Genomic DNA, 250,062 nt, shown 5'->3' on the forward strand with positions numbered 1-250,062 from the left:
GAACACTAAGTTCTTTTGGCATATAAAGTAAGGATAACATTCTTTTAGTGTTTTCTTGACTGAGAAAACAATAATCAGTCCAAGGCAAAAAGCAGACCTTTTTTAGATCTGTGTTTTGTGACTCCACAAGAGTAATAGAGCTGGCTTCAGTGAATCACACTACAATTAATAATAGCAGCAAAGATGTCCAACATAGCAGAACCCAAGAGGAAAAGCAGCAAAACGCTTGTTTGTATTTACTATTGTCAGCTCAACCGGAGTAACACTGAGTCAGGGGCAGCCCTTCCATGAGGCAGAGTGAGGCACTTGCCTCAGACATGCATGTGGAGAGGGGCACCAGTGGTGGCAACTGCAGGGGCCCACCACCACAACAGGTGCCATCCTACTTTCCACTGATGCAACCCTTCCTTGGCTTGCTGAGGCACATTGTTCTGTTTCCCCTCCTAACCCCACAGGCTCATCTCTCCCTTTCCTCCATTGACTTTTGCTAGGCATGCTCCTGCCATCACTGCCCAGCTTGGCGGCATAATCATCTAGAGCTAGGACCCTGGCAGCATCAGCTCTCAGATGCAATGTCTCATCGTGACCACTGGAGGTTTTTAGGGTCATGGATAAAAGTGCTGGACTCCTCTCCAATTTGTTCTTCCAGTATTAGTCTCCATTTTGTCTCTCTAGAGATGGTGGTTTGTTTTGGTCTCTCGCTTCAGCCATGAGTTACAGCTGAAATTAAGCTGCAGGCTTTTTCACATTCGTTTGTAAACTTTTCTTTAAATAAATCCTTGTAGTTTTTCAGTACTAGGGGTGTGCACAGAACCGGTTCCATGCATACCCAGGATGTGGGTGGGGGCTCCTTTAAGGTGTGGGGAGGGTGCTCTTACCTCCCCAGCCACGCTTCTCCCTCCGGGGCTGCTGTAAAAACTGCTGGCACATACGTGCCTGCCACTTCCGGTATTATGCTGACTGGGCAGAAAGAGGGAATACAGATGCCCTGTGCCAGCGGTTTTTACAGCAGCGCCAGAGGGGGAAGTGTGGTGGGGGAGGTAAGAGCATCTTCCCCATGCCTTAAAGGAGCCCCTGTGTTTGAACTGGTTCGAACACAGGGGTTCCAAACCTGTTTGGCGTTCTAGGAACAGAACGCTGAACAGGTTTGTGCACATCCATATTCAGTACTAAAGAACTGTCTTGAGACCTCTTGCTTTGCTGCTTTCTCACCAAACTGGTTTTGCTTCGCTATTTGGGGACTGAACTGCCATTCTTCCCCTGCAAGTCTCAGTGCATTTATGTCTTGCTGCCAACGCTACCTCAACACAGCAGCAAAGCCTGAGAATGCAGGTGGGTGGGCAGAGTCATGCTGTCCTTTGCCTGGCCTGGATTACCCCTGCACCAAGTTAGAATTAACAATTCCAAGACTAATTCAGGGACATCCACGGGAGAGAGAAAACTGGACAGCAGCAAACCTCCACTCTGTCCATCTTCAGCACAAACACAATCTCTCCAGCACAAGGAGTGGGGACATAATGCCCTCTGTGGTTATGCAAGGTTAAGCTTCTAAAAACATATTGGCTAGAAATTTTTAAATTGAGAGCCAGTGTCCTTGGATCACTTTTTTTTTTTTTTTAGAAAAGCCTTAATTAAAATAAATCAAATTAGTGTGTCTGAGACAATACTAAAGGACTGCCAAATTTGAGGAGCCTCAAACCTGACCTACTTTTAAAAAATAAAGTTCATTAAGAAAAATGCTATCAAGATAATAGGTTTTTGTTTTCCTTCTGCAACAACCCAGACTGTTAATGCTTCTTGAAGTGATTAAAATGTGAGAAAATTAACTTGAGGTCATCCTTGCTTACATTCCATTTAGCCATGGAAGTGAGATTGATCCTAAATACTTTATAAAAATGACCAGTTACAGCAGAAAGCATCCCTGTATTTTTAACACTGTAAAGGAATGCTTTGATTTTTATCATCAGTATTTTGTCTGTAAGACAAACCTTTCTATCCATTGCTATGTTTGTTTTTTTGAAGTTTACATAATATAACGTGAGGGACTAAAAATATTATTGGTTCCAGAGACATATTCAGCCTTGGAAGAATAAAATTAGTCACTTCTGCAAGAGTGACTGACAGAACAGGAATATTACATTATCCACAGAATGAAGACCTCTGGAAGAGTTGTCTGTACATTCATGAAAGGCAAAACCCAGGCAGGAGTGCGACATCATCCAAAAGGACTGAAGGGAAGCTGCCCATGAGTTTGAGGAACTTCTTCATTTGACAATGAATGAGAGAAATCTCTAACAATAGCTCTCTGGCAGAGCAAGAGAACAGGTTGGCAACAAAATATTTCCTTCTTGTTAACCTCAATGCTTTACACTCTCATTTCTGCAAAAACCTGTACACTAGCCGCTAGTTGCATTTGTGATTTCAATACGTTCACTTCTGTGAATGTAGTTTTACTAGTGATGTCACCAAAGTTTGTAATTTCCTAGTTTGAAATAAAAACCTTTATTCAGTCTAAGGTGAGCATGACAATTCAAGAATTTGTCTCCAACTTAGATTGTAATTCAGCCGAATAAGAATTATCTCATTCACTTACTTATTTGGCTGCTGGCAATGCCAGAGAAAAAGCTGTGTTTTTCATGATCTCCCTCTCTGGCACGAAGTTTGAATAGTGACATGGACATCGGATAACTTGGGTAAAAACTACAGTTCTCAGACTCTCTGGCACTGATGACATTGTCACAGCAGCTTTCCAGAAGGTACCTAGAGAGGAGAGGAGGCTTCAAGTAAGCCTCCCTGCTCAACTGCTGCCACCATTGCTAGCGCCATTTTTGCCAGATCACATAAGTAGGAAGGGGACAGTGGGAGTTGGGGGAGGTGCTATGATCCAGTTGTGCCCTCAGTGATATTGTTGAGGCACAGCAGAAGACAAACTGGGCTCAGAAAACAATGAGCTATTTTCCAGAAAATAGTTCAGTTTGCCAATTCCAAATCCAAATCCAATGGAATGGGGAGAACTTGCCCATAACTAGGACCAATTAAATTTGGGATTTACAGTAGAATGGATGGCACCACTGTAGACTGCAGGAGGAGGAAATCATATTTTTAAGTATTCCCTATGTAAAGAACTCACTGTCAATAGAAAATAAGCACAGCAGGGAAGAAGTATACTAAAGCTTCTTTCCCAGATGTGCTAGAGCAGTGACAGCTGCTGCTTCTTGGGGATGCGGGGGGGGCAGAGGGAAGGGAGCCAAGGGTAACCATAGCAAGGGCTAAGAGTAGGCAGCTCCAACCATATATTAAAAAGAGGTGAGTTACCAGCCCATGGTTTTCTCCATCTGTAAAGTTGTTTACTTTTCTCAACCAAGATCTCCATCATCCACACCAACATTTTGGAAGCTGGCTATTTAGTGCTAAATTCACCCCTTGGTTGGCTGTGAGTAAAGGAATCCTGCCCTTAGACTGAATTATGGTGGGCATCAGTGTGGAAAGTAGCAATGCCCTTTCACTCTAAGGTCCCCATGCCTCTTCTTCCCCTCAATAGCTCTATCCCTTCTATCAGCATTGTTTTCATTTTTCCCTCTCCTTGCAGTCTCAGTTCTCTTGTCCGCACCCCATGCAGGACTAGGCTAAGAAGATCAACTGAAGTTGGAGGGGGGGGTGTTGAATCTTGAGTGCCTGTTTGCAGGTAGCACCTGCATACAGATGTTTCACACCACCTGAAAATACCACAATGGGCACACACCTAATGGCGCAGCAGGGAAGCAACCTGCCTAGAGAGCAGGAGGCTGTTGGTTCGAATCCCCGCTGGTGTGTTTCTCAGAATTTGGGAAGCTGCTATATCGGGCAGCAACGATATAGGAAGGTGCTGAAAGGCATCATCTCATACTCCACGGGAGAAGGCAATGGTGATTCCCCACCCCACCACCCCCGTATTCTACCAAGAAAACCACTTGGCTCTGTGGTCGCCAGGAGTCAACACTGTCTCGATGGTACAATCTTTCCTTTCCTATTTGGGCACACAGAGAGCATACTAGTTCTATTTCTTCTCACAAATATGGGTGTGCATACTTTTTTTTTTCAAAAAAGCCAGCCATATTTCTCCTTTTCTCACAATATAAACATATCTGGGATATATCATTGGGCTGCAGTGCTATGCACACAGCAGTTACATGGGAGTGAGCCCCAATGAGTTCATTAAGGCTTTACATGGAATAAAATGTGTGGAGAACATATGCTGATGACCTCTCCTTTCCATATTACTACCACCACTCTCTCTCACACACAAAAGGTAAAATGCAAAATTACCAAGCAATGGCAAACAAGAACTGGCATAAGGACCATAGAGTGGTGGAGCTACCTGACTATTTTGGACTGGCCTGGTTTCCAAGCTGTGCCTGTTAGGTTGCCCATGAAGAGAAGGCAATAAACTCAGAATTCTCTAAAAATAAGAACACATTTGTGCATTAATGACACACACATTTCAAACAGGATAAGTTTGAAGTTGTCCAATTAGTAGTTTCCATTTACATGCCTTATAGCTTCCAAGAGGAGAGCTGGTCTTGGGGTAGCAAGCATGACTTGTCCCCATAGCTAAGCAGGGTCTGCCCTGGTTGCATATGAATGGGAGACTTGATGTGTGAGCACTGCAAGATATTCCCCTCAGGGGATGAAGCCACTCTGGGAAGAGCAGAAGGTTTCAAGTTCCCTCCCTGGCTTTTCCAAGATAGAGCTGAGAGAGATTCCTGCCTGCAACCTTGGAGAAGCTGCTGCCAGTCTGTGAAGACAATACTGAGCTAGATAGACCAATGGTCTGACTCAGTATATGGCAGTTTCCTATGTTCCTAAGTGAACCCTCCTCTCTCTCTCTTTCACCCTCAAGAGGGTAAGAAAAAGATAATAGTGCTAGCAAGAGGCTTTGCTTAAAATCCCAGAAGAGGGAAGGGGGGCAGGACTGCTTGCTACCCCAGAGCAAGTTGCAGTCCACTATATCCCCCACTTTCCCCTTCATTCTCAAGATATTTGAACTTTGCCAATATTTTCTAGTGGCATTTTTACAAAGCGAAAAGAAAAGAGCTCCCAGCAAAGGCTGGAGAAAGGTAGGTAGCCAGGGCTCCTACCTGTTCTCAACTCCATTTGTTAGCACAGTGCTCCCATTTTGCATACAGATATCCAGAGAGAGCCAGCTTAGAAGGACCCTGGGAAATCAGATGACTGGGCTAGCCATGTTTGCTGCCTATTGGTCAGAAGGTGTGCCTGTAAGCTATTCTGACTTCCAATTGGTTGGGGGCTGGGCTAGCCCCTGACCACCTTAAGTGGGGAGGCATATCCTGATTGGTGCTGAAGCACTAGAAATACAATTTTGGTACTGACCAAGTATGGTAATTACTTCATTTGGGGGCAACAGATCTCACTGAACACCCTAAGAGGGAGGAAATGGCTTTACAAAGGAATTTAGAAAAAAGATCAAGAACCAGTGCCATCTACTAACAAGAAGTGAAAATGCAAAAGCAACATTCAAGCAAGAGAGACAGACACGCAGAGAGAAAGACAGAGAGGAAGATGTGGTATGTTTGATGAGAGAAGGGGCGCTGGCAAGGAGGCAGAGCAATGCCCCCTCTGCCCCAAATGAGGACCTCCCCCTCAGTTTTATATGTAGGGGTTCGTTTTCAAAAGTGGTATCCTCCACCTGCAATCTGAAGTGGTATGTCCCATTCTACCATAGTCTGTAGCATGTGTAGACCCAAACTCAGGCGCATAGTTAACACAGAAACAGGGCAAATATTCAGGAACTGTGAGTGTCTGGGGGCTGCCTCTCCTCCACTAGATACTCATCCCCAATTCACACTGGCCGCTCTCTGTTAATCGCACCAACTCAATGAGACAGAGCTGCCCCAATCACAAGGCTGACTGTTCTCACTGTGATTGGGACAGCCCTGCCTGGGATTGGCACAGCTGTAAATGTTTTTTAAAAAAACAATTCTAAAGGAAGGTGCCCACTGACCTGCACTTTGCATGGTGTGCCCACCGCCTTCCTGTCCCTAAAGGTTCCAAATATGCTGGGGGGCTCAAAATGTCCAGAGGGGACTCCCCGAAGCCCCGTGCAGCCCCACCAACCCAATCTTTTTTGTGTGTGCCCCCATGATTGTGCGCACAGCACGACCAGGAAGTGGGAGCTGACACAGAACCTCAGCCGAGCAGGCTCCCATGGCAGCAGCGCGGCAGCTAAGCCAATGGTTCCAGCCTGGGCCTGACCAGAGACCTGAGTGTTGTTATAAAGTGTTGTTGTTTTTAAAAGTATTTCAATTGGTTTTAAATTGTTGTAATCATTTTTGAATTGTTTTTATATTGTTTTGGCATTGTTTTAATTGTGGGTTTTATGTCTTTTTAAAAGTTATTGTACACCTCCCAGAGCCTCTGGATGGGGCGGTTTATAAATGTAATAAGTAAATAATAAATAAAGCAAGCCTCTTCCGCACACCTGCGCAGTGTGAATCATGAGCATCACAAGGCCATGCAGACAAAGAACAAGTCCTCTTACAGTGCCCCAGTTTCCGAAATAAAATGGACAATGCCTGCTCAAGAACTAAGTTAACACAATCATCTATTTACAGAGCATTAGTCAACAAACTGATTTTGCAAAGCACATTTTAAGAAGCAGATACACTTAATGGCTGATTTCTTTGCAGACCCAACTTTTATTATTGTCAAGATTTCTTTGTGAAATACTGTTTGTTGAATCCTCCCTCTGAAAGATCAAAGGGATTAACCTGTTGATGTATCTGTTTGTTTTGGCTTTAAGGTACTTTCAAAGCAAGATTTTAATTATCTTGCTCTCCTAGGCATATTAAATGCAAGGGATGAAAAGGTCAACATGGCCTTTCATCAAGTAGACATGGGAAGCGTATCTTAAAACACCAGGTTTAAGACCAGGAGAACTACTACATAACCATTGCTGCACCCTTAACCATCCTAATTTTAAGCTATAACAATACTGAAAGTTCAAAGCTATCTGTAATAAAATTTAGAAGTTTGACAATCTATCACTGTCTAAGCAGGAAAATTAAGCACAAATTTTCTTGTTCAGAGATGGCAAGTTAGTCAGTTGCCCCCTTGTTTGCTCTGGAATCACAAAGCATCTGCAAAACTGCCCTAAGGAAGGAGCAAAGTCCTTTTCCACAGCACAGTCTTTGGGCTGCTTCATTGCAACACGCTTATCTTTTTCTTTTTAATGTAGCTAGCTCTGTTGTTCCAGAAGAAATCTATTAGGAGCAACCAAATTGACTCAAAATCTTGAACTGGCGGTTATTTAATACTTCATCAAGTTGAATGGCAAGAAAAGTAAAACATGGGGTGGGTGGGGAGCTGGCCCTCAAACTCCGCATTTTATAATACTCTTAAAATGGAGTTAGGAAGAATTATGCAGACCCACATTTTTTAGCCTCACTAGATGCTAGTCAATGATCAGGCTGCAACCAGGGCTACTGCAACAAAGGAAAAATTATTTGAAATATAATTTTACAAGCCATCCTCCACAGAGCATCTGTGTGCTCTTTGGGGCTGGCTGTTCCCCCCTCCCTCCCTCCCCCTCGCCCAACTCTCTCTTGCCCTCCTGCCCTCCCTCCCTCCCTCCCTTGGCTGTGGAGGAAAGCGGCAGCGGTGCCTGGGCCCAGGCTGCCGGGCCGAGTGCCTCCTCCACGGATGGGCCCGATGCCGGGCCAAGTGCCTCCTCTGGGGACGGGCCCACCACCGCTGCCTGCCTCTGCCGCTTGCCTCCATGGCCCGTCTCTGCCACTGGGCCGAGTGCTGCCTCCGCGGACGGGCCCGTCGCCGCTGCCACTTTCCTCTGTGGCCAGGCCCACCTGCCACTTGCCTCCTTGGCCATGCCCGCCACCACCTCTGGTCTCCTGGGTGTGCTGGCGCCCAGCCAATCAGCTGTGAGCTGGGACGCACATTCCATGGCACACCCAGGAGAGAGAGAGAGAGTGTGTGTGTGTGTGTGTGTGTGTGTGTGTGTTATTTATATCCCAATAAGGATTGTATCCCCATTTTAATAAGAAAATATATAAATATAGTACTTAAATTGTTATCAGTTGCTCAGCATCTTGTTTTAATTATCAAAGTAGATCTGCAAACCCAATGACTTCTGTCTGGAATAGAAAAACCAAGCATTTATTCCCCACCTAGTTTCTGTTGGGCTAAAACAAAATTATTCTCATTCAACATAAAGCTCCCAGAGAGGTACACCAATTGCCTTTGTTGAAATCCTTACATTAAGAGCACTTTTAACTGTTGGGTGTGGGTGGGCTTCTTGAGTGCTCTGACCTGATAGACACAGGAAATCCCAAGCTGTGCACAGCTTCTCGGACAGACGCGGGTGAAAAGCTCCAGCAACCTCAAATCAAGTATGAAGGCTCCTTTGTACAGTGCATAATACTGCTTGAAATAGTTTACAGCTCATAACTAGATTCAACATTTTTAATATATTAGAGAAACTTCCCTGCTCTGTGGGGTTAAGTGCCGAGTTGCACTTATCTAGAAGCATTTCTATTTGTAGGAAGGGCCAGATCCATTTCTTGCACCATTTCAAGTGAGAGAAAAAATAGGTTGGTAGAATAATGAACTGTGATTATTATTGTCTCATAGGGGGCAAGGCCATAAGTGAAACTACCAGGAGGCAAAAGACAATGAAAACTAGTGATAGGTTGTGTTTGCCCTTTTCTGATCCACTGTCTATGTTGGTTTCAAGGTTCATTTGTTCCTGGAAATATACAGGTGAAGACTGCACAATAGGGGCACAGAACTGGAAGCCTGGTGGACAAATCTTACCACCTGAAGTACCATCTATTCTCCAGGGTGCAGTGTTCCCTCTAACAGGGATTCCCAGATGTTGTTGACTACAACTCCCATAATCCCAGCCAAAGACCATTGCAGCTGGAGGATGCTGAGAGTTGTAGTGAACAACATCTGGGAATCCCTGTTAGAGGGAATAGTGCCAGGGTGTCAAACTTCTTTCCTCTGTTCCTGGTCACAATTTTAAGAGATGGAGGGGAAGAATTCATAGGCCAGAAGATGCATGTTGTCACCAGGCTCCCCTCCCTCTAAAGAGCTAACCAGAAATTAACCCTGTCTTGACTGACAGGGTGGTGAACTCCAGAGCTCAGCCAATCAGCACACCAGGTGGGTGGGACCTAGAGAGCTGTTGCCAGGAAGAAGGGAGTTCTTTGTTAGAAGGAAGCTAGCCTGGAGGTGCATAGGAGGATATGTAGCCATGGAGGTTGGCTGCAAGAGAATAAATTGGCAGATCCTTGAAAGACAGGAGGGCAGGAACCTTGAATTCTCATCAGGAAGTTGCTGAGTTCAAAGCAAGGAGCCAGGGCTTATGACTTCGGAAAACTTAATTTAGGGGAAAGTTGGTTTATTCAGACTTTGCGTTAGAAACGTGTATTTGTTTGTGTATGTGCTCTGCATACTTTGGATACAGTTCTATTATAGTTTACCTGCTATGTAATTAAAATAAGAAACCCTAGCCTACACCCACCCTACTTAGGGTACTGCAAGAGATTCTATAAACATTTAAGCATGCCTAATACAACCTGTTTTTGTAACCCTACTAAGTATTCTTAACTGTAAAAGCTGAGAAAGCCTCAGACAGAAGCAGTCTGTGGTAATTGAATAAAACTGTGTGTGCTTTTTTTAGTTCTTTTCTTTTTTACAAGCCTCTCCAAGTTGATTTTTAACTCAGGAAAGGGAGGGCAAAGGGGGATTTCTCTGGTGCAAACACATCCTCAAATGCTCAGCAGCTATCAGTTTTCTCACCACTGTAGACTTGCACATGTAAGATGTTTGTACTTGTCCAAAAGCCAAATTAAGAGGCTTTTTCTGGGTTATCCCACCCCAAGCCCAGAGAGTTTCTGTAGACAAAAGGGGCGGTGGCAGCAGCATTTTGAACCTACAGATAATACAGAATAGTTTTATGAGAAGCCCACGCTGGCAGCTCAGCAGGGATGACTCAGCATTTTCTTTCCCTCATGTTAGCTAGCTCTGAGTAGAGATGTGGACAGAACCAGGAAGGGGCAGTTCAATGGTGCTGGGGGTGCTGCTCTGGGAGTGGGGGAGGGGTCAGGCTGTATGAGAGTGCTGGGATCTGCGAGGATCCCAACATTTCACACGACCAACCTAACCCAGGCTGGGCTGCCCTAGCCTGGGTTAGTCCGGTGGTGAGAAAGACCTCAGTATCACTGTGGGACACACAGAACAATACAGGAAATCAAGCAGCCCTGCTTGCTTAAAAGCTTCTAAAGTTTTAAAAGCTATCTTTTCCCTCACAACAGCCTGTAAAGTTGATCACATTGAGAGAGAGATACTGCCTCACAGGAGTAGATGACTCAATGTACAGTATCCCAAGTTAATTTCCCCCCATTTTATCCTCACAAAAATCTTTTGAGGTAGGCTAGGCTGAGAAATAGTGAATGGCCAAGATCACTCAGTGATCTGATTGAGTGAGGGCTTCATGACTGTGTGAGGGCTTCAACCTGGGTCTCCTTGTCCTCATCCAACAACCTAATCACTACACCACATTGGGTTAGGGGGCAGTTAGAATCTTCTTTATTTCCTGATTTGTAGAAGGATATTCACCAAATGGCACAGCGGGGAAATGACTTGACTAGCAAGCCAGAGGTTGCCGGTTTGAATCCCAACTGGTATGTTTCCCAGACTATGGGAAACACCTATATCGGGCAGCAGTGATATAGGAAGATGCTGAAAGGCATCATCTCATACTGTGCGGGAGATGGCAATTGTAAACCCCTCCTGTATTCTACCAAAGACAACCACAGGGCTCTGTGGTCGACACCGACTCGACAGCACACTTTAACTTGATACAAATAAATGCTTTTGATTTGTATATAAACTAGAAGCTTTCTTACTGAGTAACAGCTTGGGTTTAGGGGAATCCTTAGTCCTGTAAACCCCACCCCTGACTGCTGTCAATGCTTCAAGAAAAGCATTCAAGAGAGAGGGGAAAGGGGGGAGTGGATTAATGGGGTAAAAGGAATTGTTCCCCTCCACATATGATTTGACTATATGATTGCTTCACCATAAATACAACTTGCTGCTCATTTGACTATGCCACAGCTATACGATTGCAGCCTTTGACATGACTAACTTCCACTTATTTCAGTGGGTCTACTCTAAACAAGATTAACATTTGATACATCCTGTTATGTTTTGATTTCTATTGACATACTTTGTGTATATTTTGCCCCCGCCCGCCCCCAGACGCCCATTGAGGATGGTGAGCTGTGTTCCTTCTAACAGGGATTCCCAAATGTCATTGACTACAACTCCCATAATCCCCAAGCCAAAGACATTACAACTGAGGATTCAGGGAGTTGTAGTCAACAACATCTGGGAATCCCTGTTAGAGGGGAACACTGGTGGTGAGAATGGAGAAACATAGCAAAAAGAAACAGGTTATTATGTTATTTGAATTATTGATCTGATTGAGTGTTTAAAAAACTAGAAATACTCCAGTTTTTGCAGGATAAATCCACGCACATTAGTATATTGAATAGGCATCCCATTGTCAGATGGCTATTTTTTAGATATAATACAAGTTTAACTTCAAGTGGTCCCATAGAACAGTTACTTATATTTTCCTTTGCTGGGATGATTCACAGCCCCAGAAGGCATAACAAGTGATTTAATCTTTGATAAGCTTGTATTGCTTAAAGGAAATTGAAACCAGTTTGGATAAGTAACTAACATCTCAAAATTGTTTTCTTTTTCCAGGCATTGTTATTTTGTATATTAAAATACTATTTTGTATTTGTATTAGTTGTTTACCAAGTATTTTGTATCTAAAATAAATTTTCTCAAGTACCTTTTAGAAGTATTTTGTCCATCTCTGACTACAACATACTGACTCTCATCTTCAAGTTCAGCTTTATATTCTAGATGCCCAACTATCCACTTTTGCTATGTGATTATAGCTCAGAAGAGGTACAGTTGTCCCTCACCTATCACAGTTTTCCCAATCGTGGATTTGAGTTTCCGTGACTGGGAAATTGTGATTGCCTTCGCCAACCATAGTCTGAATATCCACAGTTTGGTGATTTTTTAAAAAATGTGTTGCGGCGTAGGGGGGGTCCGGGGCAATTCTTTCAATTGTTTACCTTGTTTTCGGTTGCTTGTTTTCGACCATGATTCCCCTGTCCCCGTTTGCCATTGGAACCAATGGCTCATGTACCACGAATTCGCCAGCTGCGAAGGTTTCGAGAAACAGAACCCGCACGAGGCATGACTGTACTTCACAGAACAAACAGGATCAAGAACATTACATGTATTATTTTTCTTAGGGAACTGCATCATTTGTAAAAGTAGCTGTTTTATCCAATCATATTTTTCTTGATCATCCTTAACAAGATTGTGAAGCTCATGTTTCTCACAAATTATGTATATGTATGCAGCACAGAAGCACATTCTCCATTATGAAGTTTGTAGCATATTCTGGAACCAACATGTCAAAATACATTCACTAGGAACAATCATTTATTGCGCAATACAAAGGAAGCTGTTACAGAAGACTCAGCTAAGCTTCCTGTATTTTAAACAACTCCAAATATTTATAGCTGTTGTTGACACTCATTGGTTTTGTTTAATTCTTAGGATGTTCTGAAACCTTAACCTTATCTTAAATACTTTTCAGAGTTGTTTTTCTTTACAATTCACAAACCCACAGACAACCTTGATGAGAGAATGTCATTCAGAAATGGAAGTAGATTCTCTTCAGCAGATCTGCAGAACTTCAGCAGATCTCCAGAACAAAAAGGTATGCAAACCTAAAAGAACAATTATTTAACTACCATGACAATATTATTTTATTTTAGAACATGCTAAATTCTCACTGCTTATACAATTAATTATGCAAACATTTTTCTGAAGCTCTCCATACCACAAATTAAACACTCTATCCAGTAGAGTGCCAGAATTTGTTCTGTCACTTCACAAGACAATGCATATCGTGTGGTGTGTATTTAAAATTCCTTCTGCAAGAATGGTGTTAATCTCGAGCAGCATTCCTGAACAGCAAACTTTATTTTGTATGAGTAGCCTTTATGAATAACCTGAGGAAGTGGTTTACCCCAACCCAAAATCATATTGAAGACCTAGCTTAACATCAAAAGGCTAAGGCTTCAAAGCAGCTACTGAATTATATATGTTAATGTGCTCATTCTCCCCCCCCCCGCCACAAAGAAACACTTTACTTGCCTGTATTTGGGGGCTTAACCATTACAATGTGCCACACATCCATCAAAATCCCTTGATCCAAAAGTCTACACTGTGTGCCCCAATGACAGAAAGCACAAAGAGGTTCCCAGAGGAGCACAAGAGTAAAGGATTGACTCAAGAGCACTATATTATTACAAAGACAGATTGCAATGGAGCAGTACACGCAAAAAATAAAGTTGTTTTTATATGAATGACTGCACCTAAATTCACAATTCATTTGGAAAATGAACCTGGGTACATGTCCCCACAGTTGCAAGTAAGAAGTGTACTACTGTGTGTAGACTGAACATAATATGTGAATAACTCTACATATAAAAACTGCACACAGATTGCTCAAGTACTAAAAATATCATGTAAATAGCAATTATGCTATCTTGAGGCGATAACATTTTGGTTATTTTTGTTGAGGTCTCCAATTCCCATGTCATTCTTTTTCCATTATAATCAGTCTGTTTTTATTTATTTAAATTATTTATATCCTGCTCTTCCACCTAAACATGAGACACTCACCATAGTTCATAAACCTACTCCCTAACAAAACTTGCAATCAAACAAATCATAAAAACCAATGCAGCAAGGAGTGGGTGGGACCCAGAAACAGTAAGCACTATTATAAAGCCAGATAGATATTGACATATCTCTTGTTAGCTTTTTGAAACATTTTTAAATTTGTCAGTGAGGAAGATGTACAAACTAGGACTTTACCTATTAAGCCTGAGAAATAATACTTTAGCCACTTGCTTTCTAGATTTGGGATGTATAACATTTTTCACATTTTCAACCAGGTTGGCTCAACTACTAGGCAAACCTGACATAGCTGAAGGCAGCAGTATTCATATGGAAGGGTGCAAGAAATACACTCATGGAAGAGTTACTTTGGATGTGATAGGGCACCCCAATGAATGGGGTTACATGAAAAAGGAATATAGTAGCAAAATCCTCAAGGCCAACTGTGATTCTCACAGTTATTTAAAACTGTTGTCCACCCATTTTATGAGGTGGAGGAGAAGAGACTCAAAGTCACTCTAGTAAGTGGCATCATGACAAAAGGAGTTTGGTTTTCAAATCTTCAATGCAAAACATGCAAGCCTCATCAGCTTTTTTACCCTAAACTACACTTGCAAGTCCTGAATCATTTCCTGAAAGATGACAGCTTTTTCCTACTATGCCCTCCATTTGTCATCACAGAAAATGCAAGTATTTTTAGGAGTGTCACTTAGCAACATGAGACTGTTGCTTATGCACACACAAATACCCATGACAGCCATAATTAGATTCTAGTAGGAGTGATGAGCACTAACACTGCACAACTTGTGTATAACTCCTCTGTAGGCCAAGATTAGCATGCAGACATGTAAATAAACTTGAAAGCGTATCCAAAGTTTCTAAACCCACACCAAGTCCATGTGACAGGCTTTTGTTTTGCCTGGCAGAGTCTTTACCTTATAAAGGTTCTGTGCAACTCCAATAGAAACATCAGTTTTCAAAGCAGCATAAGCCTGAAAGTTTTTACAGCAGCCAAGTCATCTTTGTCAACTGAGCTGTAATTCAATTAACATCCATCTTGCTCCAAAACTGGTCATTTCATGACTGGAGGTCATTTCATGCACTGTGCAATATCAAACATGTTTGCTACACAATACTACATGTCTATGAGGTAGGAAGTCATAATCAACCCCACCTTCCTATCACATATGCCTGAAAGATACATTTTGTGGAAAAGGTACATTTGCTAGGTGTTCACTTTAAATGTGTGACATGAAAGGAATGAATGTGTAGCAAGTATTCATTAAAAAATATAATATGCAAAGCAAAGATATAGCCATATCTAACATATGTTTTGCTTAATCCTGCTGGTGCCTTAGATATTGTGAGTCCTAATGCAAAAGTCAAAATGGTGCATGGACACAGTGGACTAGAAATACAGTGTTAAAACGCAACTTAGAGAGAGAAGTTGGAGACAGAAATATGTACCCATCAGTTGCCAAGAGCAGACTACTTCACATTGCTTCATGATAATTGTAGTGATCAGTCACTGAAGAGCCCTTCCTTTCCCCTAAAGAGTGAACTGGAAGTGAACCCTGTCCCGACTGACAGGCAGTGACCTCTAGAAATCAGCCACTCAGCACACAGTGGGTAGGACCTTGAGGGCCATGCATCAGGAAGAGAACTTCCCTTCGTGCAGAAGCATTTAGGCAGGAGGTGAGAGAGGATAGGCCTCATGGTCTAGCCTGAAGAATTCTCTCGTGGAAGGACAACTGCTGATCCTTAGGAACATAGGAAACTGCCATATACTGAGTCAGACCATTGGTCTATCTAGCTCAGTATTGTCTTCACAGTCTGGCAGTGACTTCTCCAAGGTTGCAGGCAGCAATCTCTCTCAGCCCTATCTTGGAGAAGCCAGGGAGGGAACTTGAAACCTTCTGCTCTTCCCAGAGTGGCTTCATCCCCTGAGGGGAATATCTTGCAGTGCTCACACATCAAGTCTCCCATTCATATGCAACCAGGGCAGACCCTGCTTAGCTATGGGGACAAGTCATGCTTGCTACCACAAGACCAGCTCTCCTCTCCTCTCGAGACACAGGATTTCAGGAAGCTTGAATTCTCTCCTGGAGTTTGGGGTGAGTTCAAGGGGGAAGGAAGCCAGGGCTTCTGGAAACGTAGTCTAGGGAACCGTTTGCTAGTCAGTTTGCATCAGAAACTTATTTTTGCTTTTGTGTGCCTTGCATATCCTTACAACTATTCTATGGTGTTTTATCTGTAATGCAACTAAGCTAAGAAATGCTGAGCCTGCGCCATTCCAACAGGGCATTGCAAAAGTCTCTGTAAACTCTTAAAGGTGCTTTTTGTATTCTCTTACATCTATGTACTTTGCAACTGGGTAACCATGATTTTTAAAGTGTGTCACCCCAATATCATCTGAAGGTGCTTTCTGAAGTATTCTTGCAGCCACTGAGTGTTCCTTTTACCTATAACTAAAAGCTGGAAAAGCCTCAGACAGAAACAGTCTGTAGTATTTTGAATGAAGTCTATTTTCGGAGGATTTTTTGTTTTTTTATTTTAACCAGCCTCTGAGTGGGTTTTTAACTCAGGAAAGAGGGTTGGAAAAGGGTTTACTCTGGTGCAAACACGCCTCATTTTGATTTTTCAGCAACTCTACCAAGTTTTCTCATCACGTGTAGGCTTGCACGTGGAGGTTTTTGTGTTCTTTTCCAATAGTAAAGAGAAGGAGAGTTTCCCTGGAAATTCACCCAAGCCATGAGGGAATAAACTCTTGATTAGTGGGTGTGGTGGCAGCGTATTATCTACCAGGAAAGTTTTGGGAAGCAGTCTTTGTGGGTAAAAGCAAAAGAGAGGATGATTCAGCATTTTTTCTTCCCCTCACATGAGCTTGCTCTAAGACAAATGCAGGGTTAAATCTACTACAATAACACTGGCTGTATACAATATTCTCCATCAGGGTAACTTATTCTACATCTCATTCTATAAGACCAATACTGCTCTACTCCTTCACTAAGGACTAGCTGACAATCCCAAAGTTTCCCCATGGGCAGGATATTTTACATGACCATAGAAGCCAAGGACTGCATAGCCAATAACTGCACTCTGGCACTATCTGTCATGAGGAAAGAACCACCCCACAAGTGTGGACTGGACAAATCAGAAGCATCAGAGATCCTGCAGTTTTGTGCCTTCCAAACCCTGCAGTTAGAGCCATCTTAGAGTGCCCTAAAATTACACAGTGAGCCAGAATCAATAAGGGGCACACAATACTTACTTCTGTCTGCTCAGGACCTTTGCCCCCTCACCACCAACTGTTCTGTTAGAATGGTCCTCCATCCTGCAGTGATCAAATTACTAAGCAGAGTGTAGACTCTAGTGTTCCAGTTTCTCGTCCTAATCACATTTCATCCAGCTAAGAGCTATAAAACTCTTTGCTTCAGGCTAAGCAATATTCTCTCACCCTCCACCCCAGATATTTTAAAATCAAGTTGTGCTCATGACTCTCCCACCTATTCTCATTTAATCCTCAACAGTCAGTGTCCATGCTTCAGAATGAGGTAAGGAACAGCTCATATACACCTCTAACTAAGTAACTAAGAGGTCTTCCTTCACCTGGGGGAGAGCAAAGCACTTCATAAACTACAGATCTGTGAAACCTCCATGTAATTTCACAGATCTGTAATCAAAGCTTGGGGGATACAAAATGCCCTATAAATTCTTCACTAAAGTTATGCAGCATCTTTGATTTTTCAGTCTAACATATTTTACCAATAAGTGAGCAAAGTGCCCCCCAAAAGTAAAAGACCTTCAGAACCGAGCAGAAGAAGTAGTATATTAGCACAGAAGCCAGCTGAAGCAATCATGTAGCACACTCTCATCCTGATGTGCCGGTGACTTAAGCATTGTTCCCTTTCTCATTAAAGTATGCTCTCTTCAGCCTCTCTAGGTGAGCAGCCAAGCAAAGATCTGGTGGGCAAGATTGAAGAGCACGAGGAAAGAAAGTGTTCTTCTAACGAATGCTGTCCAGTGACCCCAAACAACTGATGTTTAAGCCATGTACTGAAAGGTTCAAGTGACTTTTAATATTGCTAAAATGCACTGATTGATTTTTAATATGCTAAAATGAATTGTTTTGGTGGGGTGGATGAGAAGAAGTGCTGCCTCAATGGAATTAAGGAAACCACTCAAAATACATTATGTCCAGTTTATAAGTCTACACTCCGTGCAGAATGAAGATCTACACCACTATTTAGCTGGTTTTAAGTGTTAGGACGACAGGTATTTTGCATCTCTGAAGAAGTGTATAGACAGATTCTTAAGTCTTAATGAAGTCTTGTTTGATTGATTAGCCAGTTTTGGGGGGCGGGGAGGTGTTCACTTGAAAAATACTTCAAATCAGGTTAGTGCCTTTCAGGTCTTAGAACCTAGAAGACTTTGAATTTTTAGTTTGTCCAAACCACAGATTGACTTGCATAGCCATTCTGGCATCCTCAAGACATGTAGGGCCATTCTGGCATTCTTAGACTGTGCTTGATGAAAAGTAAATGGAAGGCTCTTAGCCCTATGGCATGATAATTGCATGTAAGGGCGCTTGTGACCCCATTGACACAAGAGCCTGGATAAATGGTACCTAAAGCCTCTTTTCTGCCTTCCAGGGGATGTGCAAGAGGTATTGCTCAGACCCTGGTGCATTGCCTCTGACCTGCCACTGAAGTATAAAAGCCAGTAAAGATTTTCAGGGTTGGTTCCTGCACCCAGGTCTTTAAATATTGAAAAGGTTCCTTTGCATTGGGTTTGTTCCATGGCAAAGTCATCTTAATTTGAATTGCTAATATTAGAGAGCAAACTCTCCCAAACAACTATGCCCATACAACTAAAATAAAGGGCAGTTTCAGGCATAAGCACTGCAGCTTCATAACCATGGATACAATAGTTATGTGTCATGGCTCAGACTTCGGAATCAGAAGATTCAGAGCAGGAAGACTCGCCTGCTAGTGAGCCACACAGCAGCAAGATTTGGCAGAGAAACCAGACTCGGGACCTGAGGATTCTCAACAGCTGCCAGACTTGAATTCTGATGTGGAAGAGCCTGGTATTCCACCTATAGTGAGACGAAGTATCAAGAGGCAAGCTCAGAGGGACTCACACAGGTGCAGGAGATAACAGGGAAGAAAGCCAAACTGCTGACTCAGGGAAGCCTGATTGGTTCCTGGTTCTGTTGAGCCTTATATATTCAACAGTCTCTCTTGGCTGAGTTGCTGTTTGCAACTTCACTGGCAGCAGATACTGTGCTCTTGGAATTATATCTTTTCTGTGTTCCAGTTTGTCTTGTCTGTACTTCCCTGTATTGTTCCCTTAATTCCTTGTTCTGTGTCCTTCGCTTGTTTCATTCCTTGTTTTGTCTTTTCTTCCACTTATTACTCAGTTAGTGTTAGAGGGAGGTACCTAGTTTCAGTTCAGGGGACTTAATTCATTTGTTTTCTTTGCGAGCCTTTTATTTTCCTTCATCCAGTTTCATTGCTGCTTTCTGTTCACTCTTTCTCTGGGGGTTGTAAATCCTGTAGGGATAGCCGGGCTATCAGTTCATGACACTATGACATCATGACCTGTCCTTTCCAACAGTTCCCTGTGTCTAAGGATTTCACTATCTGGGGCAGCCCATTCGTGAGGCAAGGTGGTTGCCTCAGGCAACAGACTACTGGGGCACCTGTTGCCATCAGAACAGTTCTCTGGAACTGATCTAACCCTTGCAAGCTTTGGAAGGATTGCCTCTGTGAACATTTCTTTCAAAATCTGCAAGACACATGGGGAGAAAAAAGGAGGCTGGTGGCAATTGTCCTTCCTGCCAGCTCTTCACAACACTTTCAAAGATTGCAAGGGCAAGTTTGGAAAGCCCCCGCCGCCGCCGCCATTGGCAAACCAGCATTTGACACCTCCCCACAAGATACTGTGACAAGGTGCCACAGTACCTAGGATTACCCCTGTCACTATCATACTGTTACCTGCATTATTACTGTGCAAATGAGATACCACTGCATAGATTCCCCCTCATTGCATAGATCTCATTGCATAGATTCTCACACACACACACACACACACACACACACACACACACACACACACCTGCCTTTACTGCACAAAACTAGATCGTGCTATAGGAAACATTCCAAACCCAAAAAGCACTTCAGAAGGAGCACTTTCATTCTCAGTTGGCCAAGGGCAGGGGGCGGACAGATGGATACATTATGTGCCAATGTAAATCTATCTTCCAGCCAGGCTATCATCATTTGAATTTAAAATAAGTCTCTAGCAAGGCACATACTATATTACCGTGGTTCAATTGAGAAGTACACACAGAGTGCTGAGAGAAAGTCTAGAAGGTGTTTTTAATATCATTTGGAAAGATACTCTCGCTGCTTGCATCAGTGTCCCCATGATCCAGGGCACGTGCCGCCAATGGAAACGCCTCATGCTGCAGTAGCCACAGACACAGGCAAAACGCACTCTTACTATATGCCTTCTGCTTCCCAGGTCGTGGATTATAATTTTTCTACAGCACACCTCCAGAACATCAGCATAGCAGGCTCTGGCATCAAGGGGCTTCCATATTCACTACTAACTTTCTGTCCTTATAATTAGGAACCAATCCAAACACACACATATACATGCACCCACCTTTTTACCATTCCTTCTTTCACCTCTCTGTTCACCTTACATGATGCAAATAACCCTATTAATGAGGAACTAACTATGCTGTGTAAAGTAAGGGCAATGGTACTGCGCATTCATGTAACTATTGTAGAGTTTTCAGCATGCTTCACATTCCATGGAGGGGGGGGGCGGCTAGAATTCTAAATCTACTCCATGTTCTAAATTTAAACTTCAAGTTGACTGGATTATTTTTGGCAGACCTACATTAACGAAGAAGTCAGACCAGCATCTGACCTAATGCCTGGCATTCCCCAGCCAAGCATATAAAAGGTTCTGTGTAAAAGTAGTGGAATGCAGCCTTGGAGGCATGGCTTCAATCTGGTCCAGTTTCTGTATTAGTATATCTATCTAGAATCCTACTATATTGTTGGTAAATGGACAAATTAAAGCTGTTACAAGTCAATACCAAAACACATAAAGCAAGATAACACAGTAAAAGCAGCTGACAAGCACAGCCCAAGCTCCCCGGCCTCTCCTTGATTCTGTTCCTCACTCTGTACTAGGAATAGGGGAGATACAGAGAGGGCTTAAGAGTCCAATCCCCACTGCCACCCCAAAAAGTATTTCTACAGGTGCCTTTGTACATTCGGGGGGGAGGGGCGATTGGGGTCACATAAGGGGCAAAGTGCATTTCTGAGTGGGTGTGCTATGTTGCACAAGCTAGATTTCTGAAACAGAAATGGGAGCAGGTGGGAAGACAAATGACTTCTCTGAGGGGGCCGTTTACCGCGCACCCCACCCCGGCATCTTTTATCTCGATCGCGCTAACAACCGTGCAAGGTAGATCAGTGTTCTCTCCTTAGTGGAGCGGGTGAGTCGGAAGCGGCTTGCCTCCAGCAGCACCTAGGGCAGGGGTAGGCAGCCTTGGCTCTGAACTACAGAGCCGGACTACAATTCCCGTCGTCTCCAACCACAACTTATTGTGTTGGGTGGGGATGATGGGAGTTGTAGTTCATCAACAGTTGGAGATCCAAGATTGCCTACCCCGGCCCTAAGGAGTCCTCTTTGAAAGTCCAGAAAAGCCACGAGACTGGCGAGAGCTTTCCGTGCACTCGCTGTGAAGACTGTGGAGTAGAGCACCACACGGAAGACCGCCTCCGGCTGCGTAACAGCTTATCGATCCACACAGCGCAACCTGTGTGTGTCGCCCGAGGGTGGGAGCGGGGTGCGGGCAGGCTCGGCAGATCCCATCGCTCCAGTGCCGCAGGCGACCCAGCGACCACGCCTGCTGCCGCCCATTCCACCAACGCCCACTTCTGGACTAGTAGTAGCCCCCTCCTCGGAAATGCAAATCGCTCTCTTGCCAGCGGACTGCCCCTTTCCCCAGAGCAGCTAACGCGCGACCACTCTCTGGGAGGAGGACACAGCCTTCGCAGCCCCACGTCGCCGGCGCTCCCAGCAGAGCCCCGCGCGCGCAGGCGGAGCAGACGCACATGGTTCGCTGCCAGGGCTGAGACAGCCCCTCCACCGCCCGCGCGCGCCCCGTAGTAAACCCCCACACCACGCACTGCAGTTCATTGACAATCACAGCAGCAAAGAGCCGGCTCGAGTACAGCCAGCACGCGCGGGCGCCGCCTTTCCTTCTCAGAGACCTCCGTGTGACATAAATTGCCTCAGGTTTCCACCCCGGCTTGAGGAAGGGGTCCCCCGGCGCTTTCTGTCGCCTTACCTTGCCTTTCTCTAACAACTCCACTATGTAGGCAAACTCACTCCCTTCCTCTGACTCAGACATCCTCAAAAAAGAAGAAACGAGAGAGCAATTAGAAACGGGAACTAAGAGCGAGGATCATACACAAGAAGCGCCCCGGTCAGCAGCAGGCGTCTACGAGGCGGCAAAAACTTTCGCCCGGCAGGCTCGAGAGTCTCTCCGCCTCGGTGGTGGCTCTCCCCGTGCGGACACGGCTCCGCGCAAGGCAGAAGCGAGCGCCGCGGGCGCTGGGAAGAAAAGGCGCCGCTGCCTTAATTGATTCTATTTGCGAGCCGGTCCAGAAGGAGATGAGCTAACGGGAAACACGCGCCCGAGAGAGGCTGCTGCAGGGACGTGAAATTTTCATTAGCTGAATTCTCGGGACAATCAAGCTCCGCCTAGAGGAGACAGGCGCTTCACTTCCCCCCCCCCCCCCCCGCCGCTCTCCTTAACGGGGAGCAAAAGGCCACAAAGCCCGGTCAAATGCAGCAGCTCTAGTCCTTCTCCTTGATAGACTTGCAGCAGCCCGGTCCTAGGCAAGCTCACGCTCGGACCGGAAGTAAATTCTATTGCATTCAGTGGGACTTACTCCTAATCCCAGGTAAACTGCGTGGGCAGAATTGTAGCCTCAGACCCAGATGTGGCCTTTTTTTTCTTCGATTAGTTTGGAATTTGCAGGTTGCCCCTCAGAAACTCGTTGGAGACTTCCAGAAGGGGTACTGTGAGGGAAGGAAGGAAGGACGCAAATAATAAACAAAAACAAGGGCAAACTTCAGAGAGAAGGGCCGTCAGTAAACACAAGAAGGTCATCGCGAAATATCAGGCACGCAAATGCGGTGGAAATAGCTTTGTATTGATCGGATAGATCCAGCCTTTTAATGCTTGGAAGCCGAGAATGGCTCCTCGTTAATACAAAACAAAAACCCCAGCAATAATGGCCTCTATAGAATATCCGCTGCTAGGAATCATAGCTTTGGTTTTTACAGTTACAGCAAAACAGAGACGGGTCTAGAAAGCAGCCTTCAAGTCCAGTCCTATCCATGACTAGAGTACTCAGAAGCAAATTCCACTGACTTTGAGGGGATCGACTCACCTAAAACTCTACACAGCCTCACGTTCCGATCTTTTTACCGTGCTAAACTGACAAGGACACTGGATAAAATAGCTGAACACTACAGGTTTCTTTTGAGAGCTTGTTTCAATGAAATGGTTGTGTTTGGTTGTGAGTTGTGTGCAGCCCAATCCTGTATGGCAGGGGCACAGCTATAACTGAGCAAGGGGGCAGCAAATGTCCCTGAGGGAGGAGGACCCCACCACCAGCTGAGCAACAGCCTGCTTTTTTCTTTTCCCTTCTCACCTTCCCAAAGAAAAGAGGGGGCAGAGGCCCATATTTCCTTTTTGTTCCTTCCAGGCCCACTCTAGCCATGCTGTGCCCTTGAGTACAGTTAGGCACACCTAAGCTCATCTAAACCTGTTGGCTTAAACACACATACTGGCTGCTAATATGTCCCTATCTTCCCATTCAGGTGAATGGGAAAACAGGGACATGGCAGGTATGCACTTAGCTCTGCATAGTGTCAGGCTGTTTAGCATGATTGTCCCCAGAGTTCCAAGGTTTCCCTATTCAGCTCTTGAGAAGGCTCCTTTACCTTGAAGGTAGCAATGTGATACATGCTTCTGTGGGAGTACTGAAGTCAGACTTACTTCAGAGTAAATATGCACCAGCTCAGGCTGCAGAAGTTCCATGGAAAGAACCAGGTGTCGCAGCATTTTCCCTCCCAGTGCTGCAGGGACAGAAAAGGTGCATGTAGTGGAAGATGCCCTTCCTTGCAGCAGCGTGTACAGATTTTCCATCCTTTCATAGCTCAGAGTGGTTAGTGTGTGGATTTTTCTAATCCGTGCTTGTGGTGGCCCAGTTAGAAATTCCTAGCCTGGCCTATTGCCTGTGAATAGAGAAGCCCCTCTGCAGTTACTTCCAAGTAATTAACTGGGAGCAAATCTGAGCCTCAGTTGCTCTTCTGTGAAAATGAAAACTTAATGGGCATGCTTTCAGGAGCTTTGTAAGATGAGTAAGCATTTTATAAAGTGTCAGCTAGAGATTTGTTTAATGTGCAAGATTATTTGTGGTTTTTCAAACAGGGCTTTTAAAGCCCTTTAACTCCCATCTCCTCCAGAATGGAGGGGGTATGTTCACATATCAGGCAGATTTACCCCAAAGTCCCTGCGAGTGATCAGGGAGCACTTCACACACAATTCAGATTTCTCACAGCGCATTAGAATGTAGCCCAATTTATACCCAGGGTTTTTTAAAAAATCCACTATTTGTGTTGGTTTTTTGCATCAACTTTGAATTCTCAGTAAAGCCTCCCAGTAAACACACGGTAAGCCTGCTGTGTGTAAAAGTCCCATCATGAGGGCTAAGCTTCCAGTCTGATCTGACCCTTACAAGCTTTGCAAGGAGCACCTTTTCTCACATTCCTGGCAAAGCTTGAAGGAAAGAAATTGAGAGAAGAGGAGGCTGCTGGCAAACTTCTGCCTGCCCCACCCCTGCCTGCCCCCAGCCTCCCATGCCACTTTCAAAACTTGCTATAGGTGCATTTTGAAAGGAGTTAGCTGCCCCGCACCAGACTCATAGGGTAAGGCAGCATTTGGCACTCCGCTTCAGTCACCACAATGCCTTCGGCCACCCCTGAATAACAAGACTCTGAGTGCTGTGGAAGAAAGTTGGGATACAAATGTAACATAGTAACAGACCTACAGAACTCATTGGCAATGCAGAACTCCACCCCAATGCATAGTATTAATCTGCTCAGTTTACCACTTCAATCTTAGACCATCACTAGATTTGTCATACCAAGAAACCCTCCATTTCCAGGTCTGCAGCAGAAAGGATATGCAGTATAGTAAAGGGGAACGGCTCGCCCTCCTAAAACCCAGAGGAGGGGAGCCACCCACACGGCTTGCCCCGCTACGCCCACAGGGGGCAAGCCAAGCCACTGCATCCCACGGGGAAACAGCTCGCCCTCCTAAAAACCCAGAGGAGGGGAGCCACCTACGGCTTGCCCTGCTACGCCCACGGGGGGCAAGCCACCACACACTCCACCCTACCTTGGTAGAGAGGAGCTCCACTAGAGCTGCGGACAAGCTCACTGAACTCTTTTTTCCCCCTGCAGAAGGATGCCAGACCACCTGGAAACCCCCAGAGGACACCCCAGACGATGTGCCACCTCCCACCCACAAGTTGAGACCGGGTTCCCCCGCTATCCTGGCTCGGACTCTATCCTGGACTCTGTCCAGATTCACATACGCGTGGAACCGAAGGAGGACTTGCATACATTAGTGATGCCTTGCAGCTCGCGACTAACTCAGATGGACACTTATTTTCTTATGGCTGTCTTGACCCGCATGTATGTATGTATGTAACCTCCCACCTCGGAAACGTGATCTATAACATATCTTCATGCTAAACGAACCATGCCAGCACAGTGGCTGACCATGCCAGGAACTCCTGCTGACAACACCCCTGGAGGACCCCCTGGACCTGGAGAAGACCCTCCGCCATCAAGGACCCACGCCCAGAGGCTGCAGTTGGCAGAAGAAGACTGGCGCGGCCCTGCCAGCCACACGCAAGGTGAGGCTGGGATCTGTCCCTCCCTTGGACCTTCTGGACATTCCTCTCACTGAACTCTTTTAACCAGACTCTACCCAAACTCGTAGGAACTCGCGTACAGTGCTATATTCTCTCTGCCATTGCAACCACACATTCATTAGTACGCGGCCGTGTTTTATTGGGAAATTCTATTCACTGTTGCATTTGTAAACCATATGTTAAACATTCTCTAATAAATGTCAAGCTGAAAGCATCCTTAGCTCTCATCATTCATGCTGTGTGTGTAAGGGCTGAATCATACGACCAGATGGCTCATGGTGACTGCTTGAAATTACCACATGTGTGAGCTTCCTGTCTGTAACCAAGATTATAGCAGGTTGTGTGCAGCTAATACCACATATAGGGTTACAGGCTTTTGTACATCACTGCTGGCAATCCATTGCAGGTGTGCAAACCACAATATTACAAATGGCAGCGGCTGCGCATAATCAAAATAGGGCCACAGACAGCAAACTAAGACATGGAACAGAGTCAATAGCCACCAGGAAACAGGCAGTTGTGTGAATCATCCCTTCTATTTGCATTTCAGGAAACCAGAGCCCTGATTTTGCTTTTTTTTAAAAAGTCTGCCATTTATAATACTTTCCAAATTACTTTATTTATATACTGGGGCACATGCACATAGGGAATCCCAAGTCTCAAGATGGATGACTTGCTGTTAAAAGTACAGTATAGCCAATTCAAACAAACTCTTTATTGGCTTGTCCACTGTGCACCAAGGCCAACCCAAACAGATTGTCACTGGAAAATGTTCAGGTTTGTCGTTTTAGTTACTATTCTAGTGCAGAAAGCCTACAAATGAGAGCAGCTGCTGTTCATGCCATTGAATCACAGTACATAGCTAATACTGTTCAGAAGGCATTCCGGTTCAGTTATTCTTAATACTAAGGAAGGATGCAGTCTTTAAAGTGTGTAGGTCTCCACTTTACTAAAAGGAGGGAGTTATCCTTTTAAGACACATTAGTCTTTGCAGTGTGAGGCCTACATTAATCCTTTAGCTGTGTTTGAACATTATGCTGAAAGGTGCTTTTGCTGTAAGGGATTACAGAACTGAATGTGTCTTTCAGCTTTGCAAGCCAAATAACACACATTTGTTTTTTCTTGACCAACACTTCAATCCAAGTATACAGCATGCAAATCTGTGAGCCCAGAATTCTGTCAGTCACAAAATTCATTTCTGCTTCAAAGCCACACAGACATTTTCAGAGATCAAGAGCAAAGATGAACTGAGTCCTCTTCATGTAGTCAAAGATATACCCATGTTGGCAAAATATATTGGTATTGATGGCTCTCTTAGCACCCCTTGGTATAAGATCTATTTACTCTCAAACACTTCCCACTTTCTCCTGAGCAAGCTTGGTCAGTTGCAATTCTGTGGCTTAATCTGGGTTCTAGCACTGAACCAGTGCTAGAAATTAAGCATAATCTACACATGCAGCAGAATGAGGTGGCAGAATTTTGAGATAGCAGAATGGATTATATTATTTCAAGCTGTAGTTGGCAATATCAGTCCTAAATGATTCACACAGAAGTGACCAGCATGTTAATACTAGTATATCAGGGATAAATATTCTACCCCAAACCTCTCTCTTCTGTGCTAACATTTACTTGCAAGGATTTTTTAAAAATGGGGAATTATTTAAATATGGGATCTTCTACCTGCAGTCTGAAGTGGTACAGTGCATTTTACCAGCTCCTGGCTCTACCATTTCATTTCCATTTTATTCAGCTCCATGTATAAGGCCTTAGAACAGATGATATTTCCTTGCTTCTGGTATTAGATATATATGTTCTGGTATTTTTAGAATGTGAGCCCTTTGGGGACAGGGAGCCATCTTCATTGATTATTTCTCTGTGTAAACCGCCCTGAGCCATTTTTGGAAGGGCGGTATAGAAATCGAATTAACAACAACAACAACCAACAACAACAACAACACCACCACCACAGGGACCACAGAAATCACCATCAGCCAGTTACAAAAAGCAACTTTACTGGGAACAGCCTATATTCTGCGACGATATCTATAATAACAACAGCAACAACATTGACAATAAAATTCAGCCATCCCAGGTCCTTGGGAAGGACTCGATGTCTGGATAAAACAAACCAGTCAATAACACCTGTCTGACTGTGTAAATAAATAATAATAATGTAACCATATGTTATATATAGTTGCATTATTCTTTTCCCCAATGTTTTTTTTAAAGGCAAAAGTACCCATTCAAGCTGACATGAATCTTGAGAATGGGTGGTGAGGAGAAGGGAAGGAACTACTTAACTCTTTTCTTGTCAGTCATTTTCCTGCTAATTTTCCTCCCCCACCTCCACCTCACTACATTTCCAGTCCTGGAAGGAGATAAAATTGTTGATTGACTGAATGGGTGGTAGGGAAGCTGTTAAGTGTGTTCCTTCCCTGCTGGTTATCCCCTCAAGAGTCCAGCTTCCTGTGTGTGCTTTTCTTTAAAACAAAGACACCACAATTGGGAAGTATCATTCAACTATAAATGATGTAGTTTGGCCCTTAAATCTCTTTTATTCTGTAAGGTTTGTTCTTAAACTCAGCTGGAGAATGACTATTAGAAACATAAAAAGCTGCTTTATGCTGAGTCATCTAGCTCAGTATTGTCTACACAGACTGGCAACGGCTTTTCCAAGTTTGCTGGCAGGAGTCTCTCTCAGTCCTATCATGGAGATGCCAGGGAAGGAACTTGGAACCTTCTGTGTGCAATTATGCAGATGTTCTTCCCAGAGCAACCCCATCCCTTATGAGGAGTATCTTATAGTGCTCACAAGTAGTCTCCCATTCAAATACAAACCAGGACAGACCATGCTTAGCAAAGAGGACAATTCATGCTTTCTACCACAAGACCAGTTCTCCTCCCCAAATGCAAAGTACCAGGATCTATTCATGTTAGTTTCAGTGCAGGATAGTCCATTTTTGTTGGGGGATGTTATGAATATAGTCATGGAAGCATTCCTCCTTTGATTTATAAAAGCCCATTCCCTTCCCAAGCCAACTACCTGAGCACTCCCATTTTTTGATAATGTTGTTTCAGTTTTGCAATCAGCTGCATATTTTGCCCTGAGAAGTTCCACAGCTCACAACATTCCATTGAGGATGAAAAATAAGGATTCCTTAGACAATGCACAAATTTAATTTAAGCTGTCTTCACATAATAAACAAGAAATGTATTCGATATTTCTGTTGGGTCCATTTCACAATCCAAGATAGGCTTTAAACACATTGACTCCAGTGAGCTTAAGCATGCGTTAACACTGTGTTGGATTGTAATCTAAGTACTACCTATCTCTTGCATAACTCATGAACATCCAAAGCCAAAGGAATCTGTATACCACATTCTTCATCTGATTATCAGGTGAGCAGAAGCAAAGTAATGTAAGACCTCTATTTGTGTGCTTCTAAGCATTTGAATGTCAGAATATAAGCTTCAGAAATAAAAACTGTCCAGTCATCCAACTAAAACCAGATATAAATTGGGTGTTCTTTAATATAGTGCTGCTGCTTCAAGCTGATTTTCTTTTTGATAGGTTATAATGCCAAATTGGTCAGCTAATAACTCTTTATGAGAGCTAATTGTTAGGAAATATTCTCCTGGTAACTAGAAATGTTGAGTGTTGTGATGGAGATGGCCAGCAGAGTTTGGAGAAGCCAGCTAAGAGGAGAACTTGCAAACTGTGTGTGTGTGTGTGAACAGCAGTTTGAAAAGACAAGCAGAGAGAAAGCTGTGAGCTTTAAAAGGCCTTGGAGAGCACAGAGCCTCTCTTTTGGAACCTGACATGGATTAGTGGATCTGCTACCTTGTACTAATTCTTGCTGTTTTGCCTCCACTTAGGCTATACTTATTTGGATATTGGTAGATATGTTGCCCAATTGCAGTAAGCTTCCCGTACACTCTCATCCAAAGGAAACCCATGTAGGGCTATTGCTGCACTTTTTCAGGAAGAGGGGATTGTGAAACAATACCACACAGGTGCTGTTTAAGGAAGTCTATATGCCTTCCTTTTCTTTCTCATTCAGAACACAAGTAATTTCATTCAAAAGCTGAATTTCTCATCTTCTTCATTTCAGTTGTCAAAGGCACAATAATTTTTGGTCTTTCTGTTTGGAAGAACCAGAGTCTCTTTTGCTTTCTGAAGTATCACCCTTTTTGTCCTGCATTAATTTTAATACAAAATGCCAGGTGAGGCTATGAATGTCTGAACCACCCCAGACTGTCAGTAGAAAATATCCTGAGAACCTGGGAGCAAAACTCTGCTGAAAACCTGACCCTGGCATATTATGTAACCTCATTTAACCTATCCATAATAGTGTTCATCCACAGATTACTTTAGAACAGCAAAATGACTCTTTTCAAAGGCTCCAGTGGTTAAGGTTACTGTAGTAATATTACTCTAGATCTTTTCTACAGGTTACTCTTGAAACAATATACACATTCCCACCCACCCCCTCAGAAACTGAGCACATGAATAGCTATCAAGTTCATTTGTTACTAGATACTGTGCACTTCCATCAAATAATTAATTAGCTAAATAGCTTGCTGTTTGGACCTCTTGGTGCGTTTCCAGTCCTTTTTTTCAACACTGTCTGTGTGACAGAGGATAACAACATGAACCTAAGAAGAAAGAACTGTCATCAGTCACTGCAGATGAGCAGATCTCCATAAAAGGTGGTAACTTTATGCTGCTTGTTTTGTTTGGTTGTGGACAGCAAAAGCAGATAAATGGAACTCCTGTCCCTGTGGTGGATGAGAGTCACTCTTTTGCTGCAATCTCTTCACTTACAATAGCAGTCAGTGCCATGTCCCAGAGCTACTGCCTTTATGCTTTGCTTTCATCTTCCTGAAATGCCCCCTCCTAGCATTGTAGCAACTGGAAGTAAACAAAGGCATCCTGGGCAACAGCACTAGAGCACTTGCAGCAGCTGCAGAATTTGCAGCAACCTATAAGCCCCAAGAAGGCAAATAACTCTAGGACAGTGTGCCCATCTGGGCTGCCCCTTTTCCTCTCTTGCCCCTCTCCAGTGCACCCCATCTTTGCTCTTCCTTGACCACTTCTTGTTCTTCCTGAACCCCTCATCCTTGCACTGTCTCCTCTTACTTGCTGTTACCTTTTTCTTTCTTTCTTGTTCATTTGCTTCCACTTCTTTGACCTTTTGCCCTCTCTCCTACTTGCTGTCTTGCCCAGTTTCCAGTACCCCCCAAAGAGGGAACAGAATAAAACACATATTTCAGGTCTTGATGAATGGAAGACAAGGTTGTTTCACAGTGTAATACATGATCTAACTCCTTCCATCCCAATTTTTGAACTTTTTTTTTGCCCAACCTGTCTTTAGAGCACTGGTATAAGAACATCAGGAGGGGACTGCAGGATCAGACCAAAGGTCCATCTAGTCCAGCATTCTACTTCCCACAATGGCCAGCCAGATTATTATTACCATTTTCAACCAAATGAAAATACACCTCTGAGAACCCCACAAGCAATGCATGAAGAAAATAGTCTTTTCCAGATATTGTTCCCTCCCATCAACTGCTGTTCAATGATAAACGGACTCTGAGCATGGAGGTTCCACATAGCCACCTTGACTAATAGCCAGTGATAGATTTCCGCTCCATGGATTTGTCTGATTCCTTTTCAAAGCCTACCTGTACAAAACTAGTGGCCAGTCTCACATTCTGTGGCAGCAAATTCAGTAGCCTAATTATGGAAGGTTACAGGGCCTTCTCAGTCATTGCCCCCAGGCTTTGGAATGCTCTCCTGGCTGAAATTTACTCCTCTGTCTCCTTGCCAGTTTTTAGGGGGAAAGTAAAGTGATGGCTCTTTGCCCAAGCTTTTGAATGAGATTATTGGTTTGTACGGCTGCTTTGTATTATTATATGGGTTATTAAATTTTTATAGAGATATTTATATTTATATTATCTGTACTTTTGTATTATGTATTTTAATTTTTGAGATCATCTGTACCTTTGGATGCTAATTATGCATTGTTTTAATTATATTATAAACCGCTTTGAGATTATTTTAATGAAAAGTGGTATATGAATGAATGAATGAATGAATGAATGAATAAATAAATAACTTCCCTATGTCTTGAATCTCCAGCCCATCAACTTTGTTAGCTGACCCTGAATTAATAATACTAAAACTAGTTTAATGCTAGTCTAGTACCTTTCATGTTCTTAACTTGTGCACATCAAAGAAAGAAAAAACAGGCTGAAGATATTATTTTTAACTGCTTTGCATCATTTTCCTTGGTATATATTTCCTGACATTTAAAATACATGGACTCTGAACCTGCTGCATCACTTTCTTTTCAGTCAAGCTTCCGGTTTTGAACTAAAAGTCTGGGAATTCTTTATCATATTTTTTAATGTGTTAGGTGAAAGGGTTGCAAAGAGGATTGTGAATTTCGTTGCCAAGTCAGTCAGATGGACTCACACACAGAGAGATACATGACAAATGTTAGATGTTTGAAGGTTAAGATCTCAATTCAGTGGACTGTCTGAGCCAGTCACAGAACAGAAAGATCACCTAATAAGAACTAATGGTTGAATGGCCAGCACATTTGGTTCACAGACCCTACATCCCTACTCAGTCATTAACTCACTGGATAGCTCGTCATCACTAATTTTCAGCCTCAGGTCCCCCAGCTGTAAAATGGAAAGTAATATAATCTATCTATCTATCTATCTATCTATCTAATATTTACATCACCCCAAACTTTCATCTCTTGGCGGTCAACAATAGCATAAAACAAGTTAAAACATATACAAAAAACTTAAAACGATTTAAAAATCAACCACAGATTAAAACCTAAAAATTTAAAAAGCTGAAAAAGCTTGGGTGAAGAGGTGGGTTTTCAAATGCATTTTTAAAATTGTCAGAGATGGGGAGGATCGTATTTCAGTAGGGAGCACATTCCACAATCTCGGGGCAGCAGTCGAGAAGGTTCACCCCCGTGTGGCCACCAGCCAATCTGGCGGTAACTGGAGACGAACCTCTCCAGATGACCTCAATGGGTGGTGGAGCTCATAATGAAGAAGGCGTTCTCTTAAATACCTAGGGCCTAGGCCGTTTATAACCTACTAGTATTTTTTAGCCCGTTATAATAACGGGCGCTAGCCTTCCCTTCCCTTCCCCCCCCTTCCCCCCCCTTGCCTCTTTCCTCTCCCTTGCCCCTTCTCATTTTTTTTTCCTGTACAGTTTCCCTCTCCGCCGCAGCTCATGGCCGAGGTTCTGGGCTCCGGGCCTGCCGCCACCATTCTCCCTCCCGCCCCCGCCTGCCTCCATGCCGCTGCCTGTCTTCATCCCTCCCGCCCCCGCCTGCCTCCATGCCGCGGCAAGGGCCCCTGGGCCGGGCGCCGCTGTCTTTGGAGTCTGTGGCCAGCACAGGCCCTTCGCTTTCGGCCTCCGTGCCGCCGCCGGTCTCCCCGGCCAGGCCAGGGCCGCCCGCCACCGCCGGCCTCCACTCCGGCCCCCCGCCGGCCCAGTCTCTGTCTCTTCTGGCCGTGGCGTCGGCTCTGCCGCCGCCTCGGCCAATTTTCTCTGCCGCCCCTTCCCAGCTTCTTCTGGGCGGCCGCTGGGTGCCGGCGGTTGTGTCTCCCTGCCCTGTTCTGGGCATGCACTTCGCGCATGCCCAGAATGACCATCGGAGGCACGGACACACGCTTGGTGTCCGTCCACGGACGGACACCAAGCCTTTTATTATAGAGGATATTTACAACCAGCACTTTGTATTTTGCCTGGAAACATATTGGCAGCCAGTGTAGCTCTATCAGCAAAGGAGTAATGTGGTTTCTCTGAGATGACTCAGACCAACCTGGCCACCGCATTCTGTACCAACTGGAGTTTCTGGATTATGTACAAAGGCAGCCCCACATAGAGCGTATTGCAGAAGTCAAGTCTGGAGTTTACCAGCCTATGTACCACTGTTTTGAGGTCGTTCATCTCAAGAATCAGATGCAGCTGGCATATCAGCCGAAGCTGATAGAAAGCCCCCTAGCCACCGCCAAGGAGAGATGTGGATCCAGACGTACTCCCAGACTGCAAACCTGTTATGTTGGCTTTACTGAATAATGGAGATTAAACTATATTGCATTGGACCAACTTTACCAAATTTTAAATGGTGCACATTTCAAACATGATAGAATTCAGACAACAGGCTTCAAAGCCTAAGAGAGGATAAGCTCCTATAGGCCCTGAATCAATTGTGGCAATGGTGATGTAATAAAAATGTGTGTAAACCATACCGTCTTAGAAAGAAATGCAGGAAAATATAATATAATGGAAGGCTGTATGGTTGTTGGATAAAATTAAAGGCAGTATCCAACAAAGCCAGAATGGTTATTGGATTTGGAACAGGGTTGAAATTCCTGCTTAGTTACAAAGCTCACTGAGATACTGAGCCAATCAGAATCTACCAAGCTAATCTACCTCTCAGCATTGTTGTAATAAAATGGTGGGTGGCAGGAGGCCTTATGGTGCAAGGGAACCAATGTGGTGTAACAGAGTGTTGGACTAGAACTAGAGAAATCCCCATTCAACTAAATCCCCATTCAGCCATGAAACTCACTGGGTGACTCTGGGCCAATCACTTCTCTCTCAGCCTAACCTACTTCACAGGGTTGTTGTGATGGTAAACATAACCACGTACACCACTCTGGGCTCCTTTGAGGAAGAGCGGGATAGAAATGTGAAATGCAAAGATAAAAATAAATAAAATACAAACAGAACAAGGGGGCTATTCCTATAGGTAAGGTCAATGTCCTTTTATTATACTCCTAGGTTGTAGCAGTAACTTAGACAGACTGGCACCAAGAATGCATCAAACAAAGCAGTAAAAGATCCCATGAGTAACACATTTTCCTTAGCATTGCCCAGGATAAAAAACAGCAAGCACTTTGAATAATTTTAAAGCACTATCTGATCAACATTTCACTCCTCTATGAAACTCAGTCTGCTTTTATTCTACCAGCCACCGTGAGAAACATTTTATGCTTCTTTGTCCAAATCATTCAGAATGAAAGAGCATTCACATCAGTAGTTTATGAATTTTACATCAACAATTCCCTCTCCATATGGAGGGCCTTTGCTGGAAACTGTCAGCAGCCACAGGAACATATTGAGAACACCCTCCCCCAGTTCAGTTCAGAAGGCCGATAAAGACAGTAGCTGACATCTTGACTAATGAAGCACTGGTGTGATAGGAGAATAGAACATAGGAAGCTGCCATATACTGAGTCAGACCATTGGTCTATCTAGCTCAACATTGTCTTCACAGACTGGCAGCGGCTTCTCCAAGGTTGCAGGCAGGAGTCTCTCTCAGCGCTATCTTGGAGAAGACCAATGCTTCTGAAGCATTCCAGGCTAATGCTGCACCAGTGCTAGTGTGCAAGTGGGGGAATTTCAGCAAAACCTCTATTTCACCTGAAAAGATGTCCCTGATGGCTACAGAACCCTCAGGGATATATTTTCGGGTGGCACAGAGTGCTTCCTGGGAAAGGGGAGGCAATCAAAATCCCTCTCCCCCACTGAGCCATCAAGTGGGGCTGAGTTAGTTAAATTTTTCAGAAGCACCATTGCTTCTCCCACTACGCCGGTGCTTCATTAGTCAATGTCAGCCAGTAGACTTTTCTTATTCAAAAGTTTACTGTTTCTGTCCCATAGTAGAGGTGTAGTACAGTAGTAACTGTGTAGCGAAAGGCACACTGGCATCTAAGATCATATTGCAAGGAGCACATAGTTGCTTGCTATGGAAATTACATTGATATCCCCACCTTTCTTCCACTGTAGAATTCAAGGGCGTCCCCAAGTGATCATCCCTCCATGAACTGACCTAGACCTGCTTAGCCCAGCAAAGTGGCTGCATTGTGTGCCCTTAGACCACCATGGCCTTGGACCAGTTTGTTTGCTATATTTACATTCCACCTATCTTTCCAGGAACAAAATCCAGTATACGGTGCTTGGATGTCTCCCAGCTGGGTGCTGATAAGGGCCAGCCCAGGACTGCTTTACTTCAGAGTAAGAACAGCATCAGCTGCTACTATCTCAAGATGCGCCACAAAAACACTTATGAAAGAGAATTAGAACAGTAAGGGATGTTTAGTGTTCTGAAGCAATTCCTCACAATTAAGTCCTTCTGACTGTGACTTCTGTCCAAACAGTGTGTAGGAAAGGATGCCAAAATCTGAAGATCTTGATGGCTATGGGAGGAGACGGGTTCTGCCCTTATTATTTTGTTTAGGGTTATTGATTTATCATTCCGAAGAATTTTTTAAAAAGGCTATACAAAGGTGACCGTGTTTCAGGAAATTAAGACCTGTTTCTCACATGCTCTCTCTTTTCAGAAACTCCATGGAACAACCCTGTTCCATATATCATGTGCCTTTGTGTGCAAGATTTCATGTCAGAAATATGGGTTAAGTATGTAGACCAATATGAATATTTCATGCATAATTTTCAGTCTGCTGTTACATATTTATAAGCAGCAATCCCAAGTCCATAACCAGGCACTTCATAAATATTCAGGTGCATTAAAAACCATGATTGGCAGATGGAGGCTGCAATCCTATGTATACGCTTCTGGGAGTCAGCCCACTGAACTCAGAGGGAGTGATGTCTGAGTATGCACACAAAAGACCAGACTGCATATCAGGTGCAAAACAGGCAGCTGCATGAAGGGTTAAAAATATTAATTGGCTTTCGAAATGTGGGCTGAGTGTACTAATTTGGCTGATGAAACTAACACAATATCAAAGATTTATGGAAATTGCAAGGAGAGTAATACTGCTGGCAATTAGTTGAGCCCCAGGGCCAAGGCAGGGTTCCTCCTCAGAAGGCTTTCTGGCTTAATCAGTTCTAAAACCCATCAAACACCTAGAGGTCTGGGTTTGTCAGAACAATCCTACAGAGCAGGGGAGGCCGATCTGAGGCTCTCCAGCTGCTGTTGTACTACAATGCCCATCATCACCAATCAAAATTTATTGCAACCAGGGATGGTGGGAATTGTAATCCAACAGCTGGCAAGCCTCAGGTTGGCCTTCCCTGCTACAGAGCAAAGAGTTATATTATTGTTTATCAAGTTATTTATTTTCTTTACAAGGGTCATATGCAACCCTACCCGACCCACATTTGTAATGTTCTTTTTTTATACACATGTCATTAGGAACATAGGAAGCTGATACCTTGAGTCAGACCATTGTTCTATCTAGCTCAGTATTGTCTTCACAGACTGGCAGCGGCTTCTCCAAGTTTGCAGGCAGGAATCTCTCTCAGCCCTATCTTGGAGATGCCAGGGAGGGAACATGGAACACATAATCAACATGTGGAATTCTCTGCCACAAGATGTGGTGACAGCCAACAACCTGGATGGCTTTAAGAGCGGTTTGGATAACTTCATGGAGGAGAGGTCGATCAACGGCTACTAGTCGGAGGGCTATAGGCCACCTCCAGCCTCAAAGGCAGGATGCCTCTGAGTACCAGTTGCAGGGGAGTAGGCAGGAGAGAGGGCATGCCCTGCCTGTAGGCTCCCAGTGGCATCTGGTGGGCTACTGCATGAAACAGGTTGCAGGACTAGATGGGCCATGGGCCTGATCCAGCAGGTTGTTCATATGTTCTCTTCCCAAAGCGGCTCCATCTAGGGATGTGCACGGAACTACAACTCTGTGGTTCATAGGCGGCAGGGGTGCTTCTTTAAGAGTGGGGGAGGGTGCACTCATCCCTTCTGCTGCTTTCCCCCGGTGACGCTCATTACTGTCCAAAACCTTTGGGGTGGCAGTGTACCTCCCTGCCACCCCGCTGCCGTCCTCGGCTGGAAGTGGCCAGAAGTACTGGGCATGCACGAGCCCGTCTGATGGGCACACGCACACGTGACAGGCGCCCGGTACTTCCTGCCACTTCTGGCCGAGGAGGGCAACAAGGCAGCAGGGAGGTACGCTGCCGCCCCGAAGGTTTTTAAGAAAAAATGATGCTGGTGGGGGGAAAGCGGTGGGAGGGGTAAATGCACCTTCCCCTGCCCTTAAAGTGCCAACCCCTGGGGCCTTCGAATGTCAAACCGGCCCCGTGTTCGAACCTGTTCGGAGGCCTGTAAAAGGGCCTCTGAACAGGTTCGTGCACATCCCTAGCTCCATCCCCCAAGTGGAATATCCTACAGTGCTCACACATGTGGTCTCCCATTCATATATGACCAGGGCAGACCCTCCTTAGCTTAGGGGACAAGACATGCTTGCTAACACAAAACCAGCTGTCCTTGAGAGTTCACTAGCATAACACCACAGAACTTATTTTCTTTGGCACAGAGTAATTTGACAGCCACAGTATCTCCTACTTTTCAAAATAGTATGATTGAATTATTCAAGACACAAAGAGCAATAATTTTTCAGGAAACTGAATTGTTCCTATAAAGGGAAAGCACAGTAAGGATTCTTTAGCAAGGAGGATTGCTAGTCAAGGCTATGCATAGGCTCCACCTACTTCACAGATTTCTTCTCCAGCTTTTTAGAGCATCAGATATAGATAGCATCTCAATAAAGCTTTCTTGGCAAGATCACACAGGAAGCTCTGACATTCCCTTCAGCCACACTTTGATGTGTTTCACAAGCAGGTGTTGGGTGGATAAGGAGGCACAGGATTGTTTTAGCTTAATAAATGTGGGTTAATTATGAACTGAACACCACACAATTCAGGAGCCCTGAAAGGCACCTCTGGTATGTACCTAACACTGCACAGATCCACAGTCTCAGCAGGCAAATCTGTTTGTGTTAACTAGCTCGCAGTCTAAAAAACATATTAGATAGAGTACTGTTGATGGCTGTGAGACTTCAATTAAGGAGTAAAGGTAAAGTTGTGCCATCGAGTCAGTGATGACTCCTGGCACCCACAGAGCCCTGTGGTTGTCTTTGGTAAACTACAGAAGGGGTTTACCATTGCCATCTCCCATGCAGAATGAGATGATGCCTTTCAACATCTTCCTATATGGCTGCTGCCCAATATAGGTGTTTCCCATAGTCTGGGAAACATACCAGCGGGGATTCAAACCAGCAACCTCTTGCTCCCTAAGCAAGTTAATTCCACGCTGTACCATTAGGTGTACACACTGATCATTCCAACAGTTCTCAAACTTTTACACAATTACATGAACTGGTCCTTTTTTCTGCCTTATGCATTACTTCACTTCACCAGAAGCCCCACTTTCAGGATATGAGAAGAGAAGAGAATCACACACACAGAAATATGTTCCATCAGTTGCATGGTAAAGGTCTTTCATTTATATACTACTAGTAGGTGAGGCCTGTCACGCACCAGACAAAGTCATTTTGCATACATACATTATACTGCTCGAAAAGTCCAAGAAATGAAACCCATGAGGCCCTCTAATACTGCAGGGATAATTTTTGCAGAAACTGTGATATTGAGGCGCTCTTACCCCTGGACTTTGGAGCCCAAGTCCAGGGCCTCCACACCCTCTGGGGGCCCCCAAATCCTCCTTAGTCTGACCTGGGTGGTGTGATCGCCGTGGGCTGCTGCCGGCCCATGCTGCACCAGGTGGCTGCGTGTGATTGTGACCTGTGCCAGGTGCTATAGAGACAGAGGGGGGAGTGGGGAGTGGGGAAAGAAATATGTGGGATGGGATTATGTTAAATTGTGTGCTGAAATGTTTCTGCTAATGCATACAGTGGTCCCTCGACTTACGAACTACTCGACATCCGAAGTTTTCGACTTACGAACGACAAAAATGACCGGAAGTCGTTGCCGGTTTAGATGCGGCTTCCTCGACTTACGAATTTTTAGATGCGGTTTCCTTGACTTACGAATGTTTCCAGACCTCCGTGGGTGCACTTTTCGACTTACGAAAATTTTGACCTACGAACGTGCGTTCGGAACGGATTAACTTCGTAAGTCGAGGGACCACTGTATTTGCAAAAATATATCTGTTTTATATTCTTGTATTCTTGTGTGGTTAGTTGCTGTTTGTGCCCTCAAGAACCCACATGTTAAAAATACAGTGTGTCATGGACAGGGGAGTGTAGGAAGATGATACTTAACTTGAAGCGGGGGGGCGGGGCTGCGGCCAAAGACCTTTAGGTCTAGGTTCCCAAATTACCTAGGTGCGCCTTTGTATTGGAGTGCTTGACCAAAAAATAGGGTTCGGTTCCATAGCTAAACAATCCACTTTCCCAGCAAGAGTGAATGGAGCAGCCTGTGCAGGGAGAGTGGCTATTGGAACTTGAAGCCTCCCCGCACATCAGCTGAGAAAAGCATGGGAAGGTCTTAGGTTTAAATACCCACTCGCCCTGCTTCTCAGCGGATGCACAGGGAGGTTCAAAGAAGTGCCGCAAGAGGGGAGAGCAGATGGAACCCCTGGCACCGCTTCTTTCAATCTCTCCACGTGCCACCTGAGAAGTGGGAGAGTGGCTATTGAAAACTAAACTAATTTAGTTGGAGTGGCAGGTAGAAAATGGCGAACAACAAACTCCACTGTGATAACTAAATTGGTTATCCATTTAATTTCAAAGTTAATTTTAACCAACTAAATTGGTTATAAATTAGAGGAAGGTGGCCTGCAAATGGTTGAAATTGTTATTTCATGGCCATCTGTATATGTCATTGATTATTATTTTTTTAATTAATGTGCTTGCAAAAGGGAAGTAAAAGAACAGTTTGGAATGTGTAGGATTTCAACTGCAAACTTTATTCATTTTATTGAATAATTACCATATATGGTAAATTTGAATTTTAGTATATTTAAAGATCTTCTGCTTTTCTTAGGGATGTTGACATTTTGGCATTATTTATCTGATTGAGTGTGAAATCTATAATGTATGTAAAAATACAAAAAGACATGATATAAAGTTTCTCACCAAGCATCTTCCAGTGTAAAAAATAGTGCATGCAGCAAACTTCAGTGGCATTATTGTGCATGCAAATAATGGTATCTGCAGGTCATTGGGAAGTATGACTATTTCACACAAACACATTCTTCAAAATATGTAATAGATGTTTGCATCCATCCTTTCCTCCCAATGATAGGTTAGGCTGTGAGAAAGGCAGATCACTAACAGAATCTAAGAAGTTTTGCAGCCATGCAGAAAATAAGAACCTGCGTTTCTTCTGCCCAAAGCAAACACTCTAGTCTGGGGCTGCACAACTTTGGCCCTCCAGCTGGTTTTGGACTACAACTCCCATCATTCCCAGCCAATAGTTAGGCATGATGGGAGCTATAGTCCAACAATTGCAAGAAGGCTGAAATGGTGCAGCCCTGCTCTAGATAGTGCATGTACTCATTGTCTCTTCAGCTTAAAATGACAGGGTTGTTTCCAGATGTGGACGCCATGACTTTCTTAATCGTTAGTCCAAGGTACACCACCGTTTAATGTTTTTAAAAGGTTCAACATACAATACATGCCATTTTTAAATGTTTTAAACGTGCTGGGATTTAAAAGCTAACAAAGACAAGGTCTTAAAGAGCTGGATGGTTTATGAATGTTGTATACAGAGGCACTTGCTTTTAAAGTAAAGCTTTTGTAGCCTGCCTGAACTTTTCCCTCTCATCATGCAACACGTACTCACTTGATGTGTGTTGGGAAAATATTCTTCACTGCTTCAGCCCCAGAAATATTTCATTCACTGGTAGTAAGCAAAGCTGTTGCAGCTGCTGAGAGAGGGGAAGACGGAAAGAAAGGGAAAGCAAACGAGGGAATCCAATCCAGACTTGGTATCAGATCAACAGCTGCGGCAGAATCTTGTTGCCTTTTTTAGAAGGAAAACCATGGGAACTCTTGATCTCCAACAACATTCCAGAATCGGCACATATATATATATATATATATAGAGAGAGAGAGAGAGAGAGAGAGAGAGAGAGAGAGAGAGAGAGAGTGTGTGTGTGTGTGTGTGTGTGTGTGTGTGTGTGTGTGTACACACACACGTATGCATGCAATTGTAAAACAACAGGTTGCTTACCTGTAACTTTGGTTCTTCTAGTGGGCATCTGTCCTTTTACACCAATGGGCTTTGCGCATGCACGGAGTCCACATCAGGAAACTTCCAAGCTTCTTTTTTTCCTTGTTTTTGGAGAAAACCCCACCCCCAACCACTATATACAACCGTGCCTCTCCTCATCCCCTCAGTCTCAGAACCTGCCTTCAGGAGGACCCTGCAGGGAGGATGCATAAAAGGACAGATGCTCACTAGAAGAACCAAAGTTTCAAGTAAGCAACCTACTGTTCTTCGACGTGGTCTCATTTACACCAGTGGGCGCATCACAAGCTGTCGAACCTGGAGGTGGATCTAGTCAAAAATGAACAGCTTGCACTGGGCAGCCGAACCGGCCGCCCACACGATTACCGGCTCTGTCACAGAGTTGGTTGGGGCAGTGGAGATCGTTGGCCTCCTGGCCCCCAGAAGTACCAGAATGCCCCATGCAAGTGTCCGGGGAATTCTGGGGAGCCCCCCCAATGCCAGGAGGCTTGTTGTAGCCTCCCTGTTGGGGGTCTACTCATGAGTCACAGCACGGGGCTGCGTGTGGTGACACACGACCAGGAAAATGGGGTTAGTGGAGTGTGTGCTCCACTAACCTCGTTTAACAGGGGGCATTTAAGAGGGCTGACTGCCGGAAGCCACGCATCTCCCATTGCAGCACACTACCAGCCAAAACCGGGCTGGTCTCCCTTAGTTTTGGCTGGTCGTGAGAACAGCCTCGGAGTCTGCGAGGAGACCTGACAGCCCTTCTTTCGGCCCTCATATGATATAAAGAGGAATTTAGATTGCCTCCATCCTTCCAAACACTGGAGATAGGAGGCCAAGACCTGCCTGACATCAAGCAGCTGCAGTCGTTGCTCCGCCCTTGAGGCTAGAGTTTGAAAAAATGCAGGCAGGTTGATTGGCTGTGAATGATGGAATGACACCACCTTAGATAAGAATTGTATGTCTGGTCGCAGTACCACTTTATCATTGTGAAAGACCAGGTAGAATGTGTCAACTTGCAAGGCGTGCCTCTCACTCACTCTGCATGCAGAAATTATGGCAACCAACAACAAAACCTTCCAGATAAGGTGTCTGGGATCCACTGTGGCCAGGGGTTTGAATGGGGTGGGTGGGGCTCAAAAGACAAGCCAGCATCTACGAGAGGTCCCAAGTAGGGGAGAATTTATTTTATCAAATTGCTATACTGGCCCAAACATTCATCAAAACATTTCAGGGTTGTCAGGGAGGAGATAAGTAGTGATGTGCACAGAACCGGTTCGAACAACTGCCAGTTCGAAGGAGCGGGGCATACCTTTATGGGCGGGGGAGGGTGCCCTTACTCTCCCCCCCCCGCATTTCATTCACTGGCGCACCATTTAAAAAGTCTCCGCTGGGAGAGCAGAGTACCTCCCTGCCACCCCAGTGTCGTCCTCCGCTGGAATTAAAAGGAAGTACCCGGCACGCATGCACAAGCCAGGCACATGCTTTGAGAACTTCCTGCAATTCTAAGGAGGAGGAGGAAAGATTCTCCAAGCTGTTAGTTGGAGGAATTTCATGTCTGGATGCAGAATCTTACCTGCAGCCTGAGACAGAAGATGAGTATGTTCTGGGAGATGTATGTATTCTGCAGCCATGTGCTGCAGCCATGGAAACCATAGCCTCCAAGGCCACCATTGTGCTACCAGGATGCAATTTACCTCTTCTCTTCTGATTTTCAGAAGAGTTCTTGGTAGCAGCGGGATCAGTGGGAACACGTAAGTGAAGTGATCCATCCACAGGATTACGAATCCATCTCCCAATGAATCATGGCTTTTCCCCGCCCTTGAACAAAACATCTTGCATTGTCTGTACTCTGCCGTGGCAAAGGCATCCAACGTGGGGGTTCCCCATCATTGGAAGACCTGATGCAATGTCTTTTGATCGAGGCTGGAATGCAGGTGTATACATCTATGAGCCCAGACAAGGGATTCAAGTCACACCTTTGCTCTTGGTCCAAGTTTACCACCAGTGCAGCAGTCATCCTGGATATATAATTGGAGTATGATTTCATGTCTTCCAAGGAGAAAACTAGATTGGGGTCAGTGAACAAGTCCTGTAGTGACGATCCTGTGGAGGCCAATTCAGAGTGCGAGGATTGAATCTCCTCCTGTTCAGACTCTTCTTCTTGATTCAAATCTGAGTGTTCGGATTTGATGGGTTCCATCTTGTTCAGGGTTGTCAGTCCTTTGGAAGGCTCTGTTGGTATCGAAAGAATCCACGGAAACCAATCTGATGGTGTTTCCTCATTTCTAGGTCTTGCAGGAACCATCATCCCAGTGAGCTGTGTCGGTAGGTTCTCATGGGAGGGGGGTGGATTTGTCAGCTCAGGTGTCTGCTGTGGTGCAGGCTGATCCTGCTTTACAAAGAGCGGGACCAAGAGCAGGACCAACATAGTCTCCTCAAAATTGCTTGTTCAGTTTCAACCATAGGGATAATGTTCCATATCAGTGTTAGGAGTCCTCTCGGTACCAATACTCCCCTCGGTGTCTTGCTATGCAATAGCTCTGTCAGCACAAGTCATAGTGTTCCTTCGGGCCACAGCTGCTCCTATAATGGTTGTGGGTATGCTAGTCTTGTGCCCACCCATGATGATATCCATCCCGACGATCCTTGGAATAGAGAGAGTCTATAGGAGATTGATCGCTTCTGTGTTCCCTGGAGTAATGTTGGTTTTCGTAAGGTTAGGTATTTCTATCCCAAGCCCTATGCCTGTCTGGAGATGTGCCCTGGTTTCGACAGGCCAGGTCTTTGGGTTTCAGTCTTGAATTGAGGCTTTGGCCTTGTCAGTAGCGACTCCTGATCCTTGGGAATGTAGTGATTGCTCATGTCTGAGATCGGGTATTCTGGTTCCTCTTGGTCTGGAGAATGTGACCATGACGGTCTATACTCTGGAGAGTTCCCCACATCTGGGTATTCATTGGTGGTGATTTATCCCTCAGGATCGGCTCCAATGAATATGGTGAGCTTGGGTCCGGATCTTTTCCCTTCAGAGCTGATGGATGTGTCTGGGCAGGCTTGATACCATTCTGGGTTTTCTTTTTCTTGTTCGGCTTTGCAGGAATGGTCTCAGTAGTTGCTTCCTTTTAGGGATACAGAGCAGGTGATGGTCCATTGGCAAGGGTGTTTGTGTCTGCAACCCCTTTCCCCACTTCTTCTTCAAGGGTAGTGCTGGCTGGTGTGGTGTCTGAGCAGCCCATCGGGCCTGAAGTCCTAAGTGTCGACCCCGATGCCATAGGCGTTGACAGCAGAGTAACTGAGGACATTGGCGGGATGCTTCATGTAGGGTCTGTGAGTTCTTTCAATAGCAGTGTATCGGTACCGATGGAAAATTAGGTGAGAGTGGCATCGCCTTTTCAGTGCCCGATGGCATGGCAACCTTGTGGGTCTCAGCAGACATGTTCTTCACACCAGTGGTGACTCAGTTATGTGAGGAGCACAAAGTCTGCTCCCACACCGTGGAATGCAGGCGAGAGGCCCTGTTTGTCCTAGCCTGCTTGGTGAATTTCTGGCAGTTTGTGCAAGTTTCAACGAGTGATCCACCAAAGCAGAACAAACATTTACTGTGAGTGTCAGAAGACGGCAATTTTGCCCCACAGCACACACACTTTAAAAAGATAATCTTGCTCACTATACGCTGCAAGTCAGGCCGGGAGCAGGAGCAGGCGGTCAGGAAGTGGGTGGGTGAGTGCAGAAGAAAATTAAAATGCAGAATTTAAAGCAGTTACTGTCCAAACAACACAAAGAAGAAAACCAGAGATAGAAATAGGAGATGGAGATAGATAAAGATTAGGGAAACTTTTAAAAAAAACTTGCAGAGAGAAGCTCAGAGGTGCTTAACAATGTTGACTGAAGCATGGACAACGAAAGACTGATGGGATGAGGAGCGGCGCAGCTGTATTTAGCAGTTGGGGGCAGGGCTCCCGCCAAAATGAGAAAAAAGAAGCTTGGAAGGTTCCTGATGTGGTCTCCGTGCACGCATAAACCCCACTGGCATAAAAGACAGAGACTACGTTGAAGTCCTGAAAGTTTCTATTTTGGGAAAAACCAATTCAGAACAGGCAAGACTGCAAGGACATGGAAGAAAGGCCTATAACTCCCTCATGCAAGCTGTAGGCAATTGACATCCCAGGCCTAGACACATGTATCCCCCAAGAAGCTAGAGTTGTCTTTCTTTGACAAATGGCTTCTAGGCAACTCATAACGTCTGCTCTCATTCAAAAGGCCATGGCATACTGCCATAGATGAGGATGCTTAGGTTCAGAGAGGAAGCAATTCTAACATTTTAAAACAAATTATACATGGATACATGCCCTACAGAGCTCGTGATCGACTGCAGCAGCCTGTGGCATGTACTCTTATTGGGAAACTCTTGCATTGTAGTCCTATCAGCTAAGGTACTTGTTTGCAATGGAATAAAAAACCACCAAGATATTGCTGGAGTCCTCGGAGAGAAGCAACACACAAACTGTGCTATCTTGTCACAACATTACTGATTACTTTGATTTTATTAAGCAAAGTGTGTGTGTGTGTGTGTGTGTGTGTGTGTGTGTGTGTGTGTGTAAGAGAGAGACACTGGAAAGTACTCCTGAGCATAGTTTATTATTTAAAAAGCTACATCATGATGCCCGTGTATCACTGGTGTATTAAGGAAATCTATATTTGAAATCTATCTCCTACTAAATACTTCTCTTTGGTAGTGGTGTATTTTAGGGGCTATTAAGAAAGGCTGCACTGTAGAGAGCACGCTTGGGATGGTTGCAGCTGAACTATGGGAGGATTACATGCAGGGAGATCAGAGATCAAGTTAACAATTGATGAACATTTAGTGCTTTCAATTTGCTCAGCTGAATCTTCCTACAGTTTTGATGATGACATCTCTTCCTTTCAAGTGGTTCTATATAAAAGCAACAGAAGGCAGCAGTGCATTACAAATGATTAGCTACCTTAAGCACCAAAGAATCATATGAAAAATACTTTCCAATTAATAATTCACTATATATAAAAAATATATAGAGAAATATATAGAGAAAATAGAGTCTGCACACTTAAGTGTTTTTAAAAAGAAAAATGATTGATTAGTAATGTTATTTTATAGCACAAGTGAACACAGTGCTTAAAACACTATTTTAAGCCATTCCACTATTTGCCACTTGAACTGGTTAGACTAGTTAGCTGTCTAGGCAGCCAAATGATACATTAAAAGCTGTTTGTTTTCCTTAAGTTTAGAAAGAATTAAAAATAAAATCCTAGTTTTGATTTAATGCTTTAGACCTCCATTCTGCATGTAGCAAACATCAATTTGTCCTTTGGTGGAGCAAACAAAAAATTACAAATCTACAGTTTGTAGAACACGAGTCATGTTGAGAAAGGTATTGTTCGAGTGAAGACATATGCAGGAAATGGCTAACTGTATCTTTGATGTCCCTTTGAAAGACTGTAAATGTAGTTCTTGTCCAACATGCAGCTCTCGACAGCTGTGACTTGCAAGTTTACAAGATTCACACCACCTTTGTCCCTAGCAAGTGTATTCCTTTAAGGGATGGTGTTTTAGAAGAAAACACTATGTTGTTTGGTAAACTACTTTTTGGATCATATTTGCCACTCTCATAAGCCTAACTTAACTGATGGCATTGTTGTGAGGATAACATGGGGATAGGATATATGCCAGCCTGAGCTCCTTTGAGAAAGGGCAGGGTAGAATTGTAATAAATAAAACACATCCCTGAAATGGATGGCACACTTTGGCAACAGCCACTCACAAGATTCCTGGCAGACATTTGAGAGCAACTTCACAGCAGGTTATCCCCTCCACTTCCTGCAGCTCATAGTTACTTCTTATAATGTTCGCTAGGAGTGTCATATTATGCTATATATAGCAAATAGCTAGGTGGAGGCAACATTTTGTAGCTTATAGGTCACATTTGGGAAAGATCCAGTTGGGCAATACTACCTTCTCAACAGCGCACGAAGAACAAGTAAAGTGCCATAATTGTCCTTTTGAAAAAATATAGATGACAACATTTGATTAGCAGTGGAGTTTTCAACCACAAGTTAACAGGGACATCAGAACCCAGTGCTATACTCTGCCCTCTGTACCAAGCACTAAGGTCAGCATCATGGATTATATTTCCAGCTATGTACAGAAAGCAGCTCACTTGTTTTAACCCGCCTCCAACACAGAGGCACAGTCCAAGCAAATGGTGAATTTGGGTCACCAGTTTACAGATCAGTAGTTTACTGCAGACTGATTAAAATAATGGCTTTCAGTGGAGCTTTCTAAAACTCAGAAAAAAAATCAAATTCTAATGTTCGAAAAGATCCTTAAGTCTATAACATTCCAGTCATATCAAGTGGGCTGACACTGCAAACATCAATTATCTCAAGAAGAGTAATTAAACACTCGGGTTTTTTTTAATTTAATGGGTTTTATCCTAAGTAGCACAAATGCTACTGCACTCACATAAGCCATCTCTCTGCCCCCTCACTAGGGCAGCTCCCCAAACCCCAAAAAAGCCACTCCTGGAGGATGGGGGACATGTCATGGGGGGCCGCAGTTCAAGAGGAGAAATGCCCAGAAACCAGGCCAAGCACCTTCGGCAAGCAGAGCTCTGTTTGTGGAAGATGCCTCCATTTATTTCCATGAATTTTCCGATTACTGCAACCTCATGTGCTGCATCAACACTGTTCCCGAGAGCCCCCTGGCCCCTAGGAACAGCTTTACGGAGCACTCAAGGAGCAGGAAGCAGAGAGGATGGTTTGTGCAACTGCCATTGCATTCATGCTACTTCAGATCCAACGCTTTATTTTTAAGCTGATGCACATTGGGACCCCAACTTTAAGTGTACGTTGATGGGATCTGAGCTGTCGGTGACGGAGCAGGAGAGGGATCTTGGGGTTGTGGTGGACAGCTCATTGAAAGTGTCAACTCAATGGGCGGCAGCTGTGAAAAAGGCCAATTCCATGCTAGGGATCAGTAGGAAGGGGATTGAAAATGTAACTGCTAATATTATAATGCTCTTATACAAAACTATGGTGCGGCCACACCTGGAGTACTGTATACAATTCTGGACACCACATCTAAAAAGACATTGTAAAACTGGAAAGGGTGCAGAAGAGGGCAACCAAGATCATCAGGGGCTGAGAGCACCTTCCTTATGAGGCAAGGCTACAACACCTGGGGCTTTTTAGTTTAGAAAAAAGACGACTGCGAGGAGGAGTGATAGAGGTCTATAAAATCATGCATGGTGTGGAGAAAGTGGATAGAGAGAAATTTTTCTCCCTCTCACATAACACTAGAACCAGGGGTCATTAATTGCCAGGAAATTTAGGACCGACAAACGGAAGTACTTTTTCACACAATGCATAATCAACTTGTGGAATTCTCTGCCACAAGATGTGGTAACAGCCAACAACCTGGATGGCTTTAAGAAGGGTTTGGATAACTTCATGGAGGAGAGGTCTATCAACGGCTACTAGTTGGAGGGCTATAGGCCACCTCCAGCCTCAAAAGCAGGATGCCTCTGAATAGTACCAGTTGCAAGGGAGTAACAGCAGGAGAGAGGGCATGCCCTCAACTCCTGACTGTGGGCTTCCAGCGGCATCTGGTGAGCCACTGTGTGAAACAGGAAGCTGGACTAGATGGGCCTTGGGCCTGAGCCAGCAGGGCTGTTCTTATGGAAGTCATACATCTCACCTCCTTCTTCAAACTGAATTGTCCAAGGGGCAAGTGGAATTGTAGATGAAGCAGAGCAACATTTAAATGAAAATCATGTGATGTATCGTCGAAAGCATTTTAGTTCTCTGTTTCAGAGTGTATCCAGATGAACTATCTTATCCCACTTCATCGTTGTTCTTCACTGTTCCAAGAGTATCAGTTGTGCATTTCCTGATTTCATTCCAGCACAGTATGTTTCCCATGGCTGATATGATGGGGGTGGGGTAGTATTTGTTTGTTTTAGAAGACTGAGAGAGGGCCTCTTTGGGACTCATAATCCATTTTCATATTTCTTATAAGTAGTGCAAAAAGCAAGTATACAGTATGAGCTGTGTCACCCCATTCTACCCGTTCTTGTAATCGTCGTAATTACCATACAAGAGGAACCCAGAGAACACCAGCAGCTTCTTTTTGCTATTTCCCTTTCTTTTTAGTTTGTATGTCATGCCTAAAAATATTACAATTCAGTTAAGACTGTATACTATTTTATCTAACATTTTTCTATTTGTGACTATCAAAACACTTACCAAAAAACCACAACACACTGGGTCCAGTATAAAATGAATAAAATAATTTTAATTTGTTTTTACAAAGGTTATATAATTGTCATCTACCTTAAAAGAACACCCTTTAGCAATCGAGATTTAATTTATAAGATTGTATATGAAGGATGTATCAAATAAGCATCACTAAACTCAAGGGATTAAGTATGAAAATATGTAAATACATTTTGAAGTTCCTTTTTAAATATTATAATTACATTTTGCCATTGCACTGCTTTAAGTAACACAGTAGAACTAATAATTAATGTTGCCTTTAGGGGGATTCTTAGAAACTGGGTGTTACAGCATCTGTGGTGGTGGTGGGGGGGAAGCAATTTCTTTTTAACCCTATCCAGAATGATTGGCTAAAGGCCATTTGCCGTCAAAACGATGCCAGTAACGTGAATTTGATTGTATGGTTCCAGCACTTTAAAAGAGCACATTGGTTATACATGGCTTTTAACCTTGGGCTACAATTATGCTACCAAGCTCAACTGAAGTCTGAATTAGTCATGTGGCACTGTCCACTTCATCTGAACACTGTTTAGAGTCCTTGGTTGCCCAGAGCTGATGAAGGTGCTGAAGGCGCTCTGAAGTTCTTGTGCTTACATTCAGGGCAGGGTGAACCTTGCGAATTCCAGACTCATCCATTAAAGACAGGCCACAAATCCCAAAGTATGCATGCAGAGCATCTGTAAGAAGAAACCAGAAATTAGTGAGTGTGTATTATTATAAGCAATTGCATCTAAATCATTTTCCCGACAGAAAGACTCTTTCACTGGGAGTGAGTGGTAAATGCAACCACATCACATGATACTCCTATTCCTGCCTGAAGAGCATCTACAGTAGTTACAATCCACAGGAAATGCTGGACTGTGTACAGGAAGAAAGAAAGGGACCAAGTGTGTCAAACAATACTGAGGAATTCCATGCTATGTAAGCCCATGTGATTCCACACTAAAGTGCTGCTGTGATACTTTTTAAATAGGACACTAATGTGAGTATAGACTTTCCTTCAGATTTATTATGTTAGAATGCATGGAGGACTTCCATTTTTGGTTTGTTTTTAATTCTACTGTAAATAATAATAGTTTCTACTGTAAATAATTGCTAGTGATGGGGATGAATGGTACCGGAAGCACCTAAATCCAACTGCAAATCTTCATGAAGACTTCTGAATCGAAATCTAAGTGGAAGATAATTTAGGGTCTAGCAAGGCCTCAGAATGACTTCTGTTATATTCACTCAGAATATGCTTAACATGCATGCCTTGCACTGGGTGGTGTAAATATATTTTCAACTTTTCGGGGGGGGGAGGGGAAGAGGAGATGGTTGTCAAATGCATTCAACAGCCATGTGTCTTACACCAGAAGTTCCCAAGCTATAGAGTAGACAGCTATAATTTCAAAACAAAGTGAGAATCAAAAGACAGAAAATATTCCTATATTTTCTTGGGTTCTGGACACAATTCCCATATCACCTTTCCAAGACCTGTACAGCTTCAAAATAGCTGCAGCAAAACCATTGCTTTAAAGCCAGCAAAAGTCTTTGCAGGGACATACATTAACGATAGGAGGCACCTGAAAACTAGCATGAGTGCATGAGGTCCAGAAAAATATGTCCCTGCATAATCCTATCTACATGTTATTTATGCTAGCAAACTTTCCAAACCAGCAATACGGTATCATATCCCAATCCATCTAGCTCTCAGTTTTATTGAACTGCCTAAGGTTTCCAGTTTCAATACACTCTTGCAGCCGAAATGCTTTTGAAGTCTCTCTCATCTACTCTAGCCAAATCGAGCCTTACTGAATCAAAGCCAGTCCCCATTAGCCCTCATTACTTTGCAAGCAGAACACAATTTGGCATATAAAGTTCCTTCTGTCTGACCCAACAAAAAGTGCATCAACTAAGGGTTGCTCACTCAAAGTGAAAGGGGCTCTTCACAGTGACTCCAATGTCGGTTCGGCAAAGTATGGAGATCTCTGCACTTGCGCATTCCCATGGAGCTTGGCATGTAAAGTCAGGATTTTTCAGTGATGTCTACTTGGCAATACACCAACCTGACATGAAAATGTAATCTGGGATTTGAAGTTGGTGTGCAAAACTTGGCTTCATGGCGAGTTGGCACATTGCCAAGTGGAGATCTCAGGAAAATCTTGATTTCACATGACAAGCATGCGCGGCAGGGATCTCTATTTTTCGCAAGTGCACCAGAGTGTGTTTGTTCCTCCCCTCTTCCCATATTTAACGGAACTGCGTATCTGGTTTTTTGGGGTTTTTTAATTTGAAGGCCTATGGACTATTAATAAAAATTTGAGTTGCTTTTCTGCAGGAGACAGTCCTCGGAGGAAAAAGTAGGAGCCAAAATGGAAGCTGGTCCCAGCTAAACCAACTGGGAGCCTTGGTATCACACCTCTCCCTCCGAGGCACAGAGAAGAAGTTAAAAGACGCTTTTCATCCTCCAAGCCCTCTCATCAAGGCAGAGATTGTTTTACAGCTTTGTGCTTCTGAATTTGTTTAAGGATTTACATACGACACAGCCAAGTATGTATGGGCTGGTTCAAAAATAACATGGCGGCAGGATTAAATCCTGGCTTCAAGCGATGTCTCCTACCTTCAGAAGCACACACTCTTTCATGCATGAAACTTGGAAGATCTCTACTTCTGATTTTGGTTAAGAGCAAGCCAGGACTTCTTGGTTCAGATGTAACAAGCATTCCTGGCTTATTCTAAAAAGCATTCCAAAATAAACCAGGATCTGAACCCTGGGAATGTATTCCAGGTTTAGATTATCATTTATTTTTGAATTCTGATTACAGATTTGAACGTAACAAATGATTTTGACTTGACTTGGATTAAGAATCATGCCAAGCTTTGCGTGTGAAAGAGAGAAGGAGGTGTTCACTTCCAAGGCCAGGAGACGTTGCAAAAAGCCAGGATTTAATCCTGGCTCCACATTGCATTTGACCCAGCCATATGTGGGTCCAGAAGCAAACCTAATGAACTCTGATTTTCCCAAGCTGGTGAAGTGAGAGGCAAAGATTTTAGCCATATCCCATGATTACTCAGTAGATTTAGTATTTTGTGTTAGCATTAGCAAGACAAACGTTGTGCTTAACTGTTTCCCTTACTCTTCATTTTTATTACCTCCCCCCCCCCCAAATCTTTAGAGCTAGACTAATTTTTAAGTGCAACAAACTTCTTATTGCCTTGCCTGCATTACAACAGCAAGTACTCTTCCCTTCCTCTCCATATGACTCAAGCTGCTATATGACAACTGCTTAAAACGGTCTGGTCACAATTTCAAACTAGTTCAACAAAGAAAGGGGATTTTAGTGTCCTTCACTCAACTTAGCAACACAATTTTACAAGTACCAGTTCTTAACACAAATAGGGACCCCCTACAGGTTTGAACCTGCTAGTAATTCTGTCCTCTAATGCAAGAGTTCCTCCTCGTTGGGTTTCCTGTGGCTGCTCTGTGAGGGAAGACACTCTCCTCAGACAGCCTTTGCAGGTGCATAATGTACAATATAGAAACACGACAGCAGAAGGTCCCTAGCTGAAACAGAGAACTGAAGCTAGCTATTCCACTGTTCTAGCTCTAACTACCACCTAGTTAAGTCAACCTATTCAGAAGCTAACCTCTAGTAGTCGTAGGTTCTATCCTACCTTCATGTAGAAAAGCAGAAGTCTGGAAAAGATGCTAGCTGGAGTTGGCAGTATATCTTTCTACAGCAGGAGATACCAATACAGAGGCATTAACATTGGACTTTTAGAAGTTCCAGGCAGCAGTTGAACACATTCCAGAGCCAAGCCCTGATTCAAAGTAAGACCTATATGATGCATTTCCCAAGCTTATCCATCCTGTACAGATGCCTGTAAAGCACACAGTTGTGTGTAGAATGACATCAAGATCATGCCTGCTGGTCCCACACCCTCAACTGACACCACACATTCGGGGTCCCATTTGTTCATGGGCCCACATGTGTACATCCCAACGCATTATCCATACCCTCCAATTTCCATGCTACAGATAATGCATTTGGAGCCTAAAGCACAGGCTCCTGTGGAGACGGGACCTCCAATGCATACAGGCAGGTGTGGTGAGGGAAAAGGATCAGCACATACTCCACAGGCACAACAGTATGTACTTTTATGACTAGTTGTACAGAGTTCAGCTCTTATATTGAGAATGTCACAGTCTCGGGAATTATGAATACATAGGAAACATACAGCATTCACATAAATGCTGTCTGCAATTATTATGAGATCTAGAAGTCTTCAAAAGTCAAATTGCTTGTAATTGTAATGTAATGTAATGGTGGTAAATTCTGGAAACTAAGAATTTTAGGGGCAGGTATCTCCATTTACAGCATCCTGAATTTCATGATTTTTTTTGACAAACTATAAATGTGGCTGTTCAGGAAAGCTCACTTTATTTGAAACAGAATATAATCCACTAATTTTAACTGATTAAAATCTAAGCATAAAAGTTAATCTCGAGACCTAGCAGCCTCAAATCTTAAATAATATTAAAAACTTTGATTTATTTCAGGTATTGTTTGATTAAGAAGGAAAACACAGAGTGTCCTTATGCCGACAATGGTATCAATTAGACTACTTTCTATGTGGTTCATAAACAAAGATCTAAACCAGACGATGGCCAGTCTGCAAATTCAGGCCCAACCTCCAAAACGTTCATGAAATACATCTTGAAAGAGCAGGCAGCCCATCTGCCTATCAATCCTGACAATGACAAGACTAAGCAGAATCTAAAATAATTTGTAAAATAGCTAATATAAGTTAACTTCAACATCAATAGAAGCACATCTCCGAGATCAGGCTATGGGTCCATCTAGTGCCCAGCATCTTTTCTCCCCTCAGTGTCTAGCCAGATGTTTCCAGATAGCCCCAATCAATACAAAAGGCAGTTCTCCCCACTTCTCTTCTACCCTAGCTGCTGCTATTTACAGTTATACTGCCTCCATTCACTCTCATGGCTATTTAGCCACTGACAGACCTATCCTCCATGAATTTGCCTATGCCCTATTCAAACCATTTAATCAATGGTCATCATCACATCTTGTGGCAGCAAATTCCATAAGTTCTTTATGAAAAGCTACTTTATTTTGAAAAGCTACTTTATTTTGTCTGTCCTGAACCAACTGCCATCAGTTCAATTGGGTGACCAGTAGTATTACGGGGGGTGGGGGAGGCAGAGAACTCCCTCTCTCTCTGCCCACTTTCTCTATACCATGCATACCATCCCACCTTTAGCTGTGGGATGGTATGCACCTTCAGATGTCTTTTTTCGTAACTAAAAAGCCCCAAATGCCTTAGCATTTCCTCCAGCTCCAATAATTTTGGTTGTTCTTTTCTGTACCTTTCCCAGCTTTACAATATCTTTTTAAAAACACAGTGCATAGTATGAATGTTTGTAAAAACATTACAATACTAGCTGTCTTATTCTCAATCCCTTTCCTAATGATTCCTAGCCTGGAATTTGCCATTGTTACCTCCATCATACAATGAGTTTTCCACCATGACCCCAAGATCTCACCTGTGGTTCATCACTGCCAAGTTCAGCCTTTATCAGTGTATATGTGAAGCTGGATTTTCTACCATAATGTGCATCACTTCACACTTGCTTACACTGAAATTCATTTTCCATTTTGTTGTTTATTCACACAGTTTAGAGAAATCCTTTTGGCTCTTTTCACAGTCTGTTTGGATTTTCAACATCCTAAATAATTTTATATCATCTGCAAACTAGGCCACCTTACTACATGCTTGATTCCAGATCATGCATGAAAAAATTAAACAACACCAACCCCAATACAGACCTCTGAGAACTGTTCATTCCGTTTCCTGTTGTTGTTTTTAACCCATTACAGATCCATAAGAGGAAGAACAGTTATCCTATAATAGCTATGTGAGGGACATAATCAAAAGCATTTTTGACAGTCCAAATATATAATGTCTACTGGATCACCCTTAACTTGCTTGGCAACACAGTCAAAGGAAACAATGAAAAAGGTGAGACAAGACTTCCCTTTGTAGAGGCCATGCTATTTCCTCCTCAACAAGGCTTCTTCTTCTATATGTTTATTAAATTCTCTCATTGTTTCCACCACAATTTACACAGGGCAGACATTATGCTAATGGGCCTAACATCAAAATATGAATACTGCGACAACAAAACATGGATAAGGAAGAGATTCATTCTTGAGGAAACTGTAAAGCTATGTACCACCTAGTAAATAATGTGCACTAGCCATATTCTTTCCTTAATAAATGTGTTATTTCAGCATAACTACAGGAACACTTACATTCCTATCTTTCACCTTTTGTCCCCTTCCACTTTTCTTGTAGAGATACAACCCAGACACATATTGTTTTTAACCAGTCTGCTGCTTGCCCATCAACCAAGATGCCAAGCTAGCTCTAGTTTTTAAGTCAAATCCATGGATTAAGAAGTTATTCAAAATTATTTGCACTGTCAAGAGTCCATTAATGCTGAACAGTTACCTTCCTTTTATACATCATCAAGATCATGAATTATCCACTTCCATCTTGTAAGTACTTTAATATATCATTCACTCAGATGTCAGTTTACCTGGATGACTATCCGGCCATTTAGCAAATCCACCAACAAGGCGATCTTGGGTTGATAAAATGTAATTTCTGTTCTTTTCATAGTTTGTGTATTGGAATATTTTCAGAAGCTGAAAGAAAAGTTGGTAAATTTATAATACACTTCCACAGAAGCACTGACAGTTCTAACATAAGAACAGCCCTGCTGGATCAGGCTGAAGGCCTATCTAACCCAGCATCCTGTTTCACACAGTGGCCCACCAGATGCCTCTGGGAAACCCACAGGAAAGGTGAGAGTGTGCTCTCTCTCTTGCTGTTGTACCCCTGCAACTGAGATTGAGTGATGTTGTGCCTCTGAGGCTGGAGGTGGCCTATAGCCACCAGACTAGTAGCCATTGATAGACCTGTCCTCCATGAATTTGTCTAAGCCCCTTTTAAAGCCATCCAAACTAGTGGCCATCACCACATCCCATGGCATAGATTAATTATGTGCTATGTGAAGAAGTGCTTCTTCTTGTTGGTCCTAAATTTCCTAACCTTAAGTTGGGATGACCCCTGGTTCTAGTGTTGTGATAGAGAAGAAAAAATTCTCTCTGTCCTCTCTCTCTCTACTCCATGCATAATTTTATACATCTCAATCATGTCTCCCCTTAGTTGCCTCATAAAGAAGGTACTTCAGGCCCCTGATCATCTTGGTTGCCCTCTTCTGCACCTTTTCCAGTTCTACAATTTTCTTCTGCACCTTTTGCAGTTCTACCTTTTCCAGTTCTCCTTCTTAAGATATGGTGACCAGAACTGAATACAGTATTCCAAATGTGGCCAAACCATAGATTTGTATATTGGCATCATAACACTAGCATTTTTATTTTCAACCCCCTTCCTAATGATCCCTAGCGTGGAATTTGCCTTTTTCAGAGCTGCTGAGCACTGAGTCAACACTTTCAATGAGCTGTCCACCATGACCCCAAGATCTCTCTCCTGGTCAGTCACCGACAGCTCAGATCTCATCAGTGTATATGTGAAGTTGGGGTTTTTGCCCCCAATATGCATCACTTTGCACTTGCTTACACTGAACCTTATTTGCCATTTTGTCACCCACTCACCCAGTTTGGAGATATCTTTTTGGAGCGCCTCACGATCTGTTTTGGATTTCATACCCTATTGTCATATGCAAATTTGGCCACTTTGCTGGTTACCCCAAGTTCTAGATCATTTAGGAACAAGTTAAAGAGCTGGTCCCAGTACCGCTCCCTGGCAGACTCCACTTCTTACTCCCCTCCATTGTGAAAACTGTTCATTAATTCCTACCCTCTGTTTCCTGTCCTTCAACCAGTTACCAATCCACACATGAACCTGTCCTCTTATCACATGACTGCTAAGTTTACTCAAGAGCCTTTGGTGGGGAACTCTGTCAATAGCTTTTTGGAGATCCAAGTATACTACGTCAACTGGATCACTTTTATCCACATGCCTATTGACACTCTCTAAGAACTCCATAAGGTTAGTGAGGCAAGACTTGTCCTTGCAAAAGACATGCTGGTTCTCCTTCAGCAGGGCCTATTCTACTAACTTGTATCAGCAATAACGTATAGAGCCATTCTAATAGGTTTTTATACTCTAACTCCTTGAATGTATTACTAGAGTTAATGATACAAGATAATACAATATGGGTTTGCAACTTCTGAGGTATGAAAAAGTCAAAGAGTCAACATGAGTATTTCATATTACCTTAAGAGTTGCTCCCACCCAAAATGAATAGCAGGTGTCTACAGGCTTGTTAGGTCGGCCATGATAACCATTCTGTTGCCTCATGATGCACCATCTCCTTATCCTGTCCAGTTCTTTCTCAGAGAAGACTTCCTCAAGTTTACCCATTAGGCACAGTGATGCAATACCACAAAAAGTAGAACCACCTATAAGAAAAGAGAGTTTTTCTTTACCATGTTTTTGTTTCTTGTAGAGTTACTGATGAGACTCAATGTACAGGAAACAACTGTCTAGAAAGGAGTATAGGAGAATTTGAAATTTGTGATAAGGTAATAACAGACCATTCAACTGGGCAGAGGGGTCCAGGTGGATAAAGCAATGTATATGGCTAGGCAGAGAGTTTAAACGGAATTTAATTTTCAAGGAGAAAGCTCAGTCTTTCAAACACATTACTGATTTGTTAGTTATTTTATTTTATTTTATTTATTTATTTTCACATTTATATCCCGCTCTTCCTCCAAGGAGCCCAGAGCGGTGTACTACATACTTGAGGTTCTCTTCACAACAACCCTGTGAAGTAGGTTAAGCTGAGAGAGAAGTGACTGGCCCAAAGTCACCCAGCTAGTATCATGGCTGAATAGGGATTTGAACTCGGGTCTCCACGGTCCTAGTCCAGCACTCTAACCACTACACCACGCTGGCTCTCACACCAGTTAACCAGCTGTCACTGCATTCATTATCTGTCGGTTGTCAAAGAGCACAGAATAATAAAAAGCCAATTTCAATTCAATTCTTTTATTACGATCACAGACCAGCATAAATAAAAAGCCAGCATTTACCAAAATAATTAAGCTACAGAGAGAACTGCTGTTTCCAGTTGCTATTGTTCCATTTTAGAAGTATGCTTCAGCCAGAGCAGGTCAAGCTACTATAATCTCCCTTTCCAGATGCCACACTCATTGAGATTTTTACTTTAGGTGCAGTTTCAGCTTAAATACAGATGCAACACTGCTAAAGATTAAGGGACTGGGCTGTGGGAGCTCCCCACATCCCCAGCTCTTCTGCTCCCTCCCTACCATATGCATACATCTTTTTCTGTGCCTTTGTACCTTCTCATTATGTCTTACCACTATTAAGACTAATTACAATGAACCCACTGAAATTCCTTAAAACAGAATTAAATGCTCCTAAACTCTAGGGCTGAGAGCCAGACTTTGACTCTTTATTTCTGGGACTGGAACTTGCAAGTAATCACACATTACATACAAGGCTCCAGCTGCCTCTGATTCAGCTTCCTTTAATCTGAAAACATAACAATTATTCTAGAACTTATGTGGAAGTAAGAACTACATAGACAGCGCTGGCAGGCATGCAACTGAAGATGCAATGACTCCAAATGCGGAACAAAGCAGCATTTCACAGTGAAGGACTGAGCAATTTAACTATCGCTTTCAAAAGAGGAAGTCTCAAGATTCACAATATCCAGATTTTGTCATTACTTGTGCTGAAGCTAATCTGAATAAGAGAGCTTCTCAGAATGGACAGTTCTCAGTGCAAAAACATAGTGTGTGTGTGTGTGTGTGTGTGTGTGCACAAATTGCAATCTGTGCACAGATTCGAAGCTCACCTCGGGCACCTTTAAAAGTGAGGAGAGCAGGCTGGTACCTGCTCCTCCTCCACTGGACACAACTTCCTGCTGCAGTGGCACACCCCGCCCCCCCCAGCACCCCTCGCACAGTGATGGCACACACATGGTTGCTGAGCACACAAATGGCTTACACGCATGCTCAGAGACCATGTGCATGTTGCCGCCTCGCAAGAGATACCGAGGAGCGTGCCACTGCAGCAGGAAGCTTCGTCCAGGGGTGGAGGAGCAGGTACTGATCAGCTCTCACTTTTTAAAGGTGCCCGAGGTGAGCTTTGAATCCGTGCACTAATCGTGATTCATGCACATCCCTACAAAAAGGATTATTTAAAAGTTGCTGTTGTAAATATATTGGTACAGAGACAAATGCTCTTACCATGAGATTCCAGTCCAGCTCCTTGGGCAAGTCCATTATCATATGACTGAAAAGCAAAAAGCAGAGAAACAGTTATTCATTCACACTTTTAATGCATGCTTCAGTTTAGTAAATTTGGATCAGACTCCAAGATCTTGGCTCAAAGTTTATTCCATTCCATATTACAACCCAGGAGATTATGTTTCAAAGACGCACAGAAGCTTCAGGAGTTATAACAGATACATGATTTAAAACAAGTGGAAAAACTGGGCTTTTAAAGTTCGATTTTGATTTAAAACACACTAAATTTCTCATTTAAAAGTTAACATAGTTAAAATTAAATCTCATCACAAATATGCTACACCTACAGTCTCTTAAAATGAATTAATGACTTTCTGAAACATATTGAGTTACCTATCTATCAGACATTAGCATTCATTTCAGTTTCATCCCATGAAAATGGCTCTAGTCTGCTCAGCATTCCTATTATCCAGCTCTTGCTTCTTAAAATTTCTGGGATTTTAATTTTTGTTTTTAAGCAGACTAAAGTCACATGTGCAAAGACACAAGCTGGACAGTAGGGCTGTTCAGGCTGGGCCAAGGCAGATCCATTATAAAAAATCAGGTATGTGATATTCCCTAATTTGGTAAAACTCAAGTTATTTAAAATATTATGCAAAATATACCCTCCTAGATGTTTTAAATAAATATATTTTCATGATCAGATTGTTATACATCTTAAACAGTGGTGTTTAAGTAATATGTGATGAAATATCAGTGAGAAACTTGATTTAAATTGGTTTTTCTCTTGGTGATCTAAATTGCCTTGATTTAAATCAGGGCAGCACAACTTTGGCCCTCCTGCAGATATTGGCCTACAGCTCCCATTATCCCTGACTACTGAACACTGTGGATGGGGATTCTGGGAGTTGTAGTCCAAAAACAGCTGGAGGGCCAGAGTTGGACAACCCTGATTTAAATCATCAATTCACCAATTTAAATCCATGTAAGGCATCAATGTATCCTAAAGAATTTCGTAATCCCACTCCCCAATAGGAAGCATCTCTATATCTTTCCTTTGTTTAATTAAATGCTCAGCACTTCAACGAGTTTAAAAAAATCCCCTTCCTTCAAATGAGTGACATCTTTTCTGATTGGCTGTTACCAGCTTGGTGCTGCATAGCCATGTGTCTAATACGGAATAGCCCAATTCCAGAAGGAGATTGGCCATCCATTCTCCCTATCAGACTTTTCTGACTATTAAAGGGGGACCCTTAAAATTCAAGCTATTTCTCAATTGGTACTGGTTAACCATGGAGTAAGCACCTTGTTCCTTCATTTCCACTCTGTTTATAACACAGACAGGTAGTAATTGCACCCAATCATCTCCTCAGCCCTGAAACCTGTTGAAATGGTTCAAAAAGATGATCCTGGAACCATGTAAGCTGAGAATCTGTCTGGTATCACAACTTTCATTAGGCAGAGAATACAGGAATAATTGCCTGTCTTTGATGTATTTTTTAAAAACAAATTTAAAATTCAGTACAAAGCTAGGTGGCCAGATTTGGCTTAAAAAAAGCCAAATTCTGGCTTACGGCCCATTTGACCCACGAGTATACCCCTTAGGTTCTGGCAACCCAAAGTCAGGTTTCTTTTCCAACTTTCTTTTTAATTGAAACATGGTGCCTTGGGTTTCTTCAGTCAATTCCCCATCCTTATTACTGCTTATCACTTACCAGACTGATACCCAGATAATGTTGGGGTGCTTTCTGAAATCAATAAAATAAGTGGATGTTTCAGGTGGCCCGATGAACAGTCAGATTATGGCAGACAACTGAGGCTTGAGCAAGTCTTTTTCGGTGGAGGAACAGGCTACAGTGGAAGATCGTGAAGTAGCTCACTAGTCCCTGGTTCTATGATATTTCCTTCAGGAATACAACTTGAACAGAAAAGGCTGCCCTTTACAATGCCTCAAAAGCATGTGCAGAATTATGTGCCTTAAGCTTCTACTTGCAGAAGTACCTCAAAACAAATGCAACACACAATGTCTGTAATAATAAATGCTGCCAATCTGCTTAGATAACTTTGCCCCCCATCTCCTCCTCTCTCTTCAGAATGGAAAGAGCAGGGTTTGATACGCCTTGTGCAACTGCACAACTTTGCAAAATTATTTACAGCAGTCCAGGTTACTGCCATTACAAAAAATGTCACCAAAAAAAGGAGTGTTTACAAGCAACTGACTCTACCACCTCCAGAGAGGGTTGAGGAAGAACAAAGGACAACAAATCAAGACTACAGTTTCCCAGGTAAAGAAAAGTTGTGCCGTCAAGTCGATTTTGACTCCTGGCACCCACAGAGCCCTGTGATTTTCTTTGGTAGAATAGAAGAGGGGTTTACTATTGCCTCCTCCCGCGCAATAGGAGATGATGCCTTTCAGCATCTTCCTATATCGCTGCTGATATAGTACCAGTGGAGATTTGAACAGGCAACCTTCTGCTTGTTAGTCACAAATTTCCCCACTGCGCCAGCCACTTAAGGTGAAGGACATCTCAGTTATCCCAAAATCATCTGGACAGATGATCAGATATGTGGTAAAGAATGAAAGGCAAGCACCATATCAAGTAGAACAGAATCAACTGGTGGCTAACAACCTAGTTTGCTACAGAAGCCACTGCAACTCCTAACTGCCTGAAGTTTCAGGAAGCAACCACCCAAAGCACATCCATATGCTGTGACTGTCAGCTGTTATCCTTGCCTGTGAAGTAACTGGGAACTTTGCCCTTTTTGAAAGAGGAAGTGCAAGCCCCCATCCTTCCAATCTTGCAATCATATGCTTGACTAGTGCGAGACAGGAGATGTGAGAAGGCAAACCAACAGAAGTTTTAGCTTCACTATTTTGCTAGTATGTATTTTACAGCTCTATTTTACAATCTTAAATGTATTATTACATGTGTAGATAATTTTGTCTGATCACAGATATTCATTGATCAGGCAACCATGCAAAACTAAAGTGTGACTTTTTAAAATAGTGGAATACTATAGAGCAAATAAAATTATTTTAAAATATGTTCTTCAATCATCACTGCATCATCCTGCAGTGTATTGGTCCTCACTGGCCAAATACAACAAGGCTAAAGCTTAAGTGATTGTGAACCACCCAGGGACATTTTTGTACAAGGTAATATATAAGTGCACTAAATAAATACATAAATAAAATAAGTAGCCTAATAGTAAATATCCGAGGAAATCCAGAAATAACTGAGCCACTTTTAAGAGACTAGGTAGTAGCAGTGGCCACATGTCAACTTTTGGGTAACACATTTTAAGTCAAATAAAATTAGGACAAGATTCAGAGACGAGTAAAATAAAACATCTTGGATATAAGAACTAGAAGGCATACTGAACTAGGCATGCTTAATTTCAAGCAAGTGACAAACTCGTATCTTTTGAATATCTTAATTGCTCCCATAAAGATGGAGATCACCAGTCACAGAGAAAAGACAAACAGCATCAGATTCAAGTTTGTATGAGAAGCGTGAGATGATCAGGAAAAAACGTTCTCTCTCCTTACCAGAACATTTGTAAAAAGACAACCAATGAGAATTTTTCAAGACGGCATAGAGTCTAGAGCAGGGGTGTCGAACTCAAATCAGGTGGTGGGGCAGATCTGATTCCAATGCACCTCTGGGGGCCCACTCACAGCCTCACGCTGCCTTCTCACGCCTGCCTCGCTGCTGTCTTCTGTCTCCCTTCTTCTCCACCCTCTTTCTCTCACTTTCTTCCCTTCTTCTTTCCTCTCCCCTCTTCCTCCCTCCCTTGCCCTGCCATTTAAATTGGCTGAATGCACTACTTTTTATACCAGAATATGTTCAAGGGAAGGCTGAATGTTTCTTTGTATTATTAGAAGGAATACTTCCCAGTGACCTGCAGATACCAAATTTTGCATTGGCAATCCTGCCATTTAAACTAGCTGAATGTACTACTTACAGGCTCAGAGATAGTAATTTAAATATAAATGAAAATACAGTTTAACTTGCTGTTCTCAACATGTTTTTAACACACAATAATTAGATCAGAAAAGCAGATGCTTTCTTCCCCTCTCCTCCTTTAGGAGAGTTTCAGGATCAGCCCTGAAACATGTGCACAGCAATGGGAGCAGAGTGCCTTCAAACATACACAAGAGTACCTTTCCTTCACACTCCATTTACACAACCTACCCCTCCACACACTCCAGATTAAAATGTGCCAGTACAAAGGAACTGACAGCACGCTGGAGACCAGGAACTTCTCATGGCAGGGTTTCAGCATCCTGATGCCATGTGGCACTAAATCCTACTTGCCTCCCTCTCACAGGGGATTTGCTAGCAGTCTCTGACTAAAGGACAGCGGGGAAGGGGAAGTACATTTACGGAGCCAAAGCAGGAGAAAGAGCACCCACCCCCACCATGTATTTTGGAGTTGATCAGGAAGGAGGTAGCATCCCATTTATTTCCACTATTAGGATAAGAGAGAATCCCCCAATGCCAAGGAGCAAACTGAGGAGATAGTAGCTCCATGATCAGCAAATCCCCTTTCATTCTGTGGGAGACTTTGCCCTCCCCATGCTCTGGCACTGCAAACCTTCCCTGTAGCTCCCTCCCACCCCCCCCACCCCCAGTAGATGGTAGACCCAGCCAGTCTCTTTCCCAGTCCTAACACCACCTCCTTGCTGCAAGGAGCTTCCTGATTGCTTCCGGATTGCTGAGCTCCACAGACTGGATTTAGATTATGGGCCAGCAGTTTGACGCCCTTAATCTAGAGAATCTCAATCCTGTAAAAAGTTGGATTACTTCTGAAAATACACTTTGATTATTATATGAAGATACTGATCTGAAATTATACTTGATTGGTCAAAATGGATGCTGCCTAACCAAATTACGTGAGCCTTTGAAACATGCCAATTTGCATTGCTGTGAAAAAGGTTTGACAGACCTCATTTTCTTGCAAATAGTGACATAAGATATGGTGAAACAAAACCACATCTTTGTATGTATCAAGCTTCTAACAATGACATCTATTTTGCCTGTAATGAAGAGGACATTATGAAGAGGCTAGAACTGTACATGGTCATTTGAATCAATGATGTATTTAGTTTACACAACAATGACATGCACACACACACATCCCTCTCAGATACTGAGAAACTTAGTTTAGAACAGAAAAGCTTTCCATTTTCCACAGCATGCTTTTTGAGAAGTAGCAGCTGTCTTGCAATATGACATTTTGAATCCTAGTATAGCAAAAGAATTTTACAGTCATGTAAGAGGTGTTCTACTTGATCAGTACTAAACAGGGAGAGTTACTTATGTTTGCTTTGGACTAAAAACTCCACAGAAGTTCTGGTACTGGGAACTGTGAGAGGTCTCCAACACCACTATCAAAAATACATCCATGCTTATATTAACTGACCTCAATGTGTCACCTCTAAAGATAGTAGTGTAAGAGAGTCCAGTACTTCAGAGAGGGAAAGACTGAAAATGTTGAAAACAAGATTTTTATCTTTACCCTCCAACCCATTCACTTGGGAAAATAAACTGACCACAGATTTACATGGTGGTCTTACATAGGCTCCTAAGAGACCTAATTTACGGGAGAAGTCACTTACCCATTGGAAATCTAATAAAACTACTATTGAAAATTCATTTTCCTTTTAAAAAGTATGTAAATATCATTATTGAAAAGTTTCTGCAAGTACATTCATATACATACATGTATATAATGGTTTCTACATTAAAATAAGAACTAATGCTAGATAGGATGAGCTACTATTTTGAAGAATATAAGGTGCAATCCTGCATACTGTGAGGCTGCTCAAAACTTTGGACTTTAATGCGATTTGAGAAATACAATTATATTCAGGATTGCAAATCTGAAGAATTGCTGTCCTTCAGAGAAAGATTTGTCTCCAAAGAAAGACAAATACCTGATATGAAGTCAAAACAAATACAGCAACCTTTGTTTCAGAAGAATTCTGAATCAAATAGGAAAGCTGGTCTTGTGGTACCAAGCATGAATTGTCCTCGTTTAATTTGGATGGGAGACTACATGTGAGCAGTGTGAGATATTCCCCTTAGGAAATGGGGCCACTCTGGTAAGAGTACTTGCATGCAGAAGGTTCCAAGATCCCTCCCTGGCATCTCCAGATAAGGGCTGGGAGACACTCCTGCCTGTAACCTTGGAGAAGCCAGTCTTGCAGACAATACTGAACCAATGGTCTGACTTGGTATAAGGCAGCTTCCTATGTTCCTAGTATTTGGTACATAATCTTTAAGCGTTTACTTGATCATAGCAATTGAAACGCTGACTACTTATACTGTGACAGAATTTTAATTAAAGGAAGCCATGGAGAGTGGGCTATCCATTTGACTTGCTTTTCAAGGTCAAGATTTTGGAGCACACTTAATCTTCCAAGTGTGTAGTCAAGGGCACTCAAGCTCCTCTGAGGTAGTATCAGTGCTAACTATGCAAACATTATTCCAATCACTCAGTGTTTTCTCCACATCACATCAGGACTAAAAATACAGCACGCCAGCTTCTTGGCACAGTCAAGGACAGATGATGCTGTATGGGGATCCCTTTTCATGAAGGAATTTGCTGCAAAGCTACAGCTTACTATTAGCGCATTTCTCTAAGAGAAGCTCAGAAAAAGTGTCCAGGAAGTGGCATTCTGACGTGTGAGGAATGGCGCATTATCTGATCCTGCAGGTTTCAAACCTCTAGTGCAAAGTTATGCTATGCTATGTTATGTTATTATATTTTACATGTTATATCCCGCTCTTCCTCCAAGGAGCCCAGAGCAATGTACTACATACTTAAGTTTCTCCTCACAACAACCCTGTGTAAAGTAGGTTAGGCTGAGAGAGAAGTGACTGGCCCAGAGTCACCCAGCAAGTATCAGGGCTGAATGGGGATTTGAACTCGGGTCTCCATGGTCCTAGTCCAGCACTCTAACCACTACACCACGCTGGCTCTCTATAGTTATAGTATCAGGTATCGCCCAAAAGATAATAGGAAATTCAGATGTAGCTTATTAATTTGTATATATACTGTGTGTTGTATCCTATTCATATTGAGAGATGAAATTTTAAGAGGCAACCATACATTTCATTCATAACATAGTTCTGGGTTCAATGCTTAGGAAAGACAAAGCCATAATTATAACTGTTCATGGTTCCCAAATAGTTTAAACAAATACATTTTGCACATAAAGACTTTCCAACTACACAGTGAAGTCATATTTCCATCAAGTTAAGGGATACGATTGCTGTCATATCAATATGGTGGAAGTTAGCATATACATGAACTAGTAAGCTTTTGGGTTTTGAAAGAACTATGGGAAGATACAGTATTGGTTAATAACTCCATAAGTTGCAGTAACTCAAAAGCTTCTTAGGCTACAATCCTATGCAACCTTATTTATGAGGAAACAGACATAGCATTGGGCTGTCAGAGCCAAAATAGCCAAAAAATGGTAAAATAACTAATGTACTTTGCATAGTGTACTTTGCATCCCGTGAACATATACAAAAAAGGCAATGGTTTAGATCAAAGTAGAGACCATTTTGTCAAACATTAGTTATGAAAGTCTATATTATTATTTATGGTATAAGGAAGAAAGCAAAACAATATTATACAATACATTTTCCTTAAAGTGTGCAAACATTATTACTGAAAGGTTCATATAAGAAATGCATAAGTGTATATTACATATCTTCTGCATCAAGTATCACCATAATCAGTTCACATTTTTAAAAAAATCCCAGTGTCTCAATTCATTGAGCACACCCTAATGCTGCAGACCCCTTTCTCATCCTGCTTAACTGAAGCTATAAATGGACACAATTTCATTTTGTGTTAAGTATTGCAGTGTTTGAATGCAATGCCTACATGCAGTACTGTAAATAGGAAAATTCTGATTAAATGACTCTTGGCAAAACTCACCATACTTCGTCTTATATAGTCTATGGCTTTCTTTGTATCCATCCCTGACCAGTTGTTGAGCATGTAGCATATACAAGAAGCACAGTACACAAATCTCAGGTCATTTTCACTTCCTTCAAGGACTGCACAAAAACTGAAACAAAATATTGATATTATATTGAATATTTACACAGTATATTATATATATGAATACAACTATTATTGCAACTTGAATAAAACTGAATTCTGTCCTTTTTTTGTATACTTTTTTGTCTTTAAAATAGTTTATTTCAGATTGCTATTTTTAAAGAGAATTATCAAATTGCTGCTGAAGGGCAGAACTCCATCTGGTGATTACAGGAGCTCCATCTGCTCTACCTACTATAAAGCTAGCACACATACCATCCTGACTACAGAGACAGATCTCCTGTCAGGATGTTTACTGCTCAGCTGAGCGGCAGGGTCTATACAGAATGTCAAGTCTATTCCAATTGGCCATGCCTTCTACCCTCCCCGAGTGAAGATGGAATGGAGGAAAGCTGAAGGTTCTGCATCTCCATGAGTTAAGAAGAACAGATACCAAACATTCCAAAGACAGAAAGCAAGTACAGCTGAACCTCATCCCTGAATCCTCAAAAGAACTATCAATATAACGAGGGCAGTAAATTTGACCCCCCCTTTACCCTATTCTAGAGGGAGGAATATACTGTATTTTCACACCAAGAACCTGCCCACTGTAAGTGCCCACACCTGATTAGAGCCTGCAGTTTTGAGTAGCACTTGTTAAAAATAAATTTAAAACTGTGTACTCGTGCCACCTCCTCTTAACAATGTTTCTGTACCTTTTACATGCTCACGCTGTAAGGACACTGGAGGAAATGCCCTGCATCCTTGGAGCAAGTGAGGGGGTAGGATGTGCCAAACCAAACTTCCTAGCACCTAGCTGATACTAAATGAGAGGTGCACCTGCACCCTAACCTCTCATTTAGTATCCAGCTAGGCGCTATGAAGTTCAGTCACCTCTAAGTGTTAGAGACTAAGCGGGTGGCGGGGAGGGGGGAGTGGTGATGGAGTTTGACTGACAGGGAGTCCCGCTTGCTCCCAGCCCTGCACCCAGAGTGCAGATACCAAGCGGGGTGGGTGGGTGGGAGCAAGGAATGACAGCTGAGTGTGGCTCGACAGCCCACACCCTTTCAAGTTCCCGCACCTCCTTTACTTTTTGTAAAAAACTGTACAACACGTGGGTTCTTGGTGCAAAAATACAGTATATCCATGTCACCTTGGCCACATTTTAAGGAAACTGAGCACCCAAAAGATGTGTGCCTAAAGGCCCTGGGGGAAACCAGCTGCACCTCTGTTTCTTAAGCTTACATCTCCATCTAGGTAAAACAATTTGTCCCAATGCTGTCAGACAGCTGTCAAGAGACTATGACAATATTCATTATAACACACTGAGTGCATATCCTTTTCATATTCTACATATTACATGAAGAAAATGAAACAGAAGCTCATACAACTTAACTAGGTAGATATCTGACTACTTGCATTAATATTTGATAAAAGATGTTATTGCATGTATACTTCCACTTGCTGCTGTATCATATTGCACACTGATAAACTGCTGTACACATTCACATTAGACTCCCTCAACTGGCAATTGCTCTCCAGCAATAATCGTTAGCCTCAATGGAATGCAAGCTGCAAATTTATATTTTAAGAGGAAGATATTATAATTTTGATCAAATATGTTTGATATATTTTCAATATATATAAAAATAACATTATATATATTCCTGTCTTTCCACTTTAAAGCACAATGTCCAAGATGGCTCACAATACATCGACTGGTATAGAGAGAAACCAAGCTTCAATGATTTCTGATGCTTCTATTCACACATCAGGCAATATGGAAACAACCAAAATCCATACTTGTCCAATACTTATCTTGCTTTTTATAGTTTCCAAGGTCACTAATAAGCTTTTTAGTGTCTTACTTTACAATTTTAATAAAGCCAATATGTCTCTTGAGAGAGGCTTAAAAAAAAAAAAAATACAACCAGAGGCCTGCAACCAGTATTTTGAATGGTAAATTTCACCACCCAGACTTTCTCAGATGATTGCAGGAGAATCTCCCATCTCCCTCCAGATCCCTCTGTGCCTTATGCATGCTCATGGTGCTATATTTTTCTCCCTTCTTCTGCCTCATCTCTCTCCATCACTTTCAAGCACCAGTTGCCTCTCAAGTGCACTGTCCATCACTCTCGCCACACACTCCTTCATGCCACTGCTCTCTTCTCCACCACCCCAGCCATCCCTAGATTTCTGCTTCTCTCAGGCTGATTCACTTGCCATTTGTGGCAAGGCTCCATCACCACAAGCATATTAAACAATTAAATGTTCACTTTTGTTATGACAACACCACAGAGATGAACATTACACCAGGACACAGCCTTTACAATCTGAACATTTTAATCAAGCCCACCCAAAGGTGTTGATTTTTCTAGAAAATAAACTTGATAGCTTACCTTTCCTTCCATGAAAGATTAAACTACTTTAGATTTCAACACATTTTGTGCAATTACTGACAGACCAGCAGATTTTGCTAGTGCTTTTTATTCCATCAAACTATGCGCTATCCATAGGAGCTCTTGCAAGTTATAGTATTAACACAATATGAAGTCATTAACCCCACCATCTGCATTCACCCTCAAATAGCAATCAGGAGAGGGCACAGAATGGAATTCCACTCCCATCAATAAGACATTGTTCTTAAGCCTAACAAATAGTGGAGAAGAGAGAAACTGCTTCAGGATACATGCATTAGCATGGGTTAACACAACTGGAACCACATTGGAAGAAATCTGAAATAATTTGAAATCAGCCTAATGAGAGATGGGACAGTAAACAAAATTCTGATAGCATTTTAGAAATTATGGTTTCTATAAACTGGTCTACAGTTCTATTTTTTTTTTTTAACAAAGGTTACTTGTCAAATTATGTTCCTGTGCAGATAAATTACCAGTTAACATGAAAATAAAATAAAATAATAATTATTATTATTATTAATTCGATTTCTATACTGCTCTTCCAAAAATGGCTCAGGGCGGTTTACACAGAGATATAGCAAACAAATAAGGGCTGTCCCCAAATAAGGGCTGTCCCCAAAGGGCTCACAGTCTAAAAAGAAACATAAGATAGACACCAGCAACAGTCACTGGAGGTACTGTGCTGGGGGTGGATAGGGCCAGTTACTCTCCCCCTGCTAAATAAAGAGAATCACCACATTAAAAGGTGCCTCTTTGCCAAGTAAGCAGGGCAAACTATGCAGGGGGAACCAAGTTAGCAGGGGGAACTATGCCTAACCCTTCTTCCCCCTCCAAAGAAATTTGGCCAAAACCTCATTTGCAAGTATCATAGTCACAAAAGAGTAACAACAGTTCTATTTAAGGCCCACATACTAGAAGACTACTTTAAGATCTACAGTGGGTCAATTTGCATCATTTACAGACAGCTTCAAATTTATCCAATACACCAATTTATGACTACGGCACAATGAAAGCTAATACAACAATCTTTAAGGTTTGAAGTACAATGTGTGTGATTTTTCTTCTTCAATTGCTTTTTCCAGTCATCAACAAAATCTGAAAAACTGTATCCAGAGATGGAGTTTTGATTAACTCCATTCTTTCTTCCCTCCCTCCTTTCCCCATAATATAGTACTTTATCTCAAATGAAAGACCACTTTTGAAAATTAACTCTCTCTAGATTCAAATCTGAGAGAGAGAGAAGCAGATACAAATCCCACATTCATAACTCTGTCCTTTTCTGTTCAAGTCAGCTGACGTTTGCTGCACATCATAGCTCTCTCCACCCCGCACCATATTAGTTTGCAAAGTATCCATTTTGTGGAGAGCATGGGAACAGGCATACTGCCGAGGTACTGAATATGGAGAAATAAAGGCAGGTATTAACCCCTCCTACCTAAGGCAAAGAGGCATCTTTCAAGTGGTGATTCTCTTATATTTTGAAGGAGGAGAGCAACTGGCCCTATCCAACCCCAGCACAGCATCCCTCCAGTGGCTGTTGCTGGTATCTGCCTTATGTTTCTTTCTAAACAGTGAGCCTTTTGGAGACAGGGGACCATCTTCTTGATGTATTATTTTTCTATGTAAACCGCATTGAGAACTTTGGTTGACAAGCGGTATATAAGTATTGTAGTAGTAGTCGTCGTCGTCGTAGGAGGAGGTACATTCAAGTAATAGCCTGGTTTTTGTTTTCTATCTGCAGTCTTATCCCAAGATACAAAGGATTCATTTTCTCATCCAAATGTCTTCAGCTGGGCAAGAAACCCATTTGTGCATGGAGATCAAACCAGAGAGAGATGAATAATGGCAGTTAATATGGGCAATAGAGCAAGGCATGGTCAGTATGAGAGGCAAGCGATGAAAGTAAGAGTCAGCTCTGGCAGTATATAGGGAATAAGGTTAAGGGCTTCTGGAAAAGGAAAGGAAAGGTTTTGCCATCGAGTGAAGTGTTGACTCCTGGTGACCACAGAGCCCTGTGGTTTTCTTGGTAGAATACAGGAGGACTTTACCACTGCCATCTCCTGCGCAGTGTGAGATGATGCCTTTCAGCACCTTCCTATATTGCTGTTGCCCGATATAGGAGTTTCCCATATTCTGGGAAACACACCAGCGGGGATTCGAACCAACAGCCTCCTGCTCTCTAGGCAGGTTGCTTCCCCACTGTGCCATTAGTGAGCTTCTGGAGCAGACTGGAAAAGCAGGTTAGTTATTTGGGAATTAAGAAGGGTACAGTGAGAAGCTCTGAAACTCAGCAGTGCACCCCTAAGTCAAATATTTAACAAGTTGCTGTGACTGAAGAGTCAAGGATATTGAGCAAGTTACCGAAGATGACTCCCCAACTCAAATGTGCAATCTGCCCACACTCAACAGTTTTCTCTCCTACTTTCCCAAATGTAGCTTTTAGCGGTCTAGAACCCTCCCGGTTCCCTCCTTTGACCAGCTGTCCTGATGACACAGAAAGCAGGAAGCCAATGTCTGGCTCTCAGTAAATGGGCTTTGAAACCAATAGTGAGCAATGCAATTAAAGGCAGGGATGAAGGTCGAGATGGCCTATATGGCCTCCTCCAGCTCTGCGATTCTATAAGTGCAGGTTGCTGCGACAGTGTCCCAGAAGCTTCCAAAGTTGGGGTTGCAAAATCAGGTTATATTCACCAGCACAGCAGATTAAGCAAAATTGTTTTTGCTTTAATGACTCTAGGAAGTCCAGCTCCTGGTACATATGAAGAGTTGGGCACTGAAGCAGTCAGAATCAAGCAGGAACTCCAACAGACTGAAAATACACACAGTCCTCTCTCCCCACAAACCTTTCCCTCCCCTTTGCACTACTTTAAAAAGGGGAAGGGGCCAAAAAGAGGAAGACCACCGCTATGCCCTAATCTAGGCTTGCCTTTCCTGGATGGAAGAGAGAACAAAGCATGTGAACAAGAGGAAAATCTCTCCTCTCTCCCATATGTTCAAATCCCTCTCTCTTCCTCCAAGCCTGGCCAATTCTTACTTTACAGTACTGTGGATCAGGTATTTCCATTCAGTTTTTCCTTTCTAAAAATACCTAATGCCCTGCAACAAGGAATTCACTGTACCTCCCATCTTCCAGCTGGAGAGCTCTTAGTCCTGCCAAGCAGGCTTCTTTATTTACTCTGCTCAAGTCATCGCCGAGAATAACTAAGCAGGAAAGGCCAGTATAAGTCATTGCTATGTGCCCACTGTCATAGGGATGAGAAATACCAGGACCCTACAACATAAAAGAAAGCAAATTTTAGTTTACTAAACAGAACATAATTTCAAGCTCATAAAAACCTAAGCATTTATTTCAGAGATAAACTAAGAGCATCTTTCTGAACTCTCTTTTAGTCAGGAGGAAGACATCTAAAGAGCCTTGTCTGAAAGACTATAAATAATTGCCCACCTCTGCATGACCCATATACATATCAGCAGTAGGGATGCACACGGAACCGGCTCCCTTCGAGCTGACAGTGGAGCGGAGGTGGCTTTAAGGATGGGAGAGAGGGCACTCACCCCCCATGCTCCCCTCTCTGGCGCTCTGCATATAAATAGTCTGGCGGGGTGGCAGTGTACCTCCTTGCTGCCCCATTGTTTCACTGACCGGAAGTGCCATGCGCACGTCGTGGGTGGGCATGCATGGCACTTCCGGTCAGTGAAGCAACGGGGTAGCAAGGAGGTATGTTGCCGCCCCACCGGACTATTTATATGCAGAGCACCAGAGGGGAAAGTGCGGAGGGGAGAAAGTGCGGAGGGGGGAAAGTGCACCCTCCCTTGTCCTTAAAGCCACCCCTGCCCCCGTGTTCAAACCGGTTCGAACGTGGGGGTTTAGAACCTGTTTAGCGTTCTAAGAATAGAACACCGAACAGGTTCATGCACATCCCTAATCAGCAGCTGCACAAATCAACAGCAGGAAGCATGATGATTATTTTAAAACAATGGTAAGTTTCTGACACAAAAAGAATTTTGCACAGATTTTCTACAAACTGATAACTGTTTGCAATATGTCAATTTTATTTATTGCATTTTTATACTGCCAAATTATAAAATATCATGGCAGCTTACAGAAAACGAAAACCAACAACACCAGATAAAGCAATTAAAACTGTTAAAATATCAGCCAAAAGCCTGGTTAAACAGGTGTTCCCTTAAGGTCCTCCTAAAAGCCACCAGAGATAAGCTCGCCTTCAGCAGGGAGTGCATTCCAAGCTCAATTTAGCCACACAAGACAGACTTCAATCCACTATAAATAACCCTTTATACCTAGAGAGTAATTTGAGCAGTACCTTTTGCAAACTAGGTACAAGAGAAAAAATTAGTCAATGGCTTGTCTATTGATGAAGAATGAAACATCAGCTGCCTCTGTACTGGCCTTCCTTTTACAAATATCCATGCAATATTTAAGCTGAAAAACAAGACTTTGACAAAAACAAGTTTTGAGGTTCTGCCCCCTCCCCCACCATCCCAAGCATTTTTAAAGAATGTTTTTGATTTACCTAAAATATTCCAGCAGGCTCCTCCAACCTTGCACATGGAATATCTGCTTTCTGCCTTACTTCTAGCCTACTTTCAATTCCACAGTAGTCTCAGTTCCAATCTGCTTTTTACTTCTGTTCCCAACACTGGTGCTTCCACCTGTTGACTGCCTGCCTAGAACTAGTTAATGGAGGAAAATTATAGAACTTGGATTTTACTACTCTATCTTGGTCCTGATCCTGCTAAAACTTATGCAACCTGTTCCCTTTGCTCAATACTAGGATCTCAAATCTCCTGACCACCTATCTGGATGGAAACAGAATCTGGAATGGGCTTCTAAACATTGCTTAATTCTCATCCCAAACAGGAACTAGTCCCCAGGTAACATTGTATTCATAAACTGAGGAATCCCACTGATGTCTGTGCCAATTTAATGGCAACAGTAAGCTAAAAAACTCAGCTGTAATCTAACAAAAATGCTGATACTGCACTTTTAAATATCAATGCCTTTTATTGGACTTCAACAGGACAACTGCATAGCTGACTTCACTAAAGTGAACAGATATGGGAGAGGGTTTCCCAGTGAGGCATAGCCTAATTTAGTGCATCACATTAAAATAAGTTTCAGACAGCTCTACATTATTCTGCGTAATAATGAACATAAGAACAGCCTTGCTGGATCAGGCACAAAGCCCATCAGCATCCTGTTTCACACAGTGGCCCATTAGATGCATCAGGGGAGCCCACAGGCAAGAGGTATGTGTATGCCCTCTCTCCTGCTGTTGCTCCCCTGCAACTGGTATTGAGAGGCATCATGCCTCTGAGGCTGGAGATGGCCCACAGCCACCAGACTAATAGCCATTGATAAACATGTCCACCATGAATCTATCTAAGCCCATTTTAAAGCCATCCAAGCTGGTGGCCATCACCACATCCCATGGCAAAGAATCCCATAGATTAAATCTGTGTGCAGTGTGAAAAAGTAGTTCCTCTTGTCTGTCTAAAGTTTCATGGGGCAGTTTCATGGGGTGACCCCTGGTTCTAGTGTTGTGAGAGAAGGAGAAAAATCTTCTCTCTGTCCACCCTTTCCACTCCATGCATAATTTTATACACCTCGATCATGTCTCCCCTTAGTCGCCTCTTTTCCATGGTAAAGAGTCCCAGATGCTGTAGCATAGCCTCATAAGGAAGGTGCTCCAGCCCCTGATCATCATGGTTGCCCTCTTCTACACCTTTTCCAGTTCTACAATATTCTTCTTAAGATACGGTAACCAAAGCTGTACGCAGTACTCAAGATGTACGCAGCTGTACGCAGTACTCAAGTTCCTCTTGTCTGTCTAAATTTCCCGACCTTCAATTTCATGGGGTGACCCCTGGTTCTAGTGCTGTGAGAGAAGGAGAAAAATCTCCTTCTCTTTGTATCTCTCTGTCCACCCTTTCCACTCCATGCATAATTTTATACACCTCGATCATGTCTCCCCTTAGTTGCCTCTTTTCCATGGTAAAGAGCCCCAGATGCTGTAGCATAGCCTAATAAGGAAGGTGCTCCAGGCCCCTGATCTTTTTGGTTACCCTCTTCTACACCTTTTCCAGTTCTACAATATTCTTCTTAAGATACGGTGACCAAAGCTGTACGCAGTACTCAAGATGTGGCCGCACCATAGATCTGTATAAGGGCATTATAATATTAGCATTTTTATTTTCAATCCCCTTCCGAATGACTCCTTGCATAGAGTTAGCCCTTTTCACAGCTGCTGCGCACTGAGTGCACACTTTCAATGAGCTGTCCACCACGACCCCAAGATCTCTCTCCTGGTCAGTCACCAACAGCTCAGATCCCATCAGCGTAGCGTATATGTGAAGTTGGTGTTTTTTGCCCCAATGTGCATCACTTTACACTTGCTTACACTGAACCGCATTTGCCACTTTGTCACCCACTCCCCCAGTTTGGAGAGATCTTTTGGGAGCTCCTCACAATCTGTTGTGGATTTCACTACCCAAAATAGTTTAGAGTCATCTGGAAATTTGGCCACTTCGCTGGTCACCCCAACTTCTAGATCGTTTATGAACAATTTAAAGAGCACTGGTCCCAGTATCAATCCCTGGGGAACCTAACTTCCTACCTACCTCCATTGTGAAAACTGTCCATTTATTCTTACTCTCTGTTTCCTGTCTTTCAATTAGTTACCGATCCAGACATGAACCTGTCTCCTTATTCCATGACTGCTAAGTTTACTCAAGAGCCTTTGGTGGGGAACTTTATCAAAAGCTTTTTGGAAGTCCAAGTATAGTATATAAACCAGTTGCTCACCTATAACTCTTGATCTGGTAGTGATCCGTTGTATTCATAATGAATGGGTTCTGCGCAGGGACCTTGCAGGTAGAATAGCTATCTCCTTGAGACACCTACTCTGCCTTGCACGTACTCCGTGCTTTTGCTGTAAAAAGTAGTTGGGAGCGCCATTTCCTCAGTTTCTTGCAGATCGCCTGTTCCCAACCATCTGTCTTGTTACTGGTAAATGTCTTTTAAAAAAAAAGTTGCAGGGAAGGTCTGGGAGGGTTTTATGAATAAAACGGATCACTACCAGATCAAGAGTTACAGGTGAGCAACCTGTTTATCTAGATTATGATCCATTGGATTCATAATGAATGGGTGATTAGCCAGCTTTATATATGGTGGTGGGCACAGTAGACCAAAGCTTACGGCAACACCCTCTTTAACATGCTTCTCCCTAACCCTGCCTGCTTTGCCATTCGCAGGTAAATGACATAATGCTTTATAGTTAGCACCCCTGCTAACTAAGCAAAGAGGCATCTTTCAAAGTGGTGATTCTCTTATATTTCTTATATTTAGCAGGGGGAAAGCAACTGGCCATATCCAACCCCCAGCAAAGCATCCCTCTAGTGGCTGTTGCTGGTATGTGCCTTATGTTTCTTTTTAGCTTGTGAGCCCTTTGGGGACAGGGGACCATCTTCTATATGTATTATTTATTTTTCTATGTAAACCGCTTTGAGAACTTTGGGCGATGAGTGGTATATAAATATTGTAGTAGTAGATGGTTGTTGTGAGGACCATGTTGCTGCTGCACAGATATCAGTTGCTGAAACAGCATATGCCCTAGTTGAATGTAATCTTATTGTACGTGGGGGATTTATCCCCTGCTGTTTGTAAACGTGCACAATCATTTCAACTAACCAATGAGCTAATCTTTGCCTCAATATAGGTTGACCTTTGTTTTTTCCCTTGTATGCCACAAACAGCCTTTTTATCTTCCTCACTGCTCTTGTTCTCTAAATAATATAGGAGAGCTCGGCAGACGGACATCCAGAGAATGCAGAGCCTTTTCTAATGCTGTTTCTGGGTTTTGGAAGAAAATTGGTAGGATAATTTCCTGATTTAGAAGGAATTCCGGCACAACTTTAGGGTGGAAGGCCAGGTCCAGAGGCATGACCACCTTATGAGGGTAGAACTGAGTGTCTGGTCTGTCCATCCTCAAAGCTGTCAGCTCACTCATATGCTTTGCCGTGGTGACTGAAATTAGGAATGCTGCTTTGAGTGTGACCAACCTCAGACTCGCAGTCTACATTGGTTCAAAGGGGGCTTCTGTCAATGATGAGAAGACTAACGATAAACTCCACTGCTCTATAGGTTTCTTTACAAATGGATACAGATTGTTGAGTCCCTTCAAAAATCTCTTATTCTCTGGATGAGAGAACACAATTGTGCCATCCCACCCTTTGAGAATAGATGAAATGGCAGCTAAATGGACCTTTATAGATACATTCGCCAATCCACTCATTTCCAAAGTGGTCATATAAAGGAGCACCTGTTTCAGAGTGGCACATTTTGGGCGGTAAGCATGCTTCCGAGCATGTGCTGCGAACCTTTTCCACTTGCTGCTACAGTTGAGTCTCGTAGACAGCTGCCTATTATTTAGTAATATCCTTTTCAAAATCTGATTCTCCACGCAGTCATCCATAGAGTCTTCACATACGGTTGCTGCACCCTACCCTTCTCTTGTACCAGAAGGTTCGAGTAAAGTGGAAATCTGTGGTCAGTCCCTTTTGAAAGACTGAGCAGTGGTGCAAACCACGGGCCACCATGGTGGCCAGTATATAAGTTGTGTTGTCTCTTAGAATTTGTGTTAGAACTTGCTTGATAATCGGTTGTGGTGGGAAGAGATACAGGAGACCTGTGATCCACCTGTATTGGAACGCATTGCCCAGTGTTTGTCGCCTATCCCTGCACGTGAGCAGTATTTCCAACACTTTTTGTTGGCAGCAGTCGCAAACAAGTCCATTGTTGGATGTCCCCACAAGCTGAAGATTTTCTGAAGTGTCCTTGATTTCCTACTCATGGCATTGGTCGTGATGATATGTTCGACTGAGGTTGATGGCTAATACGTTGTCCACACCTCTTATGTGTATAGGTACTGGATATATCGTGCGGGCAATGTACCACTCCCATATTTGATTGCTCAGGGTACACAGTGAGCTGGACACTGTACCTCCCTGTTTGTTGAGATATGCAATTGCTGTCATATTGTCCATCTGCACTTGCGTTACTGTGTTTCTGAAGATTGGTTCGAATGCCTTTACGGCCAGAAATGCCGCTAGCAACTCCAAGTATTTTATAGGTTACTGGGCTTGAGGTTTGGACCATCTTCCCTGGATCTGATGTTCTCCACAATGTGCCCCCCAACCTGTCAGGGAGGCATCTGATGTCACCCACTGAGTTGGTGTGACTGGTTCAAAGGGAACACCCCACCCCCCAAGATATTCTCCTCTAATGTCCACCAATGCAGGGAGTTCAGACTATGTGGAATCGTCAGTTGCATCTTCTGGCTGTCCACACTGGGGTGAAAATTCCTCAGTTACCATCTCTGTAAGTCTCATACGCAGTCATGTGTATTGAACAATGGCGTTGCAAGACACCATTAGGTCCATTAAACGCTGTATGTTTCCCCCAGGTTGCAACGGACTGTTTGTGAACTGCTGGACATGGTTTTTGACCTGCTGATACCACTAAACAGGTAAGCATGCTTTCTTTGTCTCCATACCTAGAATTGTCTCAATGAAACTTAAGACACCTCTGTGGCTCTAGTCTCGACTTTTTCCAGTTGACATTGATCCCTAGGATCCTGCAAAAACTGCAACATTGCAGGAACAACTGCAGGAAGCCCTGCAGCAGAGGGAGAGACCACCTGCTTCCCAGACAGCCCCCAGGGTGAGAGACTGGTGTTGGCTGTCTACTGCTGTTGAGTGCCTGCCTTCAGGAGAGGGAGAGACCATCTGCCAGTCCCCTGCCTGACCTGTGGGATTGTGGCCTCTGGCAGTGACTGCTTTGCAGGATTGCAGGAGTGACTCAGCAGTCCCTGCTTTCCACCTGACCAAGGAGATCATCTCTAGCCCTATAAGGAATGCTGCCTGTGGCGGCGGGCCTACCACCGGCAGGGTCGCCACCAAAGGGGGTCGCCCCTTTGGGGGAGCCACTTTGGGGGACAGCAAGGGCCAGGTCTCTTGGCCCAGTTATTTGTATGTGGTGGGCATTTAATAATGGGGCTTCTGTTTTAATTTGTCCTGGGTGAGGATCTTTTATAATGGGGAGATGGGGGGAAGGCTGTCCACTGACTTTGGGGCAGCAATTCCGGTGGTGGTGGGGAACAGAAGATGTAACGTTGGCAGGACAGCGGGCCATTACAAGGGAAGGGAACATAGAAATTTAATAGCTGTTTCCCCTTCCAACTGTCCTGCCAGCTCTTTGATTTATGTTGCTGTAGGGGTGGAGTACCATTCCCTGATTTGCTACAGTGTTTCTTCGAAGGTGGAGCTGCAGTGTCGTTCTCTGAAATAGATCTCTGCTTTTTCTCTTTGTGTGTGTGGGTGGATTTTGAGACCTCCTTTGGTCTCTTGAAAACAAGTTCTGCCTGTTCCAACACGGTTTTAGACTGCGGGAAAGCAGGTCCATGCAAAGTTGAAGTCGAGCTGGGAGCTGAGCTCAAGCGTGGTCCCGATGTCGAAGGGTAGTCTGGTCTCGGTGTCCACAAAGCTTCATCATACAACACTGCCCGAAGGCAGAGAGCCCTGTTTTTCATAATCTGTTTGGAGAACAAGCAACAGATCTTACGAAGCAGTATGTTGCTCTCCAAGGCATATCAAGCAGGACTCATGATGGTCAGTTGAAGGCAACTTCGCACGACATTCCACACGTTGCTTAAATGTTATCTCTGACTCTATGGTGTTTGGGAACGGGCGGAGAAAACAGCTCGCTATGTCCATTAATCTTCTCCCTTTTTTGTAATGTCCATTTTTTGGTTTGGGTTTTTTGCTTTTTGTTGGAAATCCAAAAAGACAGAGAATGGTCTTAGAAGTTCCAAGGTCAATATCCGTTAAAGTAAGTCCATCTTTCTCTCTAATATCAGTCAATCTGAGGAGCCAGTACCGAAGTATTGATGCGTTGGTGGTCAAACAGAAACTGAGGAAATGGCACCCCCAACTGCCGTTTACAACAAAAGCACGGAGCACATGCGAGGCAGAGCAGGCATCTCAAGGAGCTAGCTAGTCTATCCGCGAAGTCCCTGCTCAGGCGCAGAACCCATTCATTATGAATGCAATGGATCACAATCCAGATCAACTGTATAACCTTTATTCAAATGCCAACACTCTCAAACAACTCCAGAAGGTTAGTGAGGCAAGACTTTCCCTTGCAGAAGCCATGCTGGTTCTCCTTCAGCAAGACCTGTTCTTCTTTATGCTTAACAATTTTGACCTTAAGTATGCTCTCCATCAATTTATCCGGCACCGAAGTTAAGCTGACTGGCCTTGTAATTTCCTGGATCCCCCCAGATTCCTTTTTGAAAATTGGAGTCACATTGGCTACTTTCCAGTCCTCTGATATAGAGCCTGGTTGTAGGGACAAGTGATATGTTTTTGCTAGGAAATCGGCAATTTCACATTTGAGTTCCTTCAGAACTCTTGGATGGATGCCATCTGGCCCTGGCAATTTGTTAATGTTTAGTTTTTCAAGACAGTTTAGAACATCTTCCCTTGTCACCTCAAATTCGCACAGTTCTTCAGCCACTAAACCTGAAAATCTCAATTCTGGAGAGTGTATATGGTCAGTATTCTCAGTCATGAAGACAGATGCAAAGAACTCACTCAGCTTCTCTGCAATCTCCATTTCCTCCATAATAATCCCTTTCACACCCTCATCATCTAATGTGCCAACTGGCTCCCTGGCATGTTTTCTACTTCTGATATCTTTAAAGAAGTTTTTGTTATTCCCCTTGTCACTTCTAGTTATATGCTCCTCAAACTCTCTCTTTGCATCCCTTATTGTCTCCTTACATTTCTTTTGCCAGAGTTCATGTTCCTTCCTGTTCTCTTTGGGCAGGACTTCCATTTTCTGAAGGAAGTCTTTTCCCCTTTTATAGCTTCCGTGACTCTAGTTGTTAGCCACACAGGCATCCTCCTGAACTTTGTGGTACCTTTCCTCCTTCTTAGTATACATTCCAACTGTGCTTATAGTACTGTGGATTTAAATAAGTTCCATGCTTTCTGGAGTGATTTGACCCTCCTGACTTTCTCTTTCAATTTCCTTCTTACAAGTCCCTTCATTTTTGAGAAGTTTCCCCTTCTAAAGTCCAACGCATCTGTGTTGGACTTCCTTGACAATTCTCCACTTGCACAAATGCTGAATTGGATCACACTATGGTCACTGCTACCCAATGGTTCTGCAACTCTGACATTACGCACCGGGTCCTGGGCGCCATTCAGAATTAAATCCAAAGTTTCCATCTCTCTGGTTGGTTAAGCAACTAACTGTTCTGAGGAACAGTCATTTAGCACATCTAGAAATTTGGCCTGTCATTACCTGAATGTGAATTTACCCAGTCTATGTGTGGGCAGTTGAAGTCACCCATTATTACTGCCCTCTCTTTGACGCCTCTCTTATTTGTTTCTCCAACTCTAGGTCACTCTCAGCACTTTGATCCAGAGGGTGATAGCACGTCCCTAGTAACACATTTCCTTTCAGTCCTCATAATGTTACCCATAATGATTCTGTGGAGAACTCTGGACCACCTAGGTTTTCTAGCTTATTGGAATCTATCCTTTCTTTGATATAAAGTGCAACTCTTCCCCCAATCCTCCCCTCCCTGTCCCTTCTATACAGTTTATATCCAGGAATAATCGTGTCCCACTGGTTCTCACCATTCCACCAGGTTTCTGTTAATTAATATTATTGTACATATGGGTCCACTTGCTTCAACGGAGAAAGCAAACAAGCAGGATTAGCCTATAACACCTTGGTTCCAATGTGCAATTAAGAAAAGAACCTGAATCAAATCAATTGATATTCTGAATCATTTTATTTGTTCTGCAGGCTCATCTTGGCAACCCTATGACTCCAAAATAAAGAATCAAAATGAAAACACAACCCTAACAAGTACTGTTGTCCAACAACTGCCATTCATTGCACCAGTACCTTGGGCAACAGCCAGACTAAAACCTGTTCAAGCACATAATTTCCACTTGCGGGGTGGGGGGGAGATTTTCATGACTCCCCCTTTTCTCTGCACCCATGTGAATGTTGAAAATAGTACTAGGGTTGGGGGACCCTCGGGGATTTAATTTTGGCAGGCATGAGGGGCTACATAGGTAAAGGGAGGAAGATCTGTGAAAGTTGGTCCTCCCTGTCACGCGTGAATGGAAAATGTTTCACTTGTGCAAGTCCTGGTCTGGATGCTGCACCATGAGAAGGACTCTTGCATGAATTCACCGAAATGAAGAATACACAGATGATGCACTGAATGGAAGTTGCACATTCTCTATAAGAGCTGTTTGACAGTGGAACAGTCTGCCTTGTGAAGTGGTGGGTTCTTCTTCTCTAGAGGTTTTCAAAAAGAACTTGGATGGCCATCTGTCAGGGATGCTTTAGCAGTTGAACTAGAAGACCTCCAAGGCAGCTTCTATAATTCAATGATTCTATTATTCTCTGTGCTGAATGTCAAAGAAAAGAACTCCTCACTTCAAGATATTGATCAGCAGAGTGGTAACAGAAGCTGCTATTACCATTCCAGTTTTCATTCTGATAAAGTTTAAGCACATCAAAATATTTTCATGTCTAGCCTTCAAAAATATTACTTACACACACACACACACACACACACACACACACACACACACAGAGAGAGAGAGTTCCCCACCTCCTCACAAAAATTGCAGGGTTGTTTTTTTTAGTTTACATACATAGAGAAGTTATGAAATATAAAAGCACTATTTTTATTTTCTTAGATGTCTCTTAGACCTATGCTCACCTCAGATACTTAGCTTATGATAATGTAAGTATTTTTGAAAAGATCATATGAGAAACAGACTTTTTCCTTCATATTCCACTAACTAACCTTGGATGGATTGAATGGCATCCCAAGATATGAAGAACCACGGAATCCACAACGATGCAAGTTTGATCCTGGGGAGGAAAAGAACTAGTTTACTTTGTGAATTTATTGGAGTACATCAAGATAAGCATTTAAATTAGCACTTAGTATTAAACAATCAAATTGAAATTTAAAGCCTTACTGAACTTAATTCCAGATCACGTTCACTATCTCAATGTGTTACCTATTTCTATAAGAGAGAGGAGAAAACCAAGGCAAATGCAGATTGTTCATTTCAGCTAATCAAGTATGTGTCACCGTGGGAAAGGAACATTGGGTCTTACCTTGTGAAGGGTCCTTTTTCCCTGATCTGGAGTTCATCATGATGGGATCGAGTACTGAGCATGCTCAGACAAGGCCGGAAGTTCAATTAGAATAGCTCCTCCCACCGCAGGGTGCCTTCCCCAGTTCCGGGATTGATGCGAAGGTGGCAAGGACTAATTGTGCTCTGCTGGAGAAAACTGGGTACGTGAAAAAGAAGATGACAACTCGTAGGATACAAACCAGAGGAACAGGAAAGAATGGAAAGGTGGGAACAAAATGCAAGCCCAAATGGACCAGGATCCAGAAATAGAAACTGTAACCCGGGAACATGCCTCCACCCCAAAACGGCCCAACCATATTAACAAACAGACAATAAGCAAACTAACAACATCCGGGCGGGCCTGATGAACTCCAGATGAGGGGAAAAGGACCCTTCACAAGGTAAGACCCAATGTTCCTTTTCCCCCTGTCTGAAGTTCATCATGATGGGACATGCCCAAGCAGAAAAGACCCCCCCGAAGGGGCAACTCCTTGAGACAGGAGGGAAGGATGTTCAGACCACCTGTTGCAAGATCCTATGGCTGAACGCCGCCTGAGACTCTAGAAAGGAGAGAATCTTATAATGGCAAATGAACGGCATCGTGTAGCTCCAAGTAGCCGCTCTGCAAATATCTACTAATGGCACTTAAGAAGAGAAAGCCGCTGAAACCGCGGCACTGCGAGTAGAGTGGGCTGTGATGCCTGTGGGAGGAACCAGGCCCAACGCTTCATACGCCAATCTGATGCAAGCATGGATCCAGGTGGCCAAGGAGGATTTAGAAGGACACTGTCCAAGGTTGTGCGGGGAAAAGGACACGAAGAGGGAGTCTGTTTTCCACAGTTCCTTAGTGCGTATCACATAGAATCGGAGGGCACGACGCACATCCAATTTATGCCAGCGTTCCTCCACCGGATGAGGGGGATTCGGGCAGAACGAAGGAAGGATGACCTCCTGTGCCTGATGAAAAACTGAATTGACCTTAGGTAAGAACGTGGGGTCAAGGCCCAACTTGACTTCGTCTGGATGAAAAATGCAGTTCTTTGAGGGAGGAGAGGGCTTCCAACTCTGAGATTCTCCGGGCGGACGTAATGGCAATGAGGAACAGGGTTTTGTAGGAAAGCAACCTGAGAGGAATAGAATGCAAGGGCTCAAATGGGGGTGCCATCAGGGCGTTCAGAACTTTGTTCAGGTTCCATGAAGGAAAATGGGGAACTGGTGGCGGTGCAATGTTGGCTGCCCCTCTCAGGAAGCGAGAGATGTGAGGGTGCAAGGACTGGGTGCCTAGGTCCAAAATGTCGAGAACAGAGGCCAGGGCCGATACCTGTCTGCGCAGTGTAGCTGGTTTAAGCTTGAGGACAAGGCCCGCCTGAAGGAAATCCAGAACCTCCCGGACTCCCACTTCCAATGGGTTGATCTACTTGTTATGGGTCCAACCCACAAACGCTGCCCATGATGCCTGCTATATGCGTTGGGTTGACAGCCTGCGGAACGCCAGAATGGTGGAAGAGACCCGAGTGGAATAACCAGCCGCATTCAGTTTGCCGTGTTCAACCTCCACGCATAGAGCTGGAGCCACCCTGGATCTGGATGAAGGATGGGTCCCTGGGACAGCACATCCGGACGACAGGGAAACCACCAAGGAGGAGTCATTGAAAGGTTGACCAGATCCGCGAACCAGGCCCTCCAGGGCCAGTGGGGAGCGACGATTATGATATCTGCTCGCTTGAGGTGGAGTTTCCTGATGACCTGAGGAAGAATCGAAATTGGTGGGAAAGCGTAGAGCAGTCCCCAGGACCAGGGCGCCATGAGGGCATCCATCCCTTCTGCTCGGGGGGAGAGGAACCTTGAAAATAATCTCGGAAGCTGGGCATTGCTGGGAGTCATGAACAGGTCCACCCGAGGGCTCCCCAGGTGGCATGTGATCTGATGGAATATGTGTGGATGTAGTCTCCATTCTGATGGGTCGACGAACTGGCGGCTCAGCCAGTCCGCTTGAGTGTTGTCCGCGCCACTTAGATATTCGGCTGTGATGGAGAGCAAGTTCTTTTCGGCCCAGTCGAAGAGGAGATCCGTCTCTGACATTAGGCCCTTGGATCGCGTCCCTCCCTGACGGTTGATATGGGCCTTGGTAGTCGTATTGTCTGTCCTGATGAGGACATGCTTTCCTTGAAGCAGCTGCTGAAATGCCAGGAGGGCCAGTCTGGCGGCTCGCAGTTCCAGACGGTTGATGCTCCACTTCTTTTCCGGTTCCAGCCATAGGCCCTGGGCAGGTTGGCCCTCGCACATTGCTCCCCAGTCCGCACAGCTGGCGTCCATGGTAACCAATATTCTCTCCTGTACTATGAATGGTAGGCCACGATACAGAGCCCTGGAAAGCCACCAGTCAGGGTGGATTTGATTTAAATCAAACTGATTTAAATCACGATTTAAATCACTAGCAGGGTGGATAAAAATAAAAAAAATCAGATTTTTTTAATTTAAATCAGATTTTTTTTATTTTTATCCACCCTGCTAGTGATTTAAATCGTGATTTAAATCAGTTTGATTTAAATCAAATCCACCCTGCCACCAGTGGAAGGACATTTTCACCCTGGATGAGAGGGTCACAGGGACGTGATTGACCGACATGATGTCTTCCTGAAAGGGTAGCAGGAGCCACTGCAGTGGCTGGGAGTGCCATCTGGCCCAAGGGACTGAATCCATGGCTACTGTCATCATGCCCAAGATGTGAGCCAGAAGCATCACGTCCGCTGATTCCGCATGAAGGAGGGGCAGAATGGTGGAGGTGAGCTTGACCTTCCTGTCCCCTGAAAGCATCACTAAAGCCAGGACTGTGTGAAAACCTGCTCCCAAATGTTGGAGTGACTGCGATGGACGAAGATGACTCTTTTCCTGGTTCACCACGAAACCATGTTCAGACATGTCAGGGTGGTCTGGACATGGAGGGCAGCTGTCTCGAACGAGGATGACCTGATCAAAAGATTGTCCAAATAAGGGTGAATGCAGACCCCCCTGTAGACGAAGGTGAGCCGTGAGAACCGCCATCACTTTGGTAAACACCCGGGGAGCTGACGCTAGGCTGAATGGCAGCGCTCGATATTGGTAATGGTGTCCATTGTAGAAGAACTGAAGAAATCTCCTGTGTTCTTGGCGGATCGGAATATGTAGGTAGGCCTCAGACAGGTCCACCGATGCCAGGAAGTCGCCCTGAAGAATGGCTTGTTTGATGGACTGAAGAGATTCCATCTGAAATTTGCACTTCCTGACGTGCTTGTTGAGGCACCGGAGGTTCAGAACCGCCCTCCAGGAACCGTCCTTCTTTGGTACAAGAAAGAGTAGCGAGTAAACGCCTGAACATGTTTCGATGCAAGGCACTGGTTCGATTGCCTAGGTGCGTAGAAAGTGTTGAATCACCTCTACCATCTGACGGTGCTTCTCCAGTCTCTGAGATTGGGGGGTGACAAAGAAGAAGTCGCGAGGGGTGGAGCAAAACTCGATTGCGTAGCCTCTGGTGACTGTGTCCAGCACCCATTGATCCCAGGAGGTGGACAGCCACGTGAGGGCAAACCGTTGTAGTCTGCCCCCTATGGCCCCGCAGTCATTGTCGTCTACTGAAATGGGTGGGGGGATTGAGGGATTTGCTGCCCTGCTGTCGAAGGGCGCCCCTGCCCCTTGGTCTCCACTGAGCTCTATTGGCACTTCTAAAGGAGGATTGTCTATACTCTCCATAGCGAAAGGAAGGTTGGGGTGCAGATCTTTGGTTATGAAAAGGCGTATTCTGCCCACGAAACCCACTGCGGAAATCTCTTCTAGTGGAGGGCATAACCTTCTTTCTGGCCTTGGTATCTACCAGGATCGGTTCTAATGCAGGACCAAAGAGATTAGAACCCGTGTAGGGAGAGGCCTGAAGGGCGCTTTTGGACTTAGAGTCAACTTGCCACCCTTTGAGCCAGAAAGCTCTGCAAAGGGCCACACCTGAGGCTAAAGCCCTAGACGCCTGCTGAACGCTGCAGTCAAGACTGGAGTCTGCCATAAAGGCGGCCGCCTTAACCAACTTAGTGAGGCCCTGTCTCAATTTGGGGTTGTCAGGAGGTACCAGGGTGGCCAACTGTTCAGCCCATAGAATAGAAGCCCTAGCAAAAATGGAATTGGCCGTGGCTGCTTTGATGACAGTGGCTGAGGCCTCATGTGCCTTTTTAAACAAAGCATCTGCTTTCTTATCTTCAGTGGACTTCAGCTGTTCCTGACTCTCCATATTCAGCAGCAACCCTGAGACCATTTGGACAACAGGAGGGTCCACTCAAGGGGCGGCCAACAAGGCTGAAACTTCAGAAGACATAGTATAATGCTTTTTGGGGAGGGAACCAATGGTCCTGCTAGACACAGGATTCTGCCATTCTGCCAACATCACCTGCTTGAAAACAGTGGGAAAGGGAACTGTGGCTGAAACCCCTGAGGAGAAGGAGAAGACCTCCTGGTCCAACTCAGAGGGGGGAACCACCTCTGCAGAGGAAACAGCTATGATGGCCCTTTTAGCTTTAGCCAAAACTACATCAAAATCAGAAGTGGAAAAAAGGCGTACAGTTAAAGGTGGAGCAGGCGCCACCTCTTCCTCGGACAGCTCACCCTCCTCTTTATCAGACCTATCAGGGACCAACGGATGTTCTGGGTCCAAGACAGGAGCAGGGGGCTGGAGGGGGAAAAGCCCAGCTGGCAACACAGGGTTAGCAGGAGCAGCCAAAGGCGTAGGCACGGCCAGGGGTCGGGGGAGCAGAAGCTGTGACAAGTCTCCCGGTCCCCTAGGAGTCTTTGAAGGTCTGTGGTCCAAATCGGATTCCGAGGAGGGAGACACTGGCCGCTGCCTTTTGCGCTGGGAAACATTATTATTATTGTTGTTGTTGTTGTTATTATTATTACATTTATATCCCGCTTTTTCTCCAAGGAGCCCAGAGCGGTATACTGCATACTTGAGTTTCTCTTTCACAACAACCCTGTGAAGTAGGTTAGGCTGAGAGAGAAGTGACTGGCCCAGAGACACCCAGCTAGTTTTATGGCTGAATGGAGATTTGAACTCGGGTCTCCCCGGTCCTAGTCCAGCACTCTAACCACTACACCACGCTGGCTCATGGGTCCGAGGTGCAAAACAGCCCCTCTCAGCCACAGGGATGGCCTGCCTACGAGGGCTAGATGCAGGTGATGAGGAGGATAAACGTTGGCAAGATCTACCCAGGAGGGCAGCAAGCTCGGGGCGCGTTGTGGGAGCGCTCTGCGGTTGGCTGACAAGAGGGAGGCATTTGGACAGAAAGAAACTGTGGAGCCAATTCACCACATCCACTGGGAGAAGGGAGGGAGGGGGTGGGTTAACAGGAAAGATTGTACCTGTTTGAGTTGCGACCAGCAGAGGCTGCGCTGCATCCTGTGAGGGCTCTCCTTGCCCTTCATTGGGCTGAGAGAGAGAAGCTGTAGAAGCCCGCACGGGCTGTGCATCGGGGGGAAGCGCAGTCCAGCCGGTTCGCCGCCCGTCTCCAGGATAAGAGAGGTGCTTATGGATGCCAATTCACCCTGCTGGTCATCCTCACCTCGCTTAGCCTTTTGCTCGTTAGTGCGGCGAGAGCGCTTGCAAACGGCTTGAATGAGCAGCCTCTCGCTCAAAAGGACGGACTCCGAGAGTGATTTCTTTTTCTGCTGCTTGCTGTTGCCTTCTTTGGAGTTTTTGGCCTTCTTAGGTGTCTTTCGCGGTGAGTGGGGGAGCGGAGGGGGATGGGCCGCCGCCGGAGCAGGAATGGCCATCCCCAAGGTAGTCTGTGTGCCCACAAGGGGCTGTGGCTGCCCAGCTTCAAGATCTGGGGCTGCTGAAGCTTCAGAGAGGGAGCCATGTAAAAGCTCCCCTGCATGATCTACCTCCATTGTTCTCAACAGGGAACACGCCCAGCTGCAAAAACAGCAAACAATAAAAACGAAAGTAAAAGTCCAAATGGCCAAATTGTAAATAAAAAAGGAGTTTGAGAAAAAGAATTTTTAGATAAATGAACAAAAGCCTATAGGAATTACCTTTCCCCCCTCGCACACTCAGAAATTAGAGCAAAGAGGGGAATAGAAAGATCCAATAGAGACTTCCAGCAGAGCTAGCAAAAAAGCGTGGCCAAGCCTAGGCAGACAAGACCGGAACTGGGGAAGGCACCCTGTGGTGGGAGGAGCTATTCTAATTGAACTTCCGGCTTTGTCTGAGCATGTTCAGTACTTGATCCCATCATGATGAACTCCAGACAGGGGAAAAATTATACACACTGAGGGTGGGGGCATGCTTGCTGTGAACTTTAGAAAGAAAGTTCTATGAGTTAAGACAGGCATGAGAGAACTCCAGTAATCATAGTCACATAACTACCAAGTTACAAAGACGAACACACACACCAACACAACTATCTTGTTTTATAGCATAGGTTGCCAGTACCTCCCAAGCCCCGGCCCACAAAGCTGCCATCTGAAGAAAAGGCCAGTAACATGCCTGCAAAGTAGCCCAGGATCAGCAGATACCAATGCATTCTTATAGCACAAGTCACTCTAGAAGTGGTGTGGTGCCATCACACAGCTTACAAAGGCTCAGGAGGCTATTTATTTCCCATGCTAGCTTTAGTCTTATCTTCATTTGCGTTTTCCAGCATAGATTGCGAATCAGGGGTTTGATGGCACAGAAGCAGATAGGCCTGCCCTCTATAAATCATCTGTATGATTTCAAGAAAACTAAATGTTGTTTTAAACTATAAATCATCTATGATTTCAAGGAAAAAAAATGGAATATACCTCAATTAATATTCAGACTTAGAACCTCTCGTTTTATCAAATTGTGCTCCACAAAGGGGCCAAGGATGGTTTATATTTCTTGGACCTGAATCCTATACATAACCAGGCATATCTAACATTTACCTATACTTCTCAGCAAACTTCAAAATAGCCACAGCCCAGAGAAAACATGAGGAGAGTTCTACTGGATAAAATTTAGGGCCTACCTGATCCAGCAACCCACTTCTACAGTGGTGAACCAAATGCCACCAAGAAGCCTACAACCAATCCTGGAGCCAAGAAGTGTGGTTTCTCCTTGGTACAGAAACCACACCAAATGTTCCAGCTGGGGATGAGCAAATAGTCTGATCAACAAATCCTTCATAACAGCATCTTCCCCCTACCACCAGCAGTTGCCACCTCAAAGAAAAAGAGGTTTATGAAAAGTGGAGTAGTAACTTGATATTTATGGTGCAACAACATCTAGGCCACATTACACCAAACATCAGGGTACATTTCAATACCCTCTAAAGGCCAAACTAGATGAGGTTTTAATCGCATCATTGGCTCTAGTGGGCTTGGTTTCCCACCCATTTAAATAATGTGCACGTATAGTGGTGGGTGGGAATACAGATGGGAACTGAAAAAGGATAAAGGATGGTTTTAAACCTCACCACTGTCTAAGATTGGATTGGGCTCCATATACATGTATTTGCCCTGGGGAAAAGCCTCCATTTAAAACCAATAAAGCTTCCTCCCCTGTTCCATATCCACTCCAGGGTGTGTGGATCCAGATCAAACCACAATAAAAAGGTAGGGTACACTTAAAAGAGCCTACCCCCTTGACCAGTGCTATTTAGGGTGGGTGGGTGGAGCTCTCATACCAGGCCCAATGACATGATTAAAGCCATGTTTCCATGCATAAAATTTTCTTCTGTCAGTAGCAAAGTCTCATTAATTACCAGCGCCAATTTGTTTTTAAAATTGTGAAGAAAACATGCAAATTAAAGTTTTTGCCCAGAAACAAAGCTAAGCCACTACAGTGAAGACTACGTGGCTGGATTTTCAGAAAAAAATGGCAAGTATTTGAGAGAGAGATACAGACACTCATGCAATGCATGTTTAAAACTCGGTGTGGTGGGGAACTGCACCAATTATGTAGACATGGAGAAATAGATTTGGGTGTCATCAGCATACTGATAACAGCCTGCACCAAATCTCATGATGATCTCTCCCAGTGGTTTCATATAGTTGTTAAACAACATTGGAGACAATATGGAGCCCTGAAGCACACCATACAAAAGTTCAGATTTTGAAGAGCAACAGTCTCCAAGGGACACCATCTAGAATCAGCCCGAGAGGTAGGAACGGAACCACTTCAGAGCAGTGCTTCCCACCCCCAACCCTCTCAGATACTCCAGAAGGATACTATGGTTGATAGTATTGTAAGCCACAGAGAGAGCCCAAAGGACCAACAGAGTCACACAATTGGAGATCCTCCATCAGGCCAACCAAGGCAGTCTCCACCCCATAGCACACCTGAAAGCCAGTTTGCAATGGGTCTAGATAATCAGTATCCTCCAAGACTGTCAGGAACTGGGAGGCTACCACCCTCTCAATTATTTTGCCCAGCCATGGAAGGTTAGAAACAGGGCTATAGTTGCTTAATACTGAGGGATACAATACAGGCTTCTTCAGAAGCCTTCATTATGCCAAAGAGGCATAATACCCTCCCTCAGAGAAGCATTTATAATCTTTACCAGGCCTTCTACAACACCACCCCTGGCTGATAGTATAAGCCAAGTTGGACAAGGGTCAGGAGAACAGGTGGTAGGCCACACCATTTCAAGCAGCTTGTCCACATCCTCAGGAGTCACAAACTGAAACTGATCCAGCCTAACAACATAAGAGGAGTTGCTGGACACCTCCATATCCGACACTGCAGTAATTGTAGGATCTGAATCTAAGTCAGCTCAAATGCAAGATACAATTGTATCCACAAAAAACTCATTAAAAAGTCATAGCTGGTGAGCGATTATTCAAAGTTCTGATTCAAAGGAGGAAGGGCATGCACTATCCATCTCACAAGCCTGAACAACTACGCTGGGTGTGAACTTGTGGATGCAATATGGTCAGAAAATAATAGGTTCTGTATTGTACGTATTGCCTTAGCATAGATCTTCGAATGCTCTCTACGTTGCAATCTGTCGGATTCTAGAACAGTCTTTCTCCACTTGCGCTCCAGTTGTTTGCCTTGCCACTTCTGTACACATACACACCCACAGATCTTCCGTATACCAAGGGGCCCATTTTGAAGACGGTCAGAGAGGATGCTTAGTAGTGATCATTCTACTGCCCCGGTGAGTTATTTCTCCACGTCAACATCATCAGAAGGCATAGCCTCCCTAAATGCCTACCTTGGGGTGGTGATGGGCTGGATGAGGGATAACAAACCGAGACTGAATCCAGACAAGACGGAGATTCTCATTGTGCAGGGTCAGAACTCAGGAAACGGTTTTAATCTGCCAGTTCTGGAGAGGGTCACACTTCCCCAGAAGGAACAGGTACAAATTCTGGGAGTGCTTCTGGATCCTATCTTCCCCCTGGTGTCCCAGACCGAGGCAGTGGCCAGAGGTGCTTTGTATCAGCTTCAGCTGATACGCCAGCTGCATCCGTTTCTTAAGATTATCAACCTCAGAACAGTGGTACATATGCTGGTAATCTCTAGGCTGGATTACTGCAATGTGCTCTGTGGGACTGCCTTTGTACATAGTCTGGAAACTGCAGTTGGTAGAGAATGTGGCAACCAGGCTGGTCTCTGGGTCATCTCAGAGAGGCCATTTTACTCCTGTGCTGAAAGAGCTACAACTTAGGCCATGGGTATTTAAGAGAACATATTTTTCACCATGACCCCCATCACCCTTTGAGATCATCTGGAGAGATATGTCTACAGTTGTCACCAGGACTTCTCCATCGCAACCCTTTTGGAATGCACTCCCTGTTGAAATAAGAGCCTCCCTGTCTCTGAAAACTTTTTAAAAGGTGGTTAACACACATCTGTTCACCCAGGCTTTTAATTAGATTTACAGTTTTTAGTAGTTTTTAACCATTTTAAATTGTTTTAATTGTTTTAAATTTGTACTGTTTTTACTGTAAACTGCCCAGAGACATACATTTTGGCTGGTATATAAATCTGTTAAATAAATTAAATAAATTCAAGTTAGGACCACTGTCCCCTCTAACAGGGATTCCCAAATATTGGTCACTACAACTCCCAGCATCCCCAGCTGTAGTGGCCTTTGGCTGGGAATTATGGGAGTTGTAGTCAATAACATCTGGAAATCCCTGTTAGAGGGAACATTGGCTAGGATTCCTCTTTCAGCCAATACTGGTGAATATGAACCTCATGTCCAATTCTTAGCTAAACTAGGTTATATGGAAAGTGTGGCAACTGTGATCACTGCATGTTGAAAAACAGAAGGATGGATCCATGCTGTTTTCTGTAAAAACGGACACCCTTATAGTTGCTAAATCAGGATTCTAGCCTAATTCCTAAACATAATTTTAGTGGGACAATAACCACAAGCAAATAAGTTATATAAAAAGCAGCTCAATTTTAAAGATGAAACATCAGTACAGAGGTAGTCTGAGTAAAAAGGCATAGCACAATGAGGCATATATTGTTATCTCCATACAAAGACATACACAGTTCTCTTCATACTATTCAGGCATATATCATTCTCTTCATACTACCGCAATTGTATTATTTATGTACGAAGTAATTGTTCTAGTCTTTCTCCACACCATTTTCTTACAGAGCCTCTATTATTTGTATTACAGTACCAGCAAGATCCCCACTGGAGGTCTCTTCAAAGAACACGTGTACACAGAGTGTTCAACCTGTACAATTACCAAGGCCCTGTCTAAAGAGCTTCTAGCCTAATTTCAGTCATACTAAATAATGAATGTCTTCGTGTATTTTACTTTTAGTGGCCTACATGCAAACTCAGAGTAGTGCTAGTATTAACAAATTCCAAAGGAGTCGCTGTGTTGGTTCTGTTGCAGCAAATGCTGGCTGACATCCAGACTAATGCTGTACTTTCACATGAAAAGCGATTCTTGCCAATCCCTCCTTTCCTCGGATGCCCACTGTGTCTTCCAAAAATATGTCCTCACACAGCTCTCAGAGACATATTTTCACAAGGCACAAGAGGCTTCAGAGGGAAGGGAAGATAATAAAAAACAGCTCCTCACATGATAGTGCATCATTAGTACAGGCATTTATTTATTTTTCAATTCATATACTGCCTTTCATAAACTCACCCCAAGGCGGTTTACAAACCTTAGTACAATACAATGCCATAAAATCATATTAAAATATTAAAGTCAATACCAGCCACTAAGTTTTGTGCCACCTTAAAGATTAACAAGTTGATTGTGGCACAAGCCTTCATGGTCTAGAGTCTACTGTGGCAAATGCATGGTTATCCCAGTTGGCAAATATTCATATACACGGATACAGAGATGAAAAACATGGATAAAATATCATGAAATGCAATGGGACTAGGACATTTCTATGCAGAGTCCGAACATACACAGGATAAGTACAGAGTGACTGCTACTGTGAATGAATCATGTCACTCTTATCTTTATACACATCTGAGCTAATTCTATTCAAAAAATGATGTTTAATTATAAGCATGGATTTATCAAGAGGTTTCAGAGCATATTAAACTTGGCTTTAACTTAACTGGCAAATATTCATCTCTAGGTCTGCTGCCTTTGTATCTTGCAATTCATTCTTCAGACTATTTTAAAACAAAGGTAAGCATTTTCAGTTCTAATTTCTTATCTTTAATCTTTCCCTAACATCCCATTATCACTGTGTTTAACAGCCCATCAGAACATTGATGGTGGGCAAGGTTTTGTGTGTGTGTTTGGGTTTGTCTGTTTAACAAACTGAAACTAAATAATGTAATCAGCTGTTACAAGACTCAATTCAAGACTCCACAAAGCATCACAGAGGATGCCACACGGAATTCAAGAAAGAGAAACAGCTCAACAGTGATCACTATGTATGCATCAAGTGGATGTTATCTAGCCGTTTCTTTTCACTAAATGCTATGTTTGGGATAAATGCTTACGGAGAAGGTTTTATAGTAAACACACACAAAAATGTGAAAGCTAATGCTGCACCTCCCACATTCAAGAATAGGTGTGAGATGACAGCAAGGAATTAAAACAGTGTTTGTCTTATGTCAGTACTATTGATATATGCCAGACAAAATCTGATTTTTAAGCAGAGTATTGAAGATGATGTAAAGAAACATCAGTTTTTATACTCAGTTAATTTTATTCAGTTACAGTTACAAATGAAACTATAAGAAATGTTAGACATGTCAAAGTTATCTGTGCTCCTTTAGTATTGGCACAAACCCTACAAATAAAAGAGCTGACATCATCTCATCTATCTATTTTGTTTACATTTGATTATAGAATAGCACCATCTAGTGTTCTTTCTCTTTATACATTCTGCAAAAAGACTGAAGCATTCACAAGAGATTAGAACACGCTCCACTAAATTAAAATCAATCGTTATCCCACGGAAACACAAAAGCATGTCTTGTAGTACCTTAAAGATGAAATGTAATGCCAAGACATTACAAACTATTCCTCTTCAATTATTATAAGGATAGTTAAAATCATAAAGTTTGAGGGGTGGGGGAAATCTCATTTTAAAGAGAAGATAAGACCAACCAGGATTTACGCAGCAAGTTCCAAAATATACAAATTAACATAGAAGATGTACATAGAACTCCTTCCTCAATACACTTCGCAATAAAAGTCGAGTTGCAATGTGTGTCAATTCAACAAGTATTTGAGATGTAGTCTATTGTTGGCCATAAACCTGTGTTTCCGTTCAGAATGTTAGGGCAGTCCAGGCAACATTTTTCCTCCACAAACCAGCCCACACAATTAAGAAGGGGGATGTCAAGAGCACCTCCATCCTGACGTTTTTCCTGGATGTCCTCCAATAGGTTCCTTGATCACATCAAGGCAGTTTGTCAAACCACTGCTCTACACACAACTCAAATACTAGAAAAACAAGTATTTGGGCCATCCCCTCAAACACTACCAGCCCTCAACATGATAAAGGAAAGCACCAAGAGGCCATCTGGGAAAGGCATTGAGCTGAAGGCACTCTTGGAACATGCCAATTCTTACATCATGTAGGTGGGTTCCGGAGAGGAAGTATTGACTGAACCAGCTCTTGGCATTTAAGCAAGGGAACAATCCACAAAGCACCACTGTGCAAGCTCCAATAATTTGAGAAGATCTTTGTATGACAACTTTGTTCAAGCGACACTGAAAAGTATTAGCAGTTAACCCCTGCTAACTTGGCAAAGAGGCACCTTTTAATGTGGTGATTCTCTTTATTTAGCAGGCCCTATCCACCCCTGGCACAGTACCTCCAGTGACTGTTGCTGGTGTCTATCTTATGTTTCTTTTTAGATTGTGAGCCCTCTGGGGACAGGGATCCATCACAACACTATCAAAACCCACTTTAAAAAAGAATGGTGGAATACCCTTCCCTCCAGAAATGTCGAGTTTGAGCATCTACCAAGAGCTGAGTACAACTTTAAATATTTCTCTTTTTTTTTTCTTAACAAGAGACAAGATGGTACACGGGTCCTGTATTTAAAATAATGTAATGTATTGGCTATCATGAGGCTTTATAATGGGAAAGATCTGATGCTAAGGAGGATGAAACAAGTGCCAGGGCCAGCTCATTCCTTGTCTTCTAGTGACTGGAGAGAATGCAAAGAGACTATAGGCCACTGACCACCACCAAGTAGGGAGAAGGTTCTGTTCCCTACATCCTATTAGCCTTCATTTCTAGGCTAACCAGTCTTAGGAGAGAGCCTATGCAATTGGGGTGGGGGGGAGATGAGTCCATGTAATCATGCTTACGCAGCCTCATAAACAAGCACATAGTTTGTCAAGATTAGACAAAACATCTGTGAAATCTTTCTAATTTCATAGAAACCAAAAGATATCAACAAACTCTTCTAGGAACCACGAAGGTAACTACCTTTTAAAAAAAGGACAGGGAAGCACTTCCTCTACTTGAAAACTCTACCTACTTTGCATCCAACAACTTCATCCACAAGTAACAGTAAGTAAAAGCACTCTAAGAACAGAGCAACACTCTGGCTGAGCTACACTGCATTTCTGCACCTGCATAAGAGCATATCAGTAATTTTCAAATGGCTGAGCATTTACAACTGTGATTAGGAAAATGATGTTTGCAACTGCTTGGTATCTCTGAGAACAAGAGACTATTCACGAAAGCTAGAAATAGCACAAATGAATATAATGAAATGTCAATAATAGAAACGCTAAAAACTCACTCACTGTCTTCTGTGGGAAGGACCTGCAGGGAATAAATCCATTCTATTATATCCTCTTTGTTCACCACATCTAAGGAGTCCAACATATCCAGACCAGAGAGTGCAAAAAAAGCAACTGTCAACCTGAAAGGGGAAAAAAGGAGCATTTTACTACCCAACACCACCACCAAAAGGCTTGTACTCATATTCCTGAGAAGTATGAACAGCACAAAAGGTAAACTTGCATGCATGTCAACTCCAGCATGAATTGAAACGGACATGAATGCTGCAATCCGACACTAAGCTGTAGGGAACTGCTCAAATACGACACAAGCAGGTGGCTGTGCTGCTGTCAAGCTTAGTTAACTGATTCCACTTGGAGTCAAAGAGTGCCGAATTGATATCAACACTCTTTACCTGACAGGTGAAGCAGATCACGATCACAGAATGTACAACAGCAACATATCTGCTGTATAATGAATGCTTCATCAGTACTGAGCGCAGGGAGGAGCAACTTCTTCAGCCCTGGGAGCCATTTTATAAAATACTAGTATTTTGAAGCCCGTTATAATAACGGGCGCTAGCCTTTTCCTCTCCCCTTTACTGTTTTGTTTTTTTTTAATTCTGATGCCGCCGACGCCGCCGAAGGCCCACCCTCCCTCCCTCCCAACTTCCGAAACCACCTTACCCCTCCCGTGACAGTTGAGAAAAGAAAGACCTAAATTGAAGAGGGAGAGAGGAGCTCGCAAGCAGTGCTCCTCCCTCTGCAAAGGCTCTGCCCGAACTGGCGCTTGGTGCGGAAAGGACGTAGTAACAGGCCAGGGAGGCACGGACACACACTTGGTGTCTGTCCACGGACGGACACCAAGCGTTTTATTATAGAGGATGACAACACAGATAATTTTAGAATCTTGTAGCACCTTAAAGACTAACAAATTCATTTTTGCATAAACTTTTGTGGGCTAGAGTATGATTCAGGAATGGGATCTCGTCCAAACCCACCCTCACAAAAAACTCTTATGCTAAAATAAATGAACATAGTCAAGCAGATCCACATGGGGATCACACTGCATTAAAACAGCTATATGTGATGGGCATCATCATGGCTAAGGTTACAAAAATCCATTTGCCCTCTTAACATGGGGACCAGACCTAATTCAGGATAATATAAGAGACCACACTACATAGCTGCATCATGCCAAAGGGTTCACACAGGACAAATTAATAGTGGCAGAGACTAGGAAGACTCCCAACAACTCTCTGTCCCAGAACCAATGAAGAGCCAGAAGCCACATTCCATCTTGGACTGCATCAGAAAAAGCCACAGCCCCAAGTGACATCTGATGCTGCCAGGCACCAAACTCCTGGAGGAGGATTCTTTTCTGTGCTTGCCACAGATCCCAAAACGCAGCAGTCAATGGCCTTAATTATAGTATCTCTCTGAGCCATCCCAGCAGCATCGCTTTCATTGTATTGCATAACTTGTGGTAAACAAAAGGATAATGCAGAAAACATATAAAGATCTTTTTGTCTGGTAAGCAAAATGATTCTAAATCAGATAAAATTATTTCTAATGAAGTACATTAACAGATACTGAGAAATCACACCACCACACTTACAACAGGAAGAGCTGCATAGGACTATTAAACTCATGTGTTATTTTTCTCAAAGATCTAAAATGTTACAGGACTTAATTTCACTTTGGAGGTACACAGTATTAATTAGAGAGAGACCAACATCAGTTCAAGTTATTCATGTTTGGGTCAGGTACCATACAGGTTTGGGGACATTTCAGATAATAGGTTTTAATTTTATGCTGTTTTAAAATTGTTAAACTCTTTTAACCTTTTATATTTGTTTTAATTGTTTTTATGTCATTGTTAACCGCCCAGAGATGAAAGTTTGGGCGGTATATAAGATAGACAGACAGACAGACAGACAGGCATGATCTACATTGTGCATTACAGTCTTGGATGCAACTGTACCTGATTCGTGTCTACCAGGATTTTGCAAGGTAATAAACAAGAGCACTCACATCAGGTACACCCATTTCTACTTGCAACCTGTTTTTGTATTTCAACACAGAGATGACAGGCCATTCACTAATTACACTGCGTGCATAGTTATTAAGACTCATGGTGGAATAAAGTACACAAATTATATGCCTCCACATGTCTGTCATAAAACAACAGGTACTTAAATAGGCGGCTACAGATGTATGAGAACATATTCAAGGAACAACAATGCTGGCCGAGCACCCTGTTAAACATTATGTTTAACAGGCCAATGTTTCCCAACCACAGGCAGCAGATCTGTAGGGCAGAAGATAAAAACCTTTTATCTCTTGCTTTTTACTTAAGCTCCTTCTAAAAGTATCCACAAAAGTGTATCATTCCCATTAGCTAGTTAGACTTCCCAGTCACATCACTTACGCTTAAGCAAGTAACCGATCGATTTTCAAAATGACCACTTGGCAGAGATGGGGTAGAAAATTTCCACATACAGGTGGCCCTCATTATCCGCGGACTCTGTATCTACGGTTTTGCATATCCACAACCAGGTCTTAGGTACCCAGTTTCATTATCCGTAGGTAGAAAAATAGGTAAGATATGCCTATCCGTGGTCTTGAGTGGCAGGAAATTACTTCCAATGACATTTCCAGCCACTACTTTCCAGCAAAGAAAATGTGACTCTTAAAAAAAAATTGTTTTTTAAAAGGTGAATATTTGACTGTTTGGGGAGGGGGGGGTTTCGGGAGCATTGCTGGAGAATAAGACAATGTCCTGCTCTTCTCTTATTTCTGTCCCCCTTGCTCTTTAGCCCCCTCTTTTGTTAGTAACCTGACCCCTGCAATTTCCATCAACTCAAGATTTCATTATTCACGGTTTCCATATTTGCACCTATAGAGAGAATGGAACCCCCCGAATAAAAGGGCCACCTATACTTAATTTTCCCCTGGAAAAGTTTCTAACTCTATAATTTTAACTTGAAAAATCTAATTCTAAGCTTTTTGAAACACAGTGAAGGAAGTTGTTGGTGGTGGGTTGTTGGTTTATTAATAATCGGCTAAACCAGTGTTTCTCAACCTTTTTGGAGTCAAGGACCGGTAAATTTTTCATGCAGAGTTTCCAGGACCGCTACATTCTTCATGCACAGTTTCCTGGACCAGCATTTAGTAAAGGGCTTTCAAGTTTATGTATTAGTACTATACTACAGGCATGCACAACTCAAATGACCTGGTGGGCCAAAACTGATCGTGACTTGGCTCATGGGGGCTGAGGTCAATTTTTAGGGCACTGATTATTAAAGTAATACTTAATATCAATCAATTAATTTAATTTAATTTAATTTAAGTGAAAATAATTAAAATGAATATAATCAAAATTTAGTTTTTGAAGTTCTAGCAGGCCAAGATTAATTTTAATTAAAATAAAATAAATTGAATTAAAAATTCTAATAAAATAAATACCATACCATCTGTACAAAATACATAATAATAAAATGCATTGTTCTTTCTTTACACCTCTGCCAAATTATCACACTTAACACGGAGCATTTCTAAGGAAAAAAATTAGAGAAGTTTTCCCCTTAATTTTTGATAAGAAGATTATACTTTGATCCTTCACCACACAGGCTTTTATAAGAAGGAAAGAGAGAAGTAAGATGGGGAAAGAAAGAGGGAAAGAATAGGGCAGGCTTGGCTTGAGAGAGAGAGACAGAGGGATGGAAAAAGGAAAAGGGGATGGAGCAGGCTTGAAGGGAGAGAAAGACAGAGAAAAAGCTAAAAAAGAAAGAAATGGAAAGAGGATAGGTAGGTTTGGTTTGAGGGAGAGAGAGAAAGTCTCTATAAGCTGATCTTGCAGAAGGAGCTAGGTAAAGAGGCATAGAAAAAGCAAAATTAGGCAGGAGCCTGAGTAGGCAACAAGGGAATTGTGTGTGTTTGTATCAGCAAGGGGCCCATTTTAAAATTTTGTCTCTGGGCCCACTCCAGCCTTGTTAAGCCCCTGAGAGTGTTCTCAATGTTCTACCACTATAAGCCCTGAACATTCTATTGCTCATAAAATCAAGACTAAATCAAAAATTTGTCCAATCTGCCTGGCCATCAGCACAGATTCACTAGGTGGCAAGAGAGACCTCCCCTCAAATTCAGAGAAGGTCCACTGGGAAAAGGTTTAAATAGAGCAGTTTAAAGATTGTATCTTTTGAACAGGGGTTTAAAGGGTTGGTGACATTTTTTTGGACTGAGGAAGTGCTATTTAAATGATTTTGCAGTCTATTTGCATAGTTTCAGCCTTTAGACTGCATGCCAGAAAAATGCCTTTTGTATGCCCCACTGGGACCCAACTGATTGTTATTTTACAAATGATCCTCGAAGTTGAGTTTTAAGAGGCAGAAAAATGAATTTTTAGTGCTAACAGTCTGTGCAGTAGTGAGTTTGAGGTTATAGTGCTCAAAGTGCTGCCCACAATAAACATGGAGGCTGACTTGCTGCCCAGACCCCGCTGCTGCCCACTGCGTGCCCCGGCAAGCCAGCGTTCCCAGGTGGCTGCCCTGGACTCGGCCATGGTCTCTACCTCCAGGGCTCAGATCGTCTCCATGCATGTCTGGGCTCCACACATGCAGGGAGGCCATCTGAGGCCTAGGGGTGGGGCAGCCAGCAGGAAACACTCCCATCTGCTGCTCCATTTAGGCGTGCACCTCGCCCTAGCAAGCCAACGTTCCCTGCCAGCTTCTCTGGCCTCCACCCCCAGGGCTGAGACGGCTGCCACACACGTGCGGAAGCCATCTGAGCCCTGGGGGTGGGGCAGTCAGCAGGGAACGCAGGCTAGCCGGGCACCAGGACATGCAGCACACTGCAATAGTTGGTGGTGGAGGGATGCATGTGCGCCTGTGTGTCTGCATCACTTGTGTACAATTTTTATACTATACTATTTTGCTGATAACACCATCCCGAAGGAAATTAAATCAAGCATGAGAACTGTGAAATTTATGGGAAATTTCTTGGAAGATAATCTGTAGTTTTGGAAACAGTTCTCAAAGCATTTATTTTTAACTATTGTTGGTTGTATGGGTATTTTTCAAGAAAAAGCCTACTTCTTGTGTCTTTATTCACTACTGAATAATCATGAGGTGGGATCACACTGTCCCACTGAATCCACTAATTTCATTTACTTGTGTGTGTTGTTTTTTGGCGGGGGGCGGGGTGAGACTTTATCTTAGTTGAAAGTTAAAACCTTTGGTTTAAAATTAGAATTAAGCTGCTTTACCTTTTCACTTGTACTCTAAAAATAATGGAAATTGAAAGTTAAGGTGCCCATCTTAGCTTCTGCACTATATAAGCTGTAAAGACTTTGATAGTCTGGTATATGATGATGGCTTTAGAAATGAGGCTCCAGGCACCCACACTCTGCCTTGATCAGAGATGCATCAGGCAGAAATTCATCAGGGGCATCTCTAAAAAGAGATTAGAGAAACTGCACCTGTTAAATGTCTACCTAGACACATCCCTCCCCTGCCCAACATGCAGCTGAAAGACCAAGGCAAAGTGTGGGTGAACAGAGCTTCATTTCTAAAGCCATCATCATATAACAGACCGTACCAAGTCTTTACACCTGTCTCCAAACTTCCGTGGCTGGGCAAGGTGATTGAATGTGAGCTTTTAGAATGTGAGCCCTTTGGGGACAGGGAGCCATCTTATTTGATATTTCTCTTTGTAAATCGCCCTGAGCCATTTTTGGAAGGGCAGTATAGAAATCGAATTATTATTATTATTATTATTATTATTATTATTATTATTATTATTATTATTGAGAGGGTGGTGGCCTCCCACCTCCAGACAATCTTAGAGGAAACTGATTATCTTGACCCATTTCAAACTGGCTTCCGGGTGGAGACTGCCTTCGTTGACCTGATGGATGATCTCTAATTGGGAACTACAGAGGAAGTGTGATTCAGTTGGTCCTTTTAGACCTCTTGGCGGCTTTTGATACTATCGACCATAGTATCCTTCTGGAGCATCTGAGGGGGTTGGGAGTGAGAGGCACTGCTCTGCAGTGGTTCCGCTCCTACCTCTCGGGCAGGTTCCAGATCGTGTCCCTTGGAGACTGTTCTTCAAAATATGAACTTTTGTATGGTGTCCCTCAGGGCTCCAAATTGTCTCCAATGTTGTTTAACATTTACATGAAACTGCTGGGAGAGATAATCAGGGGATTGGTGCAGGGAGTTATCAGTATGCTAATGACACCCAAATCTATTTATCCATATCAACATCATCGGGAGAGGGCATAACCACCCTAAATGTCTGCCTGGAGACAGTAATGGGCTGGATGAGGGATAACAAACTGAGACTGAATCCAGATAAGAGGGAGATACTCATTGTGCGGGGTCAAAACTCAGATCTGCCTGCTCTGGGTGGAGTCACACTTCCCCAGAAGGAACAGGTACATAGTCTGAGGGTGCTTCTGGATCCAAGCCTCTCCCTGGTCTCCGATTGAGACAGTGGCCAGAGGTGCCTTCTAGCAGTTTCGGCTGATATGCCAGCTGCGTCTGTTTCTTAGGATAAAAGACCTCAGAACAGTGGTACATCTGCTGGCAACCTCCAGACTGGATTACTGCAATGTGCTCTATGTGGGGCTGCCTTTGAATGTAGTCCAGAAACTATATTTGGTCCACAATGCCACAGCCAGGTTGGTCTCTGGGTCATCTCGGAAAGACCATAATACTCCTGTACTGAAAGAGCTACACTTGGCTGCCCATAAGTTTACGGGCAAAATACAAGGTGCTCGTTATAACCTATAAAGCCCCTAAACGGCTTGGACCCTGGGTATTTTAAGAGAACTTCACCAAGAACCCCACCACCCATTGAGATCATCAGGTGAGGTCTGTCTGCAGTTGCCACTGGTTCATGTGCCGCCCCCAAGCTTTGGAATGCACTCCTTGCATTCCCATCTCTGACAAAAGCCTCCCCATCTCTGACAACATTTAAACAGTCTTTAAAGATGCATCTGTTCACCCAGGCTTTTAATTAAATGCTGTTTTAATAGTTTTAACATTGTTTTAAAATTTTAAATTGTTGTAATGTTTTAACTTTTTCTGTTATCATTTATTGTGTTTTATTGTAAACTGCCCAGAGACGAAGTTTTGGGTGGTAGAAAAATATGTTAAATAAATAAATAAATAAATAGCACAGAAGTTAAAATGGGCATCTTAACTTGCAATTTCCATTCTTTTTAGAGCATGAGTAACAATTTAAAGCAGCTTAACTCTCATTTTAAACCAAAGGGTTTTTTAAAAAAAAAATTTACTGAATTCATAGGGACATAGGAAGCTGCCATATACTGAGTCAGACCATAGGTCCATCTCATTCAGTATTGTCTACACAGACTGGCAGCAGCTTCTCCAAGGTTGCAGACAGGAATCTCTCTCAGCCCTATCTTGGAGATGCCAGGGAAGGAACTTAGAACCTAGATGCTCTTCCCAGAGTGGCTCCATCCCCTGAGGGGAATATCTTACAGTGCTCACACTTCTAGTCTCCCATTCATATACAACAGGGCAGACCCTGCTTAGCTAAGGGGACACCCACAAGTTCACCCTTCACCCACAAGTTCGACTAAGAGATAACACATGAGGTAGATGAACAAACAGAAGATCCTGGTGAGGAAGGCAGATGCACTGTTTCCAAGCTTGAAGTCTACTATATTCTTGTCTTTAGGTAAAGAGACGAAGCAGCAGTTTAGAAAGCAACCAAAAATCTAAGGGAAACTCCTTAAGTGTTGTTTTCATCCCGAAAAAGATTCACAGCCGCTCTACACAATTCTTTCTTTCCTGCCCCCTGACATCTCTCTCACCCACCCACCCACCGGCAACGCCCACTCAATGGCTCCCGCCGCTCTGCTCCACATACATAAATAGTAACCGGTGTGTTGTGTTGCTGCCTGGAAAGTGGAAAAAGAAACCATCAGCATTACATCTTCCGATATGGCTTGGTTTGTGCCCGAGCTCAGCCCCAGAGCCTGTTTTCAGTTACCAGGACGAAGCTCTGAAGCATATGAATGTACCTCTGAGCATACTCAGAGTGGATTTCCTGTATTACTGAGGTTCTCCATCCAGCCATTCCGCATAGAAGATTAGGAAAAGCTCGCAGCAGGAAAAAGCAAAGAGGCAACTGGTTTTTTAGAACTTAAAGGCTAAACCAGTTCAATACCATCCCTCTCTGAGGCGCGGAGGCAGCAGGAGAAGGGCAAAGCCCCCAGGCTCGGCAGGGAGGCGTCGTTCTCTCCCTCCCCGCGCCTGTCAAGGGTTCCCGCCCCTTCCTCGAAATACCTGCTTGTCTCCAGGGACGAATAGCGCTCCGGTAAGATCTGGAGGCAGCGCTGGAAGAACCGTACGTGCCGTTCCTTGAGGAAATCTAGCCGTTCTCCATCCCCGAAGCCCCCGTCCTGCGCCTCCACTGCACTTGTCGCCGCCATGTTGGCCACCCGGACCCCAACCTCGCGCGCAACTCCGAGTTGCGACAAGAGCGGCACCTGGTCACGTGGCACGCCCCGAGCACCATAGACTTCTAAAATGTAGACTCAAACGCAATTCTCAGCTTTCGGATAGCTTGGAAGCCCTTCCCTGTCTTTTTTGAGGAAGAAATGAGAGCTCCCGAAAATAATAGAAAACAATTATTTGTCTAGGGCTGTGATCTTCATTTCACCAACCACCAAAAGGTAGCAGTCAAAACAGAAGTTCCTTCCCTTTCTACCTGGAGTTTTAGTTCGTCTGGAAAGTTTTTAACACGTGAAAAGCACAAGGTATCTGCAAAGCAAACGCTTCTATCTCTTTATGTAACTCGAGCTCTGGATTTGAATTAGGAACTGATTTAAGAAGATTGACCTTTACTTTGCTGCAGTGTGAAGGATATTTTGTAAGTCACTCTCTCCCACCCAGTTTCCCCAGGGTGCCAGGTGATTATAATAACGCTAGACTGATCGACTGTTTGCACGAGAAGGACAATATTCTTCTAAGTTTATATCAAAACGCTTCCAAAATCACATTTTTCTTACGAGATGAGTATGAATTCGTTTTTGCTGCTACCTTTTACTTCAGAGTGGACAGTCTTGTCCGATCACAATTAAGTTAAAATACTGAATTTTGTCTATTCCCCCTCCCCCCCCCCAAAAAAATTGATAGCTCGCTTCTGCTACGAGAAGGGGGGGAATGTATGTCCCTTTTCAGACAATGAAATGGTCACTCTAGTCTTTTCGTATCTCTATTATGACACTACGCCAATTGGAGCATCAGCAGCAGCAGCGCCTTAGAAACCTCCATCCACTCCCTGGTGAAGGTACCTCGGTCCGCAACCTGCATCGAAGGAGGCGCTGTTAACCAATACTGTAGAAAACTAGAGAAAACTTCAAAACTGCTGTCAGCTCGTGGCTAAAAGTCGAGCTGCTGAGCGTTTCCACTAAAAGTGCTTATCGGTTGGAGAAAACTAGCGCTGATAATTTTGCAGTATTTACTAGTATAATTAATTGTATGGTTTTCTTTTAGGGCTTTAGAAATATATTGAACAGATTATGCTTTTTTCTAGATGAGCAACATAGCAAGAAAATAGATGACACGTTTCATGTTTGCTTTTCCTCGCAGAAGCTTATTAAGATTTTTCATTAGAATTCTTCATTCCTGTCATTCTAGCAGTTAGTGGGGGAAACACAAAACTATGGAGAACAGCAATTAAATATTAAATGATGAAAGTGTCCATCGTGCAGATATATTTTGTAAATATATTAAGAAAAAATAAGATGAGAAATGCAGCTTTTAGACAGCTGATCATTTACTACTATTTTAATAGCAGACTAATACTTCAGACCAAAAACCAGGGGCATAACTATAATAGGGGAAAGGGGAGACAGTTGGGGGGGGGGTCCCACGGACCCGCCCGGGCTTCCTTCAGTTGTATTCATCCTCCGAAATTGATGCGAGTGTTAAGACCTGGAGCTACCAGAACAGCATGTCTTTCTCTAGTACCATTAAATGACTTGCATCCTCCACAATTTAAAAAAACCTTTAAAAAAATAATTTGGGATGAATATGATTTCTTTACTTCATGAGCTGAGCTTCAGTGAGGGGAGGCCCATTTTAAAATCTTGTCTTTGGGCCCACTCCAACCTTGCTATGCCCCTGCCAAAAACCATTTTCCAGACTTGCATATGTAACTTTATCATATCCTGAAATATGGCCAATGTTTTCAAGGATTACTGGGCTCTCTTCCATTGGGTTTCCTGACACTAGCCTAGAACAGGCATTTCCAAATCTTGGTCCTGCACTGCATTTAGTAAAGACAATTTACCAATACCACACGATGAGCAGCCTGCCACAGGGAGAGCTTTCAAGATCATCAAAAGATATTCCTTTCCTTAGATTCCTCAGGATATTCCTTTCTGAGATGGGAAATAGGGCAAATCAATGTATAGTGCAAACATTTACTTAAAAGCATTACTTGTGGGGGCAGGAGGTTACCCCTGCTAACTGGGTAAAGAGGCACCTTTTAACGTGGTGATTCTCCTTTAGCAGGGGGAGAGTAACTGGCCCTATCCCCGCCCCCCAGCACAGTACCTCCGGTGACTGTTGCTGGTGTGTGTCTTATGTTTCTTTTTAGAATGTGAGCCCTTTGGGGACAGGGAGCCATCTTATTTGTTTGTTATTTCTCTTTGAAAACCGCCCTGAGCCATTTTTGGAAGGGCGGTATAGAAATTGAAATAATAATAATAATAATAATAATAATAATAATAATATGTGCACTCTGGAAAAACAAAGGACCACTGGTTGTTTGTCTCTTGCAGAATCTTTCCAAGCAATACATTCACCAGTGTGCCATTTCTTTTCTTTCCTCAATCAAATGTGCTTATATTTGTGAAACCTGTGCTGCTAGGCAAGTCTAATTGTATTGTTATGCTTCAGTATTTGCCCCACTTCTCCAAATGAGAAGTTCCAGGATCCTGAAATGTGCCTTGGATTCTGGTTTTCTTTGGAAGAAGTGTCACTGAAGACTTAAGACTATGACATATATACCACTTCTCAATAAAAGTTCCCGAAGTGGTTTACACACAAACACGTTAATAAAACAAAAACGTATAGGGTTTTTTTTGGTAATATTTGGTTTATGTATACAAATATACAGACAGAGTATTGGATGAAGACGAGAAGATAGCAGCTCATTCTTAGAAGATCAGTAGGTTTCATCAGAGGCCAAATTCTGCATCCCAAGATACAGCAGGTTTCTCCACCTTGGCTGCCCTATTCCTGGCTTTCTCTAAAATTCTAACTTGTGTCTCTCACTAGTAGCTGGCCTGCTCTTTTCACACTGGCTTAACATGTACATAGGGTATCTAGGTGACTTAAAGGAGCTCAAGTTAAATGTGAGCCTGCAATGTGATGCAGCTAATTTAAAAAGCTGCAATTGTGGGTATTAACAGAGGCATTCCAGATCGCAAGAAATAATAGTTTCACTGTATTCAGCAGCACTGCTACTACTGCAAATATTTATATACAGCTTTTCCACAAAAGGTTCTCAAAGTGGTTTATATTGAAAAACACAAATATACACTAGTCAGACTCACTGGAATACTGTGTCCAATTCTGGGCCCCATGTTTTAAGAGGACAGGTTCAGAGGAAAACAATAAAAAATGGTGAGGAATATGGAAACCAAGTCTATGAGGAACAGTAAAAGGAGCTGGGTATGTTTAGTCTGGAGAAGAGACGACTAAGCAGTGACAGGATTGCCATCTTCAACTATCCAAAGGGCTACCACATAGAACAGTGGTCTTCATTATTTTTCAAGCAGGGCTACTTTTGCAATATACCTTCAGTGTTAGAACCATCTCCCACTGTGCTGACCTCTGCACTTCTCTCTAAAATTCTCTGATTCTATGAATGGGTTGCCCCAATTGTTTTTACTGGACTCCTGTGCTGTATGATGATCAGGAGTTAACAGGTGCAGTTTTCTCTAGGTACAATACTGCTGCACCAGTTTCACTGCTGGTCCATCATGCACTCTAGAAAGGTACTGGGAGCCTGACAGAACAAAAGGAGGGGCAACTCTGCAGAAGAACAGCAGGTTTCCCTCTGGTCACTGCTAGTGCTGCTGTAGCCCTCATTTATGGTCCGAATGCCACAAATGACAGGAAGCAGAAAATATCCTTACATCTACACATGTCCAATGGCTGACTGGTTGCTTCCAGGGTAACTACTAAAATGCAGGGATGGTAATGAATCCTGAATTTCTCCATTGTAGAGTTGTACATGGCGCTCATTATTGGGAACACCACAACTCTAGCAATGATTAAATCATGAATTAAGTCACTGCAGTGGTCTGCACCACATCAAGGGGCTATATCAACTAGATGCCCTGGACTGGGAATAGGGTGGGGGTTTACCTTTAAAGAAGATCTGGCATTCCACCAAGAAAGCAACAGCCCAGAAGGCACCCACAGCAATTCCAATCGCTGCTTTTCTCTCCCCATCGTCTTACCCTACAGTGCGCCAGGTGGGAAGCAATATCATTTACATTGTAACCTTTTCCTGATGTATTAACAGGAAAAATGACCACGCCCTACAATTACAGGGCAGTCATAAAAGTTGGCTTGAATAGCTTCCGCTGTACTTCCATTTCTAGGAATTAATATTTACCACCAGCTACAGTTCTTCTGCAGGCCATCTAATGGCGCAGCGGGGAAATGACTTGACTAGCAAGCCAAAGGTTGCCAGTTTGAATCCTCGCAGATATGTTTGCCAGACTATGGGAAACACCTATATCGGGCAGCAGCGATATACTGCTGCCACATACTGAAGAGGTACACTACTCTTCTCACAGTCCTAACAAAAATGGCAGGTTCACACAAACCACCATTTGTGGTATTTCTACCTTCAGTACCATGATTCATGTAGACCAGCGCTGCACAGCATCTGCCCTCCAGCTACTGTTGGACTACAACTCCCATCATCCCCAGGCACAGTGGCCAGCAGATGAAGACGATTGTAATCCAATGACAGCTAGAAGACTGAAGTTGTGCAGCCCTTATGTAGATTAATGATATGCATATTGGAAGCACTTCCTACTGGGGTCAATGGGGCATATACCCAACCATCCATGCATATGATTATAGCTTTTTCCTTCTTTATAGTGAAAAAACTGTAACAGAACACCTACACAGAATAGCTTCATACACGAGATTTAAAAACTGCCATCCAAAACAGAAAAAAATTACATCAAAATTACAATACTGAGACAATCTCCCTGCATACCTTTTCTCTAGGAAATCTATTCTGAAAAGATACACATTTCTCCCATTATTTGTTATGCATAAAGGCTTATTATAACTTTTTGAACCTTCAAAGTAACAGTCAATTTAAGCATAATTATTATGTTCCAAATTCTCCTGCACTATTCTTAAACTGATGTTCATTCACAGCTCTTTGTATTTACTTGTTAACACAGAGACACTCATAGGACTGTGTGTTACTGACACCTGTGGTATTATTTGGCCACTATGATTACAGCCAAAGTGGCCCTTTGGGAAAAGGTAGTATCGGAGACCAGTCCAGAATTCGTAATGCCCTAAAAACAGGGGAAAGTACTACCCTAAACAGATTTCACTTTTTGATTAGAACCTGAAATCAGTCTCAAAATACTTACTCTTTATCGAACAGAAGAGTGAGCACCAATTGTAGAATCTTGACAGCTAAATGTGAATGAATGAATGAATGGCTTTATTATGCTAATTGATCAGATGTACATACAAACAAATAATACTACATTCAGAGAAGAATTCAGTCATACAGAGTATACCAACATAGAAGCCTCTTGTAGAGGCATCTAGGAAGTAAGGCTAGAAGTTAGTTGTTGGTGGATCTAAATAGCAGCCGCACAAAATTTGGCAACATTGTAGGTGATAAAAGGTTTCCTATCTGCAAGAAGGAATGTGGTGTGAAATTCAGCAGTTCGGCTGGGCAAGTGTGATAGTGGAAGAAATAAGATTACATTGACTATCATTATAAAAACAACAACACAACAACACAAAGTGGACAGATTCGATCTCATCTAAGCCACAAGGGCAAATTCAACTGGCCAAAGGAATTTTCAAAAACCTTCCAGATACAACTGCCGATGGTAGGGCATCATACCTTGCTCTGAGAAACACCCACTGATGGCTCAATAGAGAAAGTAATAGTAGGTAGCTAGCAGGTTCCCAGTTAAAATCACAAAGGTGCCCTCTTATGGTCTCTGAAATGGAGCTTAAATCATTCTGGTGTTCAGTGTCCAAGATCCTCTGTTTGAGGATCTCCTTGGTTTGACTGTAATCTAATAATGACAAATATTCAGTAGAAAAGCCAAGTGATGACAATTTGCCCAATAGTGCTTGTGTCCAGGTGGACTGAAACTTATCGGCCAATACAAGGGGGAATCAGCCCGAGGGGAGAAATTGATCTTGAGCCAATAATTGAGGATTAAAATCCATGCTTTTGTTTCCACCCTCTGAGGGCCCATTTCCTACCTCAATGCTGCATTGGCAATATACACTGAGGGGCCCTAAATACTGCTCTAATAAAATCGGACTGAATGATCTCCAATGGCCTATCATTAGGGTAGGGGCCCAGTTGTGTGCCATAGAAGAGTTGGGCCGATGATTTAGCAGCAAATAGCTTTAATGCTGCAGGGATAATTTCTGCACCTTTGGAGTGAAAGAATCTTAATGTTGCTTATGTGCTCTTTTGTGCCTGTTGGACAATGTAGTCCACGTGGGCCTTCCATGACCCAGTGGCATGAAAAACCACACCCAAATATTTAAAACTATTGCCCTACTCTATACGATGACCTTCTATATACCAATTAAGTCTCTTGGCAAAGACCACCACTTTGGATTTCTGGAAATTAATAATCAGGTGATTGTCCTTGCAATAGTTAGCCAGGAGCCTAAGCACTCTCCTAAGGCCCACTGCGGTTCATGAAATGATGGCGGCAGCATCTGCATACAGCAAGATTGGGATAGCAGCTCCCACAATAGTTGGAGAATGTAGCACTGGCTAAGTTATTTATGTAAAGATTGAACACTGAGGGTGCCAAAATACAAACTTGTTTAACTCCTTTGCTGCTAGTTATTAGATGTGAAAGTGAACCTTAAGGGTTACATCTCACTCTTACACTGGTATTCTCGTAAAGTTTCCAAATGAGAAAAAGTAATTGTCTATCAGTATTAGTGTCCCTGAGTTTTTCCCAGAAGCTGATCCTTGAGATTGAATCAAAGGCTGCTTTAAAGTCTACAAAGGCCATACAAGGAGGGCTTTGGTTTGTTGCTGTATTTCTCAGTCAGATTTTACATATATATATATATATATATATAGAGAGAGAGAGAGAGAGAGAGAGAGAGAGAGAGAGAGAGAGAGAGAGAGAGAGAGAGAGAATGAAAATATTTATATACCGCTTTCAACAAAAGTTCCCAAAGCGGTTTACATAGAAATAAATAAATAAATGAAATGGCTCCCTATCCCCAAAGGGTTCACAATCTTAAAAACGAAACACAAGATAGACACCAGAAACAGCCACTGGAGGGATGCTGTACTGGGGATGGACATGGCTAGTTGTTCTCCCCCTGCTCAATACAAGAGAATTTGTATTTTTAAATTAAATTAAAATTTTCAAAAGGTGCCTCCTTGCTTAGTTAGCAGGGGACATGACCTTCACAGCTCTAATCCCAGCCTAGAACAGAGGATTTGGGGCAGAGAGGGAGAAGCATGGCTTATCCCCATAATACCAGGGCACAGCCCATGGTTGAGGACCCCGTTCTAAAACCTGCTAAATGTTTCACCGACACAAAGTACTTACAAACTTAGCAATACTTCCTACTACCCTTGCCTCATGTTTTTAGTCCAGCTGCTCTGCAATGCACAAGGACTTGAGTTTTTAATTCACCATTCATCACTTTTGGTTCTGGAAAAAGCCTTATGCTTTTATCCCGTGTTATCCTTGTCTTGCAAGCCACCTCAAAGCATACTACCAATCAGCTTAAGAATCCCTGCTCTAAGAAATGAGGAAGCCAGTAAACAGTAGGAAATTGTTCCCACACAAAACCAATCAAAGGGAAGAAGCAAAAAATTGTGCAACATGGAATGGGATACAGAAGGGGGAAGTGAGAGCATATCAACTGGCTTACTCACCTCTCTTGACTTAAGAACAAGGTACAAAATTTGGTTTGGATGAGAACAGGAGTAGCAAATACTTCCCGAGCAACGATTATACCATAGCAAGGTTCATTTCACACTTTGAGAACTCTGGTTCTGAACAGTGCATGTAGCAATCTTCCGCTTGCAGTTTTTAAAGGTAATCTGGGACACATTATGCCACTAACTCAATAACCAAACTGAGAAAAACTAAGAACATAACAAAATTTAATAAGTAAAACAGAGTGCATTCATTCCTATCCCACTCATAACAAGAACTACATTGGTAGATCGAAGTACCAGCAAAAAGAGAGAAAAATGTAAAAGCAAGAAAAAATGGCCTTGTTGCATTTATATAAGCCTTTGCTAGTACTTGTTGCAATGAATTACATTATTATGTGTATTTCATCTTTAACATGACAAAGTCACATTTATGTAAATTTCATATAGAATATAAAGTAAAAATCCTTTATCCCATCATAAAGTTTTTCAAGGGCACAATGATAAAATACCTAGGTGTTTTACACACACATTTATGTATCTTCTCATGAAGCCGACATCCAGCTATAGCCCTTGTCGCCAACTTGGAACAGCCCTATGAAGATAAAAAAGGGATGATTATCTTGTAATGAAATTATTAAAATACTGTATACAAATCTATGTTTGTTTCCTTACTTGTGTGGAAGATATAGAAGTGGCCCTGAACCTTCTGGCCCAATCTCTTTTGTCCGTTCCTCCCAAACTTTGGTAGGTTTGTAGAGCCTATATGGGTCTCGAGCTGCATTAATTTCAACCTGTTGTCAGTAAAAATTAAAACAAAAAACAATTCAACATAAAAGATAACTGCAAACAGCAGCTTGACCTCTACAATGTGGAAGGTGCAATGCATGCTAAGTGGGTGTCTATTCCTTAGGGCAATGCATCAGACACTCCAAGCCAGATGAATTTGGAGCATGTAGGGAGATTGGGAAGACATACAGGGATATGCTGGGAGGAACTACACTTCCCAGTGTCCCCACACACTTTCTGAGCTGGCCCTGTGGGCTCCATTGCCAATAGAAGAGGATCACTGGTGCTGGAAATATGAGGAACTGTGCAGAGGTAGCTGTGCTGGAAGCAGCCGCCTCCGCACAGTGAAGAGAGCGTGTGTGCAGTGCAAATTCATCAGAGTGTCTAATGGAGAGCCCTACAAAATTTGCGAAAAAACAATTATTTTGCCATGCTTTGAGCATGAGTGCTTCTTCAAGGGAAAAGACTGATGAGAATAAGCATTGCAAAAAAGTTCTGTAACTTTTCTTTTTAAAAATATTTTTATTAAAATGTTAAAAGATACCAGATCAAAAAAATAATAATGAAACATCATGATTCATATGACAGAGTCCCTAAGTAAGATAAAAGGAGGCCACCTGAAGCATAAAAACCTGATTTTTATTGATCTGTTTTACACAATATGCTAATTTTGATAATATTAAGCTATCCGAAGCCTTTCTTAACTTTTCATATGCTGACAATTGCTTATTACTCTTTCAAAATTCTATGTTTACTATCTTAGCTGCCAGGATTAAACTCAGTACAAGATTTACACTTTCAATAAAGGACAAAACTCCTGGCTATTAATGAATGTGGGTGGTTGCTGTATCAGTGTAAACACTGCCGATGGTGTTGTGGAAAGCTGTGCAAGTGCAGTTGCATGACACAATTCCTATTTCAAATAATGGGCATCATGCAATTGTGATTGCACAGCTTTTCAACAGAGCAGAACAGCCCTGTTCTGCAACACTGTCAAGCAGTATTTATACAGCCACAGCAGCACAAGCAGTCACAACGGCCCGTGTTTCCTTGCACGGTATTTCACTGTCTACTTGCATCTTAAGGAAATGTCAGCTAGCCAGAGTAGCTGTTATTCTAAAGAGATCTAACAGAAAGGATCCAGTTTTCTTTTAAAAGCTAAGACATATAAACTTATGTGCACTTATCTCAGAAAAACACAAGTTACTTACTGGAAAATATGCATAGATTGCATGCATGACAGATTACCTTCTCTCTCAGCTTGGACAATCTTTTTTCTTTTTCTATCTTTTCATTTTCTTTTGCCTGTTTTTCTAGAATCTTAAGCTCAAGTTTATGCAGATCCTGATGAAAAGAGAAAACAATATTTAATTACCATATCTTAAACATTTATTTCCAGGAACAACAACAGGTTCCCTATTAATTCTGCGATAGGACACAATAGTGGATATAAATATGCAAGACGTTACGCACTCGCTCTTGAAACTTAAGAATTTCTTCCGCAGCAGTTCTTTTCTTCTCTTCTCTTTCAGCTTCTTCCCTTTTCTCCTTTTCAAGCTTCAAAAGCTCTTCCTGCTCCCTTTTCTGCCTACTATACCCTTCCAAAAGCAACTTCACCTGGAGCTGGCGTTGACGTTCTCTCTGCTTTCTCTTTTCCTTTTCTTCTTCCTCCTGCAGCTGAGCTGCTTGTTTCATTGCCTGTTCTGTTGCTTTATGCCTTTTCCATGCTTCAAGCTCTTCCAGTCGTTTTTTTCTTTCCTCTTCAGCTTTTTGTTTCTGAGCTTCTTCACACCTAAGTATATTTACAGCGAGCACTTCCTTGGGCTTCTTTTGAGCCAAGATTTTCTCTTTTTCATGTTGCTTTTTCATCTTCCACTTTTGAATAGACTGCAGGATAATAGTAAAAACAAATTACTTGTCCATGTACAGGTAAATTAATCGAATCCTCTGAATCCTAAAGAAAATATTTTAACTAGGCATCTGCGTATACTTCCAGTGATAAAGATAATGAAAAGAGAGGTGTGGAGAGAGGTGTCAATCCATGTAAGGATTGACATAACTAGTGATGAAATAATTTTATTTATTCAATTTATATACTGCCCTTCCTAAAGTGGCTCAGGGAAGTTCATACTAATATAAAAATACATAATTAAAATTAAAAACCAATTAAAAGCAGATTAAAATTGCAACTAAAACTAGATATCACTAAAAGCCAGAGTTAAAAGATGGGTCTTTAAGGCTCTCCTGAAGGCCTCCAAGGAAGATAAATCCTTTATATTCATGAGGAGCACATTCCACAACCTAGGGGCAACAACAGAGAAGAATCAGATAACTGTGGCAAGATAGCCATGCCCTTTGAGGGTACAAATATGGGGCAAAAAAGAGTTAGTTGGCATGAGCTGGTCAGCATGGTACCTCACAAAACACAATGGTAAACAAGTGAAGTCAAGGGAGCTATAAAGAGGAAGAACTCCCTTCAGAAATTGGAGTTCAGAACCACCCAAATGAAGAGAACAGAAAGGAACACAAACTCTGGCAAAAGAAATGCAAGGAGACAGGAGGTGAAAAAGAGTTTGAGGAGCATTTAGCTAAAAGCATCAGGAGGAATAACAAAAACATCAGAAGGAGGAAACCGGCCAGGGAGGCGGTTGGTCCGTTAGATCATGAGGGAGTGAAAAGGATTATTAAGGAGGATATGGAAATCTCAGAGAAGCTAAATGAGTTCTTTGCATCTGTCTTCATGGCAGAGGATACTGAGCATATATTTGTGTCTGAACCAAGCTTCTCAGGGACAGAGGCTAAAGAACTGAGTCAGATAGGAGAAAGGATGTTCTAAACTGTCTGGAAAAATTAAAAATCAACAAATTACCAGGGCCAAACAGCATCCACCCAAAAGTCCTTAAAGAACTCAAATGTGAGATTGCCAGCCTCCTTGAAAAACTATGTTCCTTTCCCCTACAATTAGACTCTGTACCAGAAGACTGGAAAGTAGCTAATGTAACACCGATTTTCAAAAAGAGATCCAGGGGGGATCTGGAAAATTACAGACCAGTTAGCTTAATGTCTGCGCCGGGCAAATTGATTCTGCAAAGGTAAATCTTGCCTCACCAACCTTTTGTTGTGTTTTAAATTCTGTACACCGCCTAGAGATGACATATACACTGTCAGTGACTAACCAGGAGAGAGATGTTTAGGTTGTGGTGGACAGCTCATTGAAAACGACAACACAATGTGTGGCAGCTGTGAAAAAGGCCAATTCTATGCTTGGAATCATGAGGATTGTAAATACAAATGCTAGAAGCCCAGCAGAGGAGAGGAAGAGTCCATCAACTTCCCATCCAGTGCTGCCTGAGGTGAGAGACCAGGTGGGTGCTGTGGGCTCCTCCTGCTGTTACCTGCCTGCTTCCCCTGTGGGCCTTCTGCCTCTAAGTAACATCTGTGGGGAGTGTATGCAGGATTGGGACCAGCTCCTGGGTGACTTAGCAGTTCCTCAGGTCACCTGCTCAGCATTGGGCTTTATAGGAACACTGCCTGTCGCCCCTTTGGGGGAGCCACTTTGGGGAATAACAAGGGTGAGGGCCAGGCTATTTGGCTCAAGATCTCTCATAGGTGTGTAAAGGAGGATGTGTATTATAATTGGGCTTCTCTTCGAAATCTTGGGTGAGCTGAGTTTCAATGTGTCTGGGTCTGTCTGGAGGTGGGGAAATAGGGGGGTGTAGCCACTGACTATGGGGCAGCTATTCCAGTGGTTGTGGGGAATAGAAGAAGTAACGTTGACAGGTCAGCAGGCCATTGCAGGGGAAGGGAAATCAGAAACTTAATTGCTGTCTCTCCTTCTGGCTGTCCTGCCAGCTCTTTGACCTTGGAAAGCAATGCTAACCACCCACAGAACCTCATCTTGCTCCTTTGTAATGCCAGGTCAGTCCAGAATAAACCTGAAATCATCCATGATTTGATTCTGGATGAAGGGACTGATCTGGTATGTATTATGGAGACTTAGCTGGGTGAGGCTGGTAGCCCAGTCTGGTCCCGGCTTATTCCTCCAGGGTACTCTGTTAAGGAGCAGGGGAGGGGAAGTGGGTGGGGAGGTGGAGTGGCTGTGGTCTATAAGAACAATATCTCCCTTGCCAGGATCCCTGTCCAAGTGTCTGACCATACTGGATGTGTGTACCTAAGTTTGGGGACCAGGGATAGACTGGGACTTCTGTTGGTATACCAATTGCCCCGCTGCTCAAAGGAGTCCCTGAGCTAACGGACTTGGTCTTGGGCTTGGTGTTGGGAGTCTCGCAGGCTTGTGGTGCTGGGGGACTTCAATATTCACTTTGGGACCAATTTGTCTGGGGTGGCTCAGGAGTTCATAGTGGCCATGACGACTATGGGCCTACCCAAGTGGTCTCGGTACCAACGCATATTGCTGGTCACACGCTTGATCTGGTCTTTCACTCTGAACAGGGTGGTGTTCCATGGGTGGGGACTCCTGTGATTTCCCCTTTGTCATGGATGGACCACCATCTGGTTAAAGTTGTACTCACAGTCACACCCCACCTTTGCAGGGGCAGGGGGGCCCATTAGGATGGTCCGCCTGAGAAGGTTACTGGATCCAAAAGGATTCCAAGAAACCTTGGAGGGATTCAGTGTTGGCTCAGCTGGTGACCCTGTTGACACACTGGTGGAAAACTGGAATAATCAACTCACCAGGGCAGTGGACACGATGGCTCCTAAGTGTCCTCTCCAACCCGCTTCAAAAGTAGCCCCTTGGTATACGAAAGAACTACGAGGCTGAAGCAGCGAGGTAGACGACTGGAGCACAAGTGGAGGAAAACTTGACTCAAATCCGACAGATTATTACATAGAGAGCATTTGAAGATCACTGCTCAGGCGATATGTGCAGCAAAGAAGCAATTCTTTTCCTCCCATATCACTTCTGCGAGTTCATATCCAGCGGAGCTGACGGTCTCTAAGGGGCTAATGTGCGCACCTTCTCCCTTAAATCAGTACTTAGAACCAATGATTACTCTCAGTGACATTTTAAATGAGTTCATTCTGGACAAAATTTCTCATATTTGGGCCGACTTGGATTCAAATGCTATGATACCCCTGCTAACTTGGCAAAGAGGCACCTTTTAATGTGGTGATTCTCTTTATTTAGCAGGGGGAGAGTAACTGGCCCTGTCCACCCCCAGCACAGTACTTCCAGTGACTGTTACTGGTGTCTATTTTATGTTTCTTTTTAGATTGTGAGCCCTTCGGGGGGTTCCATCTTATTTGTTTGTTATTTCTCCGTGTAAACCGCCCTGAGCCATTTTTGGAAGGGCGGTATAGAAATCAAATAAATGAATGAATGATTGTTATGGAGTCTGATGACAAGGTGTCCAGCAGCTCCTCTTATGTGATGACCCTGGATCAGTTTCATTTCGTGACTCCTGAGGATGTGGACAAGTTGCTTGGAATGGTGCGGCCTACCACCTCCCCTCTTGATCCTGGCCCGTCATGGCTTATACTATCTAGCAGGCTGTTGTAGAGGGCCTGGTAGAGATTATAAATGCTTCTCTGAGGGAGGGCAGGATGCCTCATTGTCTTAAGGAGGCAATTATTAGACTGCTTCTGAAGAAGTCTGCCTTGGATCCTTCAGAGTTAAATGATTACAGGCCTGTCTCCAACCTTCTATAGTTGGGCAAGGTGATCGAGAAGGTGGGAGCCTCCCAGCTTCAGGCAATATTGGAGGAAACTGATTATCTAGACCCATTTCAAACTGGCTTTCAGGCAGGCTATGGGGTGGAGACTGCCTTGGTCGGTCTGATGGATGATCACTAGCTGGGAATTGACAGAGGGGGCGTAACTGTTGTTCCTTTTGGATCTCTCAGTGGCTTTCGATACTATTGACCATAGTATCCTTCTGGAACGTCTGAGGGGATTGGGGGTGGGAGGCACTGCTTTGCAGTGGTTCCATTCCTACCTCATGGGCAGATTCCAGATGGTCTCTCTTGGAGGCTGTTGTTCTTCAAAATCTGAGCTTAAGTATGGTGTCCCTCAAGGCTCCGTATTGTCTCTGATGTTGTTTAAAATCTACATGAAACCGCTGGGAGAGATCATCAGGGGATTTTTTGTGCTGGGTGTTATCAATATGCTATTGACACCCAAATCCATTTCTCCATGTCTACACCATCAGGAGAAGGCATAACCTCCCTCAACGCCTGCCTGGAGGCAGTAATGGGCTGGATGAGGGATAACAAACTGAGACTGAGTCCAGATAAGATGGAGGTACTTATTGTGCGGGGTTGGAACTCGGGAGACTATTTTGATCTGCCAGTTCTGAATGGGGTCATGCTCCCCCAGAAGGAACTGGTACGGATCTGGGGGTCCTTCTGGATCCGAACCTCTCCCTGGTGTCCCAGGTTGAGGTGTGGCCAGAGGTGCTTTTTATCAGCTCTGGCTGATATGCCAGCTGCATCCGTTTCTTGAGATAAATGACCTCAAAACAGTGGTACATCTGCTGGTAACCTCTAGGCTGGATTACTGCAATGTGCTCTATGTGCGGCTGCCTTTCTACGTAGTCCAGAAACTACAGTTGGTTCAGAACAAGGCAGCTAGGTTTGTCTCTGGGTCATCTAGGAGAGACCATATTACTCCTGCGTTGAAGGAACTGCACTGGCTAGCGATACATTTCCAGAAAAAATACAAGGTGCTGGTCATTACCTATAATGCCCTAAACAGCTTAGGGCCTGGGTATTTAAGAAAACATCTTCTTCGCCATGAGCCCCATCGCCTGCTAACATCTTCTGGAGAGGTTCACCTGCAGCTGCCACCAATTTGTCCAGCAACTACTCAAGAATGGGCCTTCTCCATTGCAGCCCCTGGACTTTGGAATGCGTTCCTTGCTGAAATAAGAGCCTCCCCATTTCTGGCAACTTTTAAAGAGACACTGAAGACACATTTATTCACTCAGGCTTTTAATTAGATGTATTGTTTTAAATAATTTTAAAATACTGGGTTTTAAATGTTTTAAATCTTTTAAATGATTTTAATTGTTAAGTGAGTTAATGTTTTAAATTATTTTAATTGTAAACCACCCAGAGACGCATGTTTTGGGCAGTATATAAATATTTTAAATATATAAATAAATAAAATCATAACGTTCTTATACAACTCTATGGTGTGGCCACATTTGGAGTACTGCATACAGTTTTGGTCACCATATGTCAAAAAGGACATTATAGAACTGGAGAAGGTGCAGAAGAGGGCAACCAAGATGATCAGGGGCCTAGAGCACCTTCGTTATGAGGTAAGGCTACAACACTTGGGGCTTTTTCGTTTAAAAAAAGAGACAACTAAGAGACATGTTAGAGCTCTATAAAATTATGCATGGAGTAGAGAGAGTGGATAGAGAGAAATCTTTCTCCCTCTCACATAACACTAGAACCAGGGGGTCATCCCATGAAACTGATTGCCACGAAATTTAGGACCAATAAAAGCAAGTACTTTTTCACACAACACATGATTAACCTATGGGATTCTCTGCCACAAAATGTGGTGACAACAAAATGTGTTGATAACCAGCCTGCATGGCTTCAAGAAGATAAATGCATGGAGGACAAGTCTATCAATGGCTACTAGTCTGAGGGCTATAGGCCACTTCCAGCCTAAGATGAAAGATACCTCTAAATACCAGTTGTAGGTGAACAGCAGCAGGAGAGAGGGAATGCCCTCAGCTCTTGCCTGTGAGCTTCCCAGAGGCATCTGGTGGGCCATTGCGTGAAACAGGATGCTGGACTAGACGGGCCTTGGGCCTGATCCAGAAGGGCTGTTCTTATGTCATGGAGGACACTCCTCTTCTTCTAAAGAAGGGGAGGCCATTCACATTCTCAGGAACTGCAAAGGTACAATAATATGCTTTTCAATAAAACTCTCCTGTATAAAATGACAGAGCAACTTTACCTACTGAGTTTTGTCCTCTTACCAGCTGAAGAATAAAATGCTGCAGTAAGCAGAGCTAGAGGTGAAGAAATCAAGGGTGACCTGCCTGTATTATTTCTGCCACATATCCTGTTAAAAATGCAGACATACTTAGATTATCAAACTTCTCCTACCTCCTTTTTTCGCGCCTCTAAAATTAGAAATTCTTGATACCATTTCTCATGCTGCTGAACATCCTCCTTTGTCCTGTCAGCAAAATAATCAATGGCTTCATCCATATATGATGGTTTTCCTTTATGCTTTGTCCATAATTTCAAAAAAACTTGATGATCATATTCATCCCAGCCTCCTTGTCTCCCACCTGTTAGTTGAAGGAATTTTTCAAGCTCAACAATTTCATCAGGCAGATGATGATGATGCATCTCCTTATCCACTGGGACTTTGCCTTGCTTGAATTTTTTTCCTGATGCTGAAGTACCGAACGCCCACATCTCAATTTTTTTCTCCAAGGCATTAAGCTCATTAGTAACAGTCTTTTCCTCCCTCATAAGTGCCTCGTATCTGAAATAAGTACAAACCAATTAATAAACTAGCAGCAGCAATATAGGAAGATGCTGAAAGGAGGAGGCAATGGTCAACCCCTCCTGTATTCTACCAAAGACAACCACAGGGCTCTGTGGTTGCCAGGAGTCGACACTGACTCTAAGGCACACTTTACCTTTAAAAAAGCAATATTATTATCTAACTATCTCAAAAATAATGGGCTGGAATCATAAGAACCACACTACTCATTCTCTACTCCCAAGGGCGTGCATTTCATGAACAGCAGTCTCCCAGGCTGCATGGGAAAAAGTGCTTGAAAAACTGAGGGCACCTGCAAAAGCAGTGCGAGATGCAATATGTGTGTGCTTTTCAAAGTCAAAAATCCCACTAGAGTGTGCAGGTTAGGGATGTACATAAAATGGATGTTTCATTTTGTTTCGAGCCCAAAACGAAACTGAAAATGGCCAAAACGTTTTGTCAAAACAGCAGTTGAACCAGCTGTTTCGACAAAATAATTTGAAGTTTCAATAATTTCAGCCATAGGGAACAATGGAGAAACTCAAAAGATCCCATTGTTCCCCATGGGTAGCTCCTATGGGTTGGGTGGTAGGGCATGATGGGTGGTAGGGCATGACCACCCAACCCATAAAAGAAATAGGCAAACTGGCAATTTTAAACAAAATTTTAACCTTTTCCCCAGAACCCCTAGAGGATCAACGGCATGCTTCGAGTTTCCCCATTGTTTCCTATGGCTAGAACAAGCTGCACTCAGAGTGCACACAAGTTTTGCATTGTAATTCGCAATACATTTTGCAACCCTGCCTTGATAAACACTGCAGAAACACATAGTCAAAGGGAATCTGAACCTCCCAACACTGAGCACACACTAGGGATGTGCACAAACCTGTTCGGAGGCCCTTTTACTGGCCTCCAAACAGGTTCGAACATGGGGGGGGGGTTCCGAAGTTTGAAGCCGGGGGGAGGTGCCACTTTAAGGGCGGGGAAGGGTGCACTTACTCCTCCCCCCACCGGCGCTCGGTGTCAGTAAAAGCCTTCAGGGTGGCAGTGTACCTCCCTGCCACCCCTTCCCCTCTTAGGCTGGAAGTACCGGCCGCACTCACGCTCGTCTGACAATCTGCCGTATGTTGTAATTTAAACTCAAGTACACCCACCCAGTACTTCCAGCTGAAGAGGGGGAAGGGGCGGCAAAGAGGTACACTGCTGCCCCGAAAGCTTTTAACGACACCAAGCACCGGCGGGGGGAAAGCAGTGGGAGGAATAAATGCACCCTCCCCTCCCCTTAAAGTGGCACCCCCCCACCCCTCAAGCCACCCCCACCCAGTTCCGTGCCTATCCCTAACACACACATTTCAACAAGAGTCCAAAAATGGCCAAAAAAGAATCATTGACCCAGAATCCACTGCCAACCAGTGCCTACACTGCAGTAACATCATTAGCACACATTCTCTCTCACACACAATTATGACTCCTTACATTACTTCCTAGCATTGCAACAGCTGCCACAGCAGCACCCTTTGCAGCAAACATAGCCATAAGCTCAACTGGAGCAACTTCAGCCACTTTTTGACTGAGTATACCTTGCAATGCATATTGCAGAGCAGACTAGAGCAGTGAGTGAAGCACAAGATAGTCTCAAGGCCAGACATGGAGACTCATCACAGCAATCACCAATATCACACACACACCTCTGCCACTGTCCATTTCTCGCCACATTATCTCACAAAACAAAACTCAAGGAAAGAAGGCACCCAAGTTCTGCATTTGTAATCGGAGATTCAGCAAAACCAGAAAGTTATAGAAGCAATAGCACAACATATTATACTCAGTACTGAGAAAAGAAAACCACAAAATCAAACCTTCCTTCCTCCTCTCCTGATGTATCCTCTTCAAGAAAGACATAAGGGGTCTTTCTGCCTCCCAAGCTCTTTGAAAACATTTTGAAATTGCATCCCTTTGTGCTTCCCCCTCCCTCTCCCCAGCCAATAGGGGCACAGTTGTCCATGACAACACTTGATTTGTATCATAAGCCAACCAAGCAAGGAGACTGCAAGCCAATCAGAAGCCAGTGCCAGGAAACCAATCAGCAAGGGGCAGGGAGCGGGAGGCCTCCAAAATGATGCTTGAAACTTTTTGATTGAGACAGAGTTCCGAGCTTGAAACAAGCCCTTTATTTAGGGTGTTTTGTTTTGAGCTCGAAATACTTGAAATGGCCCATTTAGTGTTGAAACATTCTGCACATTCCCTAGGACAGGCTCTTGGATGCTTTTGACACGGGTCTTTGGAGCCTTTAATAGCGGCAAACTCCTAGCATGTTCCATTTTCAAAGAGTACTTGTGCCAAAAACAGTTGTAAAATACATTATAGATTAGGCATGTGCCCAAAACGTTTCGGAGGCCATTGTAAAAGCCTCCGAAACGTTTCGGCGCTGGGGCGGTTTTTGGTGTTTCAGCACCGGCAGGGGTAGTACTTTAAGGGCGGGGGAGGGTGTACTCACCCCACCCACCCACCTCCGCGTTTCCCCCGCCGGCGCTCTGTAAATTTCAAGCCCCTCGGGGCGGCAGTGTTCCTCCCTGCCGCCCCGTTCCCCCTGTCAGCCGGACGTTGCAAGCGCACATGCGCCCGTCGTCAGCCCGTCACCGGTGCCGAAGACAATTTGTGCACATCCCTATTATAGATAGTTTTCTAAAAGGTCATATACTACTATTGTAAATATTTATTTATTCATATTTATATACTGCCCAGAACTCATGTGTCTGGGCAGTTTACAATAAAACAATACAAATTAAAACATTAAAACATTAATTTAAATTTAACACAATGTTAAAAATTTATACAAGTTTATAAAAGTTATATGGTGGCATACATGACCAAAAAAATCAGGAACTGAAACGGTTTTAAGGTCACCAAATGGTGACTTTATGATTGGTTGTTTATTTGCTTTCATAATAATTCTTATTTATTTATACAACACTTTTAAGTGTTCAAAGTGCTTCACATATATTATCTCAGTAATCCTTAAAACATCAAGGTATGTCAGAATTATTATTCTGATATTGCTACAGAGAAGGCCCGGTTCCGAGTTGCCACCTGACACATCGGTGGTAACCAGATGACCTCAATGTGCAGTGGGCATCTTGCAGAAGAAGGTGCTTTCTAAGATAACCCGTACCTAAACCGTTCAGGGCTTTAAGGGCAATAACCAGCACTTTGTATTTCACCCGGAAACATATTGGCATCCAGTGCAACTATTTAAGGACAGGCATAATATGGTCTCTCTGGGTTACCCCAGAGACCAGTCTGGCTGCCATATTTTGAACTAACTGAAGTTTCCAAACTATGTACAAAGGCAGCCCCCATGTAGAGCGCATTGCAGTAAGTCAAGCCTGGAGGCCACCAATTGATGCATCACTGTTTTGAGATGGTTCTCTCCAAGGAATGGACACAAATTTGAATCAACCAAAGCTGATGGAAAGCACTCCTGACCATACCCTTCACTTGAGATACCAGGGTGAGGCCTGGATCAAAGTGCACTCCCAAGCTGCAAACCTGTTCCTTCTGGAGGAGTATAACCCCATGCAGCACAAGAAGCTCTAACTCATCCCTCAAATTCTGATCCCCACAATGAGCACCTCCATCTTGCTTGGATTCAGTTTCAATTTGTTGTAGCTCATACCATTCAATTTGTTGTCCCTCATTACTTACTGTAGGCAGGCATTTATGGAACGAGTACTATTTCCTGATGACGGATGACAACAAGGAAAAATCGATTTGGATGTCATCAGCATACTGATAACACCCTCCACCAAATCTCCTGATGACCTCACCCAGCAGTTTCATGTAGATATTAAAAAATATTGGTGACAGAATGGAGCCCTGAGGAACTCCATATAATAGCTCCTGTTCTGGAGAGCAACCTTCATTAAACTCCACCGTCTGTAATCTACCTGAGAGATAGGAGCAGAGCTACTGCAAAGCAGTGCCTCCTATTCCCAGCTCCCCCAGGCAATACAGAAGGATACCATGGTTGATGGTATCAAACACTGCTATAGAAAGTTTGTTTCTATATTGTTTTAAGCAAATTGTCTTAAATGGTTGTTTTTTGTTGTTGTTGTACACTGCCCAGAGCCTTTGGACAGGGTGGTATAGAAATGTAAAAAACAAACAAAACAAAAAAGTTGAAGGTTCTTAATAAAAATACTCAAGACTTTTAAAAACTGCCTCCAACCACCTTATTGTATATTAAGGGCTTAATATCCAGAAAAATGGGCAAGATGATTATTAAGAGCGGAAAATGGTGAAAACCACTAGAAGGTGGTTGGATGCACATTTTCCTCATGAGAATATTGTATGAAAAAGGTCACGGAGGAAGAATGAAAGTTGAAATGCATCTGACTGTATAAGTACAAGGAACTGAATTCACCAGGAACCACACCAGTATTCAGCCAGCATATGCCCGAGAACTTTTTATGATATAAGAATACCAGCTTATGTTTGAGGACTCTTTATATACTACAGTTTTTAACAGTCTCTGGTAACCTTTAAATATTTCTATTAAAGACCATCAACTTTTATAATTAAAATATCATCTCTCTCTCTCTCTCCCCATATATATAATTCTCTAAGGCATACCCATGGCTAATCCCATGCATGGCAGCTTTCACGAGAATTCATGAGCAGAAACACCATTGTGGTGATTGGGCAGTGGAGATTCCATATGCAGATGGGGGGAGGAGCCTGGGATGGTTAAGGTAAGTTGGAATGCAACTGTTACTGGTCAGAAAATATTCTTGACTGTACAGAAGAGGGATAGATAGATAGATAGATAGATAGATAGATAGATAGATAGGATAGTGGGCAGGGGTCTGCGAAGAGAGGGGTCGTGACAGAGGAAAAAAACCCTTCAGGAGAGGGAAGCTGCACTGTGCAAATTAGATGGGGAAACAAGATGAACAAGATCTGTTAACTCAGGGGGGGGGGGAGAGAGAAAGAAGGGAGGGGAAGAGAGAAAGAAGGAAGGGTGAGGGACGGGCCTGAGCCTGTCAGTGGCCTGAGGGAAATGAGTGGCCATGGTGGCACCTATTGGCAGCAAGGAAGGGCCCAGTCAACCACTGCTAGTGTTTGGGGCTACGCAAGCCATTGGTGGAGGAAGGCAGGCAGGCAAGGGACAGACCCGGGCCTGTCAGCGGCCTGAAGGGAACGAGCAGCCATGGCGGTGGCGGTGGCAGCAGCGAGGAAGGGCCTGGTCAACCACTGCTGCTGCTGCTCCTGTGGGGAGGAGCAGGAGTGGGACTCAGGTGAGGGTGGGGAGGTCTCTGTGGATAGGAGGCGGCAGCTTGGCCAAAAGGCACCAGCAACGCTGCAGCTGCGACCAAGAGGGGTGAGGGGGATGGAATAAAGGGATGGAGGAGTGACCAAGTGGAGTGAGGGGGATGAAAGCAACCAGATGGAAGAGGAGCAGGAGAGAGGCTCAGATGAGGGTGGAGAGATCTCTGAGGTGAGTGGGGCTGCGGCAGGGGGTGAGGGGAGCAATCATGTACTAACGCACAGATGCTCTGCACGGGTTAAGCTAGTTTCTATTATTTTTTTGTATATTCATATTATGAATTTAGGACTATATTATAGTTACTCCTGATCTTTAAAATTACTCCAGCGACTTTCCAGATCAGGTTTATTTACTGTTTATTTAAAGGTGTTGCCATTGTAAAATAACATGGCAGATTAGCAAGAAAATTCCTCTATCGGGACCCCCTAGGACCCCCTCCCATGTGCTGTACATTCGGTTTGTGTCAGGCTGTAAAGACAAACATTATTAGAGGAGCACACGCAGACATGATGATCACATAGGCCTTCTTGCCTTTGGAAAGTAGGCTAAAAACTGAAGAGGAAATGAAAATGGAAAGGACATATTGCAAGACATAACTTCTTTCACTTTAGAATTAGCATTTTGCAAAAACACAAAAACAAAACAAAAACAACTTGCTATGTTGTACTATAAATAGTGCTTAGAACTAAAGCACACAGCATACATTTGCCGCTGTTCTTCTTTAAAAGTGTTTATTGCATTTTCAGCTTCTTCCATAATTTCTCGAAGTCTGTCAACAACTGCAAAATAGAGGAAAAATAATTACTGTAAAGAAGTTCAAACATACAAGATATTATAGAAAATGTAACATTTAAAATAAAATTTAAAGAAAAAGTTAGAGAAAAGCAGGAAATTTCTGTATACACAAACATCTCATGTCATTCTCAATATTTTTCAATACCTACCCACTGATTTCATGCCAAGAACAGTTTTGTAATTGTTTAAAGAAAAGCCTTTCAAATTATCAAGTCAAACATGTTTGAGCTTTTCTAACAATGAAATAACATTTCCATCCAGAACAGCTAAACTGGAATTAATACAAATTAGCAACCCTCATTGAAAAAAGCAGGCTGACAATCTATTCCTTTTGCAAGAAACTCAAGAGGAGAGTTTTGAATGGCAGCAGTCAGGGGTGGGGTGCAGCTCTAGAGCTCTGATCAGTTCAATCCAAGCTCAACTAAGCCAATAATGAAAACCCAGTTTCAGAACTACAGACAAGGGAAATGACAAGATAACATCTAGTGCTAACACAGGCAAAGAGCCTGAAACATAACAATGGAAACAAATTAGAGGGATCTTTTGTTCCTAGCCAAAACATTAGTAAAACTTACATTCTGGGGTCGGTTTCACATCTTTTAATTGCCGCTGAAGTCCCTTAACGTTATTATAAATTCTTGCCAGTTTTTGCTGGATTTTCACTTCTATGGGGGGGGAGAAACCCAAAAAATATGTTTTCATTTTAAACACCTTAATTATCTAGTTTAGATGTTTTACTTTAAAACTTTACACAAAATGCCCTAATCCCCATATGTCTCATCTACTCAATTCATATATCTATTTTATTCCCTTTCACACATTGTTTCAAAGGTAACAAATTGACCATCATACTGAGAAACACTTATCTCCCATACAGCAACTTCTTCTGAGATACTAGTTATAGGGCCACAATCCTTGCTACATCAAATTTCAAACAAAATCTCATTTTCACAATGGGAAAACAAGTTTGCAAAATTCCATATTTGTCATTAAAAATGCATACATGCCTAAAGTATAATTCGACTATATCATCAACTTTCCCCCCTCCTCCTGCCTTTTATTTTGACCCTGACAAGTAGCTTCCTATTTCATATATAATTTATACTCTTTTGAACATGAGCAATTTCTTTTTAGGTTCCATGGGGGAACTGGTTTCATATACAGATACACACACACACTTTGGCTGACATCCTAACTAATGAACTGCTGGCACTTTGCGTGTGCTGTTCCTGCCTTCTGGACTCAGGCAGCACGCATGCTTGCACAGGGGGGATTTTTTGCCATCTCCTCCACTCCTAGAAGCACTCCCTGTGACATGGAAGTGAATCCCTGAAAGACTTCCTGGGGCTGACGAGACTGGGAAAAATTGCCCCACCCTGGTGTGATCAGCCAAGTGCTGCTAGTCTAAGGTAAAGTGTGCTGTCAAGTCAGTGTTGACTCCTTGGTGACCACAGAGCCCTGTGGTTGTCTTTGGTAGAATACAGGAGGGGTTTACCACTGCCATCTTCCGTGCAGTATGAGATGATGCCTTTCAGCATCTTCCTATATCACTGCTGCCCTATATAGGTGTTCATACCAGCGGGAATTCAAACCAGCAACCTCTTGTACCCTTTGCTAAACAGGGTCTGCTCTGGTTTGTGTTTGAATGGGAGACTACATGTAAGCACTATAAGATATTCCCTGTGGGGGATGGGGCCTCTCTGGGAAAGAGTATCTGCATGCTTGCATACGGAAGGTTCCAAGTTCTCTCCCTGGCATCTCCAAGATAGGGCTGAGAGAAACTCCTGCCTGTAATCTTGGAGAAGCTGCTGCCAATTTGTGCCAACAACACTAAGCTAGATGGACCAATGACTCAGTATAAGGCAGCTTCCTATGTGTTCGTACAGGATATACTTATGATCAGATTGCAGGTATGCAAGTTCTTATATCCAGATGTCATAGTCTTACTGTGCTAGTTCTCTCTCTCACTTTGGGGTAGGTATTCAAACCTTAGATGCATGGTTCTCAGAGTGGGCAGGTCAATGTTGAGAGCCAGCGTGGTGTAGTTGTTAGAGTGCTGGACTAGGACCGGGGAGACCCGAGTTCAAATCTCCATTCAGCCATAAAACTAGCTGGGTGACTCTGGGCCAGTCACTTCTCTCTCAGCCTAACCTACTTCACAGGGTTGTTGTGAAAGACAAACTCAAGTATGTAGTACACCGCTCTGGGCTCCTTGGAGGAAGAGCGGGATATAAATGTAAAAATAATAATGTTAATAATTTAAACAAGAGGCATTCGCTTGTGCATGTGTAGATAGTTTCATGTATCTTTCTTTAATTTTTCAGATACAATTTCAAATGAGCCCACTAATCTCCCTTCCACCCTCATCCCCAGTCCAAAGATTCTTCCAACAGCCAAATCTTAACTCCTTTCCCCAAAATTCTACCTTCCAAGCATCCTCCTCCAGGCATTCTGTGCTCTGAGCCATCATCCTCTTATCCAGATACACCCAAGACCATAAACATACAGAATATTAAAGAAATTAGAAAGATGGACAAGGATTGAAGAAACCAAGGTCACTTGGTAATCTTGGGCCAGTAATTCTCTAACCTGACCTACTGTTGGAGTCAACAACTGACTAGGGAGAATAGGGAGAACCAGGTATAATGCTCTGAGCTCAGAGGAAGGGTGGGAGAAAATAATACTCAAACTCCTGTAAAACACTATAATGAAATTACCTATCATACAGCCTAATGCCAGGCTTTGATGTCTGATGATAGATAGACGAGGATGTCCCTCCAAGCTAAAGGACTTTATTTGAAGCAAGTGTCAATGATTGTCAAAACATCCTCTCTAACATCAGTATACTTTTTCACTTTTCATTATCAACATATAATCAATAACCTGTATCCACAACTTCAAGAAAATGATCCTAAAAGACAGAGGTTGCAATCCTAAATATACTTACTAGGGAGTAAGCCCCACTGAATAGAGTAGGAGTTACCTTCTGAGTAAATACCACTGTGAGTCACTGTGCCACATCTAGATATTTATATACTGAAGCATACTTAGATGACTTTTAAAGAGGGGAGTAGGGAATGATTCTTTAAAACTCTTTGTAAAAAAAAAATGTTATACACATTGAAAATATGTTATCCATTTTGGTTTTCATGTGACTTATAATATAAGAGGAAGTCCTTTGCAGGTATTTCATTAGCAAAGTAGGAAATTAATAAATATTTATATGGACAACAGTTGTTTACTTTCTGCTTTCTGGTCTTTAGTCAGCTTGTGTTCCAGTTCTTCCAGCGTGCTATATTCCATCCTAAAGTCACTTTTCTTGTTGAAGAGTAAGCCATTTTTATCCTTTTCTATATTCACAAGTCTGAAGGGGAAAGGTTTGATTTTTAAAAGCATAGACGACATATAGCATGGTAAATATTCATTTATAGCAATTAAACTACATAACAAAGGTTTTGGCCAGGTGCAGCTCCTTGCAATAAATACTGAAGATTCACTATTCTTATTTTCAATTAAAGGGCATGCACTCATACAAATCAAATCCAATACCTTTTTCTTTTTTAAAAAATAAAAGCCCCTACATCAAGTCTGTGAATTACTCTGTTGCATTTTGTTCTTTTTTTAAGTACCCAGGTATTTTTGTTAGAGAGGGGATATTTAAAATTCCAGTAGTAACAAACACAGATCAATACATAGTTGTAAACAACTTCATTTTCAAAATAATATAAGAGCAATATCCATTCAACATCCCCTACTTAGGACCAAACTAAATGTGACACAGGAGATCCATGATCAGGACCACCTACAGTTATTTAAAAGGTATATCAAGTAGATAAACATTAATAGTGGCTTTGGGAGATGGAGGAGAGGATCAGGATCTGGTGCTGGAGGAGGAAGGGTTTCTCTTCACAACCTACTTTACTGTTTAAAATTCCAGAAGCTCCTATTTGTCTGCAGGGGGAAGCATAGAGGTATCATATAGTCCATAACAGTACTAATAAAACAAACTGGAATGTTATTTCAGAGTAAACTGAATGTTAGTACAAGCATACTTCATAAGGGCATAAACGTTCACATAACAACAGATACCGATGCATACAATTCAGCAGACACACATTAGTTAGAGCCAGTGTGGTGTAGTAGTTAAGAGTGCTGGACTATGATTGGGGAGACCTGCATTCAAATCCCCATTCAGCCATGAAACTCACTGTGTGACTTTGGGCTAGTCTCTTATCTCTCAGCCTAACCTACCTCACAGGGTTGTTGTGAGGATAAACAGAGGGATATAACTATAACAATAAATAAATGAAGTAATTCTGCACCATTTAAGTATATCATATTGAACAGCTATTTTATCTAATTAGGATTAGAATCTAAAAGAACTTCATTGACTCATCTGTACACAGGGCCGTCCTTAGGGTGGGGCAACCAGGGCGATCACCCCCAACCCTTGGCCCACTGGCCAAGCAGCCTACCCTGCTCTCTCTCCTCTCCCCCCCCCAGGTGCCATGCTCTGTGTGTGCACTCGCACACACGACAGCCACATCAGCGTCGAGCCACAAGGCACGCACAAGGCAACAAGGGAGGACGTGAGCAAGCAAGGAGAGCCTCACAGCAGAAGTGGGAGGGAGTAGCCGAGCAGTCAGAGATACCATGTGGGGCCCCAAGCAGCCAGGTAAGAGTCTGAGGCAGGCAACTCTCCAAGGCTGAGACTCTGCCAGCTGCGCCATGTGAAGAAAAAGGAGGGCAGAGGCACTGCAACAGCAGCAGCGCTGGCAGCCAGGCAGGCACACCTGTGGCATGTGCACCTGGGACCGCATTGCCATAGCAAGAAAGCAAAGTACCAGTCCAAAACTTGCTGGTCCAGAGAGAGAACAGAACAACAAGTAAATCAACTGTGCTGTTTATCCACTTGTGAGTGAAGTTAGGGATGGCGGAAGCTATAAGAGAAGAACTGTTCTTGCAAGCTCTGTGGTGGTTCTCTTCTCTCTCTTCACAATAAGCAATTGTGCTGTTTCCTTTATAGTAGTCATTTTCACATTTTCAGCCTCCGAGGGAGCTTTTATAAATTTGCTGCATGTTGCAGAAGGGCCTGGGGCACATTCTAGGTTAGGGTGGACACTTAGGTTGTAGACACATGCAATACAAGGAGGTAATAATGTGGACTGTACTCCTTCAGGTCCCAGGTTGCCCTTTAAAAAAAAAAACTAGAACTAAAACTAAAACTGATTCTCTATATCAAAAAGTCATGCAAAAAACCAAGGGAGCAAGCAGCAAAAGGGCGGCAGGGGTGGGGCGATAGATTCTTTCCCCATGATGTGATAGTTTGTTTGTAACAAAGTTTTTTTAACATGTGGTAGAGCATTCAACAACAACTTCCCCACCTACAGTCTGTGTGGAATGAGTTTTGTTGTGGGCAGCAGTATCAAGGCAGTGTGAATTCAATTTCCGAATGAAAGAGATGCAAATGTGTAGGTTTGTGTGTGTGTCTTTTACATATAATGTATATTATATTGAAATGTTAAAGAGGCTGATTCACCCCCTACCCTGTACCCCCTGTGTGTACAAATAGATTGCTTCAAGCCTATGCATATTTAGTGGAGTGGAAATCTTCAGTTTAGTGACATACTCTTTATTATTGCTTCACATACACAGCAATTGGGCAGAGCTCTGCGAGCACACAGTCCTCTGCTCAGGTTCCTGGCTTCCTCTCCCCCTGTAGCCCACCTGTGATGCAGCCTATGCTGTTGCAGGGTCTCTCAACCCTGTCCTTTTGACAAAATTAGAGGTCTCAGCAGCACCAGAAGCTGCTTGCACTAACTTTGCCTGATGTTGTAATGTGAACTATGTTACTTACCTAGTGCAAATATGAACATGACTAAGTGTGCATTGGATTGAGCTGCACATCTTCTATACCTAATACAAACCCTATGGGGATGGGTCACGAATGTTATTTAAAATAGACCTTTGTAAAGCTGTTGTGCTTGTTATGCTCAGTTCTATGGTTACCTTTCTTAATATAACCTCTGACAAAATAATTTTATTTTTCTTTTGTTATTTTAATATTTCTTTACTGTTCCGGACATCTCATTTCAGTACAAATCTACACTTACTGTTTTTTAAGTTTTTCTCCTGCTCTTATAAATTCAGCTTTCTTAACTTGATCAGTTTTATTCTTCCAATTCTGAACATGTTGGCCAGCACCTGGAACACTGAAATGGATGTCATTCTATATATAGAACAAAAAAGCAAGAATTGTTTTATTTTTAAAAAAACCCAAAACCTGAATGTATTCTTTAAAAGGTTGTAAAAAGTGAGAGAAAGCACACCATTATAAATCCTGGTTTAGGCCTCAACTACTCACATATTACATCAATGTTATTCATTTTAATGAGCATAGAAAATGGAATGGAAGAATAGGTTCTGTAACTGGCTCTTACATGCTAAAATATTCTCAGTATGGCATCTAAAGTACTCTCATCACAACAACTAATCCCCAAGATGCTGTAACACAGCAAGCTTCATTACATGAACATTTGGCAATGAAGCAACAGAAAATTCAGAGACTCCTTCAAGAACAGGAGCTGAGCTATTCCCTTCATTGTGAAAAGGTCCCTGTACACAATGGGAACACAGTATGCATACAAAGAATTCCCGGACGTTTAAAAGGTGGGGCACTCCTGTGTGTGCAGGAAGTTTTACACAGTGAAGCTCAAATAAAAGCAACATGCAGGAGACCCAACAGCTAATGAGGAAGGTGCATCATTGCATTCAAGAGTGTTCTTAGGCTACAAACACTCTAGACGGGGACATGCACGCCTAATTCCAACGCATGTTATCTTTTGAGCCTCAATGTGCACTGCCTCGGCCGGGCCATTTATTGCATCCGATGCAGTAAACTAAATAAAACTCGTGAGTGAGTGTGCACGCATGCCATGCGGCTGCTGCCTGTGTAACGCCAGTCACATCCCTCCTAGAATAGGCGATATCCCACAGCATCGCTGCAAGGCGATAGTCACTGTGAATGATCCACACAACTCAAACAGCTCCGGTGCAACCTGTTTCTCCCCTTTTTCGTCTTGCTGCTCAAAAACAACAAAAAAAACCCACCTTACGCCTTCCAGGCCCAAGCAACTCACAAAGGACGAAATAACAAACTCAGAGCCATGTATAAATTGTGGAAGAGAAAAGAGACGGATTTTACCTGGTGCTGCCCGGTCACCCCAAGCACTGCCGTTGCTAAGGCAGCCATTTTGGAAGCCAACAAATAAGGCGGGGCTACAGCCCAGACCCAAGAAAGGCGTCTCTTTCCAGGGTGACTCAAGGACGTCACGCCAGAGGCTGGGCTGGGGCGGAGCTCGTTGCGTGAACCTGCTCGCATTCGCTTTCCTTCGTGCCGCCCGGCGCGTTCTGTGCATGCGCCTATTGAAATGGCTGGGTTCGGTTTGTTTAATAAATAAATAAAAAAAAACTAGTTTAAAACAAATTAACACCTAGGTGCTGTTGGAGGGTGTGTGTCCTGTGATTAATTCACAGGGTAATCAGAACAAGCCTGGTTCCATTCTTCTCCACCACGTCTTTAAAGTGCATACCTTTGGGTTGTTCTGTTTTTATGCCCCAACCGCCGCTTTTGTTTGTTTTCCTTAACAGCCAGTCTGAACAAGGGTTCGGGAGCACTGAAAAACTTGCTGAGTACTTTATGATTCTAGTTAGTTGGTCCTACTCAGGGCTAAGATCAAGGTGTAGTCTCTGTTCTTATCAGCGTAATCCCAGTTCTTATCATCTTGAACTGATCTGTAACAGTGCTGGGCTGATCTTGGCTGAACTGCCGAAATATAAACTGCTCTTTTCAGAGCAAACCACTGAGCTGATTTCACTTACTACTACGCTTCCTTTCACCAACCATGAATGCTGAAGAAGAGAGGCAATTAGCAAACACCATCCACATGCTGAGGATTTTCTCCGAAGAAGGAAGACGAGCAGGCTTGCATCCTGGGGAAGATCCTGGCGGCGGCAGCAGCAGAGTAGAGATGTGCATGGAACCACAGAAGCGTGGTCTGGCACTGGGGGGAGTGTGTCTTTAAGGGGGGGCGGTAGTACTAACCCCCCCCCGCCGCCGCTCTTCCCCCTCCGGCGCTGGAGTCACCAAAAACGTTCTTGGGGTGGCAGAGTTCCTCCCTGCCACCCCTGCCCCCGTCGTTGTCTGTAAGGGTTAAATGAGAAAGAGCTGGCGGTGCTCATGCGCCCTTCACGGCATGCGCTTGTCTCCACCGCTGGTGCACGCTTGTCTCCACCGCTGGCGCACGCGCGCTGCATATGTCATGTGGCGTGCGCGCGCCAGCGGCGGAGACAAGCGCGCATGCCACAAAGGGCGCATGCGCGCCGCCAGCTCTTTCTCGTTTAACCCTTACAGACAACGATGGGGGCAGGGGCGGCAGGGACAAGAACATTTTTGGCAAATCCAGCGCCAGAGGGGGGAAAGCGGCAGGGGTGGGTGGGTAAGTACTACCGCCCCCCCCTTAAAGACTCCCCCGCCCTGCCAGACTGCCGGAATTCTGGACCGGTCCGGAGGCCTTTTCTATGGCCCCGGACCGGTCCGTGCACACCACTACAGCAGAGATGCTCCCCAGCATCCCCTTGCAAGTGCTCCCCCCCCGGGGAATGCGCTGTGGAGGGAGCTCTAGCTGGAGTGGCCCCCAGGGGTAAGTGCCGGGGAGCAACTGCCAGCCTCCCCGCAGCCCGACCCTCTGCACCCGCCGATGGGCCAGCAACACGCACAAGACGGGCCGCATCCCGACCACCCCCAGACGCCCCTCCTGGACCTGAAAAGACAAGAGGAGGAACTGAGATGGGAGAGAGCAGAGCACCCGCCACCCCTACAGGCTCGCCGACTGCTGCAAGGGAACAGCCAAAGCCCAACCCAGAGGTCCTGATTTACCCGCAGAAGGGACCCCTCAGCTGCTTGACCTGCAACTGCCTCCAGAGATACACACAGTGCTACGGCCTGATACGACACATCCAGTACTGCCACACACGCGACATATGCTTCACCTGCGCTGCCTGCAATGCTGCCTTTAAATCCCTGAATCAGGTGAATCTGCACCACAGCACCTGCCATGCGAGACCAGGCTCCTGGGCCTCCCTGGCGAAGAGCAACGACCTCGCTTTATGCAAGATACAGGAGATAGCCAGCTTGTCCCAGCAGGAAGGCTAACCAGACCTGCAGATTGGCAACTCCCATGGCCCAGACTGCGGCACCCTCATGCTCGACTGGGAGCCCCACCGGCACCACCAAACAGAAGAGCCGCATCCCACAGAGAAAACAGTCACCACTAGCTGTGCCCTCGCCAACCACAAGCCACAGCCCACCAATAGCTATGCTCCCCCCCCGCAGCTTACTCACTCGCTCCCTCTCCCCCCGCAGCTCTCTCGCTCGCTCCCTCTCCCCCCGCAGCTCTCTCACTCGCTCCCTCTCCCCCCGCAGCTCGCTCGCTCGCTCCCTCCCCCCCGCAGCTCGCTCGCTCGCTCCCTCCCCCCCGCAGCTCGCTCGCTCGCTCCCTCCCCCCCGCAGCTCGCTCGCTCGCTCCCTCTCCCCACGCAGCTCGCTCGCTCGCTCCCTCTCCCCCCGCAGCTCGCTCGCTCGCTCCCTCCCCCCGCAGCTCGCTCCCTCTCCCCCGCAGCTCGCTCGCTCGCTCCCTCTCCCCCCGCAGCTCGCTCGCTCGCTCCCTCTCCCCCCGCAGCTCGCTCGCTCGCTCCCTCTCCCCCCGCAGCTCGCTCGCTCGCTCCCTCTCCCCCGCAGGTCGCTCGCTCGCTCTCACCCCCGCAGCTTGCTCACTCGCTCGCTCTCCCCCCCCGCAGCTTGCTCACTCGCACTCCCCACACCCCACAGTTCTCCCCATTGGGTGAACCAGGGCCAGGCCATCCCACCACCACCTCCCACCTCATCCTCCTGGCTGGTAGGGCTTTCCCCGTCGTCTGCCCACCTCCTCACCGTCGCCATCATTTCTCCCTGCCACCACCTCCTCTTCCTGGCCGGCAGGGCTTCGTCCGCCGTCCACCCACCTCTTCAGCCCGGAGGGGCTTCTCCCGCCAGCCCTCCACCTCTGCATCCCGACCGCTGCCATTATTTCTCTTCCCTTCAATGCTGGAACTCTTGCACGCGCTAGAGCATTTGCGCGTTAGTACTTGATTGCTCCCATCACCTCTGAGATCTCCCCACCCTCACCTGAGTTGCACTCCTGATTCTCCTTCTCCATCTAGTTGCTTCCATCCCCCTCACACTTCTTGGTCGTGGCTGCAGCATTGCTGCTGCCTACTGGCCAAGCTGCAGCCCTCTATCCCCAGAGATCTCCCCACTCTCACCCGAGCCCCGCTCCTGCTCCTCCCCCCAGAAGCAGCAGCAATGGTTGACCAGGCCGTTCCTCGCTGCTGCCACCATCGTGGCCACTCATTCCCCTCAGGCTGCTGACAGGCTCAGGCCCGTCCCTTGCCCTTCCTTCTGTCTCTCTTCCCCCTCCCTTCTTTTTCTCTTTCTCTCTCCTCCATTTGCTTTTCTCCACTCTTTCTCCCCGAGTTAACAGATTTTGTTCATTTACACAAGGGCATCCTCCTTCTCCTGAAGGGGCTCTTTCCTCCCTCCCTGCCTACTATCCTTTTATATCCAGAACATCTTCAGACCAGTAACAGTTGCATTCCAACTGACCTTAACCATCACAGGTCCCTCCTCCTAATCTGCATATGGAATCCCCACTGCCCAATCAGGTGCTTCTGCATGCAAACTCAGCCAATTGCCTCCTTCTACCATGTTGCCACGCATGGCCCGTCTACAAGAAATAAGTATATAGATAATCCCTGAATCTTCACTCATTTAAGCTTGCGCCCATAGCAGAACCGTCCATGGGACCCCCATGCTAAGACCATGGGACCCCCATCATAAGATTTGCTGACCTGGCACACCTCCTGTGTGGTCACCACTCAAATGGCCTCCGCACATGTGCAGAGGCCATCTAAGCCGTGGGGGGCAGGGCAACCAGCAAGGAACACTGTTTTTCTGGGGCCGGGTTGAGGTGAGTGCCAGACCAGGGTGAAGCATGTGCCGCGCAGTGCAGCAGCAGTGGCAGCAGTAGGCAGCGGCTGGTGGGGAAGCTGGCTGCGTTCTTGATTAAATTGTGCGCCACACTTGCTGCAGCGCAAAATTTAGAGTGAGGATGGGCATGAGCAACGGGGGGGTGACCTGGCAGCATACTGGGAGTGGGAGAAATACTGGATCAGCAGACCCCACCCCACCCCTCACCCTACATCCTGGCTCCACTGCACCAGTGGTCATAATCAAGATATTCCCCTGCTTTGGCTTTGGCATTTTCAGACCTGTGTGAGAAGGAAGACAGCTGGGCAGGCATTCTTTGGTGCAGAGCCAGCATGATATAGTGGTCGAAGTATTGGACTAAGCCTGTGGAGACCCCAGTCCAAATCCCCAGTCAGTTATGAAACTCACTGGATGACTCTGTCCCAGTCATTTCTCCCTCAGCCTAAATTACCGTACAGGGTTGTTATGAGGATAAGTATAACCATGTATAGCACTCTGGGCTCCTCAGAGAAAAAAATGGATATAAATATAAAAATAAGTATTTACTTGGAAATGAGTCCCATTGGGTTCAGTGGGACTTTCCCTCAAATAAATTTGTTCAGGCAGGGGCATAACTATAATAGGGCAAGGGGAGACAGTTGTCTGGGGGCCCACTGCCTTGGGGCCCCCCCCGAGGTGTGTGTGTGTGTGTATATATATATATATATGTGTGTGTGTGTGTGTGTGTGTGTGTGTGTGTGTGTGTGTTTGGGCGGGATATAAATTAGATAGATAGATAGATAGATTTTACTATGCTTTTTGTTAACACCATTCAGCCTCATTTAAGATTTCTTTACTTCATAAACTGAGCTTCAGTGGGCGGGGGGGGGGGGCGTTTTAAAATCTTATCTCCAGGCCCACTACAACCTTGCTACACCCCTGTGTTCAGGACTGCAGTCTTGGACTCTTAAAAAAATCATTATGTGATTCAACATAGACGAATAAAAGCTGTGTTGGTGTAGTGAGGGACTAAGGCAGCAATACTGTATACCATTACTTGAAAGCCCCTTGTGGATTATAGCCCCAGGGAATGAAGAATGATTTATTTATTTTTGATAGTAATAAGAACATTATGATCCTTTAACATGAAGATTTTACAGGAGTCATTGTGTCACATACTGGTTTTTGTTCTTATCAAAATGCAGATTTTATTTTTTTCCCATATTTTACAAAGCCACCCTAGTGCCTGAAGCCACTGTAATCTGGAAAAGACAGTGAATGTATTTCTGACTCAGGTACAGCTTGACTGTTTCCAACGTTCTACTGCTTCTCTGATGATGTACAGGAGACTAATGTTCATAAGAACAATGGAATCTCTCTGTGTTTGGTCTTGTTGAACTGTTGCAATTTGTACTGGTTGTTGTGTGGGAGGTTAAACGCACACCTTTTCATAGATCTCCACATCATATTGTTTGTTTTATTTTTCCATCTGCTACTCGGCTGCTAAAGACTGAATGCCGCCTACCTTATTTACCCTGTAGCTTGTGGGAGTCCAATACACACAGGCTCTTGACGCAAATAATTATTTCCTACCATATAAAAGAGGACTTTTTCCAGCATTCATTTTGCCTAAGGTCTAAAATGTTCTGATCCACATTTGTCATCCTCAGTTTTATATGTTAAGAAACATTGTAACACTTATTAGTCGGCAGTTTTCAGGCAATGGTGTCTACTAGCCTCCTAAATGAGTTATTGTCTTATATCAGGCTCCAGGAACCCAGTCAAATTGTTTATTGAATCCACCCACATTAATGAGATTTCAACATTAAATGAATGAGTTTTTATATGATGATGATTATTATTATTATTTAATAATAATAATAATAATAATAATAATAATAATAAATAAATAAACAACGTATTTTATACCGCCCAAAATTATGGTTTACAACAAAATAAACTGGGTGGTTTACAACAAAATAAAAACAGAAAGTAAAACATTAGTTTAAAAAAACCAAAAAGTTTAAAACATTACAACAATTTAAAATTTTTAAAACAATATTTTAAAACAGCATTAAAACCATTAAAACAATATTAATTAAAAGCCTGGGTGAACAGATGCCTCTTTAAAGACTTTTTAAAACCTGTCAGAGTTGGGGAGGCTCTTATTTCAAAAGAGAGTGCATTCCAAAGCCTCGGGGCAGCAGCGGAGAAGGCCCATCCCTGAGTGGCCACCAGATGAGCTGGTGGCAAATGCAGATGGACCTCTCCAGATGATCTCAGTGGGCAGTGGGGTTCATCACGAAGAAGATGTTCTCTTAAATACCAAGGGCCCAAGCTGTTTGGGGCTTTATAGGTTATGACCAACACCTTGTATTTAGCCCGGAAACATATCGGCTTCCAGTGTAGCTCCTTCAATACAGGAGTTATATGGTCTCTCCGAGATGACCCAGAGACCAACCTGGCTGCCGCATTCTGGACCAACTGGAGTTTCTGGACTACATACAAGGGCAGCCCCACATAGAGCGCATTGCAATAATCCAGTCTGGAGGTTGCCAGCAGATGTACCACTGTTCTGAGGTCGTTTATCCTAAGAAACAGACACAGCTGGCGTATCAGCCGAAGCTGATAGAAAGCACTTCTGGCCACCACCTCAACCTGGGAGACCAGGGAGAGGCTTGTATCCAGAAGCACCCCTAGACTGCATACCTGTTCCTTCTGGGGAAGTGTGACCCCATCCAGAACAGGAAGATCAAAATTGTCTCTCGAGTTCCGACCCCGCACAATGAGTACCTCCGTCTTATCTGGATTCAGTCTCAGTTTGTTATCCCTCATTGAGCCCATCACCGACTCCAGGCAGGCATTTAGGGAGGTTATGCCCTCTCCTGATGATACTGACATGGAGAAATAGATTTGGATGTCATCAGCATACTGATAGCACCCTGCACCAAATCTCCTGATGATCTCTCCCAGCGGTTTCATGTAGATGTTAAACAACATCAGAGACAATATGGAGCCCTGAGGCACATGATACAAAAGTTCAGATTTTGAAGAACAACAATCTGAAAGGGACACCATCTGGAACCTGTCCGAGAGGTAGGAGTGAAACCACCACAAAGCAGTGCCCCCAACTCCCAACCTCCTCAGACGCTCCAGAAGGATACTATGGTCGATAGTATCGAAAGCCACTGAGAGGTCCAAAAGGACCAACAGAATCACACTTCCTCTGTCCATTCCCAATCGGAGATCAGGATGACCATGGCAGTCTCCACCCCATAGCCAGCCCGAAAGCCAGTTTGAAGTGGGTCAGGATAATCAGTTTCCTCCAAGACTATCTGGAGCTGGCAGGCCACCACCCTCTCAGTTACCTCGCCCAGCCACGGAAGGTTGGAGACAGGTCTGTAGTTGCTCAACTCTGAGTGATCCAAGGTAGGCATCTTCAGAAGTGGTCTAATAATTGCCTCCTGAAGGCAATTATTATCCTCTCTTATGCTGAAGAATGTTTATTTACTGCTTGGGGATCGGATTGAGCTATATATCTTAGGGCAGGTTTTCTACCTGTGAAGATGATTATTCATCTGAGATACTGATTTGACCAAGGCTGATATTAATTCATAGAATCATAGAAGTTTGGAATTGGAAAGGATCTTGGTTATCTTTTAGTCCAGTGCCCTGCCCAGTGCAGGAAACTGCTACAGCGTCTGTCAGATGGCTGTCCGACCTCTGTTTGAAAGCCATCAAACAGGAAAGGAGAGTCCACTGCTGCATGAGACAGATGTTTCCACTGTCAAACAGTTCTTACAGTTAAGAAATTCTTCCTAATGTCTGGCCTTGTTGGATATGGAGTTCCATCCAGTGCATCAACCTTTTGCACCAACTATCCTAATGACCATTAGGGTCATTGGGAGTAGAGACAGTGAGTAAGGGTCTCTCTGTCTGTCCCTACTCTATGACCCCTGATCTGTCTCTTCAGCACTTCATGTGCTGAGTCACAATCCTTCCTTTCCTCTTATTTTATTTATTTATTTAGTTAGTTAGTTAGTTAGTTAGATTTATATGTCACCCTACTCCCATAGGACTCAGGGCGGCTTACAAGCACTAACATACAGAGCAACACAGTTCTATAAAATACAACGTACATAACATCATAATAACCACAACCCCATACAGTACTCATTGCAAGACATAATAACCATGGATTACCAGATCACTCTACAACCAGCTATCTCAGCGACCGAACACCCGACGGAACATTTCCATCTTGCATGCCTTACGGAAAGCCAACAAATCATGGAGAGCTCTGATATTATCCGGGAGACCGTTCCATAGAGCCGGGGACACCACTGAGAAGGCCCTGGTTCTTGCTGATTGCAGTTTAACATCCCTAGGGCCCGGGATCATCAAGATATTACTTGTGGCCAATCTCAGGACCTGGCAAGGGACATACCAAGCAAGGCGGTCCTGGAGGTATGGAGGGCGCATATCGTGCAGGGCTTTAAATGTTAATATCTTAAACCTAACCCGGGACTCAACTGGCAACCAGTGCAGTTGAACGAGCAAAGGTGTCACATGTACTCGCCAAGGCACCTTAGTAAAGACCTTGGCCGCTGCATTCTGCACCAGTTGCAATCTCCGAGTTAGGTGCAATGGCAACCCCACATAAAGTGAGTTGCAATAATCTAACCTAGAAGTGACCATCACATGGACGGTCTACTCTTAGAGAGTAGATGGAAACATCTCTCTTTTTCCTTACCGAGGCAGAGCCACCATTGGGCCAACGGGTTCAAAGAACCCGGGCTGGTGACCAATCAGAGGCCGCAAGAGCGGCCATGACACGTCCCCCGCGTCTGACGTCAGACGCGGGGGCGGTAGTTTAGCTCCTGAGTGGGGGCCGCACGGCTCTGTTCAGGAGCCAGACCACGCCCCCCGGCATCTGAAGTCAGACACGGGGGTGGGGCTATCCCCTGCATCTGGTGTCAGATGTGGGGGCGGGGCTATCAGGGCACCTGCCACGGCCACACACGGGCTGCTGGCGGGCTGGCTACGCCCCTGCTCCTTACCTATTCATTATGTAGTCCTTTAGATTAGGATTAGGTTTTTCCTATCCAAGTGTACTTAACCAATGAATACATAGTATTTAGTTCTACAAGAATCTCCATGTACTTTCTCTAAATAGCTGCAACAACTAAACCATCCTCTGCCACCTACTCTGTAACTGGAGCGTGTGCTCTCTTCCTTAATGCTCTGCTGTTTACCTAAAGGTAAAGTGTGCCATCAAGTCAATTTCGACTCCTGGCGTCCACAGAGCCCTGTGGTTTTCTTTTGGTAGAATACAGGAGGGGTTTTCCATTGCCTCCTCCCGTGCAGTATGAGATGATGCCTTTCAGCATCTTCCTATATCGCTGCTGCCCAATATAGTACCAGTGGGGATTCGAACCAACAACCTTCTACTTGTTAGTCAAGCATTTCCCCACTGCGCCACTTAAGGTGACTGCTGTTTACCTACTGGGGGTAATATTAACCACCCCCAACAGGCCTAACTCTGCTTTCTTGTAATTTCCACCCATTGGTTCTTCTAATCCTTCCCTCAGGAGCAGCAAAGAACATGTCTACTACTCCTTCTATGTGACAGCCCTTCAGATATTTGAAGATGGTTATCACATCCCACCCACTTTGGGGGAGACTAAGGGGTGGGGAAAGAGCAGAGGCCACTTGGAGGAGAATAGTTCAGTGCGAGCCCCATTTCCCACTGAAGTTTTCCACACCCAGCTTTTAGTTTGCAGCTCCTCCGGAATGGAGGTGTGCATCCAACTATCGGCCAAATTTACCCCGAAGTCCCTGCAAGCTATCGGGGAGCACTTCACACACACAATTTGGGGTTTTCAGTGCACGTTAGAGTGTAGTCTGATTTATACCTGGGGTTAAAAGAATCCACTTTGGCATCTTTTTTGGGGGGGGCAACTTTGAGCTCACAGTAAAGCCTCGCAGTAAACCCACGGTAAAGCCTGCTGACTGGGAAAGCTCACTGTGCTGACCTCTGCATACTACTGTGCTTTTCTTAGTGCTGGGAAAGTCCTTTAAGAGAGACAGAGCTCTCTCTTAAGAGGTCTGCAGGGAAAGTGCTGGGAAGGGCTACACTTCTCAGCACTCTGTGCATGCCTTCCAAGATGGTGCAGGGGCTCAAGAAGGCTCAGTTTAAAAGAGCCCCACTGGTGCTGTGCAAAGTGCATTAGCGCAGCACCACATGGTAGTAATGGTCGCCTCTGCATGGTGCCAGGGGGACTGTGCAGACTATTCAGCTTCATCTGAAGCTTCACATAGGCCCAATAACCGTTAGTCAGGGAGTCACACTTAAGGTAGATGGGAGCCACCTGGCACTGAAGAACTGTCCTGGTGTACAGTATAAATGGTTATAACACCAGACAACTGAAAACCATTTCATTGATTCAGGCTTTTACCCCTTAGCGGTTGCCAGTCTTTATGGCTGCTCTGTTGTTGTCTTTTATGGCTGTTGCTTTTTGGTGTTTTAATTGTCTTAATTGATTTTAATATTTTAATGTAATTTTATAAAATTTTATTGTATTAACGTTTGTAAACTGCCTTTGGCTAAGTTTTATGAAAGACGTATATAAATGTACACGATTTAAAGCCTGAATAGTGCCTTTCGTAATGACTAAATTTAGCAGTTCAGAGTTAACTTTATATGCTATAAATAATATGACTTAACTATATAATAAGTTAGTTTATATAATTGAACTATAGCTTTGCTTAACATCCAGCCTCATGAAGAATTCCGCTCTCAAAAAAATTGCCCTTGCTGCTTACAACTTTGTAACAGTTTGGTTGGCTCTAATAAAGGTATTATCAGTCTTGTTTTCAGATTTAAAGACTTTCTGTCTGTGAAGCTGAATGTAACCCTCGCTCAAGTAATATTCAACTCAATTAACCATTTTGTTTTTTAAAAAGTAAGCTTCTATACATCATCATTGCTGGTGAGGGGGATGTAGAATGGATGGAACTTGAGGAAGAGGTGCTCCAAATAGATTTGGTATGTTCAGTTAATGAAGCTGTGAAATATTAAAATTAAGTCCTCCATTTTGTGTTCAGCTGAGTTTATGTTGCATGTTTTAAAATTACTGCCTGGGGAAAGTAAAGGTGTTTTGTTTCTGTTTCTTTCTGTTAGTCAATTACAGGCTGTAGTGATCAGACTCCCCTCTCTTTAAAGAGTTAATGGGAAGTGAGCCCTGTCTTGACTGACAGGCTGATGAACTCCAGGGCTCAGCCAATCAGCACACTGGGTGAGTGAGACCTAGAGAGCTGTTGCCAAGAAGAAGAGAGGTCTTTGTTAGAAGAAGCTAGGTGGGAGGTGCGTAGGAGGACATGTGGCCATGGAGGTTGGCTGCAGGAGGATGACTGCAGCTCTTAGAAGATAGAACTGCAAGGGCTTGATTCTCAATGTGCATTTGGTGAGTTCAAGGAAAAAGGAAGCCAAGGCTTCAGTGGCTTCAGAAGTTTAGGGCAGGATAAAGTGGTTTAGTAAGAGTTTGTGTTAGAAGTTCTATCTCTTTGGTGTGTGTGCTTTTGCATATTCCTGATACTGTTCTATTATTATTTACCTGTAATGTAATTAAAATAAGAAATACTAGCCTTCACCCATCCTACCTAGGGTGTTGCAAAAGACTCTATAAACATTTAAGCGTGCCTAAAACAACCTATTTTTGTAATCTACTAGGTATTTTAAACTGTATTTAAAAGCTGAGAAAACCTCAGATGGAAGCAGTCTATAGTAATTGAATACAACTTTTTTTTGCTGTTCTTTTCTTTTTACAAGCCTCTCTGAGTTGGTTTTTAACTCAGGAAAAGGGAGGGTGAAGGGGTTTTTTTCTCTGGTGCAAACACGTTTTCAAATGTTCAACAGCTATCAGTTTTCTCACCACATGTAGGCTTGCATGTGGAAGATTTTTGTACTTATTCAATAGCAAAATAAAGAGAGTTTCCCCTGGGATTCCACCCCAAGCCCAAGGAGGTTCAAGCTCTGTCAATAAGAGGGGTAGTGGTGGAAGCATTTTGAACCTACTGATAATACAGAATAGTTTTAGGAGAAGCCTAGCCAGGCAGCTCAGCAGGGATGATTCAGCACTTTCCTCCCTCATGTGAGCTTGCTCTGAGACAAAGTCTTTACTCTGCTACACAGGCTAAGATCAAAACAAACAGTTAGCCCAAGAAATGGTAACCAAAGGGAGAAATGAAACTTAAAGTCCTGATAGAACACAAACTAAGAATGCCAAATCTGCCTTTCTGATTGGCTACATTAGAGGAGGGAATAAAATTTAGGGGATATAAAATGAAAAGATCATCCACACAACCCAAATCCCTGGTGGCTAGGGAGGGCTGGCAGGGGCAGGAAGGCAGGAGTTTAACTACCTTCCCTCCTGACCACAGCAATCCTTGCACCATGCTGCTCTGCCGCGCAAACAATCACCACTGCAGTGAGCAGCGTGGTGTTCTAGAGAGACCAGGGAAATGCAGCCCAGCCTCCAGAAATCCCACAATGCAAGCAGCCTGATGCATTTGGGGATATCCCCACAAGCCAGGCGCCCTAGGCACTCGGCTCGGTATCTGGTTTCAGTTAGAGAATATAAGAAGAATCAAGCAGAAATCAGCCAAAGAAAGGAGTTGCCAGAAGAAGAAAGCTGGATTAAAAAGCTGATAGGAAGACTAAAAGTGTGGTAAACCAGCTGAAATAAAGTACATTTTAAATAGAAGATCTGGATGTATTTATACTTCATTGATTTATTATTCTTTGCTCATTTTCTTGTTTTTTTTGGGGGGGGGTTGTGAAAATATTGCAAAAACAATATCTAATGAATATAAAATTGGATTAATGATTTCTTTTGCTTTCTAAATAAAGACATACTTTCTTCAGGTCTCTTGTGGTCTCTGAATTTTGTTTCCCATCTCACACTTCCTTGCCATCCTACTCCACACTGGAGACTGGGAGATACAGAGGGTCATTTGGTGGAGGCACTGGAGGGCAGGGTAGATTTCCACTTGGTAGCAGCACCACAGTAAAATCAAAAAGGTAGGAGAAGCAAGAAGTTGATCTGCTTGCCTCCCACCCGCCCCCATTCACAGGGCTGGCTACTGCCAGACTGCTACAGGATGGCATCTACACTTTGCATGTCAAATGTCCATTTCCAAACAAATCGCTTGAGAATATTGTTCCAGGATTTTAGTAGAAACTAACTCGGTGCAGTTTTGTTTAAAGAAAAGGAACAGCTTGTAGTGAACTTGCCTTCTCCTTTAATCTTCTTTTCTGAGTTACCACCCTCACTAGCATTAGTGTACACAAACAGAGGTGCACTTAGGTAATTTTGGAGCCTGGACCCCGCCCCCACCGCCCCAACTGCAAGTTAAGCATCATCCCCCTACACACACACACACACACACACAGACACACACACACCGTGAAACACACAGTATTTTTAACATGTGGGTTCTTGAGTGCACAAACAGCAACTAAATTCATAAGAATATAAAACAATAAATAACAGCAGCAGCAACAACAACAATAATAAACAACTTTATTTGTTAGCTGCCCCATAACAAATTGTTCTCTGGGCAGCTCACAATGGATGATTAATACATACAATAAAAACCCATAAAACATTAAGTCATAATGGACAAAAAAAGGTGAAAATAAAATACAATATACAATACAAAGCAACATTAAAAACACGTAAAATTAGTTATAAAGCAGATAAAATCTAAATTGCTAAAATCTGACAAGCTGAATTTAAAAACCTGAATTTAAAAGGCTTGGGTGAACAAAAATGGTCTTTATCTGGAGTCTAAAAGGACAAAGTGATGAAGCCTGGCAAACTTCACTGGGGAGACTATTCCATAGGTAAAACAAGAATATTTATGCCAATATGCATTAGCAGAAACATTTCAAAATGCAACTTAACTAGAGTTACCATGCCCCCTGAAATTCCAAGTTTCACCCGGATTTTATGTATCTCACCCAGATTTGCCCAGATTTCAGATTTCATTTACCCCCCCCCCCCACCAAACTCTAGTCCTCGTAGAAGCGGAGTTATAGAGCAAAATGAGCAGTCACTCGTCTGCTCAAAAATTATTTTCAAGCCAATTTACATAATAGGCAAATTAGGCACCCAGATTTGGAAAGCCAGACTATAGTAACCAGAGATGCTCTAACCACCCGGTCCATGGCCTTCAAGGTCCAGGGGGGCCTCCAAATGGCCAGAAGGCCTCTGGCAGTCACCCCGTGCCCACCCCGCCAAACCTCCGTTATTTTTTTTTATTTCAGCTGCCGCGTGGCCGAGGGGTGGCTGCTGGGGGGTGAGTGGAGCAGTCCTTCTCCTCTTTTCCCTATTCCCCCTCCCCCGGTGGCGGTGGTGGCCAGAGCAACACTGGCCCGAGAGGACGGACCAGGTGTCGCTCCGGCCACCGCGGAGTGGGGAGAGCGGAGAAGGACTGCTCTGCTCACCCCCGGCAGCCACCCTTCGGCCATGAAGTGGCTGTAATAAAAGGGAAAAAATTGAGGTTCATCAAGTCCCCCCAAAAGTAAGTTTTTGGGTGCCTCACATGGGGTGGGGCTCATGGCTGGGAGGTCTGGGCACCCAAATCAGCTAGGTGTGCTCCTGATGGCAACCCTAAACTTAACATATTCCCATCCCACATATTTCTTTCCCCACTCCCCCCTCTGTCTCTAGAGGTCATGCTTGGCACCCAGCACAGGTCACAGTCACACTTGGCCACCACCCCATGCCAGTGTGGTGTAGTGGTTAGAGTGCTGGACTAGGACCGGGGAGACCCGAGTTCAAATCCCAATTCAGCCATGAGACTTGCTGGGTGACTCTGGGCCAGTCACTTCTCTCTCAGCCTAACCTACTTCACAGGGTTGTTGTGAGGAGAAACTCAAGAACAGTATGTAGTACACCGCTCTGGGCTCCTTGGAGGAAAAAAAGTGGGATATAAATGTAAGAAAATAGAAATAAATAAATAATAATATGGGCTGGTGGTGTTGTTGGGGTTTGTGGTTATTTAGCAAAACACCAAGGAAACTACCACTCCAGTTACACAGTGCAGAGTTTAGTTGTTGCAGTTATTTAAGTAACATGCATGGAGATCACTGTGGAGTCTAAACTAAATTGATTTATTGATGAGGTACATTTGAGATAGAAAAGACCTATCTTATCTATCAGCTCCATAATGAATAGGTAGGGAGGGAGGGAGATGTTTTCATCTTCTCTCTAGGAGGAAAGGAAGAGGACTGACTCACTACAGGAAGTACCTGAGGAGTCAAGGCAGGGGTCATAGAGTACAGGCAAGCAAGGACAGGTAAGGAGACCCTCACTGGCTACCTCTACTCTCAGTGCCTCTAGTGGTCGTTAGGATAGTTGGTGCAAAAGGTTGATGCACTGGAACTCGATCTCCAACAGGTGTGGCACGGCAACCACACCATTTGGGACAGACTAAAGAGGATTGGGGGGACAGGGTGTGTGGAGGCCCTGGACTTCAGCCCAGACGTCCGGGGGAAGAGCGCCTCTGTACGTAAAGCATGGTGCAGGTCCTGTGGTCAAGGCAGGAAAAGACTGCCCAGCTGTGATAATGTCAGGTTGTGGATTTTCTAGAGGTTGCTTAGTGCACACCCAATGGTTTAATCAATAATGGTTGCATAGTAAAATCAACCAAACCTTCTGCAGAAGATGAGTGTTCAGGGAATGTGCAAGATGGAAACAATTAGGAACTGATATTTTTCCCAGCTGCAGAACACAAAAAGCTTTCAAAGGTGCAAACAAAATGGCCTGTGCTGAAGATATTTTATTGTCTAATTGATGTTTTTAGAGCACTTTCCTGTTGTATTTTTCCTTTTTGTTTGCATGGCTGCAATTAAGCTTGATTCCTTTGTGCTGGTGATTTTTGTATATTGGATTTTGAATAGGAACTAGCAAGTAGTGGGAAGCATTTTACAGGCTGAAAATAGTCATCAGAGCACATTAGAGAGAATTGTTCTTATGGATTATGTCATGGAGTGGATTGAAATATTCTTTTTATTATCTTGCTGTAGAACTGTTTCATTCTTTATCTCAAGTTGAAATGCCATCATGCCAAGGGAACATGTTGTCCTCACTGATGCATTCAATTTGGTTTGGGTATTGAGTCATCAACCATTGTTTTAAGGTAATTGTTGTTGCAGAGCTTCTCAAACTTTCATAGTCAACCTCCCTATGTCACCTGCTCCCCCCCAAATAACGAAGCATTTCTGATGATACTGAAAACAAAACATGTGCACGAAAGCATGCACTTAAAAAACAAACAAACAGCAACAACAATGAATTAAATGGAAAGAGAGGTAAGAGAATGACTAAGGCCAGTTGTCTGGAACACAGTATGAAACTCTTTTATTAACACCCCAGAGTGCAAATCTACCACCAGCCTGAACCAAGTACTACACCCCATGGGGGAGGTTTAAACAGGCTCCCCGCCCCCGCCCACCCAAAAAAAGTCCAGTGGGTGCCCATGCCCTGAATGTTTGTCCATCTTTTTCTTTTGCTGTCATGGATTTTTCTTGTTCACCCACACTGCCCTCCCTAAGCCTTATCCAAGCAATCAATTTTGGGGGAGATCTGAATGATCAGTGGTTTCTCAGTTGTAGGGGATTTGGCTGCTGTTCTTCAAGGAGATACTACTGTAGTTTTAATAACACTTTATTCCATTATGCAAAGCACTATAGAAACAGCACACAAATATTCTTCTGAACAATGGAAGACATGCTTGGACTGTAGATCATTGGATTAGTGATCTGATGGGCTACCATTTAGACCATTGGATTAATTGTCTGATAGGCTACGAAGGTTATATACAGCTAAGATTTATAAATCAATTTGTCACAAAACTCTCAGAGTAGTTTAATGTGTCAAATGACTATATTGCTTCTTCCTCTGTGGCTGGATCCCAGACTGTTCCCTCTCCAGAGGACAAATACGGGAATGAGTAGTACCCCGTAGATCTGTATGCTTGTCCTAGAACTCTGGATCCATGCCAACATTCTATAAATTGAGTTTATGCTGACTGATGCAGCAAGGGGATTGTACAAAGCTCAAGAAATTATACATTTATTATACATACATTATATTTATTTGTTGTATTTGTTGTATTGTTTTTATGCCTGTTTTTATATGTTTTATACTTTTAACATGATGTTTTTATTGTCTTTTTATTGTATGTTTTTAACTTTTGTAAACCGCCTTGGGGTTGTCTTTTTAACAAAAGGCGGTATATAAATGCAAAAATAAATAAATAAATAAATAAAATACACATAAAACGTTAAATACATAAAACATTACCAAGCAAAAGAACACACCAAAATATCTGAGGGATCATTTGCCATTTTGATTGATGGCTTTTCTTGGCATCAAGCATTGTTCATTGCCTATTTTTGTTAATGAAAATTGGAGCCTCTTTTGTCCTGAAGAAGAAAAGAGGGTGCATCCATCCCCATGTACTCATTATGGATCTTTGCTTGGGTAAGGCCTTGAATCCTGAATCCTCAGATTAAAAGCTCAGTGATCTACCCTGAGTTGTGTTTGTTATAGGAGGCAACTTGAATTTTACACTATGGTGGGAGGGCGGGGGCGGGGAAGCAGAAGAAAAATTTAAAGGATATTATAGAACTAATCATCTTCAAATAACAGGTAAGTTAACCAGAGAAAATAACAACCTAATGACAGTAATTGAAGGATTATGTATAACTTGAGGGGGGGGGTGAAGAAATGAATGGGAATTAAAGAAATTCTGTGATGATTCCAACTTCATGTTTATAGTGAGTAAAAGAAAGAAAATGTGTGCTAATGCTACTGATTTAAAATTGCCTCTATAGGATTTGATCAGTAGATGTCATCTGAAAAACACTGTGGCCAGTTAGCACTGCAGTGCGCTACAATAGTATTTTCTTTTTCTTCTTCAAGATATCTCCTCTCTCCAGCTCACGGTGTTTATATATAGATAGATTAATATCTTTATATCAATCTATAGATATTAAGCTAATGATTAATAGTTCCTCCAGTGACTGTTGCTGGTGTCTATCTTACATTTCTTTTCAGATTGTGAGCCCTTTGGGGACAGATGGATCCATCTTTTTTATTTATTATTTCTCTATGTAAACCGCTTTGGAAACTTTTGTTGAAAAGCAGTGTATAAATTGTTGTTGTTGTTGTTAATAGATAGGGTAGAAAGGACTTGAATGGCAAGTTAACAATACTTTAAACATCTCCATAAAGTATTTAAAGCTCAGAGCTGTGTTAGGCCCTTTTGTGCCGTGTGCTTATATCCAAATTAGTCTGTTCCAGGACAGCCAGTCCCTGCAGCACCAGACTTGCAGTGTATTTCAGCCCAAACTGCTCGTGTGCCTATGGAACAGAGAAAGCACTGACAGGCCACTTGCTGAAAGCTCCCAATGCATTGGCCTTGCTTGCTGGAATAAATGCATAAAGCAGAGTGGCAGCAGGTTGTCAAAAGCCTTGCCTTTGCCTGGGGTTTCTATTTTGTTTTATTTTTAGCTGATGCTTCAAAGGTTGTCTTGGGGTGTTGACCGTTCCCTTCTGCAAAAAACAACAGGGACTCGCCCAAAGGTGGTATAAAAATGTCTCTTCTCCTACAAGGAGGTTAAAGATTTGATTTCTACAAGATTAAATCTTTTACAAGTCATCCAGTGCATTAGATAACTTGTGGGTGACCTGTCAACAACATTGGCTCACATGTTCTGCAGTGTTAGAAGTGTAAAACAGGAGCTGCATTCATGCAGGAGGCTGCTTTGGAGCTCAGCAAGATTGTTGCTGAGCAGCAAAATGCATGTGGATGGAGAGCAGGGAGCAATTTTTGCTGATCTCTCTTCCCTCTAAAAGTGTTATTTTGCTGTCAAGAATATGTCCCTGAGGGCTTTTTTTTTTTTTAAAGCAAAATAGCACTACTTTGCACAAAAATAAAGGGTGGGGGGATGAGAGGAAAATAGTAATTAAAGCCTCCCCCAGAACAGGGACTGAGTACTATAAGGCAATTAAGGGTCAATTAAGGATTGGAAGAAGATGAGCATGGTTTTAGAGTTGGAGGAAGAAACAATAATAACCTGAACCACAAAGCTCTTTGAGAGCCAGGAGTCGAAATCAACTTGACAGCACACTTTACCTTTATACTGATGACACCACTCTGATAGCTGAGAAAGTATTGACTCTTTTGAACTTTGGTGCTGGAGAAGACTTTTGAGGATACCATGGACAGGCAGGAAAACAACCAAATGCATCATAGAACAAATCAATCCAGAATGTTCACTCGAGGCACAAATGACCAGGCTCAAACTATCATACTTCAAACACATTATGCGAAATCCCAGCTCCCTTGAGAAGTCCATAATGCTGGGAAAATTTGAAGGAAAAAGAAGAGGACAACCAGCAGCAAGGTGGATGGACTCAATGACGACAGCAATGAATGAACCACTGAGAGACCTTAAAGGCCAAGTAGAAGAAGAGAGATCATCCTGGAGATAATCTATCTATGTCATCACTAAGAGTTGACACTGATTTAATGGCACTTAATCAATCAATCAATCAATCAATCAATCAAAGGGGCCATTCATCAGTAACTTCAAGCCACACTCAACAGGAAGCAATGACAGGAAGATGATGTAAGAAGGAAATTACTGAAGCTGCAAAGAACCTTTGTGGAATGTGACTTACTTCTGAGTAAACAAAAAAAGATCTTAGCTAAATGGATGGTCATCACTAGATAATGATTCTGTTCTTACGATCAGCCCAGTTTTGGCAGCTCATAAGCACCACAGGGTTAATCACTGATCCTGGAGGCTCTTTGGTGGCAAACCCACCAAAGAGGCCAGACTCTAAAATAGGGTTAAGGGAGCAAGCACTCCTTTAGCCCCATTTTTTCTATCATCTGCCAGCTCCAGCTGCTTGCAGCCAGGGCTGGGAAACTGCAAGGATCCTGCCCATCCTGCTGCCCAGAATGCACCATACACTCATGTGGTGCGTCATGGGATTTCCAGTGGCTGAGACAATGTGTCCTTGCCCCCATCCTCTGTGCTGCCTGGGACTCCTTCAATGGATTGTCTGAAGGTAAGGTAAGGTTAGTGAACCTTCCTCCCCGCCTACCCATATAGCCTTTTCGGTCGTGAGAAAAGGCTCAATATAGAGCTATTTTAAACTACTATGTATATGTTTTCATTCCACATCTTACTGGTTGCAGAAAAGCAATGTCTCATCAGCACTAAAGGGCACTATTATGCATAATGTCTATTAGCCAACCACAAAATAATAATAATGATAATAATAAAACCCACTGGTATTGCCCTGTTTTGTGCCCTGAGATCCAGCTAGTGAGTCACAAGCATAAATGACCAAAAAAAAAAAATCCTTTGGATCTGTTTCAAACTGTCAAACAGGGTTTGTATAATCAACTCCATATTTTCATTGCAAACATGCTGCCTCAGTGCTTGATATATCCTGCCAAACAATTAACACTGTGCTGTGACTATCTAAACACTTGCCATGATTTTCTGTAATGAAGACCATTGCCTTAATTTTCCACAGGTGCCCACTCTTCAGATTTCTGGGCACAATTTGCTTTTAGGAGGGAGGGAACTCTCAAAACCTATTTGTGTCATGTGTTCAAACAGCCAGAGTTGGTCCTGTTTGTAGCTCTGAATAAAGATCGGAGGGGGTTGGGGGTTGGTTCTTTGTAGTACTATTGCAGAGCATTATACCAGTGCTAAAATAACACAAGGGATATACTAGCTTGTAATCGGGCAATTCACAGCTGTTGTACTGACAGTTATAACATTAAAAGTGAAATTGCAGGTAAATGCTCTCATTCTTTTTTCTCACTTTTGGATAAGTATCTTTTTCCCTTGCAGAGCACTTTTGATTAACCTCGGCAACCTGGCAGAATATTTATCTGGCATGATGATATTTTAGAGAAAATTAATGGAACATCAAGATGCACCGGATATTTCAGCTTACAATGTAGATCAGTTATCCTTGAGATACATAACAGGACACCTGTGTGTGCAAACAGCTATAGGTATGGGAAGAAGGCCAATCCAGCCATTTGGAGCTTATTCACCCTATCCATTGGGCTCTGTGTTGACAGCAAGATTAGAATTCAAAAAGCATTCATGTGCTAGCCCTTAGCCTGGGGAATGTTAGCTGCGCACAGCCATCAACACATGCAGGCTTCTGCTTTCAGCTTGTGAGGAGACAGAGACACCACAGAAATGGTAACTGCCACTTTCGGATGTATATTTGGGTGTAGCTGTTATTATGGTTTACTTGTTGGTTTTCTATGGCTGGGTTCAGATGTCACAGGAAATGGTAAATCCTGCAGCATGACAGCAAGCAGGCTTCCAGTGACAGTGGCAGGGTAATATGCATCACTGGCTGTGTCAACGGAACCCTCCAGTGTTAATATATTCTGCCCTACTTGCCAGGGGCGTAGCAAGGTTGGAGTGGGCCCAGAGACAAGATTTTTAAATGCCCCCCCCCAAAGTCCAGGGCCTCCACACACCTCAGGCCCTCAAGGATTTAAGTCTGATATTTCAAAATAAGTATGCTGCCTGGAAATACATTTCACTGAATACACACATGCACACTTCACAATATATAGTGATATACATTGAATACTATATATTTGTGCTACTTTTAATGCCTAGAACACACTAGAAACACTAATTATTAAAATGGGCCCCTCGCTGCAGATTAGCAAAGGAGACTATCAACCATGCAGCGTGAGCCTATGTATGTTTTCTCAGAATTCTGAACAAATTCAGTAAAGTTTGATTCCAGGAGGTTTTTCACACGCGGCTTTTAAAGCCCTTTAGCACACATCTCCTCTGGAATGGAGGTGCTGCATTCACATGGCATTGGGTTCCCCCAAGCTTATTGTTTTGGGGAATTTCAACGTCCACGCTGAGGACCCCCTAGTGGGTACGGCTCAAGATTTCATGGCAACCATGGGCCTGTCTCAGTTGGTATTGGGCCCTACCCACGTGGCAGGACATACTCTGGATCTGGTTTTTGCCGACTGGGAAATAAATGATCTGGAGGTGGGGGAATTTGAGACTACTCCCTTGTCATGGACAGATCATCATCTGGTGGAGTTTAGTTTGACTGCTCCGTCTGCCCTCTGCAGGGGTGGTGGACCGATTAGGATGGTCCACCCCCAGAGGCTAATAGATCCGCTTGGATTCCAGACGGCTCTCGGGGAGTTTCCAGTGTTCAGAGCTGGTGACCCTGTCAAGGCCCTGGTTGATCTCTGGAATGGAGAGATGACCCGGGCTGTTGACACGGTTACTCCTAAACACCCTCTTCAGCTTGGTGGAGCCCAATCTGCTCCTTGGTTTTCCTCGGAGCTTAGGGCAATGAAACAACTCAGGTGACAGCTGGAACAACGCTGGAGGAAGAGTCATGACGAATCTGACCGAACACGGGCTAGAGCCCATTTTAGGGACTACTCTGTGGCAGTGGGGGCGGTGAAGAAATGTTTTTTCTCCGCCTCCATTGCATCTGCTCAGTGTAGACCGGTGGAGCTGTTCCATGTAGCAAAGACATTGCTGCTCACATCCCCCCAGATAATGGGGGAGCCCGCTGTGATCAGTTTGCATGTCACTTTGCGGATAAAGTCGCTTGCATCCGTGCCAATTTGGACTCCAGTGTTTTGGCAGTTCCGGCAGACGTGCCTCTGGTACCATCTGGTCCCATTGTGTTGGATTCTTTTCAGTTGGTGCGGCCTGAGGATGTGGACAAGATCCTGGACAGTGTGCAGGCGACATCGTGTGCTCTTGACCCTTGCCCTTCGTGGCTAATAAAAGCTGCCAGGGAGGGTACAGGTAGATGGTTGGAGGTGATTATTAATGCCTCATTAAGGGAGGGCAGGATGCCACCGTGCCTCAAGGAGGTGGTGGTAAGACCACTATTAAAAAAGCCCTCCCTTGATCCCTCCAACCTGGACAACTATAGACTGGTTTCTAACCTGCCCTTTTTGGGCAAGGTGATAGAGCGCATGGTGGCGTCCCAGCTGCAGAGGGTCTTGGATGATACGGATTATCTGGACCCTTTTCAATTTGGCTTCTGCCCTGGATATGGGACTGAGACTGCCTTGGTCGCTCTAGTGGATGATCTACACCTGGAACTAGACAGGTGGAGTGCGTCCCTGTTGGGTCTGCTGGACCTCTTGGTGGCTTTCGATACCTTTGACCATGGTATCCTTCTGGGCCGCCTCTCAAGTATGGAAATCGGAGGTACTGCGTTGCAGTGGTTCCGGTCCTTTCTTGGGGGGAGAGTCCAGAAGGTGGTGCTGGGGGACTACCACTCGGTTCTGTGGCCATTGGCCTGTGGGGTACCACAAGGTTTGGTCTTGTCCCCCGTGCTGTTTAACATTTACATGAAACCACTGGGAGAGGTCATCCAGGGACTTGGACTGAGTTGTCAGCAATATGCAATATGTGGATGATACTCAGCTCTATCTCTCCTTGTCACCTGATCCTAGAGCAGCGGCGGATGTCCCGAATTGGGGGCTGGAGGCCGTGATGGGTTGGATGTGGGCTAACAAACTGAAATTGAATCTGGACAAGACGGAGGTACTGTTGGTCAGTAGGAGAGCCAATCGGGATGAGGAGATTCTACTGGTTCTGGATGTGGTTGCACTCCCCTTGAGGGAGCAAGTACGCAGCTTGGGGGTACTACTGGACCCGGCTTTGCTTTTGGAAGCTCAGGTGGAGGCAGTGGCCAGGGGCTTCGGCTAGTGTGCCAGCTGCATCCCTTTCTCAGGAAGGCAGATCTGGCCACAGTTACCCATGCCTTGGTCACATCACGGCTGGATTACTGTAACGTGCTCTACGTGGGGCTGCCCTTGAAGAATATCCAGAAACTGCAACTAGTGCAAAACGTGGCAGCTAGGGTTCTATCTGGAGCTGCCAGTTGGGAGCACATCACACCCATTCTGAAAGAGTTGCACTGGCTGCCAGTTCGTTTCCAGATCAAATTCAAGGTGCTGGTTTTGACCTTTAAAGCCCTTAACGGTTTGGGCCTGGGGTATCTGAGGGACCGCCTGATCCCAAGGGTTGCTGCCCGCTTGATGAGGTCATCTGAGGGGGCTCTGCTCCGGGTGCTGACAATGAGGGAGGCTAGGTTGTTGTGCACTTGGGACAGGGCCTTTTCTGTTGCTGCCCCCAGACTCTGGAATGCTCTCCCAGTGGGTATCCGCTCCTCAGTCTCCATCACAGTTTTTAGAAAGCATGTCAAATCGTGGATTTTTACCCAGGCTTTTATATGATTGTCTCCTCTGCTGCTTCTTGTATTTTGTACTTTTTAATGCTTGTGTTTTTATTATTATTATTATTATTATTATTATTATTATTATTAATAATAATCAGATTTGTTTTTATACTCTTTATCTCAATATTTTAATGTGTTTTTAAATTTTATTGTGAGACACCTTGAGATTTTCTTAATGAAAGGCAGGGTATAAATTTAACAATAAATAAAAAATAAAAAATAAATGTTGGCCAGATTTACCCTGAAGTCCCTGTGAGTTATTGGGGAGCAGTTCACACGCAATTCAGGTTTTTCACAGCTCGTTAAGAGTGTAGCCTGATTTATATCTAGAGTAAAAAAACACACAAACTATTTTGCGTTGGTTCTTTGGGACAACTTCAATTTTGCAGTAAAGCTTCCCAGTAAACTTGCAATAAAGCCTGCTGTGTGTAAAAGTCCCAGGTAAGTGTGTGGAGAATTGCAGCCTCAGACAGCAAATCTAACCACATTTAGCTGGAAGTACATTTCATTGAAATGGATTTCATGGCCTCAAGTAAGTCCTTTCAAGGACTTACTAGCAAGGAAAACATGTCTACTTAAAAAAACCCTGCATTTCCTCCAACTGTCTGAGATCCTTCCCTGGTAAGTGCATATAGTGCACATGCTCAGGGATGTAAAGCAAACCAAACTAATTTGTGCTCCCAGCATATTTTGCTCCCTAGAGGAGACCAGTAAGTCCCACTGAAGCAAGGAAGATAGGGGGGAGAAATAGAGAAAAGAGCAAGAATTAGCACCATTCCTCAGGAGAAAAGAGGTGTGTGTGTGTGGGGGGGGAGAATGAGAAATCCGCCTCTTTTGGGTAAAATTTTAAGATAGATGAGACATGCCAGGGCTCGAGGAGCTCCTGAAGTTACGCCCACTGTCCTAAAAGTTATTCTCCCAGCTCCCCAATGTGGAAGTAGGGCTGGTTGTGGTCTCTCACTGTACTGAGATAAAAACCACTCTCAGCAGGGGCTCAGAAGCAGGGTCATCCCTAGTGGGGTGAGGGGCTGGGGGGGGGCGCAAATCAGCATGTGCAGGGCCTCCTTAACATTTCATATCATTACAGAATCATACTGACTGATGACATACAGTGTAAATAGTGTGAGTGAGGTTTTTAGACATGCCCAACCAGCTTGGCATTTCTAAAGAAAAATAAAATACAAGTACAATACATGCTCCACAGTTCTCACTCAGACCTACTGGGTTGCAAAACAACTTGAACGTAAGTGCATTTATAAATGAATTATAACATAACATAACATAACATAACATAACATAAAGGGGGGGGGCACTAACCACAAACAGGAATTCACATTTTACCTCCATTACTGGCAAAAGCTGGTCTGGTCTGTGCTGGGCAGAGGGTCTGCAGAGAACTATGATGGGTAAGGGCAGCCAGCATTAGCCACTCTGCCTGCCTCTTTCCTTCCTTCCTGACTGCCTACTTGCTGGCACTCCAGTTCAGGCTTCAGGGAGGCCTGCATGGAGGCCTCTCTGGAAGTCCCGCCCACCCACTGGTCAGCTGAGAGGCAGGGAGTGAAGGCGCTCTAGCAGCTTGCAGGCTGCTTAGATTGCTGAACAGAGCAAGGGGGATTGGTTGAGTGAGGGGGCCTTGGGGCTGGGCAGGTGAGCAATGGGGAGTCATATCACATGTCTCTGGGGAGCCCTTGAGGCAGTGGGGCCCCCAGACAACTGTCTCCCCTTGCCCGATTGTAGTTATGCCCATGCTACTTGCAGTTCCAAATCCAACATCCATAAACCAGATTTGAAGTTTGAAACCACAAGTAGGGCAGAATATACCAACATTGGTGGGTCTGAATGACACAACTAATGCTGGCACGTCCCCCATCCCCACACTGGAAGTCTCACTTGCCACTGCACTCCTGAACTGGTGGTTCATTGTTTCTTGTGTTGTATTAACCCACCCTATGCTGCTTATGTCAGTGCCAAATGCACTATTTTGGGGATGGAAAGGCGGAATAGACATACAGTACACTTAAGAAAATACTTCCCAGAAGGTAGTGAAAGCTGAACCCTGCAATTGTTAGTGATTACACATGATTGGCTTGCTACAGTCCAACCAATCAAGCTTTTCCCCACTGCCCCCTGACCTCTCTAGAGGATTATGTGAATGAACTTAGTGGAAATGGAGGAGCTAAGATTGGATTTGTTTACTCAGGGTTGCATCCAAAGGTTCCCTTTCTCCAAAGAAAAGAGTCCTTCCTCTTTTGGATGCAACCTCAGGACAATAAAATAAAGACTTCCTCAAGTAGATTTTAACTATCTGACTCTGAAGAAGCTGTTTAGTAAACATTTGGAAAGAATGCTATGTAAAGATTGTAGAACTCTAAAAAAATGAATGTTGTCAAGCTTAGAAAAGCAAAATCATGGAGAAAGATTCAATGAAGCTATTCTGATGATCACTGAAAACTGGGTTAGGGAAGCCCAGCTTTCAGTGATCGTTGGAATCACTGGGCTCGCAGGCGAAACTGGTGCTTCCATAGCGGCTAGCCCGCCCTGACAACCCCTCCTCTTAAACAAGGTTAACCGAGTGAGCGCTCCGTTAACCTTGTTTTTCTGCTTGTGTGTCAGCTGTGGCTGCTTGCATGTCTTTCATATTAGGCAAGGTTACAACACCTGGAGCTATTTAGTTTAGAAAAAAGACTACTGCAGGGAGACATGATAGAGGTCTATAAAATCATGCATGGTGTGGAGAAAGTGGATAGAAAGAAATTCTTCTCCAGGGGCATAGCAAGGTTGGAGTGGGCCCAGGACAAGATTTTAAAATGGGCCCCCGCTCACTGAAGCTCAGCTCATGAAGTTATCTATCTATCTATCTATCTATCTATCTATCTATCTATCACAATAGAACATCCTAAATTATTTTTTTAAAGGTTTTGTAAATTGTGGACGATGCAAGTCATTTAATGGTACTAGAGAAAGACATGCTGTTTTGCTAGCTCAAGGTCTTAACACTCACATCAATTTCGGAGGATGAATACAACTGAACGAAGCCCGGGCGGGTGTGCGGCTAGGGGAGTCAGTCATGTGACTTGCCAAGGCAATGGGCCCCCAGACAACTGTCTCCCCTTGCCCTAGTATAGTTACGCCCCTGTTCTTCTCCCTCTCGCATAACACTAGAACCAGTGGTCATCCCATGAAATTGATTGCCAGGAAATTTAGGACCAACAAGCAGAAGTACTTTTTCACACAACACATAATCAACTTGGGGAATTCTCTGCCACAAGATGTGGTGACAGCCAACAACCTGGATGGCTTTAAGAAGGGTTTGGATAACTTCATGGAGGATAGGTCTATCAACGGCTATTAGTTGGAGGGCTATAGGCCACCTCCAGTCTCAAAGGCAGGATGCCTCTGAGTACCAGTTAGTTGCAGGGGAGTAACAGCAGGAGAGAGGGCATGCCCTCAACTCCAGCCTGTAGGCTCCCGTGAGGCATCTGGTGGGCCACTGTGTGAAACAGGATGCTGGACTAGATGGGCCTTGGGCCTGAACCAGCAGGGCTGTTCTTATGTTCTTACGAAGGCAGAAAGGAAGGCTGCCATTCATGGAATCACAATTGCTAGCATTTTCAAAGGAGCTATAAGAAACAGAGCTGCAACAAGGTCTGAACTTTTTACATTAGGAGGAGAAAGGATGAAGGAGGTGGTTAGTTTGCTACATAGCTTTTCAGAAAGAAAGAAAGAAAGAAAAAAGTCTTTCAGTCAGGAAAACCATTCTACTTACAAAAGAAAGGGGGCGGGCAAAGGTTGTCTTTTTCAGCATTGCCAAAAATGGCTCTAGTCTATCGTTTAAAGGGGATTGTTCATGCTGGGTCTATGGCATAGAAGGCCATTTAAGGCCAACAAAGATTTAAAAAATAATAGTCCTAAATCTCTGAAAATCTGTATGCGCAACAAAACTTTCCAATCATTATTATTTCTCTTTTTTGTGAAAAACAACCATGAATACTGGCTATTGGAATTGGCCTATCCAGTAATGATATTAAGGGGGAAAGGTTGTTCAACAGTAGCTAAAAATGGGTGATTACAGAATTCTAAGGCTAGATGAAACCACTAGGCTATAGCGCATGCATGCACGCACGCACACACACCCTTTCAAAAAGTGGTAGAGAGGCTGCTGCCCATTCATTACATAAAATGGTGTAGAATACTGCACTACTGGTAAAGAACTACTAAGAATAAAATCAGGGCTCTTTTGTTATTTGGAAAGACTCAGCCTTTCTCATGGGAATCTAGGTAGTTCAGTTCAAAAGACTCTAAAAGTAAAAATTACATTCTGACAACTGGACAAATCAATTTTGAAATATTTGATGGTGTTAATTATCAGACTACCATATGTGATTAGTTTAATATGTATATAGTATATTTGGTATTTCTTAAAGATATGTACTATGGCTTAATAGAACAACACTTTTACTGGCTCTGCAAAATGTGTGTGTGCGTGCACATGATCTGATATCTAAGATTGCAGTCCTAAACATATAAGCCCTATAGAATGCAACATAGCAGAAACCAAGAAGAGGGGAATCACAATAATCTATAGTGACTCCATCCCCATTTGCAGCTGCCCTGTCCAGCAGTCCTAGAGTTTTGAGTGTTTGCACTTGGTGGTAAGACTCCAAGACAAGACTGGGGTTCTAATGAGGACTCAACAGCCTCCACCTGCTGCATCAGCATCCCTGCTTGAGTGGGCAGGCACTGTTTTTGGAGGCAATGCTGGGCTCCCCTTGGCTTGTTATCCTAGGGAAATCTAATGTCAATGCTGAGCGCCCTCCCATTGGTACAACTCAGAAAGTCATGTGTGCCATGGGAACTTTGGAACTGTCTTATTTAATATTGAGCCCATATCTATCTATCTATCTATCTATCTATCTATCTATCTATCTATCTGTCTGTCTGTCTGTCTGTCTGTCTGTCTGTCTGTCTGTCTGTCTGTCTGTCTGTCTATCTATCTATCTATCTATCTATCTATCTATCTATCTATCTATCTGTCTATCTATCTGTCTATCTATCATATTTATATACTGCCTGATATGTGTATCTTTAGTAATCTGTGTACACAATTTAAAACAACACATTTAAAACAGAGTAAAAACAAAACAATTTCACAGACTAAAAAAGTTAAAACAATTTCATGGGATAAAAACAATTAAACAGTTTAAAATTAATTTCAGTTAAATTCCTTAGGTACACCTTAGATCTGACTTTCACTGAACTGGATGGTGGTGACCTGTGGGTGGATTCCATTGTCATGGACAGATCAGTGCCTAGAAGGCTGTAGATTTGCTTTGGTTCCTGGCCTCTGCAGGGTAGGGGAACCTATTAGAATGGCCCATCCCAGGAGACTAATGGATCTGTTCAGTTTCTAGCTGGAACCTGGGAATGTTAGACCAGTGACTCTGACAAAATCTAGGTTGGCATCTGGTATGAGGCAGTAACCCAACTCCAAAATGCCCCCTCTGGCTTGGTGGAGTCTGAGTTGCCCCCTGTTTTCTGGGGAGCTGAGAACAATGAAACCACTTGGATGATAGCTAGAGTGACAGAAAGAATCAAGATTATTCTAAGCAAACATGGGCTACAGCCATGGGCATCCGCAGGACTGTTTCCGGAGGGAAGGGACGGCTGTAATCCCACTTACCTGAGAATAAGCCCCATTGAATGCAATTGAACTGGTTCAATCCAGAGAGGGAAATTACCCACCCTCCCCCCGCTATATGCCCATGGCAAGAGTCCACTTTAATCAATTTTTTGCAAAACCAGAAGAAAAATCATTTGTAAAACGATTTCACAGGTAATACTGTAAAATGTGGCATTGTTGTTATTTTCTTGTGCTAGGTCAAATATCTGTTCAACTGTTCTTGCAGATTTGGGTTTGGGACAAAAGTAAGCTATAGGAGCACAACCCACACCGTAACAATAGAAGTATTTACATTGTGAGAGGACATAGGCATCTTTTTAGATTGTGAGCTCTTCTGGGACAGGGAACCATTTCCTCAAACCTCTTGCCTTGTAAACAACTTTGACAACTTTTGTTCAAAATATAAATATTTTTAACAATAGTAACCCATTAGATAGTCTCATGAAGAGTAACTTGCTCTCCCCACCTCTCTGAGTCATTCTGGGAGTGTTTGTACAAGTTTTGTTTTCACTTGGCAGACATGATTCATAACACTAAGCCCCGGGGCTGCTGTGGAATCCTAAATTAGCCCCAACACTGTTAAAAATGGGTGGTTGTACTAGCAGCACTTCTGCCGTTTTCCCCATTGCCAAGAATGGGGGAAAGTGCAAAGTGCAGCTAACTGTTCTTAACTGTGTTGGGGCTGTCTTAGGACTTTGTGGCAGTCCTAGGATGCAGCATTATGGTTCCCTTTAACTGAAGGAGGCATAAGTGGTCATGTAGCCCTTTACAAAGATAAGCAAAACAGTGCAAGGTTTCTTGCTTCTCAAGAATAATGCCCTACCATTTTAAAAATACCTTTAAAATCTGCTTTCTTTGGGCAATATGCACCCCTCTTTTCAACACTAGAGTGAGCACTCTGTTTTCATAAGGGCAGACAGCCCCTTCTCTCAGAACAAGGCTATCCACATGCATAGACCCCACTCCCACTCCTTCTTAAATAATTAAATTTAATAGTGAAGCTATTAAACTATTGAAGCAGCATTAGGGCTGGCACCTTCATTGTATGAAAGGACAAATCACTATATTAAAATACTAGTAAAATGCCTTGCCATTTGCAAGCATATTAGCGTCTTATGTCACTGTGACTCTAGTCTTGTCCTAGCTGTGTGAGATCTCATAACCCATGCTGTTCAATAGGAGGATAGCTTCCCCACATTTCCCAGGGCTTTAATTATTTTTGATGGAGTTTCAGAGTTTTTTCATAGTTTGGTGTTACTAGCTCAATTTATTCTGCCCGGCTCTCAGAAGCCTCCCTGTTTACAGCTGCATCTCCAGGCTTGGAGATTGCACTTTTGCTATGCTCAGGAGCTGCACCACAATGTGAGCTCGCAGTTTATGTTATACATGGGGACAAGTTGCTTAGTTGGCAATGGACTGGTCACCCCTAGATTTGGGCTGCATGTAACACAAATTGCAAAGGGGATGAGCTTCACACACCCTCTCCTTACATGGGGGCCCAGCTAAGCAGACTCCAGAACTACCTATTGCGAGCTATCTGACATCTGAGGTCATTTTGGACTTAGGAGGAACTCTAAAATTTCTCTCATACTCTCGCAAGAGTGATAACACCTGATGCTAAGACAAGTGCAGCAGCAGACTCCCTCATAAGACTCCTTCACAATAGGGATGATTCAGTGATGTAACTTTGAAAAGGTACCCATCGAAACTTTTGATAGAATTATTGGGAGAGTCAGTCTCAGCACAGGATATTCTTTGGCGCACCTGCACACTCTGGTTTTCATTACAACCAGCCTTGCATACAATAGGCGATTCACATACCTTCCTACTCAAGAAGGACAATCAGACCCAATGCATTCCAAAAAAGCCTGTCTGGACTCTTCTATTCAGCCAAGTATGACAAAAGAAATATTCCTCCAAGGCACGCTTTGGGATATAACTATCTCCAAGCCCCTGACTCAGTGTGTTCTCCTCTGTATCTTCCTAGGGACTCCATCTTTGTGCTCTCTCAGACCTTCCTCTGGAGACTCCACTGCAACAAGAACTTCAGCAGACCACCTTGGTGTGCCCCTCTCCATTGAGGCCACCTGAGCTGAAATCACTACCTGCCTGGCCAATTCACTGCCCTCACACCGAGGCTCAGCTCATTGTGCCTGGTTTGAGATTGATCCCCCTGCCAATCTATCCAGCTGGCCTCACACTGGAACTCTTCTCATGAGGAACCACACTAACTCCTTCAACTCTCCTGCTCCCCACATCGTCTCCCTGGATGGACACTAGTCACCAGCTGCCTGAGTCGGATCTTCATGAGGACAGGTGTTATAACCTCTTGTCTGGCTCTTTCAGGGACTCTATCCCTCTCTCTTATTTCTGAAACCTTACCCCCTCCCCATCTTGAAGTAACTTTCTCTAGCCCGCTTGGGAAATTACACATCACTTGGAGCTTCAAGCTAAATGTGCCTTACAATAGTCTGTTTTTAAACATATTTGTATTGCTTTTACATTAAGACCACCTAGTAGCTTAGTCTTATTGCTTTTATTTGCTTTTCTTACAATAAACTCATTTTGTTAATTAAAACCTCTCTCCCAAGCTGGTTTTCTTGAGTTAAAAAATTAATTTCTTGAGTGCACAAATTAAAACTGCTTGGAACTGCCTCCCCTTTTGAACTAAATTCCTCACATTCACCCTAACTGGGGGTGTTGACCAATCATCCCTGAGGCAGTTCCATCGATATTGGTCAAGGGCTGGAACGTACCTATGAAAATGTCATGTTTGTCTTTTGTGGTTTGGTCTAGGAGTTTCACGTCAGTCAGTCAATAAGGGGTTGGAGTTTGCAAGCATCTTAACTTATTTTCTTGGAGTGACTTCAGCCTTTCCCTAGCTCTGTGAGGTCTTATTCCCCATGCTTTCCACTGGGAGTGTTTTTCTGGATTTTCCTGGAAAGTAATGAATTTTTCTATGGTTTGGGATTGTGTTTTGATGGTCTGGGCAAGGTCTGGAACCTGCCTGCGAAAACAGCATGTTTCTGTCTTTTATGGCTTGCTCTGGGAGTTTCATTTCAATGAGTGAGTGAGCCAAGCAGCTTCAGAGTGTGTGTGTGTGTGTGTGTGTGTGTGTACAGAAATAATCATCTATATACAACTAGGATGTATGAATCTTTTCCTTCCAAAGATGACACTGCAAACAACATTCTGTTCTGTTCTGTCTTTTTGCTCCTACTGGGATTTATCCCCCCCCACCCCCCACACACACCATGTGCTAAAAATAACAGACAAGTAATTTGCAATTGCTATGAGAGTAGCTGCTGTGGGATTTTTAATTTATTAGACTGATTTCACATGTGCCATCTAGGATGCAATCCTAAGCAAGGGAGGAAGGCCCTCTAAGCTCTAGGGGGCTTACTTCTGAGTAAACATGAATAAGATTGAATGGTTAAAAGTGCTTTAGCACCTCTTTTCCACTGTTGAATGAATGAATGAATGAATGAATGCATTCTATTATTACAGTCAGTGACTAGCAATAAAAAAATAAAATTAGAGTAAAATAAAATCAAAAGCTGGACTGGGTGGTAGAGTACCAAAACATAGGTCTCAATTACAATTCATCAACTGCTTCCTTCTCAGTTTGCATGATGTGGCACAGAATCTTGCTACCCCAGCTGTAACTGATGAATACAGGTCTGCCAGAAGAAAGGAAGTATAATATTCTTCTGATCGACCTGGCTTCCTTTTTATAAGTGGTTCAATCCAGGCAATGTGAGTGTCCCTATAATATAAACAGTATAAAAGCACATGTGAGATGGGCTCGATATAGCCCGAACCACAGGGACATAGCCGGTTCCTGAGCGGTATTCTGTTAAATCTGCCATCCAGAATGCAAGAAGGCAGGGCATTAAACCATGTCAGCAAGAATGCTCTCCTCTGGTTTAGAGTGGTCACATTTGTAAGGTATGCTGCTGGCTGAGGGTAGTATGAGAAGTCATCTGGAATGCAAGACTTAACAAGACTTACATCATCTGGAATGCAAGACTTAACAATGCAAGACTTAACAAGACTTACATCATCTGGAATGCAAGATTTAACAAGACTTACATCAGATTGCTTCTCCATATCCATAATACATTGTTTAATAATTTCTTTGGTGGCATCATGTCCCAATCAAAGTAGATAGCATGGAAAGAGGTCATATCTCCCCAATTTGTCATGAAAGCTCTTACACCAATTGGAATGGAACTCATCTTTCAATGCCAGGGGGGCCGGGCCCTGATGGCAAAAATATAATTTGAGCCAGTAATTGTGTGTGAAGCCACCCCTGAGCCTCAACTTTCGTTAGACCCACCTCTAAATATAATATGACATTTGAAACACATCTAGGCACCTGGGATATGGCACGAAGGAATCTAGACTGAACGGCTTCCATGGGTTTGAAGTTGCAGGTGGAATAGATCTGGACCCTGTATAGCATCTGTGCCAATGTTTTGGCCTGGTATACCTTGACACAGGGGCGTAACAAGGCTGGAGTGGGCCCAGAGACAAAATTTTAAAATGGGCCCCTCGCTGATACACACACTTCACAATATATAGTGCACTCACACTCACATCCCCATTATGCCAGCTTCTCTAGAAAACTCCACTCCCTTGCTTTAACCCCGTCCCTCCACCCTCCCATGGGGAAGAGCGCTCCCGGCTCAGAGTTGCTTCTGCAGACAAGGACTTTGCTGCATGCATGCCGCCTTTGCTCCGAACTTGGGGTTGGCTTTTCCACAGCACCAAAGCTCTGTGGGTGTTGGGGAGTCATGTGACTTGCCTCTGGGAGGCTCCTTGACTCGTGGGGCCCCCCAGGCAGCCACCTCCCCTTGCCTAATGGTAGTTACGCCCCTGCCTTGACAGTTGCTGGGATAAAATATCCCCCTCTATTATGGTAGAATTTTAGTATAGCAGATGCACTCCTGTGTATACTTGCTGCAGTATGTTCTCATTGTGTACCCCATGTACCATTTGCATAGAAAACTATGCCCAAGTACTTATAGCTCCTAACCTGCTCAACCCTACACCCGTTAATTTGCCATTTGTGTTATTTCGGTAAATACCATAACCTTTGTCTTTTGAGGTATTTATGACTAGGGACTCATCTTTGCAGAACTATGTAAGTCGTTGTAGCGCTTACCTCATGCCAATCAATGTCCTTGATAGTATAGCCGCATCATCGGCATAAATTAGGATTGAGATGGGTCTGCCTTCTAGCTTACACTTGCTTCAGAATAAGGTTTTGCAAATCAGTTCACAAGAAACTCATTTTTAAATTGCACATGAAATGATTGGTTGTCTTTAAATTCTTAGGCAGGTGAAGGTTGCGAATACCTATAAGGGGAATTAAAAAATTATTACAGAAATTAATCAGAAAAGGAGCAAGGATACATCCTTGCTTAACCTCCTTCCACATAGCCACAGGTTCAAACAAATGACCTTTGTTATTGCACTTTACTCTCAGTGAGGTGTTTTCATATAGCATACAAATGAGCAGGAGTAATCATCGGTCTATGGAGGTGTTGGCCAGTTTGCTCCAGAGATGCAATCTAGGAATAGTGTCGAAGCGGCTTTAAAATCAATAAATGCCACATATAGAGAGGAGCGGGGTTTACCAGCATACTGGTTGAATCAGAGAACTCAGTACATTTCATGAAACAGATATATAATCCAAAACACTAGCTCTTAGCCCAGACCAGCAGGTGAACTTGCCCACAGTATCCTTATCCTTTGCCCTGTTTAGCTCAAACAGATCTAATGCATTCATTTTATGAGCCAAGTAAAGGCCCCCTAGCAGGGGTGTCACTAGCATTAGACAAGGGGAGAGAGTTGTCTGGGGGCCCCCACTGCCTCAGGGCCCCCCCAGAGGCACGTCACATGACTCCCCACCTGCCCATTTTGCACCCCCTATTAATTAATTTTGAGTCTCTTGGAGATCGGCACTTTGGCAGTAGCAGAGAGTCAAGAAAGGGTTAACTTTTCTCCCAGCCCTATTGGTTCTCTTGGCATCTTGTGCTCCTCCCCCGCTTGGAATTTGTATGGAACTGCAGAGCTGGCTATTGGCTTGTTGGTTTCCCTCCAAGAATGAAAGTAAGAAGACATTTTGTAAAAATCAACCCTTTGCTGTTTGTTTGTTTGTTTTGTGTGTGATTTGTCCCCCTTGGTCAAGCTACCATGTTGCTTGCTCTCTCCCGCACCCCCATGAACCGTGTGTGTGTTGTACATGTGAGAGAAGTCCCATCCTCTGTGTGTGTGTGGGAGAGAGAGAATTCTTAAGCTTAAAAATTTTTTTTTTCAAAGTATGCCAAAACTATTCTAGTGCAAACTTGTAAGAAAAACCCTCCCCATCCCAACAGTATATCTTGTTGTGAGGAAATCAGTTAGTTTAAAAGTATTAAAAGCTTTGAAAAGAATGGAGCGGGGGGATGCTCTGACAAAATGGATGTTTTTGCTCCTTTTTATTCCTGAAGTTACGCTGCTTATAGCTCTAATCTGGTCTCTGTGTGTGTTGCTTTCTCTACCCCCACCCTTATTAAAAATATGTATATGCTGCTTTTTTAGCAACAGATTTCTCACAATGGCTTAAATAGCAAAATATGAGAAAATGGTTCTCTTAACATGTTTCCCCTTTTAAACATTACTATTTTATTTTATTTTGATTTGTGCTTGTAGCATGCTCCCCCACCAAAAGTCTGTTTTTGTACTGTGTACACTTGCTTCAGAATAAGGCTTTGCAAATCAGTTCACAAGAAACTCATTTTTAAATTGCACATGAAATGATTGGTTGTCTTTAAATTCTGCAAAATTGGGGTAACTCCATATATGACACTCTGCTGTCCTATTTGAAATCAAAATGGTGGCTTTTCTTTCTGTAGTGTATAGACACCCTATGCATTGTATATATACTGTAGTATATAGACATACACTATAGCTTCATATTAATTTTTTTGCATATGATTTTCTTGCTTAAATGAAATGTACTAAATAAAAAATCAAACTGAATTGCATGCTGCTGTGATTGGTGTAAAAATGCTATTTGAAAGTGCTTCCCAAGTACATGCTTAGGATTGGAGTGCATGTGGCTAAAAGTCATATATATATGAATGACACACAGCCTGTTCTTCCTCCAAAGAGGTCAGGGTAGTGTACATGTTCTTCCTCCCCACTTTTATCCTCACAACAATCCAGTGAGGCAGGTTTGGAGGGGGGAGAGAGAGTGTCTCAGCTAAAGTCCCACAGTGAGTTCCATGACTGAATGGGGAACGCAAATCCCCCAGTCCTAGTCTTGACACTCTAATCACTACACCACACTGGTTCTCAGCTGTATGCGTAGGATACAGGAGAAACCTGATGCAGGAGAAAAAGGAGATTCATTTTTAGCTGTGAAGCAAGCTAATGGGGAGGAGAGTGTTGAATACCTTTAGGAGAGCATGAAAGGGTTTCATTATCAAAATGTGAGGAGGCTGTGGGCCTAAGCCCTGGATCTTTTAAGAACCTAGCAACACCTTTGTAAGGGAGAGAGGAAGAATGATAGGATTTTCCATGCAGAAGCTGGTATTAGCAGGTATGTTCTGAATTTCTTCTAAAAATAAAAACAATATTTCCCTGAGTGTATTTTAGTGTAAAAAGTAGTGAATTCAGCTAATTTAAGGGGGGGGGGGGTTGAGAAAAGGAATGAGAGAAAGAGCAGAGAAGAGGAGGAAGATAGGTGGTGTGAGGTGGGTGCAAGGCTATGTGTGCCTCTCCAGAGGTGCATCAGAATCTAATCTGGCCCACCACCAAATTTTAGTTTGACACCCCCTGGCATAGTGCATTTGCAAGAGAGAGAAAATCCAAGCCCAATTATTTATAGGGGGGGATCTTTTATGTGGGGAATTCTTGTGGCACCCCCAGTAATTTCCTGCTGGATCCACCCCTATGAACTAGATTCAATGTGAATTAGATATTCACCGTATTCATAATGGGGATGTGAGTGTGAGTGCACTATATATTGTGAAGTGTGTTTGTGTGCGTATATCAGCAAGGGGCCCATTTTAAAATATTGTCTCTGGGCCCATTCCAACCTTGCTACACCCCTGCCTGCTAGGTTGCAGACCTGATATTTAGACTGATGTCTCTGGAATGGGGGTGGACAGTCCCTTTCCGGTGAGTAACTCTGATAAGTTATATACAAGTGGCTGTTGTTTGGACGCATTCTAGCATTAAAGTCACCTCCTAATATGAGATAAAAATTGGGAATTGTACCAAAAGATTGTCAAAATAATTTTTAAGGCCCTCCCAAATCATCTTTATGCTAGCATGTGATTTAACCAGCTACCTACAAGCCACCTAATGGCACAGTGGGGAAATAGGGAGCAAGAGGTTGCTGATTCAAATCCCCGCTGGTATGTTTCCCAGACTATGGGAAACATCGATATCAGGCAGGCGCGATATAGGAAGATGCTGAAAGGCATCATCTCATACTGCATGGGAGATGGCAATGGTAAACCCCTCCTGTATTCTACCAAAGACAACCACAGGGCTCTGTGGCAGGAGTCGACACCAACTCCTACACAACTTTGCTTTACTTTATATACACTTTTATGACCAGCATATTATATTCCTCCAACTTGATGACAGTGGATGTAGCGAAATGAAGAAAAGGGATCAGCTCATACATCTCCGCCCACAGTTTAGTGGAAATAAATAATCCCCCAACCCCCTGCTTTGGCTCTGCCCTGATAAGTCCCAAGATTGGCTTTCAGTCCATAAAAAACTTAGCCCTAAAGTTCTATATCCGTCATTATCCAGGTTTCCTGAATCAATATAGTGTCAAATTTATACAAACCTCCACTGTTGGTCTGTGATCGCCTTGTCAGTCTCATGTATGCCTCTTTCAAGGTTTTGTTTCTTGAGTTTAAATGAAAGTATTACAGCATGTTCTTCCACACTGGTGCTGTTTTGAAGGGGGGGGGGAATAATCAGAATTTGATACTGTTTTCCTCTGATCCTGACAGTTTTAAATGCACCTGTATACAGTTTTAAATGAACTTATATCCAGTTTTTAAATTGACTTATGGTTATGCAGAAACTAAAGATAGATTTATGATTGTGTTTGAGCCTTCCAGACTTTTTTGTGCCACTCCGAACAGATGCATATTTGATACATTCTTAGTTCTCCGCTCAGCAATTTCCCCACAGACATTTGGGAAAGGCTTTTTTCACATTTTAACCTCTTCTTCCTATACAGGAATATCCTTTTGGTACAAACAACAGATGCACCATGACTCTCTTACCTGCTTTCTTTTCCATCACTGTGAACATTTATGGTACAAGTGTTCCCTTCACTTTCTGTTCTTCTCCAGATTCCAGTAAAACTCAAGATGAGCAGGAAATTTTGATGCAGAGCTTCCCCCCCCCCCCCCGTTTCTATTTTTCAGATAGCGACTTTACTACGATTTTACTTTGGGAGGGTGTGTGTGTGTTCACATATGTGATATTTCAGAGAGCACTTCACACATGATTCAGGGTTTTTCCTCCATATTGAAACCTAGCCTGATTTATGTCCAGGGTAAAAAATATATATCTTTTTTCATTGGAGTATCTATTATGCCCTGAACTTGCAGTAAAGCCTTGCGGTATTTAAACCCATGGTAAAGAGAGCCAGCGTGGTGTAGTGGTTAGAGTGCTGGACTAGGACCGGGGAGACCCGAGTTCAAATACCCATTCAACCATGATACTTGCTGGGTGACTCTGGGCCAGTCACTTCTCTCTCAGCCTAACCTACTTCACAGGGTGGTTGTGAGGAGAAACAAGTATGTAGTACACTGCTATGGGCTCCATGGAGAAAGAGCGGGATATAAATGTAAATAATAAATAAATAAATAATAAGGAAAGAAAGAAAGCCTGCTGTCTGAAAAGCCTCTTGGCATTGGTTTAGGAGTGCATGGTTTTAAAAAGACCCCAAAACCTGAAGAGACATGCATGAAATTGTCAAGGCTTTCCTGCAACCTTGACAATTTAACCAGAGTCTAGAGAGAGGGAAAGGTTGAAGGGAAATGGTATATGAAATTGACAGACATTTTTCTGATACAGTTCTGCCAGTCTGGACCCATTAAAAATATTTATTTATTTATTTATTTATTTATTTATTTATTTATTTAGGACCAACAAACTGAAGTACTTTTTCACACAACACATAATCAACTTGGGGAATTCTCTGCCACAAGATGTGGTGACAGCCAACAACCTGGATGGCTTTAAGAGGGGTTTGGATAACTTCATGGAGGAGAGGTCTATCAACGGCTATTAGGCGGAGGGCCATAGGCCACTTCCAGCCTCAAAGGCAGGATGCCTCTGAGTACCAGGTGTAGGGGAGTAACAGCTGGAGAGAGCGCATGTCCTCAACCAGTGTTCCCTCTAAGGCGTGCACATGTGCCTGCGCTCACAAGTTTTTTGATGTGAGCTCATTCCACACAGAGATGGTGGGGGGGGGGGGAATAGAGAGAACACTGCCCTCAACTCCTGCCTGTGGGCTTCCAGTGGCATCTGGTGGGCCACAGGATGCTAGACTAGATGGGCCATGGCCCTGATCCAGCAGGGCTGTTCTTATGTTCTTAGTCTGCCAGAAAGGAGAAAGTGATGAAATTGTCAGGGATCCTCCCTGACTGTGTCAGTTTCATTATAGAACAGATGTGGTGGTGAAGCAAAGGGTGTTGAGGCAGGCAGGCAATGCAGAAAGAAGGAGGTTACACACTGCTAGACAGTTGTCTGTAACCAACCACATGATGATGAGATTGCATACAAGTCTGCTCACACAGCAGCATGAGCCAGCATCCACACTGTAGGCAAATGTTGGTGTGTCTTCTCTTCTCTCTCAGGGGCATGAGGTGTATGTGGTGACAATGAAAGCCTGAAAACCATAAGTCTTGGGATTATAATGTACAACATGAAGGGTGGTAATTTATAAAGTGATGAGAAATTCCTGACTGATGATTAAAGCAAATGGAAACGTATGCGAGATTTTAGCCTTAGACCTCAGTGTGAAGATGTGTGCACTAGTTGGGCAAATCACTGTGCATGTTTCAAAGCATACACAGCTAAGTTTGCTGGACCCATTAAATATTTATTAATTTATTTAGAATATTTTTATACCACCCAAAACTTGCATCTCTAGGCAATTTACAATTAAAATCACTTAAAACATCAAATCAATTAACAATTAAATTCATTTAAAGCATTTTAAATCCAATATTAAAACTATAAATCTAATTAAAAGCCTGGGTGAATAAATGTGTCTTCAGTGCCTTTTAAAAAGTTGCCAGAGATGGGGAGGCTCTTATTTCAACAGGGAGCACATTCCAAAGTCCAGGGGCAGCAACAGAGAAGGCCAGTTCCCGAGTAGCCACCAGAAGGGTTGGCAGCAACCGCAGATGAACCTCTCCTCTTAACAGGCAGTGGGGCTCATGGTGAAGAAGATGGTTCTCTTAAATACCCAGGGCCTAAGCTGTTTAGGGCTTTATAGGTAATAACCAGCAGCTTGTATTTTGCCCAGAAACATATCGGCAGCCAGTGCAGTTCCTTCAACACAGGAGTAATATGGTATCTCCTAGATGACCCAGAGACCAACCTGGCTGCTGCATTCTGGACCAACTGCAGTTTCCGGACTACGTACAAAGGCAGCCCAACATATAGTAGGGATGTGCACTGGACTGGTTCGGAGACCTTTTATGGGCCTCTGAACCGGATCGATCGGCAGGCGGTTCTGCCAGTTTGACAGCAGGGGGTGCATCTTTAAGGGTGGGGGAGGGTGCACTTACCCCTCCCACCGCATTTCCCCTGCCGGTGCTCCATTTTGTTAAAGCCCCTCAAGGTGGCAGTGTACCGCCCTGCCACCCTGTTGCACGTCTCCTGTAAGTCACTGGAAGTAACAGATGTGTCTCCAAGCACTGGGCACAAGGGCATGCACATCACGCATGTCACACACATGCGCACGCCGTGTGCATGCCTGCCTGCAACGTGTGCGTGCTACTTCCGGTCACTTCTGGGAGATGTGGCGATAGGGTGGCAGGGAGGTATACTGCTGCCCTGAGGGGCTTTAACAAAACGAAACATGGGCGGGGGAAATGCGGCGGGCGGGGAAAATGCAGTGGGCGGGGGAAATGCACCCTCCGCCACCCTTAAAGATGCACATTCCCTGGTGTTGAACCACCCCCACCGCATTCCGTACTCATCCCTGACATATAGTGTATTGCAGTAATCCAGCCTAGAGATTACCAGCACATGTACCACAGTTTTGAGGTCATTCGTCTCAAGAAATAGGCACAGCTGGCATATCAGCCGAAGATGATAAAAAGCACCTCTGTCCACCACCTCAACCTGGGACACCAGGGAAAGGTTCGGATCCAGAAGCACCCCCAGACTGCGTACCTGTTCCTTTCGGGGGAGCGTGACCCCATTCAGAACAGGCAGATCAAAATCGTCTCCTGAGTTCTGACCCCACACAATAAGTACCTCCGTCTTATCTGGATTCAGCCTCAGTTTGTTATCCTTCATCCAGCCCATTACTGCCTCCAGGGTGTCATCAGCATATTGATAACACCCTGCACCCAAATCTCCTGATGACCTCTCCCAGCGGTTTCATGTAGTTGTTAAACAACATCGGAGACAATACGGAGCCCTGAGGGACACCATAGGAAAGTTCAGATTTTGAAGAACAACAGCCTCCACGAGACATCATCTGGGATCTGCCTGGGAGGTAGGAGCGGAACCACTGCAAAGCAGTGTGTCCTACCCCCAACCCCCTCAGACTTTCCAGAAGGATACTACAGTCGATAATATTGTAAGCCGCCGAGAGATCCAAAAGGACCAGCAGAGTCACACTTCCTCTGTTAATTCCCAATTGGAGATCATCCATCAGGCCAACCAAGGCAGTCTCCACTCCATAGCCCACCTGAAAGTCAGTTTGAAATGGGTCTAGATAATCAGTTTCCTCCAAGACTGCCTGGAGCTGGGAGGCCACCAGCTTCCCAATCACCTTGCCCTGCCATGGAAGGTTGGAGACAGGCCTGTAATTATTTAACTCTGAGGGATCCAAGGCAGGCTTCTTCAGAAGTGGTCTTATGATTGGCTCCTTAAGACAAGGAGGCATCCTGCCCTCCCTCAGAGAAGCATTTACAATCTGTACCAGGCCCTCTACAACAGCCTCCCTGCTGTGTAAGTGTAAGTGTCAGTGCAAGCCATGCCAGGCAAGGATCAAGAGGGCAGGTGGTAGGCCGCACCATTCCAAGCAACTTGTCCACATCCTTAGTAGTCACAAACTGAAACTGATCCAGGGTCATCACATAAGAGGAGCTGCTGGACATCTCAGCATCAGACTCTGTAACAATTGTAGAATTTGAATTGTAGAATTTCAAATATGAAATAGTGTGTCACAGCGAGTAATTGTTGGTTCCAAGTACCGATTCAAGGGGGAAGGGGCACACATTAGCCCCTTCACAACCCTCAACAAGTCCGCTGGACGTGAACTTGCAGATGCAATATGGGAGGAAAAGAATCGCTTCTTTGCCGCACGTATCGCCTAAGCATAGATCTAAATAACACTGTCTAATCAGCGAAACACAAACTTAAATCATGGCTTATGTTTAATGAATATGGTATTCTGTCTCTCATCTCAAAGGCTACTGTTTCCAAATGTTCTCAATCATTCATTTGTACATTCAAAGCTCATACGTTCTGAAACCAAATCATCCCAGTTTTTACTGGAAGATACTACTGTCATATCAAAAACAAGATGCTCCAAGGCATTATGAACATAAGAGGAATCCTGACAGAATTAAGGTTAAGCTTACGACACCTATAAAATATATTGTTTCTTGTCTGTGCTATATAAAATACTATATACATTTATATAATATATAAATTATATAGATTCCCCCACAAAGGGGAAGCTGTGCACATGTTGAGTTAGGCTGTGTACAGAATATGAAGAATCATGAAGGAAATGTCTCCTGTTTATCCTTCATCTCTCCTTTATATCTATTTCCTTGTGTTGATTCTTTTTAGGGCCAAACTATATGTTACATTAATACAATTGTGCCTTAATGCATTTAGTTTTTCTTTATTCAATAGCAGCAATAGGGAAAAGAGATATGGATTAGGACTGAAGGCGGTGGGGTTAACCTCAGATCCCCTCATATGGTTGCTATTTGCTCCAGGAGAAAAGCTTCCATTGACACACCACCTCTACAACCTGAAGTTTAAAGTTTTATTTATTTCCGATCTTCACTCCTTCTCTCCTTCAGTTCATTTTCATTAGGGATTCCTTTCTTTACAACATTCTACAGCCTTCCCTGTCATTTCCTGTATTTAAGAAGCACTTAGATGCCTATATTTCCCTCAGGCCTTTCCATCTTAAGTGGTTTCCAGTCGCTTTCCCTTTCTTATTTTGTCTGCCTTGTACTTAGATTATGAACCTCCAGGCAGGAACTGTCTTTTTAAATGCTTTGTACAGAAGTTAGCTGTAGGCACAATATAAATATTAAATATTATTAAGGTAATTCAGACTTAGCTGTTAAAAAGAGAATCTGAAAAAATTTCATGATGAAAAAAGCAATGTGAACAAGCCACATTAGGTTTTTACAAAAAGTGGTAAAGAAGGAAAGAGAGGTTTAACAATTAGGAAACACCCAAAGCCATGAAATATATGCTATGGCAATGGACAGATTGCTCTGCAATAAACCAGTCAGTGAACTTTAGTAGAGTTCCTACCCTTCTAGTATCCTGCAACTGTCAGCTGAAGATGGAAAACAGGAAGATCTTAGATGAAGGACATTATAATATGTTGTGATGTGAAATAATTAAGGCTTTAACCACATTCATAGTAGGAAACAGAAGAAAAGAGAAAACTTTGAGATTAAGAAATTGGCCATTACTTGAATTTAAAAAATAAATAAATCCAAAAGACAGAGAGGAATTGTTATAATACCTCCAAAATTACGTACCTGAGCAAAGGATAGATTGCAGCAGAATCTAACAGTAAAGAGGAAGTCAGAGAATAATGGGGAAATGAGCATAAACAACACGTTCCATTTCATAAACAGTTAATTTAAGTAACTGTTGATAGCCCAGAAGAAAGCATGGGAGGTGGTAATTAAAAGAAAAAGACAAGAAAGAAACTAGGTGAGAAAATCTATTACCTTAAAAAGAAACAAATCATCTGCATACAATACTAACAAACTATAATAACTTTTAAGAGAATATAAAGAACAATAGAATGAAAAGAGGAAAAATATCAAGAACTGAAACTTGGAGTACCCCAACATCAACAGAAGAAGAAACAGAAACAGAAACTGAGGAGTAACTTAAGAACAAAACAAAGACAGCAGTCATGATAGTTGAAATCATATAAGCAAGCAATATGAAAGAATGACTCAAAAGATGCATCTAAAAGAAGCACCAAGAGAAGACCCTGAGATCTTGCAATTAAGTCACTGCAAATGCAAGTTAAAGTACTGTAGTTTTAGCAGATTGATAAGCATGAAAACCAGACTGAAATTTGATCAATAATTGCATTTGTAGAAAGAAAATACACAGAGCCAGACATCCCAAGATTATGGAAAGAAGTAAAAGGGAATGGAAGATTTAAAAGAATTATGTGAGCTCCTTTATAATATTCAGAAGATTCAACCAGAACAGTGTAATTAAAGGACAAGTACAAAACAAATGTTAAATGCTGGCTTTAGGGCTTTGATGTCTCCAACAACTGTTTTGACCAGACTTATAAATATGTGACAGCTGCACAGGGGTTAAGTCCTTTTGGGTTATGTCAAAGTGGTAGTTTTAAAGGATGATTTAGAACTAGTTTTTGTTTGTTACTAGCTTCAAGACTCTGTATCTAAGTTCTTTGGAAATGTTCATATCCACATTCATTAACAGATTAGTATAAAAAGACTGGTTCCAGATTGGCAAAGGAGTAAGACAAGGCTGTATACTTCCTCCTTCTTTATTCAACTTATATGCTGAACATATATTGGGAGAAGCTGGATTGGAAGAAGATGAGTGTGGTCTTAAAGGTGGAAGAAGAAACATCAATAGCCTGCACTATGCTGATGACACCACTCTGATAGCTGAGAATGTGGATGATCTGCAAGCTCTAGTAACTGATCTGCAAGCTCTAGTAAGGAGCACAGTGAGTGGGGGGGAAATGGGACTAAGACTAAGTGTAAAGAAGACAAAACTAATGACAATGGGTACAGCAACCTGTACAAAGTGGTGGATAGCTTCTGCCTTTTAGGATTGACCATCAATGGTAAAGGATCCAGCAGTCAAGAAATACGCCACAGACTAGCACTTGATAGGGTTGCAATGAAGGCCTTGGAAAGGTTATTTAGATGCTGTGACGTGTCTATACCTACAAAGATTAGGATCATTCAGACAATGGTTTCCCCCGTGACACTCTACAGATGCAAAAGCTAGACTTTGAAGATAAAAAAAGTATTAACGCTTTTGAACCTTGGTGCTGGAGAATACTTTTGAGGATACCATGGACAGCCAGGAAAACAAACAAATGGATCATAGAACAAATCAATCTAGAATTTTCACTTGAGGCCCAAATTACCAGGCTTAAACTATCATACTTTGGACACATTATGCGAAATATCAGCTCCCTTGAGAAGTCCATAATGCTGGGAAAATTTGAAGGAAAGAGAAGAAGAGGACAACCAGTAGCAAGGTGGATGGACTTGATTATGACAGCAAAGAATGCACCACTGAGAGACCTTAAAGGCCAAGCTGAAGAGAGATCATCCTGGAGAGAATCTATCTATGTGGTCGCTAAGAGTCGACTCCAACTTGACGGTACTTAATCAATCAATCAATAAACGTAATTGGGACATTGCACTACTTAACAAAATTTACTTATTTTAGAACATCAGAACTGAATGTAAAATCAGATAAATTTGTACAATGATGGATTCTCTTTATTACTTTTTGGAATTCAAAATATAATGATGATGTACTCACGTACTGTTTCCTTTGTTGTAATTGTATGGTGTATTCTTTGTTATAGTTGTATTTCTGTATTAAGATATTTTCTCATTTAAAAAGAAGATTAAAAAGAACTCTAGAGAAGGGTTGTTGTTTTTCAAGAATAAGTAGAACAATAGCTGATCCGAGTGAGAAAGGAAAGAAAATAAAGATTGAAGTTATAAAGGAGGAAGAATTTGAGCAAGATACTTCAAGGACGGAAAGGGGATTATATCCAAGGAAGCAGGAGTTGGGTTGGCAGACATAAAGACTGGGGAAAGCTCTGTATTGGAAATGGGACTAAAATGAGAGAAAATAGTCTAGATGGAAGATACAACAGAAGGAGAAACAACTGTGGAAGGAAGATGCAGGGGAAGAAGAGTAGAGGCTGGAACTATAAAAGAAGCATGAGTATGAGAAACCCTGGGAGTGGGGGACAGAAACAAATGAAGGCCTAGATAAAAAGGAGCAGGAGGATGTTGAAAGTAACTGGCTGTCACAAAATGAAGAGAAGAAGATGAGTGAGAAGAAGCAATGAGAGTAAGCCCCATAGTACACCATTCTGTGGTGAGCCTTATTCTCTTCCTTTCTTTAAATAGCTCTTTTTTCCTTTCTAATGATGCTATTTAGAAAGTTATTTCTTTCTAAAGAAATAACTCATTGATGGTTGAGTCTGAGCAGCTAAAGGATATTTTCTGTACATATAACAAGGAAAAGACAGCTCCATGGCATCCTCATTCTTGTCTGCCTCTTTACTATGCTTTCATGCATGAGCACATGTGTTTCCTAAATCATGTGCCACTCTCCCATCTCTCCCAGAAGCTATATGCTGAAACAAGTCCACATTATAGGCTAGGGAAGTACACAAGCCGGTTCGGCGCCTCCTCTGAGAAGTGCTGAACCAGCTCGGGCGCCTGCCACGTCCGTACTGATGCAACGTGGAGACTGTAGGGAACAGCGCCACAGCCACGTGCTTCCTTTTGGAGACCAGCCACTGGCACCAAAAAGGCAATGGAGCAGTGGACGAGCAGGTAAGGAGATCCTTACCTGCTTTTTAAGGGAACTGCTTCCTGCCCTGCTAGCAGCTGCATGAATGGCTGAATTGGTCTTCCAACTGGTGGGCCATCATCTGAACTAAGGTGAGTTGCAACAATGATACTACCACAATGTTTGTAAAAAATAATAATTAAGCAACAGTTTTCAAGCTGTAAAACTATTATAGGACTATGTAATGCCAGCTTCATCTATCATTGAGTATATTTAAAAGGGGTAGCCATGATAGTCTGCTCAGCTGCAGCATTAGAAACCAAGTTTCCTGCAGTGCCTTAAAACCAAGGAGAGCCTCTTTTCACAGCCAGTGAGAAAGGCTAGAGGGTGGGTTGTGGGGAAGGCTTGTTAAACCTACCTCCCACACAGATGAGCAGTCCTTCCTTGGGCAGGCAGATTGCCTGCCCAGATGAGCACCGGCTCCTGCCGGTAGTGCTGAGGGTCGGGGTGCCAAGACATGCTGCCCTGCATTGCCCTGCCCCCTGGAGCTCCAATAATAATGCAACACATGAGTGCACAGTGCATTATTGGGATCCCCTCCTGGGGCTAGGAGAGTGCTTGCTCTCCTAACCCTGTTTTGAGGGGAGGCCCCACAAGCAGGTTTGTGGCCCTGGTGCCACCGGGATCAGACGCGATCTCGGTGGTTCACATGCGCGTGCAAAACCAGGCTGGATTCCCTCAGCCTGGATTTGCATACACGTGTGAATAGCCTGTTACTGTAGCATGTTGAACATGCACCCCTGGATACCAGTGGAGCCTCTGCTCCCCTATTCATTGGTGCCAAGTGCTGCTGCCAGCCAACACAACGTGAGTAGTAGAGGTACATACCTGCTGTCAAAAAACCATGTGCTTTTGTTCACAAACAAATGCACATGGCTGGAGGGTGACATCATAGTGACATCACGGGGCGGGGCGGTGCAGCTGTCAAAATGTGCTTATGTCACTGGAAATACGTCACCAGATATGCATCAGTGGAAATACATCCGCAGAAATGGTCAGAGGAGACCCCCACATGGCCAGAAAGGGTCAGAAGTAGGGGTACGCCCTCACTCTGGAAGTTTGGCCCCCACCCTTCCACTCCTACCCCCAAAATATGTCCAGGCATGTCCCGAAGGTGGGCATGTGATCCCTCTACGAACACGCCTAGCCATCCTGGACCAACAGGAACAGATTTCAGACCCCAGAAAGGTCCGTGTGTGCCGGCGTGATAATGGTCAGGTGGCCATTTTGTGTAACTTTATTGGCTGAAACGGGGTCAAGTGACCCCTCTATGAATAAGCCCCACCACCCTGGTTCTGTAGGATTAGGCCGTGTCTCTCTGAGCCATTTTGTTTTGCAGACTCACTGTTTGAGCGATCATGGGCTCCCCAGAGAGATCCTTGGAGACTATTGTACAACAAACAGTTGTAAAGCCTAGCCCAAGAAAGCAGTATATTAGCACAAGTTCTGATGATGAGAAACTCCCACCTGCCAAGCGTCCTGAAGAAGAAGCCCAAGAGGTTTATGAAATCCGGCAGGGAATCTTGGAGGTTGCAGCAGTAGAACCTTTTGGAGCCCAGGTAAATACGGAGTGTTGGTGTTATAGGACTGCGGGGGATGAGAGAGTTCCCCAGGGCTGCAACTTAAAATAGTGTTCTTTTATTTTTTCCAGGAGGGTGAAGACCGATGTCTTGACACACACCCTCTAGCAATGTGGAACTATGCAGAGCCTGGGAACATGCATATCAGGGTGCGTATGGAGAATTTGGGGTGGGAATATCTCTTTCAAAAGAAAGATAGAAAGAAAAAGTAATAACAGCATACCTTCCCCTCCTACAGAACCCTCCTGCCGTGAGAACACATCAACACAGTCATGTTACTATGCAGAATTTCCTAGGACTACAAGTGAATGATTCAGATTACATACCAGCAAGGAAAAGGCGATCTGCTATGAAAGGGCTTGTCAGAGCAGGGGTATATGGAATTTTAAAATACTGCCTGAAGAATTACATGCATGAGTCATGCTACGGGAGTATGGTTCAAGAAGGGGGTCAAGACTCACATGAATGTGTCACCTGGACTGAAAGAAATATATCCAGATTTATTAGAATATTGTCTTCAAGGATGTGTGTGAAAGCAGTGCTCCACATAATCATTATAATTGGTTATAGTCTGAAAATACTAATGCTGACTAGTGAAACAGTGGATCAGACTCTAAATCTCATAACCAGTGTTAAGGATTCTGATGACCCGAAGGTGGTGTTAGAAGCTATCCTGCACCAGAAAGATTCCAGAGTGCTCTCTTTTGTGAACTGTGTCCCCGAAAAAAGAGAGTACAGACAATTTCTTGTTCCAGAGGCAGCTGTATAAATTCCCTCACAAAAGTATAAATGTGTTGTTTGTTGTCAACACATCCTTAACATGGTCTCTATGCAGAAGAAACACAACTTCAGACTGCATCTGTTTTTTTCTATTAAATGCTATTTTATTATGTATCATTTCATAAAAATAAAAATTGGCAAGACTCTAAATAAATGTCTGATTTATTTTTGTTGGGGATAGCTTTATTTCTGTCTTATTTACAAGGAGGGTGGGGTCCTGTCCTGAGGGAGGGTGGGGTCCAGCAAGGTGAGTCAGATGAGTTCATCAAATAAGGCAGCAGGGTTGGCTTAAAAAGAGCCAGATTTGCTGTTTTTGGCTTTTAAAAAGCCAATCTGGTCACCCCTAGCATGACAGACCCCACCTCTCAATCAGCATGCATGAGCCAATCAGAAAGACCATGCAAGACCATGTGGACACAGATAAAATTACTGTGAGGCAGGAAATCCGCCTCTTTCATCCTGAAAGCTCCAGCAGCAAGCAGGAACCAGCAAAGAAAGAACGCCAAGGTATGAATAGCAGCCCCATTTTTAGTTAAAAAAAACAAAACAAAAAAACTGGAAAGTATTAATTGAAAATTGGGCCCCTGTTTGTAGTTTAAATGGGGGGTGGGATTTGAAACTGTTTGCTAGTTTTAACAATTTCTTAATTTTTTTCTCTGGGGTCATGTGTTTGGGAGAAATTAGTGTTTGAATCTGTTTGTTAGGTGGGGATTGAAAGAGAGCCATGTGCTGGGAAGAGTTTAGTTTTGAATCTGTCTGTTAGTTTTAGCAATGTCTTAATTTATTTTTTAAATGGATGTTTTATATGGTTTTTCAATGTAAGCAAATGTATTTTTCTATTTGAATCTGCGTGTTAGTTTTAGCCATTTCTTTTCTTTTTTAAAAAATGGAGGTTTTAAGGGCTTTGCAATGTAAGCAAATCTATTTTTCACCTCTTTGCTAGTTTTAGCAATTTCATATTTTCCTCTGGGGGGGGTGCATTTTATTATTTCAATGTTTTCAACATGTTTTGGGTTTGTTTTGTTTTTTAAAAAAATTACACTGTTTAAGTGGGGATTGAGAGAAAGCCATGTGGTTGGGAAGAGGTTAGTGTTTGAAAACTGTTTGCTAGTTTTAGCAATTTCTTAATTTTTTCTCTGATGGGTAAGGGCATGCTACTCATATACTCACAACCCTCCCATGCTGTAGGGAATCTCAGCCACAGAGTCTTTTTAAAATTAAAACACTCACATTTTTATTTTTAAATTTTTATTCTTAAAGCACATATTTACACAGGCAGTATTATATATAGAATTTTAAATGTATGCCTCAAGATCTGTAGAAATCTAGTATTCCAAGGGCTAATTCTGTTCTCTGCAAAACAGCTCTCCTGCAACAAACAAACAAATAAATAAAGAGATAGGATCATGTATGCACAACTCACAATCATGTTCGCTTAAATTAAATACACTCACCCAGCACACATGTTCAATCTACCCAGTCCTCACAATGTAATCTGTAATAAAAAGGGCCATCCTGTCCTTGATTTGCTGGTTCACTGGGGGGCGTAGGCATTTTGTAAGCAGTCCACCAAAGAGAAATATTGTTAATAGTCTACCCTTATTGATATTTCCATTTGCAAGTTCTGCAGCCATCATGGCTGTGAAAAAGTTCTCAATATCTATCAGGCTGTTAGGGTGTAGAGAGGCCATGTGGGGGTTTAAATCGGCCTCCATTTTAAGTAGCAAGGGGCCTATTCCTTCCGGTTTTGGTTTTCCACAGGCCTGTTCTATACATTCCCTAGCCAGAGCATAAATTTGATGGTACTCCATTGGCTGCAGTTTAGGGTTCTGGTTAGGGAGGGCAGGGCAGGATATGTCTGAACATGTCCCTGCCTGGATATTTTTGTGGATATTCAATAGCACTCACCAAAGAACAAAGAAAGAAAAAAGGTTCCACCAAAGATGATGAGCATTAGGGATGAAGAATTGAGTGCCCTCGAGATCTTTGAAGATAATGGTATGAATATATTCTACTCTCTCTTTTTAGATTGTTTGAAAATGTTATGAAGATGTATACATGTCTGATTTATATTTGATGTTCTGCAGAAGGGCCTGTTCAACCCCATCAGGCCAGGAGAGCCACTTTTTTGCTCTCAAAGGTTTTGGACCCATATCTCACCCCATATCTCACCCCAAAGGAGGAGGTTCTCACAACTCAGAAAGTTAGAAACACAGTACCGGGTAAAATACATTTTAAAAATAAAAATTCTAGATGAGCACAGTTTGAAGGATTTTCTAAGATTATCTATATATATTTTTATTGCAGCCAACATAGGCAAGAACAGGCACTTTTTCTCTCTCTGTGTACAGGTGAAACTCGAAAAATTAGAATATCGTGCAAAAGTTCATTAATTTCAGTAATTCAAATTAAAAGGTGAAACTGATATATGAGATAGACGCATTACATGCAAAGCGAGATAAGTCAAGCCTTAATTTGTTATAATTGTGATGATCATGGCGTACAGCTCATGAGAACCCCAAATCCACAATCCCAGAAAATTAGAATATTACATGAAACCAATAAAACAAGGATTGTAAATAGAACAATATCGGACCTCTGAAAAGTATAAGCATGCATATGTATTCAGTACTTGGTTTGGGCCCCTTTTGCAGCAATTACTGCCTCAATGTGGCGTGGCATGGATGCTATCAGCCTGTGGCACTGCTGAGGTGTTATGGAAGACCAGGATGCTTCAATAGCGGCCTTCAGCTCTTCTGCATTGTTTGGTCTCATGTCTCTCATCCTTCTCTTGGCAATGCCCCATAGATTCTCTATGGGGTTCAGGTCAGGCAAGTTTGCTGGCCAATCAAGCACAGTAATCCCATGGTCATTGAACCAGGTTTTGGTACTTTTGGCAGTGTGGGCAGGTGCCAAGTCCTGCTGGAAAATGAAGTCAGCATCCCCATACAGCTCGTCTGCGGAAGGAATCACGAAGTGCTCCAAAATCTCCTGATAGACAGCTGCATTGACCCTGGACTTAATGAAGCACAGTGGACCAACACCAGCAGATGACATGGCTCCCCAAATCAACACAGACTGTGGAAACTTCACACTGGACTTCAAGCATCTTGCATTGTGTGCCTCTCCATTCTTCTTCCAGACTCTGGGTCCTTGGTTTCCAAATGAGATGCAAAAGTTGCTCTCATCAGAAAAGAGGACTTTGGACCACTGAGCAACAGACCAGTTCTTTTTTTCTTGAGCCCAGGTAAGACGCTTCTGACGTTGTTTGTTGTTCAGGAGCGGCTTGACAAGAGGAATACGACATTTGAAGCCCATGTCCAGGATCCGTCTGTGTGTGGTGGCTCTTGATGCACTAACTCCAGCCTCAGTCCACTCCTTGTGAAAGTCCCCAACACTTTTGAATGGCCTTTTCCTGACAATCCTCTCCAGGCTGCGGTCATCCCTGCTGCTTGTGCACCTTTTTCTTCCACACTTTTCCCTTCCACATAACTTTCTATTAATGTGCTTTGATACAGCACTTTGGGAACATCCAACTTCTTTTGCAATTACCATTTGAGGCTTTCTCTCCTTATGGAGGGTGTCAATGATGGTTTTCTGCACAACTGTCAAGTCAGCAGTCTTTCCCATGATTGTGATTCCTAATGAACCAGACTGAGAGACCATTTAAAGGCTCAGGAACCCATTGCAGGTGTTATGGATTGATTAGCTGATTGGAGTGGGACACTTGGAGCCTAGTCCAGGCATCCCCAAACTGCGGCCCTCCAGATGTTGCTGAACTACAGCTCCCAGCATACCCAGCCACAAAAAATGGTGTCTAGGGATGCTGGGAGTTGTAGTTCAGCAACATCTGGAAGGCCGCCGTTTGGGGATGCCTGGCCTAGACTGTTGAACCTTTTCACAATATTCTAATTTTCTGGGATTGTGGATTTGGGGTTCTCATGAGCTGTATGCCATGATCATCACAATTATAACAAATTAAGGCTTGACTTATCTCGCTTTGCATGTAATGCATCTATCTCATATATCAGTTTCACCTTTTAATTTGCATTACTGAAATTAATGAACTTTTGCACGATATTCTAATTTTTTGAGTTTCACCTGTAATATCTCATTCTAAAATGCAATAAGTTCTGATTAATACAGACCTATGTGGTTCACAGTGGACCTGATAAATACCAAAGATGGGGTGCAGAATCTGGCTGAGAGTGCTCTAGAGGGTAAAATAGATTTTAATTTTTAAAAAACCCAAAAAACTATCCTTGCAAATGAACTCACCTTGTGGAAACCTCTGACTAATTCTATCTATTCCCCCCCCACACTTTTTTCTACAGAAGTGTCTGAATCAACCCCCATACAGCTAAATAGGTTGAAGAAAAAAAGCAAAGAGTAAGGGCAGGAGAAAGAAAGAAAATGTTTTGACCCTTTTATTTTATTTATGTATAGCTTTTATTTACTCTGTGGATCATTTTATTAATAATGCCATATGATTCCCTTGTCTACAGATGTGGAATTCCAAGAACAGCAGCAACCCAGACACAAGACACCTGGAGGCTCCAACATGGAGGGCCAGCCACCCTACAAGAAGCCCAGAAGGGTCAACCAGGAACCTGGTAAGTCCTTTCTGCACTGCATGACACAAACTACATACCTCATGAACACACATGTTTGTACCATGCAGGTAAGTCATTTCTGCACCTCATGACACAAACAAGTTCATACCTCAAGCACACACAACTTTGTGCCATGTGGGGGTGGGGCTTGTCTGCGTGGATTCCCAAAGACGATCCCTTGACTACTGACGCGAAGGCCATAGGAGCTGCCAAAACTACAAGACAACCAGAGGACCCAGTCAGGAGTCTGGTAAGTCATCTACAATAAGGGATTGGGCAGATGCCGTAGAACGCATGACAGAGGCTGAGCAACATTGTGAGCAAGTGGTGCGCATCATTCGAAAAGAAAAGGACTTGATTAGGGATATTACACAACAGCAGCAAGCTCTAATAAGATGTGGAACCACAATCTGTGATTTTGTAGACAGAAATAAAACTGATCAACCTTACCCTGTCTGCATACAGGCGGGAGAGGGAACATATCACCCAGTCAACAAGAGGGTTCCGGGAATGCTCCTGATTCTGATACGGTGTCTGAACCCCCTGTAGAGCCACATAGTGTTGCTGGCCGTCAGATTACAGCATCCGAGCAGTGTGGTACCAGCAATGGGTCATCTCAAGGAGGCATGGCATCTGATGTTGGCCCTGCAGTGGATTCCCAACCAATCTCTTCTGAAGAATCAGCAGGCAGTCCTGAAGAACCCCCACCCGTGGATCTACAGCTTATTCGACGTTATAATAGGAACTATGCACGTTTTAATGACATTGAAATGTATTATGAATTCAAGTTTGTGAATTTGGACATAGTACACTCCTTTCGTGATGCACTATTGGGGATGTATTCTGCTGTTCAAAGGGTTCTGAACAATATAAACAACCATATAGAACCAAGGGACTTTGTTCAGCTCAGATTGTGGGGGCCAGGGATTGCAGACCCCTTTTACTCTGCAAGGAGGCAGGCAGGGCATCTGAATCCTGAAACCTTCTTAAGTGCTATGTCTAACCTGCTTCAAAGTTATGCTCAAATTTTAGCTGATGGGGCGTTAACACTGGCAGCGATTGTCATTACACCCCTACAAGGAGCCGGACTCAGGCATATAAAATCAATACCCTATAACAGCATTATACAGAAAAAGAGACTGCACCTGATAGATGTACCCATGCCTAATATAGCACTCTGCTTTGCAGTGAGACTCATGGCTGTTGTAGATGAGAGAGCTACCACTACACAGATAAAAGGTGCAAAAAAACTGTACAAGGATCTTGGGTGGGGTGAGCAAAAAGAAGTGTCTTTTGCAGATGTGAAAACCATAGAGACTCACATGAAAGTCAATACTGTGGTTGTGCAATGGGAAACTTCTGGATGGAGTGTTTTAAAAACTCCTGAACAGAAATGCCTCAAAATGTGTTTTCTGTTACTTCATGATGCTCACTTTTATGGGGTTAAGAACATCAAAGGTTTTTTTGGCTCCAGAAATTTTTGTTATGTCTGTTACACGCCCTATGCACACAGCCATGACTGTTTGATGAATTGCCACCGCTGTTTGGACACCGGGTGTGTAAAACGTGTAGGGCGAATAATCATATGCCCCGAATGCAAGGTGCAGTGTAGATCACAAGACTGTCTAGGAAGGCATAAGATGATCTCTGCAATGGGGCGAGTAGAATGCATCCCACACTAACTATGTGATAAGTGCTTCCATTACGTTGAGATGGATCATGAAGATGAACGCCCCTGTAGGGGAAAACAGTGTCATGTATGCCACGAGTACCTTTGCCCTGGGGAAGAACATGAGTGTCACATTCCACGTTTACAGTACCCCAAGCTATCTGTAAAATATGTGTTTTATGACTGTGAAAGCAGGCAGGAGGATAGGGTCCACGTGCCAAACTATATTTATGCCAGGGCTTTTAAAGGGGAGATGGTGGAGCCTGTTGAAGCATATCAAGAGAAACAGAAAGGTTGGGGAAAGTGGGGCCCCCAAGGGGAAGATTAAGGGGACTCATGTTTGCATGAGTTTGTAATATCATTTACATCGGGCAGTCACTTTAAGGGCTGTAGTTTTATAGCCCATAATTTGAGAAGCTATGATGGAATTCTCATCTTGGGAGAGCTAATCAAAGGTCTCGATGTAGATCTGCTCACTCAGGGGAGGAAACTACTCTGTATAACAGTTAAAAATAATAACATAAAATTCATAAATTCCCTTTGCCATCTCCCCATGGCCCTAGCAAAGCTCCCCAAAGCTATGGGTTTTCAGGATTGTAAGGGTTATTTCCCACATTTCTTTAATAAAAAAGAAAATGAGAAATATATTGGGAATATGCCAGAACTGATGTACTATGGTGTGGACACTATGAAGCCTGCAGATAGGGAAGAATTCATGAAGTGGTATGAGGAAAACAAATCAAAGATGTTTGACATGCAGAAGGAATTGGCCTATTACTGTCAGAAAGATGTAGACATCTTGATGCAGGCCTGTACAAAATATAGACATGACTTGGTTGAGATGAAATGGGATGTAGTTGATAAACCTAAGGGGAAGAAAACTGTCAGGGTGCTGGTGGGTATTGACCCCTTCCAATACCCTACACTTGCTAGTGTGTGCTTAAGAATGTACCGTTACAAGTATCTGAAGGATAAAGAGATCGCCATACCGGCACCAGATAATTACCATAATCAGTGCAAAAGATTCTCAACTCCGTCCATTCAATGGCTGGAATACATGGCCCACAGGGAAAACATACATATTTGCCGTGCTCTGAAAGAGGGTGAGTTTAAGGTTGATATTCCTCAGGAGCTACAGGAGGCATCAGGGAGTGTTAAGGCATATTATTTAGATGGTTATTCTGTGAACGGGGGAAAGAAACTAGCCTTTGAATTTAACAGATGTTTTTATCATGGGTGCCTATCCTGTTATCCCGCACACAGACAGCACCCTATGTTGTCAGAAACCTATGGTTTTCTCTACAATGCTAGTGAGAGGAGGGCAGATGTCCTAAAATGATTGGGGTTTGAAGTCCACTGTATATGCGAGCATGAGTGGGCTGATATGGTCAAGGGGGAAGGTGATGGGTTTTCTGAAGCTGCAGCAGTTTCCAGAACCTCTGGAACCTAGAGATGCGCTGTTTGGGGGGCAGGACTGGCTGTGTGCGTCTGTATTATGAGGCTAAGGAGGGATCGGACTTTACCTCTCTCTATCCTTTTATTATGCGAAATTGCCAGTTTCCTATAGGCCATCCTGAAGTAATTTATGATAATTTTAGGCCACTCTCTGAGTATTTCGGAATTGCCAAGGTGAAGGTTTACCCACCACGCAGTCTCTTTCCCCCCGTCCTACCTGTCAAGGTGAACGGGAAGCTCATGTTTCCCCTGTGCAGGCTCTGTGCAGACTCACAACCGTTGGAGCACTGTAGCCATAATGATGAGGAAAGGGTGCTGGTGGGCACATGGTGCACAGTGGAATTGGAGATTGCTGTGGGTACAGCGTGGTACAGATCTATGAGGTTTGGCATTTTGAAAGGAGGTCTGACAGTCTCTTTTCAGAGTACGTAAAAACATTTCTCAGGCAGAAGCAGGAGGCCTCTAGCTATCCCGCAGAGTATGTTAGCAGGGTGGACAAAGAGAGATACATTGATGAGTATTATAAGAAAGAAGGGATGTGTTTACAACCTGAGCAGGTTGAAGTCAACCCTGCTAAACGACAAATAGCCAAGCTTTTCTTAAATTCCTTGTGGGGGAAATTTGCTCAGAGGACAAACCTCCATAGTGAAAAAGCCTGATGAGCTTTTCCAATACCTCTTTTCAGATAGCTATGAGGTCTCTATGTGTGAATTCCTTGATGATGATACATGTTGTGTGTCTTGGAAAGATGCAAAAGATTGTATAGTCCCTCCAGGTAACACAAATGTTTTTCTAGCGTGTTTTACAACATCATATGCACGCCTGCATTTGTACTCTATCATGGAGAAACTATAGGAATGATGCCTGTACCATGACACAGATTCAGTGATCTATGTGTCTTGTGAGAGGGAGTACAACCCTCCCCTTGGAAACTTTTTAGGGGAGCTGACAAACGAGCTGCCATCAGACCAGTACATAACAGAGTTCGTGAGCACAGGGCCTAAATCTTATGGCTACAAGCTGTCTGGGGGAACATCCTGTATAAAAGTCAAGGGGATTACTCTGAATGTGGCTATCTGTCAGAAGATTAACTCTGGTAGTCTTAAAGGTCTGGTTTTCACCTACGTTTCGGAACCAGGTCCTGCACGCGAGATCGTGGTAGAGCAGAATGGTATAGCTAGAAATAAGAAGAGGTGGCAGATAGAAAAACGGCTTTTGAGGAAGACACAGAGAGTGGTATTTGATAAGCGCATCATCATTGAGGAATTTAAGACTATACCATACGGGTATTAAAAATGGATGCTCGCTAGCAACACCCCTTCTCTGCCATCCTTGCAGGACCTAGTAACTGTGGTAAAACTTTTTTTCTTAAAATAAAATAAAATTCTGGAACAACGCACACAGTGTGCTATCTGTGATGCCTGAAAAAATCGTGTGGTGTTACTCTTGTTGGCAGCCGTTGTACAAATGCTCTGTAAATACCCTATGATAACATTTGTAGAAGGTATGCCTGAGAAAATTGATGATGATGAGTTGTTACCCTCAAATAAAATCTGTTTTCTTGTTCTGGATGACCTGATGAGTGCTTCATCTGACAGTCAACAAATTGAACGTGCTTTCACGGAGTTTGTTCATCACAGGAACCTGAGTGTTTTTCTCATCACACAGAATGTTTTCTACAAAGGGAAATCTGCCTGTACCATAAGCCTTAATGCCAAGTATATGGTGCTCTTTAAAAACCCGAGGGATAAATTACAGATCATTAATCTGGCACACCAGATTTTCCCCGGGAATGTCAGGTATTTCACAGAGGCCCCACGATGCCACACAGGAACCTTATGGTTATTTAGTTGTGGATTTAAACCCTAGAACTCCTGAGGATTATAGGGTCAGAACGGGTCTGACCCCCCCAACCCCGCATAGCCTGTTTTATACATCAAGAAAAAACCACGGGGGATACAAAAGGGGCACACACTGATGCTTTCACAGGTATTCCTGTTAGCCCCCGCTGCATGGAGACATGTCTACCTGCATGAAGAGAAACCTCACCCTCTTAAAACTCCTTATTAAGGCTTCACCACATCAGAGGAAGGCCATACTATGTGCAGCTTCTGATGATTTAATATCAGCCATATCCGAGATTGCCCTGAATACCTTAAAAGGAAATATTCCATTGTCTCCACACCAAGTGCGTGTGCTAAGAAAAAAATGTGCGTTAATTAAAAAGCTGAGTAACAAGAAAGAAGAGAAAGAAGAAGCTTTTGGTCAAGCAGTCTGACAGGTTTCTTGCACCACTGTTAAGCATTGCAATTCCTTTGATAACAAGCCTTTTAACCAAACAATAATGGAATATGTGGAAAAGATGTACTTGGTCCCCAAACACCAGCTAGATCTGCTAAAAGGGAACCCTCCTCCGAAGGAGGAAAGCATCAGAGCGGCTACAATCTATGCTTTAGACACTGAAATGCAAGGAGTTCTTCAGAGGTCTGACTTAACAGAATATGAAAAGGCTAAACTTTATGAGCATCTACTTCAAAAATATTTAACACATGTGAGGCAGGGTGATGCCAAAAAGGGAAAACTAAGCCTGTTTCTACCACAACCCGAGATGCCTGCTGATGAAGTTCCACATAGCTCTGATCCCTCCTTTCAAGAGATCTTGGACACTTTGCCTGTGCACTCTAGGAACTCTGCAAAGATTTTGTTAAACAAGTTGAGGCAGAATGCTGCAGTTACAGCATGGGATGAGAGGGGCCGTTTCATCTATAAGGGGGCTGCTGTTGAGGGTTCCAACATGGTGGACCTGATCAAAGCATTCACCCAAGTTCATGCATTGCCTTCCAAATGCTTCCCTAAAGGCTGGGATCTGTTTATGAGCGGTTTGGCAGAGTTAAATGTCCCTAGCTCTGTTGCAGGAAATCGTACGTGCAGGGAGTTTTTAGAGCATGCAAAGAATCCTAGCCCTGCAGCTAGCCCTCTACCCTTAACTCCTACACCCAGGACTTCTAAAATACCTGTGAGAACTCACTGGCTCCAGTTATAGCCTGATATATCTATATCTATATAATATTTTACAGGCTGGTAGTTGCTGATTGCCGGTAAGGAACACACAAACACACACATATACTCTTTTAAAAGTCCTCAAGGCTTCCTTTATTGTTCTGTGAAAATCAGTACAAGATCCACACACTTGTGTGTTTTGAAAACAATATAGGGCATGTCTGGGCATGCATTTCTTTTTCTTAGCATACAGCTCAACCATTTGGTCATTTCTTTCTAAATCCCCCGAATACAATTCTTGAATCTGCTTAAATGTTAAACCCCTACCCCTCTGCTGTAGAAAGAACACACAGTGGTAGCCGCAGGTCACAGAATCAGGAGCTTGGAGCTTTCGGGGTTGAAAGACTGTCTTAGAGGCATTTTTTCTTTTAAAAATTCATTACAGCTTTGGGAAACCGTGGGTGATTTGCGGGGTGTCCATAAGAATAAAAAAACTCACCCTGGTTGTCCTCTGTCAGTTAGATGGCTAACCAGTGCTCTCCCGGGAGGTTATGGGGGTGTCTGTTAACTACAAGACCCACAGGTCTTTGTAGCAGTCTCTTTCTAGGCAGCCAGTCACTAGGAAAAACTCCAAAGAAAGTCTTGGGTGCAGGGGCTTGCAGACAGCATGTGTGTTAGCTGTATGCTATCCATATTACATATAGTCGAACAGTACATCCCTCTTGTGGTTTATCTCGATGAGGTTGTCAAATACCGCATACACAATCATATTGACGGTCACTTGAAGTGGTCTGGCAAAGTGTATTTCGGCCCTCAGATTACCTGTTTTAATCAGGGAATAGTGGCCCCCACATTCTAGGTCAGGTGTTAGATCAAATGCAAACAGTGTGTAGCCTTTCCAATATTCTTCCCTATTAATGAGCAGTGGTCTGTCTTCTAGGTGCTTGCCAGTGACCTGCACCAGTCCCATATACTCACTGACATAATTACGCGCTGTGAAGTCTGGCTGGTAAGGTTTCATGGGGACTGGGGTACTATCCATATAGAGGCAGGCAAAGTTAATGTCATAATGCTTGAAATTAAAGAGGTTTTGGTATATGACCCACTAAATGCATCATTATCCACAAAACCGATGATGACAGTTTTTGGCAACTGTCCTAAATCCAAATTTTCCTGATTACAGACACGACTTCCAGTGGGAATACGGAACACTTTCATACTCACACGGCCCACCTGGTATTTTGCATTGTCTGTGAGCAATGCCTCAGCATGTGCTAACCACACAGCGGGGTTCAGGGAACATTTCTTGATAAAGAGGGATGCGGACAAGATTTGCAGCCTGTAGCGGGGTTAGCTCCACCTGCTATCAGACAGAATGTGTCCTTGTTATGCGTTAGTTTAATTTTCACATCTACGCCATTTAAAAGCAGTTTTTCTTGAAACATAAGATCTGTGTGTAGGTGTCGCAATAGGTCCACCTTCCGACTTTCAGATGTAAAGGAGGCTCTGTCAACAAACCCATTGTTTGCTCCATCTAACGCCATTATCTCATGGAACCCTGGCGTGCCCTTATAAAATAAGCCAGCTGAAAATTGTGTAGATAAAGTGGCCTCACTGTAATTGATCATCACTTCAATGAAAGCCCAGTAGGGGTAGGTGCTACTGCTCTGACTGACAAGATGGTCTCCCAGGGTCACATCCACTTGGCTAAACATGGCAGCAATTGGGTAGTTCACTAGCCCCACAGCAGAATCCTGTGCCAAGTTGGTTCCATCCTCCTTGACAATTTTACAACACACATATAAAAGCATGTTATTCAAATCCAGGTAAAAATCTCCAGCCCCAGCAATGAAAAAGTCCAGAGGTGCCGTGTCTGTCAGTGCGGTAAGCGGCGGCACCTCAACATATACGCTTCTCTCAATACTTGTTTGTGTTGGTGCAATTTGGAAAAGGTCCAGTTCCTTTCATGCATTCTTCAGAGCTGCAGTGTATAAAAGCCATTATGACTTAAAAGATGTCACTGGGAGCACATTTCCTCTTCCCCTTAGGATGCCTTTGATGCTTCTGAGGCTTTTTAAGGCTCACCACTTTTCTTTTAAGAGGTTGGGGAGGTCCTGATAGCTGCACACGTGATGCTTTTAGTTTTCTTTTGATATACATCAGTCCTGACCCCCCTTGTGAGGAAGAGGCATGATCCATCTTGTTCAGAACAGTTTGGGAGGCGTGCCCCACCACGTCTTTAGCAATGCCTCACGCTGCTGTTTTGATGTGTGGCTTAATGATTTCCAGTCTCAAAAGAGGGACAGATTTCCTGAAAAGGATCCGAAATATACCACCAATTCCTGCCCCATACATGACCGGGGCCCCCATGAAGCCAGGAAGGGTGCTTCCAGCCTGGGCTCTGTAATAGTTCTTGTAAAGGGCAGGGTCACCATAACTTTTCAGAATTGGCATTTTTCTTTTTTTCTTTTCCCTAAATATGTAGTTCTCTCCTGGGGCGAAAGTGTAGCTTCACAATCACCTTGCCAAAACGGAATGGCACACATTTGCCCTGGTCCAACTTTATCTGGACCGTGATTGTGTCAATGTGGTGCTTGCTCACAGAGATGTAATGTGGCTTGTCATAAACAATGTTAACACACTCACCATTCTGCCCCTTCACAGTAATACTTCTCAAAAAGGGTACATGGTGATCTCCCACTATCTGATACTCTACAATGTCTGTATAAACAAATAGAGTGTTGAACCCCCCTGTTATGTCATCAGGGAAAGGGAATACTTTGCTGGATGTATCATGAACAAACAGAGTTTTGACCCCACCAGCTATGCTTGATGGGTAAGACAACACTTTTGGGTGTGTGTCAGGAAGGATCCCTTATATGTGTGCTAATTCAGCCCCTGCAGAAAAGGTGAATGCATTGTTAGGTCTGCAATGCAGGAGTAATACCCCTTTCGTAAGTAGAAGGTCCATTTTTTAACCCCTTCATATATTGAAAGGGGGTATCTAACATGATGGTGTCCCAAGTGCATGGGTACTGTATCTCCGAGAGCCCGACTTCCCACTCCCCGGGAAGATCCAGTGGCCTGGCTAGTTGGATGGTGAAGTCTGAGCTAGTGTTCTGTTGAAAAGCCTTCTTGCTGGCATTACTAGGGAGCATAATGTAAAAACCCCTATCACCCATTGCAGAGGTTTGAAGCAGGCACCCAACTACTGAACTTGTCAGGCCACCTCGCCCACTTCACTAGATGTTGTTTTACTTTACCACACCCTTTTTTAGCTAGAATTTTTTCAACCCTGTACTGTTTGTCCTCTCCTGCTTTAACTTTCTGTAATTCTTCAAGATAGAAGCTTCCAAGAACTGGCTCACCCATGTAGTCTTTTAGCAGATAGACTGGCCGTTCAGCTTTTCTGATGACTCAGTCCACTATAAACAACTCTGTGGTGTAGTTCTGTTCATAACCTTTCTCAAAAACCCCTTTGATTTTAGAAATCCTGACGTGATCTCCTTTTCTTAACACTGGAGCCTTGGCTTTTTTATGGCTGCTGCAGCCATAGACTCTTCTCCAAACAGACAGGTCGTTGCTGGTTGTTACATCTACCGGCCTGCACTGTATGGTTCTGTGAAAGCTGTGGTTATAGCTCTTTAGGAGCTGAGGCAGGACATCAATATACCGGAATGTGTTGTGAGCAGTAAAATACCTCCACATACGTGTTTTTAAGGTTCAGTTCAGTCTCTCCACAAGGGCTGCTTTGACATCATTGTTGGTGACAAAGTGGTGAATACCTTGCTCCTTTAACAGTGCCCCTATAGGCTTATTTAAAAATTCCTGCCCTCTATCTGTCTGGAGCTTGCCAGGCTCTCGGCCTTCTCTGAAAATAGCTTTAAAAGCACTGGCCACTTCCCTCCCTGTTTTATCTTTTAGAGGTACAGCCCAGGCATAGTACAGTACTGGGATAGAGTACTGGGATGAAGGAAGAACCAGAGAGCACTGGCTAATCATGCCCCCCCAAGGAGTTATTGGCACTTGGCTTCAGGCTTCGGGGTAAATGTTGAGCGAAGCCACTTCGAAGTACACTCGTGGCATTGAGGGAAGCAGCCCCTCCTCTCTGCTCTTGGTTTTGTTTTGAAACAAGTCCACAAGGCATGCTCTGTGTTTTCCTTCTAGCCAATGGGCGTGGAGGAAGAGAGAGAGAGAGAGAACTCCTGCAGAGATAGATCTGCATTTCTGAAGAGAGTATGCCTCTTATCATGCTACATCAGTGCCTCTCCCATTTGCTCCAACATTTTCAGAAAAAGTAGCTTAAAACCAGCATTTTTAAAACCCGGACATATGTCGAGATAAGCTAGAATTCGCATCACAAAGCCCAAATTGTGTGTGGAGTGGGTCCAAAAATCTTGAAGTGACTTCTAGGTAGGTTTGGCTGGTGTGTGAACACACACACTCTCTTCTGGAGATTTGGGGCAGAAGCCCTGTGTGTAAAGCCTCCCGGTGCTGAATGATGTGTTCACACACACACACACACACACACACACACACACACACACACACACACACCTTCTCTGTCCATTGCATGCATCTGAAGTGGAAGCCTCCTATCTAAAAACCCTTATGCTACACATTAGTTAGTCTTTAAAGTGTCACGAGTTCCTTGCCTTGCTGTTAACAGAGCATAGCTATATTTTTGAAGACAGGCCACACATGAAACCAAATTGTTTGGTAAATGCTGACTGTGTGCCAATTAGAGTTGCTGACTTATTTTCTTCTGGCAGGACTCCCATCCCTTTAACAGCTGCATGGCAAGCATAAATCCACAAGGGAAGTTTTTCCTGTCACTGATGAGCTGCACCTGCTGAATTTTGGTTTTCATGCAGCTGTCAGAAGACACAGGACTCCTACCAGAAGAAGAAGAAACAAAGTTGTCAGCCCTGTACAACTGTTGATTTTTGCAGGACTGTAAAGATCTGTTTGTTTCCTGGAAAAATTATGGTAGCACACACAACAACCCAGAGACAGGTATCATATTGCTGGAATTCAGGACCCATATGTTACTTTTTCTTCTTCTTTACAAAAGATTTTTGATCTTTTAAGAAAATTCTGTACAATGGTGATTTTGCCTTTTTCATATTTTAAAAGCAAGTTATGGATATATAATAAATCCCTACTTAGTGTCAACACAATGTGACATTTGGGAGCTTTAATGACAATACACTTGGTTTTTGTATCTAAATGTCTTCATTTTCCAGAAGTGGATTTTTTTTTAAAAAAATTGCCTCTGTCAAAATACCATAATAGCATGAAATATGGAAACATATTTTCCAGAAGGAATTTTTTTTTTGGTACACTAGAGAATGACTTGTTATTCAGAGCTGAAGGCAACAGCAGGTTCATTAAGGGAAAAAGTGTGACAAATCTTTGTCAGCAGTAGCAATTCATACTTTTATGTGTACTTAGAAATAGCTGTCAGCAGTCATTCAGGAAAGAACTAATAGACCATTCTGCACTGTTCAGCTTACATCCAAGGCAATAACACTGTCGGATCTGTGACAGCATTCTCAGCAAATTTAGAAATTATACAAAATTCATCATATGCTTCATTACGAAGAGTCATATAACTGTAGGCCTGAAACAAACAACTTTTCTCCACTTTGCTCCATTGCATTGAAGCAGGAACTTATACACTCAAATTGCATCCCTATACACACCTCTGCTTTCTCAGAGAGAAAAAAGCCCCAAAGTGACAGCAAGGCCTTATGTTCAAAGACACCTTATCATGATAGAAGATGTTTTAATACTGATACATGTCACATTATCTTATCAAAAATGCTATATGATCCTATTAGAAACTTAAAAATCATAGAAAAAAGCCTGCGGCTATAGCCTTATACATCTCAGATGCTCTTTTTCAAGAACTTCTTAAAATCAAATGCACTAAATGGATTTGTTTATTTTAGGTATGTATCCTTCCCTGATTTGAGGGTGGGTTATAATTTTGTTTAACTGAAATGTCTTCTTTGTCCCAAAGGTTCACTGATCACAGGGGCACAAGGCTTTCATATCTTTGTTGTATGAAGAACAGTTTCAGTTTGTCATGTAAAGATCAGTCAAACCTTAGTAGCTGAAATTCCCACTTCTACAGGTCTGTAAAGTACAAGAGTGGTGGGGATGGAGAGGCCTAGCTCACATTTTCTACTTTGCCATAAAGCTTACTTGCTGATCTTGGGCCTGTCACTATCTCTCAGCCTAACTCACCTCAACAGGATATTGTGAGGATAAAATTGGGGAGAGGGGACTTTGGATGCTGCCCTGAGGTCCTTGGAGGAAGAGCATGATAAAAATATAACCAGTAGCAAGGTCCTCCTTTGCAACTGTTATTCTAGTGATGACCCTACTAGCAATATAAGTCACCCCCGACCTTCATTCTCCAAATCAGGAGTTCCCAACCTTAGGTCTCCAGATGTTTTTGGACTACAATTCCCATTAGCCCTAGCCACAATTGGCTTTGGCCATCTGGAGACCCAAGGTTGGGAATCCTTGCTCTATATTGCCATCTGTTTGTGAACCTTATCCTGAACTGAATTGTGTAGGGAGAAGAGAGAGCAAAAGGCAAATGTTAGCATGTGGACATCCTCTTGTTCTGAACTGCTATTTTCCCTGAGGTAAAGGTAGAGCAGCTCAAAGAAGCCAGGGCATGTTTATTGCTGTAACCAAAGGACGGCTATAGTTGTGCAATATTTTTAGAGGAGCAGTGACTGATTACAGTCACCAAAAAATAAAGCTGACCACACATTTTGCTGTATTATATATCATTCTAATACTTGGTAAAGTTGTGGGTGACATTGAGAGCTGAGGCACTCAGAAAATATAATAATCTCTTATTGTAAAGGTCTAAGCAAGTCAATGAAAAAATCTTAATATCTCTCTACAGAGTTTTTCCCCTAAACAATTTCTGCTGTGATTTTCTAAGTCACAAATTGCAAAAGTTCCACTACAGAAGACAGATTCCCACAACAATTTTGTCTCAGTGGCAAAGTACATTTTGTAATCCTTTTTGAGCAATTGAATGAATTATGGAACAGAAACCTGAGGTACACTGGGATCACTTACAAAGCAGGCCACCTTCAACATCCACCTCACTGTGAGATGACTGGTATAATTACCACACTGGGTGGAGAGGGGTTGGGAAAGCGATTATGTGAATCTATTGTTAGGGGCACCCCAGCATATTAGACCCAGAGGTACCAGCCCAGAAGTATATGGAATTCAGGCCTGTGTCTGATTTCATTTTATATTAAGAAATGAATTAATGCCTGGGCTCAGGGTGAATTGACACCCCAGATCTCAACTGGTCTGTGAGGGAAGAGGCGATCCAGCATTGTATTGTGAAATGGGTACTCAAGGAAGCACAAAAACCAGGCCAGAACAATCCAAATGCTAAAATGTGACTCACTACCAGATAATGTCTGTGGAAGAGGCCAGAGACTGATCTCCCCTTTCCTGTTGCAAGAAGTCTATGTTAATCTTTGTCAATGATTGACTCAATTGCTCTCTATAGAAATTCAACATAGGTAAATGCACACAAATAAAACACCTATAGACTTTAATTCTTACTTTACTAACACTTTAACACCTTTTGGGATGAGGCTAGCAAATCTGGGACAAGAGAAGATGCCCATTTGCAGCTCAGAGATGCAGATTTGCTTTGGGCAATGCCCCCCCCAAGTGCACAGTTTACAGAAGATGAGATTCAGATCTCTCTGGACTGGCCAATATCCTGAATAATTAAAAGACATTATCCAGAAGGTAACAGCATTGTCACCCTTTTGGGGACCCAGGAAAAGATGAGATTTGAATAGACTCTATGAGAGATCAAAGGAAAATACAACTATAAAGAACAGGCTTACTGGACAGAGAACTAGCAGTCTTGTGCCTACAAGCAGTCTTTTGCCTACAGGCAGTCTTGTGCCTACACACAATCTTCTGCCTACAAGCAAGACTTGCTCATGAGTAATCCAAGAGTTTGCTGCCCAAGCTGCGGGGCTAGAGGCAGGAACTCTGTCCATGGACAGGAACTGTCTGTGACTTCTACTGCACAGTGAGACGTCAAGACTTCCCCAGACATGGTGCTCTGACTCTCAGCTGTGCTCTGAGCAAACTGCGTGCTTGATCCAAAAGCTCCTGTCTCTAGCTAAAGCCTCGCTCCTTCAGCTGAAAGATCTACCGTTCTCAACCCTCTGATCCTGGTAATATGCTGCCTCTACAAGCTTTGGATCCCTCCATCCTTTCCCCTTCTTCTCCTTTCCCCTCGTCCCTCTACTAATTCCTGATCTCCCCAAACCATGCCAGCCCTCAGCCTTCCTTACCTCCCCCCCACTTTTTCCTTCTATATCTGAATTGTATTAGGCTCTAGGAAGATTTAATACACACACATATGTTAGTTAGGAGCACTGGGTGAATATTGGTGCTGGCTAGGGTTGAAATACTGTTAGTAATATTGATAGAATGTTCTGCTTTCTGCTCAGCTAGATTGATGTTGTTATGCTTTTATACTCAATAAAGCCCATTGAATCATTTAGGATTAGTTTGATCTCCTTTCTTCCTTGCGCCCAGATCCTACATGGTCACTATATAAAAGAACTTGATCACTTGGTGACACTATGAGACAGGCCTAATTTTGTATGCTAGCTAATGAGCATATTTAGTATATAAATCAGGCCTGGACCAACACTATCTAGAATTTAGAAATGTGTCTGTCAATCTCTGTACTATGTTAAAGGCAACCAGGATAGTAAAAAAGGCATTACAGGTCGAGCATCCCTTATCCGGATACCCAAAATCTGGAATGCTCCAAAATCTGTACACCACGCCGTAACAACAAAAAACAACACCTCAGCTCACTTTAAAAATTCAGTCAAGCTGCCTTCCCTAGGGCCAGGGCCGTCCCACCGCCGCCTCCCTCAGGGCTAGGCCAGGTGGTCCCACCACCGCCTACCCGCCCCAACCCTCACCACCGGCGCCTCTCGCCTCCTCCACTTGCCTCTTCAGCCGTCCACCTCCTCACCACTGCCTCCTCGCTGCCGCCATTATTGCTCGCCGCTGGAACTCTCTCGCATTCTCATTAGAGTTCCACCTGTACCCTGAACTGTAAATAGAAGACTCCAAAATCTGGAAAAGTCCAAAATTCAGAACACTACTGGCCCCAAGCAGTCTGAATAAGGGGTACTCGACCTGTACCAGGAAAAATTAGAAGTGAATAGTGTTGAAACCAAGAAGACATAAGCCCTAGTCAGACATTATGCTGTATGATTATGCAGATGTCTGTACATTCATACATGTTTTTGTGTGAATTACTGTAATGAATTACTGTACCTGCATTCATTTAAAAGTGAATCTGGGTACAGGCCACTCAAATGCATGGTACGGCTAGGAAGTTACTGCTGTAGCCGTGTCAACATTAACAAGTGAATAACTGCACTTGTGTACAGATCTGTACCTGTGTACACTGTACGCATGTTGTATGGGTGTTGAATATAACTTGTGAATAGGGCTATGCTTTCACATAACACTACTTGGGTTCTCCTTTTCCTTGCTGGAAAGGCCAGATCATCTAAGGCTGCCATATGGAAAAGAGGCCAGGTCCTCTGTACCTTTAATAGTTGCACAGAAGAGGGAATTTCAGCAGGTACTGGTTTTATTCTTCCTGCATGACAACCTGCACCTGCTGACATTTTTTTCTTCTGTGCATTTATTAAAGGTACAGGGAGAGACCTGTCCTCTTTTCCACAAGGCAGCCCTGGCCAGATCCAAAAGAATAATGGTTGGTTGGCTTCTGATTCAGTTACAGAATGCTATCTATTGACTTACAACTGTATCCAAACATATACTGACTTTCAGCCAATACTGGACCACTGAGGAATTTATCTTGTATTGTGCTATTAAAGATTGTTTTTATGCAAATGAAAAGTGGTAGCTTGGATTTTATTTTGAAAGCCTCTGAACTGCTCGTATGCTTATTAACCGAAATGCACTGCAATCCCATGCATGTTTACTTAGAAACAAATCCCATTGTTTTCCATTGAGTTTTCTGCCAGGTAAGTGTTTGGGGGGTTGTAGCCTCAACCATACTATTCAAATATTTAAGGAGAACCCAATGAAAGTATTGTATATATATGAAGAATCCATCCATTCTGCAGCAATCTTTCTATTGGAGGGAAGAGAGCTGCAGCATCTCCTCATTTCGCGTCCCCCTCTACCAGTATAGCACACTAGTGAAAATATTGTACTGCAAATCAATACCGCTTTGCTCTCGGAAACAAGAAACTCTACTTGTAGAGCCGGAGGGAAAATCTGTAGTAATGTTGGAAGAGAAAGCAACCTCAGGAAGTGAAGTCAAAACCTTATTGAATAGGGAAGCATATGTGGGTTTCCCTGTCCATCATTTTCTCTCTACAACAACCCTATGAGGTACGTTAGGCTGAGAGATAGTGATTGGTCCAAGGTCACTCAGAGAGCCTCACGGCTGATGGGATGGATTTGAACTCAGGTCTTCCTGATCCTAGTCCACTTCTTTAACCACTACACCATAGTCGCTTTTTTGACAATGACTACACACTAAAATTCAGCATTAACATTAACAAAGCCTCCAGTCAGGTAGGATCCTGGCCAGCATCCACATGAAATAGGCTATATCTTCATGTTCTGATCAAAAAGCTTTTCTGCTGAAAGTAGTAGTAGTACAGGTGGTCCTCGGCGTTTCACTAATCACAGTTTTGCGTATCCACAGCCCACCAATTGTTACCCAAACTCTCTATCGGTTGAGACAAAAGGGTCAAAACCCACATATTCATGGTTTCGGGATGGTGGGATATGAGCTCGGAGGTAATTTCTGGCCACCATTTTCTTCATGGAAAAACATGGACTTTGGGACTTGGGTGAGGGGGCATTATTGGACTGTTGAAGGCCCACAGAGCATGGTAGCGCACTTTATTTCACCCTTTTCAATGTGTGTGTGTGTGTGTGTGTGTGTGATTTTCAAGCCTGCAAGAACCTAAACCCTGCCCAATCCCATTGACTGGTATGGTTTGTGCCCTCAAGAACCTACATGTTAAAAAATGATGCTTAACTTGTAGCGGGGGGTGGGGCTCTAAAGGCCTTTAGGTCCAGGGTCTAAAATTACCTAGGTGCACCTCTGCTTCTGTGCATCTCTTTCCCATAGGGCAGACCTACTTAAATAGGTCCACTTGCTCTCCCAGCGGAATTAAAGAAAATAACCACTTTAAAAGCAGGGGTAACTGAAAGGAGGGCCTATTGATTTCCCCCCCTCTGTTCTGTGGCCTGTGTATCGCTCCTATGTGCAAACCTACTGACTCATTGCATTAGAGGAGAGCTCTCATGTGTGCAGCACAACAGACAGGGAGTGAAATTAATACCCCTTACTTAACTTAGCCAAATTGCTGAGCGGGCCTAAGTCATTAATAGCTTGCAAGATTGAAAGCAGCCTCTCTTATAATGCAGACATATTTGTAGAGCCTTCCCCCACCCCTTCTTTTCTGTGAAGAACAATCTGAAGGCTGACTAATAAGTGAATCTGGGGGAAGATGTGAAAAGATTTCAAAGTACTCAAAAACTGCCTGTTAAGTCAAATAAGCAAGATAATTGAAGGGAAAGCAGGCATTTTTCCCAGAGCTATCATTTCACCACACAAACCTGATCACCCTACAGCTATGAACTCAATAATTTAAAGCTTCACAAATTACAACATTTTATGTAGAAACCTGCAAGAAACCTGCATATTGCTCTGTGATACAGACTTGTTGTTTTATGTACGTGCAGGGAAGAAGCTACGGTTTGCCTTGACTCCCAAGAACAAACAACAAAGGCTCCACCTACATTTGTGACATATTACAACCCATGCTTGGTTTTCCTGAAGAGTCCTATACAGAGGTATCTTCTGTAAGAATTTTGAAATGTGTGAAATTAGTTGGTCCCAAACAGTCAGAGGAAGGTAACATTTTCAGCACATATCTTTCAGTGCCAGTTTGGTTCCCAACTGCCAAGAAATGTAATCCTGATTACACTGGATCTCTTTTATAATTGGATTTGTTCAGGCACAACCTGCCAATTAGGCAAACTGGGGTAATTGCTTCAGGTGGTGAACTAGCAAAGGTGGTAGACTGGCTGTCTCAACCTGGCACTGGACCCATCACCCCGCAAAATATTTTGGCATGCTAGCTGCAGTCACTACACTCACTATCTCCTTCCTCTACTGCTGCTCTGTCTGGCCAGAGGAAGGAGCCGAAGGAAGTGTGTTGCTTGAGGCCAGTAGACTCCTGGCCTAGAGTGCCTCCATGTGAGCACTCTACTGGCCTTAATATACTTTGTTCCACTCCTTTTCCAAACTGGAGCAGAAGCGTAGCAAGCAGGAAGGTGCTGCTGCCAGAGAAGACAAGGTAGAGACCCTGCGGAGATACAGATCGGGATGGGGATGGAAGGTGGGGCAAAGCTTTGGAATGCACTCCCTGGTGGGGCGGGCAACAGCTTGGGCCAGGGCTGGAGAGGCAGGAATAAGATGCTTGGAGCACTTCGCACACTACACAACTTGGGAACAAATCTAGGGCAGGGAGCTTTGGGCAGGGCATGGGAACAGGACAGGTGACTTGGTGCTCTGCATGCTAGTGGGGGAAGCAGCCACTAAGCTGCCCTATGTGACAGTGAGGCTTGGGCCACCACTCTCTGTGATTTTTAGATTTTACTTATCTAAAATTTGTTGTGGGCTACCTTTCGGGGTGGGCCCTTAAAAGGAACCGAAAGGCAGAGAATACTTATTTCAAATAAACACACTTTAACATGGGAGAACTTTCTACTTGATTAATGTTCTCACATCGCTGGCTGTAGGCATGGAAATACAAGGCACGATGATGTCACATCAAGTATTGGCCTTCAACTAGATGTTCCAAGGAAGAGCCATGCAGCAGCGGCAGCTCCACATGTCCTAACATCTACTTTGACTGCAGTCTCTGCAACTCTAATGCAGAAGCTCTAGTGCCGCTGCTGTCTATGTTGGAAATTCTCTGTGGTGAGAGAATCCCTTTCTCAATATAGCAGAGTGCACAGAGGCACAACACACAGCGGATTTAGTTAGGCATGCGTATATGCTGAGAGTAAAGTAACTTGGAGCCAATTCATAGTTTCAAATCAATATAAAAGGCATTTATTAAGGAGCTCCATTCTAGATAGGAAAGTGAGGATTTAGGATCTCTAATCTATCTATCTAACTAGATGCAGATGGATTCTGCATCCTCTCTGCACATTTGGTGCAGGGAGAGGAACTTGCCATGTTGCAAGGTAGGCGGGCAGGTAGCAAGAGAGAGAAGGAGGAAGGAAGTTGGAATCCCCTGAGATTAGCAATCTACACATCAAAGGGATAGCATCAGAGCAGTGGAGAAGTGATGACAAATGTCTTGACCCTCTAGCCCTCTGACTTACTAGTCTGTCCTCCACTGTCTGAGGCAAGAGACAGCTCAGAGTCCTTTAACTTTCCAACAGTCTAAACATCCTTTGGGTCTTCTGTGCAGTGAAATCGGGCTCCAGTCAATGTTTATCCTTTGCTTGGATACACCTTCCCCATCTCCAATCCAGTAACAGCAGCATAGTATCCTGTCAGCATGTAATGGATAGGACCGGGTTGCCTTTGAACAAGACTATAGTGCTGCTTTATAGGGGCAGAACAGCTGTGCTGTTCACCCTCCCACACTTGCAAAAACTCTTATGTGCTCTAGGTTATGACAGAAGGTGCTTTGCTACTACTGCCTGATCCTTTGAATAGCTACAGTGTCCTTGTGCCCATGAGCGCCTGTGTAATCTCTACATGCTGAGGAGAACGTAGAGAGGGTCTGTCTTTGCATCTATGTGGGACTTCTTTCAAAGCAGAATTCACTTAGGACAATCTGGTTAGAAGCCCTGTAGGAACCCACATTCAAGATTTTCATGGAGCACCAATATTTGAATAGTAGCTAAAATGACATTTCAGAATATTTCTTTCCCTCACTGTCAGTAAGATGGGAATTATCCAGTTCTTCACAGAGAACTTGATCCTCTCGTCCAAAAGTTTAGTAATGTAATTATCTTTAATAAAGTACGGGTATTTAAAATGTCTCAGTATGTTCCGGAGAAGAGAAAAGATATTGTCACACATTTAATTAGCCATGCCCAGGAGTAAAAATAACACTGCTAGGAATATGCAAGGTTATTAATATGTGAAATATAGAAACTAATTATGATGCTATCTTTTCACAGAAAGGAAAGAATTCTCTCAAACAAACAGTAATTTTTGTTTAAGCCCTTATTTTCTATGGTAATCTTTGCTCAGCTGTGTAGAGTAATAATAGATACACATAGTTCTGAGTCAATTGTTTATAAAAAATCCAATGATATGTGAAGAAAGAGCAATTTGAAGTACTACATAGTGGCACGAACATATACAGGAGCAGCCTTGACCTGCTCCACTCTTGGATTTATCTGGGAATAGGTGCTTCTGGGAAGGGCTTACTCTTTTCCCCATCACCAAGGCCGGCAGCCATAACACCACTGACATTAGTGAGGGAGCAAAATAAAAATATTTACTTAAATGTGCAGTACATTCTTTTGAAGGGATTTTAATATTTTTCTGTTGTCATTTATATTTGGGGCTGCAGCTGGTGAAGAATAAGAATGAGGGACTGTTGTTGAGAAAGGATATGCAATGGATTTTGAGGCTGAAGACTACTACACCTAAAGGGTTAAATGAAGACTATGCCTCTCTTTTAAGACACTGAGGCTATTCTCACGATCAGCAAAAATTGGGCTAGAAGAGCCTAGCCCGATTTTTGCTGCTTGTGAAAACCACTAGGCTCGCAAGCAACTAACCCGCTTGAGAAGCCCTCCCCTTAGCTCAGGTTAGTGGAGCAAGTGCTCCGCTAACTGGGGCTAATGGATCGTGCGCTGCCGCAGCACAGCTCCACCCTGCCACAACTCACGAGGAGACCCCCGACCGGGAGGCTAAAAAGCATCCTCCCGGCTCGGGCGTCTCTCCAGCATGCTCTGTGCATTCGTGCAGGGCATGCTGGCACTTTTGGGGGCCGTGGGGCCCCTGAACTCCTAAGCCCCCACTGGCTCCATGACGGAGCCGGCAGTCGTGTGGGCGGCCGATCCAGCCACCCAGGCAGGGCTTGCTGATCGTCTGCGGGGAGAGTGGGCTTAGCCCACTCTCCCCGCAAACCCTTTCAAAGCAGGTCTCACTGATCGTGAGACCTGCCTCAATAAGACATTCCTGATACTTTTTCTTACTAGTCAGCCAAGAGCATTCTGGAATAGCATATCAATAGCATGTGCTTGCTTTATAGCAGGTTTTAGAGAGTCGTTCTTGAAAGAAGGATATAAATACCCTTGGTGATGCAAGGTGGTATTTTCAGAGAAACACAACCTATTGTGGTCAACTTAACTTACTTAAGTTATGTTCCACATCTTTTCCCTGCTAACTGAGCAAAGAGGCATCTTTTAAAAGTGGTGATTCTCTTTATTTAGCGGAGGGAAAGTAACTGGCTCTATCCACCCCCAGCACAGCATTCCTCCAGTAGCTGTTGCTGGTGTCTATCTTATGTTGCTTTTTTAGATTGTGAGCCGTTTCATGTATTTATTTACATCTATGTAAACCACTTTGGAAACTTTTGTTAAAAAGCAGTATATAAATATTAGTTATATCTGTCCCCCCCTTTTTTTTAGAGAGAAGTTTTTTAATAAGAGGTTTCTGTGCCAATTAATTCATTCTTTTAACAACCCCAGTTTAATTATTTGTATTAGATGGTTGGTTGCACTGACACTTTGCAGGGGTCATTTTTGATATATTTTTAGCTTTACATGATTTTTACAATTTATAATTGTGATATTTTTATATTATTACATAAGAGTATGTGTTTTTAAGGCCCAATAATGTTGATTATTTATTTAACATTGGGACAGATAATATATTGTTATGATTAGTGTTATCCTAACACTATCATGTTCATATTTTGATATTTTTAACTACCACTCTGAACAGGGTGGTGTTCCATGGGTGGGGACTCCTGTGGTTTCCCCATTGTCATGGATGGGGAAACTCACCATCTGGTTAAGGTTGGACTGACGTTCATGTCCCACCTCAGCAGGGGTAAGGGGCCCAGTAGGATGGTCCGCACAAGAAGGTTATTGTATCCAATAGGATTCCGAGAAGCCTTGAAGAGATTTAATGTTGGCTCTGCCAGTGACTCTGTTGATGCCCTGATGGAGAATTGGAACAGCCAACTCATCAGGGCAGTGGACATGATCGCTCCTAAGCGTCCTCTCTGACCTGCTTCGAACTGGCCCTTTGGTATATGAAAGAACTACAGGAGCTGAAGAGGCAAGGTAGGCAAGGTAGAGTGCAAGTGGAGAAAGATTCTACTCAAATCTGACAGATTATTACATAGAGTGCTTTTGAAGTTCTATGCTCAGGCGATACAAGCAGCAAAGAAGCAATTCTTTTCTGCCCATATCGTGTCCACAAGTTCACATCCAGAGGAGTTGTTCAGGGTTGTAAGGGGGCAAGTGCATGCCCCTTCCCCCTTGAATCAGAACTTGGAACCAACAATTATTTGCTGTGACATTTTAAATGTGTTTTTTGTGTGGACAAAATCTCTCGTATTTGGGCCAACTTGGATTCAAACTGCACAATTGTTACAGTGTCTGATGCCGAGGTGTTCAGCAGCTGCTCTTACGTGGTGACCCTGGATCAGTTTCAGTTTGTGACTCCTGAGGATGTGGACATGTTGCTTGGAATAGTGCAGCCTACCACCTGCCCTCTTAATCATTGTCCAATTGGAGGGCAGGATGCCTCCTTGGCAATCTATATATTTAATTCTCTTAGCCAGCATGCGTGCCTAGGATTTGGTGGCGGAACTCTCGCGAGTTCCTGGCATTGGGCGAGAGTTCGGGGCAAAAAAAAATGGCGGAGGATGGTGGTGGCGGGCCGCAAAACGGCCTGAGGCAGCGGCCTTGGCTGGCCACCAGGAGGCAACGGTGGGACGACCTGGCAGGCTGTCCCGGGTAAGGGGGAAGAGGCAGCGGCAGCGAAGCCCGGACTAGCCGCCGGGGGTGGGAGGAAGCAGTGGGACGGCAGGCCAGGCCATCCCAGGTAAGGGGGAGGCGGTGGCGGCAAAGCCCGGCCTGGCCGCTGGGAGCAAGAGATGGCGGCAGGATGGCTGGTGAGACGAGAAACTGGTGGGGAAGCTGCGGAGAGACTGGAAAGGGGGTGAGTGGGAAAGAGAGAGTGAGGCAGGAGGGAATTGGAAACAGCCAGCCACAGAGGCTTTGTGCAGTAGGCTAGTCAATCATGAAACCTCTTCTCAAAAAGCCTGCTTTGGATCCCTCAACTAGAGGCCTGTCTCCAACCTTCCGTGGCTAGGCAAGGTGACTGAGGGTGGTGACCTCCCAGCTCCAGGCAGTTTTGGAGGAAACTGACTAGACCAATTTCAAACTGGCTTCTGGATGCGCTGTGGGGTGGAGACCGCCTTCGTCAGCCTGATGGATGATCACTAGCTGGGAATTGATAGAGGGAGTGTGACTCTGTTGGTCCTTTTTGACCTCTTGGCAGCCTTTGATACTATTGACCATAGTATCCTTCTGGAACATCTGAGGGGATTGGGGGTGGGAGGCACTGCTTTGTCGTGGTTCCATTCCTACCTCTCAGGCAGATTCCAGATGGTGTCTCTTGGAGACTGTTGTTCCGCAAAATCTGAACTTTCGTATGGTGTCCCTCAGGGTTCCACATTGTCTCCAATGTTGTTTAAAAAATTTAAAATGTTGTTAAATTTTGTTTAATTTGTATTGTTTTTGTTGTACACTGCCTAGAGATGCAGGTTTTGGGTGGTATATAAATATGTTAGATAAATAAATAATCATACTGTGTATGCAAAAACTCTTTTGTAATATTCTATATATTGCTTTTTAGAAGAAGCAATATATGCTTGAGATGAAGCAAGAATACTGGAGAGCATTTCAGTTCGAAACACATTAGGCAATGTAGAGAATGGCCTTTGGCTTTGTTCAGACCTCCACGGTCCTTCTGGGAGGGCCCTGACTGGTATACTGATGCCACCACCTGTTCAAAACCTGGAAAGGGTTTACTGAGCCTTTCCCCCTAGGGGTTTCAAGACTGGACCGAACAGGATACCCAGTCTCCCTCACCATTTCTCCAAAAGCCTGAAACTGTAAATTGATCCCTTAGATTGTAATATTCAAAAATGGGGGTTCCTTTGGCCTAAGGCTAGAGATACATGTTACTCAGGTTCCTCCTTTCACCACTGAGCACTCAGAAAACAGAGTTTACAATCTAAAAAAGAAAAAGGTTTTATTGTATAAAGGGATATGAATTGGGGCAAAAGGGAAACAATGGAAAAGAAGGCCTCAGCCTTGTTAATACAGCCAGGCAACGCAAAAAACCAAAAGAACTAACAGATGCAAACTGACTTCAAGTACTGTTCCTGCAATACCTTTTATCCTGTGTCCTTGGGGCTGTTATTCTCCAAGTAATCTCCTCAGCTCATGCTGACCAAGGGCCCAGGGAAAGAGACTGAGAGGCACTTTCTCCACCTTCTCCAGTCTGCTTCCTAACTTCCAACTCTCAGAAACAAACAAAAAACGTTGAAGAGACACAAGACAAGAAACCCTTCCTCCCTGTTTGGATGGCATGTTACCTGGTTATTTGAGTGACCCTGTGGACTGGAGTCTGGAGAAGGGTGTGGCATCCCTCCTATGGGGCTTTTGTTCCCTTCAGGGGGTGGTAAGGATGAGAAGGGCCCAGACTGGTCAGATCCCAGGGGGGTTGAGAGGGCAAGGCAGGGAGAGTGGCAGGAAACAGCTCCAGGGAGACAGCTAGGTTGGGTGTGGCAGGAAACAGGAAGCAAGGTCAGGAAGGGGGAGGGGCTGGAAGTAGGCTTTAAGCCCTGTCAGCTCTGCACTGGGGTATTTAAAAACAAGGCAGCTGATGATGAGGGGCTGCTTCTGAGTATGGGAGCCAGGAGTTCTCCAGGAGAGGGAACTGGCTGAATGCAGTAAGCCAGGAGAAGGACTCAGGCGGGGCGGAGCCACCATTGGGCCAACGGGTTCAAAGAACCCGGGCCGCGCCCAATCAGGGGCCGTGTCTCATAGCCCCGACCGACCCCCCCCCACATCTGACGTCAGATGTGGGGGTGCTAGTTTAGCTCCTGAGTGGGGGATGCGCAACCCCTTCAGTAGCTAAACTAAGGCTGGTGCTGCGAATGCAGCACCAGCCTAAGTAGCTCCTGAAGGGGCCGCGCGGCCCCTTCAGGAGTTAAAAGGCTAGTGCTGCGTTCACAGCACAGCCAGGAGCAACTCTTCCCTGCCTTAGCAGGAGCAACTCTTCCTTGCCTTAGCAACTCTTCCCTGCCTCAAGGCTCTGTTTGGGAGCCAGACCACACACCCCGCAACTGATGTCAGACATGGAGGGCAGGGTCAGCGGGGTTGCAGCCGCACACAGGCTGCCGGCAGTCCCGCTCTGCAGCTGGACTCAGGTAACAATCTAACCTCCTCCCCTGGCTGTTCCTGAGGCTGACCTTTTTATTAGTGCTGACCCAGTCATTCTGGAGTCCAAGAAGGGCTAGGAGCCCACCCCATTCCCTGGGAATCTGACACGCCCAAAAGAGAGGAAATAGTCAACTCCCAATTTAATTGGCTCCCTGTGGGAGACTGCAGCCAATCACAGGTCTTGGTCTGTGGTCCAACTTTGACATCATCTGCCCCAGCAACCAGGCTCAGACTCCATTAACCCCTTGCTCACCACAGGCAGTATTGAACTATCTAGATGAAATGCATCAGTAAAAAGATACATTAAATAAATTCATTGAAATCTACCAGCATCTTTGGGAGTCATCCCCACCACTTGTTTCATTTCCTGTTACACTCCTAGGTTTTGCAATCACACAACTCGGCAACACTGATAAACTGACAGCACTCCTTGCCCAGGGCATTCTCTATCCTAACCCTGGAGACAAATAAAGATCTCTGACCTAATGCATACCCTCCAGTGTTTAACCAGTGACATGCCTGTGAATGTGTATGGTTATGGGAGTCATGATATACTATTCTGTACAACCTGGAAGGTGTGAAGTGCAATATAGATTACCAACATGACACAAATGGAAAGCAGGTAATGAAGTGCAGACAGAGCATAATTACAAGTGCTTTGTGTTAATGAAATGAACAGCACAATCCTAAAATAGTGCAGTCTGTAATAACTCAATGCAGGGTGATATAAAACTAATCACAGCCTTAACTCAAAATAATTTTAATTTATGAACAAGAGGCCCAGTGTCATCATTGTGGCCTGTCCTTGGCCACAATGACAATAGCATCAAGGGTGGGTAGTGTGGCCTAGGCAAGACTCGTGTCTCACATCCCTCACTTGTTTTCCTCAGCCGCAGTGATGGCGGCTGAATGGCAATCAACACCACAGAGGCAAAAAGCGGAAGTGAGGAAGTAAGTGCAGCCACATTGATATGCAGTGGCAGTTTAATGGAGAGGCAGAGTAGGCATTTGCCTAAGGTGGCAAAATTGGTGGCAAATTTTGACGCTCCTCCAATTTTGCCACCCCTCTCTGGGCAGCGACTGCTGCAGCGAGGGGAGGCAAGGAGAAGGTTTTTGTCCTCTAAAGAATGCCTCTACTGGCAGTGGGATGGGGGCTGTGGCAGCTGCGGGGAGGGTGGGGGCAAGAAGGGGAGAGTCCCCCCCCCTTTTACCTTTGAAGACCCCACTGTGTGGCAAGATGGGGGGCAGCGAGCTTCTTCCTGCTCCCTTCCTCCACATATGGAGGAAGGCTGAAAATGGGCTGCACAGCAGAAAGGCCCAGGCAGTCACTTGGGAGGAGCAGGGGAGCTGGAAGAAGCTTGGCACCCCCCATCCCACCATGCCACAGCATTTTCAAAGGCAAAAGGGGGGACTTTCAGCTCACATACCCCCACAGGTATTGCAGCTGCCACCAGACAGCGGCATGTTTTGTTGTTTGTTTGTTTGTTTAAAGTAAAAGGGTGGCAAAAGCCTTTTTTCCTATGAGTAGCAAAAAGCTTAATCCGCCCTGTTGGTATGTTGTGCTCTGCTGTAGAAACCTTCCTATCCAAAGTTTTGACTCTGTTCCTTGCAGAGTGGGCTTGACTACCTGTTAGAATTTGAAGGCAAGGTTTATTTTATGCAGTGCATTATGTGTCTGTGTATGTGGTGTCTGTGTCTGTGTATGCAGTGCAACTGAAATTTTTGTGCAGTTGGGCCTATCGAGTTTAAAGAGGAAATAGGTTGTTTCTTAGAAACCTAGGAGAAAAAGAAATAGGAAATAAAGATGAATATTTCTTTCCAAATAGCAACCCTCAAGAATTGCATTGGGTGGGTGGGGGGGAGGAGAATCTGGCCAGATATAGCTTTTCCTTGATAGTGTGATGCTAAGACATGGCACACCTAGTGGGAAATGCCACTAGGTGTGGCATGTCTTAGCATCACACTATCAAGGAAAAGCTATATCTGGCTTCTATCTCTCTACCTTTAACAGCTGCATAGAACACCTATGCAACTATTAAAGGTAGAGGGCTCATTCTATTTTGGACTTGGCAACTCTCTGCTTCATTGGTTCCCTGGGCAACAATCCTCCAGCTTCCAAAGCTTCTTGTCTGCACAGTCATCTAAGCAACAGCTGAAGGGCACACCACACACAAACCCTGGTGCTTTTACAAAGAGCAGCTTCAGAAGGTTGTGATTTTGGCCTGCAGAGCATGGGGAGAGGAGTGCTTAACCCCTTCCTCGCCAGTCATTTTCCTGCTCAAAAGGTTCCCACCTACCTCCTTTTTTTCTCCCATGGGCTTCCAGATGAGTATTTATCTTGCTCTGGGCTAAACTGGGGTCTCCCACAAGGAAGAGATGCCAGATTACCACAGAGACCTTGGACAGCTCCAAGTGCACCAAGTCAGTATCTCAGCTAGAGCCAAGCTGAGTATCGCAATCCTTAACAGAATGTTGCTTCAGCAGCTTCCTGCTGGTTCTTATGGCTGCTGCCCAGGCCGAAGGTATTGGCTGTGCCCTTTCCCTTGGGAACGTTGTGTGTCTTAAAGGGCTTCACTTGGTTTCTTAGGCACTGAGGCTGGCAATTTCATGGGGTAGGGCTTCTACTAAGATGGCTGGGACTCCAGGGGCTTCCTGTGAGTTGAAGAATGACAGGAAGGCTGTATTCTTAGGTCATGGTGGAGGTACTCATTCAGGTTCTACTGGTGTGAGTTTCTCAGTGGTCTAGGGTCATGTGGGGCTGGGTCCTGGGTTCTTCCCACCTTGTCTTATCTCCAGATTTGTCAGTTGAGGGCAGGGTTCTAGATCCAGGTCATGGCAGCATCTTATATATATTCTTCATCTCTCCAGTATGCACATAGACCACAGAACCTTCTATGTATCTTCTTCCTGTGTTTCCTACTTCTGAAGTAAGAGTTCTTACTCCTGGAAGCATTTCCACAAGTCATTGACGTAAATAAAATTGTAACTGCAGAAGGATTCACATATGTATCTATTTATGAGTCAGCAATGGAAGCCAGGAGAGTGTAACTCCTCCTGCATGGTTGTTTTACTTTTAGGAATGACTCACAGAGACACTACAGTGGGTTACAATCATAACATTGGAAATTACCCTTGTTAGCAAGCCCTGACACTTTTGGTCAAAAATGTAACGGACTGACTTTGTAACATGAACTTGCAGATCCAAGAGTGTGGTGTAGGAAGAAACCTGGTATACATCCCACTCATGCATAATGTAGGAGGGGCCAACAGAGCTTTCTTCCTAGGACATGAAATACAGGTGGTCTAAAGAGAAGACCATAAAAGTAGGCTGCTAGAGATGGATGACAACTACCGGTAGAAAGTCAAATGTTTTCTTACATGAATTAACAGGGATTGTATAGGTTCCAGTAAGATCCTAAAACAGTAGGTACATATTTCTTTCTGTGTGATTAACTTTATTCTATTTGCCAATATTCCTTTCTTTTTGTTGAAGATACTGCAGGACCAACATTCTGCTATGCACAATGTCCCCATATAGTGTTCTATTTTCTACTCATTACTCACTTTGAAACGTCAATGGAAAATCACTTATAAATGCCCTAAAGAAAATATCTAAGGATATTCCAGTTGAGGAAAATCCACTGGGGATTTCCCCTGTACATGCCCTATTGAATCTCTCAGTGGCTTTCAATACCATTGACCACGGTATCCTTCTGGGTCACCTGAGGGTTGTGGGGCTGAGTGGCACTGTTTTACGGTGCTTCCATTCCTACCTCTCTGATAGATTCCAGATGGTGCTGCTTGGAGACTGCTACTCTGCAAAGTATGGAGTTCCTCAAGGCTCCACACTGTGTCCAATGTTCTTTAACATCTGCATGAAACCACTAGGCGAGATCGTCAGGAGATATGGTGCACGGTATTATCAATATGCTGATAACACCCAAATCTAGTCCTCCATATCAACCTCATTAGGGAATGACATAATTTCCCTAAATGCCTGCCTGGAGGCAGTAATGGGCTGGATAAGGAATAACAAACTGAAGTTGAATCCAAATCTACTTGCTAGCCATATTCTTGTGAGACTTGTGTTGATGTCAGTATTTAATTATTATTTATATACCACCTGATGTGTGTATTTCTAAGGGGTGGACACAATTTAAAACAACAAATATAAAACAGAGTAAAAACAAAACAATTTCATAGAATAAAAAGTTAAAACAATTTCATAGGATAAAAACAATTAAACAGTTTAGAATTCATTTCAATTAAAAGCCTGAGAAAACAAGTATATCTTGAGGGTCTTTCTAAAAGCAATCAGAGGGAGATGCTCTTCTTTTGACAGGAAGCATATTCCAAAGCCCTGGGGCAGCCACAGAGAAGGCCCAGTCCTGAGTCGCCACCAAACGAGTCTGTGACAACCCTAACCGGATCTCCCCAGATGATCTTAATAGATGGCGGGGTTCATGAAAAAGAAGGCACTATCTTAAGTACCCTGGACCCAAGCCATTAAAGGCTTTATTGGTCATAGCCAATACTTTGTATTCTGCTCAGAAACATATTGGCAGCCAATGCAGTTCTTTTGGAATCGGTGTTATATGGTCCTTCAAGTTATCCCAGAGACCAGTCTGGCTGATGCATTCTGTACCAATTGTAGTTTCTAGACTACATACAAAGGCAGCCCTACATAGAGTGCATTACAGCAGTACTTCTGTCTGACTGTGTAGGGATGAGATAGTTTAGATCTGTGTGTTCTGGATGGGTTACACTCCACCTGAAAGATCAAGTATGTAGCTTGGGAGCTCTCCTGGATCCCAAACTTTCTCTGGTATCTGAAGTTTAAGGCAGTGGCCAGGAGCACTTTTTATCGGCTTTGGCTGATACGTCAGCCACACCCATTTCTGGAGGTAAATGACCTTAAAACAGTGGTGCATATGCTGGTAACCTCCAGACTCAACTACTGTAATATTGTGTGTGTGTGTGTGTGTGTGTGCGCGCGCGCGCGCGTGTTGAATAACAGGCATTTGACAACCTATCATGTCCTTTACTTCCACCCTCACTGGAATGATCTTTTGCTCTAGAATGAGTCTCATCTGTTCTTATGCAAGAGAAGACCCTGGTGAATTGTATCTGCGCAGCTGTTATGGCCATATTCACCTGGTCATATCCTGCTTTAGGGGTGTAGCTAGGGGAGAGGGGGCCTGTGTTCACCCTCTCTCCAGCAGACCCTCAGAGTGAGGGAGATAATGAAGAAAATAGAGAGGGGTGGAGCTGGAGGGCCCTCAGGAGCTGGGGGGCATGCATTCTTTAAACCCATTTGCTCAATTATAGCTATGCTCCTGTCCTGCTTCTAATTTCATGTGTGAAATCCACTGGAAAACTGGAGTGGAGAGCGGGAAAGATTAAGGGTAGGCTCATGGTGGTGATGAGATCCATTTGGATGCATCAAGGGATTGGAGACTTAAATCCCCTACAGGTTGATCTGATGGCCCTAGTGTACTGGTGGCTGCTAAGTAGGGCCCATGCTTTCCTAACAACAATGTCAAAATCTCAGTAATTTTAGTGGAAACATAGCAACAACAGCAACCCCTCCCACACTGTCCCTGGTGATTGATGTTGCCTACCAATTACAATGTCTCTCACCAATGACACCCTCCTATTATTTATGCATGAAAGGCACCAAGCAAGATGCAGCAATGGCAGGAATGCCGTGATAGCATCACAGAACTCATCCCACAGCCACTGCTTCACACAACGCATAAGAGGGCTACCAGAAAGAACCCACAGTGCTCCACCCAGATTTAGGAGGCTTGTAAACCGCATGGACCACAGGTTTTCCAGATGAAGGATTGAATTCTGATGGCAGTATCAGTGCTTTGACACAGACAGCTTTCATAACCTCATACCGGCGCCGGCGCCAGACCACGCCTCCGCAGTTCCGTGCACATCCCTACTCTGCAGCCAGATCCCAGCCACCCCCGGCCCAACTACAACTGGTCTTGTGGTTAGACCAAGCCTGATGCCTACCACTCTTCACTCCTTTCTCAAGCTGGTAAAAGAGCTTGTTCGCTAGGGACAAAGAAAGATGCTTCAGAACCACTGAGGACAGCACAAACCTCATTTGCAGTAAACTGGCAATATCCAGGATAAATCTTTAGAAACCCAAATTCAAGGTTAGAATGATAGATAGATAAACCTTATCACAGTCTTTGACCAGTACAGAAGTATGAAGAAAGGAACACAATCTCATACTCATGCAACAATATACTGTAGCAACAACATAGTTTTACAAATGTGCAGGGACATAGTAAATTATTCCACTACATTAGTCATTAAGTGTTGCCATATATTCATTGCTATTAAACAGAACTTAGCCACATTATAAGTAACATTGGCTTGATGGTCTGACAAGAGAAATGAGACATATACTTCATCTTCGCTGCCTTGTATAATCTTAATCAGGGGTAAAATCAGGCGAGTCCTTATAAAAACTGCAGTATAATAAAACATGACCCACATCAAAGGTTAGAATGCAATAACATCTCTAAAGCAATGCCATTTTGCCTATAAAAGTCCCACACCTGTTCATACCACACAATCGTTTGAACAATTTACATGTACTATGTAGCTATTTGCTTCCCAATATACCCATTGTTTAAGAATGTTTCAGAATATTTTTTGAGAGCTTCTCCCCCAGAGACAGTTCAGGTGATATTCCAACGGGCCCTCTAAGTCGCATGGGAGAAGGCTGTGTTACGTACATGTCCGCCCCAATCTTTCACACCATCCTCCCATCACCTGGAGCATCTTCCCATTTTCTTCTTGTTTAAGAATCAGAATTGATGCTGGGTTACTCGGTATAGTGATAGAAAGACAAGATGATCAAGAAGTAGCGTTATCTGTTCTAAAGAGACCAACTACTTGTTTGAATTACACTAGCAAGCCTTGTCTGTACAGCTGTGAGTTTCTACAAACCTGCAGCATTCTAAAAGTGCCACATAAATATAACTTACTGAGTACTACTTGGGGCTGTTATGTCCCATAGCAACTGATGTGCTATAAATAGGAAAATGGTTACCAGGAGCCAAGACTATTATTAAGCCATAATTGTTCGATCCTTTGCTGGTGGTAGTCTACAGTTGTCACAACTGTGTATCTGAAAGACTCAAGGTAGGGCTCACACCCAACAAAAACATTAGGAGAGAGGCAGAGAGAATATCTGTGATGTTTCTTCAAGGGAAAAGGGAGAAAAGCATAGAACAGTGCTCCTGTGCTACAGCAGTAGTATTTGGTTCATAGTAGGTGTCAGGCCTTCCTGCTGGCCATGGGCAGGGGCAAGTAGTCACCTGGTTGGGGGGGCGGGCAAAAAGACAGAGGCAATACAGCTCCTGGGTACAGGCAAAGCCAACTGGGACTACACAGTTGCCAGGGAGAGCCAGGACACCCAGGAGCCCACAGACAGTGGATGGGCCAGCAGGGCCCAACAGGTTGCCTCCTGGTGGCAAAGAGGAGAAGGCAGGGCCTCAACAGCTGGCAAGACAGGCACCAGCTGAAGGAGGGAGGATGCAGGCAGTTACATTGGAGAGTGTGGAGTCAGGAGAGGGTGGTTGGGATTGCCCTGATTGCAGGGCTTTATTTAAGGCTTGGATGGCCAGGGATGAGGCGGTCTAGAGATTTGGACCTAGAGACTCCCAGTGAGGAGCAGTCTTACCCCTCCCCCTGACAGCTGGTGGAGGAATAGGGTGACAATTAACCCCCTCATCAGCACCTCTGAGGCTACTTCCACAGCCTATGAACAGGATCAGAGGAAGGGAGGCAGTTGGAGACTCTGATCCCAGGCCAGTGCGTGAAGTAGGCTCAAGGGCCAGTTCATTTCTTTTTGCCTATTTCCTTCTTTTAAGCTCTCTTCAGAGGTTATGAGTGCCAGCAGTGCTCATGCTTACAATTCAAAAAGCAGGGAGGATTGCGTACTTAATTATGGTCATTGACCAGAACAAAGCAGAGAGGAAGTCCAGCCCTGCTGCTGTCACTCACCACCTCAAGCCAGCCACTCACTTGTCTGAATGGGGAAGTGCCCTAGCTATGACGTTTGCTGCTTCCGTGAGCAGCAACCTTGGGTGATCCAGGTTGCTACTCACAGAAGTGCCAGCCATCACAGTAGGGCGCTTCCCCCTTCAGACAAACGGAGCCGTAACCATGAGTGGCCAGCTCAAGGCAGTGAGTGACAGCAGCAAGACAGGACTTCCCCCTTGCTTTCTGAGGTGTAAGTATGAGCGCACAGCACTCATAACATCTGAACATGCCATTAATGACTAGCCTAAGCGGGCCTGGACTCACATCCTGCCTGAACCTAAACACATTCTTGTGAGTGGTACTACAACAAATATTAATATATTCAAGAAAATGCTCAAAGTGGTTTACATTTTAAAAAAATTCAGTAATAAACAAGATGCTTCCCTGTCTCTACAGGTCTCACAATCTAAAAAGAAACACAAGGTAGTCCCCAGAAACAGCCAGTGGAAGGATGCTGTGCTGGACTACATAGGGACAATTGTTCTCCCCCTGCTCAATAAAGAGAATAGCCTCTTTAGTGGAAAACAATGGTTTTGCTAATTCCCCTACAAGGAACTCTATAATTTCTTGATCACAGGAAAGAGCAAGAAGCCTTCTGTTCTGTTCAGAAGTTTAGATTTTGTCCAGATGGCATCTTATCCCAGTGACAGTAGCACTAAGTTACAGGAAGTGAGAAGAAATGTGCTTCATAGAAGAAACAGCAACACTCTCCACAAATTGGTGCCACCACTACTGCTGTTGTGCTATGACTGCTGAGCCATCTGCACTGATTCTCCAGCCAGCTACTGAATAAAGCGGGTGGTGGGAGGCCAGCTATGGCCTAGGTTTCTCCAGGCACTGGATTGGTGGGCAGCAGTAGTGGTACCGGACTTCACTTGGTTACCCTTCCCCTATGCCAGTGGCAATCTTCGCCTTGGAAAGGTATTGCTTCTACCAGGTGAAGATCAGTCTAGGCCTAGCCTATTTCCTTCAGAGAACCTTTGCTACTCCTTGGGGAGGGGGTTAGCTCAGTGGTAGAACACATGCGTTGCATGCAACAGGTCCCAGCAGGTCTCTGGTTCTGAAACCTTGGAGAGCTGCTGCCGATCAGTGTTGACAATAGATAGATAGATACTTTATTTATGGCCAAAGGCCAAAACAAAACAACAACACAAACAGTAAACATTATTCCAGCATTCCGCATTAACTTAGTCATTAACTTTAGCATCAATTAATGAACTACGAATTCTAATTGCAATGGAACAAAATTTTGCTACAACATGAGAGATGCAGAGTGCATTATCTTTAAGTAAAAATTTCACCAGCAAGTCATCCGATTGATGTTGAAACCTAGAAATAAGCGGCAGAATCAAATGACATCTAATATTACTGTAGAATCTACAGCATAATAAAATGTGAGCGATTGATTCAGGTTCACCCGAATCACAAGGGCACAAGTGAGCCTCCAGGGGTACATGTTGAAATCATCCCATTAATATAGCTGAAGGAAAGGCATTAAAGCGTGCTCTTGAAAAAGCCCAGCGGAACTTTCTGACAGTTATGATGGACAAATATGAAGCCGGGAAAAACTTCACCCTGGCCTTAAACTGACTGTAAAATGCCGGCAGACAAGCCAACTTGTTCTGAGACTCCATATCATTTAGACGTTGACAAACTAATTTTTTGGCATTCACTAGGTCAGTTTCTAATACAAATTCAAGATCTCTAGGCCAATACTGGAAAGTTTATCTATAATCGTTACCAGCCAAATAGGCCAGGGTGTAGCTGAAAGAAACCCAGGCACAAGTCCCACTGGCTGGAGGTGAAGCTTGAGCCAGTAGAAAATAATCTGCAACCATGCCCTGGTCTCAATCCTTCACAACCCAGCTTCCTGTCGTAGCACCACATTAGGGGTGCATCTAGGTATACCAAAAAGTGCTCTTAGAAAGCCCAACTGAACCCTCTCTAGGGGCATAGAACTATGAAAGGGGCCTAATTGAACTCCATACAAAAGTTGTGGAATAGTTTTAGCAAGAAACAATTTAATGGCGGCAGGAATATACCCTCCGCCCTGCACATGGTGAAATCTCAGAATAGCTACCGCGCTTCGCTGAGCACAGTGTTGACAATACTGACCTAGATGGACCAGTGGCCTTACTCAGTATATGGCCATCTCCTGTGTTCCTAACCTGTTACAATAGTAGCCTTTTGGCCTGTAGTAGAAATAATTATTTACTAGCACATGAACACCTGTCTTGTACTCCCCTCTATGGGAGGAGAGCTGGTCTTGTGGTAGCAAGCACAAATTGTCCCCTTTGCTAAGCAGTAGTTTCAGAAGCAGAGTTTCTATAGGTTTCCCCATGCGTGACATTGGGGGACCTTGCAGGAATGCTGCTTCTGCAACTGCTGCTTCTGAACAGTGCTGGGGTTGCCTTAGAACGCCGCAACAGACCTGGGCCACAGCGCCATAACACTGAGCATCTTGTTTACCACTGAATTTAATTGTGCTTTCTCCCTATTGTTATGGCCAAGGTCACCTCAATTGGACCAGAGTTGAGGGCCCAAAAGGCCAGGCTCAGGTCTGTGTCCAAAATCAGCATACCGTTGAGAGATTCCCTGATGCCAGGCGTTGGTGAATTCTGAGTGAACTGGTCAATTCTTGAGAAACAGGCAAGATTGCCTGTCCTGTGTTACAACTGTGAATTGTCTTGGGAGAAGTAGGAGTAATCCTGCCTTTCATGCCGCTTGCTATGTTTTGCTACAGTTGGCACCATTGATTTCTTGTTTTGCATATGTTTACATGCAATCACTTTGAAATGTTTTTAGAAATGCACATTATGTATATTTACACACACTCACACCAGTTACTTAGATTGGTATTTCTCACATATAGGATTTGTGGTTTTCCCTTGACATTTTTTACTTCCTAACACCGCTTTGAGGCAGAGGTGTTGTAGAATGTGAGCTGTTTGCTTGGTTTCAGAACAAATACCAGAGAAAGGTTTAAAATAACTTTACTTGTGAGACAAACACTTAGAGGTCAGTACAGAACTTGCTGACTCACACAGCAACAGGAACAAACAGGAACAGGAAGGAGAATAGAAACTCCTAGCTGGCCCAACCAGTACTGAGGAAGCTACAGTGCCCCTTTTGGCTTCATAGCAGATTACATGCAAACTATACACAGTAAGTTAGGCTGCAGCTGTTGCACATCCCAACAAGAGGTGCCTCAAGAAACAGATCTGCAAAGCTCAGGAATGCAGATTGTCTTGAGAACACAAGAAGAACATTTCATTCCTGATAACAGACTGTAGCACGTAGGAGATGGCCCTCAATCTCCTGAAACCCAGCTCTGACAAACAAACAATTGTCATGAGTGAACATGTTTTTCTGACACAAGTTAACTGACGCTTTTTAGATGCATGATGGATATTGCCATTTTTAAAAGAACTTTATGTCCAGATCCAAGGAAAAACGATTATAAGCTAAGGAAAAACAACTATATACTAGCTTTTTGGACATGGATTCAGCAACCTTTGCTCATTCTGAGAGCTTGCTGCCTAGCTGTGTGGCAAAAAGCAGAAGCTCCCCCTGATAGACAAGAGACTGTTCACAGCTTCTGCCATGGGGAGAGAAAGCTGGGACTACTTCTGTCTATCTCTATCTGCAAACCAACATGGCTGTTTGAAACCTGTCTGCTCCTCATGCTAGCATCGGACCCAAGCAACACTCACACCCATTGGCCACAACGAGATTCGGTAATATGCTTTCCTGGAAGACAACTCAGCCTTTGCCTTCTGTGACGATCAGGCAGTAACAGCCTTTCCTTTCCTGTAAGGAGTGAACCCTATCCTGACAGGCAGTGACCTCTGGGGATCAGCCACTCAGCATACGGTGGCTGGGACCTAGAGGGCCTGGCAGCAGGAAGTGAAGGTAGTCTTTGTTCTCAGAAGGAGCCAGGAGGGCAATGACAGAAGATGGGGAGCAGGCTTCATGAGCACCAGCCATGAACTCTGGCTGCCACTACTCTCATGGAAGGACATCTGCAGATCCTTGAGAGACAGGATTGTAGGAAACTTGAATTATCTCCTGGTGTTTGGGGTGAGTTCAAGGGGAAAAGAAGCCAAGGGCTTCTGCTTTGGTGAAAAATTTAGCCAGAGCACTGTGTTTTAGGTAGCCTGCATTAGGGATGTGCAAACAGGTTCGGCCATTTGGGGTCGAACTGAATGATCCCCTGTTCGGTCTGACCCCGGACCGAACACCCCACCGACTGTTCAGGGGGGTTGGTGGACATTATTTTTTAAAATATATTTTTTAAATTACTCCCTTCGGGGGAGTTGTTGGAGGCAGCGGGGGCACAGAGATTTCCCCTCCCCCTGCCGGCCTCCCTTCATGCCTCTACCAGCTGTTTGGCGGGCTCTTTGGCCCGTTCAGGCCTTCCCCCTCCAACCCAGTGGCCATTTTGGAAGCCACCACACCTGCGTGACCCAGGCCAATTAGGGGAAAAAATGTTTGCAAACCCCCTTGGACTGAACCAAACCGGGGGGTTCGTTGGGGTGCCAGAGCGAACTGGCCTGGTCCGGTTTGGGTCCGGTCCAGACTCGAACTGAACCAGCCGGTTCCATGCTCACCCCCTTTAAAAAAAAAGATTTGTAATAGGTTTATTAAAATTAAAAAAAAGTAGAGTAAAACATAGTTACATCTCTTGAAACAGAAGACAAAATACAAACTATAAAGCAAATCAGAAATCAGAGAGAATGAAGAAAAAGAAAACATTTTACACTCTCCACTAACTGAAGTTCAAGAATAATTACAGTAAGTGTACCAAACAAACTACAAATAAAACCCTAATCTCAAAGATAAATGATAACCTTGTCAAATATTAAAGTTAATAAAAGGTTCCCAAACCAGGATAAATGACTCTATAAAGGTATTATTCATATAAGCAGTGACTTTAGAAATAGAAGCATAGTCCTATAATTTAAGAAACCAATCATCTAAAGATGAGATATTTGAAATACGCCAGTTAGTAGCATAGAGAATCCTAGTTACAGTAATCATATATAAAGATAACTCATTAAACTTGGTAGGAATATAGGGCCTAGTCATATTTAAAAGGAAAAGTTTTGGCAGAAAGGGGAATTTAATTTCCAAAATTTGTTCCATTTTTGAATTAATTTGCTTCCAAAACAACTGGGCTTTATTGTAAGTCCACCACATATGATAAAATGTCCCCACTTGTTGGTCACATTTCCAACACTCCTTTGGGAAACTGTTGTCAATCTTGTTACTAGTCAATGGAGTTATATACCACCTAAAGAACATCTTATACCAGTTTTCTCATAAGTTATTACTTGAAGTAAATTTAATATTCTTCTTCCATTGATGTTCCTAGTCAGAGATATCTATCATCCTGTTAATATTCTGCATCCATTTTATCATACATTGTTTAATCTGCTCAATCTCTGTCTCATATTTCAGTAACAACTTGTACATCCAACCTAGTATATGGTCTGTATTTCGATTTATTAAATCTTCAAAATCAGTTAATTCTCTGAGTTTCCCCCCTTGCCTTTGTAGCTCTTTCTGCACAACCAAACTAATCTGAAGATATTGGAACCATGGAGGTTATTGAGTCAACTGTTCTGACATTGTAGGGAAAGACTTCACCTTAGACTTGTCCTGATTAAATTCTGTAAAGTACATGAGTTCTCTCTCCATAATTTATATCTGTAAGACATTTCTTCCTCATAAAAATAAACATTCTAAATAGATGCCAAAGAAGATAAACTTGGACTTACCCTTTTTTGATATTTATCCCAAACGTGTAAAAGACTGTTTCTAATGGTATGGTGCTGTATCTCTGGATCCTTTCTTTTTCCAGTAGTCCATAAAAGTTTATGTAAACCTACAGAGAGACCAAGACTTTCCATACCACTACAATGACCATAAAGGGATTTAATCCCATTAGAAATCCAAGTCAAAGAGCTGTCATAATAATAAAGCTTCAAGTGCTCACCCCTAGCCTGTGTTATATTTCTTTTGATTTTGTGCTTTTGCAAATCCGTACAATTGGTTTATTGTGTTTTTATCTGTAATGTAAAGAAGAGGAACTGAGCCTGAGCCCTTTTTATCCAACCAGGTCTTTGTAGAAGTCTCTGTACCCTGTAAAGGTGCTTTTAAAGGTTTCTTGCACCTGGGGGTGCTTTTTGAATTATCTTTGCAACTGGGTAACCATGATTTTAAAGAGTGTCACTCCAAACACCAGCTGGAGTGATCTTTGGAAGTAATCTTGTAAAGTACTATTTCTTTTTACCTGTAACTCAAAGCTGAGAGTGTCTCAGACGAAAGAAGTCTATTGTATTTTGGATAAAGTTTTTCTCTTTTTGTTCTTTGTATTTTCACCTGCCTCTGAGTGGATTTTTAACTGAGGGAAAAGGGGTTTTACTCTGGTGCGAACATGCCTCAATGTTGATTGCTCAGCAACTCACACTACCAAGTTTTCTCTTCACGTGTAGGCTGCACGTAGAAGGTTTTCTGTATTTTTCCATTGGTAAAGAAGGAGAGTTTCCTTGGAATTTCACCCACACTAGTGGGGGAAATAAACTCTGTTAAAAGTGGGCGTGATGGCAGTGATTGGCCTACCAAAGGAGCAATTTTAATTTTAAAAGAACAGCCTTTGTGGAGTAAATACTGAGGGAATGAATCAGCATTTTTCTTTCCCCCACGTAGGCTTGCTTTGAGACAAAATCCGCTGGTCTTAAATCAGCTATTTGCTACACCTCCTAACCTCCATTCCTTTACTAAACTCTGGCATTCAGCCACCCAGCTCCTTAGCAACCCTCCCTTTTCTTCTTTCCATTTCCTCTATCCTTTGTTAGGTTTTACTAGTTAACTTAACACTGAGTTCACATGCAACCAATACATTTAATAGTTATAAATACTACACTACACTGCACTGGGAAACATTATTGATTTAATTGATTGCGCTATTGGGAAACCTGAGTAATCTTATTAACTTGTTTTACTTACCTGATCAGTACTATTGCCTTAATAAAGCCCATTGAAACTTTATAAGTGTGTCTGCCTTTCCTCCTACATGTGTGGTCCAGATCATATATGGTTGCCATATCAAAGAACTATGCCAGCTTGTGGCTAGAGTGAACAAGCCTTATTGCTAGCTCCAGAGCCTATACAGAGGGTGAATCAGGCTTGGTTCACAACACTACTCTGTGTGCACCGCAAGCTTAGTGAAAACGAAGGGAGAATTCTCTTTTTGTCCCTAGAAGCGGCAATAGATGAACATAGGTTAAGCTTCCTTATACTTAGCCAAGCATTGGTCCATCTAGCACAGTACTGTCTTCATTGACTGGCAGCAGCTCTTCAGAGTTTCAGACCAGGATCTTTTCCAGCCCTACCTGGAAACAGGGATTGAACCTGGGACCTTCTGCAAGCAAACATATGCTCTGCCAGCAAACTACAGTCCTATCCCCTTCCCATTCCTTAGATAACAATTACTGAAGTGTTAATATTACAAGAATCGGAAGTAAAATGTTAACATCTGTTAAGCAGGATATCATACAACGTATTTCATGTATTGCTCTGTAAGAACTAACAATCAGTATCTAATGCATGACTTATGGGTCCACAGGCCCTAATAATAATAATTAATCAGAAAGCCATTTTGAGTGGCATTTGTGAGACTCAATGGCATAGAAGTCATAATTCACACAACTAATAAGAAAACAAACTTGCATCCCTAGAGAACAAGAATTCCCCCACATCTTCTAGCTTATGAGAAACTGGTTTTTTTAGTTAGGGAGACTCAGGATCTAAGAATCTGTGCCCTATATATCTTGCTTAGAATATTCCAAGACATCGCTGGCATTGGCTAGATAAGAGTTTGCCTTTGGTATTTTGGAAGTGCTTCTTGAAATCTGCTCCCTTTGTGATCTGCTCCCTTTGCCTTTGTGATTAATAGAATATGTTTTTGTTCCATTTGATGACTCACGGTATGTCCCATCAGCAGCACTGAAAAACAGAAAAAATGCATAATCTCAAATAATTAAATGCTCTATCAAAAACTTCTAATCAATCCAGCATGAGCTGATGAATCAAGGTTAAATCCCAAGTCTGTCTTCTAAATTGATAGTTTGGTCTGCTCCACTGAAGTTCCCCGTTTGAAAGAAGGCAGTGTATTTTGTGATTCATATCCATATCCACTGTCATAATTGCATGCTAATTGCATGCTAATTCTATTTCTATTTTAATGCCCACACATGCAGCGGCTTACTTTCTACTTTTTGTTGAATGCTTGATTTTTCATCTTGCCAAGGCTCTGGCAGATTCCAGAGATGTTCTAAGCTGCTGTAACAGAAATTGCCTTCTTAAAAGCTTCCCAGAGTTGTGATTATCCTCAATTTTATTCACAGTAATTTAATTTCACCTTTCTCCTTTACTAAGCTAATCAGAGCTGAGGATAGAGAGCCAAGCACTGTGGAGGGAACTAAAGATATAAACCTGACTGTGCTTTGTGCAAGTCTTAGGGCATTTTCACATATGATGCTAACAGCGCCTTGGAGCCTCTCTCGTACTAGTGCTGTGAAAATATGGCAGGAAGTGGAAGAGAGACTTTTTCTTAATTGACTCTATATTTTAATGAATGTATAGTTGTTACTACACTTGCATTACAAAAATCAAACCAAGCATCATGTGGTGGGCAGTTTCTCATGAAGACGTTTCAGTAATGTTTCCTGCTGGGGAGCAATCTGCTAATTTTAAACAACTTTTCCAAATGAAGGAAAGCATACTGGGACCATTCAAGGGGGTAACTGGGAAGTATTCTCTCTCTTTTTAGGTGGCACTCCATCTCTCATGGATGGGTCATGAGTTCCTTATTTGCATGAGCAGAGAGAAATTTTTGCAGCAGGAGTGTTACTTGGATTACTTGCTTCATTTGGAGGAGAGAGTACTGGAATCTTATGATGTTCTAGTAATATTTGGTTTATTTAAAAGCCTGTGCATTGAACATCAGTAGCGACAAGCAACATGTGCGAGACAGCAAGATCTGCAAGACAGCAAGATGGCAGATTTAACATCAGAGATTCTTATGATGTCTTTAGGAACATAGGAACCTGCCTTATACCAAGTCAGACCATTGGTCCATCTAGCTCAGTATTGTCTACACGGACTGGCAGCAGCTCTCCAAGGTTTCAGGTAGGAGTCTTTTCCAGCCCTGCCTGGAGATGCCAGGGATTGTACCTGGGACCTTCTACATGCAAAGAGATGCTCTACCCATCTATGGCCCAATCCCCTAAGGAAGGCCTGCTCAGCTTCAGCCCTCCTGCAGATGTTGGCCTACAACTCCCATAATCCATGGCTATTGACCACAGTGGCTGGGGATTGTGGGAATTATTGTCCAAAAATGGCTGGGGGCAAAAGTTGAGCAGGCCTGCCCTAAGGGGGAATATCTTACAGTAGAGACAGTGCTCACATTCAGTCACACATCCAAATGCAAACCAGGGCAGATCCCAGTCAGGAAAGGGGACAATTCATGCTTACTACCACAAGACCAGCTCTCCTCCACTAGTCAGCTCCTAGTGCATGCTCTCTCTAGTTATGTTGCACATGCTTGCAGGTGTACACATCTACAAGTTTTTGTGTACATGATTGTGTGTGTGTCCATTTTAAAAGTGAACCTAGGTACAGACCCCCTCAAATGAAAGGGTACTGCTATATGTGTGCTGAACATGTATAAATAATTGTACATGGGTACAGATATTTATGTGCATTGTATACTAACACACCAGTTGTGTGGGTGTTGAATAGAATAGAGTTTCTTTCTCTCTCTCTCATTCAGTCTGAGCTAAAGCTGATGTTTAGCTGCACAAAGTGAGGTTATACCTTTTAACATTTGAAAGAAAATTTGCTGGGTAAGTGATGTGCTGTGATGGTATATAGCCCTCGGCTCCTTTTTATGACGTCACTGGCATAAGCACAAGGAGCTGATGCAGTCATACTGGGAAGGCTTTCATCTTCCTTCCCCATGCAAATTCACACTCTCTTCTGTTGCAGAGCAGGGACTTGTGCGCAACTTTGGCAGTTCCACCTGTTGGTCAGCTCTTGTTTTCTGAGAATTGCTGATTACTGGTGAATGGCAGTAATGGCATTCCCGGAAAGGGCTGGTTCTTCTTGGAAAGAAAGAGCTGGCCAGTAGGCAGTGCTGCGAAAATAATGCAAGGAAGCTGTCCTGCAGCTGAACAGAGGGTGAATTTGCACTGGGAAGAGATGAAAGCCTGAAAGAGTATGTGGAGCCACCTACTGTCATTTGGAAGGACCCAAAGATTTAATAGACTTTAGGGGGAATGTTTAGGTTTGGACTTTTGCAAGTCTTTGGAGGTGGGGATTTACACAGATATGGGGAAACAATGACAACACCTTCCCCTTGACATATTGACTTGGCACACCAGCTGCAACAATTCAGAGGACTCCACCCTTGGACTTTTCTTTCCAGTTCTATGTCTAAATTAGTGTGTATCCTACCAGCAGGGACCCTACAGAAAACAACCTAAAAGGGATCTACAGGTCTAGCAAATTCTGCTTTCTAAATGAATAGCTTTTCTACTTTCCCCAGCTAAATGCTAACCTCTGCAGGCAGAGCCCATTGGAGTGGGGGGAAAGAGGCTTATCAAATCACGCTGTTTCTGCCAGAGTCGTGACTGAATGGAAATGCTTTCAGTTCCTTTCTTTTTATATCTAAGAAGACAATTTAGCAAATTTCCCAGCGTGTGACTGAATCGTGCATCAGTTGAATCGGGTGGGGAATCAGAAGGTCAGCCTTGAAATTCGGCAGTGCCACAATCTATTGAGAGAGCATCTCTTGAACCTGTTTGCTGCAGCCAAAATGTGTCAGGAAAAAAGGGAATGGGGGAGGACAAAGCACATGAGGAAAATATCTGCTCTCCAAATGTATTTCAGAAATAACTTAGTGTTCGAACAAGCTGCAGAGGCACGACAGCTTAAGAGGAAAGCATTCCCCACATCCCCTTCAGTTCTGGCAGCTAGATTTCAACATATGAACGTCTTTGGCATCACTAACAGCAAATTGGTGGGAGTGGGGGAAACGGCAGGGGTGGACCTCAATGAGTCAGGTGAGGGAGGTTTTGTACTGTGTGTTTCTCAGCTGAGAACTCCACTTATCACATTCATTGCCTGGATGGGAGACTGCCTGGGAACCTGTGGTATGCCACCTCAAGTTCCATGGAAGAAAGGCAGGTTCTGCCATCTAAATGCAACCAACAAATCAATCAGTGGCTTGAATGTGTGCCATAAAACTGTTTGAATAGGCAGGACCTTTAGGCCATGACCATGACCATTCGATGTACAACTAGAAGCAAGCTAAAATGTAGTATCTTAATCCAATGTTTTATTTAATTCATCGCAATAAGGGTTCAAGCCAGATTATGCAAGCTATTCCACACAGATAATGAAAAGAAAAATATGGATCATTGGCCAAGTTGGCACTTGCACAACCAGGCTGCTGCTGGGCGGATTGTGAATTATTATCAATTATTAAAATATTAACAAAATAGTTAAAAATACAGATAAAAACTGTAAAACTTGAAACTTTAAAACTATTAACTAAAAGTGTGACTAAACAGTTGTGTTTTTAGGTTCTTCTTAAAAACATCTAGAGAAGGGGAGACTCTAATTTCATTGAGAAACGTGTTCCAATATCCTTGGGCAACCCTAGAAAAGGCTCGGTTTCAATATGCCAACAACCAAGCTGGTGGGAACTGCAACCGGACCTCCCCAGATTATCTTAATAGGCAGCAGGGTTCATGAAGAAAAAGGCGTTTTCTTAAATACTTTGGACCCAAACCATTCAGGGCTTTATAGGGAATAACCAGCACACTGTATTTCACCTGGAAACCTCTTGGCAGCCAGTGTAGTTCTTTATGGGTGTAATATTATCTATTTGGGTAACCTCAGAGACCAACCTGGCTGCTGCATTCTGTACCAGCTGCAGTTTCCAGACTATGTACAAAGGCAGCCCAGCATAGAACACATTGCAATAATCAAGTCTGGATGTTACCAGCATATGCACCACTAATTTAAGGTTGTTTATCTCCAGAAATGGATGTAGCTGGCATATCAACCAAAACTTATAGAAAGCCTTCCTGGCCTCTGCCTCAAACTGAGAGACCAGGGAGAGATTTGGGTCCAGAAACAATCCTAGACTATGTACCTGATCTTTCAGGGAGAGTATAACCCCATCCAGAACAGGCAGATCTAAACCATCTCTTGGGTCCTGACCCCTGCCCCCCCCCCCCACCATCAGTACCTCTGTCTAATTTGGATTCAACTTCAGTTTGTTATCCCTCATCCAGTCCATTACTGCCTCCAGGCAGGCATTTAGAGAAATTATGCCATTTCCTGATGAGGTTGACATGGAGAAATAGATTTGGGTGTAATCAGCATATTGATAACACCCTGCACCAAATCCCCCGATGACCTCTCCCAATGGTTTCATGAAGATGTTAAAAAAACATTGGGGATAGAATGGAGCCCTCTGTGGGACCTCATACAATTGCTCTCATTTTGAAGAGCTAAAATATCCAAGTAACACCATCTGGTACCTACCTGAGGGGTAGGAGCAGAACTACTGCAAAGCAGTGCCTCCCACTCCCAATCCCTTCAGGTGCTCCAGGAGGATACCATGGTCGATGATATCGAAAGCCACCAAGAAATTCAAAAGGACCAACAGCATTGCACTCCCACTGTTAATTCCTAATTGGAGATCAACCAACAGGCCAACCAAAGCCGTCTCAACCCCATAGCCCACCTGAATGCCATTGTGAAATGGGTCCGAATAATCTGTTTTTTACAAGACAACCTGGAACTGAATTCCTCTGTTCCCTCTCACTTCAGGGTAGCTGGCCAGTAGTGGAGAATATTCATGGTAGGATCAAGGCCATTTTGCACAACTGCTATTAGTCATAGTGGATCAGTTGACTAGTGGAAGGTATCTGGTTGCCCTTTCCTCTCATTCCTGCTGCAGATTAAATGGCTGCTGATGGAAACAATGGCATTTGCAAAGTTGTTGCCCCAAAGTCTACTATCTAGTCCAAAAGACATAACATAGCACATCAGAGTCTTATGGTCTTCATCTTCCAGGACAGATCATGACAATTTTTACTATTCCTTGCTCATATTGTAGTAGTGGTGGTAGCAACCTGGATGAAAAGATTTAAGCTGGTGAAATGGGGAAAGGCTGGCCTTGTGCTATGGGACAGGGACAGACCCTATTGAGATCAGAGGTGCACATGACTGGAGTAGCATCCCAATCTCATCTTCTGTGACTTTGCAAGAAATCCTAAGACTCCTTAATCCTAAACGTCTAAGTTTAGGAGTTCTAATCTAAACTTCTAAGTTTAGGAGTTCCTCCTTCTAATCCTAAACTTTTAATCCTAATCCTAAAACTTAATCCTAAACCCTCTCCCAGAGTGCACCAGCTTCAGTGATATCACCTATAAAGATTGCCACCATAATATTGTATTTGTAAAGTGGGGCTGAACCTGAGGATTGCTCACCACTTTGAAAACTAAGAGTGTGATTCATACCCCTGCAACAGTAAGATTTTCTTTTCTCTTCTTTGAAAGGAAATGTCTAATAGACAGACACACATTCAGATTCTCCACTTGTCATGACTCCTACCAGTGCCAGAGTAGGAGGGGGGAGTTCACTGGGGTGGAATCCTTGTCTGTAAGGGATTCACAGTAGGCTGCCACCATCCACTTTATTTTGATGTGAGAAAACCCACTCTCCATATAACGTGCTTGGGGAGGAAGTGGCAAAACCCTCCCAAAAGGGCTGAGCAGTCCTAGGCTTTCAAAGGTGTGTGACTAAGGCAGACCCAAATGAAGAGTAGCACACTTCACCAACAAGGATTTATTAATAGATTAAAAGAAAAACAACAGTATGTAATAACAATAATTGTCTCTTCATAAAGCAGATTGTGTGTGTGTGTGTGTGTGTGTGTGTGTGTGTGAGAGAGAGAGAGAGAGAGAGAGAGAGAGAGAGAGAGAGATTCATTAAACCAGGCAACTCAGACTTCAAGCAATACAGAAAAGAGAAATAAGTTCCCTCACGTGTCTAACTGAACTGGTCCTAACTTATTATGCAAAGGCTGCAGCCTTCCCTTTTCCCCCAGTAGCTCTCAGCCAGCTGCTTCTTCGGGGCACTCCTGGGACAGACTGATCAACAGAACAAAGCTTTCTCTTCTTCAGTAGGTGGCTGTGTGGGTTGTTCCCACCCAGTCCTCTAGGCCCCTCAGTTTTGAATTTCCCAGGCTTTTGACCTTATTAGGAAAGGCCAATCCTCCCAGCAGTTGCTCTAAGTGAGGCCTAGTCCTCCCCTTAAGCCTTACTATCATTACACCCACTGCACGAGGCATTCCCCTACTTACAGAATTAAGTTTGGACATTCCTGTGTACATAGAAACTCCTTGCACCCAATGGCGCTGTCTATCATGACCTAAAAAGTCAGAAGAAATAATTATCAGCCAATGCCGTCATTATAACAGTCCAATGCATACAGTACATATTGTAGATCGCCAAAAGCAAGCTTCAGAAAACCTTCAGATGTGTGGCCTTCCTCAGAATCTGAGCATTGTTAGTTGTGTCAGGCAGAAAAACACTTAATGGTCACTGCAGATAACTGGTGTACTTCTCAGTATATCCTGAACATGGCTGTTGCTTTGCCAGAAGCGAAGGGCTACGCAAGGCAGGCAGATTCCTTTGCTGCAGTATGTGGTCCTCCTTAGGGACAGAAGAAATACTCTGGAAAGAAGCCAACGTGTGTATGTAGATAGTGATTAAGCAGATGTACCATTAAACAAAAGCAAATACTGTGGTCTCTCTGATCCTGTTGGGGAATAAGTGAGTCTGACCTCAGTTTCATTAGTGTCAGCCAGACACAGGAGGAGGGTAGGTGCTGTGGTTTCTCTCTGTGCAGGATGACAGAGAGCGAAACTGACACAGAGCTTAGCAATGCAGATCTAGTGCCCTGATCCTAAGGTATAGTAGGACCACCTCATAGGCTATGCTTCTGACGAAAGCAGATCAGTGTAAAAAGCACAACCTCTGCATATAGATCACTATTTGTGGATGATACACATGTATGTTGCTTCCTGTGTGTGCTGGGAAGGCACAGTTGCCTGGGGCTTCCATGCATATGGATATCACTCTGGTGAATTAGACACAGGAGCAAATGTCATATATGTAACATCTGTTCCATGTCAGCCGCCACTGCATGACAACGTAATCGAGGGACCCTTCCAGATGGCAATAACTTGTGCTTTGAAAAGAGCTTGTGAGTCACTTAAAGGTGAGAGTTTATTCAGCATCCACACTCTCGCCGCATTCACACGTAACGTGAAACCAGAGGTTGGCAAACCCACACCAAATTGTAAATCACATCACCAATGTTTATCCAACCACAGTCTGGCAAGCTCTGGTTACAGGAAAGGGGAGCCCTCCCTGCTGCTCGGCCACTGAGGCCGATCCCAGCAAGCTCCACAGCCAGACTGTGGGCAAAGTGTCAGCACATCAGCAGAGCAGCTGAGATTGGCCACAGTCTTGAAGGGGGCAGGCCAAGCATGATTGTGCATTTTGGGAGCAGTCCGCCCATCCTTGGCATGGAAAGGGCATTTAAATCCTTTTAAATGCCAGGCCAGGCCAGCATCTCTTCTGACAGAGATGGCACCACTGCTCTGCACCAAAATAGTCCCACACAAACATGATTGGGGGGGTTGGGGGGGCACTATTTCCCTGTTTCTCGGAAAGGGGAAATTATGAGTTCCTAGGAGGGAATATGTATATGAGGGAGGGCAAAAGATCGGGGGGGAGGGGTCTGTCCTGCTATGACCTAGGATGCTCTTGCAAGGAATCACTCCGGCAAAGCAGTGCATGTGGACTAAACCACACTCCTGCTCCCCTGACAGCTTTCAGCCAGTGGGCTATCCCTCTCATGAGAGGGCCAGCCTACTGGGGAGGACCATGGGGTTGTAAACCCTAGGTTTTCCATCAAACTGCGTGCTCATGTGTTGAGCTAATACAACAAAGGGGGGTGGGGCACTCTCTCTGGTAAAAGATAGAACTTTTGCACTGCAACCCCCTCCTCCCCGTGAAATCTTGTGCATGCACCCAAAGGAAATTTTGATGTTCCATGCCTGGCCACATGTGCAGGTGGTGGGAACTCTGGGTGTGAGGATGGATCTTTACTCCCATTCAAAATTCCCGGGTTCAGCCTGGCATCGCTCCGTATGCAGACCTGCTGGTGCGGGGAATGGGGGAACCCAGATTTCCAGCTACCCCAAGAGAGCGGGGTCACCGTTTTGGGGCACAAGCAAGGGTGCACATGTCTACATGGGCTCACAGGCTAGCAGGCGGCATGCTTTGACAGCTACTCGGCGGCAGTCACCAAGACAAGGAGAGCAGTTTCTGAGGCACCCATCCCCACAAATTTCCTCCATAGAGCAACCTGGCTCGATATAGAACCCAGTCATCCCTCCCCATTCTCTCCTGCTTGCTGTGTTGGGGGTGGGGGGGCAATGGGAAAAGTCCCATGTGGCTTTGCCGCTTGACAGGCTGACAAGCTTGGAATGGGACGTGGCAGCATCCCTGTTGCTGGGCTACTGCATTGCTGGAAAGGTGACAGGAGGGGCGAGGCTGGCACTCGGAGAGTCGGCCAGCAAGACGTGCCAAAGGCATGGAGCAGGCGCAGTCCCAGGTGGATCTGTGCTGCGTTCTCTATGATTGCGGTTTCAAAAACAGAACAAAACCAGTTATGGCAGCCTCTAGCTTCTGACGTAATGCTTCAACGGCCAAACTGGAGGTCTAAGTAGCAAACCTTTGGGCAAACCAAAAGTTCAAATTGGAGTTTGGCAAGCCATACCACAGGTTGCTTTCAGCTCAAAACTGCAGTTGCACACATTCAGATGTAATAGAGTTCCAACCTCTGCCCCGTTTAACTCTGGTTTCATGGTTTCATGTTGCATGTCTGAATTCAGCCACTCTCACAGGGTCCTGTTGCCTTTTCCAGTGCAATTTCACACTCTGGTTACATGGCTAGCAGGGACCTTCTGCAGCGCCACCTGCTAGCCAGCTCTTGCTTTTGGTGATTAATTCACCCTTTCACCTAGTTGTCAGGACAGTAGTATTGAAAAATGGTGGGTTAATCACTGAAAGCAAGACCTGGTCAGCATAAGCTTCCTGCTGGCCATGTGACCTGTGCATGAGATTGCGCTCGAAAAGCAGACACTTATCTGTGAGAGTATGTGATGCTGAGCAAGCTCTCACCTTCAACTTATTTGCAAACTCTTTTCAAAGCTCTGTTTATTGTCATCTGGAAGAGCCGTAGCAATGGGCAGCAGAACAGGGCTCTGCATTTTAACAGCTAAAGGCTGCCCTCCGTGATGCACCAGTCTGAAGATTATATGAGCCCAGCAAACCAGTCTTAATAGCAACAGATGCTTCCAAAGATGGATTACTCTAATATGAAGGTTGAGTTTCCATCGGAATAATGATGATCCCTCTCGGAGGCAGAGCAAAATGTTGCCCATGTTGAGAAAGATCTGCTAGCTATTGTGTTCACTGCAAGGACATTTCATCAGTACATATAAAGGGTGCCAATGAAAGTATGGTCTGATTGTACATCTTTGAAATCAATATTTACAAAGCTACAGGCAAAACCAAAACACCTTCAAGACTAGGGATGGGCCCGGACCTGTCCGGACACCATTGTAAAGGCCTCTGGACCGGTCCGGACGCCATTGTAAAGGCCTCCGGACCAGTTCGGACTGGTCCTGACCTGGGCAGTCCGGTTCGGGTGGGGGGGTGCCTTTAAGAGCGGGGGGAGGGTTTACTTACCTCTCCTGCCACTTTCCTGCTCTGGCGCCGTAATTTCAGTAGTAAATGGGGTGGCAGGATACCTCCCTGCCACCCCTTCCCCGCTGTCACTCTGAAAAACTCCCAGGAGTCCTTTGCGTGTGCGCAAAGGACTCCTGGGAGTTTTTCAGAGCGACAGCGGGGAAGGGGCGGCAGGGAGGTATCCTGCCACCCCATTTACTACTGAAATTACGGCGCCAGAGTGGGAAAGCGGCGGGAAGGGTAAGTAAACCCTCTCCTCGCTCTTAAAGCCACCCCCACCCCAGTGCCGGACCGCAATTTGGCGGTTCCGTGCACACCCCTATTCAAGACCACAACGTATGCTGCTTCATCTACAGCAATGTCACATCTCTTGACAAAGAGAAGTTCATTACAGACACAAATTATCAGGAACTCCTCTTGAAATCCTTGGAGAAGTAGAAGGGAATGGCTTTCTTCTGGGAGGAGAAATGATGCCATTGAGGCCACACCCACACTCAGTATGCATATGGAGTACTATCCTGAACAACTGCTGGTGAGTATGATGCTGAGAACAACTTTTCACTCCTAACATGGTGCATCAGAACCTGTGAATGCCCATGAAAGGCTAAGGCAGCAGAAAATGTTACTTTAAAAGTTTATTTTTTAGATTGTGAGCCCTTTGGGGACAGGGAGCCATTTAATCTAATCTAATCTAATCTAATCTAATCTAATCTAATCTATGTAAACCGCTTTGGGAACTTCTGTTGAAAAGTGGTATATAAATATTCGTTGTCGTATTTGTATAAACATTAAACAACCCAGCAACAGCACTACTATGATGAGCAACTAAGACATTGTCTATGCTCACCTTGGAGATGCTGCTCACTTGGAGAGAGCCCTATTGTGGTTGGCAGCCAGGTAAGATAGTTGCCATAGGCCCAGATCTACAAGCCCAGGTAGAGACCCATGCAGAGGCAAGCTACAGATCAATCATCTAAGGCCTGATCATGCAGCACTGGCCAGAACAGACATAGATGCAGAGGAGATGGCAGACATAGTGAGAACCAGGAACCTAGAGAGCAGGAAAAACCAAGAACCATTATAGTCATCATTTGCACCAGTGAACCATTTGCAACAGCTGGCACCCACACTTCCAGATAGGATGGGCATCAGGGGATGGCATCACTGAGCATCTGCCAAAGACCTATGGCCCTCAGAAGGGCCCCTTGCTTGTCCTTGAGATGACTTTCATGTGGTGGTGGCAGAATGCCTTGTTGAAGGCTACCCCAAAAGATGGGGTCCCATGGAGGACAGTTTGTCACAGGCCCCCTAAAACCTAGAGCTGGTCCTGTTTCCAAAAACTTAAGCATCATGAGCCCTATTCACACATTATGAGTGCTAGTCACACACACACACTTACAACTGCAAAAGTGGGAAGTCCCGCCCCATGTTGTCACTCACCCCCTCCAGCCTAGATCGCCTCATAGAACTGCTATCACGCTTACAGAATCTCCGCTTCAGACAAACAGGGCCATAAGTGTAAATGAGCTGGCTGAAGGGAGGGACTGACTGTGCAGGGCGGAACTTCCTCCCCACTTTTGCAGTTGTAAGCGTGGGTGTGGCTGGTGCTCATAACATATGAATAGGGCTATGGATTCTTCTGAAACTAAGTATATATTAAGTGAATGGCAGATGATCATATCTGAACATTGTAGAGTTTTCACCGCATGAAAACTTTATGTAGGAATTCACATAAAGCAATAGGCAGAGCCTGAGGTAACCATTATCCTCCATCGGGTTAAGAGAATGACGACAGTTGACCCACAAAGCTGAACATGCAACAGTAATCACAGTTGTTCATTTTTCACTGTCGTGCGTATTTGAAATATTTTTGTCTAGATGGGAGAACTGGTTCATAACAAAACCAGAGAGCATCAGTCATGAAGCCATCTTTCTATTCGAGGGAAATATCTGCACACAACACTGATTGGCAGGCCCTTGTGCCAGTCACAGGGCCACTTGGAGCAGATTTCACACTGAAAAAAGAGAAATACCCTTGGGGAAAATTACGTCCAGAACAAATTTTTAATTTAATAACCATACAGGTATTTGAAAAACAGAACAGACCTGAAACATGGAGGGAAGGGTGGCAGTCAGGTTTTGATCTGGAGTCAGGTATGGGTGGCAATACAGAATTTAATAAGGGGGAAGCAAAGCTAACCCCATTGCAAAGAACATACATCCTCTTGTTTTCAAGTAGGTCTGCGTAGGGGAGGCCTGTATGTAGGTGAGGTCCAGCCCCCTTTCAAAATCAGCCCTTGCAAGTTCTGAAACTTCATGGGGGCAGGGAGGAGGGAAGGTTGCCAACAGCCTCCTCTGCTTTCCTTGTGCTTCTTGCAGGCATTGTAAGGCATGTGAGGAGGAGAAGGACTCCTTGCAAAGTTTACAAAGGCTGAAATGGTCCCAAAGAGCTGCTCTGCAGGTGGCGGCATCTTACCTGCCTGCTGGTGCCCCAGAAATCTGCCACCTGAAGCCTCACCTTGCCTCATGACTGAGCCGCCCCTGTATGCGGCCTTATTCCTATGTGTTCGTTTGCTAAGGAACACAGGATGAAATTACACCTAAAGTTTATCCTGTGCCCTGTTAAGAAGCTGGCAGGCTTGATTTTAACAGAATAAAGAGTGGCTGGAGTGCCCCAACCCCATGGATCAGGACCACAGTGGGAAGCTTTACACCTAACTCTTTTGCCAGAGTTCTCATCCAGATCTCCCCTTCCATTGTTGGTATTTAACAAGAAAAAGGCTCCCATTGGTGCTTTTCCTTTCCCCCCAATAATGCACAAACGCAGAGTGGGAATAAAGATTTGGAACATGGTTTAAGCCCTCCCACCCCACCCCAACAGTCCCAGCCACAGGGGCCCAATCTGGCTACTATTCATTCAGTTAAGAATAAGCTTTAACATAATGTGTTTAGTCATACATATTAGGGGTTATCTAGAGGGGACTGTTTTTGAACTGCTGTCTGTTGCTGTCTTACAGGCTGCTTATAAGACAGATTCTCCACCATGAAAAGCACATATTGTATTTACTCACATAGAAGACAACTCTGAATTTAAGGTGATCCTCTTATCTAAAGAAAAGAAAATCTTAGCGGGCCAAAATAAATCCAAAACTGCCCCCATGTAAGCCATGGGACAGAATGTTCATGGGCTCAGAGTGCAGTTAGTAGACCAGCTGTGGAAAGCAAGACAGAGGGCTCACATCAAATATGTTCACAAATTAAATGTTTTCCCCTCTAATAAATTCCAGTCTTCCTAAAACTCTGCTATTGTACAATTTGTTCAAATAAAATCTGTAGGCATTCCACACAGAATCCTGTCTGCAGAAGGATTTGAAAATTAGAAGTCATTCAGTGATTCATGGCAAACTGAAGGGAAGCCAAAAAAATACAAACTCTAAACACAGAGAATATTATCTCCCCTCCTCCCAAACATTCTGCCATGATATTTTCAGTGCCAGAAATTTTAATTCTCTGTATAGTTCTGTCTGTTAGGATTACAATATAGATAACGATGCACTATACATCCCATTATGCATCTCTGAAACATTTATAGTCCTCATCATCATTACTGTGTACTAGAGTTTCAGAAATGGTTTTAGATCAGTTTTAGAAATTAAACACAATGCAGACAGAGAGAGTGTAGGTGAGCCCATCCTTTGGAAACCAAAGAGGTTTCAATGTGTAGTTAAACATTACAGTCCCATTGGTGGGCCTAATTCCTTTTGGATTTCACAATAATTTCAGAGCAAGCTCCCATGGTATTCCTTCTGATTTCTCCTTCTAACAGCTGTTCAGAGGTTGTTTCAACTCTGTGATAATCTGATCATCATTTGCCACGGAGAGAATGTCTAAACATACCATCGTTCGTGAATGAAATACCAGAATATGTCATGCTTTCTTGCAGTACCACAAAGAAAAGACAAAAACCACGCAAGCAAATTTCCCACGGCTGACTACTAAGGATCATAGGTGCAAAGGAAGCTACCTTCATACTCAGTCAGGCCCAGGTGCAGAGTGTCAGCAATCTGGCCACTCAGAAGGGAAGTCCAGGAAGATAGTTCACAATACAAACTGGGCTGCAGCAGCGAAACACGGCTCGGAAATAATTCTCTCTATCTGGCTCAGGCTGAAAGCTGTTGGCATGAGGGATGACAAACGTTGTCTTCCAGCGGTTAACTGAAAGCTGTAGACGTGCTTTATAGTCCAAGCTGATAACTCTCAGCGGGCAGGGATTCAAGGCTTATCAGCCCTCTGCAAGAGGCGTTTACTCCTCCTGATAGTTTCCAGCTGTGCCCTCCATCTTGTGACGCGCCGCTGCTGTGGAGTCAGTGGGCGTTGCCTGCACAGCTCATCTTCTGGTTTATCCGTCGCTGTCTCTGCTGCCTCAGACTGTTGTGCCTGCTCTGAAACATCAGCTGGACCTGTCTCAGCCGTCTCTTGGGAACTGACAGCCGGGCTCTGCCCCCAGGCACCTCTGCATCGGCTGAAGGGCTGTCAGCTTCCCCTTCCTCCTCACTGAGAGTGAGGGCGTGACACTGAGAGAGGCCAGCAGTGGCCTGGGCTCAGCCCGCCACTATGGCCCATGCCCACGTGTTTAGCTCCCAAACCACACCCATGCGTGGAGTCAAACCATGCCCCCTGTGTCTGGGGTGCAAGGAGTGGCCCCTGAGGGGCGGCAGCCCAGGTTCTTTGAACCAGTTTGCTCAATGGTGGCTCCACCCCTGGTCAGGCCATTGATCCCTCTAGCTTAGTACTGTCTACTGAGCGTCAGTGGCTCTCCAAGGTTTCAGACAGGAGACTTTCCCAGCCCTACCTGGAGATGTCAGGGATTGATCCTGGGAACTTCTGCAGATGCTCTACCACTGGGCCACAGCTCCATCTCCTCAAATATAGGGTTATGGCCTCCCCTCACAACCTCCACCGAGTAAACGTAAGAAACTGCCTTATACCAAATCAGTCTATCTAGTTCAGTATGGTCTGCTCTGCCTGACAGCAACTCTCCTGGATTTCAACAAGGATCTTCCACAGTCCTATCCAGGGATGCCAGGAATTGAAATTGGGATCTTCTGCAGACAACACATACACTTTGCCACTGAGTACAGTTCCTTCACAGAAAGAAACAATGCAAATACTCACATATTGCCATGGGTCTGGGTTTTTCCTAGTCACAGGTCATGTCTGATGAATGATGGTATATGGAC

The 250,062-nt window shown here is 43.7% G+C and overlaps 4 protein-coding genes across 7 annotated transcripts; 2 read left to right on the forward strand and 2 right to left on the reverse strand.

Moving 5' to 3' along the window:
- Positions 1-50,150: 50,150 nt before the first annotated feature.
- Positions 50,151-107,899, reverse strand: PGGT1B (protein geranylgeranyltransferase type I subunit beta). 3 transcript variants are annotated; one of them, XM_053299810.1, is made up of 10 exons: positions 107,698-107,899; positions 99,401-99,519; positions 84,865-84,932; positions 74,065-74,216; positions 68,421-68,553; positions 60,462-60,507; positions 58,462-58,646; positions 56,756-56,864; positions 53,809-53,868; positions 50,695-50,828 (listed from the first exon to the last, which is right to left on the reverse strand). In XM_053299810.1, exons 1-9 carry the CDS (start codon positions 107,841-107,843, stop codon positions 53,843-53,845), a joined length of 984 nt encoding a protein of 327 aa, XP_053155785.1. In that variant the 5' UTR covers positions 107,844-107,899; the 3' UTR covers positions 50,695-50,828; positions 53,809-53,842. The 3 variants fall into 3 exon arrangements, with proteins under 3 accessions (XP_053155784.1, XP_053155783.1, XP_053155785.1); XM_053299809.1 differs by lacking the exons at positions 53,809-53,868; positions 74,065-74,216 and adding an exon at positions 96,735-96,792 and having other exon boundaries at positions 50,151-50,828; positions 99,397-99,519; positions 107,698-107,898; XM_053299808.1 differs by lacking the exon at positions 53,809-53,868 and having other exon boundaries at positions 50,151-50,828; positions 107,698-107,897.
- A 7,888-nt stretch (positions 107,900-115,787) lies between these two features.
- Positions 115,788-163,885, reverse strand: CCDC112 (coiled-coil domain containing 112). 2 transcript variants are annotated; one of them, XM_053298353.1, is made up of 10 exons: positions 163,734-163,885; positions 137,075-137,190; positions 134,204-134,325; positions 131,537-131,626; positions 130,870-130,945; positions 124,453-124,840; positions 117,839-118,252; positions 117,614-117,709; positions 116,252-116,370; positions 115,788-116,171 (listed from the first exon to the last, which is right to left on the reverse strand). In XM_053298353.1, the coding sequence occupies exons 1-10, from the start codon at positions 163,737-163,739 to the stop codon at positions 116,141-116,143; spliced, it is 1,458 nt and encodes a 485-aa protein (XP_053154328.1). In that variant the 5' UTR covers positions 163,740-163,885; the 3' UTR covers positions 115,788-116,140. The 2 variants fall into 2 exon arrangements, with proteins under 2 accessions (XP_053154328.1, XP_053154327.1); XM_053298352.1 differs by lacking the exon at positions 163,734-163,885 and adding an exon at positions 138,166-138,990.
- Positions 163,886-182,672: 18,787 nt separating this feature from the next.
- Positions 182,673-188,653, forward strand: LOC128345957 (uncharacterized). Its single transcript, XM_053298695.1, has 3 exons — positions 182,673-187,709; positions 187,802-187,879; positions 187,969-188,653. Exons 1-3 carry the CDS (start codon positions 187,509-187,511, stop codon positions 188,497-188,499), a joined length of 810 nt encoding a protein of 269 aa, XP_053154670.1. The 5' UTR covers positions 182,673-187,508; the 3' UTR covers positions 188,500-188,653.
- A 113-nt stretch (positions 188,654-188,766) lies between these two features.
- On the forward strand, positions 188,767-197,984 carry LOC128342397 (uncharacterized). Its single transcript, XM_053289659.1, has 3 exons — positions 188,767-190,508; positions 193,016-193,123; positions 193,673-197,984. The coding sequence occupies exons 1-3, from the start codon at positions 190,454-190,456 to the stop codon at positions 194,803-194,805; spliced, it is 1,296 nt and encodes a 431-aa protein (XP_053145634.1). The 5' UTR covers positions 188,767-190,453; the 3' UTR covers positions 194,806-197,984.
- Positions 197,985-250,062: the final 52,078 nt, after the last annotated feature.

This window comes from Hemicordylus capensis, chromosome 2, assembly GCF_027244095.1.
Source record: "Hemicordylus capensis ecotype Gifberg chromosome 2, rHemCap1.1.pri, whole genome shotgun sequence".
Taxonomy (NCBI): Eukaryota; Metazoa; Chordata; class Lepidosauria; order Squamata; family Cordylidae; genus Hemicordylus; species Hemicordylus capensis.

Bases quoted from the DNA above. Each gene is read 5' to 3' on its own strand.
- CCDC112 (XM_053298352.1), bottom strand. From the start codon at position 138,342: ATGCGAGCAGGTTCACGCAACGAGCTCCGCCCCAGCCCAGCCTCTGGC. The intron at 134,326-137,074 runs GTAAGTGTAGAT...TTTCCCCTTCAG, and splicing joins GGAGAAAAACTTAAAAAACA to ACTTGTGAATATAGAAAAGG. The intron at 116,371-117,613 runs GTAATCTGTCAT...TACTGACAACAG, and splicing joins TGTCCAAGCTGAGAGAGAAG to GTTGAAATTAATGCAGCTCG.
- PGGT1B (XM_053299808.1), bottom strand. From the start codon at position 107,843: ATGGCGGCGACAAGTGCAGTGGAGGCGCAGGACGGGGGCTTCGGGGAT. The intron at 68,554-74,064 runs GTACAGTGAATT...ATTTTGTTTCAG, and splicing joins CTCCAGCTGGAAGATGGGAG to TTTTTGTGCAGTCCTTGAAG. The intron at 60,508-68,420 runs GTGAGTTTTGCC...TTTGCTTTTCAG, and splicing joins ACTATATAAGACGAAGTATG to TCATATGATAATGGACTTGC.
- LOC128345957 (XM_053298695.1), top strand. From the start codon at position 187,509: ATGGGCTCCCCAGAGAGATCCTTGGAGACTATTGTACAACAAACAGTT. The intron at 187,710-187,801 runs GTAAATACGGAG...TATTTTTTCCAG, and splicing joins TAGAACCTTTTGGAGCCCAG to GAGGGTGAAGACCGATGTCT. The intron at 187,880-187,968 runs GTGCGTATGGAG...CCCCTCCTACAG, and splicing joins CTGGGAACATGCATATCAGG to AACCCTCCTGCCGTGAGAAC.
- LOC128342397 (XM_053289659.1), top strand. From the start codon at position 190,454: ATGATGAGCATTAGGGATGAAGAATTGAGTGCCCTCGAGATCTTTGAA. The intron at 190,509-193,015 runs GTATGAATATAT...CCTTGTCTACAG, and splicing joins CGAGATCTTTGAAGATAATG to ATGTGGAATTCCAAGAACAG. The intron at 193,124-193,672 runs GTAAGTCCTTTC...AACCCCCTGTAG, and splicing joins AAGGGTCAACCAGGAACCTG to AGCCACATAGTGTTGCTGGC.